Genomic DNA, 275,301 nt, shown 5'->3' with positions numbered 1-275,301 from the left:
TTTCCACCATCATTTTCTGAGGTTGCTGTGCCTTCATCCCACTCACACCTCCCCCTGCAGTCTCATTTAAAGCCCCCCCATTTAAAGCACAGCCAAACAAACCGGCGGCCGCTCAGCATGACAGGGGTTGGAGGCCTCTGCCGATGTGACGGGGATTACGCAGATGGTGCCACCCAGCCAGGGCTGCCGTCACTTACACCAAGGCCACCACAGCGAGGTATTCAAGCACTCGCTGCAAGCCCCCAAATAGTTGAAGAGAAGGCTTCCCTGGAGGGGCTGGCGTTTGAGCATGGCCCCACGTAAAGCAGCATGAACGTGTCGGCAAAATGCATGCACCTAAAGGGGTTAGTTTTCCCTTTATTCCTCCTCAGAGAAACAGGATTTGGGGGACAATGGGAATGAAAACTAAAACTAAGGACCGAGAAGTGATTTCAAATCTAGGCTGACTAGGCGAAGGGCCACAGGGAAACAGAGTTGCCTTTCTACAGCGACTTCTTCTGTACCCTAAAGAACGTGCTGGTTTCCAACCCAAACGCAGTCATATGCAATCCCGTTATTCCCCATGCGTGCGTTGTATCTGGCAGCACTGTAACAGCACCGGTCGCGAAGGGCCAGTTTCTTATGGGGAAGCTATCGCAGCATTGCCGCGGCGGGAGCTGAAGGTGCAGGAGCCTCTGGGCAAACCCAGTGCCTGTAGCAACTGCTGCCAGCGAGCAGGGATGGGCAGCCTTGCCGGGGAAGCCAGGTGAATTAGCTTGGCAGCGACCATAGCTCGGCCACGGACGGGCGCCCCGATCGCTGCAGCAGCCGGTGGACATGCATGCCTGAGCCCCCGCACGCCACCATGGCCACAGCTCAGCCGACGGCTGGTAACCCCTAAGCTCATGGCCTTGGGAAGCTGTAAAAATACAGGGCTAAACCCTTCTTAGGCCTGATACCCTGCGGCTCCCGCTGACCCCGGGATCAGTGAGGAGCACCGCCCGGGGTAAGGGGCCAGTTTAACATCTGCCAGTGACTGGCAAGTAAAATACTTGGAAAAACAAGGTCTTCATTCTGGGGGGCGAGTGAAGCAGAAGCCCTCAAATCCCTCTTATGCAATAGGCTCACACAAGGCGGGGGGGGGGAATCAAAACCTGGCAGGGAGGCAGAGAGCAGCCCCCAGGGCCGGTGCCCCCAGCTGCACCCCCGCCTGCCTGGCCAGAGACCCCCCCACCAGGCAAACCATGCCGTAGCACCCGGATAGCAAACGCGGCAGAGATTTAGGTCAGGCAGCAGCATCAGCTACAAAGCAAGCCAGTGGTAGCCTTGCACACCCGCTGGAAAAAAAGAAGCGACGCTGTTTGAGGATGCAGGGAAACAGGGCGGAGAAGAAGGAATTGCTGATGCCCACTGAGACAGCCGACATACAGCCTCAGGTCTGAAATCCAGAGCAGCTCTGCGCTCCCAGCCCCAATCCCCCTCCCCTCCTTTAAAAGCAGAATAACCCCATCTAAATCTTCTACATCTATATTAGTTATTTTGGGTGCAGCTTTTTTGGGTTCCCAGCTGTGCCCAGGCTGAGGTCGCTGGCTTCAGGCAAAGGGCTAGAGTTTTGCTGTTATTTGGAGGGGAGGGTGATAGCGAGGGGGAGCCCGTAGTTGCGCATTCAGAGACAAAAGCGAGCTACCCTGCCCAGCCTCCCTTCCCCGGGAAAGCCCCTCAAGAGGGAGATTTGTCTGCTCCCCCCAAGGGAAGCCGAAATCTAGATGTGCCAGACCTGCCCTGTGCACACCCTCCCCAGCGCCCCTCAGCCAAGAGGGGCTTGTTACTACCTCCGTGGCAATTTCAGTAGCACTTTGCATTTTTTTTCTGCAAGAAATCCAACACTAGGACAGTTTCAAAAACAGCAAAACCACAGGAGACTCCCACCTGCACCTTGCTTTAACATCAGCAATAAAGCTCTCCAGCTTTTTTCCCCCATGAGCTAAAAGAGACAGCGAGTCCCAGAGACCCCTCCTCAGAGCCAAGAAACCTGGGAAGTGTAGTGAAACCCAAAGACCAGGGGCACCGTGTTTGGTGCTATGGCCCTTCGGAGCTTTGTGGGGACCCAAATGGCTCAGGGGAGCCACAAACGGGACCCCGAGTCTTTGCTGTCCAGGCAGTAAAACTGCATGTGCCCCAGGTGAAAAGCACCCAATGTCCCATTGATGAGGACATTTTTTGTGAAATAGCTTCGCAATAAGGCTGTTGTTATCCCGGACACGAGTAACCCTGCCCCACTTGCTGGGACGAGGCTCGTTTGGCAGGAGCCCACTGTCACAGACTCCCCTGCCTCCCCTAATGGGGGAAACCTTCCTCGGGAACTGGTTTAACCTATGAACGGGCAATGGCTGATGCCTAATGGAAACAGCATTTAGCATAAATTCCACTTAATGGGGAAGTGTTTTGGTCTTTGCCAAGTGATTAAGTGTATATGAAATATGCATGAAATTCTAATTTGTCCTCCTAATATGTAAGGTGCCAAATGAAGTCCAGGAGGGGAGAACTGGAGCCAAGACATAGCGGAGGCTGCTTGTAGCTCTAGTTAATGTAGTTAATGCTGCTAGCTTTGCTCACACTATATATTTATTTTTTGTTAACAGTATCTTCCAATAAATGAATTCCCCGCAGAAACGAAGCGAGAAGACAGCCCCCGGAGCTGCCGTCCCGTGGGAGCACGCCCCAGAGCAGGTACGAGCTCCCTCGTGGCTCAAGGGGCGCAGCCAGAGCCTGAGTGCTCCCAGCCTGGGCTGGGAGGGGGAACGTTGTCTGGATGCATGGTGCTGCACTGAGACAGTAGTATTGCCTTGCCGAGCCTACCGAGGCGATGGCTGTCGGTAGGTGAGTAGACCCGGGTGTGTAGCATGCAGTGGTGAGCTCCTCAAGCGCCCAGGGCCGGGGGAAGCGCCCTGATCCCGCGTTCCTTGGCACCTGCAATGGCTAAGTGCCAGCTCCCCCTCCTGTCACATTCCTCTCAGTTGCTTATGCCCAGAATTGAGAGGCTGGGGCAGGATTTTGGTTGCCAAGCTCAGCGGAGGTGGCTCACCCCTTGCACGTGACAAACCGCAGCGTTAGCGAAAGCCCTGGGCTCCAAAATGGTGCAGGCTGGCCAGGAGATGAGTGACTCTGGTGTGGGCAGCTCACTGTAGCTACTTGTATGGCTGCATCTATGGCAGTATCTCAGGCCTTTCCATCACCGGAGGACTCTTAAATCCCAGCCTTTGAGCCACCAGCGAGGCTGAGCTGCTCTGCGTAGGAAGCGTAACTTCCCCGTGCAGAAATCACACCGTTAGCTGTGATGAACTGCAAGCAGAAATATTGCGCGCTTGCTGACTTGTAATAGCACCTCGCACCCGCGCGTAGCGACAAGCGTCAGGACAGCATTAGGGGCTATTCTTGGTGCCAAGTGGGCTTCGGAGCTAACTCTGTGCATCGATGGGTTTGCTCTGTCGAGAATTAACACTCTAGCTATAGGACTCGGACCACAGCTCGACCCAGGCGCTCGCTATTAATCAGGAGGCAATGCGGCGTGACTACTCGGGGGCTGAGGCTCAATGCTGTAAAACTGGGGATGTGCAAAAAAAAGACTCCTAGGGATCATTTATGTGTTTTTCTGTCCTGGTTATGTAACTGAAAATGGGATGCCTACAAACAAATGCAGTTCCTAGAAAATTTCTGAATAGTTAATAGGTTATTACTACAGCTCGATAAGTGAGGGTATCGGAGAGCAGCAGGCCTCTGCCTGACACCATCAAAAGTTTTGCCAGCAGCTTGGATCTTGGCTTGAAGGCTGTCAGGAGATGCTTGCAGAAGAAGAATCGGCTAAATGTTTTGTACCTGGTAGGCCGGGGAATGAGGATGGGGCTAAAGAAAGCTACTGCTGAACGGAGTCAGAAGCGAAGCCACAGCTCGGTTAGCACAGGGCTTTAAAAGGAAAGGTGCTCTCACCAGGCTCCTCATCATTCCGGCTCACTGGCAGCCGCAGCGGACAAGTGCCGGGCCTTTGCATCCCCGTTTCTTCTGCCTCCCCCCAGCAAGGCTTACGCAATAGCCCGGCATCGCAGATGAGTCGAGTGTCATGGGTGGCTACTGCATTCCCGGCACGCCGCATTCCCCGTGCGCTCCCACTAAAGCTTCATTACTGTACCTTCTGCTCTGCTCCCGAGCATCTGTTTCTAGCCCTGCCATGATATTTTAAAATACAGCCTGTGCCTGCCGTAGCGCTGCTTGTGGCTTGGACTGAAAATGCCAGGGTCTGAAATCATTGATATGAAACACGGGTGACTCATTTCAGAGAGTGCCAGGCCCATGTTAATTTTGTTAATACTGAAATCATCTGCTTGCAGGGCTGTTTTCTCTCTGCTACCACCAACAGAGCTCTCCGTTAGCTGTTGTTTCTAGGAGAAAGGAAAAGGGTAAGGGAGGGGGAAGATCGGGGTCGAGGTGGGAGCCTTGTTTACCCCACAAACGAGCAGGTCCCTTGGCGAGAAGGTCCCAGAGATGGGCTCTCTTTCTAAATTGACTGGGGGAGGCAGTGTGACAGGGAATCGAGGCTGCCCCAGCAAATTTGGGTAAGCACCGATGAAAGTCACTCCCCCATAACCAAGGCACGGAGGAAGGCTGCAGAAAAGGTCTAAAGCGCTGCCGGTGAAGTGTGCCACGAGCTAGTCATTACAGCTACAGAAATAAGTGATGCCCCTGGGATGCTGCAATGCTCGCTTAGTCCAATAGCAGGATCTGTGAGGAACCTGCCGAAGGGGAAACAATGAATAAAACCACAAATACCTCTCCTGGCTGCCACAGTGCCAGGAGCAGGAACCATGTGGCTTTCAGAGACCCGTCTCTCCTGGCAAGCTTGGGCGCAAAAGCAAGTGCCATCAGCGGGAACCTTCCCAGGGTGGCCGGGAAAGGGGCAGGGGTGACCATGCCCTGGGCAGACGCAGCGATGGGGAGGGATATCTGCCAACGCGAGGAAGGAAGAAAAGGACAGGGGGTACCGGAGCCCACGGCCAGCCCTCTGCCAGGATGTGCCATCACCACCCAGGGCATCTCCAGAAGGTTAAAGTCTAATCTGGGAAGGTCTCTGCTGGGCTGGCAAACTAGGTCAAAATTAAGCACAGTTCAATTCCGATGCAGCGTGATTGATGCCTCCGTTCACATAGCTGGATGGCATTTACCCTGCAAAGCACTTTCTGCCTTCTCTGAAAGAAGAAAGGCTCTTTGCCAGTTTGCAGGTAGTGAGGGAAGGGAGCTAAGGTGGGCTCTCTACTTGGGATATGCTAATGGCCTCAAAAGAAGAGAAGCTTCATCTCTGTCTGCTCAGGCACTATTTTGACCATGTGCTAACAGTATTTTAGGGTAGCTTACCAGCACAACCCAGGCCTATGAAGCACATGGCACAAGCGCCGTGGGAAGGGACTCCCGCAGCCTAAGCGCAGCTCTGCCCACGAGCCGCAGCGTGGCTGCCGGCTGAGTGCCCGTCCATGCCTGCCGCTCTAGTGAGTGGGCTCGTCTCCTGGGGAGTGCTTTGCTTTCTTGGTACTCTGCCAGTGTGCTGTGCCACACACATAGGTGTTAACATCTCCTGCACAAAGTCATCGCCGTGGTGTTATGTTAATGGCAGACATTCTTCTCAGCTGTCTTGAAAAACTTCTGTCTTAAAGACAAGGATCACTGAGCAGCATCATGGTGCAGCGTTGGTTTTAATCTAATGCAGGCTGCGTAAATGCATGTGGTACTCCAAGCACTAGCAGCTGAGGAGGTTATCTTAGGTCTTCATCAGTGTGGAGGGGTGGGGCATGTCAAGGTCAAGCAGGTGGGCTGAAAAAAGATCATTTTGTAGTAAATGGCCTGGAAATGATGAAAACCTGGTTCTTTTCCTCAAAGCCAGGATTGGTTATCACCAGGAAACAGGAAGCTTAAAAGCAATGAAGTAGGTCCCCCTGGCTGGGAAAGAGATCAGCTGATGTTAGGGCAGGCAAGAATGCTGGTTCAGGGAGGCACAGAGGCGATGGCCACGTGCAGGTTAGGAGCGTGGGGAGAGGCTTGAGGCCTCGCAGCAGCAGCAGCATGGAGGGTGAGCTGGCTGCCGCAGGAGCTGCCAGTGGTTAGATAAAATGCCTTTTGTCCCAGTGTGGTTTAAGGCAAAGGCTTCTTGCGAGTTGCATGCTTTTTGGGGAGGTTTCAGATAAGCCCTTTCCAAAGAAGGGAAAGGGATGCCTGCAGATAAATGTTAGATCTGTATATGTCTATTAGCAGCCTAGCAGTGTAAATGCTGTCTGTAACTGTGGTCCTCTCTCTTGCCCCTCAGAACCGGAGGCTGGGCTCCCGCCTCGGTGCTTCTCCCTGCTGTCTGCTGTAGCTATGACACGACACTTGGGAGACAGCTAGCCTCGCAGTCACAGAAGATGCTTCGACCCAGCATGCAGGTAGGCAGCCAAGTGGCTACTTTTCTTTTCCTTCTTTGTTGCACTAAGCAAAGTCCTTGCAGGCAATGTGGTTCGTGGCTGGCTTTCCCCCACAAGGGGATGGGATTTATGCGGGATGGTGGGGACATACTCTAGAAGTAGAATCCCAGAGCTGAGTACCTGTATCCAGGTCTGAGTAGGGATGCGTAGGCAAGAGCACGGAGGCTGTTAAGGGACAGGAGGGCAGGCTGCAGATGAGCGGCTGCCTCAGTAGCCAGGGGCTCGTGCCAGGAAGAGGAGGGCAGGGTGCAGTGCCACGGTTGCCAGAAGGGGTTTGGGGAGCACCGCCGGCCCCAGGGGGGTGTAGGCAGCAGTTGTCTTGCCCAGGGGATGCCTCTCTGCTGTCAGTGGTGTCCTAGAAAAGACCTGTCTCGTGTCGGTGCCTGCTTTGTAATGGTCTGTCCATTGTAATGCTCACCAACAGTCCTGTAGAGGTGAGGGCTGTGCAAGGGAACAAAACCCGCTCTGTCTCGAAGCTGACTGTCTCTGGAGTCATGCATTTGGTCTCTTGGTTGCTCGTGTTTTGGAGTCTGAAAAGCTGGGGAAAAGCCATGAAGGCACAGGGGTTTAGGCTACTGATCTTGCTGTTTGCTAAGATTCCTGAAAAGTTTTGCTGTGGCCACGTGTGCAAGCTGTGCAAGCCTGCCCAGCAAGGATGCGATCAGTGGTGAGGATCCAGATGAGGAATCCAAGTAATGTTTTGCGCTTGTGTCTTTGGTGTCTAGGGCAAGAAGGCTCTGAGCCTGTTGCTGATGGTGCCAAGTAAGCTGCATTTGGCTCCCAAGGAGCCACAAAGGGTTTGGACTTTCTTCCCCTCTGTGCTTCTGGCCAGTGCGATGCATCCCTCCCTCTCGCTCCGGTCCCCTGGCGACGTCGCCTGTGGCAGCAACGGGCAGCACTGACCTCCCACACCGCGCTTTCCTTCGCCTCTGAGCTGAGCCTGGGCTCTAAGCCATCCCACGAGGCCGTGTTGGGACCGCAGTCGAGAGCTGGGGAAGGGCAGGGAGTTCCGGGGCATGAGCCAGCACATAGCATATGGCCGAGCGACCTGCCAAACGCACGGGAGCAGGATGCGTCCCAGATAAGGGACTGCAGTGGCACAGCACTAGGATGCTCGGTCCAAGCACTGACCCTTATAATGATGTCCCTGAGAGGACTGCTTATTTGACTGCATGATTTTCTGCTGGTATTAGAGCACCAGAGACCTGGGGAAGGGGGGGACACGGGGATCGTTAGGTGCTTGTGACAAGGCGTGAGACCCCCAAGCACTGTGTAGCACAGCTTTCTGGCTTCCTAGGCATTAGTAATTCTGTGCAGTCAGATCTGTAACAGAGGCTAGGACACACGGCTCCCTCTCGTTCCCTTTATTAAAGCAGACTCTGATTTAAAGCACTGTAGCGCTCGAGAAAACTCAGAACTGTTGTCTAGCGCCAATAAACTCTTCCTGGTGACATGCAGTACCTACCTGGGCTTTAAAATTTGTGCGTTCTGCCCCAAAGCAGCGGAAGGGCCAGGTTTTGTATGCTAGCCTGAAACTATGCGCCATGCCACGAGTGAGAGCGACTCTGTTCTCCAGGCAAATCCCCTCTGAAAGCTTAAGGCAATGAGAAAAGACCAAACAGTGGCAAACTGTTGAATTCCCACTGCTTCCTCTTAGTCCTGTTCCGGATAGCGCCAGGGTTACCGCACCCTCTTAGATCTGCAGCTACATGTCAGGCAATAGAGGCTGCTCCTGCCAAAGCAGCTCTCTACCTGACCCGGGCAGGTAGGTTAGATAAAGCCATGGGGAGACGGAAGGGAAAGTGCTACAAATGTCTTTCTGTAGATGAGAGACAAGTGTCATGTTTTTTCTAAAACGGGGTAGCTGTGTTATGCCAAAAACAGCCAAACGTTGAGGAGGTAGAGGAGGCGAAGCAGATTTTCAAGGGGAGTAGGAACAGCTTTTCCCATCCTCTAAACAGGGGAACAGGAGCAGGGCTTTAGGAGCAGCACCAGCCCCGTGTGCACCCCTCCAGTGCTCCAGAGCCAGTCCTGCCTCATGGCCAGCTCTTTCTCATCCTACAAGGAGCAAAAGGGGGAAATTAATTATAGGGCACCCAGAAGGGAATGCGCTAGCCGAGGAGGCAAACGCTGAAGGCTCGAAGCCTCTCCTCAAGTGTGCCTCGTCCCTCTGCGGGCTGGTCCTGCCCCACCCCCCAGCAGCCTTTCAGGCATGTGATGGGACACAGGCAGTGTAAGCAAGGAGGGTCAAGTGGGGCAACTTAGTGTAGTCTAGTGTATTGAGAGTTTAAAAAATAAAGTAAGACTCTTTAAGGCTGAAGCTTTCCATAGCAGGTACCCGGGCAGCCTGAGTGTAATTCCTCATCACCCCTAAAGTGATGGTTGTCTGGAAAAGCGGGGGGTGAGGGGGAGCCTTTGTGGTTCTGGCAGCAAAACTTGCCAGTGAATTGAGCCTGAGCAGGGATACTTTCAGAAATAGCAGTGTCTATGTTTTTCTGCGATGAGCAACTCCTCTCCCCCTCTTTTTCAACGAGCAGTGGAGGATGTATCAGAAATGCACGGAGGAGCCCTCCTTATGGAGAAGGGCACGGTGCCTCACAAATAGCAATGCCTTCTACCAGAAATCACCTCCCTCTGCCTCGCTTCTGAGCATAGAAATGTTCAACACAGGATCTCTAGGTAAAGAGCTGCTGCCCGTCCCCAGCCGGAGGGACTCACTTTCCCATCTGGCGAACCGGCTGAGGGGATGACCTGGCCCGTCTCGCTAGCGCATGCCCTTGGCCGCCCGGCTGCTACCGCTGCTTGTCTTGCTAGAAATGAACCCGCAAGCATAAAATGCAAATCTGACAGTGCCACTAGTTTGAGAAGGCTCTGGGAGAAACGGGAAGAGAAGTGGGAATAGCTGTAGGCAGAGATCAGCAGTACCTCACGTCTAAATGCCTGCCACTTTGAACGGGGCAAGTTGCAGGCGCCGAACGAGCTACGAGACGTAGCCAGGGCTGCTTCGCCAGCAACCTGCCTCCCCGCCGCCGCCACCCGCCCCTTCCCCGCCGGGCGCTGCGCTGCGCTGCGGGCGCCGAGGGGATGCCGGCCACCCCCACGCGGGATCCGCTCGAACCCTTGCAGGCGCGGAAGTTATTTTCCGAGCAGCAAGTGTGCAACTCGCCTCCCCCGCAGCAGACCCACGGGGGGGGGGGGGGGGGGGGGGGCTGCAGCGCGTCGCGCTGTCGCCGAGGCCGAGCGGCGCGGCCGGCTTCCCCGCCAGCCCACTCGTGGCACCAGCACCGCGGGGGGCCGGGGACGAGCGGCTGTGCGCGGGGCTGGCGGCGGCGCTGCCGCCCTCCGTGCCCCCTTTCCCCGTGTCGTGTCCCTCCCCCCCCCCCCCCCCCCCGCAAGCGCTCACCGCAACTGCCCGGGGGGGGGGGGCAGCGCCCCGCGGGGTGATGTAACGCGCCGCCCGCGGTATTTTGGGGGGCGAGGGAGGGGGGGCTGCGCCGAGCCCGGGCGTGCACCGCGGGGTGCGGGGGCGGCCTCCCCCCTTCCCGGCCCGGCTCACCTGTCCGTACACCTGGATGGGCTCCGGCGGGCGCGGCGCGGCGCGGCGGCTCCGCGGGGGCTCGGCGGCGGGCGGCGGGGCGCGCAGCAGCGCGGAATGGCCGCCCGCCGCCAGCAGCAGCAGGAGCGGCAGGAGGCGGCGGGGGAGCGGGTCGGCCCGGCGCGCCCCGCCGCTGCTCGGCGTCGCCATGTTCGTGCCGCCGGGGCCGGGCCGAGCGGAGCGGAGCCGAGCGGAGCGCCGCGCCGCGCCGCCGCCCGGAGAGAATGTGCAATGGGCAGCGGCACCGCTCCGCGCCTCCCCGCGCCGCTCCGCGCCCGCATCCCGCCCCCGCCGCCCGCTCCCCTCGGGGGATGCTCGGGGCCCCCTCCCCGAAACGGGGCTTGGCGGCCGCGAGCGGGTGTGTTCTCTTCTCTTTGGAGGATGCTTGGGATCCTAGTGAAATAAAAAGAAAGGAAGGTAAGTTAATTTAAACGAAATGAAGTGAAGTAGAATGAAATGGAACGACAAGAAATAAAGTCAAATAGAATGAAAGTAAATGAAATAAAGTCAAATAAATAAAATAAAAGCGTTGCAGCTTCTTCTGCCTGGGGGATGCATGAGGTTTTCCCGCCACCCCCCAAAAAAGCCTAGCTGCACTTTTCCTCCCATGCACACCCTCGGCAGCGTGTGCCCCTCAGCCTGGGACATGGGCCTAAAGCACCCCGGGATCGGTCGGAAGCGGTGTGATTGCCCATGCAAGTGTCCAGGCTGGGGTTCAACAGTGTTCCAGGCCTGGTTGCCACTGATGTCACCTGTGGCTGCATAAGGGGTGATTAACGTGAGAGGTCCCGTGGGGAGCCCCGGAGCATCAGGCGGGGGCAGGCCGAGCACGGTCTGGGTGCAGTGTGCCGGGAAGGACGGCGCTGGAAGTTGCCGGTTGCCAAAGAAAGCCCCACTCCCCTCTATTGCTGCAGCTAGCAATCTGCAGCTTGTACCGGTGATCTACTGCTCTTCTGCTCTTACCGTTTGTCTGCTGGTTTTGGGATGTTTGAAATTAGGTGACAAACCTGTGGCTGCACACATAGATGCCCACATATCCCAGGCCAGCAGCTATCGCGCACGCGTGGAGGAACCGCGCGCCCCATGCACGGGGATCCTGTTGTGACAGCGGTGCCCCGGACCCGTGTTGGTGCCACCGAGCGCGGCCTCACTCCCCGCAGCTCCTGGGGTGGGAGCATGGGGCCTTTCTGCATCAGGACCTGCTGGGTCTGCCAGGGGCAAAAAGGGGCGCGTGCTCTCTACAAGCATTACCCTTCCCTGGCATGCTGAACATGCTGATCAAACGTCTTGCACCAGGCGAGCAGGGGTAGACAGGAGAGGTTGTTGTCCTGGCACCGTAGCTGTTCTGGACACTTTAATCCCATCGTTGACCATGAGGAGGGTGGCCCGCAGCGTGGGATCTGCTTGGCTTGTGGTTTTGAACCCTTTCCAACCTCATGGGAGCTCTCTGCCGCTCGTGTCTGTTCCCGGAGGTCCCACTCGCAGCACGTGCACCTGGTCCCATTTCTTTCTCCAAGGCAGTGTCTAATTCATGTGTCTGGTAGTTCTGGCAGTTACTGATGTGCAGCCATCCCCAGGAAGCTATTTTAAAGGTCTACTGGCCTCATGCAGTGATGTGTTTTTGAGCGTTGGTTTGAGGCTCTGTGCTTTGTCTTACATTTAATGGGAAAGAAGAGCAGCTGGTAAAAACTTTGGTTTCCTGTAACTGAAGATTTATGAGGTCCATGCAGTCTATACGCATTGGGGAGATTGTCCTGTGGGTCAACAGTAATGCTTCGTGTCTAGTTTTTGTCAAGCACTGTCGCCGGGGGGCTGTTTCTGGTAAGCTGTTTTCCTGGCGATCGGTCAGACACACCGTGAGGTCGGGCTCCTCGCCGGGGCGCGAGGAGAAGAGAATAGCAAGGGACCCACCGGTGGGGTGGCTCAGCAGCCAGTAACATAGGCTCGGGTCCTTGTTGCTGAGCGTGCGGGTTGGCTGCGATGAGGAGCTGCATCTGCCTCTGGATGGGAAGATGAAGGCGTGGATGGATGTCGAGAGGAGAGAGGAAAAGGCGCAAATGATTTCATACATTATGGTGACAGACTTCCCCCTGGTACTGTTCTGATAGCCCTCAGAGCTCTCCACCCAAGTTTCTGCCATCTTCCACCTGGGCAGAGCTGGGAAGGTGAGTGCTGTCTCACCCAAGCCACCGGTGGGAGTGGAAAGCTGGAGGCCCCTAGGGTTCCTCCAGGCCCTCCCGCCACCTCTCCCACCCGTGGCACCCGGCAGGCGGGTTTGAGCTGTGCCGATGGAGCGGCTCTTTCTGCCCAGGGTCATTAGTTAGCTGTGTGCTCTCCCATAAAACACTCAGCATAGGTAACGCGCCCGTGTAGCCCTCGTAACTCACTGGCGCGGCAGAGATGATGCATGGTTATGCAGGGACGGCACAGGACTGCTGCCAGTGGCCACAACCCTGGTTTATCGGGGCAGGCCAAAGCGCTGGACTCCCAGACGCAGGGATTTCCCTGGTGCTGCCGCAGGCTGTGAGAGGCACCTCTCGTGCATCCCTTCCAGAGAGCGACTTGCCCTGTCCCTGCCCAGGGCTCGTGTGGCCGTACCAAAGGAAATTGTAATGTGCAGCCTTTTTCGGTGCTGGGCAGTGCTGTGTCCCAGGTGTTACGGAGCAGGGGTGGGAAGGGGGAGTGGGGATTTAAGGCAGAAGGAGAGCAGCGGGTTCATGCCCAGGTGGCAGGGAAGGACTGGGGCCAGCTCTACCCGGGCTCCCGGCAGTCAGCGTCCAGCTGTCCTGCCGACTGGAGGGATGTGCAGCTCCGTCTCAGGCTCTGCATTCGGCAGGAGATGTTGGCTCGTCTCAGCACTGTGCTTAGCGTGAATATATGGTCTGTGCATCTGAGGTGGTTCACCTGCACCCAGCTCCGCTCACGCCGAGCACCGGGGACATCACAGCCCATGCTTGGGCAGATACGTGTTACATGACTTGTCCGACTGAGATTGTGCCTCGGGAGTGTAGGATGGTGCAAGGAAAACAAGAGTCTTGCTTACAAATGCCAGGTGACCCTTCCTCTCTTGTTTTCCTCCCCTTCCTCCCTGCTGTTGGCGTGGTCTCCTTTTGCTGCTGTGTCTAGCCGGGCAAACCAGCTCGAGCAGGGGTCTGCCGTCCATTCTGCTGTGACGGGCCGAGGGGTCGCGCCCCGCTCGGCCACAGGTCCCCCCTGCCGAGGGGGACGCAAAGCGGGGGTGACTGTGGGAGATGATGGGAGAAGTGAGCTGTGCCTATTGCTCGGCCCCGGCTTGTCTCTGGAAGCCAAAGGTGTTTTTCTGGGCATAGTCATGCCACTGAGAAAAGGCCTTACCTGTTTTTTTTAGCCTCTTTCGTCTCAGAGGCGCTGAGAGCAGACTAACGGGTTGTGTCTTCTCTGCCTTGTGAGCCATTCCGGCATTTCTAATGTTGTCAGGAAATCTTCAAAGAAAATGGATGTGACCCAGCAGCAAAAGAACGGGAGCTTATAAATCCCGTGGACAGCCCCGAGGCAGTCTCGCTCCCCCTTCTTTTGCTTGCTTTAATAGCAGAAACGTTGTCCAGAACTTTCCCCGACGTGCTTTCACCTAGAAACCTAGTTAGTGTATTTCAATTATTGAGTCAATACAATTATAAGCCCTCCTAATAAAGCTTTTAGCGGTCTTGACTCAGTGTAATGTCCCTCCGGAGGACCGGAGGTCACCGTGGGTAAGGGCAGATTCAATAAGGGAGTTTTATTGCGTGGGAATCCTATAGCCGTTTGCTCTCTGGAGCGGACGTGGCGGGCAGGTGAGAGGGACCCAAAAGGGCCGTGGCGTCATTTCCCGAAAGCGCTGCCGTCTCTAAGCATCCGTCCCGTTGCCTGCGAAATGACCTGCTCTGCCCCACCAAATCCCCCCCCAAATAAGGAATAGAGGGAGACTAGAATAAGAAACAGTAAGAAACGAGGAACCGGCTTTGTAGCAGTTTCTAAATGGAGGAAATCAATGTGGGGGCAGTTTGCCATCTTCCTCCCAGCCTCTGTTTCGTGCTCCTCACAGGGCACTCTGAGCAACGCGACTGTCTGCTCACGCACAGAGCTGAGAAGTGTCCCCGTCCCCCCCGTGGGACTCCCTCCCGCCAGGTCGCTGTGGTGAGCACGAGGGAGAGAGCGGTAGCAAGGACCTCTCGGGTGAACTTCGCGCTGGTAAATGCTAACAGATGAATAGCTCTTTCTTTGCGGAGGGAAATACACATTTCCTTTGCCAAGGTATTTTTTTTTGTTTCTTGAAAAAAGAACCCGTCTCCTGCCGTAAAGGAGAGGGGGAACAGAGCAGAGTTTATTTTAAGGTCCATCTGGATTTCATCAGCAGCAAACGCTGTGAACTCCGAGAGCGAGGCGAGGCGCCCCCGGCCCCCCGGTTTTCCTTCCCCTCTCCCCCTCGCCTTTCCCTGGCGCAGCTCTAGAGGTCCCGGAGGGTTTAGGGCACCGCGGAGGCCGGAACAGCCGTCCCCCACAGAGCCTCACTGAGAGAGTGGATAGAGTTGTTTAAAGGACGCATTGCATGTTGCTGGAGTTGAGTCAGGGAGTAAAACAGCCTGCCCCGCCGTCGGAGTCCGATCTCAGCCCCGACGTGGCAGAGAGCTTGGTGCACGGGGATGCCGGGGACGAGAGCCCGCCGCTGCTGCGGGAAGAAGGGCCGCTCCTGGAGCGAGCAACTCAAGCTGTGTGCTGAGCGGGCAGGTCTCTGAGCAGGGCTGGCAATTCGCTTTTGTTCTGGCTCATCTGGGAAGCGAGAGAGCACGCCTCTCCTGGGAAAGCGGGCCCTTGTTGCAGGGTCGTAGGATGCAGGGAGCTTTCAAAGAGAAAATCACCTGGTCTTGGCAGGACCTGCCTTTAAACCAAAGGTCTCAGGGGATGGGACCTCCGAGCCCTCCCACCCACCTCGGGACCGCCACGCGTCACATTTTCGGGATCCGGCGTCTGCCAAGAGAGCAGAGGCCCGAGGAGCGATCCCCTCCGGCGTGGACAGGGAGCTCAGCATGGCCGAGTTGTGTCTGCATGCCACAGTGCCCGTCCTTTGGGAAGTTCTGCAAGGCACCGCTCTGAGCAGTCACTTCGATGTTGATCTGTGGGTCTTCTAGCTTTGATGTGAACAATTGGCAGCTTTTTTCCCAGAGGAGCCAAATCTCTCAATGGGGCATAAACTGAGCACTGCAGGTCACTAATCCTTTCCTTTCCCTCTCTGCACCCTCAAGCCAGGAATCCCTGGCTCAAAATCCCGAGCAGTAATCATTTCCTACAGCTCTCAGATCTCACCAGTTACAGAGCTCCAGCAAAGCTGCTCGTTATTGCCACAGGGGCGAGCAGTCCCCCGAGACAGCCAAGGAGGGAAAAGAGACAGGCCAAACAGGCGGCGAACGTGGGCAGGGACGGAGGCGGCAGCTAACTGGGGTGATGGACGGGATGGGACAAAACCCATGTCTGTTGTTACCCGGCACTGCTGGCCAGCAGCAGCCTGCAGCGTGACGATGCTTTGGGCTTAGCTGGACTCGCTCAGGCTAGGGTTTCCCCTCCTCTCCATCCGCGTCTAAGAAGGGCCAAAGCCTGGCAGCGGCCGCAGGCAGGGGAAGCTGTGCCCCATGCCATGGTTGTAAAGGTTCTTCAGTGATGATCCCCGCCTTCGGGCTGGGGCTCGTCAGCTGGACTCGGGGGGTGGTGAGCGGGATGGTCTGTATCTTGGGTTTAATAACCAGATTAGTGAAAAAGAGTAATCTGGCTTATGACGTGGCTGGCAGAGAGGGTTTCGCAGAGATGCACGTACCAGCCCCGTGGCTCAGCTCCCCCAGTACCCCGAGCGGGTCACCGCACCTCTCTGCCCCGCTGCACGGTCTCAGCAGTGAGGGCGATCGCATCACCCCGAGTCTCTTGTCACTTTATCCTGTCTGTAGGCGCTTGCAGCCAGGTGAATGACAGACAAGCTGGGAAGAAATTCCATGCAAACTAGGGCAAAATATGGTGCGGCCAGCAGCGCGAGCCCAACAAAGTCACGTTGTGCCGTGTATTGTGCTTGAGAAGCCGCAATACGTCCCTCCCAGTCCATGTCTGGCACCTGCCTGGCAAGCGAAGCGGGCGAGAGTAGGGATGGGGGGATTTCGGAGTGGCATCACCCCAATGGCAGGAGAGGGAGGTCTTGGTCCCCACGCGTGGCACTCGCTCCCTGGCACCGCGACAGTGTGGATTGCTGCCAGGCTCCCTGCACAAACGTGTCCCTGATTTATCTGCTCAAATGCCAAGCAAACGGGTTCGAGTCAAAACCCGGGGCCCAAATTCCCCTTGCGTAGCAAGAAGGCCTCGATGTGGGTCCCAGGGATGCTCAGCGGGAGGATGGAGGTTTTAATTAACCTGTGCGTAGCCTGAGGTAAAAGCCATACGGTTGAGACAGAGGCATGGAAATGCATTATCTTTTCCAAGGGAGCCATTTTCCAGGCAGATTGGCCTCTGTGTAGTTCCCAAAGTAAATCAGTCTCCCAAAAGATCAGTTGCAGCTATCTTCAGAGGAAGGTAGTGCTGTGTGGGAAGGATAGCCCCAAGGTTGATCCGATTCTGAAGGGTAGCAGGCCTGCCAAATGGAGCAGAAGGTACTTCTGGAGGGTACGCAGCATATTCATTTGGGTACACAAGCAGGAGACTCCAATCTTGTCTCAGCCTGCTTGCAAAGCGGTGTCACGCAGTAGGTGTCTGGAAGGACATTGTACCTGGAAAGGGATAGATCATCTGTCAAATCCGTAACGTATTTTGTCAGCAAGGCTAGCTCCTTGCAGGGCTGGAGGCTTCCAAGTCACCAGGCACGTGCAGAGCCGCATCTCGGCGCCTCTTCTGCACATCCGAAACCAGCGAGGCTCTGTCCGCGTGGAAGCGGACAGGGAGGCATCCGGGCACCCCGAGGACCAACAGACTTTGTGAGAGCCGGGTCCGTGCCACGCAAGCGCACTGTCCCTTTAGGGGATGGCTGTGCCAGAGATGCTGGGGTCAGATTTTCGCCTACGTGTAGGTGAACGGAGGCAAGGCAGAGGTTATCAGCCAAGCATTGTGTCCGTGTGGGTTTTGAATGGATTCAAGGGTAACAGGTTTGATCCGTGCCTGGGAAAAAAGGGAGATAGCCAGGGACTGCAAAGTGTCGCTAGGTCCGCTGCCAGTCTCTCGAGTTCTGACCGGTGACAAGGGAACCTCTCCTTTCCGGCAGCTTCTTGCAGCGCCACGGCTGCCGCATGCATTGTTGTTCGGGGCTGCGCTTTGTGGCAGTATGGCTTTGAGTCGGGAAGGTAAATGTCTCCTTGGGTATGTGTTGCCATCGTAAGGGAACGGCATCACGGGCGGCTCGCTCGGCGACCGGCAGGTCAGCCGCAGGGCAGTGATAACGGCGGGGTTGCGATCACTCCCACTCATTCTGCAGATGGTGCTAGCTGCTCGCGGGGTCGAAGGACAATGATGGTGCCCAGTCTCACACTTACGGCTGGCAGGATCCACTCCCAGCCGTCCTTGGCTAAGGACTAGTAACCGTACCTCGCTGATGAGCATGTGTTTTGCAAGAGGCACGGAGACTTCCTAGCGGGAGGGGTGTTGCAGGGGGTGACGTTCCCCGGGAGCCTGTCCCCAGCGGGACTGGACATGTGTAATGCAGCAGCCACATCCCTCTCCTGTGTCTGCAGACCCTTTTATGTAGCAATAAATCTACTGGAGCATTTACAGAATCCATATAGTATCTGCGTTTCAGGCGAGCATGGATGATTTTAAGTATCATTGGTTTCCTACGCATCGGCTGAAGTACATGTCCCTCCAGGCTCCGGTCACACTGTCCTTTTTAAAAAATGGAGCTGTCAAAGAGCATCTTCCTCCACTGGGAGTCAGCAGAATCTCATTCATGGGCCTTATATATATAGATAAAGTGTATATATATATATAAAATGTGTATATATATATATTTACATGCGTGGGTGTATCTTTATATGCATATATAAAGATATATAGTTATATACACATTTAGATGTGCATATAAATATATATCTCTATATAAAAATATGTATATAAATATTTATTATAAATATACCAAAATATATGTTTATATATAAAAATGTGTATATATATACACACATAGAAAATTGTACAGATTTATATATACATGTCTGTGTCAGGGTGTGGGTGTGTAAATATTTTCTTTAATGAAGAAAAGCCATGAGGTGTAGGGCGTGCGTGCACAGGGATGTTCCTCTCCGGATACCTCAGCCGAGGCAGAGGGCACGATTGTCAGGGTGCGGGGGCTCCGCAGAGCCTCGACGAGGGTTGCCGGACCGTGGTCCGCCACAGGCAGCGTCAGCCAGTTGTCAGCATCCTCTTGCAAATGGGGCCGGCCAGGGCCCGTGGCCGCCCACCGAGGACGGCCGTGCCTTTCTGCCACCTCAGGATGGGCTCTCGGGTAGATGCATCTGGTTTCAGGGGTTAGGTGAGGGGTGCAGAGCGAGGATGCGGGGCCGGTCACAGCCCCTGCTGCAGAGAAGATGCTGGCGCAGGCATTTAGTTGTCCAGGCAGATTCACAAAGAGTTGTCCAGGAAACGGTGCCAAAACCAGGCAGGCCAGGCAGGCGGGTCGGCAGCACAACCTGGCTCCCGATGAGAGAGATGGATGGCATTTCCGTGCCGTCAGTGGCCGTCGGCAGGTCCGAGGGAAGATGTCAACCTGCTTGTGGGTTTGGCCTCAGAGCCTTCATCGGAGGTGGATGGTGGTTGTACATGTTTGCTGCAGGCAGCGGCTAAGGGCTTTCACTGGAGGCATCCAATTGTTACGCTTGCGCATCGCGTGTTGCTTTTTGCGCCTGGGGTCTCTCTGAGAAGGATGGTGTTTAGTGTGCAGGATGCGGTACATGAATGTGCACTGCCTGATGTGTGGAAGAGCATCATGTACTAGATGAAAGGAAGCAAGCAAGTGCTCTGGGTGTGATGGGACAGGCAAGCTATTGCAGACAAGACTAGCAAGCTGGGGCACATCAGCAGCGGCAGAAAAGGCTCCGACATCAGGCAAAGTGCATGGGCGGGGGGGTCAGGGAACCGGAGCAGGAAAGGCTGAGGAGCGATTTGCATCTGTGCATCACCAAGAATAGCTCCCGAATCCCACCTCCGCCGCTGGCGGAGCACGGGAGCAGGCAGGTGCAGACTGGCAAATCCCCATCGATATCGGTGGAGTGGTGCCGCTACACATGGCCAAGAGGGTGTGCCAAAAGCCGGAGCTGAAACTGGGAGCGAGGGGCACTTCTGCAAATAGATGCTGTGCAGGCTAAGGGAAAGGAGCAGCTACACAGGCTGCCGTTTCCAGCGTGGAAAGCAAAGACGCTCGCCATAAATTGTGCTCCCGTCACCCAGCGTGCAGTCGTTAATAAGCCCATCTCGCTGCAGGTTTGCCAGCACGTGAAGCAGGAGCCATTATCTGCGTCTGCTGTCGTTTCCTCATGTAGAAATTACCATGCGGGCTAATTACTGTATGTAATTGTCACATTGGCGTACGAGCTGCCGCATTAGCACGCGCATCTCCCGCGATGGAGGCTCCATACTTAGCATCTGTCACAGCAGCAGTGGCCAGCCATCGTGGCTGGCCGGCAGCTGGGGCAGGGCGGGAGGAGAGGATAAACAGACACAACGGGTTTCGAGAGGGAGTGGCAAAGCCAAGCAGTGCAGCACGCGGCAGTGGTGGCCTCTCTCGGTCCTCCTTCGCCCCAGTTGGGCTGGCGGGGCTGCCGGGAGGTGAGGGGCGATACTGGCTCCCCTCCGGCGGGCAGCGGCAGGGCTCTGTGCAAGGGGGCAGGGATAAAGCGGCAGCCTTGATGGTGGGCATCGCTGTTGCATTGCTGTAGCATAGCGATGAGGGGCGCAGCTCTCTGTCACGGGCAGCCGAGAGCAGCAGCGGTACCCGCCTGTGGCGGCGGGAAATGGGGGCTCTTTTATGCCATGTGGTCCCGCCGCGCGACATGGCTGGGAGGAGGTCAGAGCTGGCTTTGCCGCCGTTTTCTCCTCGTAGAAGTGTGATGCTGATGATAGTAGGTGTGGATTCATGGCAGTTTGGGTCCTTGCCGGTCAGGCACGGGCGCATCCCCTTGCCGGGCCAGCGCTTGCCGTGAATATGGGAAGAGTATGTGTGATGAGTGGCCTGGGGGTTTTACCGGGAGACCCCCGCTGGGGTGAGCTACAGGGTCCAACATGAGCCTGGGGAGCCCTCTTTTTTTGCAATGTGCATTTGTGACTAGCAGAGGCCGGTGCAAAGTGCTGTGGGTCACAAATGCACTTTTGTGTGCTGTGCTTTTCTCTTGGGTTTAAGGACTTCTCCAAATGTACATCCTAATCGTCGTAAACTGCAGCAACTCAGAACCTGTGGCTTTATGTATAGAAGAGGCTGCATGAAAAGGGGCATTTGCTAAAGTAGTCACTTGCTGGGGATCCCTGGGGCATTTGCCCAAGCAGTCCCTTTGCGTCACTTAGGGCTCCACCGACCGGTCCTGCTGCACCACGTGTCTCCCCATCTTTGTGTGTAACTCGTTCTCTTGTGCTGCATCCAGCTGTCTATCTGTCCTTCTCAGCACACCGGCTGGCTTGCTGCTCAAGCGGTTGGGTCTCCTAACCCTGACGGGCCGCAGTGGGCTCGCCATTCTTTTGGGGGCCAGCAGGAAGCTGGGTCTCGGGCAAATCCCGTGGTGCTGAGGGGGCCTGCGGGCAGATGAGAGACATGGCGCTCCGGGGACCGGTGCTTAGCCCGGCTCACCCAGTGGCACGCAACGGTGCTGAGGTCATCTTCAGCCATGCGGAAATGGGTGGGAGATGTGGCTAGGTCGGGACATCTCCAAACCCTTCAGCTCTTGAGCCATGCCTTGTGGTCACTATTGAGGACCGCATGAAGCACCGGCCAGGACAGGTATTCAGCAGAGCAGGGGAGTTGCTCGTGCTGGCTGTCAGTCTGGGCACCCTGGCCACAGCTCTCGGGTTCAGAGGTCTTGGTCCGCCTCTGCCTTGTCTGCGGCCAACCGCAAAACCACACGTGGCGGGAGAGGCCTCCCAAGATAGAGGTTGGCGCGTCCGGCACCCCGGCCGCACCGCCAGCCCGTTCAATGCCGGCCCCTTTGGTGGGGCTTAACTGGGTCATGTCTGTAAGTGGGTGACCGGGGTCTTGTAATTTGCTGGGGTACCAGGGTTTAGAGGGGAATGAGGGGAGCCACGGGGTAGGGGAGTGTGAATCTGGGGCGAGGGGATGCAACAGAGTCCAAAGCGGCGGGCACACGTGCGCGCTCAAGACCTCCTCGGAGGCGCTGGGGTTGATGTCGCCTGGTCGCAAGGCTGCATGGCCAGGTGCCTCGGGAGGGAGGGGATGGAGGGACAAGGGCTGTCTCAGCCTGCGTGATGGGGAGCGGGCAAGCTGGGTGGGCGCAATGCAAGGACCACACCAGGATGGTCCTGTCAGGCTCTGTAGCTTTCTGTGCGTCTCATGGGATTGTCCTCAGCGTGCCACCATGCCTCATGCAGTCTCGACGGCTCCGGGACACCCTGCGCACGTCCTCTGGCAGAGCTGGCATGGCAAAGCTGCTCCTGCCTCTGGGCCCCATGCTTCTGGGGCAACGAGGAGGAGGAGGAGGAAGGCTGTCCACACAGGTGCCGCTCCTGCTGCCGGCGTGCCACGAGCAACACCCCCATCTTGTGGTAACAGCAGCATCAGGGTCCCAAATACAGAATTGTGTCTCTCTGCGGTACAGTGTCCCAAGGCCACAGAGGAGGACACATCTTGTGCCAGCGGCCTCGGCATAGCACGTGTGTGACCGGCAGGTCCCGATCTCCCTGTCCTCAGGCGTTGTGGTGCCGCAGACATCTGGCACGGATGCAAGATGCTCAGGCCGTGTTCAAGTAGGAGAAGGATCACGGGAGGCTGCAGGGTCTCTTTGCGCCAGGGGTGATGCCATTTCATTCGTAGGACTTTCCCGCAAGGTGCCGGCTGCTGAGGGTCACCGCTTGCCCTGCAGCTCCCAGGACAGGGTGCCCACTCTGGGGTTTCGGCGAGTCGGGGCAAGGCATTGCCGAGGCAGGGCTTGGCGTGGGCAGAGTGGAGGTAGTCGTCACTCGCCCAGGCTAGGGAAAGCAGCGTGCCCACGGTGGGATAGCAGAATGTGCCACTGAGGCTTGGGTCAGGCTTTTGACCCAGTCCTTTTTCCACTTTGCTCAGGGTCCCCTTGTGTGAAACGCCTGGCCCTGCCTTTGCACATGCATGTAAATTCAGCTCTGTCTCATGTGTGTATTGCTGGTTGTAGGGCAGCAGTCCTCACGAGGTTTAAACTTCACTTCCATGCGTGGCTTTTGGGAATTCATCTATATGTCTGGGACCTCCTTTGCCTCACTTCACCACGTTGTGCGGGTGGCCCTCACGCTGACCATGGGCGAACCCCTATGCAGCCCCTCACCTGGAGGAGTGCACGTGGCTCCTGGAGGTAGGCAGAGGGCTCACATCGACTGGAGGCTGATGGTTTATTTCCTCTGACCCGTCATGTGTCGCCTCTGTCCTGTTCCTCATTTTCAGGGGTGTGCGGTTGAAGCGGTCGAGCTTACAGAGGGTTTTGCCTTTGCCACAGTCAAAGGCAGGGCTTGCAGTAAGCATCAGAGCGTGAGGCGTCCCTGGGGTGCGGAGCAGCACGTGGCTTGCGGGCAGGAGCCCAGGTCTGGCGAGGTGTTGTCATGTGCATGGTGCCAAGCACGGGGAACTCGGCCCTGTGTGCATTTTGTGTTTTGGTATGTCCCGCTTAGCACCACCCGTGCACCGCAGAGGGAGCGCAACCTGCGCTCGGGTACCCTGGCACCGTGCGTGGCCAGAGAGCCGTCCGCTCTTTCCTCCACACCAGCTCATAGGGAGGAACGCACGTGGGCTCCCCCCCATTTCCTTCCTCCGAGGGATGTCCATAGCGGTTCCCTGCTGGGAGTACGTGACCCATGTACCGTGTGTTCCCTGAGCTGTCAGAACCAAGTGGTTGTGCCCTACCACGGACAGTTGCAGGGAAGCACCGTTAAATGTAAAAATAATGGAGACCACCCTCAGTCGTAAAGGTGCCAGGCGAAGCAATGCCTTTTGTACAGAGGCGCTACCTTCCTGGCTAAGGGTCAGGGTCGGGCGCGCATGCCAGGCAGGAGACAGGCTGTACAATGAGAAGCGCTCTGGGGAGGTGATGAAAGAAGAAGGGGAGCACAGAAATCAAGGTGCCCAAGGTACGTTTATGTGCGTGCGTAGCAGCGGCACAGAGCTGCTGTGAGGAGTTGAGAACGTCCACCCGCATGTTTGGCCGCGTGAGCATTGGCGTGGGCTGGCCTCGGAGCCAGCGAGGCGGAGGAAAATGCCGCTTGCGCAGCACGTAGAGGCTGGAGCGCGACTTGCCGTAAAAACGAGGGGCTTTGTCGTGGCTGGATAGAGCCATCAGGGCGACCCTGCCGGTCCTCCTGCCCGTGGCATGCAGCCAGTCCCCAGGGATTTCCCACGGGTGTTTTTGTGAGGGCCTGGGTGCAGGCAGGTTGTCCGCAGGAGGGACATCGGCGAGAGGCAGTGGTGGCCGGCGGCCCCCGGGGTGTCTCACCTCTCAGCTCGTGGAGCTGGGCGAGGTGACGACTCAGCCGGGCTCACGCGGCCCACCAGCTCCAATGTGGCCAGGTTTGGCAGTTGGCTGCCTCTTGCTCCCCAAGCATCTTCCCAGGGACTGTCTGCCCCGAGCCGGACATGTGCCCAAACCCCCTGGCTGTTACTGCCAGTGGTTTTGTGCACGTGGGGTTTAGGCGTTGGCAAGGCCATCACCGTGCACTAGGCTCAGTGAAGGCGGAGAGACAGGGTGATGAGAATGCCTGGAGCTCTTCCCAAGGGACTAACGTTGTTAGGGAGTCAGTTCCCTAACTGAGCCCAGTTGGCAGTTCTCTGGGCTCAGCCTGTGCTGGGACCTCGTCCTCTCCGAGCCACGCGGGGCAGGAAGCGACAGGGGTGTCAGCAGGGCCTCTGAGGCTCTCGGCATCCGTACCCTGTGTGCAGACAGGTCAAGTCCTCGCGGCCGCCCTGCAGGAGGAGAGGTCGCAGGGGCTGGCAGTCAGTGCTATTTTCCCTGTCCCCTTTGCCATTTCGGCAAGAGGGGAGGGGGCGATGCGCGTATTTGCTGCCAGCACGGCGCGGGGTCAGCCTGTCATGGGTGTCGTAGGGGAGAAATAGGGTGCTCCAGAAGGCTTCACATGGCATCAGGAGCGAGAGCAAAGGGACCAAACAGCAGCCAAGTTGGCAAGTGAGATTTATTGAATGTGGATTGGACCCAAAGGCAGGGCGACCGGATTTCAGCAGGAAGCACGCCAGGTGTTAAGAGGGAAAGCCATCCACGAACCCTCGAGTGAGGAGAAGTCCCCACCCTCGCCTCCAGGCGCCTGTTCCCTCTTCTTCCCCCCCTCAATGTTCTCAGGGAGCTCGAGGGTTCCATGGAACTCAAAGCTCATCTTTGTCCTATAGGCATGCCGTTGCCAGGATGTGTCCCATCAGTGCCCCGCGGGACGTCCCCAGGCAAGAGGAAGGAGGAGAGCGCATCAAGCGCCGAGGAGTCCCGCCGCGTCTCGAGGCCGAGCCCTCGCCGTACCGAGGAGCCATCGGGAGGACCCGCGCCATCTCTGAAAGGTAGGTGTTTGCGGCTTTTTTTCGTGAAATACAGCTCAGAAAAAAAAGTAGCGGCGTCAGTCTCTTGAATCGACTCGATTCGACTCAACTCGATGGACTCCACGATGGCAATGGCAAATCGGCGACGAAGGTGTGCAGCACAGATGGATGGAGACCCTGCCACGAGCCACGTTCTTGTTCTATTTGTGCCACATTCTTGTTCTTTTTGTAAAGCAGCAGCACAGTACTAAAGCAGCACAGGGACCTTAGCGGAGATCCAAAGGCAGCCGGGAGGGGGAGCAATAGGGGGAGCAGGGCAGGTCTGTGGTGTAGAGCGAGGCTGGACACCGCTGTTTCGGGAGCAGAGGTGGGCCAGAGCGCTCGCCGAGAATCGCCCCGCGCCGGACGCGCCGTCGAGGGACGGGGGCTCTTTGTCCGTGGGAAAGTAGTCTCGAGAGGCTGGGGAGGAACAGGACAAGATCCGGCCGGGGAATCTCATCCTGGAGAAGGGCTGGGCCGGGGGACACCCTACTCGGTCTTGGTGGCCAGGGGGCCATCGGGCACCCCCGGCCTTTCTCTCGGAGCTTACGCAAGTAGTCGTGGGGGCCTTTGCCCTCAAAGGCCGTGGGCTCTTGTAGGAGCCGCCGATCTTGTCCCAGAGGGTGAAGTACTGCCCATAGTTGTAGTCAAAGTACAAGTGGTGGTCGGTGTGGTGGGCTGAGCCGTTGATGACGTGCCGCAGGAGGCGGGGGACACGGTAGTCGCCATCGTGAATGGAGATGGTCCAGACGTTGACAAAGATGTAGAGGCCCAAGTAGGTGACTTTGTGCAGGGGAAAGAGGAAGGGGTAGACGTGGTAAGGCAGGCTCTGCATGAAGCCATCGACGGGGTGGAAGGCGTGGCTGGCGAAGGGCGTTGCGATCTTCCAGAGGTGGTGGGGCTTGTGGAAGCGCTGTGGGGAGAGGGCATGCCGTCAGTCCCCGAGGCAGGGGTGGGCACGAGTTCCGCACGGGCCGGCCCCTTTTAGGGGAGCCCCTGACCGGGGAAAGACTCGCCACCTGGGAGCTGAGGGCCATCGCCACCCAAAGGGTGGGAGAGGGACGTGTGCCCTAATGGGCTCTCAGCTCCTGTCGTGTCGTGGACCGAGGCGAGGCGAACACCTCGTTCAGCTGGGCTGAGCCTGCTGTTACCCCTGGGGCGCATGTTCCCCAGGAGGAGCAGCTCGGCCACAGCCACAGCATGGGGTGAGGGCTCTTGCCCGGAGCCTGCCGTCCCGTCTCATACCTTATAGAGCAGTTTGTGGTGGAGAGCGCGGTGTATCCAATAGATGCCCATGTCGGTGAAGAAGAGGAAGGACAGCATGCTGAGGAAGACGCCTGACCAGCCTGGGGGAACAGGGATGTTAGGGGCAGTGCCCACAGGCACCTGGAGATGGCAAGGGCCAGCGAGGAGCCGCGACGGCCCTTGCAGCGGGGGGTGCATGCGGGTTGCAGCGGGGTCTGTCCCGTCAAGAAGATGTGGCGAGAGGGTTGGATGGTCTCCCGTGACTCGGGAGCGTGTTTGTCAGGAGCCATGCCTGGGAAAAGGAAGGCCTTCTTTTGGGGAGGCGGGGCGCGTGTCGAGTGGGCCGTCATGCCCCGACCTCGCGGGGTATGGGTGCCTCCTCATGTCAGCATAACGGGAACTTGGGGTTATGACTAATAGATGGGACCAGCTCGAGGCAGGAGGTACCCGGTGGATTTTCTGGGGCTCGTACAAGGTGCGCTGTCATCAGGAGAAATGGAGGCATGCCGCCTGCGCCGGAGGGGAGAGGGCGCTGGCGCTGGTGGAGGGGTGCAGGGGAGCAGCTCACCGTACGGGGAGTCCTCGATGTTGTCATAGAGCTTGCTGTAGCCCCGCACCTCAGCGAAGAACAGGGCAACGGTGGGCACGCTGATCCAGGGGAGGGAGCGCAGCGCGTAGGCGATCTCCCGACGCACCTGGTTCTGCAGGGAGCAGCAGTAGAAGAAGAGGGGTCAGGGGGAGAGGGCGTACCGGGAACCAAGCAGAGACCTGAGAGCCCCGACGCCCTGGCCCCTCGCGAGGCAGGGAGGGCCGGTGTCTCGGCTGCCGGGCAGCCTTTGGCACTGGCACTTTGCTGTGACATCCGCGCTATGGTGTGGGGCGCAGCATGCCGCCCGTTTGGGAAGAGCTGTGCTCGGGGCAGGGCACGGCTGGCGCTGGGTGTCGGGTCTAATGCGTTGTGCCAGTGGTACTTGTTTCTGGTCAGGGATGACTGAGGGCCCCGCACAGGCGGGCACCGAGGGCCAAGGGGTGCGTTTGTTGTCACGGGCCGGGTGGCCGTTGAACTCGCAAAAGCGGTGCACCAAAATGGACATCAGTCCGCACGCGCGTGTCGGCGGCCAGCCTCGAGCCGTGACACACGTGAGCAACAATCGCCATGGTGAAGGAGCTTGGACTGCCATCGCCCAGGGAGCGATGTGTGCAGGGGAATGTAGGGCACCAGGGCGGGTGTCGTTGGTTTGGGTGTGTAGGGGGACAGTGTACTTTTGGAGTGGCTGGGGACCCCAGGGCCGTCGCTGTTTCTGGAGCGAGGCGGTTTGTGGTGGTCAAGGATGGAGAGCACAATGTGACGGGTGTATCTGTAGGGCTGGGTGTTTAGCGGGCAGGGAGACTACCCACACCCGGAGCGAGAAGTCCCGGCCTTGGGAGGACTGGGCGGTCCAGCGTCTCCGCCGGGCCCTGATGTCAGTGGCAGGCTCTGAGCTGGTCTCAGTGTCATCATGTCTTCAGGGGGTTTCTAGGGGCTCGGTTTAGTGGTCAAGGGGGGGGGCGTCTCGTGAGCAGTGGGCAGGGCAGGGGTTGTTACATGGGAGAAAAGCATCCCTTAAGGCGCAAGCAAGAGCAGATAGCAAACAGGCAGCGGGGACAGCCTGCGCCATGGCGTCAGTACGCGTCATTTGGAATGGCCTCCAACCAGGGGACGGCAAGGGGGACACTGGTGGCACGTGGCGCGGGCAAAGCGGCACGCGGTGGGGCGCCAAGGGGGTGGCGCGGGGCGCACCCACCTCTAGGAACTGGGGATGTTTCTTGAGTTCGTGGTCAAAGATGAAGTAGTAGCTGAGGGTGCCGAAGAGCAGGTAGAGGGCGAGTGCCCCCAGGTTGGTGATGACGAAGAGGCTGAGGAGCTGGCGGCAGGGCTCACCTTCAGGCCAGCTGGCGGGGTACACGTAGGGTGTGAGGAGGTTCCGGTCGGCAGCGTCCAGGACCAGATCCATGGCGGCTCCTGCAAGAAAGAGAGATGGTTGATGTGACCAGTCACAGAAGGTGTCCCCTGTCTCTCCAGCCCCTGTCCGTCCCTGGGGCCGTAGGGGCCTGGTCCAAGCAGCGCAGAAGATCGGGCACCTGCTGGGGCACGGGCAGCAGGGTGCTGGTGGGTCATGGCAGTGCAGAGGTTAGCTGTCTGTCCAGATCACCTCAGCCGGGTCTGGGAGACGTAGGTTGTGGGGTATAAAGCATGGACCATGGAAGATGCAGAAGTGGGGGGGCTCCCCTGTTTCTGTGTCCTCTCACTGTGGGAGAGAGCATGTATGGCAGGGTCCCGTGCTGGGGAAAGGGTGGCAGTGGGATGTAGGTTTTGGGGACCAGGGCGTCCTTCTCAGGCAGCACATGGCACCCAGGGACCGTGGCAGTGGCTGTCTCAGCGGTCCGGGGCCCCCGGCCCGGTTTCGGGTCCCGCAAGGCGATTCCAGCAGCGCTCCTCGGGGGTCCCGGTGCCGCCGTGGAAAGCTCCTGGCAGAGACCGGACAGTACACGGGCAGGGAGGGCGGCAGTGGGAGAGGCGAAGGGCCGCGTTGCTCGTGTCGGCGCACGGCGTGGGGGGGTCAGTGTGTTTTGCAGGCGCAGGCGAGACGGCAAGTTCTCCCCATGCCGCCGCGGCGGGGAAGGAGGTGGGGGGGGCGGCCCGGTGCAGGGGCGGAGGAAACGGGGCGTCCCGCGGGTCCGAGCCGTGGGTGACGGGGCCGGCGCGGTGCCGCGCACGGGCGCTCTGCCCGCGGGTGGCTGCGTGCGTGCCAGCGCGGGGGACGCGGAACCGTCGCCGGGGGAGGCTCCGCTCGGCGCCCGAGCCGCGGTGCCCCCCCCTCCTCCGCGCCCCGTACCCCGGTACTTGCCTGCGGGTCCCGGCGCGGCGGTGGGCGGGGAGGGGCGGTGCCGCCCGGTAGCGCCACGCGACGTCACCGCCGGAGCGGCTCGCGCCACCGCGGGCGGTGACGTCGCGCCGGGGCGGGGCGCGGGGACAGGGCCGGCGGGGGGGGGAGGGAGGGGGGTGCAGGGCGTGCGGTGCTCCGCGGGGGGCCCCCGAAACTGCGGGGCCACTCGTGTCCCCGGGTGGCGTGGGAGGGAGGGAGGGAGGCAGGCTGGAGCGCGGGGGTGGTTTTGGGCCCCTTCCCCGCTTAGTAGGGCTGCGCAGGTGGCCATCCCTCGTGGCGGGAGAGCCTCGGGGACAGGCGAAAGCTGCGGGGTCGTGGAGGGCGCGGGTGCAGCGCTTGGGGACCCTGACAGCGGGACGTGAGGGTGGCGGCACGGGAAGCGGCGTGTAGGTGGAAGGCAGAGGATGGATGCCAAGGGAGCCGGCCCGGGGCTCTGTCCCGCAGACAGGGTGCAGCTGACCGGGGCGTCTGCATGGGTTTTGTTAGTGCAACCTGGTTAGAGGGAGTGGAGCAACAGTCTTTGGGAGAAGCTGGGTCACTGTACCTGCTGGCACAGCGGCAGGGAATGCGGAGGTGCAGCGCCGAATCAGCAGCCAATGCAGGAAGTTGTGTCTAACAGGTATGCAGGCAGCATTGCCTGGCGTCTTACTTGGGCAAGTGACTTAATGAGGCTGGCTGGGTGCAGGCATTGTGCGTGCCGCATTTGGTGGGATCTAGGGTCACTTGGCAGTCAAGGTCCCAGCAGCCAGGCCAGCGAAGAGTTCCCTGCACCCTCTCCCACCTCTTCCCTCGACCTCAGGTCCGTCCACAGGGAGCAAGGGGCCCGGCGATACAGAGCGTGCCGGCGCTGGCCCCATAGCCCCTGACACGTGAGCTTTGGGGCTCAGGATTAGCCTTGGAGCCAGTAGCAGCCCCTCCCCTCGGTTGGGCACAAGGGCCCTATGACTTTCGGGGGGCATGGAAGAGGTGGCGTCAGGGTCATGCCGTGGGCGTGCTGCGGGCAAGTCTCTGCACGGGCGATGCTGTTGAGGGATAGCAGCAGCACAAGGCCCTTGACGGGGAGGAGGGCCTGCATGTCAAGTGGGATGTCTCTGTGCAAGGGCTGGCATCTGGGTTGGGGCCATCCCCAGGATGAAGGATGAGCGAGTGGTGCGCTGCGTGGAAGCCACCCTGTGGAGAAGCACTCAGGGACCGCGGCGGATTGGCAATGGGGCAGGAGGCGGTGAGGCGCACTCACCTGCCGCCCGGGAAGCTGACAGTTTCCTGGCCCCTGTCGGGAGAAGCATGGCTAGGAGGTTGAGGGAGGCGGTCCCCCTGCTCAGGCCCGTTGGCCAGAAACCCACCTGGAGCCCTGTATGCCATCCCGGCGAGACCAGCACAAGAAAGACCCAGGTGGGGGCAGGAGGAGGGCCATGGGAACGTTCGCAGGGCCAGTGTGCCAGTCCCATATAGAGAGGCTGGGGGTCTTGGGCTCGGAGGAGAGACGGTTCCCAGGTGACTGTGGCATGGCCTGTCCAGCTTTTTTAAAGGGGGCTCATGGGAGAAACAGGGATACTTGTGATCGGCGCCTCTTGTAGCAGGACAAGGGCCTGTGGCTGTAAAAGGTAGAGTGCGTAGAAGTAGCTATGGCACGCCAGCCATCAGCTGGAGGCCGAGGCTCTAGGAGTTAGGTGAAGCAGGGCACTGCCTGGTCCCCGGTGGTGTTTCCCATGGCCCAACGGCAGGGCTGCATCTGCATGATGTTCCTGTTGGGGAGGCGGCCACTGGGACCGACTGGTGTCTCGGTCGGTCAGTAAGGAAGTCCAGAGTCTGTAAGGAAGACGGTCAGTTCATCAGAAAGCCAATCGGTAAGCTTGGTGATGACACCGTGGCAGGAGGAGCTGCAGAGCCCGTCGAGGGTGGTTGGGCAGTTTGGAGGGACCCCTGGTGACAGAGCAGGGTGCCAGGTGACCCCTGGCCTTAGAGAAGGTGAGAGGGCCCCATGCCGGACAGCGCTTCTGGGATGGGGGAATCACAGATGTACGGTTAGATGGGGGGGGGGGGCAGGCTTGGTGGAAGCAGGTTGCTCATGTAGGTTGGGAGAGAATATGAAAGGCCGAAGCCGAACTTGAGGCAGAGCTGCGTCCGGCTCCGGAGCCCTCAGCGTGGGAAAGACACGGACCTGTCACAGTGGGTCCAGAGGAGAGCCACAAAAACGGTCCGAGGGATGGAACAGCTCTCCCGTTGGACAGGCTGAGAGTGCCAGGGTGGTTCAGCCCAGCGAAGAGAAGGCTCGGGGGGGACCTGACGGCGGCCTTCCACCCCTGAAAGGGGCGGCTCCAGCACCTGGACAGCTCCCGCGCTCTGCCGGCGCACCCTCCACCCCCTTCACCTACCCACCGACTCCCCGGCTCGCTTGCTGGCACTGCCAGTGCCCCCCCGGTCAGAGCAATGAAGAAAGTCACAGCGGGCGTCCTCCTCCTCTGCCATGTCCCACCGGCACCGCCGATACAGCCGGGCACACCTCCGCACCATTGACAAGGGACTGAGACCCCACCTACCAAGACAGACAGGCGCTCGTCACCGCCAAGGCACCCCGTCATCAAGAGCATCACCACCACAGAGAGTTAGTTGGCTAGCTGGCTAGCTGGCTAGCTACCCCCAACAACAAGAGCCAGGCAGTCATCACCAGCTACACAGGCAGTGAGAGAGTCTGCCTCCCTCATTACAGACAGTCAGCTGGTCCTTGGGAGCATCGCCGACAAAGTTAGTTCGCCACCTCTGATAAGCACTGTCGGGCCACTTGGCTCCCTCCAGTAGTGACGGACAAGCACTCCCCTCCATCATCGTCTCCACTAGAAAGAGTTAGTTGCCTCCACTGCAGACAGGCAGGCGCTCCTTCACCATCATTGTTGGGACAGTCAGATAAACCCTCTAAAGAAAGACCAACAGACACACACTCATGAGCACCACCATCTCTCCTGTTTATATACTGGGCATGACGTTCCATGGTATGGAACACCCCTTTGGCTAGTTCGGGTCAGCTGCCCCGGCTGTGCTCCCTCCCAGCTTCTTGCACACCTGCTTGCTGGCAGAGCACGGGAAACTGAAAAATCCTTAACTTAAGATAAGCGCTACTTAGCAACAACTAGAACATCAGCGTGTTCTCAACAGTATTCTCACACTAAACCCAAAACACAGCACTGTACCAGCTACTAAGAAGAGAGTTAACTCTGTCCCAGCCGAAACCAGGACACACACCAACACTATTCTCCATTCTTTGGCCACAGAATCCATTTATTAGCACCAAGACAGACATAAGAGGCAGGGGGCAGAAAGAGAGGCAAGCACAAACTGAGGAGAGAGCCAGGAGCTACAAAGAAGAAGAGAGAGAGATACAGCAGGGACAGGGGAGAGGGCAAAGAGGCAGAGAGCAAACAGAGAGCGAGAGAGCAGAGAGGGACGACAGAGAGGCACGGCAGAGAGAGGACAAAAAGAGGCAGAGAGAGATACAACAGCGGCAAAGAGACAGATAGACAGCACAACATCAGATATTCAGTGGAGACAGGGAGCAAAATAGCAGAGAGAGAGAGAGAGAGAAGACAGGCAACACAGAGCAAAAAAACAGAGAAGAGAGCAAGGACAAACAAGAACACATAAAAGAGCAATAAAAGACACAGAGAGACACACAACACAGAGAGGGAGGGAGGAAGCAAGGGACAAGACAGACACAGAATAGATACAGTGGAGACAGAAGGAGGGGGGAAGAGAAAACAGACAGAGGTGAGAGACGGATAAAGAGAGAGAAAACAGACAGAGGGGGGAGAGAGAGAGGAAACCTGACAGAGGGGAGATGAGATGACAGGGAGAGGGGGAGAGGGGGACAGAGAGACCAGGCCAGGGTGGGGGAGTGGGCCAGAGGCACTCAGTGAGATGGTGGGAAAGGGGGGAGATAGAGAGACAGCAGGGGGAGAGGCAGAAACAGAGACACCCACAGAGACAGAGGCACATTAGCAGCAGGGGCAAGACACAGAGACTTTGCAGGGGGGCAAGAGACCAAGACCCAGTGAGGGGAGAGAGACAGAGAGAGCAGGGAGAGGGAGAGAGGGCCAGAGACCAGGGGGAAAGACGGAGACAGGGGGAGAGCAAGACAGACACAGGGGGAAAGGCAGAGGGAGGGAGAGGAGAAACAGATAGACATGAGGAGGAAGGCAGGGGGAGAGAGACAGACAGGGAGGAGACAGAGGACACAGACATAGAGACAGGGAGACAGGGACAGGGGGAGAAACAGGGAGAGACAGGGAGGGAGAAGAGAGATTGGGGGGAAGGGAGAGAGAAAGGCAGAGTACAGGGGCAGGGGGGAAGGGGAGAGAAAGAAGACGGGGATAGAGGGCACCATAAGAGAGACAGGAAGGCCAGAGGGACAATCAGGGAGAGGGGTAAAGCCACAGGCAGGAGAGAGAAGACAAAGAGAGCAAAGTAGACAAGAGGGAGAACACACAGGGAGGCAGACACCAAGAGAATGAGAGAGCACCATCAGATGGGGGGGGCACGCACCATGTGAGAGAGAGAGAAAAGGGGCCAAGACAGGACACAGAGAGAGAAAGAGAAACAGAGAGACAGAGAATGCGTGCCGGGCTATGTGAGCCTCGACGCAGCCGGACATCCCCCACCACCCCTCCCCGTGACCTCAGCACTACTAACACCCAACACTACTTACTTGGGCCTACAACACAGAGCCCCTTCCAAGACCCCACGGCCCACAACCTCTAACTAACAGATACCGACCCTGACCATGACACCGGTGCAACACCTCCTGAACAGCCCTCCATCCTGGCGCTCCAATCGTGGGACTCGTTCCACCAAGTCTCGCTAATACCAATGATATCATAGCTCTGGGAGCTGACCAACGCTTCCAGTTCATCCGGTGCTCCTCAAGAGCCTCGCCCTCCATTGCCCTGCCCACCCCGGCAGAAAGGGCCCTCACCAGGCAGGCTCCTGCACTGGACCCCCTCCGCTATATCAAGCCACCCCTCGTGACTGCTCCTGCTCTTCCTGGGCTTCCCCCCAGCTGCAAATGGCCCCTCGCCCCAGAGAGCACACCCAGACAGCAAAGACCTCGGCTCCTCGCGCCAACTGCCAGTGACCACCCCTGCTCCTGTCCCTCTCCCCTACAATGGCGACCTCCTCCTGTACTCCACAACGGCCGCCAGCCAGCCAGGTGAGCGACCAGGGCAACAGACATGCAGACTGTCACCCACCGGGCTCATGGATAACTCACTCAGATCGCTGCCCACCTCCAGCCACCGCGCTCCTCAGCTCTCCCTGGAACCCCGGCAAAGAACTCAGGTGCCCCCTTCCCTCCCCACAACAGCTTACTACTCCTCTCCCCACCCCCTGATCCCAGCTCATCTGACCCACCTAATAAAGCACAGGCGCACCTCCTTCCTCCAGCCCCAACCCAGGCCCTCGGCTGTGGCATGCCCCGTATGTGGTCCCTGTCCGGCACCCTGAAACCCTTGCTCTCCACCCCTCCTGGGGACCCTCTCCAGCCCCGGCTACCTCTCCCCATCCTCACTGCCATCACACAGGACCACACCGCTTACGAAGGATTACAACATTTTTTTATTCCCACGCAGCCATGTCACAGAGTACAAACACAAGACAAGACACCAACACAGACAGTCCCCCCACACCCACCAGCACCCCAAGGCCGCTCTCGAATCTCCTGCTGGGCACCCTGACGCCACTCCGCGCCCGTGGACCCCAACCCCGCTCTCGCCCTCAAAAAATTCTGCCGCGATGCACCACGCAAACACGGGAGGGAATTCCATCCCTCATTTCTCTGGCTTTCACTCTTGCCCGCCAGAAAGCACCTCTTTCCAAATGTTGGGACCGGCTTGTCACCACCACAGCGCGCTAACAGGCTTCCCAGACCCCCAGGGACGAGCTCAGCCCTCCACTGCATGCCTCGACGCCACATCTGCTCTGGAGAGCCAGAGGGCGACACGCTCCCAAGGTGTCACAACGACAACGCACTGCTCCAGCCCACGACCCGTGCCGCAACACCTACCTCTGGCTGAGTCTGTGTGCTTGCAAGACGCTGATGGCAGCGCCCAAGGACCGTGGAGACCCACGGCCATCCGTGCGAGGGGACGGCATGCACTCCTGCCCATCCCACGCTACTGACAGGGGTGTGGGCCACCTACAGTGCATGCTACAGGGGAAAGCCTGGAAAAAAGCTGCAAAAAAACCCCCTCAAGTCCCACATCAGTGATGGAAAGCTGCAAAAAAAACCCCAACAAACCCCCAAGTCCACATCGATGCCAGAAACCTGCAAAAAAACCCCCAAGTCCCGCACTGATGCCGGCAAACATCCAGCTCTGCCTTGCTGTCGCTGCCGCTGTGCCTGCCATGTGCCACCTTCACGTCCGGGTCCGGGTCCGGGTCCGGGTCCAGTCTCTCTCCAGGTCAAGTCCCTCTCTCGCCTCCATGCAGCAGGACGGGTGGGTGGCAGCTTGGCCACTGTGGGAGTGCTGTCTCCTACCCTACAAAGACTCAGGCTGACGCGAGAACAGTACTTGGCTGGGCAGCAGAGCCACACCTACGAGGTCAGGTCCCGCAGAGCTGTGCGCAGCCACAGCCACAGCTGGGCCGCCACTAGAAGGGTCACTCGGGCGTGGTGCTCCCCTGAAGAGCTGGAGGCTGCCAACACAACAAGACGACCCACGTGAGCTGGGGCCCCGGCTCATGTGCAATGAGTGCTTCTCCCCCCCAACACCCCAGGCACCCCGTGAACTGCGCTGATCCCACACTCTCCTGGGTGCCCCGTCTCGTCACTGGGCCCCCCTCCCACAAGCCCCTTAGCTGACCTCCAGACTCTACCCATGGCCTCTGCTCTACCCTGCCACTGCCCCGCACCATGCTATACACCATCACCACCCTTGCAACTGCCTGCCTGCCACCTCTTCAAAGTCTGCCATCATTGGCCTCACAGCCCTCAGGCGCCACACCGCCAGGCACGTTCATCCCCCGGGAACAGCACACATCCGGCTCCCAGCCCTCCGCCTCCCTCCTATCTGCAACACGCCGCACGTTCCAGCCACCTTCCCCACGCTGCTCACCCCTACGGCCCCTCGGCTCAGGCGCAGAAGCCCCCGCTACACTCGCCCCGACTCCTCCTGTGCCACCCCTGGTACTTGCCCCTGCAGCTCTTGCCGTCCCCTTGCAGTGTCCCTGTCACACAGCTGCACAGGGGTCCGTCCGCCCGGCTTGTGCAGATCTGCTCGCAGCCTCCGTTGTCCTCGCACCAGTCCGATCCTGGGCACAAAGAACAAAGGAGGACACCTGAGCAATGCTCTGAGACTCCAAGTCCCCGATCCTTGGCTGCCTAAAACCCACACTCCCTGCTACAACAATGGGGCCCATGAGAGCACACCCATCACCTGCCAGGCACACCCTCATGTTACACGTGGCATGGGGATGATGCTAGGACCCAGCTAGGCTCCCATTGTCCCCCATGACACCAAAGCAGCACCTAGTCTAACGCTTACAACCCTCCAGGGGCCTTTCGGGAAGACAAAGAGGGGCACCCACAGTGTGGGGCCATGCGGCCAGAAACGGAGCGCCCCGTGCCATGCCGTGCTCCCGCCACCCACCCTGCCATCGCACCGTCTCCTGTGTGACCACCCACAGACCCCTAGGAACACACATCCCTGAGCAAGGCGGACCCCTGACGTAGCCCACACCTGCACCCATCTGACCGGCACCCGCACATGCTCCACCCTGACCTACCAGCAGCAAAAACCCCCTGAGCGCTCTCTTGCACTTGTCCCAATTCCTGCTCAAAGGAACAGCCTCTCCCCACAGGACACGCACGCATGCTCCCTTGCCCCAGTGCCCCAGGATCCTGCCGTGCCCAGGCACTGCCCCACAGCATGCCACCAGGCTCAATCTGGATGGCAGACAAACCCCCGCAGCCTTCCTTGGGGTCACACACACTTACGCTTCCTCCTAATAGGCCCCACCGAGATGATCTGCTCCTTGGGCTCCTCGGTGAACACGCTGGCCATCCTCGTGTGCTGAGGGCAGTTCTACGCAGGGATAAACGCTGCCTCCATCACTCTCGGCCCCTGTCTGGGCCCCCTCTGTGCCCCTCTGGCTGGCCCGGCTCCCAAAGGGACCCTGCGACTGGGCTCAGAGAGCATAGGCCCCGAGGTGACCTGCCCATGGCAGGACTGTCCTCCCAGCACCTAGAGGGACATGCGACCCTCCCGGCCTCACCCCCAGGGCTATGTCTCTGGCCGCCTCTCTGACACGGGGTCAACCGGGCTCGCCGCGCTCTGCCAGTGCCCTGCAAAGCGGCGACCCATCCCTCGGCACTTGCCCCACTTACTATTTTGCAGGAGTATTTCTCTGAATCGCAGAGCGAGACAGCACAGTGGAGGTGAACTTCGTCATAATCCCCGATGAACTTGAAGACGGTGACGTGGAAGCGACACGTCAATGACACCCCATTCTCCTCTATGCCGATGGTATTGTCCTTCATGTTTTGGCACCTGCACAAAGCACCGACGCTTGCCCTGGCCCTCCCGCGACCAGGACCCTCCCTTGAGGGATGCCGCTCACCCCTGTCCCCATGAGGCCCCTTGCCCTGGGTCCTGCAGTGGCATGCTTAGATCCCGCCGTGCTCACCTCCTCTGGACGGGGGCATCACGCCCTGCCTCTGTAGCGTGACCTCTCTCTGGCACTTCCAACTTCATTGTACTCCCGCTTCCCCAGACGCCTCCACCACAATCCACATCCCCCTGCCTCCTATGGATGCCCGTGGCATCAGCAACACGAGGAAGGCCGCTTCTCTCCACGGCCAGGACTCCGTCACACACGGGGCCTCCAGCTACCTCTACGCTAAGCGAACTAACTCCTGCACTAACAACGCGAGCTGCCCTGTTCCCAGCCTTTCCAGATCTTGGTTAACTGTCTCACTGACCAAAAGGTCCCCCGCTCCAACTGACGATGACGCCCCTTCAAGCACCCTCCCTGACAGACAAAACGAAAAACAACAGGGTGTGCTGGGCAGCCTGGCCCGCGGTCGCTCACCCTCCTTCGATGATGAAGTAGCGCAGCTTGTCATTGCTGTCCCGCGAGGGCGTTGCGTAGCACTTGTTCAGCATCAAGATCAAGTGGTTAGAATCGGCCCCGACGACAAAGACCCCCACATAGAGCACGTCCCGGGTGGTAAGCACCACCTCGCCCTGCCGGTAGGGGTGCTTGTAGGACGAATTCTTGTACAGGGCCATCTTGGTCGTGAAGCTTCCTTCCTGCGTTGGCACCGTCAGGTTAATCACGCTAATGACGACAAAAAAATACTGGCTTGGATGGAGGAAAGGCTACGAATGCCTGACTCGGTGCCTCACTTTGGACCCCTGCCGCCTTGCCCTCCGCCCGCATGCTCCCACACCCGTGCAAGGGGAGAGGCCACGCAGCTTGCCCCAGCTCCTACCTGAGCATCGGCCGCACGACTGAATCGAGGGAGATCTTGATGTCCAGCTCGTAGGCGCAGGAAAACTCCACATTGATGGTCCGGTCCCGGGTGATGATGTTGCCCGTGTTGTTTGCGCTCTCGATCCACACTGTGTTCTTGTACACTATGTGCGTGCTGTTCGACTGCAGAAGGAACGCAGGGCGTTGCTCGAGACCCGCCGTCTCTGCTCCCCTGCTCCTAATGAACACCTCGTCCCCTAAACGAGCTGTGTGACACTGAGGGCCCCGCTGCCCCTCCACCACCTCTGGCCAGAAAGGGTACGGTACAGTGGGCTAGGAACCACTGGGCAACATCCTTACTCTACAAGACTTGCCCCTGTTTTCCCCAACCCCCACCCCATGAAAGCGCCTCCTGAGCATCGCTCGCACCGACATGCGCCCCTGCCCCGGCATCGAGTCGAGCTGCTGTGGAGGAGGACTGCCTGGCTGGCATGAAGCCACGCTGCCTCAATGACCCCCATGCCAACAAGTTCCTTGCATATGTAACAGCTTAGAATACACAGACCACTCTCCTCAGCCTCCCAACTACTCCTCTGTCTCCTCCTGCATCCTCTGGAGCGGGACGCCAGTCAGTGAGGTGATGGCAACCCTGTGCCAAAAGACTGTGCGCGCACGCTACAAAGCCTGCCCGCGACCTACTGCCCGAGCGCAAGCTGCCCTGATCGACGGTCAGAGCTACGTGCGTGTCCCAGGCACCAGCTGACTCTCGGGTCCCTTTCGCTCCATCAAGCCACCTCCCAAAGGCACGCTTCCCCTGCCTCCTCTGCCCTCAAGTTCGCATGAATGAGAAGATACCCAAGATGAACAGCCTGGCCTCTGCTCCCAGTCCCGTGTGCCCCGTGCTCCAGCTCACCTGCACCACATTCCCACAGTTGCCTTTGGTGTTGTTGATCTGGAAGGAGATGAAGTCCTCCCCTTCAATGCCAGGGCAGTGGCGGTCATTGACCCGCACCCCCTCGCGCTCAAAGCCCAGCTGGAACAGCTTGCACTTCGAAATGGACACCTCCATTTGGGCAGCTTTGCAGGTCACCTCGGCATCAATGATGTCATGGGTGGCTAGAGAAGAAGACGAGACAGCTTCACATCACCACAAATGGCACTGCAGGCCCAGGCTGCTGACCCGCCTGGCCGTCCTCCCCACTGCCGCAAATGCGCCAGGATCGTCTCCTGTGGCACGCCCTGCCCGTCCGATGTCCCTGCTGCTCAAAGTGCTCCCAAGCCAGAGATGCCCATAATGTGCGCTCCAGAAAACCTGCTCCCTGCTCCCGTCCCGAACCACGCACAGTCGTGAAACCCCGTCTCGGCAGAGGTCCCAGCCCTCGGCACCTCCCTTTCTGAAGCCCCGGCAGTACAACGGCCTAACGTGCACTCGCGCCGGTCGGTGCCGGCCCTGCGGCCGGACCAGAGGACTCACTGTTCCCATAGGGTGGGGGCTCGATGCAGCCGCACAGCTCCCCGCCATTGTCCAGCTCACAGCTGCGGTTGGGGCAGTCAGCGCCCACACAGGGATCTTCCACCACTCCTGCTAAATAGCACAAGACAGAGCGCAAACACAATCTTTACCCTCGGACTGCAGGGCAGGTGCCTCCGACTGCCACGGGCCACCCCTGCCCCGGCAGCCCCTCTCCCACCGGTTACGGTCCCAGCGGGATGCGGCTCCCCTCGACCCGGATGGCCCCTGGCTCTCTTACAGCAATTCTCCTTCTCAATCCACTCAGTGCCAAGGATGCCGAAGGTGCGGCAGGCCTCGCCGTAGGCGGCCAGTGAGCCGCACAGCTGGACCTTCTTGTGGTTGTAGCAGCCGTCCAGAAAGCAGGACTCATAAAAGGGCAGGGGGTCCAGGAGGCCATAGCAGGGCTGGAAGAAGCCTTTCATGTCCGTCAGCTTCAGGCAGTAGCTGTCGCTCTGCAGCTCCTGGATCTGGACGTTGTCGCAGGAGGCGGCATACTGCGAGTACTGCAGCTCGTTGCAGCTGTGGGCACCGGACACATCGCGGGGGCTCCCGTCGCAGCTGGCCCCGCTCCCTCTCCCACCCAGCAGGGAAGGGCCGTCCGACTGCTCACCTCTTCTGCATGCCATTAGTCTTCCAGCTCTGCGCCAGCACCACGCTGCTGACTGCCGGCTTCCCCCGCAGCGTCGCGTAGTCGTCCGTCTGGTCACCGTTGAAATTTCCGCAGAGGCCGCACACCTTGTTCTGCAGCCGCTCCCCAATGGCAATTTTGATGACATTGAAGCCATTGTAGCGGATCTGGATGTCGGGGCTGGAGTCGATGATCAGGAAGCCCTCCTGGCTGAAGATCTTCGTGGAAAGCCCCGTGACGAAGGGGATGCTCACGTGGCTGCCGTTCACCTGGTGTGGGAGAGGACATGAGGCTGATGTCCCTCCAGTCCCCTCCGCCTATGGATGCGAGTGCGAGCCATCTGCAAACGGCTCCGCAACTGCCTCCCGCTATCCCAGCCATGAAAACACACCACCTTGTCTTTGGCAGGGGCTGGCATATCCTCCTCCTCTTTCCAGCCCGATGGATCACTCAGAGCGCACCGCCTCCCTTAAATGCCCGCACGAGGCTGCACCGCAAAGGGAACCCTATTCACGTGCAGAGGCTCTAGCTTGGGACTCATCACTCACCAGGAAAGGCCACAGACAGTGCCCTTCAGAGACCGAGCAACACCGCAGCAATAGCCAGCCCTCCGTACCCCTCTGCTCAAAAGGACAGCTTCACCCACGCCACTGAGAGGTGGATGGGTACGCAACTACAAACTCCCGGGCTGCAGACGGCCTCGCCTCCTGCCAGCCCTTTTGTCCTGGCTGACATCCCTCTGCAAAGCCTGACAGATGATGGAACGCAAAGCCACTGACAGAGCCTTCCGGGGCCCTTGCGGAGACTGTCGTGCAGCCCCACATGCCATCTTCTCCCACTCGGGAGCTGATCCCCCGCCGACTGGCCCACGGCCCCTCTCCAGAGGGGGCAGACGCCCCTGACGAGACCTTACCTTGACGGTATTCCTGTCACTGATGAGGATCTGCTCCTCGTTGATGTAGAAGTACACGGGGGAGATGATGGTGAGGTTGGGCGAGGACCACTTGTCAAAGTTGATGATGAGCTGGAAGGAGAAGTCAGGCAGCTTCTGGCAGATGGTGGAGAGGACGAAGGCGCAGTTGGCGGGGAAGCGGAGGAAGGCCCCGTCGAAGGTGCGGAAGACGCCACCACCTGCCGCCAGGCAGAAGGAGCTCCTGGTGCTGAAGCAGCCGCGGACGCCGTTGCGCAGGGCGCACTCCTCGTCCGACTTGCAGTGCCGTGGGTCGCACTGGATGAGGTTGCGCCGGAAGCAGCGGCACCGGCGAGTGCAGTCCCCGTTCCAGAAGAGCTGCTTGGGCTGAAAGAGGGACCCATCACTGGGCGGGGGGCCGGGGACCCCTGTCCTACCCTCTGCGGACACTTGGACCGAGGTTTATGCCCCTCTGCTGCACAGCAAGCAAGAGCGGGCAACAAGGACAGAGGAAAAGGCGCAAAGAACATGTTGGCAGCTTGCACGTACCTTGCAACATCTCTGCTGCCCACAGGCACGAGGCAACTGCACCTTTCCCCTGCCACCGCAACCTCCCTCACCTCTCATACACGCACAAAAAACAGAGCGCTACATACCTCCTTGACCTCTTTCTTGCGCCCTGCCGGCCACCAACCCGTCTGCTAGGGTCCCCATATGACAGTACCCCAATACTGGCTCCTTATGGGTGTGGGGTTTGGCAAGGACACTTTATGCAGAACTGTTTCACTGACACAAAATACAACCCACTATAATATGAGCAATGCCACCAGCACAACACCCTGCCGAATCAAACTCCTGAGTAACATCCAATAGCTACAAATAAGTAAATTTCATGTGAAACAGTAAACCTGTCTCATATGGAATACCTAGAACAATGTGGTCATACAATACTGGACTTTGGCATTCATCAAAGCCAGTCTTCCCAGTCATCGCCCTTTCTTCCCCGCCTCTGCCAGTTCCCTGCTGTGCCTGCCTGACACCCGAGTCACCCTCACCCAACCACCACGTGACGATTTTGCCAGACAGCAAGACTCGCTATGCAGCACACTGTGGGAGGATGTCCCTCTCCTCTTTACCCCCGGTACCCCCTAGAGCCGCGAGAGCCCTGTGCTGCCGCTGCATCATCCCTGCCCTCACCGACAACCACAGTTTCCATCACCAGCATGGTACCAGGCTCTTGCCTCTGGAGTCTTACCGACTCCGCTTTTCCACTCCTCTAGGAGACAGAATTCCCATGGGCCCTCAGATTGAGACTTCCTTGCTCTATGCCAGCCTTCCTCACACCGGAGCTCCGAAAGAGTGGCCATGCGAGACTCTCGGGCTGGAAATAAGACTGGCGTGGGAGAGGCGCCCTTACGTGTAAGCCACCTGACCCAAGCACATGCCAGTAGTCAGATCAGAGCTGGACCCCAGCCCCGACACAGGGACTCCTCCAGCAGGAGCGACAGTAATATGCTCTGCAGCTCAGAGGAGGACCTGGGACACCGCAGGATAGTTTGGCCCCAGCAAACAATAGCAAACATCCCACAGGTCATCACTGGGGCTTCGCCACGCAGCCTGCTTTGCCTCTCTCTGCCTCTGCTCAATGCACGTCTGCCCACTCTGCCCCTTGTTGCCTGCCCACTCTTGCTTGGTGCAAACCCACCAGATTTCAGAGCAATCCCCAAGCATGGCCATGGACCAGCAGACGCATGATGCTGATGAAGGAGAGGACCTGTCCCTCCAGGCCCTGCGGAGCGCTCTCTCTGACTGAGGCTATGACCCTGGCAAATGGACCCAGTGCGACACCTGGTACTGGTCCAGCCTGAATGCTGTCCCCACTCAGGGCACACGACTCTGTCCAGAAATATCAGAAAGAGGGTGGGAGAAAGCCCTGAGAGAAGGACGTGAGCGGCGTACCTCGTAGTATTTGCCGTCGGAGTAGCAGCCGCAGTTGTGGGGAAGGATGCAGCTCTTGCCGTTGAGGACGTACCCGGGGTCGCACTGGCATCCCTCCACGCAGTAGTGGCTGCAGTCGCTCTTCAGCCGGATGGCAGCACATCGGGGCTGGCACAGGGACACACAGCTCTCGTAGTGGCTGTTGGGGGGACAGCTGATGGCTGCGATGTTACCAGAGGACAAAACGGATACAGATTAGCTCCCCGGACAAAACCAGCCTGGTGGCCAGCCACATGTGGGTCCATAATCCCCGCCACTGGTGTCCCTGGGCAGCTAACTCCTATGCCAAGGTGGTTAACATGGACCACGTTGCCCAGAGAGGGACCCAGAGCTCCCAGGCATGCAACTGAAGGGAAAAGGCAGCGTTTGTCCCTCCATCCTACGCTGCTTGCCAGCTGCCTAGTCAAAGCTGAGCAACACTTCTCCATTACTTACCACTGTCTCTGAGCTCCTGCATGCCAGTTTCCCGAGAGCCCTTTCACCATGCTCCCTGCTCTCCCGCAAACAAGCCTGCTCACTGACACCAGACTAACTTCTCCCTGCAGGAGGGATGCTTGTGCTGGCCCTGGGGCCTTTCAGGCAGTGTATGGAACCTCCGCGCTCTCTGTGTGGGGACACATTTCAGGGGACGTGTTTTTGCTGGGCTATCGGAGTGTGAAGCCTGCGAGGGACGCTGCCCATGCCTGAGCAGGCCGCTTCTCCCCGCACCCCACTGGGGACCATTTTGGACCTGGCATGCAGGGTACCAGTTGGCGGCCTCTCCACCCCTGCCCTGTGAGAGCGGTGCCTTCTGAGCCATGAGTTTGCTCGTTAGAAGGAAGAACAACATAAATTTAATTTTCAGTCTTGTTAGCAAAGACAATTACTTCCCATCTGATTTGCCAGATAGATCGGCTGCCAGAGAGGCTTGCGGCCCCCATCCTCAGGAGCCTAATTGAACATCGCATGGTAATATTATTGACAAGAGCATGCAGCTTCATTACAGCAAACACGTACTCCTGGCTTTGAAGCCGACTAATATAATTCCTGTTTAACAATCGAGGGATGGCTGATACCTTCTGAACTTGAGGCTTCCCCCTTTCCATCCCTGCTCCTGCTATACCGCACGCAGTTTGTAACACCTCCAAGACAACATAGTGCCCCAGACCCGATCCCACACCTCTGCCTTACCCAGCAAGTGCCGGAGGGGACCGGCTGCCGGGCCATCGGCTTCTGCCTCTCCCTGCCTGGTGTGCAGACAGGCCAGTCTGGTGCGCTTGGTGGTGACTACATGCACACCTGATGCGCCGCTTTAGCTCACTGCTCTGTCAGCTGCCCCTTGTCTGGCAGGAAAGGAGAGGATCCCCAGGGCCATCCCCGGGCGCTGACTGTGGGGACCCGGGATGTGTCCGGGTCGATGGCCCAGAGGTAGCGGGTGCCTGCTGGTGCTCCATGTGGTGCTCTGCTACCTCTCTATGGGGTGAGCTCTGGCAAGTGCTACGGCTACAGTGGACAACCCCAGGAAGTACCTCTAAAGAAGAAGGACCCGGAGGGAGGGTGGCACTTACAGCACGAGGTGAAGTTCCTCCAGCCGGTAATGGCGATGCCCTGCGTTTGGCATGTACTGGCATAATTCTGCAGCCAGCTGCAGGCCGTTTGCATGGCTCCCCCATCGACACAGGTGTCAAAGAGGCAGTTCTTGTAGAAGAAGCTGGGGCCGATCTTGCTGTGGCATTTGGCGAAGACGCCGCTTTGGCTCGGGATGAGGCTGCAGAGCTGCTGGGGTTTCCAGAAGCCTTCCACCTTCCCGCAGGCGGGGCAGCGGTCGCCGCAGCCCACGCGGCAGAACGCGTCCCGCTTCGCCCAGCTCTGGACAAAGTCAGCGATGCCGGCAGCTGGTGTGCCACCTGCAGCCACCAGGTCGTCCTCGGGGTTGCCATTGTAGCGGCCGCAGAGGCCGTAGGTCAGGTTCTGGAAGCTGCGTGGGACAGTGACAGAGAGGAAGGTCTTCCAGTCATACACCACCTTCAGCCCAAAGTCGGTCTCAACCACAATGTGAAAGCCAAAGGCAAAGATGTTCACTTTGCCCTGGCCCAGCTTCAGGGGCAGGTAGAGACGCTCATCGTTGATCTGCGGGGAAGGAAACAAGACACACCGTGAGTGGCAATGATGATCGGAGCTGCTGCAGGAGGACACAAATAAGGGCAGCTCGGTGCTCCCGGAGCAAGGTCGCCGCTGGCCTCGCCTCTACATCCAAAACAAGGCAGCCAAAATGGAAGCTCCCTCCAAAAGCTGTGCCTGGCAGCACCCTAGGGACAAGCCTGAGCGTACGCACTTCCTGACCCCGGGAAAACCTTGCAAGCCATAAGGCCTCGTGCCTAGGGAATCGGTCCGCGGTTTGGGAGCCACGGCAGGGAGAAATAACCACGGCCCTTGTGGCCCCGCACTCACCAGCACGGTATATTTGTAGGCACGGTGGATGACGATGTTGTAATTGAAGACCTCCACTTCGACTTGTTTCACCCACAGGGCCAGAGAGGTGTCCCGATCCTCATTCTTGGCCGTGACGGTGAATGCCGGGAAAGTGTCCGAGCGCTCCGACCTCGGCCGGGCGATCGTGGTACACAGGACCAATGCGCAGCTGCTCTGGAAGTCGAAAGAGTAGCCGTCAAAAGTCAGGTAGTGTCCGTAGCCAGAGATGATGCAGGAGGCGTCAGTGCGGACATGGCAGTAGTACAGGCCATTCTCCTCCAGGCAGTACTCATCATCCTTGCAGGAGACGTTCTCGCAGTACACGCTGTTGTCAGAGCCGTTGCAGTAGCAGAGAAAGTGGCAGGCAATGTCCATCCAAAAGGTCTGGTTGGTGGCCAGCTGGCGCCCCTCGAAATTGCAGCCGCACTCACCGTGGGGAACGCAGCGGGTGCCATGGAGGGCGAAGCCCTCGTTGCACTGGCAGCCCTCTGCGCAGGTGTCTGCACAGATAGGGCCCACGGCCAGGGTCTCGCAGGTCTCCACGCAGCTCACGCACTCCTCGAAATGGCTGTTCTCTGGGCAGGCGAGAGCTGCAGGGCCGACAAACATGGAGAGTGAGTTCCCAGCTCCAGCAGCCCTGGGGCAGCACGGGGTGGGGGAACAGGAAAAGGTGGGAATGGGGTGAGCGGTGACCAATTTGGGGGAAAAAAGCAAGAAGGGAAACAGTCCCAGCACCTTGCCGGCCACCGGCTCTTCCCATCCCCTTTGCAACCCCTTCTCCTCTTGGCCATCACCCTCCTCACATCACAGCCCTGTCCCGCCACATGCCAAGTGACACCTCCTCCCGCTATTTCGGAGGGTATGAGGCCAGGGCTCCCGAACGGATGCCTCCCTCAAACCTCCATGGTGGTGATGGGGGCTGCCTCCCCACCATGTACTTCCACACTGGGGATTTTTCACATTCGCTTCTGAATTATGAATGTTTTCCCATCAACGGCAAGTTTATAGCGACAGCTAAAAACAAGCGTTATTCAAATTATCCTCTGGTGGTGGTGTACAGCACTGTCAGACACCATCTGCAGCTCTGGAACGCTCCTACACCGCATCATAAAACTTCTGATGCCTCCTGAAATGCCACCCTGAAATCACTTCACTGGGAAATCTGTCTCTGCTGGCACGAGCGCCACTTGGAAACTACTGTCGGTACACGGGGCGGCGCTGCCTTGCCTTCAGGCTTGTGAGACATTGCATTCCTACTGCAATTTCCCTTTCCCTCCTGTACACTATGCGGGAGAGCACTTTGTATGCACCGGCCCCCCTCACAGCCCAAAGCTCTACTGGGCATAGCTCTTTCGACAGCAAAGCTGATCTTTGGTTGACCAGTAGGGAAGAGAGTAGGAAAATTGCCCCAGATTGCCAGCATTTATGCACCTCCACCCCTACCCCTTCATATGACTTTGAACATCTAATGCTGCTCTTAGCACCGTCGGGTCAGGGCCTCCCTTCCAAACAGCCCTTCTGCTATTGAGTGTCTTCCAGCTCGGTCACAGAGGAGCACCCTGCGGGTAAGGGGTACCCACCGGAGACGAGAGAGGAGGCAGGGGAAAGAGAGCCTGTACTTTTTGGCACCCTGTAAGAAAAGCTGCTCCACCTCTGTACACCCGTAAGCTCCCAACAAAAAGACTTCGCCCGAGGTCGGCGGGGTCTACGTCACCTTCTCCCCACCCCAGATACTTAAAAGCTTTGGTGGACTCACGGCAAAAACTGTGGCTCCTCCACTGGCCGACGTCCACCTCGGCATTCTTGCAGGCGCCAGCGTAGCGCGCCACCGAGTCGCACAGCTCCGACAGGTTGCCCCCACTCTGGCACAGACGGAAGAGGCACGTCCTGTAGTAGGCTGAAACGTTGACCACGCCATGGCACTCCAGGAAGGAGCTGTTGGTGGGGTCATTGATGATGCCGCAGTTGGAGCGGCTCCTGTAGAACTTGAGCAGCTCTGAGTCGTTGTTGCAAGCCTTGAGGAGGTCCCCGCACTCCCCATTGCAGATCTCATCGAACGTGGTCCAGCTCTCCAGGAAGAGCTCCAGGTTGTCCGTGCACTTGCCTTTGGGCAGGCAGAATTCATCGCTGGCATTGCCGTTGAAGAAGCCACACAGGCCCCCGGTGCAGCTGAAGTAGGCGGTGGAAAGGCGGATCTCCAGGAGGCCCGAATCATAGTAGCCGATAGCCAGGAGTCCCTCCGACTCCATCACAGTGCCTTTGTTGCTACGGTAGATTTCCAGACGGCCAGAAGAGTGGAAATAGGGCAGCTCCACATCGTAACCATTCACCTACAAGTAACAAGCAGATCAAGACGCTTCAGGGAGGGTGATGCAACTTTGCACAGCCATTCCTGCCTGCCGGCTGCACCATGCTGGGTATGCTAAATGCTTCCTGACCCGTCGCCACCCTCCAAGGCCCAGAGCCTTCTTCAAGTGGGGGGATATGGCTGTTGCCTTGCATTTTGCCCCACAAACAGAGAATGTTTTTCCAGGGAAAAAACATATTGCAGGGACAACCGCAATGTCAGGAAAGTCTCCAGAACTGACTCAGCAAGCAAACAGGAATAATGTGTGACAACAACTTCGCAGGCACCTAAGAGGTCTCCACACCATGGTGGCCCACATGGGCTTCCTCCAAGTGCCGCCGTAGTGCTTGAGGCCCCAATCTGGGGGAACGGTCTGGGGCCACAGACCCACAAGCCCTTCTCCAAAGGGATGTCGGATCACAGCGTGAGCCACCGCCTCCCGCCCCAGGGTGAGCCACCCTGATGGCAGCACCTTTACCTTGACCTCTGACAAGCTGGCGTCTCCAATCTTCACCTCTTGGCCGACTGCCTGGATCCGCACAACGCGCGGCCCGTTGGGAGTGGATCCAGGCTTCTTTTGGCTGATGTCCACCTCGATGAAGTCCGGTCTCTCCGGGCAGGTTCTGAGCAGCGTGTAGGAGTGCTCCAGCGGATAGGGGAAGGTGATGCCATCAAACGTCTGCAGCACCTGGTTCTGCCCCACCAAACACAGGCTCTCCCGCTTGGGGTAGCAGCCCCGGTAGCCGTTCTCAATGGTACAGACCTCTCCTGCGGGGCAGGTGGTGTTAAAGCACCTGGCCTCCCCGCCATCCTCACACTGGCACTCCACTGTGCAGTCTGCTGCCGCCCAGAAAGACTCCCCGATGGCGTAATACCGGCCGTCCACATCGCAGCCACACTTCTGGATGGGGACGCAACGGTCCGTGCTGAGGACATGGCCCTCGTTGCACTCGCAGCCCTCGGCGCATGGGGAGGCGCAGGTCAGCGGGGCTGTGAGGTCCGAACATGTGGCGGGGCAGCTGCTGGCGCACACCGAGTAGTGGCTGAGCGCTGGGCACCACACGGCCGTCGCTGTGGGTGCAGAGGGGAGACAAACAACAGGAGGACCATATTACAGCATGGTTCGGGGCCAATTACCTCTTTCCAATTGACCCACAACAGAGACAACACAGAGAGACACAGGAGCCCCACTTGATGGTAGAATTGGCCCCTCCATTTCCCTCCTGTGCCTCCCCAGCCATTCCGCTTGTGCAAGCAATAGCTTCTCCAAAACAGCCCCAGAGCTGTTGAGCTGCCCGCAGCTACTTAATGCTGCAAGCGAGGAGGGTGGGCCAAGAAGTGTGGCATCGGCCAGTCCCCGTTCCGGTCCAGCCTCCATCTCTCATCACGGCAGCCGATTGCCTGCAGAGCAATGTGGAGCTCCTGCCTCGTGTTGCCCTTTTGCTTGCGCAAGAGTCTGATGCTGTGGAGAGGAGGGATCAATCGGCTCTCACCCAACTCCCTCCCCTGGATTTCTCCCCTCTCATCTCACGCACTGCTAGGCAAATGGGCAGACCCCTGAAATCACTCCCCTCCTCCAGAGGGGAAGGCTCCGAGCAGGAGCACGCAAACACTTACAGCATCCCGTCTGGGCGCGCCACTCTCCCACTGAGATGCCCAGGGCTTGGCACACCGCGGCGTACGCCTGGATGGCTTGGCACAGGCCGGTGCCGTTATCCCGTGCGCTGCAGAGGTCATAGACGCAGCTGTGGATGAAGGCAGTGGGGTCCATGACGGCGCCGCACTCCCACAGCGGCCCGCCGCTCTTGTTGATGAAGCCGCAGTATTCGGAGGTGAAGTAGAGAGACTCGGTGGCAGCGTCGCAGAGGCTGCAGTTGTCCAAGCAGCCGGGCGAACATTTCCGCTCAGGGTGCGGCACTCGCCAGCTCTCACCCAGGTCCGGCACAGACGTGGCCAACCTCCCGTCTGAGCGGAGGGTATCATCCTCAGGGTCTTTATTGTAATTCCCGCACAGACCGCACGTGGCATTGATGTATGTGCCCGGAACAGAGACAGAGGCATAGTGTTGTCCATCGTAAGTCACCAGCAGGCCAAAGTCAGTCTCCAGGGCTGTGGACAAGCCGCTTTGGTAGACTTTTATTGCACCCAGTTCCAGAGAGATGGGTAGGGACACCACCAAGTCATCCACCTGCAGGAACAACACCAGACGACTGAGCCAGCGCATGAAATAGCAGAGCCCTCACACTGGGACACAGACAGGAGCCGTACAGCCCTGTTACGGGGTCTTAGGGTTAGGGATGTGCGCAGAAGGACAGCCGTCGGTAAGCCACAGGGATTTGCTGCCACACCTGTCACCTGTGCCCATTCCCCGAGGGACGCACAGGGCCCAGAAGTGCTGTCCCATGCTCTCCAGGCTGCCGTCGCGGTCTCGCCACCGCCTCAGAGGAGCTGACCCAGCAAGTTCTCCCCTTTCAGCGGGGCTCTTACCTTTGCTTTCCCAAAGCTGCCCTTGGGGAGGATGATCTTGTGCGAGTAGACCTCCACAAAAATATCCCTCAGCCAGGAGACGGAGGAGCCGCCTCGGTTCTCATTCTTGGCCTCCACGTTGAAGTAGGGCAGCTGGGAGCCTGGCCAGCACTGCCTGGCGAGGAGGTAGGAGCAGGAACCCTGGAAGTGAAAGAGGAAGCCATCGAAGGTGTGGTAATGTGGATCTCCGAACACCACGCAGGTGCTGCTCTCCACCGGCACGCACTGGAAGAACTTGGTCTTTGGCTCGCATGCTTCAAAGGGGCCGCAAGCCACCTCCTGGCAGAAGATCTCGTTGTTGAAGTCCAGGCAGCGGCACTTGGTGGTGCAGTTGGCGTTGTCCCAGAAGATCTCCCCTTGACGGAGAAACTGTCCTAGAAAGACAGAAAGGGAAAAACCCACGCTACATTACTTCTCTAAACAGAGGAGCACACTCTAACTGCACCGTGTCAGTCCTCGGAGGGGTCTGCTGGCCCTATGATCAAGACCGCTGCCAAAGCATCCTGCTATTGGGCTACTCAGCTGCTTTCTTTGCGCAGACTCCCGGCAAGAGCCACTCAGCAAAGCGCTACGATTGCAAGCTTCATTTTCAATGTACAGTGCATCCCCTTCAAGTCCTACCCGCACCGCGAGTCCATGGGATGGTGTGAGTGCTGTCACAAATCCAGGGTCAGTGCCGTGCCATACAGGCTGGCTAACTTGAAGGCTATTCCTTCTGTTTTGGACACCCACCACCCTTGTTCTGCTTCAGTATCGTGGGACACAAGAGCCATTTGTGCTATTTTCTCAAAGGGAAAGTCCACTGGTAAAGCTCGCGCCTTTTGGAGGCCGTTTCCAGCACTGTCGCTGTACTTGCACCATCCTTCAGCTTTGTTGCCATCTCTGTAATTCCTCCTTTCACGTAACTTTGCCAGTCGAAGACCGACTCCACCATCAGCGGCCCAGAAGCAAATCGCTCCCATTCAGAAAGCGCTCATAGTAGTCATGAAACCAAAGAGCTGTTGATAAGTAACTTCCACACCATACACCAGTGACGACAGGAAACGAGTGATTGCACAGCAATAGACTGAGCAGACTTGTTACACGGCAGTACTATAAAGGGAGGCAGGTTTGTCTGGTGAGAGACATGAGAGGCAGAGAGAAGACAGGAGAACAAGGGTGGCAAATACCCGTGAGAGTTTCCCTCTCCTCCATATGGCCGTCTTTCACACTTCTCATGCGCGCGGCTTCCACCGTGCGCGCTGCCTGAATTCACCTCTCCTAAACTTTTTGTTCTCTTCCCTTCCTCCTACAAAAAACCTATTTTCCGCTTCCCTGCAACAAACATCTCCTCTTAGCAAGACCTACTTGCAAGGGCTCCCGTGCCAACCATTCTGGTGCGGGGCATTTAGGCAAATGAGCACCATTAGGTACGGTGGGCCCCCTTGCCTCTGACGCCTCGCGCTGCATCTCCTCTCATGGAGGGTGACTGGCTGTCCACTGTTAAATGCAAATCCAGTGGTGGGATCTACCCACGCTGCCTTTGTCACCTGCAAAGCCGAGACTGGCTTTCAGCCCCTTTGCAAAGTCCAGCCTTTCTTCCTGGGGTCGGCAGCTGGAAGTGGCTGGAGTGGTTGGACCCAAAACCTCCGCTGGGGCTGCAAGAGCCTCAGAGTCTCATGGGCCTTCTTTGGTACAGTCCTAAACCGGGACATAAAGAAGCCGCATGTCTCAGAGTGGTGACATCTCCAGTGTCTGTCGGCAACTGACAATCCTCTCTTGCTAGAAAGACTCCCGGAGCACAGTGGATGCTCCTGACAGTTTCATTTGTCAAATGGTAATGCAATAATCTCTCTGCAGCAGAGTCCCTGTGCAGTTGCTGTGTGCATCTATTAATCCCTTTATATCCCCACGCTGTCGGTGACACATGCACAGACACTGTCACTGGTACAGGGATGTGGCATTTGTCCTGCCTGGAAAACCTGCTATTCCTCCTGCAGAAACAAGGGAAAAGGGACCACACCATCAGCTTTCCTACTCTGGGGCAAGAGGAAATTACTGTCCCCAGGTCTTTCCCGTTGCCACCATCAGTGTCACAGAAAAGAATCGAGACAACAGCTCAGTGGCATTCTATTCCTGCAAAACACTCGAGCTCCATCCGCCCTTGACTTTGCGCTAGGGTTCTGCTTTGGGCTGCAGAAATGGAGGCTTACAGCAACACCATGCTACTAAAATTCCAGGAAGGAAACAAACCTAGCACCGATGACACGTTTGTTCACTGGTGGTTGAAAGCAACAGCGAGAGCAGAGAAGACTCCCAAGTGTTTAAGGACCCCTCTCGGTTTTCTCAGAGCTACCAAGTCAGGCCTCATCTGCACTGAGAATTTGCTGCAAATACTCCTTGCGAGTCGGGTCCAGCTGTCCGTGAGCATGCTGACATCCCCCTGGGAGAGGCAATGCCAACTGGGACAAAGGGCAAACAACGGTTGATGACAGCTTCTTCGCATATGCTGCCGAGGATGCTCTCCCGCTGAATAAGATGTGCCCACGTTGACACGAACGATAAAGCGCTCTGTCCACTCTTCAAGGCGTTAGCCTTTTGCCGTGGGCAGACTGACAATTATGGCTGGAAGTCGGGTGATGATTTTTTGCTGCGTGCAGCAACTCGGAGATGTGCATGGGACCCGAACTCTGCTCGCGTGTTTCTGTCCCCGCAGCTGCAGCTTGAGGGGATGCCTTGGCAAAAACACAAATCGTGCAGCAGCCCAGAGCAGTCAGGCACCTCTCCACCAGTGTCCCAACAGCGTTACCTTTTGCTACACTGTGCCCCAAACTTGAAAAAAAGCAATGCCATTTCCCCCTTACCTCTCAGGCTGCAGCCATTGGCCGGATCTATTTCTCTGCCATCTATTTTGAAAGCCCAGCGCCCAGGGACGTTAACATTGGTCGTTTCTTCGATATTGACTATGTCTGGGGTTCTGGAGCCCGGGATGCTAAAGAAGTTGGTGATATTTCCGCCATTGAAGCCAGCCTAAAACAGAGAGAGCGAGCAAATTTCATCAAACATCTTCGCTACGGGAAAGCGATGCTGCATTTCTGCACTTCTCTGTCCCCTGCAATAACTCCTGAGCATATCTTCTTTAGTTTTAAAGTCTCTTTTCAGGGATTTCAGTTTTCAGGTAGCTTGGATGTGAGTGAAAAGCTCAACAGGTACTACAAGCAGCATGGATGTATATTTACACATTTATGTATATACATATGTACGTATGTACATATAGATCTATGGGTGTATGTATTGAGTGGCCGAGATAAAGTGAGGAAGCAACAGAGGAAGGCTCCCCTTACGCAGGGGACCTCGCCCCCCTTGGGCAGATGGACTGGCTGTGGCACCACTGCTAACACCAAATTTTGGAGTGCTCATCCCGTTGTGCCTGGCAGTGGGCTTGCAAGGCCAGTGCTGGGGACGTTGAGGGACTGAGTGGCATGAGCAAGCACAGATACGTTGGGAAAGCTACAGGCAGCCATCCGAGAGCTTGACAGAGACGGGGATATGGGAGCGAGAGCCTCACCTGGGCCATCACCCCGCCGAGCCCGGTCAGGGGGTCCCCTCCGCTGGCTGTCCCCGTGGTCCAGCTGATTTCATGGTAGTTAAATATTGCAAAAGACGACACTCCGTCGGTGATCAGGACAGCTTGGAAAGTGTTTACCTGTTGAAAACCATGAGCACATTTTCAAGGTGATACTGCTTTTCTCACACTGCTTGCCTGCCCTTCTGCCGCGTTCACCTCTGGCCCAGGCGAGATGGGGCAGCCTCGCGGTGAAGAGCGGCAGAAGCCAAACAAGACCCGAAATACGCTCACACTTGCTGCCACAACTCCACCAGCTGCCTTCCCCGCCACCACCTCCACCTGGGAGGACGACAAGACCGTCTCAGATCCAATTTAATGCCAATAGATGGCAGCATGAGAAAAAGCTCACGGGGAAAAAGCAATCGTCAGGATTCGGGTTGTTTCGACCGGTTATCTATCTTCCATTACCCTATCTTAGCTTTATTCCTCACCGCATTATCTTACCCGCTTCCCTTCTGCATTCATATCCTACAATACTGTTAACGGTGGATTACATCCAAGTCAGCCATGTATATTATGCGCTTTGCTTGGCTGCCAAATCCCCTCGCTACCTGCTAAATCCGCTGCTCGTGTTCTTCCTTTCATTTGAAATGACTCTGCATTTCCAGCCCCCCAAACTCCACATACATTCACACAACTGCCAGCCTGGGCCCCAGGCGGGAAGGGCGTGCTTTGCCAGCCGGCAAGGGTGGCATAGCCCCGAGCTCTTCCCTTTTACAGTTGTGCAGAAAGACAGAAGAGGCCTCTCCACTTAAGATATCCCCTCTATCCATGCAGACCCAGGAGCAGAGGTCATGACTGGGGACTAAGAGTCAATCACTTCTCTCAGCTTTCTGCATTTTCCTGTCCTTCCCATCCCTGCCCGTCCTAGAGCGCTCTGTGCCAGGACCGTGCTGTGATAAACAACTGCTCCTCCTGCCTCTGAGCGAGCAGGATTTTAGCAGGGGACAAAGCGTGGGCTGCCCCTCTTTTAATTATTCAAGAGCAATACTAGGAACCCAGCTACCTGGGCACTGCAAACTGTGAAGGAAACTACAGCCACAGAAACAATTATCAGGTGATATGGGAAAGCACATTGATCGAACCATCTCACGCCAGGAAGCGTTAGGGCTTACCCTGCCAGCGACCCCCGAGCACCGCAAGTGGAGAGAGCTGAGCCGCTCTGCATTAACAACAGGTCACATGTGGTGCTGGACGAAGGGAAGATGCCAGAATCGAGGGGCTGGGGGTCACTTTGCACCACTTTACATTCCCTTACAGCAAACCCGCTAGATTATTGGCACTGAGGTCAGCACAAATGCCTGAAGATTGAGGAGGGGACCCCAGGGCTGCACTCACTACTTGCATGCCACAAGGGATGTCACTTCCAAGGCGCATTAGGCTCCTGCCATGAGAAATCTTGAAAACGGAGGCGAAGCAGCCTGTACGAGCTGTCAGGGAGAGTGAGAGGTGTGGGCAGAGCTGCCTCACAGCAGCTGCAAACAGCACAGTTCACACCGGGGCAAGCAGGAGAGCAAGCTAAAGGGAAGCCACCATTTCCACTCCTGCATCCTTTCCCTGGGATTCTGCCTCCTATGTCTGGTTTCCTCTTCACCACCTCGGCACAGCTGCTCACCTTTGCCAAGTCTTTTCCCACGACCGTGAGATCAGAAGGCACCAACACATAAAGGCAATATCACTTTGATAGTGCAACAACAGCTCTTCGATGGAGCAACAAACCCTGCTCCGGTCAGGTGCCTCTTGGAGGGTGGCAGGAGCTGATCTGGTACCAGGAGGTTTAAGATGGCTGGCACTCCTCGTTAGGAGCGCTTACATGAACCACAAATATTTCCCTGTTTGGTACTCACGGCCAAACATGCTTCGAGCACCCTAGCCGTCTAACAAGGCTCTCAGAAACTGAACCTGTTTGCTCGGGTGTCATCGAGAGACAGTAACCGCAGCGTCCCCAAGGCCACGTTCACAAAATTGTTTTCTGCAGCTTTTCTGCATTGCGATGAATTTCCTGCTTAAGTTGCACCGTGCTGTTCCGTGTGCCAACCCGGAGCCCTGGCCGCTACTGAATGGGAAGGCTGCTCTATAACAAAATAAATTGCATTGTGTTGCAAATGTAATTCTTCAGGCAATACACGAATCTCTATATAGCTTGCTGTCTGCAAATATATATATATGTATTTTTTTTTCTGCAAGCGCTGCCAGGACTGGCAAAAAATATGCATTAAATCTCAAGCCTCTCTAAAAAATGGAAAAGAGCTGAACTGTTTATCAGAGCCAACTCCTCGAGACAGAAGAAGGCAGCTTTTGGCACTCACAGTACACAGGCTAATCCTAAACAACCCTTTCCCCAAACAATAGCAGGAATCCTTAGCTTGCTATCTGCACCCCAAGCTTCCACACAGGCCCTACCAGTGACACGTCAGCGGTCCGGCATGGACCTCCCAACATCAGCTGCAGTCACAGCTCACATTAACCAGATATTTAAAAGCTGTTCATACCCTGAAAAACATCACATCGCCATCCCCATCCTCTGAGATACGACTCGCACATTTATGGAAATATAACAGAGCTACCACAGCCGAGTCGCTAGCGTGACTCTCTGGTCAGTCTGGATCGGTCTCCCCATGCAGGCAGGTCAGTTGTCATTGCAAATAAGCTGTCAGTATTGCCTTTGGTTTTCCCTTTCCTATCTCAATGTCTGCACAGGATTTCTGAGCAGCTGTTCAACCCTTTTCTATGAGATGCCCTCGCCGCCCTCTGGGATTAGTGCTGCGGAGAGAATGTTTCAGCCTCTGCCACAGAAAAAGCCATCACAATTTGAAAGGAAAATGGTTTTTTGCCAAATAAATACAAATTAAAGCTCCCATTTTCTCTTTCCTGTCTCCAACTCCTCATAGAGTGGATTACTTCCAAAACTTAATTTACCGCAGATTCCTGAGCTAGGGCCTCTTCTGCCAGAGCAGCCCTCCCTTCTCGCAGAGACAAGGAGCAAATAACCACCTTAACTTCGTTTCAAAGCTGCCGTGGCCTTGCAAGGTGAGCTCGGGGTGCAAAACCAAGCAGACTCGCATTGAATCCCGGGTAGATGTGAGCGGTGGGGTGGGAAGGGCAAGTTACAGAATCCAACTTCAAGAGGATGACCAAGGAGAAGAAGGGAGCATGGAGCAGAAGATTATGGCCGGCCAGCCAGACAACAAAGGGCTTCCCATCCACCTCCACAGCCTGTTCTTTCCATCACTCCACTGCCTCATGCTCTCTTTCCCCTGTGTTAGGAAGCCCCCCTCTCCCCGAGGCTGAGTGCAGGACCAGTTTATCCTGGACCCCTGTAGTGGACGGACCTGATCCAGCACGCGGGGGTCAGCGGGCAGCAGGGGGCTGCCCTCCAGTCCCACTTCAGGATGGGATGCGAGCACGTGCACGCTTTGGCATGCTCCTTATTCTCTGCTCCATCCCTGGGCACCACTCTCCACGTCGCAGTCTCAGGAGGAGCCTGCTCTATGTGCACGCCCCGAGCACAGGCACCTCGGCACGCTCAGATGCCGCGCACGCAGTGGGGCTGCTTTCGGCACCGGGCCAGCCGCTACTGAGTGGTTCTGGGTCTTGCCCGACACCCTGGCCCCATTACTGCCATGATAACATGCCTTCAAACTGAATCACTCTTTATAAACTGACGGCACAGGAGCAAGTGGGAGCCTTGAGTGGTTTATATCATGACAGAGCTATTGTTCAGTGCCAAAACTTCGGCTCCTTTATAAAGGCCTTTCTTCCAAGGTGCCTGTAGCCCCCTGCACAAATAGCTCTGTTTTATCACTGCAGAAGCACAGGCAAAGTGAAGGTCGCGTATCACAGTACAGAAGAAAAATGAAATCTGTATTTGTATCTAACAAAAAATAACCACACTATGATCAAGCCGAAAACTCGTAACTGGTGTCAGAGCCTTGTTTAGATACGCTGCCTACAAACACCAAAGAGATGATGCTTTCCCTGGAGATCTGAGAGCAGGGAGCGAGGCTCGCATGGGCTCCCATGGGAGAGAACGAAAGGACCTTGGTGCTCCTCTGCCCAAAAGGGAACTGAGGAGTGTGAACACAAAGCAACTCACTCAATTTCACGCACAAAGGCCAGGCCAGTTATATATATACAGACGTATACTCAACCATCAGACACCACCCGTCAAGAAGCACAGCTGATCGCTCTTACCGGAGTCGTGCTGCTTCCTCCATAGAAAGTGACTTCCTCCCAGGTGACGATGAAGATCCAGATGGCGGAGAAAGAGGACATGTCTTTGAAGTGCTTGCGGATGTCTTTGGAGGCTCTCCTCAGCAGCTTGGGGTCCGTGCTCTCCCTGTAATAGATTTCTCCCCGGATGCCGTTGTGCACGTCCGCCCAGAAAGGTGCAACGAAGGCCCGGCCATCTGTCAGGGGGAAGGCTTCTGGTGTGAACTGGCTGACAAGTGCGTTGAAGGAAATCACACCATTGTTGTTGACCTGCACAAAGAGACCCGCTTTCGTTTGAGCAAGCCTTTGCAGGTAGCAGAAAGTTGCTGGTTTATCAGAAAGTGTGGGGTGAGTGACTTTTGGCAGAAAACAGCTCATAATAATGACAGCTGGTGAGACAGCCTGACAGTTGAATCTCTGACAGGCAGAGATTCAACTTTATTCTACCAGTGGTGGCCAAAGGCTGATTGGAGGAAGCCCCAAGCAGACCAAAACCCTGAGAAGTCTGCAAAACAGGGCTCCTACGGGCCAACACAGGAGAGGCACCCATCAGAGCGGGATGGCACCTGGCTCGGCTGGGATCCTGCCTTGGGGCCCCGGGTTTACCCAGCCTTTGGAGAGCAGCTCTGCAGCACGGAGAGACCTGGTTGTATGACACGGGTGGCCGCATGGCACGAGGGCTCCCAGGCAAAAGAGCTAAAGCGTCAGGCCAACTGCCTTTGGCTTTGTCCTCTGTGACAGATCCTGGGGCTCCCCAAGAGCAGCATGACATGTGGTACCACAGGCAGCCTCCCCAGAGTCTGCTGACGATGCTCCCCAAAACAACAATTAGTTTTGCAAAGTGTGGAGAACGAGTGGCCCTGCTGTCCCGGATGCTGAAATCTCCCACCACACAAGGGTTCAGACCCCCTCGGGATTACTGCTTTCCCAGCACTGCCGTGTACAAATACAAGCCGGTCAGGCAGGGGAACAAATGAGTCTTTGCCTCTCTTCTGAACCTGCGGGGCTGGGACGTTTATATCCCACTTTGGACCAGGCATACCCACAGAGACCGGCTCACCACAGAACATGGATGCGCTTGGGATCTGGCATACAGCCACGCTGACTTAGGCCCCTGTCTAAGGCACTGTTTTGATGTGCTCAGGTAAACCCTCTCAGCCCAGCCCGGAGGAGCCAGTGTCCCCTTTCCCAGGCTTTTGCTGCGCCGTCATCCGAGAACAGCGGCAGCCTGTCCTTGTCTCGGGCACCTACATACAGGTCCAAACTGTTGCCCTTTTTTTCCCCTGCGGGTCTCTGCATTTTCTTGTTTCTTGTCATGTAACAGGAATAATGTTCCTTGTGTCAAGGCCTTACCTTTGCTGTACCATTTAATCACCTACAAAGAAAATTTATTGCCTTTTATATTCCTTCCCTATGAACATTAGCCCATTAAATATACCTTTGACTTTCTTAATCATAAAACCTATCAGTTCATGAAATGTAAGAACTTGTCAGGTAGGTGCTAATAAATCTTCCCATTCCTGACGACAGGGAGAGTGCGTTTAAAATGCAGCCGCTAATAGCAAGGAAAAGAATAAAGGGAAGGTCTGCTTCTCCACTTACATAAACGCTTCTGTACGGGGCTCCAAAAAAGATGAATGGGACGGAGATCTTGATCTCGGGAGAGCTTCCATCATCAACTTTGGGCGTTTTCGTGTCGTTCTGCCAGAATGGATACAGACTCGCCATGGCATGCGCTGGAAGGAGAGGGAGAAGAGAGTCCTTATGGCGATGTCAGGACTGGTCCTGACTTCAGAGAGGCCACAGTGGGGGCCCTGGGGATGGCTATCCCCAAATGTTTACCTCCTGTGAAGAACAAAATAGCTGCCTTGCCCTCACCTCCTTCCCCGGTGAGTCCGCACCGGGGATGCAGAAGGTTTGCTGGCCACCAGCCTCTGCCTAAGCCATGCGAGGCTTTGGGGTAGGGGTGAAACTCCGTGCTGCACACTTGAGGCGGCAGCCTAACAGTGACTAGCCAAACCGGTACTTGGCCATGATGCCATATTCTGCGTCGTGGCCGCTGAGGAAAACAGCACCAAAACCCAGCATCGCCGGCAGCCAAAGGTCGTCTCAAGCCAGGGCAGAGGTGCTAGCTCTGGGACTGGCTCTGGGACAGGGTCATCAGAGAGAGCATCGTCGAAAGGTTATTTAGGGCAACAGCAAAGGGACTACAAGATGTGCGTACAGCTTGCAGCTGCACATTTTGCTTTCCATGTGACTGTGATCAAGTTATAATGCCTGTGTCTTGGCTTCACATTGGGACAACAAGGACAACACGTCCATCCCCGCCTGCTCCCGGGATGGGCAGGACTTGCTGTTTCAGAGGGTGAGGTGCTCAGGTGCCTGAGGACGAAACAGCACCAAGATTGACCCCCAGAGCCACGCTCCTGGCAGCAGCCACCTTCCTCCTGCCTGCATGGCAGAGCCCTCCTGGGTGCCACGGACAGCCCTCCCTGCCGGACCCCCAGTGCTCCTGGTGCTGGGTTACAGCCCGAGGTGTCACGACTGCTCCAACGTTTCCTGGCAAAATTAGGTTTCCTGCTAAAAGGCACTGCTGGTGAACATAATTGTCTCTCCTAAAAATATTTCAGAAGACGGTTTTGACGTGTTTCAATACAAGCCTGCCACTTTCTACCAGACTGAAATCCATCAGCTTGAGTCGCAAGCGGGCACTTCTCACCCTAGGGCACATGTCCTTTCCCATTCCAGCCCCTGCCAGATCTCTGCTGTCATCTCATGCCCTGTTTCTTCCAGTTAGCTACTGGTGTGATTCCTCACAGAGCAAATGGGGATTTTGCTGGGTTTTCCTCCCCCTCCTCCCGTCTTTGATGAAGAAAAGCAGCACCCTGTCCTCGCGACATTCAGTCTTGGCCGACATGAGCCACCAGGCTCTGAACAATCCCGGCTCTGTTCACCTGGATTCAGGACATGCTTTTATTTCCTAGGCCCTACCCTGCGCTGTTCAGGGGCCTCCAGCCAAGGACAGCTCGCTCTGTGCCCTGCCGTTACGGGCACAGGAGGGGCTCTCAGTGTTGCCCGAGCTGGGGCATGCTCCCTCCTAGCCACCCTGAGGATGCTCCCTGCTCAAAACTGCCTGGGAGCAGGGAGAGTCGCCGTCTGACCCTTCTCCACAGGCTCAACTGGTCCGACTTTCCTTGGGGAAAAGGAGACAAGGGGAAGCCTGCCCTAAGCCACTGGCATCCTGACTTCCTAAGACACACGCCTGTGGCCCAAGTGCCCTGCTGGACATAAAGGAAGGCGGCGTGTGACGGTGTCCGAGCCGCAAGCCTGGTTTCACAGATATATCTAAAGGGCTGCAGCAAAACTCCTGGCTGCCAGGTAGTAAAACAAGTCGTTTCACAGCTGTTACGCACCTGACCAGTTATTACAGCTGAGGCATAGCTACGAGACATGGATTTTACTTCTTTTTTAAACAGGAAACTCAGCAAAAACTTCTTGATGCCAGCTTCTTCAGCACTACTAGTGTGACACAACCATACCTTTGCATGCATCACCTCATCCAGCCAAGCAGCCCAGCGGGCCCCACTGACCATGATTTTTGCCCCGGTGGCATTTCCCACGGGTGAACTGGTGGCCTCTTTTCCCGCGTGAGGGAAGAGAGCCACAGCTTTTGCCTGAGCTGTCCTGAGCCTGACAGCAACTCAGCAGCTGACCAGGGAAACGGCTTCCAGATTTCCCGACTCCCCAGCTCTAGGTTGCCTTGCTAGAGATCCTCAACCTGGCCACACATCTAGTACCAGCCACACAGTGCACATCTGCCACATCACCAAACTACAGAGGCTTTTCCTGCCCACACCAGCTCTGCTTGCCCTTCCTCACATTGAAATATGACAAAGATTAATTACTCCACAAGACTAGCGAGCTGCTCCTGTGCTTTTCAACATCATAGAAAACCGCGGCTCGGAACGGGTCCCCGGCTGCCGGCCGGTCTCACCTCCTGCCCCAAGCAGGGCTGACCCCACGGTCAGAGAAGGTTGCTTGGGGCCTCATCCAGCCCAGATGTGAACACCACCTCTTCACAAAACAGAATGCACCATGAGAAATGGGGTGTGAGCGAAAGGAGAGGCTTCCTGCTGCAGGCTGCAGCTCTGTGACCCCACCAGAGGCACCTCCACGTCTGCTGTCAGACGTCCTCCGCGAGCACCCCAGAGGAACCTCACTACCCGCAAACCATGATGTTTTGCTATCGTTCACCCAATTTGCCCTTTACTGGACGTAGGTTGGTCAGCCTGCTCAGCAGTCCTAACACCAGAAATTTTTCAAACTCCTATTTCATAGCAACTGGCCAGACCATCACAACCTCTGGAATGCCCCATATGCGCACGCACAGCCATATAAATGATGTATGCGCGCTTATGTAAAATGCTCACTGAGCTCAACAAATTCTGTGGCCTGTGTATCCTGCTGGCTTTGCCAGCTTTGTATTCAGCGCGGCATGCCAGCTCCTTGTTTAACGTAAACTATCGTCACTTCATTGCTCTCAATGAAGCGAGGGCCATTTGTGCAGGCTGCCAATCCATCTCCCACGACGCAAGCTGTCACTCGTGCAAAATTGGCACCTGTGCTTACCCACGAAGGCGCACCCATCTCCCCACTTAGTGCTCACCCTTAAAATTGGCGGTCCCTCCCTCCCTCCCCATGGGAAACACTAAGTTCACCCTAGTTCTTGTCCTTGCTCCAGCCAGGGGACTGGGTGTGTTTTCCAAGCCCTCTGGACTTCTGGGGCCTCTGGGCACAGCACTGCTCCAAGGTGACCGCTTTCCCAGCACAGCTGATGAGTGTCGGTCTCCCAAGGCCCGAGCGGGAGATACTCACCTCGCTGCCATGCAGTTATCACCCAAAGGGCCACCCAGGTTCCGAGAAACGATTGCTTGTCCATCCTACAGGAAGGAAAGAAACCCAGACATGCGTCACATCAGTAGGAAACCGCATCCTCGAGCAAACCCCGGGTGACGGCGAGTGCCGTCGCTTCCCGAAGCTGCCTGACTGCTGCCAACACACGGATGTTTCAGAGACTGAGGTCCCTCACCTGCCAGGCAGACCTGAAATGCCTACTCTGTTAAGTGGTATAATGGGACTTCCCTGGTGATAACAGCAAATCACCCTGCAGGTATTGCCAAAGCAAGCCCATAACCACACGGAAGAGCTGCTGCTAATTTCACGCAGCGTTTGGAAGTTGTAAATAGCCCCAGCTCTCCGTGGGCCGTCTATTGTCCCAATAGTTCAAAAGCAATTCCTCCCTGATCCGCTTAGTGTGAGGATGGATGCTTCTGCCTGACTTCAAGGGGAACAGCTTCACACTGCTCCAAACACGAGAGCCGATGCAGAGCTGCAGCGTGCTCTCATAGTTAAGGGGCTTCAGACACCGCTTCGACTAATCCTTTGCGCTGGCTGCTAACACAATGATCACTTACTGTTTTTGACGAGTGTGGAAGAAGCACAAACATTTACACAGCTGGGCAACTCCTTGCTGTACAGGAATCAATGATAGAGAAAGAAGCAGATACGGGGCTGGGAAAATGAAAGCGAAATCCTATGCCAGCTTTAATTCCTTCTGTGCCTAATGCAATTTGTTACTCGTTATTAATCCAATAGAAAATATTGCTGAAACACCTGCTTTGATTTCTTTGCCTGTCGCTTCCATTCATTACACAGACACAGCTCACCTAGAGCTCCCAGGAAGGTATTGTGTGGTCCCAGCGTGCACGCACCCGCCGGAAAAGTACACGATCAGCTTCAGACACAAACTCTGTCTATGCATTATGTACAGCCCTAGTTTCAATACCAGCCTCTCTACCTTTATACATCCCATGCATTTCAGTTGCATGGACCCACCGGCTGCAAAACCCAGCACCTCTTTATGTTCTCCCTATAGATCTGTTTCTATAGTGTATAGGGATCAACAGATCCAACTCCTTCTAAGTATACCCACATACATACATAATGCATAGAGCGCAGGACTACAGCGGGGAACACGCCATCATCTGTCCCACATCGCTTCCACTTGACTCCCATTACCGGGAGCTCGGAAAGCGTGAAACAGGGTGGAAAGAAAGTTCCTCCTTGCTTCACCGCTCCTCAGCATGCCACTCGCATCAACGCTGGCCACAGCCTGCTTCCAGCAACCGTGTTCTGCGTTGAGAAAAATTCATTCCACGAAGGAAAAGTTTTACCACATTCCCTATCTTGGAAAGATGAAAGGAGGACGACAGAGTTTTATACAGATCGCAAATCTGAGTCACTGTGGATTGATTAGCAGAGACCGGGCAGACAATGACTCGTGGAGACTATGGCAGTCCAAGAACAAGAGCGAGACCGGCACCGCTTGGGAAACGTGACAAACAATAAAGAATACGTTACTTAACATATCACATTCAAAAATACAATTTTTTAGGTATGGAACAAAAATTACCAACCTGTTTCATAGACTAGAGGAGCAATCAGGTCTGAAATTTTAGACCGATCTTGGTAGACCAGGGAGAAATCCTATGTCAATGGAGAATGCATGCCGGTCCTCCTTTGCCAATTATTGCTGATGACTGAAATGATGTCTCAGTCCCCTTGCTCTCGCAATTGAAAAGTCCGTTTTCTTCGATGCTGTTCCAGGGCTAGAGGAGTGTTGAGTTGCAATCACAACTGTTGCCTCTATTGATAACCAGCAAGCTAATCTGGAGATCAGATTCTGGCCTGGAGAGGGAGAGAAGCCTCTTTCTTCCCCAAAAGCTCACCCCCTTCAGGTGGATTCAGATGGAAATGTCAGCGAGCCAGAGCTGGGCTCACGGCTGTGCTGCTCAGCATTGCTTTTCGCTGAAGGAAAAAAAAAACCAAACCAAACCAAACCCAACCCTCAGAAGAATTGAGCCCCTTCCTCCTTTGTGTAAGTGAAAAAAAAAGCCCATCTATATAATGTTACAGGATTAGCATTAAACAGTGCTAGGCTTAAAGCACTGTTCAAAGGCAGCGCTCCAAAGTTTCAATGGAGTTACTTTTCCATCCAAGTCTTGCTTTACTTTCTATAACGCAACTTACTTCTGCTTTTACAGGTGGAAGAGGAAAAACTTACCCAGTGCAGCATGCTCTCTCCAAATCCACCGGAGAGGGTTTCAGTGCTGTTCCTGCTTCCACCCTCTCTGGAAGGACTGACTGGTGTTTTTACTCAAGCCAGCGGGGAGTTTCAGTGGGGGACTGCTGTGAGTGTTATTACCGTTTTCTCTCATACAACCTGCAGTTTCCACAGGGATTTTCCCTGCCTCTGGTGCCTGGGCTGCATGGCACACCCGCAAGTGCCTGCAGCAGCCGGGGAAGTTCGCTGCTGAAGTCCTCTCTTGGCACTATCCCCCCTCTCTTGCAGGTGCCCACAGCCCAGTCTTTTCTCTTAACTCCAGCTCCCCTGCCCTCCACCTCTAATGACAGCGTGTCTCTGCAAGTCCAGGGGTTTTGCTAGATACACAGCTACCTTGAGGGCCAAAACTGTGGGCTGCGGGTGTAGCTGAGGTGAGGACGTGTTGTCCACAAGCGTGCAATTACGTGCTTGCAGGAAAGGGACGTAACGGGCTGAGCGAGGGTGCCCTGGCCCTCTGTGCCCTTGCCCCATGGCCACCTGAGCTGAGCAACTACCAAGGATGCTTATTGTTCTTCGGCACTCGGTGGCGGCTGCCACTTGGTGAACATTTCCACCCGTGCCGATGGGCCAGCTCCCGCACAGCTCTGCCGCTAGCCCTGGAGAGCGGTACCTGCCAAAGCTTTGCAGGCTGTAAGCCTCAAACTGTGTTACAGAGACCAAAGCTCTTCATCCGAGCCCAATCTGTAGCCTGAGAGAAGATCTCTGCTTTAATTTCATTCACATCAATGTCAGATGAGAGAGGGAGAGGCAGAATAGTGGCCGATGGGTGAAGGAAGCAATCTGCAGAACCTTGTTAGAGAGCTGACTTTTACAGCCTGCATTAAGGCTCCGTTAAGACAGGCGGTGCTCCAACCCCAGCAGTCCATCGTGGGAAAACGGCCATGTTCTCATGCACAAAACCACACGGCCCAACCTTGGCAGAAGAAGGATTTTCCCTTTTGACTTTTTGGGTGGGGGCCTTTTACTACCTATTTTCCCTGCTAGGAGGTAGGTATTCCTCCTGTGCTCCTCATACACCCGCTCCCCGCCCTTCGTCAGGAACGGAGAGGGGACAGGAATGCCAGCAGCCAAACAAGAAGCACCTAAAAGCCCAGACTTTTTCCAGGACCCCGGGGGCTCCTAGAAGTGTGTTTAGTAAATTCACACCCAAAGTGCTGTATCTTACCTCAGCAGTTTCTTTTAGTACATCGGGGCACCAGGCAGTACACCGCCTCCACAGCAAATCCCAGAGTTTGCTTTCTCTTTATGTTCCAAGCATGGCCTTGCTAGCAGGAAGCTTTCTTTTTTTTTTTTTTTTTTAATTTATTTTTTCCCCTTTTCTAAACTAACAACTACTTTAGGAGGGCAGGGGGATTATAAAGCACTGACTGATATTCCAGGGGCAGATTATTTCCAGCCTGTCATTCCATGCACCCTGGCTTTTCCTTTCCCTTCCATACAAATTTTAAACGTTACCAGCCATGGGAAAATCAATTGACGCTTCTCATCCTGTTTTGTAAGACAGAGAAAACTGGTGAAAATAGGTTTCCCTCTGCTCTTTGTCAGTTTAATATTCTGGTCCTGTTCGTCCTTGGCAAGTCTACACTGATGAAGTTTGATTAGGTTTCACTGTCTCTTTGGGGAAGACTTTGTCTTCTAGGCTATTTTCTTTTGGCAGGGGATGCTCCCATCATGCAGTGCTGAGCACATTGGAGCTGAACAAACAACCACTTTTTCTTTTTTTTTTTTTATTTCTTCTAGCAGAAAACTTCCTTCCCATGCCCGACCTCAAGAAAAACCAAGCATTAAAAGATGAGACAAGGGCGTCTCTGGCTGCTTGACCTCGGCAGAGCAACCGCAGGCAGCGCCTTGTCGTATTCCCACTTCAAGGGAGCCGGCCCAGCCGAGGGAAGATGCCCTGGCGAGGGGTTTGCCCAGGAGCTGTTCCCCATCCAGAGGGGCATCTCCCTCCTCCTGCCTCTCCCCAGGGTCATTTGGTGCAGGCCAGCATGGGCTAAGCCCATGACTACTGCTTTAGTGGGCCATACTGCCCTCTCCATCAGCAACTACAAGCCTTTCCTCGAGGGTGAAACTCATTTTAACCCCAAGGCCAGTCCCACCGAGGACACGGAGCAGGTAACAGAGAGTGAGCTTGAACCTTGTTCCTCACCTAGCAGTGGAGATGAGTTGATGCCACAGAGAAATACAGTCCAGAAGAGGACTAGGTCTTCCAGCACTGCGGCTTCTCCTTTCGACAAGCGGCATCTCGCACAAGTGAGGTGGCTGGTGCCCGAGCTCACCGGGCAGACAGCCGTCACAAACAGTCAGCAGAACAAAAAAAATCTCAGCAGCTTTCGCTCTCCTGAAGGTGCATGTTAAGTGTGCGGGTGAGACGGAGGGAAACGTTTTGCTTCAGGGAACACAGAAGTGCAAAACTCCGGACACTTTTTTTGTGTAAAAACTTACATAAGTTTATTGACCTGATCCAAACCAATTACCTATTTGGCCTGAATTCCACTGCTAAGTCTGCGAGCAAACCAAAGGAAATTGTGGGATTGGGAATTATATTCCCCGTGAGAGAAACCAGAATAAAAAATGAGATGGACTTACAGTTCTTCCTTTTTCTTTAAAATTACATATGGATGCATCATTAATAGGGAGCAAGAATAGACCTTCATGTTTAAATTATATTTGAAGTTTCCAGTAACTGCAGAAAAGCAATCACAGAGGCAAAGGCCCGAGATGGCTAAAGCCCCTCTAACGTTGCTCTGGGGAAGGCGTCTCTCTACCGCCTACAAGTGCCACATTCAAATGATGGAGGCACAGCTGCCAGGAACACATATTTTAGCCTCTGGGCTGCTTTCAGCACCTCGTTTGCATTTTCAAATCCACACACGAACAGAACCTACAGAATCTCATTTACAAGCAAAAACGGCAACCGACGGAGGCAGAGCCGCCGCATCGCCTTCTTCAGATTACAGACCCGAGTAGGTGAGGGCAAACCGAGAGCCTCTCCCCAGAAGCAACGAGCGCCATTAGGCGCAGTTCCTCTGAGCAGCTCCAAGCCACCGCGGGCCACACTGTATCATCTGCCACCAGGATGTATGCAACTCCCAATAAAGGGGGTTACAAATTCCACCAAGGGAGCAGAGGACAGTCGCCACGCTATGCATATTCATAACATCGCCAGTTAAGTGATCCGCCTGAAACATCTGGTCAAAACATGGATATTCAATAGGAACGTATCCAAAAACACAACGGCACGGCATCTCATCTCAAATACACGGAGCCGTGCGACACTTTGGTATATAGCTGTCACCTAATTCCTTCTGAACCAGGTGCTTTGCTCACTGCGTAGACTGCCCGCGGCAGACTTTTATGCATGAACTAGCATGAACAACAAAACAGTTCTTGACAAAAGTAGCCCTCGGATAGAAGGACACAAAAGCTAGAGAAGCTTGCAAATCTATTTTGTTTTCTCAAAGGAACACGAGAGAACTGGGGACCTTTTGCTAAAGCGGGTATATGCCGACAACACCGGGACACAGCCCCTCATGACATCGCATCGATTTAAATCAAACCTCCTGCCATCTCAGGACCCTCCCGGATTCTCGGCACCCACCGTTGGCCCCAAACCCCCTCTCTTGCTCAGAGCCCTCCCCTCTCTCCCCAAGACACGGTCTCCTGTTAAGTGGTAACATGGCACACATACAAGACCCTTTCCCAAAAGGTATTACAAAAGGAAAGTGAGCCGACTTGGGATATTTTTGCCACATCAGTTGTGTGCCATTTGGCCCTACTTTCCGAAGTCAATCATCTGGACAAATAAACTGTCCCCGGGTTTTGGATGTGACTCTTTCTCCTTGGGAAGCCAACCAAGATTTTTGGTTTCCACCCCACGAGTGCTCTGCTAGCTCCGCAGAAGGTGAATGGCTTGAGAATATCGTCCAGAAACAACCTTCCCCCGACGAAGTGGCAAGGCGGTGATATTCATATAGTGACTTTTGCTGACCCAAACAGACCAAGGGAGCCGGTTTGGGTGTTGGCACCAAATCGCCGGCAGCTACGTGGCACTTGTCGACCTCGTATGCCAGTAGGTGTTCTCTTTTTCCATCTTCCAGTTCCCACCAGGTCCGCCATAAATAAAAGCATGACTTACCGACAGTTCTGAGCTGGCGCGGTGACAGCACCGTTCCCTCCGCAGACAGGCTAACCTTTTGTGGGCGAACAAACTTAAAAGCACATACTTGGGTCTTCTTTAACATCCCATTCAATTCTTTAATGGTCTTTGTTTATTTCCTTCTCTGAAACCGAGACATTTAATTGTGCTGAGGAAGTTGGTCAATAGTTACAGCATCTCATTAATACCAGTTATAATGCCATAAATATACCCACATAGGCAATTACTGCTCTATAGAATTAGGTCAGAGATACTTTTGCATCCCCGTCGATCGCTTACCTCTAACACTGCAGCGACTGAGGGATAACCTACTTAAACTGGAGGTCAAGGGGAGAAATAGGCTTCTAATATTAAACAACCATATCTTCATAAAACTTTGTTTTATAACAAAATATCTTATTAAACACAACTTTTCCTATGTGTATGTATGTATATATCATACAGAAGTGTTGGCTTAAGAGTTCTGCTATAAGGCAACAAATGCCTTTCTCTGCCCAAATGGAAAATACATCTTCAGTAAAGCTCTATAAAAGCATCATCTTAAGCTACACTGCCACCATCTCCCCGCTCTTTTGTTTTACGGGTACCACGGCTCCGCAGCTACATGCCATGGCCTCTACACTACCTACGGCACGTCTTGCTCCGTTTCCTACTGCTCATCTCAACGGGGCCAGGAGATTGACATTTTTGGCAGGGGGATGAGGCACAAATTATTAACTTGTCTTAAATGCTTCCATTTTTAATCATTACTCTGGATGCGGAACTACTCCCCTCCGAACATCCCCACATCCTGAACCTGAAGACTATGAGATAATACTTCGTCCCCTCCCCATCCTACCCCACCCCACGATCTAGGTAAAATACAAAGAGAAATACACAACTCCAAGAATATAAAAGGAGCTTGGTGATGTGGACAAAAGCATCATGGGAAAGAAAGTGCACGTGAGGATAAGAGAGCATTTCAAAATTAAGGTCAGAAGTTCATGTGTAACTAGAGCCCTCACTGCACAGCTTCAAAAACTTTTATGCAGCTGCTTATAACTAGGTAATTTGAAAAGTCTTCAACTTGTCAGGGGGACAGAGGAACAAGGGAAGACACAGGAAAGCGAAACAAAAGATAAGGAAGAAGGATTTCATCGCACAAGAAAGGGAATCTGCTCTGCAGTAGAAAACGGAGGCTAATTTAAGCAGCAGCACGCAATGCCTACGACGTGCATGTGGGGGGAAGCCAATATAGATAGTGAAAACCTGCTTTACATTAAACGTGAGTCTAGTTGCTTTGTTACTCATCTTCTAGAAACTGATCCGAGCCAACACATTCTCCTAGTTTGGACCCTAAGCTGGGACCCCACAGCCAGGGGCCCCCGGGGAAAGTGCTAGGTTTCATTTCTGGTGCAACAGCAACAAACACGAACTTCAACTTTACTCTTACTCTCTCCCAGGAGAGCAATTTTAGCCAGTCCACTTTCAGTACCAACTGGTACAAGGTTAAGTGCATACTGGAGGATCTCTTCAGCATCGCGGGGATGAATCATGGCCAATGGGGGAATCTGCTCTTCAACCCCTTTTTGACTTGTTACTCTAAAAGCCCTTCCAACACAACGCCCATCCACCGCCTTTCAAAATTCACTTTGCAACGCACACAGCAAGGGTCCCTTTGCCTCCAGACTGCCAGTGCTGCAGGTTGCAGACACTGTGTGAGGTGGGTACAGAAATCAAAACTTTTTTTTTTCCCCCAAAAATCAGAATAGGACAGCGTGGATATAGAGCATGCGTTTTGAAAATAAATTGTTTCTTTCTAATAAGGTCTCTTTCTTTCCCCCGTTTTGTGCACTCATACAAACCAAACCAGTGGAGTTAAGTGGATGCACGAAGTACCTGAGCTCTGAATCAAGCGGAATACTGTTTTAGATCTTTTCAGTGAACTCGAGCGCAACAAAAGGTTGAGACAGCACCCAGTTGCAAAAAAAATACTTCAGCAAGCTCGAGCCACAGTCAGATAGCTAGGCCAAAGGGCGCTCTGGTGGAGCCAAAACCCCCAAAATTTAGAAAAAGAAAAAAACAGGTCAAATTCTGCACTGAGCCATCTTCTCCCTTACCGACCCTAGCATTCTTTAGCTTGGACAACTGACCATTCATGCCAAATCACGAGTATACCGGAGCATCGAAGAAAACATCAAGGTATCGCACACACTGAAACACACGCACTGAAGTCAATTGTCACCTCAAGGTCACCTGCAGTGGATGGCGGGCACGCTTCTCAGATCAGGGCACTTCCTCCGGGCTAAGAAATTACCTGCTACAGAAACGCAACCAAACCTCAACCAACCAACTGAAATAAAAACCTTGCAAAAACTCCTTAATGCATGTGTGTGGGTGTGTGGGGTCACGTGTGTGCACGTACGTGCACTCACAAGGTCAAAAGAGGCTATTTCATTCTGGGCTCCACATAAATTTTATCTCCATCCCGAATGCCATAAGAATGCAGTGCTCGCGAGCTGTATTTCATCTCCTCGGGACCAAAAGGAGCTTCCTGGTCCAAGTAGAAGAGCAGCATGTTGCTTGTTGACAACTGCACTACAGTTTTTAAGTGCTTCTTCAATTCTGCCACAGTCTGATCGAGACGGATCGACATCTCTTCCACCTTATCCTGGAAGTGAACCTCCACCTTCACGCTGCTCTGTGGCCGAAGATCCACGACTGCCAAGGGCTCCAGCTTCCCATACTTTGTGACCAGCTCGTGATACCTGAAAAATAAAACAAGTCCAGAGGTATGGTACAGTTGCTCGTACAGCCAATGCACGTTTCACAAGCCAGTTTCTGTTTCACATTATGATACTACCCCACTTCAGCTGCCACTTTATCCAAGGATGCTACTAGGTTGCAAAGTACAAACGAACATCTACACAGAGAGTACACTGACCGGATGACAGGAGGGTAAGCGCAGATTCCAAGGTGTGATTCATCTAAAGCCCAGAACTCTTGGACGAGAGCTAAAACCAGAACCCAGACAACGATGAGCTGTCCTCATCCTCCATGTCAGTGACTAGCTGGCATATGGCTCTTCCGAAACATCTCGCAGTTTAACTAGCACTTTGCTCAAGGTGGGAAAGATGGATGAGGCTCTCACGAGTAAAGAATATTGCCGAGCTAGCATTCAAAGCCCTTAAGTGCGTGCCTCTCTCCATACAAGTCTCCTGCCCAGCAGCGACTGAAGGAAAGCCCCAGCTTTCTTCTCCATTTGCCACCAAATCTCTCACACTTTGGGGAGCTGAATGCTCCTCACATGAGAAAACATTCACCCCGATTCAAGTCTGATGACCTGAAAAGACATCCATTAGGAATAAATCTGGATGGTATGAGTCCTGTTTTCTCCCCTGCCAGCATGACACTTCACAGAGCACACAGTGCTTCTCAAGCAAGATGCTGAAAAGGAGAAAATAAAACCCAGAAAGCCCATCCACTCCAGTCACCTTGTTTCACAGTCCCCAAGCTGCACCACGGCACCTACATGAACCCAAGTGAGCATCCAACTAGGGAGGAGGTATCTAGCTTAGGAAGGTGAAGTTATCACCGACCTGAGACGTTCGAGTTGACTGGTCTCAAAACAGCTTCCTGAAAAAACCTCAGCAGTGAAGCTCTCTACTGGGCTCCTACAATTTCAGAAACCCCAGCCATGGCTGCAGGGGATTTGGAAGAAACAGAGGATGCTACACTTGCAAGACTCTAAGCCTCCTGCTCCAGTGAAAACACTTCACTAAAGAGTGCCAGAACCAAGCCAGTGCTCACACAAAGGATACGGCCCTCAGTCTTGATTCCCAGTATCTGTGGCTTCACAGCCTGACTGATGTTTCAGACATTCCTGCTGTTTTCCAAGAGGCCATCTAGGTCCCAAATGTTACACTCCACTGAGCACAGGATCACCAAGATCACCGAATCAAGGTGAGCTGCCGCATGGTTTGGAAGCTAACAAACAGGGGATTTCTTGCCAACTGATCCTTCATGCCTACTCTAAAACAACATGGGAAATTTACTAGCAGAGCCACACGCTCCACCGCCACTTTCCCCTTGGAGCCAAGTTCTCCGACTGTCCTTCACAAGGTCTGTGCCGGGAAGCCATCTCCTGCAATGGAAAGCCCGTCACACTCTCCCGCTGCCTTCAGCAGGTATCGCTCCCATCGGGCAAGGCTGCATCTCCCCTGCCTGGCTGGGAAAGAGGCGAAACGGCAACACAAAACACAATGTGATTGAAATGACAAAGACCGAGAGCTGCCGAGAAAAGGTAACATTTCAGAGGCCCTCCACTATGCGCCGTACAGAAAGCTCTTTTTGTTCCCGATCTGAGTCTGAGCTGAATGCGATCGGTGCTGTGTCACGGCCCCTGTCGACAGATGATGGGACCTGGCAGGCCAGGTGACCCCAGGGAGTCCTGCTGAAGGCAGGCACATTCCTGGAGAACAGCAGACCCTCTGTGTGCCGGGAAATGAGGTAAGGGCCACAACGCACTAGGATTTCCCCAGTCTCACGGACAAAATGAGCCTTCACCAGGGCAGAGCGTCCAAAGGCAGGCCAGTGCCCTGCTCTCACTGTCACCTGGGTGATAGGATCAGGCCTATTTATTTGGAAAAGCCATTCGTACTGAGAGGAGACAACGCGCTCCCCATATTTTACCCACCAGGCTACCGCCAGCAGTAAGAGCGAGCGCTAGCCAACGCGTCGCCAACGGGGAGGATTTCTTTGCGGCACAGTTTCCGCTGCAGACCAGCAACAATTTTTCACGTGCCGACCAGAAGTACTGGCACGATTCGTGCGCTAAGAGAAACTGCAGTGAACAGGACTGATGGTGGGAAGAGTATAAAGACGGGGACAAATTTCAAGCAAGCTGAGAGAGAGAAGTACCATGAGTGGGCTAAGATTACCCAAGTGCGTGCTGTAAATATGCGGAGGGTCAGGCAATGTTGTTTTATATTTTCTCATGTCGAGGAAAGGCAGAACAAGCTTCGCAGCCTGCTCCTTGTATGCTAGCTGCAGCCTGGAAGGAAAGTTAGGAGTCTGAATGACTGGCTTCCCTCAAATCAATAAGGACGAAGGCACACTGCTTATAGTTCTTTTGCACCCCAATAATAGGCATCCTGGAGACTTTTATAATCACCCCTTGCAGCCTGGCAGATGTTGGCTGCCAGAGCAGAGGATGCTGAAGAACTGAGCCTGGCTAAAAGTGTCTCTGATACTCTGCAGATAAACAGCAGACCAGAGAAGCAGAGGACTCATTAAAAACCCACAGACACAAAGACGTCGCTCAAGAAGACAGCCAATATTGGATTGTATGCTCGGCGTTCCTTTCTAACCCATGACATCCAAAGAGAGAAATTATTCCTTCCATTTCCCTCCCTTTCCGACCCCTTCGAGCTGTAGCCTGTGAAGACATGCAGTGCAAGCAGGGGGGTTTGCCGTCAGAGAGCGTGCTGTTCGCTTATCGCACGCTACACCTCGACAGTCTTGAGTGGGTCTGCTTACACTCGTAAGTTTTCTGTGCCCAAGTGTGTCGTCTTCTTCCGCTTGAGGCAGCACTGCAATGCAGATGCCGTACCCCCAGCAACAACATGCGTGCGTCCTGATTAGATTCTAATTACAAACCACCTTCAGAGAGACCACACCAGATTTGGGAGCAAAGAAGAGGAAGCTTTAGCAACACACACAAAATCTCTCTGCAAAGAATGCCAGGTTTCCCTTCCTACGAGGGCTGCTGCATAGGGGTCCAGGAACTGAAACCTGGCCCTCAGCACTAGGGACACTCTCAGCCATCTGCAGCCTCGTTAGAAAATAGTCTGTAGTGGCACACAACTCCTCCAAAACAGAACAACCCTCTTTAGTAGCTGCACAAGTCTCTTGGAAACGCTGCACAGATGAAGGGATTCAGACAAAGAGCCCATTGACCACGAAAAGGGCAGTAACAGTGTTTAAAGGTTAAGAAATCAGAGGGGGAGGTAATTCTCCTGTATCTTACCAAAATAGCATAAAGCTAGCATGCTGGTCAAGATCAGCCCAGCTTTTTTGGATAGGTGAGATATTAGTAATTTCTTACATGAGCTCCCACCTGGAAACCGACCTGAGTTGTGTGTGGTACTGTGTAACTACGTGGGTGCACACAGCCTGTTCCCAAAGTCCACATCCTAACAGTAGCATCATGCGTGTCTAAAGCTATACCCGACTGGGTCCTTCTCAACAATATATGGGTCCTGGACACGCAAGGCACCTGTCACCACAACACCCAGAGACGCAAGTCCAGCAGAAAAGATTCAGAGCCTGCCAGCTATTTATTTACCTTCCCTCTCATGCGCAAACCCTTCCTCCTGAGCTCAGGGTCACACACCCGTTCCACCAGGATCAAAGGGCTACTCACACCTTAATTCCCCTCCCAGTCTGCAACCGAATACACCGCTTTTCAGCACAAGGGCCTGCCTTGCCTTCTCCCGGCTGGTTTTCCAGGTCAGCCCAAGCCCTGCTCACCAAAGGGCAGGACTCTGCTGCAGCTGTTGGGCTCAGCTGCCCTGCTGTTCTCCCCTTCTAGAGCCATGAACGCAGAGACATGAAATAGTTTTCTTAGAAATAAAACGTTAGGGAAAATAATGCATTTTAGGAGCAGCACCATAAGCTTGCAGTCCTCGTCTCCCCTTCCTCTTCCTCTCCCCTGCATTCTCCGCCTCTGCTGCTATCCCTTCCAATATTTCTTTCAATTTTTCCGCTTCAAGGGCTTCTAAAATTACAAGCCAGGACTTGTCCTCAGAAAAAGGCACAAGAGGGATCACCAGCTGTCTTGTTTCCCTGACTACATTAGTACCCTTTGCCTCTGAACTGACCCCAGTACGCCTTTAACAAATACTATAATCACTGGACCTATTAGTATTCATACAAAACGCCATGCCCTCATTCCCCATTCCAGCTTTCCCATGCCCTTACTGTACTGGCACGTCACATACACAGTACTTTCAGAAAACAAGAGACATTTTACTTAAGAGTTAAGCTGGGGGAAACACTGACCAGCCAACGTAAACATCAACCAGATTCCATTCGCACCTTTGTCATCCGAACCTGGCCATACCTTTGACCTTCTCTACCTCAGTTTCTCCCTACCTCTGTCTCTTCCCCTGGACACACACACTCTTGTCCTACTCCCTTTCTGTAAAGAAAGAGCTATGAAGCTTTGTTGTCTGAAAAGTACACGAGGGTTCCAGGGCAAAAGGCACATAAATGCAGTGGCTTGATGCTTCATGATCCTTCCTCAGCCCATTAAGAAGCAGTAAGTAGATGCTGGCACAAAGAAGATACCGACTGAACAGCATCTGTCAAAGTTCATTAGTTTACCAAGATTAACGGATCATTGGGCATACTTTTTTGGCACAGAAAAACCATCAAACTTGCGATTTGCAGGCCTGAAAGTGAGGGGACAGCTTCTCATCGCCAGTCACATTCCACACAGCAGATGGTCAAGAGAATTAGACGCCCTGGCCTGGCACCAGAGAGCACGATCTGTACTGACTTTTGGGAACTCCCAAACACAGGTGGATTATGAAGCTAGCCATCGGGGAGGCCAGGAAGCAATGAAGATCATGAACTGAACAGTCATGTTGTTTAATGGCACTTGACGTGGACACTTTAAGACCAAATTTGACTCAGAAGTGATTCTACAAGTCATCAGACAACACTCTAATATAACGACATTAACTAAAACAGATTGAGGAAGGCAAGACAGGAGGAAGGCGAGGGATGTTTTTTTCATGGAACAGCTAGCCCGGATTTCCCATGTAACATCATCTGTTCAGTCACCTTTCCTTTTGCCTCGCTGCCCTTCTGCCCCTGCTCTCCATTCCACAACAAAGAATTCATACCTGAATGGGACTTCCTCCTCTGGGAACTCCATGTAATATCGGATGAAGAATCGCTCCGAGTCCTCTCGCTCCCCATCGGCAACGATGCTTCCATTGAGCTTGACGATAGATGGCAACCTGCATGCAGACACCAAGAAATACAGTCAGCAAGAAGAGAAACCCAGACAGGGTGACCAACAAGACAGTCACCATCAAAAGCTACGTGCCACAACATTAACACCAGGAGAATCTTGCCAGGTAGCTTACACCTCAGTCCTCTGGAGAGAGAGGGCAAGTTCCACGCAGTTTCTCCAAGCACATTCAAAACTAAGCATTTTCATTTCGCCACATATATGCATCGCGTGCACAGGCATGTATGAGACTCAAAAAATTCTCTGAGAACTAGAGAAGTTAGTCTTAACATTTCCACTACTCCCACTTCCCCACACAACAAAAAAAAGCTCAAATCTTTCTGAGCAGTGAATTCATACACAACCCCATCTCCTAACAGCCTCTTCCTCCAGTTACCTGCTCCCAGCCATTCATTGCCATGTAACACTTCTGCTGAGCAGAACAAACGCGCAACAGACCTGGCTATTAGCAGCTTCCTGCGTTCCTCAGTGGTGTAGGACTGCAGCAAAGGGATTCCTAGCAATTTCACTTCCTCGAGCTTGGGAAAAGAATTTAACTTGTCAATGTCTTCCCAGCAATGCAGACCTGCTTGGAAGAAAAGACTTGCTTAAACAACCACAGATAATACATCATGTATCCAAGATAATCAGACACAGCCAAAGAACATATGTGACAGACGAGCATCAGCTGCTGTTTCTTTGAGAAGTTGGCTTTTTGCTCATGATGCGCTGCAAAAAATCTCCTTCATTTGCTTACAAGACAGAGTAGTTTAAATTCTCTCATGCTGTTTTGTAGGTCTAGAAGGATGATCTCCGTGGGTGATTAGGGAGCTTAGTTTTTTATGGACCACTCAGTCTTTGGCCTCACTGCTGAGGACTGACTAGCATCAGTTATGATGGCTGCATCTATAAAGGGATGCTGCCTTAAGTAGTATTGAAGTCATCAGGACTCCTGTCATTCTAGGCATCACTAAATAGCCAGCAAATGGCTTTACCTCACACACATGATCACCTTGGGTCCCGTTTCCGCTCACGACCCAATGGTAAAACAGTCCCAGAAGCCATCCAGCCATTTAATGAAAAAGGTTTTAACTCAATTTCAGCCCCCTCAAGACCTGATGTTTGGGATAACAAGGCAAGCAGAGAGGGTAAAATAAAAAAGCTAAGGATCGAGCAACAGTACAGCCCTGATTACATGGCAAGATCAACACTACTCATCTTCGCTTCCCTTTGCTGCAACTGCGGAAACATTTACTGCGATGCTTTTCCGATGACTGTTCCAGAAGCTTGCACTGGCAACGCAAGTTAGAAAACTGGTTTCTCTGAACAACATTCAACAGCTTCACCCACACAGTACAGAAAATGTGAAAAAACAGAAAAATTATCAGTTCAAACAAAATGAGGGGTCTCATTTGAGCTAAGCCTGTCAGGAAATGTCAAGTTCAAGCCCAAACCGTGTGTCACAACCACAACTCAGAAGAAGGGGCTGTTTTCAGAGCAGGAACAAAACTCCTGTAAGTATCACAGCACTGTGTGCGAGGCGGGCAGAGAGAGTCTCCTTTCCCCATAGCGCTCAAAACACCTCTGCCAAGGTCACCTATGCCTAAAGCCATCCTCTGGGTATCAGTATCAGCCACATTTACAGACAAATCGAGTATAAGTTTGTGACAGGAAGAGAACTCTTCCACCTGATCACTGGGGCACAACGTCACCAAAGAGTGCCTGGTACCTCTCTGAATCACACCGCTCTGAAAGAGCCAAAAGCTCTCGTAGCTGGGAGAAAGCTAGTGCAGAGAGACCACCACCTCTGCAGGAGAAACTGCTGTCAGCCACGGCATCAGTCTCAGCAGGAAAATCTGTTCATCCCCTTAAGACCCCATTGCACTATAACTTCACTAAAAACCATTATCTTTAGCTCATCCCTGATCTCCACTAAGCTAAAAGAGCCTGCAAAAAGAGATGCCAGTTTGGGGTCTTCACGTGACAGAATTTTGGAGTGCAGCAGCTTTCCCTAATTTAAAAAAAAAAAAAAAAAAAAAAAAAAAAGTTTAACACGCTCCTTGGGATTTCTATTTGACTTCCAGCTCCCAGAACATCAAATGCAATACAGAATCCAGAGTTCTTAAATACCTGGCATCAAAATTGCAAAACTACTTACCACAGGAGCACTTGCTCCTCAGTGAGACAGTGCTTTCAAATCCAGCTTAACAGGCTTTTCTTCCTCTAGTTAGCTTTAAGCTTTTATTATAGGGATTCCTTGATGCTTACGTTACAGCACATGTTAATAAAGTTCCTTCTACCTTGGCTAACACTTAACTATTGTTTGCACAGCATATAAAGCTGTAAAGAACAAAAGATGATGATGCATTAAGTACTCCTGCAGAAGAACTTCTGGCATACGTGTCATCTCACAAACACGTCACAGCCCTCACGAGCTGCCCTGCAGCTCCCTCTCTCTGAGCGCAGGGTGCACTTCCCGATATGTCAAATGCTTATTCCCTTTCTGGAGCGTTGGCTGAAAATTCTCTGGGGCTGAAGTGTAAAAGCAGCCTCGAGCATAACTTGAAGTGAGCTTCTAATAACTGAGTACAGATGACAGACAGCTTTTGCTGGTGAATGCTCGGCCCTTACATGCCACATACCTACACATATGCTCATTTTACCCAAAATAAAATAGGGAATAAAAGACGAATGGCATTCTTTCATCCTCTCCGCTGCCAGACATTTATTTATCCTTCTCCAGCCAGGAGCACCTGAGGCAGGGACAGGAAACAGAGGGAAACTACTAACGTAAAAATCCTTTGCCAGCTCATTTTGAATAACTGCCAGTCCATGCTACTCTGACTCATCCTTTAGGTAATGACTAACAACCAAAAGCAGCAGGTAAAGCCCACAGAGACAGGCAAGTGGATTTCTTGCCTGTTTTCCTCTCCTAACACTACCTTCTTCAGTCACTTCAGTCAGGTCAGTGCACTTCAGTACATCTGCTTGCGTGGCCCTGCATTAGCACCACTAGGAAACTGGACTTCAACATGATAGGTCTGTTTGGACTACATTTATCGACGGCTTTTCGATTCTGCCGAGAAGTCAGGATAGATTGGGACAAAAGTCACTAGGCATTTTCATCTCTGCTACAGCAACAGAGCTATCCCAAAGGTTTAGACTCTTGCTCAGCACTTCTGCCTTCACCCGCCCCCTCTCATACTTTGCAGGAAGCAATGCTGACTGCAGGCTACTTACTGCTCACAGAGGCTGAAGAAGTAACCACCCCAAGGCCAAAGTTTCAAAGAGGGCAAAGCAAGTGTGTTTTTCACCTACTCAGGAGGAGAGACTCTGATCAACCGCCGTCACTTACGCTGAGAACAAAAAGCATACTGCTTCCAGGCTCTCACCTGACTTGTGCAAATTAATGGATCGCAGGTTGGGGAACAGCCTTGCTAGGGAATCTTCTGACTCTTCAATGGTCGTGAGGTTGTTGTTAGCCAGAATAAGTGTGTCCAGTGATGGAAACATAATTCCCAATTTTCGAATTTCAGTCCAGTCTTGAAGATTATTGTCAGTTATGTGGAGTAATTTGAGAGACTGACAGCAAACCGGAGAACAAGACACTGTTTCATAGTCGTTAAGGCACAGGAAAAGCTCCTCCAAGCTGCACAGGGGAAGAAAGATCATATCATCATCTCAACATACCTTGAGAAAAGGCTACCCTCCTGGGTACAGGGACATGCATATGCGATTTTAACATGACCTTCTGTAATGGCTCTCAGGTGATTTGAAACCTTGGTGTAGAGAAGACCTTTGAGCACTCCAAATGGAGTGTTTCAACTACGTCTCTGATCCCATCCGTAAACTTCCTCCATAGATGAAAAACACCTCTAAGCGTTCCCCTAGCCTCCCAGTGTTAATTGTGTAACAGATTGCTCAGGGTGGTGTTCCACATTTGTGCCCAACAAGCCACCAACCCAGCTCCAGTGGTGACTGGTACCCGCTCTCAATGCTCACCACTTAATTTAAAAAGGTGTTTTTATACAACACAGATCATGCTTTTTTCCCCACATCACTAGTTCTGCCACAGATTCCTATTAAAGAAAGAACAGGTCCCACTAAGTTTTCAGACAACTAAACTAGCTCCCCTAATCCCAGGGAAGCGTACACTGGCCACACAGGATATACTGCTATCATCATCTCTGCTTACAAAGCCGTACAAAGAGGAATCTGTTGTCAAAATGAAGCCACTGAGGACATTCGTGGAAGCAGAATGCCACCGCCAAGGTGGACCATGGCCAAGCCACAGAAATCAACACTTTTGCACAGAAAAGTATGATGAAATACTACTTGACAAGTGGCCAGACCCTCAGACTTACATCCCATTCAAAAGCTATTAGTACAGGTATGCACTGCACCATTCATTCTGCAGTGACTCAGAAGAAAGTATGTCACCTCCTACATTGTCAGGGTGTTTATCCATCTCTGGTATTTAGATTTGGATGAGAAGCCCCAGGCTTTGCAGCACCACACAAGTTCAGCTTTTAAGAAAACGTAAAGCATTCACCTGGCCAGTTCCCAAGCTCCCAAAGAAAAAAAATCCCTTTTTCCTCTACCAATCATGTTTGCATCCTCACACCCCTCTCATCCCTCACCATATGATTTGATAAGCCAGCCTTGACCTGCGTGCAGCGAGCACCCCTTTCTACGCCCAACTCCCCATGCTTACTCTGGTAATTCCTGCAGGATTGTGTGGACTGTTTCCCAGGAAGCTTTGCTGTTGTTGAGCACAAGTTTGCGAACACCAGCGAAAGACCCAGCACACCTTCTCTCTAAAACGGACAAACTGAGAGGGTTGGAACTCAAGTTTAGAAACTCCAAGTGGGGAACGTTGGACACAATTTTACTGACCTAAGTGGGGAGGGAAAAAAAAAAGAGAAAGAAAGAAAGAAATGCGTATCAGGCAGTAATCGGACCTCATGCAATAATATCCCGTCTCCTAAAAGGGGGCCCTTCGGAATCACCACAAGCCAAAGAAGTGATATGGGGAAAAGAAAAAAATCAGGCCTCTGGATAACTACCTGTAATTCAGACTCCAGCTATTCACTGATCTAGATTGATTAGTTAATTGCTCATTCACCTCAACAGTTCACTTAATTACAGCCTCCGAGTAGCTTGATAAAAGAAAGCCAGTCTCTTGGGAGAGGTCATAAAATCCACCTCAACACCAAGCTGAAGCAGCAGCACGTTACAGGATCCAGCATGCCGTACCCCTCTTTTAGCAGGGAGGCAATGCGCACGTCTCTTGAGTTTATGGCCAACACTCTGATGACTTGCTCAGCTTTCCACGGCTCCCCATTAGCCACAGACCTTGCCATTTTGCCCAACATAAAAGACAGATGGAAGCTCACTGTACACATACAATGAATTTCTTATTTGATTCCATTACTCTGAAAACAGCAGCTTTCTTATAATCAATGCAAATGTTCAGGTAACTCTGCTTGGGGCTACTTTCTATTTTTGTGTGTACAGATGTGTACCTGAGGGCAAAGTAGCAGAGAGGTAAGGAAGAAAGATCAAGAAAGAGAAAGAAAAGCCAGAGACGATGACTGTACAGCTCTGGAGTGTGGGATATATAATGGATCATGTGATCAGGGTAGGTACCGACCTAGATACTGCTAATATGCAGAAAGATACGGGAACAAGTTATTTAGATGACCAATTTGTAGTCATCTAATAGTGATTAAGTGAACAGAACAGCCAGGCAGGATCAACTCATAAAGAACACATCACATCAATCTAATTTTCCTCTTCAACTGGGTAACTGATTCAGTGGGAAGTAGTATAAGGGAATGACAGCTTCCGACGCCATCTGCACACCAGTCGCATAGGCAAACTGGGGACTTAGAGTGCCCGGGATAGCACTGTAAGTTAAGCGTTCAATACAAAGATAGCAGACAAACCGAGGGAGTGTTCTAGCAGAATACTACTCATGTTTTCAATGACCAGAATAATTGAACGGTATGCATTTTTTTAATCTGCGGGTGATGCTAAGGTGGGAAAGGCTGCCATCACAGTGCAGTACAAGACTAGAGGCCAAAGCGAAGCCATCTGAGGAACTGAACCTGTAAGATGGAAGTTCGGTTCAAGGATAGTCGAAGTACTAACATTCGGGGAAAAACACATTCATCCAAAAAATAATTACAAGTCAGAGAACACCTGGCTAGAGAGCTCCACTCCACAAAGAGATCGGGATGGGAGGAGATGGGGCAGACCATGACATACACACGTCAATAACAGGGCCCAGTTGCTAGCAAAGGGCAATTGTCTCATGCAGAGGTTGAATTCAAGTGTTGCATATGTGATGCTGGAGGTAATTAGTCTGCCTCACTTCACACTTCACCTTAGGTGACGTCATGTTTTGGGCAATACGCCTTAGGAATGAAGCAGACAAACAGGAATGACATCAGAGCAACAAAAACACCACAGGATTTAGAAAAAATGGCCTACAATGAATGATTGGAAGAACTGGATTTTTTCAGTATTATACTAAAATAGGAAAAGGAGACATGAAAGCTGTTCTTCGTGGGTATAAAAGACTGTCGTATAAGGAACAGCGATGAATGCTCCTCCATGCCTGCTGAGAACAGGGCAGGGAGCAATTGGCTTAAATTGCAGCATGGGAGACTTAAGTTACATAGTTTAGACTATGAGGTTATTAGCTAAGCATGGGAACAGGCTACCCAGGGATCTGGAATTCCTATCACTGGCAGTTTTTAAGAGTTGGGTAGATATTTATCTGTTGCGGATGGGTTTTCTATGAAAACTTAATCCTGTCTCGGAGGGGCCAAAGTACACAGAAAGCCCTTAATTTCCTGCTTTACTGCAGCTCATGCAGAAGCTGGCAAATTGTGCCGTCCAGGGTAGCCTAAAGAGACTGAACAAATAGCAGGGTGCGAGGCATGCAGCTTGCGAGTGACAAGTGTAGGTGCAGCTCTCCCAGCTGCTTACCAGATGTGAGGCCAGCCCCACGGAGAGTAAGAGGCAGAACAGGGAGCGGAGAGGCAGCACCTCATTACTGTGGGAGAGGGCCTTTCAGGGTCAGAATAAAACAAGTCAGGAGACACCATCCCAGTTCTTAGTAGATATGCCCTCAGGACAAAACCATCTTCCCCGGCTCTAATCTCAACAGACAAGCCTAAGATCTCTCTCCCACCTGCTGAGCTAATACCTTCTAGGCTAACAAGGAAATAACAGGAACAGGGAAACCCATTCCACTTCTGACTTTACGACCCCCGTGCCAGAGCTGGGACATTTCTGCAAACACTGCGTTCACTACCTTTTTAAAGACATAGGAGTTTGATGCAACAGAAACACATGATAATTTTTATGTTGCACATCCTGTTCTTTTCCACGTATTTCCAACAATAAACACTAACATAAAAGCAGAGCTTAAGCCAGTGAGGAACTGTTAACAACACTTGAACAGATTGTAGTTGTTTTACTCGTATTACATTGCATTTATCTAGCATATTTCATCCAAGCACTTCAGAGGATTTTACAATAGCATTTAGCATTAATTAATGAGGCCTCAAAAATATCCTTTGAGGTGAATGTTATTAAACCTGTTTTGCAGATAGGGAAACAAAAGCGGAGAGAAAATAAATACCTTGCCCAGCATCACAGAATCGGTGGCAAAGCTGGGAATCAACGGCCATTACTTGGACCTCCTCAGTTCTTACTCTGTTAAAAACTGCACTGCTTATTAACCTCTTGACATTAGAAATGCCAGTTCCAGTGCTTTGCACAATTAAAAAAACATATATATTTGTCACCCACAGGCCAACATTGTAAGTCACGAGGTAAATGGAGCGAAGTGGCCAAATAGATTAAATTCATCATGTTTATTGTTGTTGAAGTAAATAAGTATCAGCTTTAAAGATGAGAAAGAAGCCACAAAAAATGGAAATCTCTCTCCTTTAAATGAACGAAGTACTCTTCTAACCTGCAATGCGTTTGCAGTCATAGTAACAGCCATCAGAGTTATTCAGAAAGATGCACATGTAACCATTTTACCTCATGCCAGTCTTCCAATTTATTGTCAGAAAGATCTAGCTCAGATACATGAGCACAGAAGGCGGCAATTTCATTCTCATCCCCTGCACAGGTTATGCCACAGCTGTTCAGCACCAGCACGCTCGGAAGGTTGAGGCGATCTGAAACAGGAAAAAAGAAAGGATGCCCTCTGGTCAGCGTTGCATTGTTTAGTTACAGAAGGTAACAACAAGCACAAACAAATACGACATTCAGCAAAAGAAAATATCTACCAGCAACTCCACAATTTACACTTTTTTAAGGATCTCAGGATAAACATGGATTTTACGACAAGTGACCGACATCAATCAAGAAGTCTTCTTGTGTCTAAACATGAAGTACCACTCAGTATCAGTGCTCTTCAGTTACTACATGCATTTCTGTCCACATTGCAGCGAGGGCGGGCCAGTCCTTTGTAGTTTATAGTATGTCTCTCATCAGTTCTTGCCAGAACTTATGCTCTTCCTCAGGCATCTGCTACTGCAGATAAGATACAGGACTAGGTGGACCGTTAGTTGCACAGGGTCAGACTCCCTTACCCTCTTGTACTTAGCCCACTTAGGGTTAGTAACAGCAAGGATGTATTTAAACATTTCTTTTCTAAGCTTTCACTTTTCAACAATGCAGAACATTTAGCATTCTTACATCGCGGAAAAACTTAGGTCTCTACTCTGCCTTTTGTGTTTCTGCTTCTGTTTTGCTCTAGTTCCTTCTCATGCAGGTAAACGTTCTCGCAGCTATTTCACAGACAAGGACTTGGATCTCAATCACAGCCTGATTTGCTAAGGCTAAAACAGGACAAAGTTAAAAGCTGTGGATTTGTAATAGGAAACCATTTCAACACAAGAAATCCATGTTCAGTCAAGGCAAGCCATCAGCCTTACACTCTTTCACATACAATATGGCTCTCCCACCTCTGGAGTACCAAAATCTTAAAATTTAACAACAAGCTTTTTCCTAAAAAAGTGGCCCTTTTTCTCCCTCCTTAATACTTGACAGCTACACGACTAGAAAGGGATTCTAGCAGCAGACAATTATCTGGAGTGATCTGAGTTTTCAAGTTTCCTGGCTCATTAGCGTTCAGCTTCTTCAAAGGATAGTGTTGTCCTTTGGGAATTAGTCACGACGTATTTGTAAGTCATGTCTCGATCACATTTTAAGATTTACAAACGTGCCCTCTTTTCAGCATCCAAACAGCTCAGGTAAGCGGATGCTCGCACACAGGAGAGAGGGCATTGACTGAATAGTCCATCAGGCCAATTTTTTGTTTGTGATAATTTTGAGCGACACGCGTTACGTTTTATCCTCAACTGAACTCAGGCCCTTTTTTCTCCTCTGTCAAACTCAGTTACTGTAAACTTCATCCAGCTGACTTCCATGGCTATTTTCCCCTTTGGGGCTGGTTATGATACAAATTGACCTGACAGAAATTTAAACTACTCTTCCAGACCAAGATGGGCAAGAAGGGGCAGTTCTGGTGGGATAAATGTGAATCTCAGACTCATCTGTACAAACCAAGAACCAAATGCTAACATCAGAGCATGAGGGAAGACTAAAGGGTGTCAAACAGATCCAGTTCAAAAAGTAGGAAATAGCGACACAGATTCTGCAGTCTAGGAGGCTCAAGGACATACATGAGCAGCACAGCGCTTCAGACACACATCTGTCTGAAACTCCCTCAAGGCAGTAAGGTCAGAAGCAAAGGAGAGAGGGGATTTCTCCACCAGGTCTGCATAAGCACGGTCAGAGAGCATTTGATGCCTTGAGAAGACAGCCAAAGTAAACCACAAATTCGAGTCACTTGTCACAAAAGAAGCCTAGCTGGAGATTCAACGACTCATCGCTTGGCTTGAAATATGGTCCACTCCTGTGTACACTGGACTCCTCTATCTGCAGGCATCGATGCAAGTTGATGGCACTGCATGACACCACTAGCATGTGGACCAACCTTGAATTTAGACCAAGTATTATGTATTTGTTAAGCCATCTCTGCCAAAATACCTGTTGTTGCAGCCAATCGTAAAATAGTTAGTATCACTAGTCTGAAGAAAATAAGCTCCAGGGACTGCTGAACCCTCAAAACTCAGCACTGCACAGGGTCTTACTTCCATCTTTCATTGACAGGACTCTGATTCTGTTATGCTGTAGGAAAACTTACTTGTTTTTTACAGCAACCGGTTCAGTTGCTAGATCAACTTTCTGTCTTTGTTAGATTCTAGTCTCTCAGCTCTTCAGTAAGAAACATATTATAATACATCATGATGTTTCTTTTTCTGGTCAATTCAGGGCGATTCTTCTTTCAACATAAGCAAGAACAACCAAGAAACTGATCCCATCCAGAACCCCACAGATGCTCAGAAAGACCAGAAGCCTACCTTTCATAGGTGAACCCTGTGGAGTTGCTGGGACATGCACCCCCATACCAGGTCCACGACGATATGGGAAGTTCTCAGGGCTGTATTTCTCACAAAGAACTTGCATGAAACTTCTTCCACTGGGCTGGTCCATGCTCCGTTCTTGGACTTCTAGTTAATGCAGAAAAAGAGCATGTAAACAGTCAGCAACTAATAATCACCCCCAGTAGTGCTCCTTGGGAACACAGGACAGAAAGCGACCTGCCAGGTCATGGGTTGTACTTCTTCTGAACTGCAGGTTAGTCTAACAGGTCATATTTCAAATTCAAGATTAGAGTAAAACATTACCTGAAAAGAAACCAAAACCAAACAGAGGGCCCAAGCTACACAAACATGCTTTCAATCATACCACTACAGGCCAAGTACAAGACCTCATTACCCCACATGCTCTTAGAGAACAGTTCCCAATATGCCCCAGGCTGCAAAAGGTGGCTTCTGTACCTCACAAGAGGACTGTGAGATATTCACAGATATTCTCAAACACATCTCCAGGGCAGCAAGGAGGAGAAAGAACAAAGAGCAGTTTATGAGTAATAGAGAGCTCCAACAGGTATTTTCATCCTGCAACTTCCCTTTTCTCTAACTCAGGACATTCAGTCAAGATCGGCTTTTTGGATAGGGGAAAAAGAAAAAGGATCCACAGCTCTCTAACTGTTTTTAAAGAAACACTATACAAAGCAGGTTATGGTTTGTTTTTGTAAAATCAGGCCAATGCTGTAAACAGCCCAGAGCTCAACGGCCTCTGCTAGCAAAACTTCCATCAGTTGGCCCACAGGGTGTCATGGAAATACTCAAGTTTGATAGTAAGCTCACTCAGGATATCTCAGGGCCCTCACCTTCATTGACAGCAGTGGCTCATTCAAAGCAAGCTTTGGCCTCAAAAGGAGCATCATCATTTCTCCTCTGACATCTGCAAAGAACTACAGTTCTTCCGTCCTGCTTGCAAACCTGGGCTTCTAATTAGAACACAACTGCTGTGTCACAAAATTCTCGAGCACATATGAGCACATTACTTGGCGAGTCCAAAAAGCAAGTTTTGCCAATTCAATTTTGCAGCTGCTTAATGTATCTGGAAGATAAACGTGGCCTTCGTATCTACGCATGTCACAGAACGGAACAGCACAGGAAAAAGGACTCACCACATCGCGGGCTGCTGACCTGCCTAGAAAGATACCGAGTGTCAGCTGGAAGTATACTTGGCACAAAGATACTGTGATGGCTGGCATTCTGCCGTACCCTAAGTGGAACTAAGCTTATCTGTCCTACTTTCCTGCGCATACTCTGAACTTGGTATTTTATGGTTTCCTGGACGATAAAGGAGTTGAGCTCAATACATGCACAAAGAAAGGGAACCACATTGTTCCCAGGTTTCACAGAGGTCTTGTACTCCAAAGCAGGGCCTGCCACCCATCACGGACACAAAGGAGAGATCCATATCCACCCATTCTAACAACTCAAGGCACGAACTTGCAGGAATCACCTGCAGATTTCCTACAGCATAGTCATGGAGCAGCGTTTTCACCAAGTACTGCGTATTTACCTTGGTTCCAGGGTGGTTTGGGAGCTCAGTACTGTAGGACAGACAGACACTGCTTTCTAAACACACACTCAGACCTCCTGGTCTGGAAATTCTGGAACTCCCCATGCATAAAGCTTTCTGTCCTTCATGCTGCTTTTATATCGACTCCATTCGCTCTTTATCCACTCAGCAAACATCAGCTGGAAATTCCACATGAGAACGTCACCTTAACATCACACTACAGGCAAAAAATTGTGTTTTCAGCTACAGTATGAGAGCAATCCAGAACTGAGAAAAAAACCTAATAACATTTACATTCAACAACTTTGAATCACAAACATTTTCTTTCTCAAGCTTTACTTTTGCATGCCAATGCCATTGCCAGATGACAAAAACATCAGGGAGTGGGCAGTCACCTTTTCCACTTCCTTTCTCATCAGATTTCACATTCACTGTAATCATCTGTCATGCACGTGGCTTCTCTGAATCACTACAATTGCTTGAGAGCAAGGATCAACAGAATGCACAAAGAAAGCATGACACATTTCAAGTGAATGTTGTCTGTACAAGGGCAGGACAGGATGATTTGCAAGGTACACATTTCTGAGTGTTTTTCCACTGATGGCACAAGGAACAATTCATATCCTAAAATAATTTTGGGTTTTCTAAGTGACAGCATAGATTGCCAAAGATGTGCTCAGACTTCGAAAGATGTTAACGAACAGTCTTTTTTGTCTATATTTAAGTGCTCCGCTGGAAGGCTGTGGCCCCAGTGACATACAACATGGCAAGTGTCTGCAAAGAAGAACATGACCCTGACTTGAGATCTAAGGGAAACCCAGCGGGCTGCTGCAGCTGATGAGTGACGTGAAAGGAGAACACTAGAAACAACATGAAAAATATTTCTATCCCCGTGCTATAAGCCTATAAGGAGAATAAGAGACCTTTCAGGAGAATTACATCATTAGTGACATTCTAATGAATTCCAGTGCCACTCAAACACCTTCAGAGCAGGTCCTAACCAATCACACACCAAACACATTTTGACATGTTTGTATATATGAGAAACAAAGCGTAAGGAATGGATGCAACAGAACAAACATCTGTCTAAAACAAGCTGGTATGTCCTTCTCCTACAACATGATTCAGGGAAATTATTTTTGAAGTGGTCTTGAGAGACAGATGAATGAATACTATCAGGGTGGACAGACTGACCCTCTGAGACACCAGGGCAAGCTACCCAAGCGTGCAAAACGCTGTCAGGGACTTCATCAAAGCAAGCATAACTATTTGCTCACCCGTCACAGCACCACGCTTCTGGAAGCAGCCAGTACTGATAGCAGGGACTGCAGCGAGGAGATTGGAAACCGCACAAGAGATGCCAGGCATGTCACTTGACGTGCTTCTGGCCCAGACTCTGACACCGTGCCACTGAACCAGCAATCCCTTCAGGGGCTGCTGGGAAAACCAACTCTGCCCCAGAAGTCCGCGGGGAGCCCGTCTGTCAGTCCCTGTCTGGGCTGCTGGGCCCCATGGCGGGGTACGACAGGTCGGGGTCCCCAGCCCCGAACCCCTAGAAGCCTTCCCCCGAGCGCTGCAGCCTCCGCCGGCCCGGCCGCCTCGAACACAAACGTTAAACTGTCCCTGCCTCTCCTCACACGGCCCGGCCGGGCCGGACCCCGGGTGGTCCCCGGGTGACAGCGGCCTCCCCCGCTCCAGCGCCACACCGCGACCGCTGATCCCGGCGCACAGCCCCGCCGCGCAGGAGGCCGGTGACAGCCGGTGACAGCCGGTGACAGCCGGGGCCCCGCCCGCCCCCCGCCGCCCCCGGCCCCGCTCACCCAGGCCCGGCGGCCGCGTCCCGCATTGACCCGGAAGGAGCTCCGCGGCAACCAAACATCACGTGACCGGCCCCGGTCACGTGGAGGGGCCTGGCCGGCGGAGGCACCCCGGTTGCCATGGAGACGACGACGCCCCCGGCGGCTTGGTCTTCCCGCGGCCCGGCATGCAGCGCGCCCCGCCTCCTCGCGGTACAGTGTCCTCTGATGTCACCTAAGCTCATCAATGACGTCAGACAGGGAGCGAGACAGGTGACGCTAAGATGCCCCCAGCCCCGGGGTCGAGCTCTGCGGCCTCCCACGGGGCAGGGGTCTCTCCCAGGCCGGCCCAGCACCCCAGAAACCCGCCCCGCCCTCCCCCCCCCAATCCCACTGGAGGGACAGGAGAGGAAGCCCTGGCTACATAATAATACATAAAAATTGTAAATCGGTAAATTTAGTGTTTTTGACATGTAATGCCAGTGGCACGCACCCTGCTTCGACTTGGCTGGCAGCTGTGCCCCTTTGCTGGCAGTGCCTGGCTGTTCTTTACCAGTTTGCCTGTTTTTCTCCTGTTTACTCGCTCAGTGGTAACACCATCTTTTCTGCGGTAGCTGGTCACGACCTCAGAAGGAAGGATAACAACTCATGCAGGGAGTAAGGCCGTGGCGGACGAATCTGCCTAGCAACAAGCCTGCCTTGTTTCCCATCTCTCTCCTTGCTGGGATTACATGATAAGAATCAGAAACTGCCTGAAATGTGGCCTCTTGTTCCTGCTGTAGGTAGCGAAGTTTGGAGGCGAGCTGCATTAGTCATGGCCGAATAGCTGCAGCACGTCTACACACTCTCCCCAGCCTGTAACATCATCGGGACAACTTTATCCTGTTACTTATACACCCTGATTTATGCATACTCCACTGAGGCAGCAGAACACAATGGCAGCATTGTGGGTGGTACCCAGGTGGAGGACAAGAAAATGTGTTCAGCATCAGCCTGGGGGGGTGAGAGACTGGTTTAACTCCTGCTCTGCCATGTATTTGCTACCTCACTTTGGACTGATGGCATAGGCTTGCATCCACAGGTCAGGAGACTAAAGTGGGAGGCAGACAGCTCAATGCTAGGCCAAGGAGGCAATGCTTCTGGGACCCCTAGAGCTAAACCAGTTTGACTAAGGATCTCTCAGCAGAAAATATCCATCCCAAGAAGCAGAGCACGCCTCGGGCAGACCATTGGCACAGTTAGCACCATCAGCACATTACCACATTAGCCTCAACTGCAAAGTTAAAAGCTGCATTGGGCTTAATCAGAAGTGCCCTAACCTATGCTCCAGTTGTGCCTACGCTCCAGAAGTGCCCCAGCCCTGCCCCTAAAATTCAGCTACTCTGTCTCCCATTCCCTGCTTCTCCTTGGTGCTGGGACTTGGTTCACACACAGCAGCTTTTTAAATAAAGCATTAGGTATGTATCTTCAAGACACTGTTGGAGAAAGACTGACTGACTTCCCAACCTTGCCTGATGCAGGATTATGAAAGATTCATATTACTGCTGTACATCCTGGGGCAAATTCTACCACTGCCGCTATGTGAAAGCGTTCAGGGTTTTCAGGTGGCATGGTCCAAATCACATGCACTATCTCCTTGTAATTCTGCTGTGTGTCATCCTATCATCCCCGGACTCCTTACAGTAGAGCACTGACAGCCCAAGCTGTCAGCGCTGAAATATATGCATGGCTTTCACAGGCCTGATTTCCCTTTAACTGAGAGAAAAATACTTTGGTGTTCTTTCTTATTACCCTGTTGACACAACATTGGTTTTATTTTGTTCCTATGCGGGCCAGCGCAGACGAACATTGCCTTGCTAACGCTCTGTAAAAAAAAAAAACCAAAAACACCTACCCGCATGCTCTGAATGGCTTATTTGGTTCTTTTAATACATTCCGGAGAGAGCTTTGTCTCCTTTTAGTTTTCCTTCCCCCCCCCCCGCCACTTCTCGTATCTGTTTCAGTGAGATAAAGAACTCCATTGCATTCAGAGGCTACACTCTTTTACTAACAATCCTCATGTTTTTTGCACAGCTTACCTGTGCTATTTAGTTGCTAGAAGGCAGACAGAGCGTAATTTAGCTGGTAACTGGCACCAGCAGGCTACATTTTGATTTGAAATACATTTCAGTTGCTGCTTTCTATAGTTACAGATCAACTGGATATAACAGATGTCCATGTTAACCTCCGCTGGGTCAGTGCTGCAAGTGTGAGAAAGTGACCGGTGTATCCTCTGGCCTACATTAAAGACGATTTCAACGGAGACTGGACAAGTCAGGGAATTGTTAACACAATATAGTCTTTCACCTTTAGGGGCTGGTTTGAATTCAGCCCAAGCTAGTGCTGATTGTATGTGCTTATCCTCTGTTGGCTGTCTCATTGTTCAAGTGAAATAAGTTTGATGGGTCTCAATCCCTGGCAGAGAAGTATCCGCTTCCCGAAGCCTTTACTACTATTGGCCGTGCCGGGTGACCCTCCCTGGCAGGCTCCCCTCTTTCCCACCGCCACCTCCCCCAGGATTAAACAGGCCATGGGAGCTGGAGTCACCTCCCTACTTGCTTCCTCCCCGTCTGGTCGCGCAGGGGATACCAACGGTGGTACTCAGCAGTGCTGGAGCTAGTTCATGCACGCAGAACAAGTGCCACTTAAGAGGCATTCACCCCAGCGACATGTCCATGTTGGATTTGGGTTGCTCTGTCACCTAAGTTCATTATTTTCATACTTTTAGAGCCGGACCTGATCCACCTCAGCAAGAAAAACATCCTCAATATCTGAAAAAATTCCAGTCACAACCCTTCCCTCATTACTCATGCTTCTAATGCGCCACAAATAAATGTCACCTACTGTCAAGGGGGACACTTCCTAGGGTCCGAGCAGGTTCGTGGGTTCGTACCTACTGAGGCCAGGAGGGAACCACTGTTAACGTCCAGAATACAAGCCACAGACTCCCCTAATTTCACTCCCATCTGATCTGGAGCAGATCTTTCAGGGAAAAAAAAAAGGCATGTATTCTTGAAAAATTACCTGAGACAGAGAATCAAACACAGTCTGTGAAAAGTCAAACAGTTAATTACTCACTATGTTAATAAAAAAAAAAAAAAAAAAAAGCAGGTCTCATTCTAGTCGGAGTAAGGCACCAAAACCCCATTAATTCCCAGCCCACTCTAATAATGTTCGACAGGTCCCACTGTGACCAGGGAAGCAGCATCACTGTCACACATGAGGACACAGACCTGCCGAGATCATGGAATTTCTCCAGGTCACACACGGAGATAATGGCAGCAGCAGAGGAAGGAGCATCTAGTAGACTCTGCTGCTTATCAGAATAATTTTCCCTATATTTATATCATCAGAGGTTTTAGGGGGAGGATGGGGGAGAGGATTGAAACATATGCAATTTTCTACTTCTTTTCTGTAGCTTTTTGATCCTTTCGCTTCTGGGTTTGGCAACTGCAACTTTCTTCATCCTTGGAGATTATTCTTCAATTCCTCAAAGAGACTTCAATTTTCTCACAAATCTCTCTTCCTTTCACTTAATTTAAACATTTATGGCCAATTTCATGATTTAATAATGAGAAATAAAATTGGAGATTTACTAAGTGTTGAGAGAAGACCTTTCATTTCATCTGGGGATTAAGAAGGGAGTTAAAGGTGTGAATGCTGTTAGCCATGCTGGCCTAACCTGAGCTCCAGCGTGCTAAAGAGCCCAATCCTGAGAGATACTGAGTGTGCTCTGCTCCCATTGAAGCCAGGGAAGTCCTGTGGACTCAGAGCACATTGCAGATTTGTGCCCCTTAAGACACAATGCTAGTGTATAAATCCGTAGCAGCGCTGTCTTATAGATATTTTGCTAATAACTTTGAAGCCCGACTTCATTTAGTACTACCACCAGCTGATCAACTCCAAGCAGCTTCTCACTACACCATTAATTTAAGGTAACAATTCACTAAGGTCTTTGGTTCCGCATAAGCGCTTCCCAAATCACTTCTTCAAGTCTCTGTCAATTATCTGAGACTAATGCACCTTGAAGTTACCTTTTAGAGCAAACATTACTCCATGGTCATAATTCTAAAATATTATCAGTAGCCAAAAGATAGGAATGATGCAGCTTTCAACTTCAGAAATTCAGACTGCACATTCAAATGTAGAAATAAAAAATAAATCAGTACTGGTGCAGTCTGAAGATCTACTGGATTTTCATAATTTGGCAATTGTTAAGCATGTTCACAGGACCAAATGGACCTTGAACCTTTTATTCATTTGATTTCATTTTCTGGATGGCTACTATTAGATAAAGGCAGCTTTCTTAGGTACTGCTGCAATGGTACTGGCCATCAAATTACGTCTCGCAAATCAAATCTCACACACTCGGGGCTAGACTCACTCAGCCTGGCTGCCGTCTCACCCTCTCCATCATGACATGGATTCTCTCCCAAACTTGGGCACGTGGTGCAGGATGCAGCTGACCAGGCTTGCTCTTCTTCAGCTGACCTGCCACACTCATGAGACTCTCCAAACTCACGTGTGAACTGCTGTGTCCTCTCCTCTGATCCCCCAGCGTGGCATCTCACACGTTGGGAAGTGCCACGGCATGGCCAGATGCTCGCTGACCCAGCCTGAGCAGCAAGAAGGGCAAACGCGGGCACAGATTATGCCCAATGCCCTTCTCCAGTCGACTCTAGATCTGTCCCTGCTGCGCAGCAGAGCATGGCACCCATGTGCTGCCCCGTTCAGGACACATCTCATTTTGGATCACGATTTCCATTCTGTTCAGTCAGACAAAAAGGGCACCAGCAGACAGAAATTAGTCCAGACATGAAAATGGCTAGGTCTTCCTCTGCCAAATGCTCTGGATTCGTAACTAGTTGTTACGATGAGACAGAAAAGTGCTGCTGCTGTCTGATTTTGGAATGGGACTTTGGCTGGGAGAACAGGACAAAACAGAGTGAGAAGCTGTCTCTTCCTGTCTTGTGTGCGTAACAACTCCATTACAGGTCTGGATCTCACTCGGAGAACGATGCTGGCTGAGTACGTAGGCTGCCAGCATTCATAATAATTAACCATTAATGTTAGCAAACACTTGGCAAATCTCCACCCGCTTTCATCCAGAGCCCTCAGAGTCCTTTGCAAACATGAACAGATTAAACCTTGCCAGACCCCCTCCAGTCCTACACATTAATCCAAAGAATTTCCTCCACTTCTATTCTCTGCCAGGGTATTTAGTAAACACGGTGAGGTCGGGAAGTACTCAGGTCATCCCCATTTTACAAGGCAGAGTGGAGGCCCAGGGTGGTAAAGTGACGTTCCCGAAGCCCCAGCGAGCGCTGCCGGTGCAGCAATAGTGAGCAGTTGTGGCCTCCCACCCTGCAGTCAGTGCCTCAAACCCTGCACCATCCTTCCTCTGCTTGGCAGCTCTTCATCCCTATCTCGCTGTCAAGAAAACCCAAGCAGGAAAGGGACGTAGGCTTAGCCCAAAGTCCGATGTGGATCAGCAGGTCGGTAGAGCGGTAGCTTTGCTGCTGTTCTCGCTGCTGGGACACAACGGCCACCACAGACAGAAACAACCATGAGCCAGCCAGAGCATAGCATCCTCTGTGAGAGCATCTCCCGTTGTGCCTGCTGTGGCTTGGTGGCATTTTTGCCATCCAGTTTTGCCATCCTTGCTGCTGCTTTCTAACAGCTCCTTGTGGACACGATTTTGTCCAAAAATAAACCAAAAAAAAGGGGGCTTCATTCCAGAATAATGATGCCCCCTTGAAATACAGTGTCCACATGGGGGAGTTATAATGAAACAGCTTGGTCAGAGTAACTATTATGTCTGCTAAACCAGCAGACTTCCCCACAGAGACACTCCCTTCCAAAACTCTGTTTTTGCATTCAAGGTCTAGCTTCAAAAAGAAATACCCATCCATTTCACCCAGTCACATGGCCAGCAGTGTGCTGGGGCCATTTGAAACGGCCAGTAAACAAACCTTCCTCGCAGAAGAGAGCAATCTGGCTCACAGGACCTCAGAGCGCGGACACTTGGTAGCCTCCTGCTGATGCCTGGCCCCCTACCACGTCGTGACCTCCATTACAGCTGTCTGAGGGCTAAAGATGTTGTGGCTGATCAATGGCTTAGGAAGAAAACCAGAGGCTGTGTGTTCACCTCCTTGTCCCAGTTTGGTTCAGCAAGCAATAATCAGAGCATCTTCTACAGCTGTGCTCACTAACACGCACGGGTATTTACTGTAGACTCTGGAACAACAATCAGTTTTAGGCAGGCAGATCAGACATCTTAGTGCTCACCTGGGAATAAGAGGTCTTTCTTTTTTCTTTTCCTCCCCTAGTTCTTTCCCCTCATTTGCATTCCCTTTTGGCTTCAAAATAAATTGCTTTAAATCTCAGCTCAGCAAGAGCTAAGCCTGGAAAGCCGGAAGACTACATTCACGAACATTTCCTGGGAGTTCAGGCAAAAGCTAATCTGAGACCTTTTTTCTGAGACTGAGCAACATGAGGAGGAATATTTGGAGGATGAATAGGAAAGAGAAAGGTGCTTGGAAGGCAGAGATAGAGGAAGAGAAAAGACAGAAGATAACAGGTTTGAAAAAGCACGGGTCTCACCCATACTGGTCTAAATTGCCTTCTCCTCACCAATGTCGGTGAAATTCCCCCTTACCTCGGTTAACATTTTGTCCCAAACAAAGCAGCAAGTCCTCTCTGTTCTCCATGCTGCCAATCAGGATTTTTAGCAGCCACTTTGGACCAGCTCCCCAGTAGGCATAGCCCAGCACAGCTCCCAGTTGACTTAGAGGAGCTGAGGATGCGACTCCGCAGGAGTCCTGACAGGCCGTGAGAAGAACCTCCGTCTGCCAGGAATGGCACTTCTCACTTGGCTTTACACGCCAACAGACATTTTCTCTCCCTTGCACCCTAAGGTCAATACACGAGACACCGAAAACACGAGCACCACAATAAAAACTACAGAAAGGATTAGTCTGTACAAATTGATCAAAGCGCAAAAAATACTATTCCAAAACAGCCTAAGTCAAGAAACAAGAAATGTTAGGTCTTTCCATTGTAACAGGCCCTTATTTATCACATTGGAAAGGGTACTTTTTAAAGGCAAATGGCCAACTAGTCCCTTTGATACATGGAGATGCTTCAAGATAGGTATGATATAGAAAACCTAGGCAGAAGATATGTACCAGCTAATCTGACAGTTATCTCTTTTACAGCCAACTACTGTCATTTCAGTCTTTGAGAACTGCCAACTACACTGATAACTGCAGACCTAAACACAGCAGAGGAGAAAGCCTTTGTTAATTAAGCTAGCTTCCTTCATTTTCTTACTGATCTGGCCTCAGCAGAGCTCTCGGAGAGCTGCTGTTGTGTGGCCCTTTGTGCTGGTGATGGATTGCCGCACCCCTCCGCAGACAGCTGCATATTGGTGGCGAGGCAGGCGATCCTCATCTGCTGGCTGGAATGCTTTCTGGGATGAAATGTTGCAGTCCTGCCACAAATTAGACTATTAACTCAACTGGAGCACAGCAGATTCCCCCTTGGAGGGAAAAAAATCTCCCTGAAGGATGCATAAACCTGCCCATTGTCCGATCCAGCTGATAGAGGGCTGATTTTTCCAGTGTGGTATCAAGTTCCAGAGGAGCCTATTTATACTGAATTCATCAGTGCTACTTTGTACCCAGAAGAGTTCAGCTCTGTGTTTTCAATCAGTTAGTGGCCGTCAAACTCTAATGGGGTTTCTGGAACTGTGGGTGCTTTATCCTCTGTTCAGCAAGCGTTTCAGCACGCTGAGCCGTTGCTCCACTAGCTCTGTTGAAGTTGCAGCTCCTCATTTCAGGCAGACGTGCTGTCCCCTCACGGTTAGATATTCCGCCCGGAGGGACAAAACTCAGCAGACTTGCAAGTGTCATGTGTGAGCCCAGACTTACTTTTTACCATTTCCGATGGCAGTTTGCAGTTCCTTTTGCAGGTCACTGGCCTGATTCTGCCTCCACTTATGTCTCTAGGTCATTGGGGCTATTTCCCTGGCTTTGGAGTGGTGCGTCACCGGCAGGGTCTCCTCCTGATGGGCAGTGCTACTGTTTCCCTCTAGTCAAAGCCACCACGAGAAATTTCATTAACTTCATTGGATACGCAAGTTAAGTAGAAGAGAGAAGCACGTATCTTGCAGGTAATTAATCTCAGAGCTAAATGAAACAAAAGCTGATGGAGGGGACTTTGATCACTCATGCCAGCCTTTTCATAACCAAATCGTGACAGCTTCACCCCAAACCTAACACCAAAGCAGCCCCTCTTTGCTTCTTTGCTCCTTCATAAGCTCAGAAATCAGTCATCATCCAGCCTCCACTGACCAGACCTCGCCTACAAGTCCCTTCCTTTTCCCGAGGGACGTCTTTACCATTCAAATAGAGTCATCGCCCAAGAACCATCAACACCAGTTACCCACATTCCTGTGTCCAGCCCAGTTACCCTGTGCCCACAGCTGCAGTGACCAGTGCTGTAGGTATCTCCACCAGCTTACATATGAATGCTGGGACTCACACCCCTTCCAGACCCTTTCTGTAACTCAGGATCTCTGCAAAAAAAGCAAAGCAAAACAACAGCTATTCCCTTTGCCTCTTCCTCCACCTTTTGGGTCACTTACCTGGTGAGGCACTTAGGGTTCAAGGAGAAGCAGACTTGGCAGGGCAGAAGCAGGGAAGATTTCTGTGGATCTGAAATGGTTAAAAAGATTCCTGCCTCAGGACCACTAAGGTCCAAAGGGTTCAGTCTCTATTTTATAATTTATAGCTCACTGTCTTTCTTCCTGAAGTCCTGTGGGCCGTCATGGTTCACAGAGCAATCCTTTTCTATTTTACTTATGCCACTCAGTTCAGTAAATGCCCCCAAGCTAGTCCAAGCCTTGTTAATACCTTCACCCATGCAACCTCGGGGAGAAAACAGCTTTTTATCATTAGGTGAGAATGGAATTGCCTGGAATAACAACACAGACGTGGGTTTTAGCACACGAGGAGAGATCCCAGGCCTTTTAGTTAGGAACCTGCCAGACTGCTGTCAACTCAGCCGGGGTTGGAGAATTGGCTGTCACCGCAGGGAGGGACGTGAGCCCTCGGCCCCGCTGCTGGGCTCCCCGAACAGAGGGGGCAGCAGGAGGATCAAACAAAACAGTTAGAGGGGATAAAGCAAAGTATTACATTTTAATTCATCAGATCTTTGGCTCCCAGTGGAATTTGCAGAGATATCTTACTAGAATTACTCAAGTTTTATCAGGAGACAGCAATACTGGGAAAGTGCCTTTTGGATGGCAAACCACTCCAGATCTTGAACTGCATTAGCATTGGGACCGGCTGAGCAAGAGAGCCCCCACAATAGTTTCAAAGATGAGAGCAAAAACTGGGGCGAGAGAGAACATGTGAGATGTAAACCCATCTGGGCACACAAATGTATATGAGCACAAACCCAGGCATATGCATAATGCTGTCTGCTGTGGGGTCCCTCCAGTGTAAAACCTGTAGGTATTTACTGGTGAGCAGAAAATACAGGACCTACAGAGACACTAGAAAATGCATCCAGATGATAGCAGCTTTTATCCATCCACTGCTCTTCTGAGGTCCATTTCTGCTCTGAGTGCAAACACTCTGAACATTTAAAAAAAAAAAAAAATTTAAAAAGAGAGAAGAGAGCAAGAGGGACATGAAAAAAATCTCCTTAAAATACAGACCCAGATATAAAATACCATATGGGTGGAGCAAGCTAACAGGAGAGATAAAAAGCAAAGACAGTGAGAAACCAGGTGGTTTATCATCATTTTTTTCCTGACATCCTCTGTCTGAGCAGATGACTGCAAGATCTTTGGAGAAGCACAGGAATAATGTCTGGCTCTGTCAAGATCCCTCTTTATTCACTGCGGTGAAGGGGTGAAAAAACATCAGGTCTGATAAATGATTCATGGAGCCTTTTCTTCTGCTAATCTGTAAATAAATTTTAAAAAGCAGCTTCTTTTTGATGAATATATTCTGCTGCTCGTAAAAACATGTCAGCCTTTAAACACAACACAGGCACACTCAGATGTCTCCAGTGTTGCTGTCAGTACTTTGAAAGCCCAAGCCTGGCTCCTTGTAGAGCGCAGGGCTGGAGGTTTTGCTGACTTACCTCGGCTGAGGATCTGCCCCTCCGATCCCATGGCACCGGATTCCTGGGCTCTGGCGAAGCCTTACCTCATCTCATGCTCGCACCTTCACCGCTTTGTTTAGTCAGGGAGAGGGCAACATCCCGCAGATTTACAGATAAGAAGGCCAGAAAGGACCTTCATGAACATCTCGTATGACATCCTGCATAACAAGCTCTAAATCCTCTTCTCCTTGTTGCACGAGCACTCTCTGAGTGTGCACATTTTACTGTCGCTGTGTGGCAGACATTTCTTTTTTGCACACTGCTGGAAACAACAGAACCACCCTAATGTGCCCCTCACCATGGCATCGCATCCCGTTCCCTGCACGTCCTCCTCAGAAACATCTGCTGGAGACAGGCTCCTGCCCGTGCTAACGTGATGGATTTGACCCGCTGTACCTAACCCTCACGCTCTGGTCAACCGGGCTCCAACCAGCAGATCTGGGAAGGCTGTAACTGCCATGGCCCACATCGCATGGAAACCTGGGCCCCCTGGAGAGACCGCACTGCTGTTATTTATGGGTTCTTTCCCCCCTTACTACTATGTATCTTGGGCTTTCTTCTTTTGGCCTTTTCTTTTTTTTTTTTTTCCCTTTTCCATTCAGCTACAGATAACAGCAACACCATGGGTGTGGACACACTCAGGCAGCAAAGACCTGCAACAGCCAAAGCACCTCTTCCCTTTCAGCTGGGGAGCTGCTGGGTTTCTCCCTGAGCAGACGGGCCTCGAACTGCCTCACGACTTTTGCGAGTGTGGACAGGGAAGGAAAGAGGAAAAAAAAGCGTGATTATACAAGGACATCTTTTATTTCAGTACATTCAAGACGAAAAGAAAAGAAAACAATTCAAGAACAGGATGTACCTTCACTCAAGGCTTTATCTCCTCTGCCCCTCTCCATTGTCGTCTCTTTCCTTTTACAATCAGAAATTGCATAGAATTTGTTTTTCAATCAGAAAATTAAACTTGTCAATGTAAAACCCACGTCTGTACCAAGCAGAGGGTGAGCTGCTGCTGTTGCTAGGGAAGTAAATATTTTCCTTACATCAGATCCTGGGCTAATGGTTTTCTCAAATGCTGTGCGGCATCGTCGCTGCTAGACATGGGCTGTAAGTCACCCTTGAAGCTGAGGGTGCTCCGTGGGTCACGGACAAGGGGAGCTCGCAAGCCTGGGGCAGAGCTCAGAGTCACTTGTTTGGGAGCGTGCGGAGCACGGGCCATGGATGCTTTGGGGAGCGACAGTGGGCAGCAAATACCATCTCCCTCCGCTGGTGGGAAAGGGCAGCCTTCCCCAGCACGCCCTGCTCTCGCCTGCTCCCACCTCACCTTCCTCAAAAGGCTCCCCCACCCACACCCCAAAAACAGAAAGGAAAAAAAGCAAAAGATAACCCCAGAACTAAACAAAAGACACAGAACCCCTGAAATTCCAGGCGTTTCAAGGCCTCTCTGAGTTCACTGTGTTCGTTGGTTGGTTTTTGGCATTTTAATATATATATATATCTATGTATATATATATTTTTATATATATGTGTGTTAACAACTCCTCAGATGGACTTTCAGCAAATGCTGCTTCTCACGGGGAGCGTGTCCCATCCCATCCTTTCCTTCCTCCCTCAGTCCACCTGCCACACTCTGAAAAGGAAGAAGAGTTCAGCACCTGAAACCTGGTGCCTTGGAGACTAGGTCCTGACGTACCCAAAATAAACCAAAACAAAATAACGACTCCTACCTTCCCGTCCCTTATCCGCATCAAATAAAAAGACCCTCCCCCCGCCCTTTGAGAACATCCCCCGGTAAGTCTACGTGGTGGGGAGACGGCGCCAGCGTCCTTTCTCCTGGCCTGGGGTGGAGAAGTTCCAAGAACCGCTCTTGCCCCTGGGTGGGCAATATCTGCTACACCAGTTACCCGCCACGTCCCTCCTTCCCGCCTCGGAGCCGCACGGTGGCACGGAGACAACTGCTGGAGCTTCCTCCTGCTGCGTCAGACTTCAGCGAGACGCACGTCCTCTCGGACGCCAAAACCAAAGCCGACCCTCTGGCCAGGCCTGCGCGTCAGCCCAAAGGTCCGCCTTGCTCTGGAGAAGCTGGGTAACTGCTTTTAATTTAAAAACGAGTTGACATTGTACAAGTCCATGTTCTGTAAAATGGAACAGGACCCTCTCGGCCCACCCCAACGCCCCCTGCCCCAGCGTTACTCGGGCTCGCTGCTGTTGGTGGTCTTCTCCCACTCCAAGCTCTCTTCGCTCTGCGCGGGTGAGCCCGCAGACGGCCGTGCCCGGAGGCCCTGAAACCTGCGGCACTCGGGGCACACCCGGATGTGCGTGCACCCTCGGGCGACCAGGGCGGCTTCTTGTGCCAGTCTTTGTGCCAGGGGATCTGGCTCGCCCCCACTGCACAGCTTCCCGTTGCTGAGCGTGGTTGTGCTGCGGGCTCGGCGCTCCTCCGGGATAACGGGGCGAGTCCGTATCATTCCCCCTCGCCTCCGACGAGGGTGGAAACTGTCCTTGCAGAGAATGATGTTGCGCAGCTCCGTCACCATTTCTTGGCACACCGACACCTGGAAGGCAGACCCGAGACATACTGCTCACCTAAGTAAGCTGTGAGCCCAGCAGCACTGCGTCTGCTCTGGATTCTGATGCCAAAGTGTTAGGGACTCGGTCGTTAATCTGGCCACTGGCTTCCGACACCAATGCTCAGACATTTACGCTTGATTTAGCCCAACAGATTCCGCCTCTTGTCAGACACCCTCCTGTGTTCTGGATCCCCAAATCAACATGAGACCCAAACCTATTGCAGGTAGAAATCCTCAGGTGATCCCATCTCCAGGAAAGGTACCTGGACATTGTACACATCCTTGATCCCTTCAAAAGCCCTTGGAGCATCCCTACAGCCTCGATCTTAGTAGCAGTGCATAAGAAGCTCGTGCATTTTAGACCCTGCCCAATGCATCTAGCCTTCTGGTGCATTTGAGGTCTCATTACTAGGAACGCTCATCTCAGCCTGGGCGCATTACTTGCTCCAGTGCACTGCACTGCTGAGCACCCTGCAGATAGCAATAAACACACACTATCCCCTCAGGACACTTTCGGGTCCTACCTCTGACTGTTCAGAGTGCCGAAGGCTCCACAAAAATTCCAGCATTGCCATAAAAATTGCTACGATTAAGCCACAGATGAGAACCACGAAGATTCCACCAATATTCTCCATTCCCAGGCCTAAAATAAAGCAGAAGAGATAATGCTGTGGAGAGGCAGACACAACATAAAGTGCAAGCATCGCTGTACAGAAATCCCAACTCTTTGCTCTTTAGTTGGCATTGCATATACCCAGCCAGGGACCAGAAACACATAGCCAGCACTGTCCTATTAATAGCTAACCGCATGACTCAGATGGCAAACTGAATGTCTTGCAATAACTGCACGATCGAAGACGCGTTCTCAGAAATGATGATTTTGCAGATAAACAGCAAGTACATTGGAGGGAAGTACAAAGCAATTTGTGGACAAACTGAAAACAGGAGAAAAAATGAGAGATCAATTGGGCACATTAATCCCTGCAAATTATTGACCCAGCTCTAGTTGCTTTGAACTTCGCAAAGGAAGATGAGCAATGTTGTTAAAGAAGCAGAGATGAAGAAGACAAGAAAGGGCTTTAAAGGAAGCTGGCACCAAGAAAAGCTCCTTTGATTGCACTACAAAGTGCTGGTGAAAAATGATAACAGCTGCTTGTATTGCAGTAGCAAGGAGAGGTTCCAAACAAGACCAGGACCCGACACTGTTTCACGCTATACGGTGACCGAATGGGGTCCCTGCCACCCAGGGGTACCCAGTTACGGGTTGGGTGCTCTCTGCCCAGCACCCTCTGGCCCATGAGGAGGAAACAGCCCCTTCCATGGGGTGACTCATCTCACCTCCCTTGGACAACTCGCTTACGACAGGATGAGTACCATCTCTACTGATCGTAGGAGCCATTCAGCCACCTCGGGCCAAATGCCACACATACAGACAGCTTCACTTAGGGGAGGGACTAAATTGCATGCACGGCAGCTGCCAGCCCTGTCCTACACAGCTTGCACTCCAGAAAGCTCACCAGCTGGAAGGAAAATCCACCCCTCAAGAACCTGTTCTGAGCTTTCCGTGTGCCAAGGCTGTCAGCTCGCTTCCCACCACGACCCTTGTCCCCAAAACTGCAGCCTGTGCCTCTGTCCGGCCCTGCAGAACAGGACCGTGAGAGGAGCCGGGGAGCAGTGCCGGCCTCAGCGCACGCTGTCCGAGAAACAGCTCTTCTCTCCTGTGCTTGTTCGTTTTGGGTCTCAAGTGGACTGGGCCCCTGATTGGATTGATTACTAAAAAGCATGCAGCGCTTTGCACCGAGGTGACTATATGAGGCCATTACTCAACAAGAACATCTATAAAAATCTTTCTCTCCCCTCTGTAGCATTAAATCAAAGTGTAAGAATCAGTGATTTATTGACTTAATCTCTGCATGGCTTTTAGACATAAAATCTCACCAAAATCCTTGTAAATCGCTGACCTGTTTTGTTCTAAAACTTAGGAGGTCACATTTCTCCCTCCTCCTCCGTCATTCTTTTGGCATTGCCTCTGGAGCAATCTAGTGACTCTGTAAATCAGCCCTTCGCAGAGATGTTTCCACTAAGACAGCAATTGCAGGGCAGAAAACATAGCCCATAATCACAGTTTAGACCCAAGATAAAGGCCATCTGCTCCTCCCAGCAGCTCTCAAACTTGAATTTAGGGCCAGTACCTCTCTCTACATCTTTCTATCATTCTGCCTGGTGCCACCTCAGACACCCATTCCCAAGCTCACTGAGGTATTTCCTTCCTCCATATACACATACCAGCAGGCTACAGCCTTCCTCATTTCCCAAACTGAGAAAGTGAGCCATGACAGAGGGCACAAAACAGCAGAAAAATTTGTCCAGGGTCACAGAGCACGCCGGGTAGTGCCAGAAACAGCCCAGGAGCCTGCTTCCCAGCCACCCCCATCCAAAGCCACCTCAAAACAGCCCATAGACTAGATTCCACTTCAGAGTTCCTTTTTGCACAGTCCACGGAAGAAAAGACTTCCACGTGCCTGCTCGCCTTCAAAAGTAACTTCTTTAATAGCTTATCACCTTGCCCTGAGGCCTGATGTCTTACACTGGGTCAACACCTTCTGTCTCGAGACTAACAGCCTGGGCTGCCTGCAGTGCAGCACTGCCCAACAGGGAGCACTGGCTTACAGTCCCTGCAGGGTCTCATCCAGCCTAGCTCACGAACTGCACAGACACACACACCTACACCTGCTGCAATGTCAAGAAAACAAAAGAGCTACCATGCACCCGGCTTGGCTCTCCGTCTCTGTGCTCAGAAAGGTCAGAAGACTGTCCTTTCAACTGAGGGACCTGCTAGCCTCCCAGAAAACACTTGCTGAGAAAAGGGTGACTGCCAAAACTAAAAAATGCAGCAATTGCGTTAAGCTGGCAACTGTTCTCACACTGGGACATCAGCCTAATGTGGTAGCTTTTATGGCAATTTGCATAGCATTACCCAAAAGAATTTGCTCCTTAGTTTACAGATGTACTAATAAAGTCCTTGTGTCCCTTCCCCTGGCTGTTTAAAAGGCGCTTTCACTTGGAGCCATTAACCAGCGGGCCTGTGGTGGAGATCCATCTCCCTTGAAGGAAGTCAGGATTTTGGTCTGATCCCTTTAGCCATCCATTTTCCCAGACATTCATTAGAAGCTAATTTACCCTCCATATGCCTCCAATATTTGTCATTTGGTTGTTCCCGCTATCTCTGCCCCAGGCAAAAACACACAGCATGAGGCAGAGCAGAGCTGTTTGGCTTTCTCCTTGAATTTTGAAGGAAGGAATCTCAGGTCAGAAGAAGGGGAAAAAGTAAATCTCAGGCAGAAAACCTGGCAGCGCTCACATGCAGATGGACGCACAGCCTTCTACTGCCTGGTCCCTTCAGCGCACCACCGGAGAGCGGCGTGGCTTACCTTTGGCTCTGTGGTCCTCCTCTTTGGGGCACTTGCCTCCTTCCCACCACTTCCGCTTCAGGATTTCCAGGCGGTTGTTCTCTTGCAGCTGGAGAATGGCCAGGTCAAACTCGTCACGAAACACAGAGCCTGCAACACCAAGAGGTATGTGGTAAGGCACCGCCTCGGCCAGCCTTCCTCCCCACTCATCCCCGCCACAACGCCCTGCCAGTGTGCCCAACTACAAAAGCTCATCTCTGAATGGTTTGGAAGGGACTTCAGTCCGTGTAAGCCCTTGAAACCTGCAGCCTCCCTGCTGGGACTGTCAACTGGTTAATGTCATTTGCAGATGGTAATTTCGCCTGTCCACCAAGACCCACGTAGGCCATTTAAAGAGGTCCGTTACAAGGGGGAGCTTTGGCTTCAGGGGCAGGGTCTGAACAGGCAGTTCAGTATTGCATCACTGCTCCTCCAGACCACTGAGGTCCCTCTCCTGTCACTCTGCCTCCAACTTCAACCTTGCTCTAACGCTCCTTCCCTCAAACTGGTGCACTGCAACAGCAGCAAGTTCAACCTACACGCAAGCACAAACGTTCATGGTAGAGGAGGCTCACTTCTGCGCTCGGTACCGAGCTCTACTGCAGTCTTGATGATGTCTGCTACCAGAGATCCTGAAGAAGGGCCGTGGGAAAGACCGCAGTTCTCCTGGTAACTCTGCACTATTGTCCCAGTGAGCAGCTTTCTGCTCTTCTTATCTGCTACAGTTTCACTGTTTAACAAGACAATGTCAGAACAAATTTAGTCCTGAAAGTAAGGATTTGTACTCACGATCAGGTTACTGTGACTTTACAAGCTTACGCATGTTAGCTAAACTATAGTGACTGTTTGTGTGATGGTTCTTATGTAATTCACCTTAACTTTGTATTGCTAAGTGCAGGTGCTTAAAGGTCAGGAACAAGGCTTCCTGAGCCTGCGAGACTGGCCGAAAGATCAGCCGATCGCCTGGAATAACAACTACTACATCCTTTTTCTGTGCTGCCCTGGGAGATGATGTTCTCTTGCTAGCTCTCATATTTGAAAGACAAAACCCCTGCATTTGTTAAACCTGATTATTAGCTGAGATAGTCACTGAATTGTCCAATTCTCTGTCCTGGAGTTTTAAGAACCACCAGCTGTTAAGAAACTTGTGCTAAAAACTACGAGAGTTGCAACAGCATTACTGTTACAGCACTTCTGAGATAAAACAAGGACCACAAAACGATTCAAAAACACTGGTTCAAAAGGGAAACAGTCATCAAAGAGCATATATGCAGAAAATAAGCAGCAATTTTGAAACATCTTTCACATGAATTATTTAAAGAGCCGCAGTTGCGTGTCACATGGCTCTGGACCAGAGCAGGGTCTTGTATATCTGGTTCTGAGCGTGCACCTCGGGCAATTGCAATGTATTTGACTTTCCTCCTGAGATAAAAAATGACCCTGGGCAGAGCTGTGAAACGTGACATTGGCTTTAGAGCCGGTTCAGCCTTTCAAATGCTCCGGTCCTCTGCCGACAGCTGAGAAGGACTAGAATTTTTCTTCACTGCCTACCGACGGGCATGCCAATCCCGTAGCCCTTGGTGTCCAGAAGGCCCCCGACCTGCGTGAGGTTGCAATTGCGCTGACGATAATACTCGTTCATGGTGGACTCCAGCAGGAAGGCGTAATTGGAGTTCAGCACACGCGCAATCCCTTCCTCCGTGCTCTTCACAAAGACGCTTGGCTGCTTGGAGTACATGTAGTTCCACATCCGCTGGTACGTCTGGTAGCGGGAGTTCTGCAGGAGAAAGGAGGCAAGTGCAACTAAGGCAGGAGCATCTTGCTGTAACATAAACCCCAAATTAGACACCACTATGAAAAGGCCACAAAGGGGAAAGGAGTCAAAGCAGATTTGGTGCCAGATTCAAAAAGGATTTAGATGCCTAACCTCCATTTATTTCAATGAGATTTAGAGGTCCAAATATCTTGGTGGATTTGAGACTTTGTTGGCAAAGCTGGGCATGAAATGCATACCTAATTCCAATAGGTTCCAGCAAACCTCTTTGCATAAATTCAATTTTAGAAAAATACATCGTTTCCGTAACAGTATATTAAGAACACACAAAAAAAGCCAGAAGAAATAGCTTGTACTTGGCTGATTTAAATCACTGAATGCTCCCTGTAGAGCCTCACACCCTATCGTCTGTCACTGTAACCTTGTGCTTAACAGTTCACCAGCATCAGAGCCAGACACCATCACCCTGAGAAGGGCACTGAGGGCTGTGGGCAGCGCCAAAGCTCTTTGGAGTTGTTGCTCCCTGAATCTGGATTTTGGTTCACCCTCTTGTAAGGCAAATCAAAGTACCTGCTTAAGAGAACTGGAGTCTTTTCATTGACTACAGTAAACTAAAGCTCAACCAGCCCCAAATCCTCAGACTTTGCTGGCAGCTGAGTGGTGAAGACAGCCTCAGCCACGCCTGCTTAATCCATCACTGCATTTGACCCACCATTGTTACACCAGAGGCAAATGGATCCCAACATAGTTTAAAGCATTGCAAATGGTCCAAGAACATCTTTTGCTAATTTCTCCTCTGATACCAGCGGCTCCAGCACCCGCTAGGCAGCGCAGAGCCACAGTCAGGATTTTAAACTTGAAAGCCTTCCTGAAAAGAACTAAGCGAGTGCCTTGTATACAACCACCTCAGTCACTTGGGCTTGTGTTCAGCTCATTTTAGATGTAACATTCTGCTTAAAAGTAGCTTTTTGCCAAACCCCTGAAGGGTGTAAAGTTGGGCTGAAAAGCTGGGGCTCACTCGAGGGATTTCTCAGGCTTCCCAATTCCGTTCAGACTCAGAGGGGGGAAAAAGTGAGAAAAGCTTTCTCTCCTCTCAGAATTTCAACAAGTAATAAATAAATAATCCTCAAGCAGTTCTTTGTGCATTCAAAGCACTGCAGGAAAGATTCACTCATTTATTTCCCTTCTGAATAGAGCAGGGAAGATAAAAATTAAATCGCATAAGTTTGCATACACTTGACTTATTTGTTTTCAGTGCCACTGACCACATACAGACTCCAGCACTTTGACATATGGTAGCCTACCTGGGGTTTGCAAACGTTTCTTTGTTTACCCAACCTGACACTCTCATGTAAAAGCTAAGATCACATCAAAACCGCATAGAGATCCATGGAAATTTGACTGCAAATGCTTATCTGCTGAAGACCGTGTTATGCCATCACTGTGACACAGGGATGTGTACCACTTTCCCACCCACATAGTAGCACTCCGAGTGTTAAGTTGCTTTCTAAGTCCAGGCAGGAAAGTCTGCTGCTCCAGGGTCTCGCACAGACGTCCTGACTCTAGTCCTCCAGCATCCCAAGAGCGTGCCAGCTGCTGTCTTACAAAATTCTCCCTTCCCTGTCCTCCGCCATGCCTTCCTCACCATTCATCCCATCATCACCTGCTGTGGATTTAGCCCAGTCCTGTGCAACCAAGCAGCCAGGGGTCTCTCCAGAGGTCCCCTCCGTGCCAGAAACTGGAATGCAACAGGCATGACAGGCTAGGGTGACATCCAAATCTGATTGAAGGGTGCCCTCTGCACCCCCTGCCCCAGTTAGCAAAAGAATGGCGGTTTACTTGGAAGAAGGTCATGCTGGAGCCGCCATGAATGGTGCCGTACTCGATGGCTGTCTGGTCAGCCAGGTCATCTACGGATTCGATGGGGACATCCATCCGCTGCACGGTGAGGAAGGCTGCCAGGTTGGCCGTGTAGGAGGAGATGATGATCAAGGTGAATGCCCACCTAGGGAAAGGGGAAGCGAAGATGGTGACCTGAGATTTCCCATTGGACTGAATCTGATCTCCATCCCCACCCTCTGCTTCTCCATCTGCTTCTGCCCAGAAAAGACCCACAGAGAAGCCTTCCTTAAGAGGAGGGCTGACCTTACCAGACTCCACTGACACAGCGCGTGGATAATGCTTGGGGGGCAATGGTGGAGCCTTGCTGCATGAATCCCCCAACTGGAAACCACAAGCTGTTGCCGAGAGAGTACTGATTCACGAGAAGATTGCATCTGCCTTGCGAGCAGGGGTGGGGGCTGTACCACTCATACGGTGTCAATCTAAAATGACAAGAAACAGGTAGCTCAGGTAATTCACTGGGAAATGGGGCACTTTGGAGGACAAAAGCAAAAAAAGAAAAGATGTGAAGTCCTAACTCTCCTGGAGGCAGATTTTTCTGAGGAAACTCTTTGCTGTCAATTGATGCCCAGGGCTCAGAGCTGTGTGAAATGCCTGCTCTAAGACTCAGAAGCCAGAAGCTTTCTTGTAAAGATTTGCAAAAGTTTTGAGAGGCTCTGCTGAAAATCTGGGCATGGGCTGCAGGAAGGCTGGAGCTCTGTGTGCAAATTCGTACCACAGACAACCACAACAATAATCCCAGATGTGCGTGGACTTGATGTGAAATTGAAATCAAACATCTTTGGCTGTGTTCCCTGCTGGAGAATGAGCATCAATGGGAAGTTCAAAAGTGAAGTGTGTGAGACCCGACTGCATGACACCCTCAAGAAAAATAACTGTACTGGTGCAAATGGTTGCTCTGAAAACGTCTGATTGCCCCGGCAAGGTCTAGGTCCCAAGTCTAGTTTGAAGCCAAGTGCTGGTGTTTCAAAGCATCACATACTTCCAAGTGCTCACAGGGACAGGACAGAGGTGGGAATCTGAAATAACTGACAGCCTGTCACTGAAGTGACTGTAGCCTAGCTCTCTCTTTTGCTGTTTCCAGTCCTCAGTTCCCTGGTTGCTAAGAGAGTCTTCTAATTCCTATGCTGCAGTTCATTATATTGCTAATGGTTAACAAAGCTGGTGCCTCGGAGGGTCATTTTGGCGATACTGCCAATACAGCTGCAGGGCTCTGCCAGCTTACACAGCATTTAACCAAAATGAGGTGTTTATTTTTGTTTCTGCCTCTCGTACCTCACTGTGATGCCAGGAAGGCAGAGGTTATTTCCTGAAGACTTTCTATGGTTGGATCAAGCACTAGCAGTAAAAAACACTGCTCTGGGAGAGTCTTCTGCAATTCACAGGGTCAAAAGCTCCTTACTGCTGAGCAAGGCAGAGAGCAGTGTCCAAACCTCCATCTCCAGCGGGAAGCCGCGTAAAGGCACCTTTTTGGAGGATCATGTTTAAAACATGAGGAGGGGGCTAAAGAGGCACCAAATCTCAGTCTGCAGAGAGCGTCGGACTGCATTATTCAGCAGTTTCTTCAGAATTACGTTTCTGAGGCTGTAACGGCATTCAAAGAAACCATTAAAGCCCTGTCAGGATGACAACTTTAGCCATGCCAAGGGACCAAGTGACAGCACAGTTCCAATTTTTGTAATGAGAATTGGGTATTAACCGTGTCCCAAAAGAGCCGTCAAGCCCTGAGCATGTCTTTGGTATACATTGCCAGGACACAGTTCAACTCTGTCTGAAAAGGCCCATCTATGCCACCAACCATAAGCAGTTTGTTAGGAGGTCAGGAAAAACAGCAATGGAGCATGGACCCTGGGCCTTGATTGGAGACACGCTGCAGACAAACACTCAGTGATATATTTTAAGGCTGATTTAAATTAGTCATAGGGAAACGGAACTGAGAGCTGTCAAGTGAGGCTCTGCACATCAACCAAGAGGCTGTTGAAAGATATTAATGAACTTTCTTTTTCTGTACACACTGGGTTTTACAGGGCCAGAGGAACCAAACGTCACTACTGGAATTTGCGTGAATATCTCTGAATGCATTTGCCAGTACCTGCCAGCCTCCACCCTTCCTGTTCAAGACAAGTCATTGGTTTATCTGTTGCAGATCAAGCATCTACAGGGAGCAGCACCATTTGCACAGCACCAGCCCTACTCCCAAACCTCCTCCCACCCTTCCCGTGCCGCTCTTGGCGCCGGCACCCACCGCTGTGGCCAAGCACGCTCCTGAATTGTGGCACGCTGCTGCTGCCCGCCTTGTCACAGCCATGCCAACAGCCATCCCGGGGCTTCCATATGCATCGTCGACGTGCCTGCATGGGCACTCAGCGGCAAAGCCCCAGTCCTCAGCTGGCGGAAGGCAAGAGGCTGGGATGCTTCTGCTCTCCTTACTGCCCCCTCCACACTGGTGGTCTGGGGGATGTCCCCGTGTCCCCCTGCCCAGCCCCTCACCACGCATCCCCCCACGGGTCTGGGAGCGTGACGCTAGATGGCACCGCGAGGAAGGAAAAGGCACCGCCAGTCACATTACCGAGCAACCAAGAAGAGGACGCAGCTGACAGCCAGGTAGGCGAGCAGCATGAAGAGCCAGACGCCAGGGGAAAAGGGATCCAGGAATGAGAAGTAGCCAGGTTTGCGGCCCTGGAAGGGAAACAAAAAGGAGTTTGACCTGCTTGTACTTCTACAAATTAAATAGTCCATTCTGAAAACAACAGAAAGAAACACACCTGCCCCGGTGCCGACAATGGATGGGAGCAACAGAAGGGAAATAAAGTAAACAGGGCTTTGCAAAAGCCTTGCAGGGGAAACAGGTGACAGCAAATGCAACAAATGACCGAGTCCTGCAGCATCTCCCTGCTGGAATTCATCTCCTAAGACTATTCTTCTCCCCACCTCAACCACTTTTGTTCCTCCAGGCAAAGAAAGAGGTGAATCGATAGAAAAATCGAGACAATCGCAGCGCTCTGCCCTCCCCGTGGTAGGGTGTGCTGCACCCCTTGCCTGCAGGGCCTCCCGGGGGGAGTCCCCATCTGGAGCCCTTGTCCACCCCAGCAGGCTGCACACCACGCTTGCTGGGCAGGAGGGGGCTCCCCTGGGAGAGCACAGTGGAGCTCGGAGGTGGGTGGGATCCTTTGCACGAAGCAGAGAGGGGAGAAAATATTTTTGTGCAGAAAAAGAACAAAAGAGATGGTTGCAATATTTCTGGTTTTCTTTTTCCAGCCTTGAAATGCTTCTTCTCGACAAAACTCAATAAAATTATTGCTTTTATCTCAGGGAACACGATATTTTTATCTCCAGGATGCGTCAGAATTTCCTGTTTTTTCTCAGCAAACCACCTTTCCTTGAAAAGTAAGGCCTCACTCCTAGAAAAAGCAGGCTGATCTTCTCTCAAAGTACCTTAAACTTTCACAAGGACACTGCCACCACTGAAATCTTGTCAAATGTAGCAAAATTTGTGCAAAAGGAGGATTAATTTCTAGGAGAAGTTTCTCAAACCCATTTTGGTGAGCGTACTTCTCCTGCCACCACCAGCTCTGCGTGTGCAGCTCCTCTGCAACACAGCCTCCTCCAGGGTGGAAAGAGCAGCCGCTAATTTACCTCCAAGCACACTCAGCGCCACCGTGGGGGACAAGGGGAAGAGGTGAAAATAGAGCACAAGCCACAGGACTAAAGAAGTGCTCTTGCTCTCTGTGCAATTTATAATATCCATGTGGAGCAGAAAGCGCTTTGTTTCAGCACTGTGCACCCCTGACACACCTCTCCCTCCATCCTGAACGCTGCAAGTGTTTGGGCAATGCTCGTCTACCTCAGGCATCTTCTTTCCTTACCGTCTCCTCTGAAAGACTGCCACCAAAAGCATGCAACTCCCAATGCAGGGCTAAAGGCTTGCATTAATCCTGTGGGAATATGAGCCCTCAGCTCACAGGAGCCTGTATGTTCTGCCCCAAACCACAAAGTCAGTCCTGGCATCGCAAAACCTCAAGCTCTACAGTTTCCCCAAGCACCTGTAACCAGGAAGCTGCCCATGAGTCAGAGCTCCCGCGAACGCTTTTACTGTAAAGTCAGAGTGGAAACAGCCTTTTATCACATCTCGGCCAGGCTGTCAGCATATTTCTTACTGGCACCTTGCTCTGTTGCGTGCTGAAAACATCTATCACTGTTTGCTCAATGCAGCTCACTCCAGCAGCCGTTTCCCAGCACTTGCAGCACGGCAGCTGCTCCGCTGTAGGTTGCTCGCTTTACACAAAAGCTGCTGCCAGGGATCATCTTTGACACACAGAGGCCTCATTTTTCCCTAGTCCACTGCCTTACCCTGCCCGTCTGTGACACCACATAAACTAATAATAGCTGGTAATAAAAAACACCTAACTTCAATTGCCATAGCAAACCCAGAACCATCAAAGACCAGAGTCCTGATATTTTAGAGCTGTGCTTAATCCAAAGGCAGTGAATAATTTTCTGTTTTCACAAAAGTCCCCAGGAAACATAGCTGCTTTTTTTTTTTCTCCTTCCCCAGACTCAGACCAGCACTTTAAATTCCATTTCCATTAAAAAACACTGTTTTACTACTGAAGGATTCCTAATCTTAAGCAAAATCTGAATTTCACATGACCTTGGTAGTTCTTCTGAAGACTAAGTTGCTGCTAGAAAAGGCAATAGGTGTTGCACAACAATCTTCCTCTACTAAAATATCTAGGATACTGTGATATTCTCAGCTCCAGTCACCAGCGGAGACTGTAACATCTCAGAAACCTTCTACAGCAAAGTCTGCTCTGCATGACATAAGGGACCACCACACCATAACATCCTATCCCTGTATCCTTAAGGACAAGATGAGCTTGAGCTTGGGATCTACATTAGCATTTTTAGAGAATCTGGCTTGTTAAGCCTTTTAACAAATAGATGAGTTAAGAATCCGTGGTTCAGACCTTCCTGCATCCATTTTCAGGTTACTTTAAAATCACTTCCCAAGAAAAAGTTCAGGTTCACCAGGGTATAATTCCAGCGTCTCTCTTTAAGACAAGGTCTCCCTTCCATACCGGGTTATCTTACTGTGCTTGGTACAAGCAGGTGAAGTACAAACAGTGAAAGATACTACGTTCTTCTTTTGTCCTTTCCCTTTTTTGGTCAATTGCTGCTGTGTTCTGCTTTTCCTTATATTCTTCCCAGAAACCCAGAGAGGGACAAATGACTGCTATAGCCAGCATCTGGGCCCAAACCAAGGGCCTTCAGAGCCAGAGACACTGCTGGAAACTACAGTCCCAGCATCCTGGAGAGACTCACAGTTCCAGTGACATCCTTTGCTCACCTTGCTGGAGCTCCTCTCCCTAGTTCAGAGAGGTGAGACCATCTCACGAGTCTGCAGGCTCCAAGGTGCACTCCCCTCTGCAATTCTCGCTGATCCCATCCAGATGATCACGGACTTCTTGATGCCAACAGGAAGCCAAAGGTAGGCAATGTCAAAGCTCTTCTCTTTAGCGCCTGCATGGCTTTCCTGGATGCCCCACAGGCCCCTGGCTCCCTTTTTCATCGAGGGCTAAACTGGCTCAGCTGCCTCTCTTCTTCCACAGGTGTTTGCACACTCAGGAATGAAATGAGGCAATGGGCACCTGCAAGGTGTGAAGGGCCCCATCTGCCCTCGGCCAAGCAAACTGGAGCTTCTCAAGCAGAAGATCGTTCCGGGTGGCTTATCCCTCCCCGGCATCCCAGAGCTGGCAGGAAACTCCCAGGCGCTGGCGGTGCCTTGGCTGAGGCTCCCTCGTGAGATGCTCCTGTAACCAAGTTCCCTTCTGTAATTAAGGCCTTGATGTCTTCTCTATGTTTCTGGGGCAGTTTGTCAATAAATTACGCTCATTAAGGAAATTGTGTTGGAAGCTTTAAGTCTCAGGCTTGGCAATAACTCTCTCCTGTGACTTTACAGTAGTAGTAGTTCTGGATCTTTTCAGCTACAGTCATTTTCAGGCTGCTGCTACATATTCTTTTCATTCACAGTTGTGGATAAGAATAAAGATATTCTGTTCCCACGGAGGGCACAAACTCTCTTATCTGTCTGTTTTGAAGATGGGAATGACAATATCTGGAGTCTGTCAGATATTTTTAGCCAGTCTCAATACAGCTTTGTTAATTGGAAGAGCTATTTTTCCGGGAATAGAAATGTTCAAAATGTCCAATAATTGATGAAGGCCTCCTGCAAATCCTCAGATGGAAGCAGGAGAGATTCATTTACCCTCCTCAGTTGTTCTTGGAAGTCTTCATTTTCAGCCAGAGAGAACCAGTTTTCTGGGCAGATACTGGTGACCGAAGAGCCTGAACGTGCAGGACATCCGAGAAGAGGAGGAGGAGCGGAGCGATATGGCATGGTCCTGGATTTGTCTGTGTTCAGGTCCGTAAGAGACCTTACAACTCCCTGCCTGCCCTGCAGACACACACACACACACACACACAGAGTCTGAAAGGACCCCAGCGCTTGCCTGTTCCTTCTCGCAGAAAGAGTCAGCCCTACCTGTGTCATTTCTCATCGACGTTTGTCCCTAAAAAAGGCAGGCAAGAAAACTCTCTTCTGCCTCTGTAAGTCAGAAGGAAACCAAGAAAACTCAGCCTGGAAAGGCAGAAACATTGATGTGTGCTAGGTATAACTGCAGTGCATTTGGTCTCACCAAAACAAAGCATGTATGTTCTAGGATGATCATGTCTGATCCAGGTGCAGATCCAGATCCCTCCCTCTCCAGGGTCCTTTCTCTGGAGTCAATAAGCAAAACCCAAGCACAGGCTGCTGTGAATCCTGAGCCTCATGTGGGATCACCAGATAGTCCACAACTGACAGGCCAATGTGTACCATGGTCCTGGGCACACCTGGGGCCAGCGGTTGCTCCCATTCCTGCTTCAGTGAAGCGGGAGGCTTGCTGGCAGAGCAGCACGGCTTGTCAGGAGGGGTGCTCCGCTCCTCTCAGCTCCTCTGCCTTGGCTGCCAAGCCTCCTCTGGCTGGAATTAAGGAGCTATTCATTTGGTCCTTCCCCATTTCGTGTCTTCTGCAGCAATCAAGTAGAAACACTTTAAAAGCCTCAGTTCACTTGGCCTAAACTCAGCTATTCCAGTGTACTCACTAAATCTACATTTTCTCATCTTAAGGTAGAGCACAGTAAGGACTTTCAGAGCTGATGAGCCAGAATCATGTGCCAGCTAGTCCCTCGTTCCCTGCCATAGAGGCAGGTATGTGAGCAAAAGCATGTGTACGCTACAAATAAACCCGACTTTCAACATCCCTCTGTGCAGCAATGGCACTGGGCACCTGATTTCAGCCCTCTGCCAAGCAGAGTGACTACTCAGGACTCGTCATCTATCTCCTGCCTTCCACAGGTCCCACCAGCTGGTCAGAATGGGAATACAATAAAACAAAGCAAGCCTTTTCTCTTAGCAGCCTGCAAGTCAGAAAGCCTATTAGAGTCCCTGTGTCAGAAATCCATACTTGATTATATCACAACAAGTGAAATTGAGAAAAATGACAGCCCCATTTAAAGCTGCCATCTTTGGTTATGTGTGATAAGAGACACACACACTGTGGTGGCTGGGTTGGCGGGTGGGGAGGAGAAAGGGGGGAGAAATCACTTGCCACTGGAGTTACATGGAAATTAAAATAAAATGTCATCACATTGGGAGGAGACCAGGGCATGGAGGCAACTCCTCAGCAAGAGATTTATTTGTGGTTATTTATTAGGCTACGTCTGATCTGCGCTGTGATTAACACACATCAGCTGCAATTTTTGACATTGCAGAGATGTTTGGTGGGGCGGGGAAGGGAAGGGAGAGGAGGGGATAGGAGCAGATGGGGCTGTGGGGCTGCCTTCTGCTGCTCTGCAAACCACATCCTTAAAGGAAAACAGAGCAATTAGCTATCTTTCCTTTCCTTGTTAAATAAATATTTATCAGTTTAATAAGTTAATTGCCACACAGCTCTCAGACACTCTCCTCTAGCTAAGCAGGAAAGGTCTGGACAAAGAGGGGCCAAGTGCTGGAGAGGGAAGGGAGGGCTCTGAGCTTCCCTGCTGGGGAGACCTCCCTGCTTCTGGGGAGGGCAGGAGCCCAGGCTGCCCCTGCCATCGCTCCTCACAGCCTCGATGCAGCAAAGCAGGGCTCACTGCAGGGTGACCTGACCTGGTAGATGCTCTGCATCTCCCTTGCAAGCCTGCCTGGGTCACTGGGCAGCTCCCCTACTCAAAGTCCTACCTGGGTCCTTCGTCAGGCAGCTGAAGACCAAGTCCTGACTGACGGCAGGGGACTATTTGCCAAACACTTTTTAAGACTGTAATTATTAATCCTGTTCAGTTTGGTAAACGCCTGAAGGGCAGGCTGGAACATGGCTGTGTTGCGTTACTCTGGTACCAGCGCAAGCAGCAGATGGTCCCTGCCCTGAAGAACTTACACTCTAAGTAGATGTGTCAGACACATTTATATCGAGCTTGCACAGAGGCAGCAGCAAATGCCTGGTACTTATAGAGCAGATCACATGCAAACCCTGCACCAATATTCCTGTGTTTCCTCTGGAGGGAGCGACATCAGCCTCACGCTGTTCAGGGAATGATGCCTCGTTAAGGGGCTTGCTGAAGGTTATGGTGTAAATTGGAGGCAGAGCATGCATGGTACTCAATCCCCAAACTTTAAAAATGCATGCGAGAAAGCAAGAAACTTGATTATAATCCCAGCCAAGAGATGCTGGCAGAAACGCCTCCTGGATCGATGGGGCAGCTGGTGGTGTGAAAAAGCAAGTGTAGCAGGGAAGGGACAGTTACATCTGATTTCCAGGAGCTTGACCCTTTTTGATCAGTTAAGTCATTGATCCTAAATTCTGCATGTAGCAGAGGAAACAGAATTTTAACTAGATTTTAATTCCTTGTTTGTTCTTGGCAGGAACCACTCAGCACAGAGAGATGTATGAGCAAGTTTGTTTATGTTCGTACCAAACGCTGCATCCTTAACAGCCTTCCGAACGGAGAGGGGGGCTGGGAGAGGCAGCCTTAATTGTTTTGTCCTTTTGGCTGCTATTGTTGAGCTGATGGGAAACCAAGACTGTAATTTGCATCACACTCGGCACTGTACAGAGCACATTTCCAAAATGCAGATTGGGAATAATAAGACATCCTGTTGCAAAGGACCTGGCTGCCAGAGCTTGCCTCCTGTGACACCAGGGAACTGGGGACTTTGCCTGGCCTATGTGGGCATAGCTGGGGAAACACTGTCCTCTCCTGAGCTTCAGGAAGAAGCTAGAACAACAAAAAATGGGAATGCAAGAGAATCTACGAGAATTTAAGACAACAAGTGTTGTCTAAGCAAAGACATGACACAACGCCACGTACATGCTTGCACATGTGAATCCCCTGGGCAGATTCACAGCTGCTCTGCACCAAGCCACAGGCATGCGTATTGCTAAACAGCCACCATGTAATGCCTGACCTGCCTTTCGAGCGGCTGCTCGAAACCATGCTGCTGCTGCCGCCGGAGTTGCAAAAGATTATTGAATGCAGCGGAGCGACAACCAGAGCTAGTTGTTAAACAACAGCACGCCTCCCTTCTTGCTCCTCCCTGGCCAATGCAGAAGCAAGGGGGTCTGAGAGCACCCGTGCAAGGCAGGGAGCACCCTGAGAGTAAGGAGCCTTCCTTGGGCTGCAGGGCCTGCTGATCTTTAGGGTGAACAACTGAGAGGAGGCAAATGAGAAGGGCTGAGAGCAGAGAAACAGAGCTGACACAGGGCAAGGAGCTAATTGCCCATGGTGGAGTTCAGCCTGCCGCCTTGCCTGCCCCGGGGCAGTGCCCTGGGCCACTCGAGGAGTGCCATTTTTTGCCTTTTCCTGCCTGTGGCTAAGAAAGCAGAGGACTGATCTGTGTGTAGAGCATTTACAGGAGGTCACAGCAATGAAAGCAATCCCAGATATCTTCCTGGCCTCATACTATTCTCAGATGTGAGAAGGCAGCAAGGCTACACACCACAGAGGCTGGGAACACGGCTGAGATTAGGGCGTTTGGGCCCCGACACCAACTAGGTGCACCCATAGATGTCCTAGCCAGCCTCCCAGGCAGTCTCACCACTAAGTGCAAGTGGATGGTGACTCCAAGCCAGGTTTGCTGCAGTTGTGGAGCCAGCCAGCAGCTGGGCTGCTGCACCCGTCCAGCCTAGCCTGCCCTTAGCACATCTCGCCACAGCGGGCTCAAAGCCACACTAAAGCCATCCTATGGATTTCGCTGGGACTGAAGCAGAACCAGACAAGCTGACATCTGCCCACACTTGCCCTGGTAGCACAGATCTGGCAGGGCTCTGCTAACGGCCCCCCACCATGCCAGGAAGCATCACGTGCCCGGGGAGGATGGGGAAGGGGAGCCAACAGGGCTGGGGGTTTGAACAATGGGAATCGAATCCACAAAGCTGACACAAGGCAGAAAGAGAAAAGAAGGAAATAAAGGTCGAGCACATTTGAGTTTAAATAAGAAACCAAAATATTTTTATGAGTCATTCATTTTTCTTCTATAACTAGGCATGTTCGCATGCAAATAATGGAGGGACATAAACGGTTATAAAATAAGTCTCTTACCATATGAACTCGGTAGAGAATGCTAATTCCCAAAGTCATGAACGGCTTAGAGAAATCAATCACCTTCTCCCGCTCCGCAGTAATGGTCAGCCCCGCCACGGCCAAATCGGCTTTCTGGAGAGAAAGGATAGCAGAGAAGATCAGGACCCTGAGCCTGGGAAAGGTGCGGGGCAGGGGAAGCAGCAGAGCCATGCCCGGGGCCACACGACACCCGCTCCTGGAGGACCTTTCTGGGACATGGTGCATTTGCTGCGGGGCAAAACCCAGGCTCTGTGGAAACCGCAGGAGCTTTGCTGGTGACGTCCACCAGCTTGGACTGTGCTCCCGCACCCCTCTCCCCAGGTGGGTTTCACATAAGCCCTGCTCAAACACACTCCAAAGTTTAACTCACGTTGTACTCCAGACCATTCTCCTCGTTTTTCCTTTCCTCAGCTGGGTGTTTTTATCTCTATACTTACAGGTTGGACAAGCACAAAGCTCCCAGCGGGGAGCCCGCTGTGCTAGGAGCTGTACTAAGAGCAAACAAAACGGCAGCCCCTGCCCCCAAGTGCTCACAGCCTGATTGCCATTTCTATTCGTTGAATGCTTTAAGACCTGGCAAAACAGGAGCCATCAAGACAATAAATATTATATTGATCTAAAGAAGATACAACCTCCTCCTTCTGAAGCCCCTGTTGAACACAGCTGTCCCCTTCCGGACAAGACTGTTACTTGCAAGCGCTATAGGTAGGAAAGCATAACAAAGCAGCATCATTACCCCCGTACCCTGAGTCATGAAGTTTACAAGTCTGCCAACCCCAGACTTCCAAAATTGCAGATCAGTCTCCAAAAAATTCAGAGGACTGGCATAAAAATTTCCAGATTGACTTGCAAAGCAAATGAGATCGGGGGGGGGGGGGGGGGGGGGGGGGGGGGGGGAGGGAATTTCTTCCAATGTTAATATCCTTGTAATGCAGATAAGGGATTTGAATTTTAAATATTATTTTTATTACTACAGCTCTTTTAATGTCTGTAATTGCTTTCTGTAAAAATGAAACCTCCTCCATTCCCTTATACATTTGTTTGCCTCCTTTGCAGGATGATGATTATACAAGTGGAAAAACAGAAGGGAGGGAAAAGAAAAGCTATTTGCACTTGTTGTCCCTAAGTTTCATAAAGTCTGTGCAGAAGTCAAGGCACCATCAGGCCCAAAGACCAAGTAAAATATGGAGCTTATCTCCCTGGATCCATGCGCTAGTTGTAAATGCACCACACACAGCCAAATTTGTGGGTGCACCACTCTTACCATGCTCTCTGACCCTGCTGCTCTTGCATCATTTTCCTTAAGAGAAAGAGGACTAATCACCTCCTGGCAGAGCTTTGCCGGGGGGTCTTCCCCCCCGCAACAGACTTGCCCGCTTAAAGGCAGGCGGGGAGGAAGGGCCAGTGAAAGGTTGGATTTACAAGAGGGAAGAGCAGCACTGCTGGAGCCTGCAGGATGAAGGAAAGGGAAAAGAAAGACAAGGTGATCTGCAAGCGTGCCCAGTAAGGGGGGTCATGAAGAAGGTGATATTTCACAGTCCATTTCACAGTCCATGCAGGACTGCTTTATTGGACAAGCCCAGTGCCAGATTTTTGCAATGGTTTCCAAGCAGCTATTACAGATTCCTAGGAGGTTCCGGCTGGAATGAATTATGAGCTAGGCAGAATTTCTGCCTAGCCATTTACCCACAGGGTTTTTAAAAGGCACCAATAATCACAACGTGGTGCGTGAGCAGTTGAGCCCTATGTAAACACCAGCAGATTACTAAGATGGGACCCGTTCATCTGTGGAACATGGCATGTGATGAATTTTATCTGCAAGAAAAGCCTAAAGCTTCCTAAACCTCTCTTGTTTATACGTAAAAGGGTTTGCAGGTACTGTTGTCCTGGGAAGAGCTCTCCTAGCAAAGCCCCTCGTGAAGACACAGCTTATTCTAACAATGGATTTCTTCTCCCAGTTCTCCAAACTGAATACAATTCTACCAGCAAAGTTGTAGACTAAATAGATGGTAAATATGCCACATCAAAGGTGCTTCATGCAAAAGCTCTAAGGACATTTCCATTCCCATCCAGGGGCCAAGATAAAGGCGCTGCTGAAAGGAGCAGCGTGGCCCCCAGGTTTACCCAGCTAAGGGTAAACCATCCCTCGCCTGCCCCCACTGTCTCAGGGGTGGGATGTGTAAGCCATCAGGGAACTTTGTGCACTCCAGTTATTCCCCCAACTATTGTCCTTTGGGACCCTTCCAGATCATGTAGGCAGCAACATCTTGAAAGCTGCTCTTCCCTACACAAAATATAATGCAAATCCATCCCCCTCCCTTTGCCTATGGAGCAGAAACTCAGCACAGCAGAGCTGCCTTCCCCGGGCACACAGGTTTTGTGCCCAGGTCCCTTCTCTCATCTCCAGAGGGTCCTGCCATTCCATTAGAGTTCATTTCCTTCCGCTCATTCCCTGCCTGGTCAACTTCTGTCCTTTCAGGACTTTTGCCGGCATCAGAGCTACAGTAGCTCGCAGCTTGCTCTAACCTGCGCACATGCACATCTGCTTTCTCCTGTGCCACAGCTCCCTGCAGCAGAGACCCGACTCCTTGCGGCTTTAGCTGGGGCTGTGCTCTGTCAAAGACTCTCTCTCTCTCTCTGTAGGCTCAGAAGTCATGCAAGTTAAGAGCTGATTTCTGACAGCAATAAACTTTGATCTGGGAATGGCATGCAATATATTCTCTGCCTGAATATCATCCATTTCATGCTTTCGATTTTGTTTCCTGATGTTCGTAAAACTTCTTATGATTCACTGAGGTCAGCATATCTTAGTTACAGAGGAGCTCTGCAAACCTGAGCACTCTCCAGCCCTCCCCACCCAAGCACAGGTAGGAGTTGGCATTTTATAGGCTAAACAATGCACTGGGGAAGAAATGGATTTTGCTTTGTGCTTCTGCACTCTGTCCGCCACTGGGCCCTGGGGAAAGGGAAAACAGGAGGCAAAGGATGGGGGGAAGAGGGGGCAAAACACTGCTTGATTTTCATCCTTCCAGCACAGTTGCAGCTATAAATGTCAGCGTGAAATAGGCTTAGAAAAAGACCCAGAGCATTTTGGGAGTAGAGACAGACACTTCTTTAACAAAACACTGCTTAAACAAGGCCAAACTCTCGCTAGGCGAGAGGAAGCCCAGGTGGGCTGGTGTCTGAGATAAAAGCATGAGCTGCCACCACTATACCTGGCATTAACAGTGGGATCTGCCTGCATTAGCAGACAGGCTCACGCTGCCACTGGAAAGGATGTTAAACACGGGGGCTGAGCCGGGCTCCTGAAGAGGAACAACAATTAAGCAGCCTTAGGAAGCAAATTGCAGGGACTGCCAGTCCGGAGGAGGCAGCCGCCTCCTCGCTGCGGATGCTGACAAGGCTCATCTCGGCGCTAATGGTGATGAATGGGGCCTGACGTCAGCCCTCAGCCCAGGCGGAGAGGATCCCGCCAAAGCCTCCTGCAGCATGGGGTACTGGCTGGGAGACTGGCCCTGCTCCGGCCCCACAGCGATTCACAACCTCCTGTCAAGCTAAGGAAACAAGACACAGTGAGAAAGTCCAAGTGGTGTAAGCCTTTGGGCTGTCTCTGTGTCAAACACACGGAAAACAAGCCTGAAGGACAGCTCTGGGAGCAAAAGGCTGGGATTTCTTCCAGGAGCAGGAGTCCCTGACTTGAACAGCACCTTGGATGCTACATCCCCTGTGTGCACATGAGAGCGTCATTCTCACCAGCGCTGCCCACAGAGCACTGACAGCGTGGCCAAGGTCAGAGAAAGCTATTTCTTACACTGCCCCCGTGCTTAGAGGGCCTTCTAGAAAGCTGAAATCAGTGTTCAACCTTCAGGACCCACCTGACTGCCAGCTATTACCACCATTGCAGACCTGTCAGCATCTGCACTGCTGCTGCAGATGCTTGCCCCACTGGAAACCTGTCCAGATGTGGTGCCAAGCACCAGGCTGGAGGTGACCCTGCCTTGCGCAGGGGTTGGACTGGATGATCTCCAGAGGTCCTTCTGCTATTCTGTGCAACTCTGTGAAATAAGCAGCAGCCGCTGCACGGCAGTTTGGCTGCAGCCTGCTCACCTGGGCAGCGGCTCCCGCACCGCCACAGCAATGACAGAGCAGTCTCTCTGCATCTGCAGATCTGTCCCGTGGCATGACAGGTACGGCTCGGCCGCCGGATCAATGTACTCATTGCTTCTGCTCCACCTGCCCATCTGATTTGACAGGAGCTATTTCGGGTTGTGCAGCTCCTCCCGATGGAACAAGCAGCAGCCAGGTTGTGCGCCCGGATGCATATTCTTGCATTTAAAAGCAGGGCCAGATGAGGGTCACTCAAAACCAGTGCTTGGGGTTTCTTTAAGGACGTGCATGAATTCTGCGATATGAAAAGTGACAGCCTGAAAACCCTGGAGGCTGCAGCCCTCCGTTTAAGCCACAGTCAGGGATGGGCTGACCAACAATCAGTGCAGATGTCAGCCTCAAATCTGCCTTCACCCATCTTTCTTCACCTGGACTATCTCTAGGGGTGGGAGGAAAAAGTCCGTGCCAGGTGTTCACCATGCCCGTGGCAAAAGCCAGCTAAGGTGAAGCACCAGCAACGGGGACCCAAAGCCCACAGGGAACAGCAGCGAGACCTAACCAGCTCACACCACACCCACCATCTTGCGTGTGATTTTAGCAAAATCAGCAGCGCGATGCAAACCTCTCTGCCCATACCCTCGCTGTGTTTGCTCAACAACCCACGCCTCCTCGCTTCCCCACTCTCCCTCGCTCCCCACTCTCTCGAGCCCCCCATGTCACACTTGCCAGCGCGATAGTATGCAAACAGACTCCCCCTCCCTCCCTTCACCCACGCACAGCTTTTCTCGCTGAACACCAACACCCACTGCCGAGCGGAGAGCAGGACTCTGCCAATTTTGAAATATCTTCTCCCTCCTTTCCCCTTCCTGCCATTCCCCATCTTTGGAGCAGTTGAAGGGAGAGGGCCTCTGATTGTAAAGCACCGCCTGGTCACCGGCAAGAAAGCTGGAAAAACCATCACCCCAAAGTTTTAAGGTCCTTTCAGCTCTTGGTGTTGCCGCTCCTGAGGCCAGACGCTTCCACAAGATGGACAGCTTCATCTCCCTCACTTTAAAAAGAGCTTTGATCACCACTGATCCCAGCCAGATTCAGACCACTGACACAGATGCCAAAGGTCTAGCATTATTCCACAACATCTCACTCCCCAAATGATCCTGCGCGGGTGAGAGCAGGAGCTTGCTGTCCCCAATCACCCCCTCCTCACTCCATGCACCCTGAGGCACCTTCTACAGCAGCACCAGCCTCGCCCAAATATGCTTGCCCTGGAAACACTCATGGATCTGCTGTGGGCAGCTGATACAGGCTGCACAAAACACACGGCCAGTCTGCACAAAGTGTGCTCCTGCCGGGGCTGCTTTGTCCTTCCTGTCCCCTGCACCCTGCTGCAGGTGAGCAGGATAGGTCCTCTGCAGAGGGGACGGTCACCTAGCGCTGGTACCCAGCCAGCCAGGGTACTGATCCCGGCTGCATCAGAGGGAGGTTTCTGGGAGGTCTTTTAACAAAACTGCAGAATCAGATTCCTGCCAGCAAAGCTTCCTGGCAAAACCAACCACACCATCTCCTGTTACCTCAGCTCTATTCCCTGGGGGCATTCCCAAGATGGGTAAATTCAGAAACTGTTGCTGAGGGATCTCTCAGACACAAGCCCATCTCCTCAGGGAGGAGCAAGGGAGCTGAGCACCAACAGCTTGCTGTGAGCCAATGTACAGGCACTGAGCACAGCCACCACGGCACTACACTACCAAGACAGCAAATGCAGGCGTGTCGGAACAAGGAGAAGGCTGTCACATTGCCGTGAAAATACATTCGTTGGCTTGTATCAGACTAGCAAATTCATTTCAGCTCAAGGATGCGCTGGAGAGAGAGAGAAAGGGAAGACCAGACAACCGTCAGGGATTCTGAGCCAGAGACTGTACCGCAGCGGGAAGGAGCAAAATGTAATTCTTCCAGCCCTATTGTCCCCTAAGGCTCTGACACCAAAAAATAGGAGATGGGAAGATTTGCTGTTCCCCCTTGTTTGCTTGTAATGGATAGCACACGTGTATGGTGTCAACTGAACTGCTGAAGACTGCAGTCATCTGTGCCAGAGCCCGCAAGGCTAACAGTGGAAATCTGCCCTGGCCGGAGAGCAGCTTTACTCCCCTGCTCACTCAAGGAATGAGTGGGGTGTTCAGGCTCCCTGCCCTGCATGCACAGAGGGACCAATTAGCTTGGTGTTTTCTGAGTTTGTGACATCGTTCACTAAAGAATGGGCTCGAGTCCTTCCAAGTGATTTCTCCCAAGTCAAATCTCCATCGGCTGATAACAAAGTGTACAAGTTTCCTGATCTGACGACGAGTCAGATTGCTGACCTAGACACAGGAGTCTCTACAGCTCTTCCACTAATCCCCCAAGCCATCTCAGTCCTCCTCTTCCTCAGCTCTTAATTAGTTTTGTGAGCAGGTCGATAAGATATGTACTGGTGAATTTGGGTCAACAACAAATTTATGTTTATATAGCATCCTTCTCAATCATATCATAGTGCACAATTAGCTGTAATAGATTTTTCAGCACTTAAGAATAAATCAATAGCTGGTTAATTTAGAAGCAATAAAATGAAACACTTTTCCCATGTAGCCTATAGTTGCTCTGAGGAGATTCAGTGCCACAGGTGGATTACAGAGAAAAAAAAAAAAAATACTGGAAAGGTATTGCATGGAGCTGGATAATTTTCTGCCCTTCTGGTCCTGCACACTAAGTGCATGTGAGTCAAACCTTACTTTCTGACAGCTGATCAGGGTCAAGGAGGAATCACTTTCCACAATAATACAGCACTGCACAAAGAGACAGGTGCAGAGCTTTTATTTTGTGTAGGATTTGGGAAGTTTTGACCCCTGCGACAGGTTTGTGTCCCAACTGACCCCCTCTCTGTGCTAAAGGCTGTACGGAGAAAAGTGCCCAAGGGATAAATCCACTGAAAGAGGAATGTGTGCACCCAACATAGGATCTGCTGGCTCTTCTGCTTCGAGTGGTCCTGAAGTAGGATAGGGGATGAACAAGGGGCTAGAACCAAGGACAAACCCCCTTGGGAGCTGACTGTCAAGGAAGGAGAGGAACCCCTTGGGTGGTGAAATGACCTCAAAAAGCAATGTCCCAAGCAGCCCTGAATAAACACAACAGCATGCACACAGCCAGCTCTGCCCTGGCTGACCTGATCCAAAATGCCAGTCCCTGGGACTGATCAAAAACTCGCTGAAACCGTTACAAAGACTCTAAAGGGTCTAGGAAGAACAAAGCAGAGAAAGCTTTTTCTCTTCTCCAATTTTTGATTCAGCCTCACACAGGCTTTGCCAGCTCTGCCCTGCTGAAGAAGTAGTAAAAATCCTCCTAAATAAGGCTCGAGTCGCAGAAGAAACAAATGGTTTCTACGTGAAGATGAAGTTAAAACACCTATCACTAAAGAAAAACAACCCTCCAGAAGCTCCCATTTAATGGAGAGGCACTGCCAAGGTTACTAGGCCAAAAATTTGATGGCTGTTCCCTTCCTTTGTTTGCATAGATCACACGCTGCTCTCTGTGCCTTCCTTCTTGCCTCCCAAAAGAAACATTGCAGAACTGTAATTGTGTGTGTGTGTATATATACACACACACACACACACACAGAGATATGTATAAAAACTATGCCAATAGCCCAGAGCATTTGCAAACAACCGTACAGAAGGCTCTTTAGAAGAAGCAGACGGAGGTGGGATCTCAGCTGGCATCGAGAGCTATCGCTCCGCTGGGGAAGGGCGACCCAGGAGACAGGGCACTAGTTCAGGAGGGATCTCCAGTCCGTACCGTGCCCTGTCCCTGACCCTCAGCAAATCTTTTAGACCTAGAGTTGTCCCACCTGACTTTAGACACTCAGTTGAAGCTCCTAAGGTAGGATTAGTGTCAGCCAGGTCCTCTTTGCCATCCGGGGAAGAAGCAGACAGATGCTGGTGGGCATCTTCTAGAGATGGTCACTCGTCTCCCGCAGCCGGGAGGAAAGCTGTGGCAGGAGCCCCAGACCCCTGCCTGGAGCCATAGGGGACGGATTCGGGCCCTTGTTCCTCTGCTTTGCAGGAGGACGTGCCACTGTTGTGAGGATAATGATGGGGTGGCTCAGGGGCTCCTCTCACACAGTGGTGTGGATTATCATAAATACACCTCACTGCGGATTTGCCACCAGCTGAGAAACTGTCACTGGGTTCTCACAGGCGCTTCAATAATAACAAGGCAGGGTAGAAATCGGTGAGCGAGGAAGTATTGGTTTAAATAACATCAATCTTAATTTTAGCTTTGGCTAAGCCTATTTTACTAAAGATCTCAGAGCATTTCATGAACTGTAGTTAAGCTTCAGGATCCCTGAGGAAGGACTACCTTTAGCTGCAGAGGAAAACAAAGAGCAGGGAGGGGGGTACAGGCTGACTGAGCACACACATACGCAGAATTGTTGTCAAACCCAACAAAAGCATTCAGCTTTCAGTCTAGCTGCTGTGCAGCAACACCGCAAAGCAGAGCTGTGAAAAGATCTCGATCCATGCACTTCAAGCAAACAAAAAATATTCTTCTCCAAAAACAATACTCGAAGTTAAGGATCTGAAATGAATCTGCCAAAACTTTTCTGGGCAGACATACGACTCTTACTTGCTTCCCTCCCAAACAGCGTGGTTTTGTAAGTTTTCTTCAGCTTCTACCAACCCCTGCCAGAGCCTGCATATTTTCCTGTTTCAAGTTTTCATTAATTTTTCCACTGGGGAAAAAAAATAATCCATCCTGTATCGAGCTCTTACGCAGGGACCCTGGAGTCCAGGCCTCCCTTCCAACAAAGCAAGCTCCCCTGAGAGCGCCCAGGGCCCTGACTCCTGCTCTGACTACTTTGCACGCTGTCACATCAACACAACAAATACATTTGCCAGTGGGAGAACACATTAAATGGAGGTCCTCTGGTCAAAGTCTCACAAATAGACTAAAACCCCCATCCATCCTTATCATCCTGGAGCACTTAATAAAGCATCAGAGCTTTTCATTGCCAAGTCCCACTACAGCACAGTTAAAAAGAGCAGCTAATTCACTTACCCGAGCAATCAGCTCCCCGACCATCCCTGTCCACGTGCCATTTGCCTCAGGGACTCCATACACACCATCGCCAACAAGGTGGATCTTATAGTTGAAACGCAGGATCTCTGCCAGCTCCTTCAGCATGTCCACGCAGAAGCCCTCGTAGCGGTCGTTGCCTTCCAGCTCCTGATGGTTCCACTTCAGCATTAAGTAAGGGTTTTCCTGCATTGAAACTGGGCAGCTGTCATTCCCATCTTAGCCGAGGCGTCCCACCAGCACGGCGCCGAGCACGAGGCAGAGAGGGCAGTGGGCTCCCTGGCAGCGCCGGGATGGCAGAGGCTCATATAAGGGGCACCCAGGCCAACCTCCCATCCCGATATATCCCTCTTGACCAGGGTATGAGGAGAGATACGGAAAGCTGGCTTGATGGCTTGGGAACCCAGGTGATGTAAAGCTAGCAGAGCTCTTTCTACACTGGTATTCATTGGCCCCTGCTGTGTCAGGGATGTGCTGGAGGTGCAGCAGATTTCTCCGAGTTTAGGATATGAAGCAGAGCTAAGGGATCATGCTTTGGGGGCTGTTTCCAACTGGCATATGCCAGAGCAGCCCAGTGACTGCTCCGAGTTATGGCAGTACATACAGATCCCAGCCGCTCTTGGCATATAGCCACTTCTCCAGTTTGTCCCCCTTTTCAACAAACTTTGTGGGACATGAGGAAATAGTGCCCAGAGTTCTTCAGGATTTTGAGTGTCTTTAAGGAAGGAGCAGAGGTACTGGAAAAAATCATGGAACAGGCAGCACATGGAAGGGGAATTTGTTGAATAAGGACAGTGGTGCCTGTAGATGTGAAATCTTGGTTCATAGAAGTTGAACCCATCTTGGCCAATTTCAGTAATTTTATGGGTAGAAGGGACAACTGTCCCCTCCAACTTACCAGCTGTATGCAAAACAAGAACATCATTCAGAGATGAATGTAAAATGGCAACTTATCCCCATCCCAGCCCTCTCCCCAGCTGCTTCTGAACTCATCAAATATAATTTCCATATGAAACATCAACTTGAGTTTAATTACACTGTCATGAATTGTCCTCAGTGCTGTAATTAGAGATTTGATCGTCTGTTCTTTATGAAATCAGTGTGCAATGCTGCATGCTGGGGGCCGAGGGGGGTAGGAAGAGGGAATAATATTCTAGCTGATTGACACCCCTAAGCGTTGGGCTGGCGAAGAGCTAATGGGAACTGTAGGTGACCCCCTCACTTACCAGGATGGTGGTGACAATGAGTGTGGTGTTGAACAGACTGTCTGATATGTTGGAGGAGAAGATCCTGTTGTCCATGCTGAGTCCTTCAGAAACGTGCCAGTGGCCAATCTGGAGAGATAAACAGCACAATAAGGGAATTTACAGGGCAAATTACTGTACGCACCCGCCATATGGCTCCGGTGACTGACAACCATCAAGCTGGCCCTGTAAGACGTGTTTATGAATGCTCCATTACCTTTACAATGCACCCTCACAACGGGCCGGCAGAGAGATTAACCCACTGGTGCACGGCACTGGCACACCCCCACCTGCGCGGCAACGCCAAAAACCTGTCCCTGCTCATGGTGGGCGCTGCTTTCCCACGTGTCCTCCCTGCAGCTGCAGCAAAGCCCTGCACCAGGAGAAAGCCGTGTGGCAGGCAGCTCCCTGGGGCTCATGGCAGCCAAGCAGCCTTCTGCGTTGTCCCCAAATGCCACCAAGACGGGTCCATCTTACCCAGCAGTCCCCATGCAGCCAAACTTGAAAGCTCATCCCTCCCAGCGCGGTGCGGCTGGGAGCCTCTGCCTTCCCTCACACTAAGGCATGGCAGCTAGGTCATGGACGCAGGATGAAGACTTGGTTGTCGCTCTCAACCTGGTGCATTTTGGCTGACCCCTTCACCTCCTGAGTTCTCTGGAGGTCAACTCCTAAAGGGCACAGACGTGCTTCACGGGAGGCTGCCAGAAAGGCAACGCTATAGCCAGGGTTTGGCTCAGCTGCACCATCCCGCAGTGACACCCAACCACCAGCATGCACTGCAGGGCCAGCGCTACACCCAGATTTGATGACACTGAGCTCTTCACATGGGCGCCGTGTGTTACAGACACGGCTCGGAAGAACTTCAGGAAGTGCTGAAGTCTCACAATTTCACAGTGAAAGCCCAGAAATGGGGAGATGGGGTTCCTGCCTCCAACTCCTGTTCTGCCTTACGCTGTCTCTGTAACTTGGAACAAAGGTTTCATCTGCCTGAAAGCAAGCAAAACCTCCCGCTGTCCTCCTGTGAGCATCACTGTCATTAGTTAAAGGCTGGTATAGGCACTGTGAGTTCCTCGGAGGAAAATGCCACTTCACAGGGAGTATCACAGCATCACAGCTTCCATTGCAATCCCAGAGCAGCAGTGCCGACACGGGGCAGACGCCTTCCAGCCCTGACCAGCAGCTCCACCTTGGCGGCAGGTGGTGAAATGAAGCCACGTTCCCAGTGGTGCTGCACTGTGACTTATCTCCTCTATCTGCTATAATGGATGCCAACTACTATGATTAAGTACCTCCAAACCCTTTGATTCAGGCTCATCACACCCAACAGCTCTACGGACAGCCTTATTCACCCATCCAAGCATCAGTGTCGCTGCAGCAAACCTAATTCCCACCACCAGTGGTGGGGACCAGTCCCCCAGCACTTGGGAGGACATCGTGACTCAGCTGTGATGCAAGGCAACCAGCCGCTGCCTTCAGCCAGGGGGAGGAATATTCAACAAAACCTAATTTTAACTTCAAAAGCCTAATCTCCCTCCCTCAGAGCTCTGGGCAGGGAGATCAGCACCTCCAGCACCTCGTTCAGAGTATGCAAATTAGGCTCTTGCTCTCTCATGCTCCCTAAAAGAGCCTCTGTTTTTTCTCATGGATAGACCGGGAGCTCCCTCTGAGACCCCTTCTCTCTCCTTTTTCTCCTGCAAAGCCTGTCTGCTCCCATCAGGTCCCAGCCCTCTGCATGCTGGATTGCTGGCCACAGCTTAAGTCCTCTGACACCACTGAATCGAGCTGCTGCAGCCCTAAGAGGTAGTGGGTGACCCCAAAGTGCAGGGGTGTCCTCCGTAGTCATGGTGCCAGAGCAAATCCATTCCCGGTTCCCTCGCACTGACACGAGTTGTCTCGGGCGCTGTCGGTCTAAGGCAGGTTATCCTTTCGCTGTGCCACGGTTGTCAGGGTAGTAGGAACAAATCGATTTCTCTTCTGTCAGAGAGTAATCTTATTATGTTCAAAGAGGTGGGTGGAAGGCGACGCAGAGCTACGGGCCAGGCGGGTGCACTGCCATGGAAATGAATGGGAGGCACGCCGATTTACACCGCCCCAGGATTGACTCCATGCGCTCAGTCCCTTTTCTTGGCAGTGCTTTGCCTCTGGCATGACTGATGGCTTGAGGACTTCAGAGTCACTTCCCAGCTCGTGCATCTGAGCCAAACACAACCTGAAACTGCAGCCATGCTGCTACACTGTCGGCACACTGAATCGCTCTGGACATTGAGGAAAGGGCCAAGTCCTTTCTTCTCCTGGCTGTCGGTGCAAATCCGGCCCAAGCGACTGACAAGCCATTACAAAAGCGGCCATCCGCGAGGAGTCCCAAATCCAGCCTCCTCATCTCTAGGCACAAGGAGCAGTGCGAAGTGCAAACAGGACAGCTTACACTCGATGGCTCTGCAGAAGGAAAGCAGGCAAGGAAAGCAAAGGACAGTCACGTGCATGTCTGCTCTCCTCCCCAGCTGGAGTTGAGGCACCGGGATGCAGCAGCGCCGGCAGAGCCAGCTGAGTCCCCAGGGGGGCCTTGTTTAGTCTGCGGATAACACAACACAGATTATTCCTCTGAGCTGTCAGCCCAGCCCCTTTGCCAACATTAATAATGCTCTGCTAAAAGCACCTGTCATGGCAAGGACCTCTGAATGCGTTGGAAGCATTAACTCTCAGAGGCTCGCCACCAACAGGAGAGGCACTGGGGGGTTATTAGCTTCACCTGACAGACAGGGAGATGGAGGCCCAGTGACGGTGTGTCAGAGCAGGCTGGGAGCAGATCTTGGGCATCCTGTTCTCTTGACAGCTTGTTGTGACTTAATTACCATCAAGCTCATAGCATCACGGTGACGCTGTAGTGCCGGACTCATCTCTGGGAACAACAGTCCCCAACTGGGAGATTTACAGTGTACTTCATGGACAGGGAGTCCTTGAAGCACAGCTTTAACTGGCCTGCGCAGGGTCTGCATCGGTGTGATGGGATGGATTTATCCCGGCTGTATTCCCCAACGCTGCACAAGGGTGCTTGCCTTTTCCTGTGACTGCTGAACAACAGACCCTCTGCAGCAATTGCGCCTCTGAGCGAGTGATCAGTCATAAACATTGCCTAATTTTTTTTCTCCCAGATTTCACAACCAGAGATTAGTGACAGATTAACTTTAATTTTAACAGCCCTCACTGTTCTCAAATTTGTCCCTCCCCTGCTGGCATACTGAGACTAATTGACTGCCGCCTCCTCTGACAGCACAGTGGGTTTGACCTTGCTTTTAACACAGCACCAAAGCCAAACACTCCCATGTGCTGGGGTACTCCCACCCCATCCTGGCTTGTTCCAGCTCACCACTGTCCCCCTCGCAGTATGATAAAGCCACTAACTGACTCCTCACACTGTTCGCTGTTTCTGAAGTGTGATGTGTCAGAGGATGTCTGGGATCGTCAGATCTCTCCTCCTCTTGCAAGATGGATGTCAAGGTGATTTTAATCATCTCTATCTACATATAAAGAGCCTCTGAAAAACAGAAAACATATTCATCTGCAAAATGTGTTAGAAAACAACCAAATGCTCTACACGGACATGGATAAGACGAACCTGTTGTTAAGGCTCTGGACTAGGACTTAAAGAGTTTTTAGGACTTGGAATGTTTTAGTAGCAGTATGATTGGTCTGTATAAATACAGCAGGTGGAGGAGGTCCATAGCAAAGAGGTAGAACAGCTTTTGAAGCTAAAATGATAGCGTTGGCACAAAATTAAATGATATAAACCAGCCAGAAATAAACAGGCTGAAAATTAGAAGAGGGTTTCTAATGATCAGAGGAGCTGAATTGATGGCATACCTTTCCCAGAAGAGCAGCAAGGGCAACACAACCACCTGGCTGCAAGCTGGAGCTCGATGCCTTTGTGAGAGGGATTATACGACCTGATGACAGGTGACAGCCCGTGGCCTGGATGGAGAAAGCTCCCTCCATGTCCTCAGGCTGTGTGGTCCCACTGCAGACCCCTGCGGCGTCATCTCTGCACCTCCCAGCGCCCCCCTGTGCTCAGCCCTCTGCCTCCGCCGTGAGGAGAGCCAGCCCCGCTCTGCCCGTCCTGCCTGCAACGCCTGCAAGAGTCTCGAGGCAGGAGGTCTGTCTCGTTATATGTCCTCGTTATAGGCAGGGAGCAAAAACACAGTTTCAGTGCGAACCAGCCCAAAGAGCCTCGAGCTTGGAATAAGTAAGGAAGTGCCATTGCGCGTGACACTGCTCCATCCCCACAGGCAGGCAAGGTCCCTCAAAAAAGCTGCTCTGCAAAAGGTGTTATTTGCATCGGCGACGCTTAAAGATTTCTCATCTCCGTAGAAAATCACCAGTGGCTAACGCGATGCACGTGGGGCATTCCCAGCTCGCTCCTTCAATCCTTCAGCTCCTCTGTTCAGACGCAGCCACGTTAACTATGCCTGGGCTTTCAAGCTCCTTGTGGCGCAAGATGACAAAATACCACTCAAACTAATGATTTTAATGAAGTCTTCTGCTCAGTGCCCCGCAGGCCTGAATGGCAGCTGGTGGCAGGGAGAGATGACATAGCAAGACCTCTCCATAAGCTTCAGAGGCATCACAGGTACTTACCACCCCCACTCCCCAGCTAAAAATTAAGGTAAAGCCAGACCTGAATACTGGTGTCTTAAAACAGGCAGGGGACTGCCACTGCAGCAAACCCAGATACCTTCTGGGCTCTGATTAGCAAGCACTGTCCTACAGCTTGCATTTGCCACCTCCCCTTCCTCCGTCTCCCCAGTAAAAGGAAGAAGTGCAAAATGCTATCTTCTCTCATCAAGCCTGCATTTGGAAAGCCTTGTCGGCACCAACGGGAAAGACACTGTGCCAGGAGGAGATACAATTAAGTAGGTACTTGGTACATGGTGCCTTCATTGGCCCGAAGGGGAGGGAATTTGGGGGTGTCTGGGGGGGGAAAAGGGAATAAAACAAACAAATGAAGGAAAGCCCTCAGAGGACACTGCACAGGTCTGCCACATGGTTGGCACTCCTGAAGGACACTACTGGAAGACTGATGCCAGCAAGGCAAGCAGGCAAAAGCTTCCTCCACAGAAGTTAGCATGCGACACAGAGAGCACCAACTATTAAAACCTGTACAACCACGAGACACGCACACAACCCACCCATGAGGCCATGCAGCAATCCCCGTGATCCCCTTCCTCCCCAGACTTCCCCTTCAGACAACATGATTGACACCTGGCATAGCCCAGGCAGGACCTGATGGTGGCATGCAACGAGTTTGCCGGGTCCTGGGGGGCAAAAGACATTCAGCTCTTGGCAGAATCCGTCCCTGAACTCTTGCTGGGGTAACAGCTAAAGAGGAACAAGTCCCATCGAGACTGATTAGCCGCTTCTAAGTTAAAAAGGTTTGATGTGGCGGGGATTGCAGAGGGTCTCAGAGCTATCGGCTGGTAACTCATCTGTATCTCATCAACATACCAATTAGACACCCGCATCACTTCCACTGCTCTGTCTCAGGACACCAGCAGAGCCTTTAGCTAAACGGCAACTAATTGGCCGCACCTAGGACCAAGCGAGAGCAAAGGGTCACAGGCAGAGCTGGGGACACGGTGGGGCTCCAGCCCCGACAGCAGCTTCCCCTACCCACCCTGCCTCTCCTCTGCACACTTGCCTTCCCTGGGGCCATATAAATGACAGCCCCTCTTCATTCCCTTCTCCTGTTAAGATGCCAAATCTTAGCTCTTGGTTTACTGCAAATCACTACGCTGAAACCAGAGGGGTGCGCTGCAATGTTTTTTAAGGGGGAAAGAAAAGGAAAAAATAAAAAGATGACATTTACAAACTCAGTCTTTGTCAGATCTATGGATCACCAACACATTAATGAGTCTGTGCTTTATCGCGCATCCTATGAACAGAGAGCTCTAGCTCTCATATGGCTAGGGAAAATTTCCACTAGTTAAGCTAAATCAGGAAAAGACACGTTTGGTGCGTTACATAAATGTGTTAAAAATTGGATGTCAAAAAGCCCTGTCTCTCCTTGCCCAAAAGCAACAGCAAGTTAGAAAATCTAAGTGTCTCTAATTTGTTCCCTGGCTGGATCAGCTTCAAAATTCGGTGAATTCTCTATCAAAGCTGATGAGCTGGAAGTCCCTGTGGCTTTGATAGATAGAAGGAGAGAGAGAGGGAGAGGGAAAGAGAGAGAGGGAAAGAGAGAAAGAGAGCAATGGGCAGAGAGCATGAGCTTGATTAAAACTAAGCAGGGAATAGAAGTGTTTCAAACAAGAGCCTGAGCAAATCAGTTAATACAACCCTTGGGAACAAGATTGTCTCCAGGATGTGAATGTCTGTTCCTTACCCCGTTCCCTCACGGTGGGTTTAATTAAATGATTTCTAATGATTTATTTAGTCATTTTTATTACAAGAAGCCGCGCCGGTGAGAAGAAAATAACTAACTATGGCACAGCAGAGTGGTCTTCGGCTTCCCTTTGCAGTGACCAAGAGGGGTGGGCAAGATCAGGCAGGACCCTGTCCAGGTTTCACAGCTCTGTCCAGGGATGCCCTTCCCAGCTGGGCACATCTCGACAAACTCTTGTAGCCTGCAAGGGGCCCTAACACCCCTCCAGGCATTGCTATCAGTCAGGCAAGACCCCTGAGAGGGGCTTGCCTGAGAAGGGGAGAGCGGACGGCGGAAAGGCTGCTGCAGGCATACAGAGCAGTTTTAAGAAGACTAACTCCTCCCCGGTGGGTTTCTGACAGGAGAGGGCTTGCAGCCACCACAGGCTCCCAGCAGGCAGCTGCGCACACCGAGGGACTGCCCCATCCTTCCAGCACCTTGTTACTGCGACTGGAAGTGATTTATCACCACTGCTCTCCGATGGGAAATTTGAAAAGCTTAGTCCCAGGGCAGCTTTCCTGGGTACCTCTGAAACAAAGCTGCTTATTTACTGAGCTGTTGCAATAGGTCAAAAAAGGTTTTCTCCTGTCAGACCGGGTTTTTGGAGAAGAGCTGAGACTTTTGTCTCAGGGCAGATTAGGCTGCAGTCAGAGCTCTCTGTGGAACTCTGGGAGAAGCACTGCTCCAAGAGGACCTGTGCGTTTAATGTGAACTCCCTGCCACATTTAAACACATCAGAAACATAGCTGTCATAGTGAGATTTACAGCATTTGCTTCCTTTGCTCCAGCTGAATGCTTGCTCTTATTAATGCAGATGGGCTTGGATCTGTCACTTTTGCTCTGAGTACGATGGGTTTGGGAAGTGATTAAAAGGGCATTGGTGCTATGAGAGATCTTACTGTGGGGAAAATGCCATCCTGATCCCCCGCTCACTCAGCTAAAGGCAGCATAAAAGCTGAGCTGTCACTTGACAGGTAAGAATTGGCAGGCAACATCCTTGCCAAGGCTAAAATTCACTGCTGCCAGACCAGGGCAGATTTCCTAATGCCAAAATGCTCTGTTGGTGTGGGGTAAGATACAATAGCTTTTGTTCTCTGCCAGTGTCTGGGAGAAGTGGCAACCTCCAAGAAAAGGGCAGGTGTGGAGCTGTCAGCAGGGAAATAAGACAGATGAAAACCCTTTTTCTGGGACTTCCTTTTTTTTTTTTTTCCCCGAATGAGGTTTGGATTTATCAGTAAAACCCTAATTCCTTGGGCTTGTGTCACATAATCTCAACAGTTTGGTATCTGTGGCCCCACGTGGTTATCCTTAACCTTAGCTGAAGCCAGAAAATATCCCTTGGACAGAAAGAGGGTAACAAGCAGAAAAAGGACCAATGCTGTGAGGAATCTACAAGCACCGAGACAAAAAGCAAATGAGAGTCTGAGCTAAGCAAACCCATTACAGAGGAACACGCACCATAAACTGAGAGGTAAATTATCTGGCACTTCCTCCCACACGCCACGCTGGGGAGAGATGGTGGGGAGCTCCTGACACGGGATTGCCCCCTTTGCTTTCCCTCCCAGAAGCAGTTGTTTGGAAAGGTTCGTAGTACCCTTTTTTGTCCATTTCATGGGAAATTCTCCCATTTTTCCCCATCCAAACAATTTTGAGTGCATGTATCTCCACAAGCTTAAGAACAAAAGTGTCTTGAGCGTGAGCTTGTATCTGGCACACACTTTATGCCCTGAATTATCTCCTGCACAGGGGGGTTACTGTGACAGGACCGATATTGGCTTTAACATCACCACCTCAGGGGTCTGATACATTAAGACAAATCTAAATTATCTCTTGCCAACCCAGGCCCAGCGAGAGCTACCGTGACATCCATGCCGTGCTGTCGCTTCCTGAACACCTCATCTTGCAAAGGGGGGTGTCCGCAACCCCCTTCGGCCCCCGCAGCAGCAGCCTGAGCCAAGCCCTCACCGGGCCACACACAGACCGTTCCCGGGCACCGTCCCCGGGGCAGCGCGACTGCTCTTACCTGCCGGAAGCCGCTGCGCGTGTGCTGCAGGATTTTCAGGGCGTAGTTGGATCGCTGGCCTTTGCTGTTGAATTCGATGTGGCCGGTGAGACCTTCCAATTCTACCTGTCCAAGAGAGAATGAGTTACAGCGCCCATCGAGGCGGCTCACCCCACCACCCGCAGCAGAGCCAGGGGTGGCGGCCACTTGCCCCACACACCAGCCATCCACCCTCCTAGCAGGTACAGCAATGCAATCCTCGTGTCTCAATCCTAATTGCTTTCAGAGGCTGGCTAGGGTAGCAGAGAGACGTGGAGGGGAACGGGAGAATCAGCAGTGCAAGGCGCAGGGCTCCCTGAATTTCTTTGCTCCAGCTGCTTTGGAACAACCACCTCCGCAGCCCCTCGCCACCTCCCTCCATCCCAAGGCTAACACCACGCTGGTCTGCGGCAGGCACAAGCTCTTCGCCGTGTCACACCGAATCACTAGCTGGGGATTTCTCCACAAACCATTACATGCTGTTTCACAGCATCGGGCCGGCGTTTAACACAGGAGCATGTTGCAACGGAGCCAGGATGAGTGTCTAGCCTCACCGTGCAGATTAACCACTGCTCACTTGCTGCTGGAGCACCTCTTCAGTAACAAGGGCAAGCTACTGGGCCTCCTAGTAGCAGAGCCAATGAAAGTTGAAGGATTTTGTTGTCTCTGACTAAGGGTGAGATTTAAAGCAGGGTTCACATGCATGGACCAAAGTGATACAAGGTTCAGGTTCAGCTGAGCCTTCCTTTGGGGGAAAAAAAAAGTCTCATGACATTTCAGTTGCACCCCAAACAGACTCAGAAAACACACTCCTTCTGCATGATCAAGCTCAGCTCTGAGGAATCACATTGACAAACTCCAACTATTTCACAAAGCTGAAATTTCAGGGTCTGTTCTGGTGCCAGAACTAGGCTTGATCAGTTCCAGCAACCACACTTTTGGGTTCAAAGGAGCCCAAGTCCCTTCACAGGGAAACTCACATCTTGCCACTGAGCTCTAAGCAATTGTACTCCATGACCTTATATCAACTCAGGTTCACTCAAAACAGAGCTCAAATCACTTAGAAACATTCATACTTAAAAAAAAAAAAAAAAAATCACTGAATTCCAGTTTTTCTGCAGCAAAGCCTGAAAAACGGAGAGTTTCATGTTGTTCCAAGGCCAGTGACAAACCAGCCCTCAGATCTCCTCTCTTTTCACTCCCAGTGCTACCTTCAAACAGACCAACTCTGTGCTTGAGAACTGTGCCAGCACCAGCATGTACATACACGTCCTTTGCTTCTGGCAGCGACGAGCACTAGCTCCTAACACACCAGTAAACTTCAGTCCCTTCTCACCATTCTCAGGTAGTTCATCAGGCTGGTGCCATGCTGCCAGATCTGGGCAGACCCACAGGACAGGGGCTTCACACCAATCTCCTGGCTCCGGTTCAGCTCCTGCACGGCAGTCACCACAGCATACACAGCATCGAACAGCAGGGCGGAAGAGAGCTGTGGGGAAAAGGAAGAAAAAAATTGAGACGAGAAGACAAAAATCAAGCCTCCCACTGCACCTTCAGGACCTTGCAGCAAGCAGGAGAGTGTTCTATCCACAACCTCAGCAGGGGTCAGAAAGGAGCGAAATCCTTGGCCGCCTCTGTGCAGACAGCAAGCACTGCTTGCCTACCATTCTGCTCCAGCAACACCCTGCACCCTGTCTGCACCCATTCGAGGACAGGGAGACAAAAGCAATGGTATCCCTGAACTGCTCTGACTGTGTAGGCATCACTGGGGCAAGTGTAATCCCATTGCCAGTCCAGTCCCACTCCCAGTCTCTTATGTTTCTCCTTCTCTTCTTGCTTGCTTCCTTACCCTTTATGTCTCTGCTTGTTTGTTCCTCAGGGTTTCTTCCATCACTATCATCTTTCTATCTCTATTTGTCCCTGTCCCTTCCCATTCTTTTCTATCTCAGTTTCCTAAAGTAACTAACCCTTTCTAACCAAGGTGTGGTTTTTTGGTGCTTTGGTGACCTCTGATCAATCTGCTGGCCAGGGGGAACACTCCTGGGAGCATCAGGTTTGTGGAGTTCTTAAAATAGGCAGTTGGGCAGAATTAAGATCCTGTGCCTGCACCCACAGAAGGAAAGATGACTGTGCTGCTTCAGCCTTCATTAGGCACCAGAGGGTCCTTCTTTGACCACTGCTTTCAAAGGCAGATCCACAAGAAATGAGGTTTTGCTAGATCTGCTTCTCAAGCAACTGAGTCCTGGCTTTCAGACCCCATAGAGACTATCTAGTCCCTTGCTACAACCTCCAGTTTCCTGCTGGCTGTTACCTGCTCTGTAATAGCATTGCTGAAGGAATGTCCAGAATCACAGAGCTTGTCCCCTTCTCCTTCTCATCTTTGCTTTGTTTGCCTTTAATCAGATTTCTTTGTTCATCAAGCCTCGCAAACTGTGTTTTTCACCCATGCACAACCGTTTCAATGGTTTTGATCTAGTTAATAGTCAGCCATTTGCTCTCTCGTGTTCACTGTTGTGACTAAGATTTCACTTTTAATTACTGTCACCTCCTGACTCTGCTGGAATGAAGCCGTTAGAGCTCATTACTATCAAGGCTACATTTTCCTCATGGCTACTTCTGAGAGCATCCTCTTACTATCCCAGCTCCTGGCAATGGGTTCAGTCTCTAGCCTGGGGCTCCTTTCCCCCACCTTACCCTGTTTGTGACTTATGGTACTTTGGCGGTATTTGCATCCTCTATTCCTCCCAAAGCCTGATTAGGTTTCTTCACTTCTGCCAGTGGCCCTGCAGGGACAATCTCGCCCAGTTCAATCATCCCAATGAACCTTTGGCTTCAACTGCGTTACTAATTTGAACAGAGCGAGCCAGACTTAACCCTGCTTGATCTTACTCAGATCAGCGGTAAGACCTCATTGACCACAATGGCCCGGGATTAGGCAGTTAACGAGCAGCACAAAACCTTAAAACGTACAAGCTGGCATGAGTTAAAAGGCATGATTCCAGCCTAATGGTAGCAAAACCCCAAACACCAGCTCTAACAGCACCAGTAACCTCTCACTTTTCCAACCCTGATACAGACTCACATTTGCTCTATCACATTTCTCCTGCACATACCAGTTTAGTCTGTTTTACACAAATAGCATCCGGGGACTCTCTAGTGAGCACTGAGCAACTTGACTGGCATCTGTCAGTCTTGCATCTGACCTGTCTCCCATGCAACGGGCAGCACCTTTGGTCATATATGTTGAGAGCTTTCTGCTAATAACAAGGATTGACTAGCTCCAGAGCTATGAAGTTTTATTACGGCTACTTTGCAGGAGGTAAACTGTAACACCAGAGGAGCTGAGCAGCCTGAGGACACACAAGGAATTGGTGGCAGAGTGGGAACAGACATTGGGTATCCTGTTTCCTATCCTGCCTCTGCTATGAGATACCACAGGTCCCGTTGCAACAGCAGCAAGCCTCTCTCCTGCACTTCTTCCCTTCTGTTTGGGGGCAAGTCTGCTAAGGTTTTTTGCTTAGTATTCACATCTGACCTAAACATTCCCCTCCTAGGAAGCGTTTTCCAGAGCTTCTTAAAGGAGCTGATATATCCTTCTCCCTACCTTTCTTTTTTACCTTCAATAGAAACTTTTTCCCTAATAGGACCTCTCCAGCCTGTCCTGTCCTCAGCCCCGTTCCACGAAGCTCTTTAGCATATACTTAATTTTAACTGTGGACCGAATCCCATTCAGGTTACAGGATACCATAAACAATTAGAAATTGCTTTCCTGAATCAGGAACCATATTAATACCAGTTGGCCAAACGAAACTGTTATGAGAGCAAACGCAATCCCTGTGACCCCAAAGTTTCACCATCTCATACGAAATCAGAACATTGGCCCAGCATTTTTAATTGTCTCCTGTTGGGTTTTCATTTCCATTTTCCCTGAGCACTTAATGATCTCTTATTAGCTGGTGAGCAAGAGACTTGTAGATCTCAGTGAAGCATTTGACATTATTGATTGGAATATTTTACTCCTTAGTCTTGAACAATTTGTTAGGATTTCTGGCAGCCCCCTTATGATTTCAAGCAATTTAGGGATTGGGGAGGGAATTGTGATACACAGGATGAAGTCCTCTTGGTAGGGAATGGGAATCCCTCCCATGTCCTCAACATACCTCTTTCCTTTTTTAAGGAAAAATCACAACTTTCCTCAGAAGCACCACATTTACATTCCTGATGCTGCTTATCATTTATGCCAGCCATTCCCTGCCCCACTGGGCTCAAAACCAGGCTCCTATGTCAGCCTCTCAATTTTGTGGGCCCTGCAGCATGGCACCTGGACGCATGGGAGCCCAGCAACACAGCAACATGCAAGTAAACAGACCCCTGCACCTCCTTTTAAACACCTACCTTGATTCCCCCTTCAATATCTCTCAAACAGCCACCAGGACTCAGACCTAGGGAGGTTCATGGCCTTCACTCTATTCCCTTCTCTCTCCTCTGGTGTCAAAATCCTGTAAGGCACTCCGTATCTTCCCGTGGTCACCAGTGTGGGATCATCCTGCTCCACCGCCACCTGCAACCCCGCCAGCAGCGCTGCCGCTCTCCCGTTTGTCTCTCATCTCAACCCAGTGCAGCGTTTGCTCTGTTGCCCTGCACCGCATACCTAATGGCCATCTCCCTCTGCCACTATTCACTCGGTAACTCATATAAAATAAATCATATTCAACACAGCAACGTAATTTGGGATGCAGGCTGTGTGGAGGAAACCATTCACAATTACATAGCATTGGAGTGCAGCAGCTTTTCTGGGTTCTTTGGTCTCTCTGGCTTTCGTAGGTAGGCAAGTGTCTTCTTTCAAGGTTAACTGGGGTTAAACAAGGTTAACACAAACTCACTGCTTCCAGCTATCTCTTGCAGCCCAGAAAGTTCAGATGAGGACTAGGTCATTTTAGCACATCCACTCCACCTCCCTGCAGGCTCACGTAAATTAGTGGGGCGGTAAGTGAAGCTGCTTGACTTTGCACTGGAACAGACGCAGAGCAGCCACATGGTCTCTCGTGCCTTGGGGCCATAACCTTCAGCAGAGGAGTGGAGAGAGAGCTGGAGGCAGCATCTTTTTAACTTCCTCTAGGCAGATTCAGCAAGGGGGATCTGTCACTGCTCTCGTGTACATCGCCTCAACTTTCTTCATGTTGCCTATAAAATCTCTCACTACTTTTATGCTCTCATTTTAAACCACAGCTTTGTCACTCTGTCACAAAAAGCCAATTTGCCTGTTAACAAATTGATTCTCTCCGTTGCATGCATTGTCTGATTTGTGCAGATCCCTGTTGTTTTTGCACCATCTCTGCAATGTAAGAGCTCCATGACAGGCTGCACGTGAAAGACTTGGTGCTCAGTGGCGGTCCTCCACTCGCAGGTTCAGGGAGGACTTCCCTCTATCCCTAAAGCCTAATTCTTGACAATGAAAGCTGCTGATAAAAAATGCCGCTTGATGGATGCCCCATCAGAACAAGGCTCCAGAAAAGGGGGCAGATGGTGGGCTGGGCAGACTGGCTCGCTGCTCCATTCCCTCAGCACGCTGGTCAGGGATGGGTCAGCTAGTACAGAGAGGCTGCACCCGAGAACTAAGGAGGTGTTGCAGGGTACAACTGTGACACAAAGCCCTGGGAACAACTCACCAGCTAGAAAGGGTCAAGAAACAGATCTCCAGCCCTTGCGCACATCAGCTGGCAGGACCGTTCCCACCAGTGTCTTTAAGACAACCAATGCTATCAGATGCCCTTCACCTCGGGAGCAGGGATGGTGCCTGAGCTCTACCCTGGTACACTACAGCTCCTTGCTGGATGCAGCACACCTTCCTCCCAACACCAGATCTGCCCCTCTAGAAACGAACAGCAGGTTAAGCATAGTTGAGTGGAAGATTTTTTAATTATGGAAATCTTCCACATAAAGGCCGTGTTTAAAGGTAAACTGATATCCAGGGAAATATGAACAGGTTTGGCTAGTCTGGGTTTTGCCATGTGTTTTTTTTTCTTTTCTTCCTAAAACATTATCATCTGTATCTTTGCCCCCAAACATAACACAGAGAATTAAAACCATTAAAAACCTGTGAAATAGACTTTACAATCTGGATTTTATTCAATGACATAAACACTTAATTACAAACATCTGTTTTAGCCTAAATTCTAATTACCTAATCTAGCCATCTGTAATTTGAATGATTTTCTCTGATTTCCTTTCTTTGCAATGTGATTAATGAGAATGGCATTAGAGCAAGCAGCTCCCTCCTCCTTCCTCAGATGCTTTCTCAGCTCTAGCAAGAAAGCCCTGGGATTTTGCAGCTCACAGGAAACCTCCCTCCTGTCACTTCCAGCTGTTGAGCTTCCTTTTCTCTTTTTAGCATGAGCAATCCCATGAGATATCTGCTTCCCAGGACTAAAAGGGGAAGTTCTTACACAGAGAGATGCTCTCTAGGAGATGAGACCTGACAGATTTCCAATGGCAGAGACAATACACGGCAAAATGGTACTGGATTTCCCTTGCAGACACAGGAGAGGTAACACATGCCCTGCCTGGGAATATTTCACTTCATCTCTGCTCTGTAGCTTCACCACCCGAGGCAAGGCACTTTTCTCATCACCTGGAACATGCCATATTGGTGATGGGAGCCTCGCTACGAACATAGAGTGAACCTTTGCATCATCAGAAAGAAATCATCTTTTGGTTAAGACACTACACTAGGGTTCGGGAGAACTGAACCCGTTTTCCAATCGTGCTGTAGATTCCCTGACTCTGCTATAATGGGAAAAGTCACTTCCCTTCCATGCCTCAATTCCCCATTTGTACACCAAGAATAACAGTCTCTCCTGAGCAGCTGACCATCAGCTTAGCACAAGGGGAGCTACCCAGCACAGCCAAGAGCAGCCACACAGCAGGTGCCTGGGAAGCCACTGCAGCCGCCGGGCAGGTCCCCTAATGACAACAGGGCTGGAACCGTTTAGATCAGGGTGATGCAGCATGGCCGAGCCCCCTCGCTCCAGACATGTCCTCCCTGGCCCGGGAGAAAGCCTGCTGTATGGCTGATTATGCTTTATGAATGAATGAAAGGAGCATCCAGCTGACTTAATATTACACTGATGGGTGATTTAGGCTCCGGCTCACAAACCAAACAGCTCCATTCAGCTCTGAACTCCTTCACTTTTTTTTTTTTTTTTTTTTTTTTTTTTGAAAAAGTGCTGCAACGGGGCATACTCTTGCATCCTTCCACCTACAGATTTTGCTGGTTGTTCAAGACAACGCAGGGTAAGAAGGCACAATGAGATCAGTTATTTCCCCATCACACCTGCTACGCTTCTGTTCCTACTGTCTTCTGTTTGTACTATTAGAAGGAAATTTATTTTTAATGCCTCCAAACAGTCCCTGCAACTGTCATCCAAATAGGAAGCTTCCTGGTAGCAATTCTATAGAGATTTAGCAGGGCAGACAGCAAGCTCACTGCAGCCGCCTCTGCGCAGGAGGGCTGGGAGGAGGGAGAGCAGGATGGTCCCAGGCACATACTAACCATGGACTGAGCTCCATGTCAGGCCAATAGGATGTGGACACAAAGGGCAGAAAGCTCCTTATTTTGCCTGCTTAAGATCACTTTGTAGTGATAATAAGGAGGTTTTCGGCAGTACACAGCTGCCTCAGCTTGTCAAAGGGACTCTCAGTTCATTAAAAATGATGCAAAGGGTTCCACTGATGGCATTTTCTCTCTCTCCCCTCCCCCAGCTCCAGCCACGGCCCCCTGCATCCCTGATTTGGCAAATCTGCTTTGCAAACCTTCCCAGTTATGCAGAGTCTCTAGGGAAGATTTCAGTGCTGATCTGCACACTCATCAGGGAGATGTTAGAGCATGCAACGAACACAGCCCCTTGGCATCTGCCTAAGCCCAGCCCTTTCTATGCTATTTACATCCAGACTCCCTCTTCCACAAGCCATTTTCCTAGAGGTAAAATACACAGGGATAAATTTCACAAGGGAAACACTGAATCAGGGCTGCATCATCCCCTGCACTCGCATATAAATATAATTCAAATTAAGATTAGGCTTGAATTTAAAGCTGTACAGCCATTCAAGCACAGACAAGCCCTCTAAAGCTCTACACCCACATGGCTCCCCAAGGTCCCTTTGGGCGACCGCAGGCTTTCAGGATCGCTTTAGTATTCTCCAGATCAGGAGGCTCCTCTAAGTCACAGCTTGACACCGCAAGTCCTCTCCTACCTACTTAACTCAACTAAGGTGCTCTGTCTGGTTCATCCTTCCCATTCCTGGACCGCCACCTCCCCAAGACCGACAACCGCAAAAGCCAATCCAAGGTTCAGCAGTACGACAGCAGCCTGGTGATGTGCCCGAGCTCTTTGGCACAGGGGTTACTTGGATTAAATAATTAATCAATACTATGTACCCATACATTTGGGACCAGAGTTTCTACCTCTGCATGGTCTTGACACTGCATCGCCAGTGTCTGCTCCAAACCAGCCCGCAGCTCTTTTCACAAGGTTTTCCTGATGGTCTATAGCAGCTTCCAGCTCAGGGAGGCTGTGGGCAACAGGAATGAATTTTACTTACTGCTGGCCCGGTAAAAGGAGCGTGATCACAGTTCTCCTGCCAGGACTGGTTGAGGCTCTGGACAAACTCTTGGAAGAAAGCATGAGACTGGTTGAAAATGGAAAATCCCAGGATGTTGACTCTGTCATCCAGCAGGCTGTCCAGGTGCCGGAGGGAAAACTCCTAAAGCGGCCCAAAACAGAAAACAGGATTAGGGAAGAAAAGAGGCATCAAAAGCTTCAAAACCACTCATTACCCTGGAAGGGAAGATGAGACCACGCAGCTACAAGAACCTGCATGTGAAACCTACCACCTCCAAAACTGGGGCTGAAATCCACCCACCGACCAGTAAGGAAGAGCCTGGGTGCTAACCACGATTCGACTCAGCGTGCTGCCCGTCTCAGGCTTTTAATGAAGATGTCAGCCAAGTCCAGTACTTCATTGGCCAAGTTCCACAAAAAGACCAAAACCCCTCCAAAGCGGGTTCTGGGAACTTTTCATTTCCGAGCCGTGGTTCCTGCCAACCACGTGTGAGTGTGGTGTTATTCTTTGCAGCTTATAAACCAACTCTTCTGACAGGAGGTTCCCTGTAACACAGAGGTTAGAGCAGAGGCAGGGAGGTGGATGATATTTTTCAGATGAAGCCATCTGCTATAACTGGGCAGAGAAGGTCAGCTCTGTTGTGGGAGGCCCAGAGCACAGAGCTCCTTAGCACATTTATACTTCCCAAGCAACGCTCTCTCCAAGGCACTCCCAGAAAAAGATCCCCGCTGTGTTCACCATGAAAACACTGCTGTTCCCAGGTATTGCTATGGCTGAAAGCCCCAGACAGTGCGAGCACACGGGCAATGGTTGTCCATCCAAACCCAAGGCAGGAGGGATCCCCAGGCCACCAAGACCACCAGACTGTGGAAACCCATGTCTGGAGAGAAACCAACGTCCTTTCTTTACAATTCTTAATTTCCTCTGACAGCGCACTGAACTGGACCCCAGTCTGGGCAGCAAAAATCATCTGCTGAGTGAAGCTGCTCTACCACCACCATATCCAATTTGGTGACACTAAGTTTAAACTGTTAAATCAGTTCCTCCCCACAGGGCAATCCTGCACTGCTCCTTTCTGCCGTCAGGTACCAGGAGGAGATGCCACTCATGGATCATCCTAATGCCCCGTGGAGGGTGGGAAGGTGCTTTCACTGTGGGCTTTGGAGTGGGGCCCATCATCTTGCATTTCTGAAGAGCAAAGTGGTAAGATGTATAAAAATGACAATACTAAAAAAAAAAAAGGGGGGGGGGCAAAAAGGGAGAGCTCTATTTTGCTACTCACATCAATGGAAGCAGTTACACGACAAAGTCAGTTTCCTGGAGAAGAGTCCAGCCCTCCTTGTCCTATTAGCAGGAAATAATGGTGCCTTCCTCACTAATTTCTCTTTTGCTAATTGCTAAAATGGAGTGAGAAGGTGGGAGTAATAGTTTCAGACACTGCTGGATACCCGTTCTCTTCCACCACTAATATGAATGTCTTTTGGCTCTGCGGGCTATGAGATTTCAGCAAGTCAAGTCATTTTTTATCTTTCCTGCGTATGCATGCACGTAGGAACAATGTCTGTAAATCTCCGAAACATGGAGTTACAAGACTATTCCAGCACGGCAAACTCCCACGAGAATGTGATCAGACACAGGATTAAGTGCATTTTGGACACAACCGCATTAACGTTAGGTAACATGAAATTGCCTGTGAACTATTGATTCATTTGAATGATATTATCCTCCTGCCTTCCTGACAGGTTATCCATTTACCCACGGCATCCTGTCAACCCGCGCAACGAGGGCAGATGGCTAATGAGGACCTGGGCCCGAGGAGATCCTGGATGCAAGCAGAGCAGCAGGAGATATGTTGAGCCCCTGCAAAATACTACCTCCCCCCAGTCAGAGCCGGGAGGCAAACTGTGCGGGGCACAACGCGAGCAGCTACCCACTGCCCTCTTGGCTTCGTTATATGCAGAAGGAAAATGAGATGTTACGTACCAAAACAGCCACACAGTCCAAGGCTTCACTCTCAGGCCAGACTGCCCCAATCTCAAGGCAGCTGAAATTAGTGCCTTTATTTATTATGCCTTTTCTCCCCTGAAAACATTTTAAGCTTTTGAGGTTGCTCAGGCCCTGGCAGGTTTGTTACACTCTACTCCTTAAATTAGCAATTACTGGGCGAGGGAATGAGCCCCGCTGGCCTCACTTCGCATGGGGGAAACTGAGGCAGAGGTGCGATTTGCCCCGGTCACGCAGCAGTCGCAAGGCTGAACCCACGGGTCCAGTCTGCTCGGGCTGGCTGAGTGACAGGGTCAATCCCAGCCCCCAGCTCGGTTCCCTGCGCAGCTTTCGGGAGGGACCCCTGCCCACATCAGCCCAATTTCCCTGGAGAAACTCCCTTGCCCTGCCGAGGATGGAGGCAGCTGCCAGGGCTCACTGCCTGACAAAGCAACCGCAGGCAGACCTGGATGTGCTCCCCCCTGGAGACAACAATTTCTTCTGGTTCAAATGTTAGCAGCAGCTTTTCCCCAGCTCCCATTAGTGGTGGTTGGTCATTGCAAGCTTCGGTCGTCTTCTACAGCCAACGTTCTCTGTATCCATCTTTTTCCAGGCAAGCCTCCAGCTGCAGAAAACCCCATTTCTGTTGCTGTCATGCTCATAAAGCATCCACCTCTGTAACACACGGGGATCGCATGGCCTGTACGTGACCCTTTCCCTGCACTGCTCCCTGTCCCTTCCCTCTGCTCCAGCTCCAACCCTCTGCCTTTAAATGTTTTTCCATCAGATGGGCACAAGAGCATTCTGCGGACCCAGGTCAGAAACAAGCAAATGAGCCATGAGCTGCCTATGCAATGAGATGGAGATAAACCGTCCTTGGGGGACACACTTCATTTGCAATGGGATAAGAGATTTGGTAAGGTCAGGCTTGCTACGGAGGGCAAAGGGGTGGAAGCATCTGGATACTCCAGTAGCTGCCAGCTCAGCTTCTGTTCCTACTTGATTTTTTCCTTTCCTACATGGTCGTTCACCATGCTTGACATTTCCAAACCCACATTTTGCAAACACAAACTCATTTGCCATTCAAGGCCTGCACTACTCAGCTGATTTCCAGAGCTTGACGCCCCATCCATCAGCCCTGGTCCTACCTCCCACCCTGCCCTCCCGATGGCAAGCGATGGCTGAGCCTCTGACGCTGCCTGGCAATAGGCGAGCGCAGTCAGGAAAAGGGGTGGAAAACCCTGCTCCTGGACATGATCTCAGATGGCTCCTCTCACCCTGAGTTTGCGTTCAAGTGTTAATGCATTTGCCTTTCCAAAGATCGGACTGAGATAGAGAAATACTGTTCAGATTTGAGAAGCAAGACTCAGACGCATGAATGGCTCTGTAGCAGGTGCACAGGGATTCGGTGTCAGATCCAAGGATTTCTCATTGAGACGTACCGAAGCTGACTTTTGCCTAAGCTAGGAAAAATTTTAAACAGTCCGAGCACAACTATGGTATACATACCTGACCTTGCCTTGACTGCTAGACAAAGCTGGTGGGCCTAGTGCTTACACAGAATAGTTTCACAGCCGCCTCTCCTCTCCTCATGTAGTTACTCTTCCTTATCTGCAGTGCTGGCTGGTACTTTTGCAGGCTAGAAGATAGCTTGCCAACACACTAAGAGCAAGGAGCCATCAGCAAAATAATTCACGCTTGTCAGCAGATTCTGTTTAAAGGGGGACTCCAAGCCCTGGTGCGCCTTGTCCTAGCCTCCTCCGTCTGCACAAATACAGTTTTGTAACCACATACTTTCAGGCAAGATCAAGGTACCCGGTGAACACAAAAGGGTGCAAATCAAAGAGATGGGTGCAAACAGCATCTCCCTCATTACCTCCTATTGCACGGCCAATGTTTTTTTTCCCCTCCCTCCACTGGAACAATTGCAATAGTTGACCAGCACTTTGCCCTTTCTCTCAGTCCAGCTCCTTTATGCCCGCCAGTGCAACCTGGGGCACAGAGAAGACCATCAAAAATCGTGCCAAGGCAAATTTCAGGTACACAAATCCTGGCTGCCTGAATTCTTCCCCCTCTTTTCAGTCTGTTTTTTAAAGCACCCAACAAAAGTCAATATTCTGTTTCATGAGATCTCAGAAAAAGTAGGCCCTGAGGGTCTGCAGCCAAAATTAATGAACTTTTACAGAGGAAAAATCCCCAGGCTTTGCTCAAATCACAACAAATTCTGCAGCAGCACCAAGCAATTACAGCGTAGATTTTCTGACTGCTACTACAGGGCTGCAACCACTAAATACGTGCTGTTAAATAACAACACTTAGCAATTCTATGGCACTCTATATTTTCAAAGTGCTAGGCACACATTAGCTAATTGAATACAAAGGGGTTCCCTGGGAGACAGCACTGGAGGAGTTATTAGGGGATGAAGTCACTCTTGGGTTTCTGTGCTTCATGCGGCACTCGACCTGCATTCTCACTTTACAGCAGCAGACAAAACCTATGGAGTGACCCAAACATTTAGATCATTGGGAGAACCTGGCTAATAAAAGCCACACAGCCACGCTCTGTAATTCATGATTTTAAAGCCACGAGCCTGGATTTTCTGGCATCGCTAGCTGTGAGTTACGATCAGGAGATTTACAGGCTATAGTCTCCATTCCATTAGGAACATAAACCCATAAGGTACAAGCATATTACTCAGTGCAAGTCTCTTGACTTGCATGTTCGGATCACGGGCCAGCCGATCCTGACCAGGACTCGGCACCCACAAGTCCTCTCCCACCTCAGCCCGTGCTGGGGCTCCTGCAATGTGCTGGTGGGCTTCTGATGGAAATCCCCCTCCTGCCCTGCCCGTTTCACTTTGGCTCTGTAACACAACAGCAGCAACACACTGCTCCTCACATTGTCACAGCACAGTGCTGGGCGAACGCACAAAATCACTGCTGCCTTGCCCCGTGGGGACTCCTGCCGGGAAATTATTGTGCCCACAATACAGAGGAGGAAACTAAAGGCACAGAGCAAAAAACGGCAAGCGATTAAAAACCTGACAGTGCAATTCAGCCTAAGAGAGACATGGATAAACAACATGCCTTACAATGCAAAACATCAAAGCCAGCATTCATATTTAAGCGTATAATTAATGAAGTATCCTCCCAAATCTGCGCCTAAGTTATCCACTCCCAGACTAAAGTAGACCCCACAAATGATGTCCAGGTCTTCCCTTGCTACGCCCCCACTGTCACCGATCACACCCTCCCTCCCAAGTCTGGGATGAGGCTGGAGACTTCTGCGTGGAAAGGGCCAGTCAAACAGGGGATTATTAGTGTCATAACAGGCTGCCTGATAAGCAAATGTTTTTTAAAGTGTGGAGCTGCGAACCCTCGAGACTCCCCTGCACCGCCACACTGTGGTCTCACTTCAGCGAGTGGCTCCTGGTAATTGCTCACCCCGCAGCGGTGAGACGGCCAGTTTGCTATTCACTGCTCTGCATCAGCTATTGAGCTCCTTCCAGCTTTATCGATTTAGCTGGTGATATTGTTCTGCATCCCATTTGTGTGCGCAGAACCTCGCTTCCTGACTCGATTCTTATCACATTTTTAATAACTTAGATCACCCGGGAAGCAGGGAGACGGTGACTACTACCTGCACACTGGAGACAAGTATAAAGATGGTCTCGTTTCATTTTTAGTGACTCCGAGAGTTCCCCATACCCTGCTCGACCTCACCCCATCCCAAGCCCCCTGGAAGGAACAGGATTTGCTCAATTCAACCTACACTGACAGTAAGATGTCCCTCTCTCTCTCTCCCTCCCTCCTCTCTCTTGCTCACACACACATGGTTATCTTCCTCTCTTAATTACTGCAAGGACTTTATTGGATTTTTGGATCTGCTGATTAGCAGCCTCCAAAACATCCTTGCCCAGTGCCCAGGAGAAACTCGTGGTGCTGTAAGCTCAGTAGGCTGCACTGACCTCATTCCCCTCGGTCCCAGCCAAGGATCCGGCCCTCTGACGGCAGCGAAGGCTGATTTACACCAGGCACAGGTTCGCCATGGGTCCAGAACACGCTGTACTGCTCCTTCTCTATTTTTATGTGAGATGGGAAGGCGAATACTGGGCCAAGGCTTCCATTTCTCTATTAAGCCCTCACTCTGGCAAAACTTCCATTTCAAGAGTATTTGGTGCTTAGAAAAGCTGTCACCCTCCAAACACAGACTTTCAATTCCCATACTGAGATTGCCTGGCAGCTTTTATGCAAGAGCCAAACCTTCAGCTAGTGCTAAGTCAGCACAGCTCTAGTGACTTCACTGCTGACGTCACTGGATGGCAATGTGCATCATTACACACCACTTTAGGGTTAACCAGAGAAGATAAAGTATCTCAGCTCTTGGTTCTTTGGGCAAACAAAACTCTCTTCAGGGAGTCTCTCCCCAGGCCATGGGTGGCAGGAGTAGCATGCTTAGTCCAAAGGGGCGGAAGGTACCATCCTGGTCCTATTTACACTGAACAGATCTGGTGCAACTGCTCTGCAGTTACTCCAGGTTTCCACAGTTCAGGCATGAACAACATGTTGACTCCAGAGCAAGACTCACTGACAGAGAGGAGAGCAGAAGGACTACTCTTCCTCCAGGGGCACCCAAACAAATGGCTAAAACATGCATTCCTCACAAGAAGCTTGAAAAGACTTTAGGCTCCTGTGTCACTGAGGTTCCCTACAGTGCTCTCGTACTGACAGAGATCATTAACAGCAGCAAGAGTACAAGAAGGAAGAGAAACGTGCAAATCAACAAAGGACACAAAACACAGATTAAAGTGAATGACTTTCCCAGGGGACTGGTGGTACCTCCCATCCTCCTCCGTAACAGAGGCATGGCAGGGACCGCCACCTGAGCATCACTACCAGCCTTGTGCATGGCTGCGTGCTCATTACATGACTGGGACATTTGGCCCCTGCAATGGTCAGTTCTTCACAATCTGGCACCAGTGACCAATTTCTCCCCTGAGATCGTTGGACCTCCTCTGTTAGATGTAGCAGTGGAGAAAATACCTGCCTTTGCCTCTCTGGATCCTGTTGCCCTCAGGGCTGAGCTGCCAAGTCTGTTAATCATTCCTAAGCTCCTGTAAGAACACATTTATTTATTTACTCAAGTGGACAATATTATGTTAAGTGCTTTATGGTTTTCTTGAAAGGCTCAGTTTATTTATAAACTATCGACAGAGTCAATAAGTTTATAATGGGCCACATGTAAAAATCAATTTCTCTGGAAGAAAAAAAGTCATCACAGCAACAAATTGTGGCCTTTTGAGTAGGTAAGTGGATGTGGGAGATCTACCCAAGGGATTGTTGTTCGGCCATGCGTGTAGTTAAAGAGGAACTGTGATCTCAACGAACTCACGGACAATTTAGGGGAACTGTCCATATATAATCTGGTTGCTCTTACAAAGTTGACACATCACAAAAGCATCAGTGTGCCATATGCTAGTAAGGATGGGTCTTTTACCTCCTCATGCAAGGAGAGCTATTAAATTTTGGAGGCTGTTCTTCAAACGAGAGCACTTTAGGAAAATACATTGCCCACATCCTTAGTGAAAGCAATTTACTTCAACTTCTCTGTAGGGAGCCTGGGGTTTGAAGAGTGACAAATCCTCAAAGAGCAAAGAGGTCAAGTGCTAATGTTGGGACCTGAAAAGCACAGCTCTCGGAAAACAAGGGGCAGAAAGTCTGAAAGACAAATAGGACAAGACAGTATGAAAGCAGAGGAAAAGAGAGAGGTTTGCTCTCACACCAGAGGGCCTGGGCTGTATCTGAGAGAATGATTTACTCAACAACTGGAAATCAAGCACAGGATGGACTCCGAACAACGCATAAAGAAGACCCAGACAGGTAAGGTAGCACAGGCAGCAAAACGCAGGGAGGTACAGTTATTGCTTCGTCTAAATCCTCCTTTTCTCATGCTAACTAGAATGAGGAGAAATTGCTTTGGCATCCTTGCAAAAACCTGATTTGTTTGCCCTGCTACCACATGCCACTGAAAATATGAACCATAAATCCAGGGAATGATCGGGGCTCTACAAAAAGGTTTGCATCAGCTACTGGGAATTGGGAAGGCTGGCTGGACTGCAAGGTAAAATTTGTCAAAGCATAACAAGAGAGTCCGCCTTCTTCACTTGCGCGAGGGAGAGCGAGGGTGCTTGCAGCCAGCAGACCTGGTGCAGTGAGGCCAAACACCACAGTCCATGCTGGAGCTCACGCCGCAGAATCAGGCACAGAAAGAGAAGATCATTTCACCAAGAGAAGGCAATTTCACAAAGCAGGACTAAAAACCTAAGCTCCACAGCCCTGGTCAAATACTAAGCTGTAGTCCACTTTCCCTCTGCTTTACTTTACATCAGTCTCTCTTTCCAAAGGATGTTACCGTAATGACGAGCTACTGCTGAAACGTGTGATGTCGTCTGGGTGATTTGGACACTAATTTCCCCTCCAGTTCCAACAGGGCATCCAGCGCGACAATTCAGCTTTGAAAACCTCATCCTATATGAAGACCAATCTCTTTATAAATCACTAAACAAAGAAGAAAAAACAGGAAACAAAAAACCAAACCAAAACTGATTTATCTGGTCTCTGGAAATTGAATACGGCAGCTGTTTTATCAGCAACAACACCTGCGCACAATATTGTCGGGGAACAAAACTGCATCCAAGGAATAGACCGTCTGACTCAAGGCACTAGTAAAACTCCTTTACACCTTCCTTCTTACAGTAATAATTTAAATTGTTTCAATTATTTCCATCTAATTTCCTTGATAAATGTTTTGAAATTTAAACCCAGCCTGAGGTCCACATGTTATATTTAAAAAAAAAAAAAAAAAAAAAAAAAAGGAGAGAGAGAAAAAAAAGACAAAAACAACAACAACAAGCTACGCAGAATTAACAAGCTAAAAGAATTAATTGTAGCACGGGATTTTGGAGGCATCCAACACCCCTCCTGCTCTGCACTGCTGATTTCAAGGACTTCCAGCACTAGGAAGAACATTTTTTTCAATGCACAACAGCCTGCTTGCAATGCTCTATTTATGCACTGGCATTATTATTACTATTATTATTATGGAGCACACCATCGCCCCCTCACATGGTCATAAGCTGTGTGGATACACAAAACCCCTGTGCCCTGCTGGGGAGCGGGGAAGGGATGAGCAGCTCTGAGCTCATCTCAGCACCGCACAAACCAAGGCGCCGGGAGCAGCTGGCTGCCGGGTCAGTGTTTGCCATTAATCATCGGGAAATTTCAGCCCTCCCAGAAGGGTAAGTCCCAGAGCAAGGGAGTTTGTCACTGTGCGGAGATGCCAGGAAGAAACTTGGGTCAGACTGAGATTTTCTGCAAGGGGACTGAGGACAGAAGGGTGCTTAGTTGCCACAAGTACCCCGTACGCAGATGATGGGCGCGGGGAAGAAAAAGGCAACAGACCTGCTCTGTTCTGTGAGTTTCATTAGGACTCCTGGAAAATTTGTTGAGCTTCTGCTGCTGACAAAAAGGGTCCCTTGAGCTGGCTGAAGGAGGCTGATAATGAAGGAGGCACGCAGTAAATTAGCCTGTGGGTATTTCTACATCAGGCTGCTCGCCTCGGCTCCGATGGAAATGCATTGGGGGCCGAGGACTTCCTCCTCATTTGCTCCCGCAATCTCCTGCCAAAGGCTTGCATCTGCTTTCACGCGCCGCTCTGCCTCCCCGTTGAACGGCGGGGAGAGCAACGCTGACGCTATCTGCAGTCATCAGGCTGGCTACGGAGGAGCTGTCACCCCCGAATTGCTCTCCCATGGACTGGTGCCAGGGGAGTTGAAGCAACTTGCCTCCATCTAACGCTCTGCAGAGAGAAGAGCTGTGACACGCAACTAGCTGTCGGCTGGGATGTGCTTATTAAATAAAATTAATGCTACAAGACAGAAACAGAATTCCCGTCTAGTGCCGCAGGGCAAGTGTTTAATTCAGCATTTTATCCCCTTTTCTCTTCTTTTGTTGCCTGAAATATTTTTCCATCTCCAAGCAGCTTAATGCTACACAGACTGTCTATTGCCCTTCTGATGGGTTCTCCCTCCATTTAAAGCCACCTTTTTGCTTGCTCCCCTTGACAGCAGTTCACTATGATTTTTATCTTTTCTATTAGAGAGCGATTGCAAAGCCTAGGAGCTTGATAATCCCTCCAGATTTATTAGTCTAAATTGCTCACTCGCATCTCTCATCCCCATTTAAATATTACTAATTTCCTTAAACAGCTCTTCCATCTGCTCAGGTTTTGCCCGATGTCACCTTTCTTTTACAGTCCCTGCCAAAAATCCAGTTAGTTCTGCTGAGGGCTGGTCTTTTGGACAAAGTGGTAAAATAGACTGGGTAAACAGATTAATATCCTGTGAGAGTGAATGGCAACAAAATTCATTTCTTTCTCACCTGCCATAACTGCATTACACTAGAGGAATGGGTTTCAAAGACAAATGTCACCTCCTGACCTCAAGCAAACACTTAATCACACCCATGCTCAAAATGAGTCTGGTGGTGGTGGTGGCAGTGGGGAGCTTGATTTTTATAGTTATTTCCGTCATCCGAGCACCATCCAGTTACACGGACTCCACTGTGCTGGCGATGTGCAAATAGAAATCCCTTACTACATGCACAGTCCTGGTCTGTGGGGTGTGCAGTGACTGCCGGGACTGAGGAGGGCAAGTGGAACAAGAAACTGTTGTTGGGACCAGAGGGCAACAGGAAAACTACTTGCTGGGACTGGGAAGTGACTGGAGTGGTTTAGTGTTGTAAGCAGGATCTGATGGGGACAGCCACTGTCCCTTACCAGCTCTACCAGCAGCACCAGAACAGCTACGCTCTGACTCGGGGCTGCCACTGGGGGTGAGAAATCACAAAGCAGCAGCCACTGCCTCAAAACAAGTGACCTTCACCTCCCAAGGGCACAGCTCTTCCCTCAGCGTCCATCACCGGCTGATCCCCTCCAGGTACACCCCTTCCTTTTGCTTTCCTCCCCAGTGCCGATTGTTTGCATGGGGATAAACAGGAGCAGTGAAGCTTGTTCTTGCTGGACTGCTATTGAGCACGTTTAGGACCTATGGATCAAGTGCTAAGCAGAAATCAGAATGCTATTAGTTCAGGTAGGAAGCTTGTGGCTTTTTTTTTTTTTTTTTTTGCGCATTTTTCTCTTTTCTGACATCTCCTTTCCCTATCCCTTTTACATTGTCTGTCCCAATTGCTCTCTTGGCTTTCAACCCCTCCATTTCACTCCCTCCCCCTCCTCCTCTCCACTCCAGCTCTCCTGCCTACACATTTGGCTCCATCCGTTCCCGTCTGTCTCCCACCCAAACACAAAGCGTGATTCAGCTCTCGGCTTTCCTGGCACACAGACACCCTGGCATAAATATTAATAGAAATTAGAGAATACGAGTATCATTTGGGGTTGGAAGGCACCTCCACTTAATCATCCAGCCCATCCTGCCACACTCAGGTTTCCATCGTCCCCACACCAGCATTAACAGGTAGGTATCTGGTCTCCGCTGCAGTAGCATTTCCCCCACGCCACTTGGCAGCCTGTTCAAGAGCCTTGTATCTGCTGCAGCAAGAGAAGTTTCTCTGATGTTTATTTTGGGTTTCCCCCTGCTGCTGCCTAAGCCCATTACTCCTTGTTTAGCACAGTACTCGGGGATTTAACCACACGATCCCCCCATTAATGTTATTAGAAGCTATAAAGCCAAATCACCAGGGGCCATGCTGAAGATATACCCCGCTCTGCCTCTCAACATTTATAGTATCATCCTTCCTTTGTCTTACACAGCCGCTCTCAGAGGCACAGCAGAAAAGCATGGGGCCGTGGTGCCCTCTGCACGCATTCCCAGCGCAGCCTGCCCTTCTCCTGGCATGGGGAATAGGCTCAGTGGCTGACACCTCCAGCGTAACCCACCTGAGCCCTCGGTTAGGAACCACCCATCTGCTGGTGCTTCCCAAGGACCCGCACATCTCACCACACTGGCTCCGGCTGCAACGTCTACAAATCCTGCCTTTGGCAGCTGCATGGGATCGATCGGTGCTGCTGGGCACCCGTCAGCTTTCACCTCCTGAAGGCCAGGGCAAGACATTCCCTGACTGATGCTCAGGTTTGCAGAGGGACACCCCTCCTCGCCTCCCTCACCCCCCGACACGAATCCCCCGCTCCACAAGCACGTGTCTCTTCCCAACACTCCCATGGGCTGGGGAGATCAACTCCCATTAACATGACTCTACACGCACACGGGAGAAAAGCTGAGAAAAATGTCTTACCAGATTAGTGAAGATATACGTGTAATAGGCAGACGCCATTCCCAGTTCAGCTGCCTGTGAAGGAGAGGAAAGGAGATTAGACCAGAGCCTGACAATCTTCAATCTCCACTCCGGCAAGGCAGAGACTGGGCCACATTTGCTTTTTCATCCTTATCGCTCCATGCGAGCGCTGCTGTCTTCCTGCAGGCAGGGAAGGGTGGGACACCGCAACACAATTTGACCTGTGAAATTAAAGTCTGGGGAACCAATTTTTCAGCAGGACTGAGCCTACCTCTGAGGTCTCCTCTCCACAACAGCACTGACAAAGCCCCTGCATAGGGGCTGCCTGGCAGAGAGAAACCACCCAACACTGCACGAGCCGCAGCTCCGGACCCCTGTGACCAACCCTGCTCCCTCTGTGGCCTGGTGCCAGATGACATTTGGGGATTTCTGCATGTGGCCCCATCCTGCAGGTGTATCCAGCCAAGGACAACCTGGAAGGAAGACGCCCATTGGAAGCAAAAGCTTTTGCACCCCCAACAGCAATGGCCCGTAAAGATCCTGGCAATGCGAGGTGGGGTCCTGCAGCCCCAGCCCGAGGCCTCCGGAGCCCCTTGGGACGAGGAGTTCCCCGGGCGTATGGTGTGTTTGGAGGAAAGCAAGGTTGGCTGAGGTTTGCTGCTTTGTAAATGGATGCTGCTTTTCTCCTGTTCAACTACCAACACCTTTTTGAACATAATGTGGGAAAGCAGCAGTGGAGAGAGCTCAGGGTTTGTCTCCTTTCACCACAGATGCAGAGAGCAAGGCAGAAAAAGCTCTTCTGGAGTTACAGAAAAAGGACAGTCATCCCAGCGGTGGTTTTCCCACATGTATCCGTCAGATTTGGGCTCCAGTCCCACAAATTAATTAGCATGAATGAAACGTAGTAACTCAGCCTGTTCTCCAGAATTTAGACAGGGTTGCGATGGCCACAGAAATAGAAAAAAGAGAGTAAAAGTGTATGGAGATGAAGAGAGAAGGACACAGATTTTTCCATGGGATGACCTGTTCTGGAAATGACAGACCAGAGCATTGAAGTCCTTTTCCAAAATTCAAAATTCTCAGTAAACAAGGAGTTGGTTGTGGGAACAGATGCCCAGGGAAGTGGGGGATTAATCTGCAGATCCTCCTGAAAGTCTATGTTTCACTGCCAAGCACAGCTGGTCTGAAATCATGCTTCTGGACCTTGGCAAAGCGGTTTTCCCATCACCCCAGACCACACAGAGGAACGGGTGGCAGGGAGGGAAGGACCAAAGGCAGCACCTCCTTACTTGGCTTTAGTCCCTTTCCATCTCCCCCAGAAGCTGGAGGATGGTGACAACAGAAAGTGAAGGAAAGATACGAGGAAGAAGCGGCTTAGATTGCACCTCTCCCTATTCCTGCCTGTTCTTCACCTATTTCTGCACAAAACTGAGGCCACCACCATTGCAGTGGGAGTAGACATGGGCAGTGGGGAAAGCTTTGGATGCCCACAGAGGACAGACAGTGGCTTAGGTCTGGCTGTGCCCAGCCTTCGGTTGCACACTGTCACCCTGTCCCTTGCACAGGTGGCTAAATGGACACAGCAAAGCCATTTGACCAAAAGACCACCACAGCTCCAGAGGAGGCTGCTGACCTGCCTTTCAGCCAGCTCTCCAGACGGCTGCCTCGTTTTTAAGCCCCTATACAATAAAACCCAGGACCCATTTCCCTCCCTTTTCCCTTCCTGGGAACAGCGATAATGTCAGCTCTCCTTCTGACCCACTTTGAAGTCAGTGCATTTGATTTCAAGGGCAGAAAATCAAAGTGAGCAACAAAGCGCTTCCTGGGAGCATCGCTCCCATCCATTTAACGTGCCCGCTGGCAGGTGGGCAGCTGGGACAGGCTGGTAATCAAGGAAGCAACCATGTGTCTCCAGACCATATGTGGAGGGTAAGAGATGAGAAATTGCAATTTCTGTCGTTGTCCAAGGCCAGAACTGGTCTCCTGAGACAGATCTGACAAAAAGCACTTTCAAACCAATAGTGCATTTTTCTTGCTTTTGGTGACCTGTGGGCAGGGGCCAAGGAGGTACCTACTTGCTCACCACAACCTCACTCCCTACTCTGGTTGCACCTTTACAAAGAAAATACTTTCCAGCCTCCCAAAGTGCAAGAAGTTACCAGATCAGAAGCTCATTATTTATTACCTTCCATTCCTACAATCCTCTAGCCAGGAAGACTACATTAGGTTTTACTGAACTGCTGAAAAATCACGGCAATCTCTGACATCTTTATCAGTTGTGGCAGAAGGATGCTCGAGCTGGGAAGGGAGACTGCGGGTGCTTGAAGAGTGCTGCTGTGTGCCTGTGGGAAGTCACTATAGCAACAGAGGAGGGGGACAGCCCTCAGCAGCCAAGCAGCATGCAACAGGGACCAGGAGTGGAAAAAAAAAAAAAAAGAAAGAAAAAAAAGAAGAAAAAAACCCACAACACCCCCCACCCCACATAGAGGGGACCCAAAAACCTCCCAAACCTGCCTATTTAGAAATGCAAAATTGCAAGCAGTGGAATAAAAATCTTTGGAGGAGGTGGGTGGGGAATAATAAAAACAGCTCTAATGGTTTCTGCTGGCTACCATCAGGGATAAATCTGATACAGTCAAGGCCTTTGAATGACTGACTCCCTGATACCACAGCCAGGACACCGTGTGTAATGCCTGCACCAACAGCCAAGGGGGGACCCCATTGCTTGGATACTGCCTCCATTCAGGAAAGTACTTCTTGTTCCTTCCAGGACGTGGGAAACTACACAACTTTAGACTCCATCTGGAGCCACTGCTCAATTTTGAAGTAGACTATCAAAACAAATGCTAAAAACTGCAGCAAGAGACCATTTAAAAATAAACATGATTAAAATAAAATCTCGGTTAATAAGACAATAAAAAAGGAAGCAAAAAGTTAGAAATGTACTTGGAGAAAAAAAGAAAAAACTATTGCACTGACTAACTAATTTCAGAGTGCTAAGCAGCCCTCCATGGCTGTTTGAAGGCAACAGGAGCCACAAGCACACACCACTTCCAGAAAGCAAACACATCAGCTCAGAGCAATTAAACCATTGCTTCTACAGATACAGTCCTGAAAAGACAGAGCAAATTATTTTCCCCAGAAACTCCATCAGTGGCAATTCGCCTCTCAGCAGAGACCATTTCCAGTGTTGCTGCAGGAATTTTTACACTCCATTATCACACAACACCTGCATGTGCACGCTCATGTACTGCACGCAGTATCTCGTTCAGTGAAAGGAGCAGCATTTACAACTGTGACACTTAATAGGCACTTACCTTCTGCAAAATGGTATGAGACATGGAAGCGTTGGCATGTACAATGATGGTAGCTGTTTTGTCATCTCGGATCTCTTTTAGGAGAGGCGTAGGATCCCGGCTGTCATCTAGCATCCGGACTGAGAGAGTGTCCTTGGAAATGAGGAACTGCCGAAGCAACTTCTCTAGGTTTAAAAGGCCTTCAAATAAAAGGGAGAAAAAGCCAGGTACCTTTAAATTTTATGCTTAGTTCAGAAAGCACTTCTCCCATGGCCCACAGTCCTCCCTGGTAGGAAGCAGTCCTGCAGTTCTGTGTCTATGCGCTGCAAAGGAAAGGATTTGGGGTTGCAACGCAGGCTCGCTGCTTGGGCCAGCAGGGAATGGGAAACGATGGAGCTACTCCAGCTGTTCTCCAGACAAAAAGTGGCCCCAAAGCCCTCTTGGGAAGAGATAAGATTGCTGATACAAATTTGCTCAGGACTCCAGAGTCCAGACAAGTTGTCCATTATCTTCCTGCATGCGGGATGGTTCTGGTTATCGCTGGTTGCTGGAGGATGATTCCTCCTCCTAAGCCTTTGCATTACTAGCTCCCAAACTAAGTGCCCTGCAAGGAACAACTTGATACGCTTTGGAGATCTTGGAGCACTCTGATGGGGAGCTGCTATCTTCCAAGGGTATGTGTCCCTGGGGATGGAAAGCTCTGCTGAGAGTCAGACAAAGCAGAGATCATTGCAAAAATGCAACATTAGGTCTAGATAAAAAAATTGTGAAAAAAATTGTGAGTATGGTCCTAGCACAGTGCAGAATTACTGGTGGACTGGGGATTCCTAGAGCAACACAGAAGCCAATAATAAAACAAACAAACCAACCAGCATATTTGGTGCTTTATGGAGAAATTAGAGAGTAAAGTAGGACAATGTTCGCAGTCCAGTGACTCCATCACTGGGCAAGGTCTCTGGAGACCCACCTTCCACCTCCACGTCAAAGCCCCCTCCCTCATTCTGCCTTGCCATCTGCATTTCTGCCTCCCCCGTGCCCCCGCTGAGCCCTCCGACTGCCCCAGCACAGCGCAGCCCTCCGTCCCCTCAGGCAGCGTGTGGACGTGATCAGCCACGGGAAAGAGCCAGGACTCTGGCTACCTCGGCACTCCCCACGCAGCCTGCAGGACCGGGCTCTCCCTTCAGACGGGAGCCAAAGAAAAGAAGTAATAATTAGTGAGCACCCACATGGATGAGTCCCGACTTCCCTGGACTTGTGCCCTATTGCCTTCGGCACTTCTGATTGAAGTCTCTTCCTGCAGCTAGGTCATTGCAAGGGCTCCTTCCAACACAGCTTCCTCAATGTCTAATAAGACATCAAAGCTCCTGCTGCAGCTTTTCTTAGTCAAGAAAGCATATTTGATAGTCGGTCTCTTCTATCCAGCTGCTGAGTTTCATCAGGAAATAACCTGTCAAGTTTGATTGACCAGAGAGACCACCAGATGTAATCATTAGCAAGACACAGACAGCTAGCACGGTCACCCATCCCGCCCCTACAGAAAGACAATCCAAAAAGAAGGGGGAAAGCTGAACTGAAGGAAATCGAAAAGAACAGAACTATCAGCAGAACCGCATCTCAGCTGGCAGAGGGGCAAAACCCATCCTCAAGTCGGAGGTCTACTCTTAACCTAACCGTACTTTTGACTGCATGAAACTGCTCATTCACCAGAAGGTCAGGGGCCGGGGAAGTGATACAATGCGATGTGATTAGCGTTAGAGAGCGCTGCTTTCAAGGACTCCCACCACTTCACAAAGGTAACAAAGCAGTGCATTAAAAGTGATACATCGAAGATGAGGAGCCTCTCATTCACAGTGAGAGTTTTTCAGCACGCAAAGTTTGCACTGAGCTCTTTACAATGCATTCACCTCTTACCTTTTCTCTGAGTACAGGTAGGAACTCAGCAAGGCACTACAAAAACAGTCACAGCCAGGACTTCTCTGGATCACACCAGCTTCTTTTTCTTTCTCACTAGCCAGTGAATTCACTCTGTGTACAGGACACATGGACTAAACCTCACCTGAATACTTTTTTTGTGTGCTAGCTCAAGTGAACAGTAAATTTTACCTAAGCCCTCCATTTGATTCTTGCGAGGTTTATTTTCACCTTATTCCACATCTGCAAGGGACCAGACAGGTTGCTGCAAGTAACAGTCCTGAGAATACCAAGTTTTACTTACAGCTTATCCCAGCAAAATCTGCTGCTGCAAAACTGAGGAAGATTTTAAGAGCACTTTACTAACTTTATAGAAGTCTTGTATTAAAAAAAAAAAAAAAAGAGACATGGGAACTTACACTTTTCTTCCACAATGATTTAAGTTTCATGGCATTTAACACTGTACTCTGTAAGAAGTGGATGTTTAGGAGGAGGGAAGGAGGCAGCACTAGATGCAGCTCCCCAAGCACTCACTACCAAACCCGCACCCAGTTTAAGTCAGTGATGAGGGCTGAGCACACCTGCCCACTGACACCAGGACCCACCATTGCTGGCACTACAGCCCACAGACTGAAGTCCCCAGGACTATCACTGAACATAAAATACTTCTGCCCTTGGAGAGCGTTCCCAGGCAAACATCACGGTGAAGCAGGGGCTGGCAGCAGGGAGCGCTTGCACTGCAGTCAGTACGGAGTGCTGCCAGAGATCGCAGCCCCATGGCGCTCAGCTTTGGACAGACCTGAAGGAAAAGGGAAAGCTGCGCTACTCTGCATGCCACTGTGCTGGTGGGAGATGCCCAGATTTACACCACGACATGACTTTCAAGGGGACAGAAATTCACGGAAAGGCATGGGCGTCTGGAGGGAAATCTTCAGCCTTCCCCTTTGGAAATGCACCTTTTCTATTTAATTTCTTGCAGAAATAAAATTAGATCGTGCTCCTTAACACCAAAGGTTGTATAGCTCAGCTGTAAGTTAATCTTGCAAACTGGAGAGCATCCCTCTGCCAACTGCTATGAGTTTGTGGCTCACATCAGACCCTCAGCTTCCCCTTCATTTTTCTCTTTGCTGACTACATCTGCACCTCTGTTGCCGCCTTCTCCTCCAGCCCACAGCTCACCGGGGCACGAGCCCAGGTAAGAGAGCCACCCTGGCCTCTGTGGTGAGGAAGGCAAAGCCCAGCTGCTAAGTTTCTAAAGCACATCAGGCACAGCGAGGAGGAAGTGGGACCAGGGAAAAAAGGAAGCGTTTGATCTCCTCTGGCTCAGGGAAATTATCATTTCCAGCACGTTAGATCCTACCTGTAGCCTCATCAGGCCTCCTGCTTGCAGCTCCTCTTGCCGTGTGGAGGCAATCTCTATTATCTGAAGAGATTCCCCTTTGTTTGATGATGAGAGGATGTGAGATGCTGCTGCTGACAGACTGGCACTTCAGAAGGGTGCTCTGCAGGCCGAACATGAGCAAGGGCTTGTAGACCCCTCCTGGCAACTTTGAAGTACTAAAGTGAGGACCACCATGCACAGAGAGGCTGCATCAGGCACACACCGTTTGAACAGTCCTATGGGGACCACAGGTATGCACTGAAGCAGGTCAGTGGCTCGAGCTGACCAGTGGGAAGTCCTGACCTTGGTTATTTTATATTTGGAGCTGGCAGGAGTAGTCCACCCCCAGGGTCTCTGCACATATGGCCTCCTCTCCAGACTACCTGGCATACCTTACAGCCCACTGCCAGGGAACGCCCCTGGGAAGCAGGAAAGGTAGGACCTGGAGGCTTTCGTGGAGTCCCACATCCCTGTTTGTTGCTCTTGCCCATGAGGCTACTGGAGAGAAGGAGACAGGCTCCTTTCTCTCCAAGCTCTGCTGACCAAGGCCCATGGGACCAGCATTTCTGTTTATGGGTGCACTGGGTTTGTGCTGGTGCAATCCTTGACCCTGATGGTTGTGAAGAGAAATGGTGATTCCCATTGTCCAGCTTCACTCTTACACCCAACAGCATTGCTTCAAACATCTCCCTGTGGCCGTAGGGTGTGCACAAGCTTTTTGCCCTCAGTGCTCTGGTCTCCCTTCCTAAACGCTGGGTGTTATTTCCTCCCCTCCAACAATCAGAGCTTACATAGTAGCTCCTATGAAGTCTATGCACCCCTGTATTTGTCTGTGGTTGCCTTTTCGGGTTAAGGTTTCTGTGGAATCACACAAAGCCTTCCATGTTAGGACTTCAGAGCAATTCACAAACTAGCTCATTATTCCACACCACAGAGAAACTGAGTAACATAATCTTATTCTATTCACCATTGCATTACACTTAGGCTGGCCTAAGTTCATTGACTTTGAGGGTCATTTTCTGCTTCTGCCAGAAGAAATTACAATCAGTCCCCAGAGGAAGGAGGTGACTCCTTACAGTGATAGTATGAGTCTGACAGGATAGGACCCAGGAGTCCCATCACACAGCCTTGTACTTAAACCAAAACAGCTATGACTTCCCCTCCTGGGATCTAAATAATAACATCCCTCAAAACAGCATTTCCTCACTGATGAGCAGACAGCTCATATGCTCCCCTTATTTGCCTCCAGGGAACCTTCCAAAAGCCCAAAGTGCCTCAAATTAGTTGTTTAAGGACTGTGCTTAGGAACACTGCTGGTCCTAAGGGAAAATGAGGGGTTGTGCTCCTACATGAAGCTGGATTATGCCTTTTCTGCACTCCGTTATAGTCAGGGCATGTTGTGCTTCAAGCCTAGCTCAAATAAGGTCCTTACTGAGCACAAAGAGCAGGATGCATGAAAGGCACCCATCCCACTGCTTCGCCGGGCCTGGGAAGGACTCGGGTTGTGCAGCACGTCCTAGATACTGAGTTATCTAGGAATACCAGATTAAAATAAAATGGATTGATTCAATTAAAAGGGTGTTATTTTAATGCGAACTATTTGGTTCCTAAGGTTTTGATTCAGTTAAATAAAGAATCATATTAATACCAGGCTGCATTCAATGGGAGGCACCTGCATGTTTTGGCACATAACTGGGGAGAAGGGCCAGGGTGTACGGTGGTGTGCTGATGTGTATGTGTGCTCCGTGCCCGGCAGCAGCGCGAGGACAGAGCTGTGAACATGCTGCACGGCAGGTGAGAAAACCTAATTCTCTTTTTTTTTTTTTTCTTTTTGCTTAAGGTTAAGGTTAGACAATGAAAAATTCCAGCACTAGAAGTAATGTAGGAGACCATTTCCATGATTTTAATTGCATAATTTTGGGTCAGGTCCTCTGCTGGGGTAAATCTGAGCATGCTTACTGAAGGCAATTTACTGACTTACGTCAGCTGAGGATGTGGTCTCCTCAGGGTACATAAAGCAAAAAGAAAAGGCAAAGACACTCCTATTCCTTCTGGCCCTGTGCAGGAGTTTGCCACAACACTGCGTTACTTGCACAGCTGGTGGTGTGAAGTTTGCCCAAGGCTAGTTGGAAAGGATGCTGCCTTTCCTTTGTACCTGGCCCCACAGTCAGACTGCTAAGCTCTTGCTAGCATCCCCAAAGCTCTCACTGGATCCACACGCCTTTTCAAAGCCTCTCTTCTAGGCTTGTTTGTATGGTAAACTCTAGTGCTAATGAATCTGGCTACAGGATAATAGAAGCAAAATTGGTGTGGCTACTGCGCGCCAGCTACCTACCTACATGCTGACCTTAAAAAGCACAGGACACACTTTACTCTCTCTAACCACTGCGATGCAGAGCCTGCTCCTGCCATGTTAGGAGAGTTATGCAGAGACGAATGTGGTCTTGCTGAGGTGAATGCTCCAGCATCCAGATGCACAATTACCAGCAGATGTATGGCTGCAGAGCCCAAGAGGGTGTGCAGTGTATTGACTATTAATCAAGTCCTGCTTTTAGGCCACAAACTGCACGTGGGTTTGGGAAAGACATATTTCAAAAAGCTTTACTTGCCTAAAATAATCTCCAGAAACAAGCCTAAGCCTTTTTTTTTTTTTCATTTCAAAAACCCATCTGTGCAAGCAAAACACTCTTCAGATTGTCAAACAGAAGGCAGGCAAATCTCTCCCCATCCCCTTTCCTCCTCTCACAAACACCACAAACACCTCCACGGGGCAACAGGGTGGAAAACCTGCCCCGCAGGTCTCCGCTGTTTCGGGCTGCTCTGACCGAGTGCCCGCCTGCTGCCAACAGAAGAGACCCTGCCACCACAACCAGGCGAGACGAACACCCTGGGATGCAACAGCGAGGCAGCTCTCACACGCTGCCTGTGGGACCTTCTCCAACAGGCACCAAATACGCAGAAGGAGATAGAACAGAAGGCACTGGAAGCAGAGGGGCAGCCGAACCCAGTCTGGCAATGACTTACATTCAGCTTTGGCACAGATGAGGCAGGCAGTGGTGCAGTTAAAGAAATTCAGGATTCCTGCCACGGCCACGCTGATATCGGTGTTGCTGGGATGGAGGTTGAGGGTGGTGAACCGCTGGAGCTGCAGCTTCAGGAACTCCTCTGGCGCCACTTTGAAGTGAGGAACCTAAGTGGGGAGGAGGGGGAAGAAAACATAATTAAAAAGGAAAAAGAAATAAAAACAAGTAAATCTACCATAAAGGACCTTTGGTGTGAAACGCACGGCAGGCAGAAAGTGAAATATCCCAATAAAACTGCAGAAGCATCACTGGAGTGAAGAGAGGAGGGTGGGATTTGTGCAATAGCAGAGGAAAATAATTATCGCAGCAACAAGAAGCCATGGGAAGGAGTGGATCAGGAAAAGTCTTGCTGAGCCACTCAGAGAAAGGCAACGGGGGCTGTGATTACAGCACAGGAAACCATTCCGGATGAGTTCAACCTCATTAGCTTGGGCACTAATTGTAGCCAGGCCCACACTTCATTTCAGGCTTGCTGCCTAGGTGAATACAGAGGATGCTTTGCAGGCAGGCAGGGAGTTACATAGCCCGTGCTGGAGGCCCCCAGACCTTTGCTGTGTGCTACATGGATGAAGTGCTGCAAATCCACCTCTGCCTGCAGTACCAATGTGTCGTCAGGTAATTAGGAGAGATGAAGGGAAGAACAAGATGACCCTGCACTGGCAAGGCTCAGGAGAGAGAGAAACAGATGCAGCAGCCAGAAGCTTTGGGCTTTTTTGATCAGAGGAGAGGTAACAGGTAGCCATACGGCAGGCAAGCTCCAACGGGACTGTAACCACGAGTCCTAATAATGCTGCGCTTGTCATTAATACAGCGGAGTAGGAGGCGGGAGTGGGATGCTGTTTCCCAGGGAATTCAGGGAAGGGGGAGCAGGGAAGCCGCATGGGGGGACAGCCCGAGGGCTCCCTCCAAGGCAGCTCTGCTGCACACCTCGCAGTTTCGTGTAGAGGGAACGGGTGGGCAGACAGATCAAGCTCAGACACTGGGGGTTCAGCCAAATAAGGAGAAGGAATATTGTTTTCTTTTTGCTGAGTGAATTATTTGGAAGAAATAAAAGACAGAGAAAGGGAAACATCTGCTTCGGCTTCATTAGAGGAGTGTCAAGTCCTCTTTTCCTCCATTATTAGTCCTTCCGGAAGCTATCATCCCATGCCTCCCATCCCTCTCCTCTTGGGAAAGGCTATTAGTAGCTTGTGATGGCTGCTTTATTGACAGCATAAGCTGTTTGGTTAGCAATAGGAAAGTTAAAGAGTAATAAGCTATCTGCCTTGATTTCACTCTGCAGCCCTCATCCTGGGCTCTGTTAACAGGGAGAGAAGCAGACTGTAAGCAAAAGGCAAATTCCTTTAACCAGAGCAGACAGTACAGCTCCAGTACAAGCATGCTGATGACTCTTGGGAGTCCAATGGAGTCTGAGACTTGCAGCAACAACCGCTACCAGAGAAGAGAGAGATGCAGACAGAGGTGAAGGCAGCCACCACCACAGCAGCTCCTGCAAGTGCCCAGAGCTGATCACGGCCCTGGTTCAGACCGCACCTTCTGTCCCGGGGCCCTCCTCTCCTTTCCAAGAGCTCTGCCATAGTGCAACACTGCTTTCTGGACAGGAGGGAAGGAAATTTTGGGCCAAAGGCACTAGAGGGGTAACACAGGAGACATAGGTTCATCCCCCAGTTTTACCACAGGCTCCCGGTGAACATCAGGCCAGTCACTCCACCATCTGGTGCCTTGGTGGTAAAATGGGGACACCCTTTCCTTTACCTGAGGGATGGTTGTAAGTACAATGGCTCTAGCTGGGTTACTGTATCACGTTTAACACAGCAGCACCAACTGATGCTACTGTGATACAAATCACAGGGAGTTACTGCAGGTTTACATCACTAGGAGGGCAGCCGAGATCAAGCTTGAGAATCAAATACCTTAGAAGTGCACTAGCACTCACCTTCCATTTCTGAAAAAAAAAAAAAAAATGAAGAGACTTGGATCAGAGACTCAGACTGAATATGAATTTCAGGGGAAAAACACTTGCAATCTGTTACTGCAGAGTTGCCTTTGCCTGGGATGGAGCACATGTCTGGGATGTTTAACTGGAGAAAGCACTACAAAATACTCTCAAGAGACCCATCCTGCTGCAGCCCAAAGCACTAGGTCTAAAAGATCTCTCTGATCTCTTCAACACTTCTGATTCTCAGGGAACAAAGAACAGCAGTCATTTGTGAATGCAAGTTATTTACAGTGCTCAGTTGCAGGCACTGCCCTCCTTGGAGGCTGGGCTCCAGAGAGAGACCACTAAATGGCTGAAAGATGTTATCTGGCTTTAAAGGGATGAACTATGAGAAGAGAACTCAATTTCTTTTCCCGTGAGCAGAGCCAGATCAGTGTAAGATGGTTCAAGGCTTATAAAATATTAAATCAGGCACACAGTCTGGACACAGATAAAAAGGGTTTGCATTGATGGAACAGCAGCAAACAGAAAGGGGTACAGCTTTCCAAGCATGTGCACAAAGTCATGTCATCCACCAGGGCAAGCTTTGGTTTTTGCACCCCTCAGTCAGTGGGGGCATGGTTCACATCAGTCTTGCACGTGAGGGAAGCTGAAGCAAAAGGTGATACAGATGAAAACAAGGACAAGGGAAGCAGAAAAGAGAGAGGAAATGGAAAAGGAAGAAGCTGCAAGAATATGTGCATTAGGAGACGGGGCGATAAACCAAGCTGTCAACTCTGATCATTAGAAGCCATGGCAGATCATGGGAAGGACGATATAGCAGGTAAGATGACTACAGCAAGTCATCTTTGACAAGGATCTCCTGGAGTACCATAGGCAGGTACCTCACTGTCCCTGGCTAATGGAGGTAATGTCCCTGCTCTGCCTTGCAGCTGGGACATGAGGACAGAATACACTGGGGATGATGAGGCACACGAACATCAGCTGGAGAATGTTTGGGGAGCGCGGGTGGAAAGGAGAGGTGTGCGTGTCAGAAATGACAACTGAGAAACAGAGCACCAGACTTGAACAAGAACTGCAAGAGGCAGACCCAGGCAAGGGAGAAGGCAGCGTAAGGCAGAGCTAGAAGCTGCAGCAAGCTGTGCGGCTGTGGCTGGGACTTGGCATAGACGCGAGAGTCTTAAATGAAACCCTTCAAGGCTGCAGAAAGCCCTTCTGCATGGGATCTGTACAGAAGGCATTGCTGCTCGGTATAGTGGCAAATTAAAAACCTAATCCATACTTGCTAAATCACCAGCAAAACGCTGTGTTCCCAGGGAGTCCAGGCACCAGGCAGCAGTCAGCAGGAAGCACTGCTGTGATCAGAGCCCACCAAGAGCATCTTCGGTTTGAAGGACAACATGCAGAAGGCAGGGGCTGGGGAACGGGTCAGGATCTCTGCAGTGCCCCTTACCCACAGCGGGTGATCCCACTCTAGCCCCAGGCCTGCCATGAAACGCCGGAGGAAGGAGCCAGGGCTCCTGTGTTACCCTCCCAGCCCTGGGCAGCCGCGGGGCACAAGGGCATTGGGGCCAAGTCAGTCGGCGCAAGGGCATAGACTTACTCCAACACGGAACTTTTCCACTTACCTCTTTCTCCCCACAGATATTGCTGATAATAGAGCTTGAGGCTGGGCTTGAGGAAGGTCCCAGGACGCCTACCACTCCTTTTGGGAGAATTTGGCACACTGCAGGCACCAGAGAGAGGAAACATGCATTAGACTTCATCCTCAATTTCCAGCAGACAGTCATGCTCACAGTACCTGCTGCACCTTACTAAGGACATGGTATCATCTCCTTCACACAACATACTCCCTGCCATTTATGTCCCCCCAAAATCCCTCTATTCCCTCTGAAACACTGTCACCCTGCCTGTGACAGTCATCTCTCCCTCTTTCCCCAGCCTTTCTAAATCCCACTGAACTCTCCCCAAAACCCCAGTATCCTCATTGCTGACTCAGAACTGGGGTGTCTCTCTTATAACATCCCTTTTTGGCCCCATCTGCTATTCTCCAAGATAAAACATTAACTAAAGTTTATGGAAGATGCTAAACACAGCAGTGACCTAGCTTCAAAGCATCATCTAGCAGCAAACAAACTTGTATGAATTTCTTCCCTCATCCTCTGCAGAGCTCAGTGGTAATAATAAGGATCGTATTACTCTTTTTCATTTGGTTTTTTTTTTCTGGCAGTAGTTAATCTTCTGGCTCCATGCCACCAAGGTTAGCAGAACAATAAAAAGACCCTGACAAAATGAAGAAGTTAAATCTCTTCCCTCAAGCTTCCTGGGTTAAACTGCAACCTTTTGTCCTTTTAATTCACAGCACAAATTTAGCTAAATGGCACTCCAAGGACTACCCCAGCTGGTGTCACCTCCCCGCTGCCATCCCAATCAACCATGTCACTCAGAAACGGTCCTCCAGAGCAGCTTCTGCAGGCAAAGCCTCACGAACAGAAGGCGAGAGCCCCTTGTGCCTGAACCCCCAGACTCCAAAAGGCTCGTCTGAACATGTGCTGGCCACGGCTTATTCTGAAATACCAGACCTGCCTCAGCATCGCCACGCACTCGGCTCCTTTCTCCCCAGACAGACAAAGCCACATTTGCTCAACTGGTGTCAAGTGACTGCTTTCTGAAGAAAGAGGACACCACGGGGGAGAAAGGAGGCACCGCAACTACTTATCAGTTCTGGCAAGAGCAAGCTCACAACATTTTCATATGTGAAAACTAAACCACCGTATCACAAAGCTGAGATTTTAAAGATAGTGCCTCTTCAGTATCAAATAGCTGGTCTGTTTCAGAGCACCATCCTCACTGCAAGTCCCTGGCTCACATGTCAGACAAGCTTTTGTGACGGCTGTGAAAAGTTATCTAGATTCAGTGGCTGGAAAAAGGAGCTAGAAAAATTCAAACCAGAACATTTTTTTTTGTAGTGAAGGGAATTCATCATCAAAACTGTCGTACTACAGATCGGAGCAGGTTTTCTATCAACTTCAAGTCTTTAAATCAAGACTGGATGTGAAACAAGAGCCTACACTGCACTGGGCTTTTTTTTAGAACAGCGAGCTATGGGGCTGAGTGTAGCGTTCAGCAAGTGAACATCTACAGTCCATTTTCTGCAGAAGATAAGATCAGCTAATCAAGGTGGTCGTCTCTGGCCTTAGACTTCATAAGTCTCCATAGCGTCATGACTGGAATACGAGGCCAAAAGCTGAGGACTTAGTTTGTCAGTTTGGGGAATTGGTTTTACTTCTCTTCAAGTGCTACTTGAAGGAAAGACTCCATATACTACTAGGTCCCTACACATACTGATTGCTCTGACTTCTTACAGAAAGTGCCAATGATATGCAAACATCTTCTCTTGGGTTTTCCTTCCTTCCATGCCCTCTCACCCTCCACCATCTCAATCTGCTACAGAACGAGAGATATTTTTCTGCGGCATCTTCAAAGGAATCCAGTACTTGCTTTTCCTCTGTGTTAACAATTTACAGGCACTTACACCTCTTCAGAGGATCCTTTTAAATAAGAGCACCAACAATTTGAAAACCCCGCATGCTATCTCAGCGGCACTCATCAGTCCCTCTCAGCTGCAGCAGACCCTTCAGGTGCTCTGCAATTCAGCATCTAGGAGGAAGGAGCTGCTCCAAATCCTCTTTATCCACAGGTCATTAGGGCAAAAGTCCTGGGAGGAATTTTGTTGTGCACGCAGGGGAAAGTTTGGTGAGCTCTTTTCTTCTCATCTCTGGTATCGAGAACAAAAAGTGGGTTAAGTAGTCATAGCAACAGAGTTGCAACAACTGTCAGAAGAAAAAGACCTGGCTTGTCACTCCAAGGGTGAAACATCCAGTAAAATTAAGGAAAATGAATGGAAACAAAGCGGAGGTGCCCGAGGCAAAGGTTTTGACCACATTTGGAAAGCTGCTTCTCTTGTAATCCAACACATTTCCTACTGCAGAACATTACCTGATACTGTTAGTCTCCACAGGGAGAAAAGGCTCAACCCTGCTACCATTGTGGGCACTGCGGATTCAGACAAGCACTTGCAGGCATGCAGAAATGTCGGCCCTGTACCAAAAATTCATCCCCGATAACTGCAGGGACTATAACCACAGATACTGGTGTAGCCCCGGCCACTCAAGTCTCTTCATACTTCAACACATGGGTGCCATGTAAGCTATATACTGCGCAGGACACATTTTTGACTGGTGCAAACCCAGTTACCTCTGCCTAAGATTGTGTCCAATTTTTATGTTTTTTAGAATTCAGTACCTAAAGAAATACAGGACTTCGAAGTGACACCATGTTAAAAATCTCTTTATCATGAGATGGGACGTGGGTACTACTGATCATTCTTGACCTGAAGGCCTGAGATGTCCCAAACCTCTTATTCCAGCCATTTTTACCGACTGTCTACACTCAGATCTTCTAAGTTAACATCCTTGAGGACAGTGGGACAGAAAAACAAGAAACAGGCTTAGCAAACAGATTTCTTAACAACACTTTTAAAATACATAAGTCTTTGAAAAGGAAACATCCTAGGGTACACCCTTCTCTGCTGAGACCTGCACTGGTTTAGGCAGGACAGGATCCCTCCTGCCATCTCTCAGGAGCAGGTCCTTGGAGGTGTGAACTGATGATTGCTGCCTTTCTACTTCTACGTGGACCTCTCTGCCTCTGCTGCTTGCGCAGCTCAGACGTCCCATTACGGTACCTCCGTCTGCACAGTTATGGGCTTTGCCCAGAACCAGGGAGTGGGGTCAGAGCCTCCTGTCCCCCTTCCAGCACAGGCTACAGTCTGGAGCTAGGAGGTGGCCCTCACACAAGCTCAGGTGTGCGTTCATTGTGCGATGCAAAACGGTGACCCTCCTTTCATACTAGCAGGTCTGTCCTGCCACGTAAACGAGAAAGGGCTGTGTTCAATAGTTTCCACAATTATATTTGGAAATTAAGTACAGGTCTGAACACTCACGAAACAGCAAGATATGTTTTAAAGGAAGATGGAAATATGTGCTTATTTTTGAACATGAAAAAGCACAACAACAAATGAGCAGCTCTCGCATTATATATGTATGTACATCCACTTAGTCATGGTCAGATAGTGGCTTTCACCTCCTGGGATCTCAGGGCACTTGGCAAGCGCTGCCATGAACTCTCCCTGTTCAAAGTACGGCTGAAAGCACTCCGGTGAGAGCATCCACCCACGGTGCAGAACACAGCATCTCGTTCACTGCATACAGATACCTGATACAAGGGTTTCAAACAGCATGCAAAGAGGATTCCTGCCTCTAATTGAAAATAAATGAGCAGGGAAGGTATGCAATTACCTCAACATTTCCACGATTGCAAAACATATCAGAGGTTATTGAATGATACGGACTGGTCAGGACAGGATTCTCATACAGAAAACACCAAGTGCATAAACGGACGGCGTTACAGAGAGTACATCCTGCACCATGGCTCCAATAGTGCTCCCTGCAGCATCCTTTATGCTTCTGAACAGGAACCCGCAACCAGAGCAGGCTTAAACGTGAAATCCAACAGGATCACAAAAATGGTGGGACAGTTAAGAGCACATTTGAGTCAATGTCACTGAATGGACTTATCAGGCACTTTGAAATATTGGTGTGAATAAATAAAAATTAAAAATCCTTCAGTTGCTCACTCACTCTGACTGCTGAGCTGCCCTGAGATGTTTGCATTAACAACAAAAAGATGCTTAAAAGACTGATGAGACGATAGGGGACAGGATGACAAGTAGAAAATCTGTCCCTCCCTGGACATCAAAAGGAATAAAGTGTTTTAGATAAAGACATGATTAAACAAGTCATTTTGGATCTCCATAAAAGGAATTGAAACATCAAACACAAGGAGAGAACAGGCTTTCCTTATAACGGCAGAAAAAGCTCTATCCATAACCCTGCACTGCAAACTCATTTCAAAACACAGGACTTTACAGATGTTGCATACAGGAACAGTCAATGTTTGTCTTCATTCATATATAAAGCTGAAATAGCAAACCATGCACGAATGTGATTAAGACTGACTCATATTTTACCTGCTATAGCAATTGTGATTTTGTGGACCCCTAACAGTAAGATGCTTGAGTCAGTCAGGAGGAAAAAAGAAAGAAAAATAGCTCAACACCAAAATAAAAACTAACTCTCAAAAAGACTTTCTTCTCTTGAAGCACTAACTGTACACGGAATATCACTGATGGGGTGTAATCACAGCATTCCTAGATCAGTCAGCTAAGCATGCTAGCTGTGATATTTAAGGGTGATTCAAAGGGCATGAAATTTGAGAACAGTATTAAACAGATGTATAACAGCTTTGCAGTCATAGGTTAAAACATCTAAACTGCTTTTATTAATATTACGTGTGATAACAAATATCAGTGCCATATTAAAGCTGAGAAGTCAGATATTTGAAAGCCATGAAAGCCTTGAAATTTAAGTTAAAGGATTTGATTCTCCTCTGCTACCAGTATAAATCAAGAATAACTTCAGTGACATTAATAGCGGAGCCATGCAGAATCCAGATTTCTCCTTTTGTAAGAAATGCTTCAAGATATTTTTCACTCTGAAGAAAAGGCAAATAACATTTTGCAAAATGATGTGAATACTCACTTCACCAAAATCAAATCAGTTTGCTCCGATTTCTACTTTTTACATTCTATAAGTCAAAGTAAAGAAAACAAAGAAAATCACTCTGAGGTGAAAATTTGAAATGGAAGATTGCCTCTTCCTCACTTATCCCATTTCCACGTTCTCCCCAAGCACCATGTTTGCGGAAATCAACAATTTCTTGCCTAATACTTCATTCTCAGCAAACTGGTATTCTTCTGCTTGAAAAACATTCCAACAGAATAATTTCTGAGCAGTGTTACAGGGGTGCAAGTGAGAAAGAAATCCCGCTCACGATCTTTACCGCAGCTCTGGGGTCACTTGGCAATCGAGCCTGTTTCCTGAGCAAAGTTAAATAACAGAAACACTGCTACATGCAGAAGATTTATGAGAAAGGAAAAAGAATGGAACTAAAAACGCTACTGGTTCTTTCAAAGACAGAAGACTCAGGCAAGCAAGCAACTTTCTCATTTCCTAGGAGGCTCGCTGGGAGATTTGCGATACTTTCCAGCGACAAACCAGGAATGCATTTGGAAACCCAGGCAGTTCCCATCCCTTCTGCATGGCCTGGCCAGTGAGACTGGATTTGCCCTGTTGCTGTGCCAAATGAGGGTAAAGCAGGATGCGCACAACCCTGAACAGATGGGAAAGACCAAGAAAAAGTTAAAAGAGATGAGGGATCCAAAAAGGTGGAGAAATGCTGTTTTAAACAGTCCCTGTGATGCTGCATGTGGTGATCTTAATCTAGACTGCCTCATTGGTGACAGGCTCTATAAATAGACACACAGGTACTTGCTGAAATGCACTTTATTAACTGAAGGCTTCTATAAATAATGCAAACGCTAATTCAGGAAATGAAGGAGCGATCTGCTGATCTTGCAGGCCTATTGAGCCCGTTCTGCCAGTTACCCAGAGACCTGCTCCTGAGCAGCGCTGGGCACACGGCTCCACGGGGCCTCCCAGGCACAGGGATGCTCAGTGCTGTGCAGAACAAACACTAAAGCTGTGTGAAACACCAGCCCGCTCTAGACCACAACATACTACCACACCTTTTGGGGATCCCTGGCAGATTACACAGGCTCGGAACAGAAAACCATTGGGAAATGAGTCTAAAATCCCTATTATTTAAAATTATTTCTCCAGCTTTTTCAAGCTAACTTGTAATAAAAAAATTATAGTCCTCCCTTGAACTCTAAAGGTCATCTTAAAAATTATTCTAAAGGGAAGCTATCCTATTCCAAAGGATTCTCCCTCTTACAGGAAGAAGCTATTATAGATCTTTTTGGTTTCTTTCACTCAGACTCCCGAGAGGTCTGTGGGACACTGATCATCAATTTCTTTTTTATTCATCAGCATGGAGTTGACATGGTGAGCATCTATAGGAACAACTATAGTAGAGATCTGTTTGCATTAAGGGACTTTAAAGCAAAGTGGGAAGTATACTGCTCTTTCAAAATTAGCTCTTTTTAATCCACATGATTTTAAACATCACTTGAAAACTTCACTTTGTGTAAACAAATCCACTGCCAATCTAAAGCACTAGAAGAGCTATCATGTTTGCTGACACATAGCGTTCCACGGGGTTTTAAAAATAACTTAATTGCGCTGAAGTTGCCCAGAGTCTCTTATTTGCACACCATTAAGTACTTTACAAAGGAGCATCACCTCCTGTATCATTACCTCTGTTTATTGACGCACAGATTAAAGAAAATAATTTGTCCTGAACTGCTGAGCTGAACGGTGGCAAAGCTTATTGGGGACCCAGATCCTCTCAGTCCATGCCAGGGCTCACCTCACAACACCAGGCTAAACCCTCAAATGAAAACTGGTCTCAGCACTCGCCCTCCGAGCCTAACCTCCCCTACGTGCCACTGTGCTGCCGCGGTGGATGCACCCAGGCAGGGCCAGCCCTTCCAAACGCGTGGCTGGCGCTGAACACAGCACAAGTGCCGCTAAAGGTCCCAGGCACCTCCCGAGGGGATGCTGCGCCCGCATCCAGACTATACCAAACCCCTGCACCAAACCTGACGGCGCTTGGGCAGCCAGGGCAGGCCTGGGGCTTTGCAGAGACCCACTTTCATGCTAGCACATGTTGATCTTTCAAGTGCTGATAGAGGAGCAGAGAGGTGCTTTTTACTCTGTGTACCTCCCTTGACTATCACACAACTATCCTCTGTAGCAAGCGCAGCGTGCCAGACACCTTCTGCGAGCCGGCAGAGAGAAGAACTGTGGAAGGACCAGCTACATGGAGGGGTACTTACTGGTTTCTGCTGTCTCATACTCGCTGTCTCGCAGCAGCTCAAAAATGTCCACCTCCACTTTGGCTTTCCCCACCCGCTCAGGCGCACGGTTGATGCGGTTCTTGGCCAGGGTGATGGAGAGCCTCTCCCCTCTGCTGCACTCCATGGGGTCATCCAGGATAGCAGCTGCGGGAGCAAAGGCGTTGGCAGCGGTTAGGCTTGGCAGGGACCCGGCTCGGCTCCGCGCACCTCCCCTGTCCCTCCCGTTCCCAGCATCCCTTCAGGATCTCCGCTGCCATGCAAGCAGCCGCCACGTTGGCACTTCTGCTCCGGCCGCCACTATTGTCAGCACATCCTCCCTCCCACGTGCGGCCTTTCCCGCCGCTTCGCCCACCTCCCAGGTCTTGCCAGACACGTGGGCGGCGAAATCTCTGCAGCAGTGGCTGCGTTACCTGCCGGCGCGCTGTAGCACGACATGGATGCCTACGCTGCTGGGGTCCTGGAGGTGCCCAGCACCCGCTGCAGCATGAGCATCCGCCCGCTTGCCCTAGGTGCTCCTAGAGAGGGACATCCAGCTGTGCAGCCCCAAGCAGCCCAGATCCGGCCGCTGCCTCACATCCCAACAAAGGAAGAACGTCCCCACATAGCCTCAGTTCGCTCATTTGAGAAAGCACTGGTACGGTGCTGATAGCTGGAATATTTCAGGAAGCACGTGGGCAGCCGTGGGTGGGAAGGGACAAATATTTTTCAAACAGAAAGCACTTGACTCTTGAACTCAGCTCCTGGGCCTGCCCACTCAAATCTGTGTTAGGCAGAGGGAGATAGTGTGGGGTATTATTTTTATTTTCTTGACGGAAGGCAAAAAGAAACTGGAGTCGAGCATTAATCACAGCATTTCATTATGAGCTGGCACAACTTCTGCACCTCAGTGGGTTTATTCTTGTAATAGGAGGTCTCCTCCCAGAATGCAGCTATTCAGTTGTACCTGGGGAAGAGCAGCGTTGGTTTTTGCTGTGTATATTAGAAAGGCACCAATGCTTATCTTCCCTTCCCAAAAATCACTCCAAAGGGAGCGATGCCATTCAGAACTGCTCGGGTGTAGACGGAGTCACAGCTCAGCGCTGAATCAGGCCCTGCACCGTGTAGATTAGCAAGGCAGGGATTAGTGGGGCTCTGCTGGTTCGGGTGTCAGGGAAATAGGGAACGAACTACAGCAGCTAGGTGCCTTGTTGAAGCTTTGAAAGGTGTCATTGTGCTGTGGCAGGTTTGGTTTTGGTTTGGTTTTTTTTAGATAGGGAAAACCAGAGTGAAACACGTAAATCAGCTGGCAGCTGAAGTAAAGCACATCGTCTATAAACAGGAGGTATCCTGCCTCCCTGAGAGCAAGGGCTGGGAGTAGAGTCCAAGGATACATATATTTTGAAGACATAGCTAACTAGGACCACTGTTAGAGAAGCACAGTGATGATGTGCTCTAGGTGGGACTTGAGAACATGTTCCTCAGAGGGCTGGTTTGTGCCTTGAAGGTCCTCATTGCTCCCCCAGTGCACGGACACCAATCACCCTTCATTGCCACCAACACACGGAGCCTCTGACACAGCCCAGCCCAACGAAGAAACCCGTTTCGGGTTCAGGCTCCTCTTACTTTGGCTTTCCTGCCCCTGAGACTTGCTTTGAACCAACACCAACACTCAAAGCATAGCCCAATTTCAACAACCAACTTGCATTGCGTTTCAGGGCTCATTTCTCAGCCTTGCTATGCTCATCCCAGTGGGATCTTTTCTCTCACGACAAAACTGCAGAGCACCTCTGCTTCCCAGCCCTGCTCTAACCCCAGCTGTGGAAGATAACTAGATACCAAATCCACTGGCGAAGCAAAGGTGGTCTACGCTAGCCTGATTTACTTTATATGCCGATGATACCCACTCAAGAACTCTTCTTCCTACTTTTTCCCAGTTTTATGGGAGCTAAACTGAACTAAGTACTGATAAAGAAACACACAGCAATACTTCTTGTACGATATGCACAGATGTCTTGGCGAACATTCCCAGTCCTTCAGGCGACACCATCTCTGCTCTGCTAACACGCAAGCACCATCATTATCTGCAAAGCTAGGACAGTTAATCTTAATCTCATTATGCAAGAAAAAAGGTTGTGCTTTCCTCTGAGGCCAGGAGCATGGATCACAGGTTTTTTAAGACGTCGATATGGCTGGTGACTGCTCTTAATTACAAAGAAGCTGGGAGACTAAAGTGCCCCAACAAGCAGCTTGCTCAACTCCCCACTTCTCTAGGAAAGCCGCAGCAGACAGAGAGGAAAGTCCTCATACACAAAACTGTCTGATGTGTGTAAACTTTTCACTATGGCCCTGTTTCCAGGAAATAGTAAAGCAATGTACTGAATCTGATGAACATCACAAAATGCTGCTTACATTCCAGGTGCTGACATAACAAAATTGAAGATCAGTGGTGGGGGAGTGTATGTCAGCATTCTTAGATTCATTATTTTCTAATTTAAAGCTTCAACATCACTAAATTGGACAACTTTTCAAGTATATTCTTCAATCATCAGTTTTCAAACAAAATTCACTTCCACTAATGCATAGTTAAATACCTTTTAAAAAATAAAAGAGTCGAGAGTCGAAACCAAAGCATTTCAAATAGTTTCCTCAGACCACCTAGGCACAAATGTTTGCACAAAGATTTTTTTGTCTCTATTCAGGATGGGATTTTCCATTCTTATTTTTGGAAATCTTGAAAACTTCCCTCCAGCTGAGGGGGAAAAAAAAAAAAACCCTAAACAAACAACAAACCCTCTTCCCTACTCAGGTCTGATTGAATTTGAACTTTGCAGCCTACGTTGGAAGCAAATACATGAGGAAGGGGAAAGTGCTCACAGCAAGTGGCAGGTTTTGGAAAAGAAAGGAACACAGCTGGACAGCCTGAATGCCAGGATGGAGGTGGCGGTGGCACTCCTAGATCCCAGCCACTAATCAAACTACATTACCGGTTCCTATCTCCCTGCGGGGCTTGTGATAGAAAACCAGCAAAATCTGTTCGCTTGCATTTTGGGAGACTAGCTAGTTTTACCAAATATTAAACCAGCCCCCAGAACGGACTAGGTAATGAGGCTAAACTAATCTTTATTTATTAAAGCTAGTGGATGAAAAGGTCATTTAATGTTTAAAAAAGGTTGGTTTTAAAACTTCATGTCTTGGGAAACAGTACCAAAGCTCATCTAATAGCGGCATCATTAAGTATGAACGAAAATCTTTATAGAAATTCCCTTTCATCTATTCCTGTCTATTAAATATGGGAAGATGCATCAAGTAAATCTTTAATCCTGAAAACTTACAGCAAAGTCTTTGAACTTTGTTGGCCTCAAAAATCACTTCTATCTTCCCCATCATAATAAATGTCTCCAATCTAGACTACCTTCTCTATGAATCATAAGGAAAATATTTCAGAGGGAGTCAGGAGCACCTCGGTCTGTGATGCTCGATTCAGGGCTGCTTAGAATTTCACAGGGACTGAGAGTCAAACAACTGCAAGTGAAGTCAGCAAGCACTGGCAGAGGCTGAGCTTTTCTCAGGAAGAACTGGCTGGAAGCATCTTTTCCCATGGGATGTTCAAATCCTGATAGATAAACATCCTTTATATAGTAATAATTCTTTTTTTATTCAATATGCCCATGTTTTCCTTACACTTAACACAAAACCCACAAACCCAAGAGGCTACAAACCAGAAGAGTTTATCGCTTTGGATATGCATTGAAAATAGCTGGGTTACAGTTGCTCAAGATTCAAGCAACAAGTGACTTCAATTGTAAATTTCCATCAAACGCAAATTTCAAATGCAGCTTTCAAAGGGAATGATTTAACAGCAAGAACCAGAAAAAAGGTATTACTGGTAGCCAAAGAAATGCAAGATGACATGACAGTGCCCTCTGAGAAAAATGGATTTCAATAACTTCCCTGACGGTCATCCTCACCTCAGTGATTTTCCAGGCCTCAGAGGCGGGCAGACACGATGGGGGACAGGGAGGCAGGAGTCGGTGCTCGCTGATGAGATATGTGTGTGTGTGTACACGCATGCACGTGTGTGCATGTATGTTAGTACACACCCGGTCTAAGCCCTGCCCTACAGAGATACAGCGCACAGGATATCTGCAAGTGCCTTGTCCAGACAGGAGCTGGACAAGGAGCTCCCTAGAGACGCGGCTTCCTTAAACTCCATCAGCCCCGGCCCCACAGCACGTGCACACGCGGCTGCCCCCACGCAGAGGGACAGCCGGAGGCGGTGGCACCTGGCTGCAGCATTTTCACTCCACTCGAGCAGAGCACAGCCACAGCAGTATGAAAGGCAGATGCTGAAACTCTTATGTCTTTTCTCCTCTTACCCTGGAGAAACTTTGCCAGGAGGAGGAAGGACATTCATGTCTCAGCCCGAACAATTCAGTCCTACTCCTTTTCACCAAAACAGCGAACGGGGGTACAGGCAGTGCTGTCAGCTTGTGTGCTTTCAGCGGTGGAGACAGCTGTCTTCCTTGAGCTGGGCTGAGACACAGCAATGCATCCTATGAAGTGCACCAGCCAGTTTACAGACAGCACTGAAATTTAATCCTTTCCACCCGCAGTTAGGTTTCAACCAGTGCTAAAAAAGCAGAAAGCCTCCGTTCCCCCATTCCCCCAAGCCATGTGGCTCCCCAGAGTGCTACCCGCCACCAGCCAGATTCACAACATAAGCACTCTGACAAGCCTAATACAATTGCAAGTTTTACTACATATCACTACTTAATTCATGATCCAACCAAGATCTAATGAAGTAGCATTTTTATAACAATAACAGGGAACAGATGTTACAGGAAGATTTATATGCTGCTACAACAAACAGTGTTCAGCTGACCTTTCCCTGTTAACTTTATTAAGTATTGTTACATTTTCTCAGATGCTTTTCATACCATTGAGATGTAAAGCCATACTCAGAAACACAATTGCCACCTCAAGTAATCTCTTGAAGATGTAGATTTAGCAAAGCACTGGCTTAGTAAACATGATATTTCACTGTTCATAACCCATCCCTCCAAGTTAAAAAGATATAAAGCCATCCACAATATTTCTCAGGTGTCTCCTCTGACAGGTTAAGATCACACCTACAACCTTTTCTGATTTATACTGTAAACACAGTCCTCAAATCCTCTATGTTCCCTTTATGAATGGACTCTCAAATTAAGAACTGTAACCTCAGTTCAACCAGGTTTAGACACCTAGAAGATCCAACATCTACCACTGGAGCTGATCAGTCCTTAGTCTCAAAACCAGGAATCCTTCAGATCAAAGGCATACCAGAAAAGCATACCATTCTTCAAACACCAATGTCCTGCTCGGGACCACCAGCCTCAGGAGATGACGTGGGGGAATCACCTCAGACCTCCACATCTCCCCTTCCTGCTGCTCCCCAACCACGTGCACCACCCTTACCATCAGAGACCCACCTGCAGCTGCTCCTGACTTCATTAACCCCAAACTAGCTCCAAAACCACGAGGCTGCAGATTCATTTGAGGGTCAGTTGATTAAAAATGGTTGCAGGATTGCCTTATTTTGCACATTTCCCCTCTGCTGAATACGGTATCAATCCTTCAGGCTGTCAATACAGTAAAGGATAAGAAATTTGCAGACTTCGTCATTACAGGGCTGTGAAGTATAGCTCCAGAGGAGAAACAGGTGGGATTGTGTTTCCATTATAATCTCTGAAGTGCTGCTTAAAAATAAAATAAAAAGTCGTCAATATGCTATTACTCTGAGAGGAAAGAGGATCTCATCAAGGAAAAAGAAAATCTAAAAACATAAACTCTCCTTCACAAAGAGACTTGATAATGTTTGTCTGATCAGTGTAGCAGAGGGCTATTTATTGCTCTTGGCCAACATTTGAAATCTGCATTTAAATGGAGCTTCCCTCTCATTTCTGCTATCCAGAGAGTGAATTCAGGAGAGAGAGAGAGAAGGGGAGACATGATAAAAACAGCTGAGGGCTTTAGTTTCTATTGCTTGCAACACCACCTCTCTTTTCTCTTCTTTAATTGCTTTGTGTACATAAAATCAGAATAACATTCTCTGAGACCGGGAGTTTCCAGGAAGATAGAGAATGCAGTCACACTTCTCCGCTGTCCTCCCTGACCCTGCAAAGGTGATGACCTGCCAATCATGCTGGACCTGTCACAGTGCTGGGATGCAAAGCCTCAGTGGGGGCAGTTCATCTTTGTGCCCCAGCAAACATTGTCCCTCTGGTCCAGGCAGGTAAAAGCACTGCCAGACTCCTCTTCCCTCCTCTGCACACACCTACGTGACACAGAGATGGCTTTTCGTATCCAAAAAGGGGTGGGAGGGGGGAACACACTTCAGCGGCCATTCTGAAAGCAGGCATCTGCAAGACAGGTCTCATCTTGCCTCTCACTCCTTTGCTTCACATGCGGGGAGGAAAACACACTAATGAGACAAGGTCCTGCCCTTCCGATAAAGATCGCCTGCTTTTCCAAATACAAATCTCGCTACGAGGCAGCCAGCAAACACCCTTAGCATGAAGGCAAAAGCAAAAGAGCACAAAAGGATAAGAAACGGGTCTGAAATGGAAATGCCCTGTCCAGAGCTGGCTAACGGAATCTGAAGCCATCCTCTCGTACAAAAGTAGGGCAGCAAACTGAGGTCCTTTTAAAGCCAACAGGGAAACTCCTACAGGTTTCCACAGCCACAGACTTGAGGCATGCTGCAGCTATGGATAAAAGTCCTGATCTGTGAATTCGTATAGTGTGTTTGCAACCAGATAAATCCTACTTAATCCCCTGAAAAGCCTGTCAAGAGACTTCCCAAAAACGAGGAAAGAAAAGCAGGGAGAAGGAGGAATGACTAATTTAACCTTCCTGAGGTGTAAGGTCAGGGCTGTAGCAGGGAATAAATGATTATGGCTCTGAAAGAAAGGGATGCACGAGGCCTCCAGCAGGACAGGCTGGAAGAATGAACAAGAAGGGCTCTCCACTGCACATGGGCAGGGTTTTGTGGACAGAAAGGGAAGGAGGTGAAGGGCTAATGCTAAAAATGGAACAACAGGAAGGCATGGTGGGACACCTTTCAGTCAAGGCATCCCACGAGCCACAGACACCGTCCAGGAATGTTGCTACCAAAGGGGCACAGAAGCAAATGGGCACCAGGAGGGAAGAGCCTCCTGGGGGTGTCAGAAATCTCCCACCAAGAAAACAGGCAATTCCAGCCTCCAAGAGCCTGTTTCTGCACGTGTGTACATGGTGTGGCGGCATGCCTTTTTGTTTCCCTGAAGCTTTGCTCACAGCAGGAGGTATTCATAACAGTGCTCTCTAATACAGATTTTCTGCATCTCTGAAAAGCCTATCTGTCAAACTGGACTGCAGTTTGCCACAAAATTCAAGCTACTGGATAGACACTTACCCCTATCCACACAAGGTCAGTCTAAGTGCCTAAATCTTATTTTCTTAGGAAACCAGCCTAAAAACACTGACCGAAGTTGGGAACATCATTTTCCTGTCTGTCTTTTGTTTCAATAATGTCAAGCTGAGTTTCAAAAGGAAGTTTTTCTGCCCATTTTCATGTTCTCAGGTGACTGGCAGCAGCTGTGGTTTTTAGGAGGAGAGCACTGGGAAGCCCTGGTGGGGCCAGTAAACTTGGCAAGACCAGGAAACAAGCAAGAACTTAATTAAGTCAGTGGAGAGTATAAATACAAGAAAAATAACCACACAAACCCCAAGTGCCACTTCTAGGCAAACAAAAAGAATGAAGAAGGAAGAAACAATGTGTAAAATTCTAAGTTAAAAAAAAAAGCCAAAAAACAAATGGGGAAAGTCCGCTAAGATTTATAGTTATAATCATAGATTTGAGAGATGGCAATGAACAATGCAGCGGTGGGACTCTGCATTTGAGAGCAGGCAGCAGCCACTGGTGTGGGAAAGAGCCTGCCACAGGATGGGGAGGCAGGAAAGGAAACCGCTGCAGAGCCCCAGACGACACAGGATGCTTTCCTGGTCGCACACCCACAATAAGCACGTTCTGTATCTACAAGACAGATGACCACAAAAGCCCAGAGCTCCATCTCCAGAGGTGGCTGTATTTCAGTGGCAGCCAAAGCTATTCCAGCACGCATACAACTCTCTGCAATACTTTGGGATTTACTGATTGACAGTGATGCGAGGAGAGCAACATTTCCAAAACTGACACTTTGCCTCTTGCAGAGAGAACCATTTCTTGAACCTCCAGCATGCTTCAGGATTAAAGGAATTTGGGGCTCCTCTAAAGCTGGTGGATTTCCATTTATGTAAGTGGGGCCTTTAGTGACCATTTTCCTCTTGACCCTTCCTGGGATCTTAGCATTTACACTGCATTTGCTCTTCTTTCAGCATCTCCCTATTTCAAGGATGCTAGGGCTTTAGCACCACTTGCTGATTCTTCCCAGGTTGGCAAACACCAGTGCATTGCTGAGGATGCACAGCTTAGACCAAATGATGGAGTACATAAATGCCAGGCCCCAGTTCCAGGCTTCCCCCAGCCAGCTGATTAATTGCATACACAGAGATAGCAAATAGCCTTGGATGTATCCCCAATGTCAAGGCGAGAAGGGGAAAAAAGTTGCTGTAGCGACGGGATCTAGGGTTTTGCTTTCACTAATACGTAGAGCTTACAGATATTTTTCACCAGTTCTATTCTTGTTACAAATCATTAGCCATTGCTACTACTACAAATCTCTAAAAGATGGATCCAAGGACAAGGACCTACCATGCTGGATGTAGATACCAGATATGACAACTCCTTTGAAGATATGAGACAGACAAATGATAGGTAGAATGACTTTCATTCTCTTATGATGGATGAAGAACAGAGGCACAAAGAGATAAAGCGACTCCTCAAGGTTTTGCAAGACCACTTGGCAAATAAACAGAGTTAATATGCCAAGAGGCTTCAGAAACCCTTGTTTAGCACCTTAGCCTTTCTACTTACTGCCACTGAAACTTGACACTTCTGCTTCAATCTACAGGCATCCAAGTGCATCACAAAAGCCAAGTGAGCACTAGTAACAGAGCTTTTGGGAGATGGGAACCTCCAGAAGCTGCAGCATATTAAAAGAAACATGTATGAAGATAAATGAAGACCAGGGCCAATGCTGCAAGGCTGAGCACAGCCTGGATGGAAGATTCAAACTACGTTTGGAGCCTTTATAGTCAGTGGAGAGGGTCAGGACCTACAGAGGGCAATTCAGAGCACTTAAATCAGGTAATACTTTGTCCCTAACAAGCTGGCCTTTAAAGTCTCTGCTCTCTATGCACCTGCTCCATAGGAAACCTCACTGCCTACCTATCACCACCTCCCTACCCCCACACTGCCCAGATGTTGGTGCACAGATGTGCAAGGGAAGAGAGTGTGGCCTAAGAGCAGGAGGTGATCACAGAGAAGCTGAGTAGAAGACGAACAAGGGTGGGAAAAGGTGACACTGGAAACCTCACCCCATCACAGAAGATCCAGATGTATTAAACAACATGAAAGAGTTTGATCCAATTATAAAACAATGACACCTGAGCCCTTCACTGACGTGCTTCAGGATTGTTTTTATCTCCTTGCTTTACTGTTAGAACAAACAACTTTTCCTGCTGAGTCACACTGAAATGAGATGCTAAAGAGCTGCCACACCAGATGTGGAAGCCCTTCAGATCCAATATCCATCAATCTACGCAGCCTGTATTTATTTATTTTTTGCCATTCAGCCTTCAGCAATTTAATAGGCTACTTTAATGTCTTCCTGCCTTTCCTCTTTAGTGTGCTCTCCTCACTGCATTTTTTTCCCCTGATGACTTCTTCCCCTGGCTTCTGGATGGGAAAACAAAACAGGAATTTTCTTTTCCCTGGACTCTGACATGGTTTTCCCTCCCTTTCCATCTGTCTTAGCAGCAAACTGCCAATTCATCTAATCCCAGTTTGTATACTTGTTTGCTAAGAAAATGACGATGCGTTACCCAAAAAGAACTGCTTTTTCTTTCTTTGCTTGTGTACAAAGTGGCTCCTGTTCAACCCCAGATCCGCACCTGTGCCCACCTGCCTTGCACTGAATCCACCCTGCAGCTGAACGTGTGACCGCAGAACTTCAGTGCCCAAGCCAAATGGTCACTTCTGAGACTTAGAGCTGAACCAGCTCAGCCACACCACTGAGATTTCCAGAGGCCCATCTTCTGCCTTGAGCACTGAGCCTTCTGGCACCTCTCGCAAACTCCGCCATCTCTAACACAACCCGTGAGTTTCTCAAATATTCGTCCTCATGATACCTCCATGAAGCAAAGAAACACTACCATGTCCATTTTGAAGAGGTCAAGAAACATGCAGATACTCAGGAAAGCTGAAATTAATTAAGATCTGAAGGTACTGTGCACAGTACGTTAAACTCTCATGTGGATGCTCTCGTTTGGAAAAAAAAGCAGCCCCACTTTGTTGTTAGATTACTTTTTGAGAGAATGGATCTACAGAGACCTAAGTGACTGAAGTGATGCACAGTAACATCCCCGCTCGAGGCAATTTGTCCTCGCATCCTCTGGAGACCATCCCTAGGTGGGGTGATAAACATTGCCTGGAGAATCCTTGGCACAACAGAAAATAACCACAAAATACTTAGAAGTTACTCAAACTCTTCCCAAAGAATCTCTGAGGTTTCTGGTATAATGATCTTCAATGTAGGTAAAGAACAACTTTTAGGCAAACAGCTTTTGCTTTCAGCTTGGGAGCTCATTACAGATTCCCCTACATCTGTGCAACGTGGAAAAGTTTTGAACATGCTACACAGAAACAGGAAAGGGCAAGTGAAGAAGAAGAAAAGAAAGCAAAAGGCAAAGACAAAGAAAAAGCTCAGCTGCATAGACTAAATCAGGCACAAAAATTCTTAATGAACAAGGTGAAAGAAACACAAAGGAAAAGCTATTCCAGACTCCCAGATGCTCGGCGTGATGGAAGAAGCAGCACGCTAATGCAGGAGCAGCTGGTGGGATCAGAGAGGAATCGGTACCAATACTGGCTCACAAATGAGACATACCAGAACCAGCCACACTTGTAAAGCAGAGGATGAGTGGAGTGAATTACATCCCCCGTAGTTTGTTATGATGCTTCTCAGAGAGGATACTGAATTAGTTACATTAATGCAGCAAGGAACTGGATCAGGTTGACAGTGATAAGCTTAATTAAACAACAGAGTTATCCATAGGCTGTGGTTTATGTTATAAATAAGCAACATTTATGCTGACTAAATCCTCCTACTTTCAACCACTTTAATGAGGAAACCTGCAGGACCTGAATCCAGCCACAGACATTTTGACACTTGCGAGCCCGAGCACACGCCGGAGGGGAGGGCAGGAGGACAGGGGATCTTGCCAAGGCACCCTCCCACTGCGAGAAGGCTGGGACCAGCTTGCATTTCAGTGGGTGGTCCAGGCTTCTCCGCTGGGGGTTTGCTCTTGCTGCTGTCACATGAAGAGTTAGGGTTGCTAGCCGCAGGCAGCACCACATTCCTACTAGTTCTCAAAGTCAGTAAAAGGCGTCTTAACACAACACTGAAAACATCTTCGAGACAGCGAGCTGTGTCAGCTGCCCTCACGGATCCAATTCTTTTTCATTATCCCAGCTAGGAGAACTTGCCCGGAGAAACAGGGCTGCTTTATCATCCTCCCCAGCCTCTTCCCATGTAAGAGATGTCTGGGGCCACCTCCAGGACCTGGAGCAAACTGCTATCTCACCATCAAACACCCAGACCTCCCCTCCCTGTGACCCACTCCTTGCCACCCCTCTTACTTTGTGCATCACAGTCCGAGTCTCCATGCTCAAGCTAACGCCATGCATGCAGAGTTAAAGGGGAAAAACCCTGGCCCTTATGAAAGACCACTCCATGAGACTTGAGTTTTAAAGATAAAATTCCCATTCAAGCACTGCTCTGAACCGGCATGAATTGAGACTCATGTCTAACACTTATTCTAATTGGAATATTATGAAAACAGGACAGATCCCTTCTCCCCTCTTTTTCAACTTTCTGCTCCTTCTTTCCACAACCTAAGAGGTTTTACACAGCTGTACTATTTCAGAGAGTGGCCTAGTTGCTCTGAAGTGAAAAGCCAGCTTGGGAGGCTATGGTTTGCTCAGGCTCATCTATCACATCTGCTCACAAACTCAGTGGTTATTAAAAATGAGAGCCGGTCAAATTATTGTTATATTTTGACCACATGGAGAATCTTATTATCAGCCTTCCCTGCTACCCCCAACCCCTCCTTATGAATTATTCATGAATCTGTCCTGATTCCTGCAAAAGGGCTGGGCTCACGCTTTGTGCAAAACAGATTTTCTGCCCACGGAGCACAGCCACAGCCTATTCACCTTAGCTATACTCAAACACAGAAACAGTCTTGTGGCTTGAGCTGACCTGCCAGGACAATCCATGTGGTGCATGGCCCATTACCCTGTCGCGTGACCACGCATGGACAGCCACGTGGGTGGAGTGCACGTGGCCACTCCTGCCAAAGGCCACTTGCAAATCCTGGGATGCGAATGTGTGTGATTTCGTTATATGATGTGCACGCAGCTAACATCAGGAGAGAGACAGTCACTGAGTACAGCCATCATTATCCTCTTGGCTTGCACTATTAATTCACTCTGTACTTGCCACTTCACACAATTCACACTGTAGCCACTGTAGCCACCTTCCACCAGTGTGAATTACAGGTGGAGAACAGGAGCAGTTCTCTGAGGCTACAAAATCACGTCATCTGTTTGTTTGCTGCTCTTTGTGGGATGTGAATCAGTGATGCTGCAATGGGACATTTGACATTGACTCTGGAGGGAGCCAAGAAGCGGCCCTAGCCCATGAAATGGTCCCAACAAATTCTGCAAGGACGATTATCAGCTCCTTCATCTCTCCCAGCCTTTTCCCTTTTTCTTAACACAATCTTACCAGATTGGGAACTGACTAATAACAATAATAATAAAATAAACCTCTTTTACGATCAGTTGCAGGATTAAGGCTATTTCCTCCATCTATTCACCATCACAGAAATTGCCTTTTAAATGGATAACAATGATTGTGAGGGTCCAGTTATTACCTTGAAACCTCACATTTTGATACATCCAATGTTGTTCTCTTATATAAATAACAGTTATTACTGTAAAGTGATTTTCCCCCTTCTGTACTTCCAAAGAGTTCCTGCAGGAGATGGCAAAGAAAATGGGTTCTATTAATACTACAGTTAGGCCCTGTTGCTTTCATACTTTAACTCCCATCATTAATCTTCTAATGTGTCTTTAAACAAATGTCATTTATTCCACAACTCTCTGGCAGCTATTCTTCCCTGCCTTCTCCCCTCCCTTTTCCCCAATACCCTCTCCCGTGAAGTAGGAGCTCTTCCTCCCCTGACTCATCAGTGGGTGTTTTGCTCCTGCCAGTCAGGGAAAAGCATTTCAGCTCTTGTTCAGGCTGTTTGCTGGTAATTACAAGAAAAATACGAGAGCCCACAATCAGGAAACACACATCAGAAGGAGCTGTGATGGGAGGATTTCTGTCCTCCCTGAAACCTTGCAGTAAGGATCACAGGATGATTTTGCTGAAGAGGTTATTCTAAACTAATCCTAGGGTGACAGTCACCTCAGCAGAGCTGGGTCCTTGTGCAGGCTCTTAGCACAGGGAAAACGTTGCCTCTGGCACACAGCATCCTCTTTTGAGCACACTACCAATGCAACTGCCAGATGCCACTTTTATCTGATTTGATGACGATAAACAAGGCTGTTCTTTTCATTACACAATCACGGTCTGAGTGCAACTGAGTCTGCAACAATCAACTGTTTGCACAGGACGCTTCGAAACAGCCTATAACCCTGCTTGCAGAGCTCCAGGCAAGCCCCTCTGCCATCATTTCTCAGCAGTGAGAGAAGTGTCACCTCCATTTCACGGGGAGCAGAGGCAAAAAACGGATACAGCCCAATTCTGCAGTGGCGTTTAGATGCCAATCCTGCCCCTGAGGGGGTAAAATCCCACCTCTTTCAAGGAGCTAGTCTCTGCAGGAGTTTTATCATAAGGGGAGTCATGCACTTAAGAAGCCTCAATGGTCTAAAGGACCTGCCTGTCATGTGGGAGAGGGAATTGAACATGCATCTTCCAAATCCCAGAGCACACAGCCCTGCAGCAGCCCTGCCCTGGCCCAGGGCTGGCAGACCTCCTCCGAAGCCACAGCGCACCGGGCTGCACCACACCGGTACACCATGCACCAGCCAGCACGGCTCTGCCAGCATCGCTGGGGTCCTGCTCACACTGCCAAGAGCGCCAGGCCAGAACATCCATCCAGCAAGGGGAGGACACACTGACCTTCTAGCAAAGGCAAAAAAATGTTTTCCAGACTAATTAAGCTAATTAAGGCTAATTACGCATTAGCCATGAGGCACATGGGCACAGAACCACCTTTCCAGGAAACAGTGCCACATTCTGCTTACAAGCTCTGTGCTTGAAGACACAGCACCCACGAAGCCATTCCCCCTTCCCCATCCCCGTTTGCCAGGAATAATTGGTAACTCAGTCCCTCAGGCAAGTGGTCCCCCCATACAACGTGCAGGTACATTAGCTATGACATTCTCAACAGAGGAGGATCACTCACCAAAAAACTCACTTTCGTAAACGGGTTAACAGCAAGACCAAGCCATGAATGTGAACTGGAGATAAAGAAAACAACCTTCACAGGCTCCCCAACTCAGAGGTATCGATTTTCCCCTGCATCTACCACCTCTGGCACCAGAAATAGCAAAGATTAGTATTTTGAGTTACCTCATGTAACTTCTGGACATCTGGACTTTTCTGTTTTCTCCTCCTTCCCCAAGAGTTATGACATTCCCTCTACCCTTTCTCAGTTACAGCCTCTTCTTCGTTATCATCTGTCAAGTCCAATTAACATGTGCACTGACATCAGGGAAGATTATTTCTGAAGTCTCCTGTGAGAGCCAGTTGACAGGAGCATCCACCCTTGAGAAGTGCGAGTAAACTCCCCAGCAGATTGCCATCGCTCTTCACATGATCCTCCCCAGGGAGTCCCAGAGCACGCAACGCACATCTTGCAGCATTTGCCTTTGGTGGCAACGGAGGACGTTTTGCATGTTGGAGAATGTCCGTCTGTGACTGCTTTTTGATCCTAGAAGCCCAGGATCTCTGAGGTATATTGACTAGACACCTACCAGTCGATCCGCTTTTCAGCAACCTTGAGAGTTATTAGGTGTGGAAGGAGCAAGATGTCCCACAACGCCCAGTAGCTTCGTGCTGGATTAGCCCCTATGCAGAGAGGTCAACATGACATCTGTGTGTCACCGTATCTCTTCAAATGGGGCTTAATGGGAATAAGTTGCGCAGAGGCCTGATGCAAAGCACTGGGTGTGATAACTATTTTCTGTTTAAGCAGTCGCCCCGACTCTTGCTCTGATCAGCTGCTGGCTGTGTATCACTGCTTTGCCCCAACACTTCCCCAGGGCAGTGGGTGCTGCGGTGCCTCCTCGCAGACCCGGGCGGACTAACCCTAGCAGTACCAGCGAGCCTGGGCTCTGCTCACACAAACGTCACCAAACCTCACGAACAAGACGCTTCCCACCCTTTGGGTTTCTCTAGCTCCTGCTGTTCTGATGGCCAAAAGGAGGCCATCAGAGCTTCCCAGGTGAGAAGAAATTATACTTTCCTACCTTTTGCTGAAGTCCCACCCCTGCTTCTGCAGAACCAAGATCATGTCCCCTTTCCCAATCAGCTGCCTACTGGGATAAAAAGATTTCAGGCCAGTAATTTGGTTGTTTGCAGGTGCCTCCTCTGAGCTGTTTTACTCCCTCCAAACTCAACATGCCTTTCACAAAAAACGCTTGGCTGTGTTTCCTATGTTCCTGATTAAACAGTTAATGAGGAATCTGGACAGAGCAAAATCAACAGGAAATTAAGGCAATATGAGCCACTACATCCCTCCTATTTTAAACAAGAGAAAGCACAGGAAAAAAATCCAAAATATTTCCCTCAAGAAGAGTGGCAAAAAGCTACAGGGAAGATGTAAAGTGCTAAGGACACCACTTATCCTAGGGAATGCATACCACAGATGTTACACTACTACATATCCTTAACACAATGAAGCGCTTTAATGATCAGGAATATTACCCTGCGCTAAGTAATAGCCTGAGGTCATCTGGGAATAGTTTCTAATACAACTGATTCTGACTATGTCACTTCTGCAAGAGGTCACTTTTTGCTATTTCTTTAGGTGGATAACTTTGCCACCAGATTGTGGTTTTTCTTTTTTGTTGGTTTTGTTTGTTTACTAGAAAAAGATCATATAAAGAAAAAAAGAAAAAAAAAAAAAAAGAGACAGACATGGATAAGTTTTTGGCATGAGAACCCCTGACGATGTCTTCTAGGCCAAAACTGGTGATTTACAAGCCATGAAAAAAATTAAATTTTTTCTGTGAAAACAAGCCCAGTAAACAGTTTTTTCAAAGGCGCAGAGATGGCTCTCATTACATTGGAAGTCTCTGAATGCATGTTTTCTTTTGTGTTTTGATATTTGTGCAGGACCTGGTACGTGGCTCCTTGCCAGAGTTGTGAGATGCTACTAAAGCACAAAATAAAGGATATTAATCACTTGGCCATGACTTTATTTTTCCTATAACCAAAATCTAATATGTGTTTGTATGTATATGTATAAACAAACCATGGAAAGACAACTTTTGTTTAATATCAACCAACAAGCTAACGATACTCCAGCCCTACCAAGAGCAGGAAAGTTCTATCCCTTTGCTTACAGGAGCGCAGAAGCAGCCGGCCTGTCTCCCCTCACCCTGGAGCAGGACCTTGCAAGTTCCGGGCTTCGGAACTTCCGAACAGACCTTCCTTTTGCAACTATCTCAAGAGCACACCCCAATTTCCTTGCCTCAAACAGACACTAAAATCCACCACGTACCTAGACTGCAAAGGTTGGCAATACCCACGGCTCAACATTGAGAGCTTCAATTAAATCAATTAGCGTCCCCATACATGGCTAATATTGGAGACATAGGAGAGGTTTTATTATCCAAATAGAAAATCAGTTTGTGTGTCCAGATGGTCACTGGAGGCGCTGTAATTACCATACTATCACTGTAACTCTGCGTGTTTGGGCCCGTTTCAATGGCATCAGCCCTGTTTATCTGCTTGGAGGAGAGCCTGTGCCATCTGGGCAAGATGAGGTTCATTGTCTGCCTGGCATCCATGGGATAAACACAGCTCCCCCACTCACTCAACTGCCATTTATTCAGATTGACTCTGAAAAGGGATGAGAGTGACAGGAACAGACTTCTCACTGAAAAGCAGTTTAAGAAACCTCTTGGCACTGAAGGATGCCCCAGGGAGGTGCTGGACCGGGCTGTGCTGCACACCAGCAATGGGCTCTGCACCGCAGGGCCAGCTCCCCACACCTTGCTGCCCTCCTGCCTGCAAAGGGATGCCCCAGGGCTCTCAGGAGATGACACGGGCAAGGTATGGAGGGAAGTCTGGCAAATACCGCAGCCCCAAACCCTCCTGTTTTCTGCTCCTTGTCACGAGCCTGCAAGCACTGAGGAGCCAGGAGGGTTTCATCTGCATGCCACCACCATCTCTGATCTGTTCTTCAAGCAAGTTCACTAGTTTCAAAAAACTACTGTTTTTTAAAGGCATGAGGCAGGAGACAGACTGCTGAGCTCCTGGCTGCCTGTCCGTACCGCTCTTCCCTAGATGACGCAGCCCCTGAAAAGGGAGCGAGCAAACGGGAGCCTCTAAGGCAGCTAAATTAACTAGCTACGCTTCCTGTGCTACAAAGGCGCTTAAAAACAACGGAGGTCCAGCCCCAGCCATCAAGTGAGCAGAACACGTGTGGGACAGGCTCAGCCGTAACTTTTGAATGCACACCAGCTTCCTACCTCGGGTTATAATGACAGGAAGGGAACGCGCACAGCCCGTTAAGTCTCTAACTACTGTTAAAAGCCTCCCATTAGTCTCCTCATGCCATCTCCCTGTCTGAAAAAGCAGGGGGATAATCCTTCTGTTCTCGCACACTTTATCTAGTCCAACCTGTGAGCAGCACAGATTTTCGCTCATTATGCATCTATGCATTAAACACACGTGGTTACGCAGAGGACAGTTACTGCAACACAGCTACTGAAACCAAAAGAAGTGACAAGACAAAAATGTTTGTGTATGAATGAAAAATATTATGAAAGGAGCTTATTATTAGAAAGACGACGGGAGAAATCTTGCAAGACATGAAGCCCAATGTAGTCCTGCTAAGAGCGAAACAAGTTACAAAAGTGAGCCTGTGAAAATGGATGTATCATTCTCTCCTGACATGACATTGCCTCAATTAAGTTTTCTTATTGAGGTAACCCAGAGGCAGCACAGCGAGGTAACAGATGGGAAAGGCTGCCTGTGAGGGTAAGTGCAGGGTTTTCCTGTCTGGAGTTACATAAAGCAATTTATTGTTCTTTTTTTCTCTTGCGTTCAGTGTTTCTGATGAGGTCAACAGGGAGGGAGCAGAGAAAGCCTGGATTCATATTCAGATTTCACACATCAGAGGGGAAACAGTCAAATCGAAAAAGCTACGGGAGCAGTAACTGAGAAATTATATATGTGCTTTTTCTCACCTCCAGCCCTATTTCTTTATTTTCTTTAAAACTGTCACATTAACATAGTTTTCAAGAAAAAACATAAAGCTCTTCTACATTTCCCAGAGCTGTGCTCTGATAGTTTGCGCCAATAAAGCAATCTTCCCAGCCACTGCCAGGGGTTTACCCACTCTCCATGAGATCAGGACATCTGCGGGCACCCACGGCTCTCCCTTGGGAGCAGGGGTTCCTGCAGTGCCCCGGGGTCCCACTGTGGGCTGGGCACAGCCACGTGATGGGGGCACAGCTGGGCGACGAGCCCAGGGATGAGAGTTTTTAGAAGATGAGCAAAGGCAGGGTCTGACGCATCAACCCGACTACCCACAAAACAGCCTGCAGCCAGCAGGTATTTCGGGGTCCTTCCTTGCTTTTCCTTTCTCATGTAGCATCAGCTGCCTGAGGTGCTTTTTCAGTAGCTGGCCAGAAAGCTGCCAGTTTTCCACTCTTATATAGACCTCACAGAGCTTGCTCATCTCCGTGTCACCTTCAGGCTATGGCAGAGGGCTTCCTTTAGAGACAATCCTGAAATCACTCCAGAACTCTCTCCCATCCCCACTCTTTGTATTTCACATTAAATTAATCAACAGCAATAGAAACTTGAATCCCTGCCTTTAAGTTTCTGAGCTCTTTCACTCTTAGGATTTTCCTTTCCAAAAAAGCTTATTTAACCTGATGTTCTTAATTCCTCCTGCCCCAGGAGACAAGTCAGAGATTTGCACAGCTCTGGCACAGATTTGTCAGGGCCCCAGCGGTCTGTCTGCAGAGGAAGCCAGCAAAACCCACTGCTTTCCCGTGGAGAGGCTGGAGGACTCATAGCCTGTTCGGGATTTCACCTCTTTCTTCTGTGCCCTGGCCCTTCTCTGGCAGCTGAAGCACATTGTCTCAATAGCAGGGGAATGGCAGGGATATCCCTCTATTAAGAGCCTGTCAGCTTACATGGGCCTACAGTAGCATCAGCTGCTCCTCTGGAAGGCTTTTGAGGAGGTTTATCCCTTGCTGCAGTTAATCCATCGGCCACGCTGAGCCTTTGGTGGGGTGGTGAGGGCTTCCTCGGCAGTTTTCCTGGTGATAATACTACATCCAGGGCTGGGCGTGTGTCCAGCTGTTCCAGATGTTAGGAAAACCCCGGGGGATGGAGCACAGCCTGAACACAGCCAATATGCAAGCACTTTCAGAGGCTTTCCCTGGCCTTGTTTAGTTATCCTTTCTCCTCCTCTCTTATTTTTGTGGCTGCTACTAACTCTGTGCCCCCACCTCAGACCCTCCGGAGCTGAGAGCAGGACCCCCTCCTCCATTAGCAGGGACGGAAATAGGTTCCCCACCAAGCAGAAGCAATGCTAGCAGTTTCATTTCCTGCATATCTTTAGTTTTAGTCTTGAATATATATTGCTTATTTAAAGGAAAAAAAAAAAGAATCACATGCCCTACAAAGCTTCAGCACAGCTTCATCTCTCCAGCGGGGACAGGTAAAAGTTTGCGATAGACAGACCTATGCTGGTGAGAAACATGAGAAAGTGCTCTCATGGCCCAGGGAAGCGGGGAGGTAATTCCCGGGCACAGGGGACAGCAGAGGATAATCCCTGATCTCTCCCAGGTTCATCCACTACATGGCTGCCCTGAGAGCCCAGTGGGGTCAATGGGACGTCCCCTGACAGTGTGGCCCAGCACTGCCCTGGGGAGCAGACAGGGCAAAGACACAGCCCCCCGCTATCAGCCAGTAATGACCCAATCGGGTGTTTTGATTATAAAAGGGCAAAAATCTTTCATGATGGTGGCGAACAGACTTTGCCCCCATACATGAAAATGCACCAAGCTGACTGGCAGTTATAGGTGCAAAAACCCATCCACAGAAGAGGCACCAGGCACAGCAGAGCACTACTAGCTGCTGCTACGGCTCTGCTCTCCCTGCGAGGCTCGGGCAGCCTCTCAGCCTCCCGCATGACCTGGCATCCAGGAGCTAGCAGAGTAGTGTTTGCAATACTTGAGTCGATAAGGTTAATTTAAAAATATGAAAACACATAGACAGAAGAAAAAAAGAAAGAACACTACATTTCTTGCTCCCCATGTTATCTCACTAAAGAGATCCAGATAACAGACAACACGACGAGCAGAAATATAGATTTGTTATTACTATTATTTGTTGCAGGGCCAAGGGAAGACTGTAGAAATGCACCTTCTCTCAAATATAGCCAAACAAAGCTTCATTCTTTATTGACTTCTGGAGCAGGACTACAATTGACAAACATAATTAGCCCAACAATGATGAAAGGAAAATACTTTTCCTTATAGGTGCAATTACGGACACCGCTCTATGCTTCGCCTGGACCAGATCTCGCCCTCTGAATCCCAACCAGTCAAAGTATGGTGCTGACCCTCGGATTCACTAGGGAAGCGGTCTCAGGCTTATGCACACGTTAAGACTTATGTGGGACTAACAAGCTAGCTGGAGGTGCCGTCACTAGAGGATTAATGCTGCCCTTGTCCTAACATCCACTGTTGACACCACCGAAATCTTTTTCTCACTGTCAAAAGCCACCCTGACTTCCATTAAAAACAATTCTTGAAAGCAGAGACTAGGCGGGCAGGCAGGTGGTGAATTTAAACCCATGATTTTTCCAAGGAGCCCAGTCAGCTGAGCCATCTAACACAGGACAAGATGCCGGTGAAAAAGGACCCTACAGCGGAGCTGAGGCTTTCTGTGTACAAACAGCACCTGGTCCTTGGCTGCATCCTGCTCTGCCTGGAGAAGTCAATGCATCAGGTGCACCCTGGGGCTTAAACAGGACTTGGGTAATGCCAAGCGTGTGCCCCCTGCGTGGGAATGAACAACCTTTCTGTAAGAGCTCAGGCACTGTCAACTCACGCCTTACCCTCTCCTGTGTCTGACAGAAGACCTAATGCAGAGAACAGATGCACAAAACTATGGCTGAAGCAAAAAAAGTAGTATAGACATTATATATCACACCACACCATTGTGTAGCAAAGAACTGTCTGAGGCTACCACGTAACATCACCTAAAATCTCTTTTATTACTCCTTTTTTAAAGCAAAAAATAAATGACATCTCCTCTTTCATCTCTGCTACCAGATAGCCTGTCTACATAGATGCCTGAAATAAATACAGTTGATTTCATTTGAGGCTTCCCATTACAAATTACTGCAAAATCTATAGCCTAGTTTCAGCCTGGGATAGATCCAAAGATGAGCACACAGTATTACTAACTATAAATAAATGTGGAGGGGAACAGGGGAGAACTGGTTTTCTCCATGAGATATATTTAATTTTGGGGCTATTCCTTGAATCATTTCAACCTAGAAAGCTGCATGGCAATTACCTCTTCCTTTCCATTTCGGGGTACAAATATTAGGGACTCAAATGCTATAGATTAGGACCCCAGATCTTCTGTCTCCGAGGCCTTTTTAAGGCCACTCCTCTTTTTACAAATGCACCGCTTTCATCCAAAGTCACCTCTTGCATTGAACCTGGACCAGCTGCTTACGCTGCCTCTGCTTTCCACTGGAGGCAGAACAAGATGCACAAACTCAGGAGCAAAGGTTGACTCTCATTCAAAATCAATCAGACTATGCTTTCGTGCAGGAACTTTCTGTACGCCACTTTCAAAAAGAACACTCCAAACAAGGAAATTACTTCCCATTTAAAATAACTCCATCGCAATGGGTCTGCCAACAGTCTACCCTAAAGCATGGGAGCTCAATGTGCACCTTAGAGTTGGGTTAAAAAAAGAAAAAAATTAAAAAAAAAAAAAAAAGGCACTAGGGAAATGCAGTCCCCCTGAGGTGCTGCAAGAGCACGGCGGCGCTTACCAAATGGCTCAGAAAGATGTGGATGGGCAACCTGTCTTCCTGCATGACAGGAGTTTTGGGCAGCTCACCAGCGACTAACAAATGAGCCGCAGGAGGCTGGATGTTCAGATGGCTTGTGGTGCCAGCTTGCCTTCCCTCAGACAGGGCAAAACCCCAGTACAAACCAGAGCAACCCCCTGCATCGCTGCCAGCCAAGCACGAGGGCTAGCCCGGGTGCCAGCACAACGTCCCCGCAGCGTCACCTCCCTGTGTCCCGTGCAGAGGCACCGCCGGGGCAGGGCAGGGCAGCAGGGCTGGCACAGCCCCGAAGGCACTGCTTCAGTACAGGAGATCAGGCGGCATCAGTACCGGCCTGGCTGTCCCCCACGCCAGAGCCATTGCTGCCTGACTGCATGCCACATTTTTAATTTCCTCTGCTGCTGGATAGCACTCGACTGCTCCTCCATATGCTCTGGGCCCTGGCACAGTAACTGCCCGTTTGCAGGCAGCTTTCTGATAACGCTCACTGCTCCCTGGCCTGCTGCAAAGCAGAGCAGGGAGGACGGCTGGGACTTCCAGCTCTCCATCTCACTGACGCCCTCATTGAAAACCTGCTCCTCCATCTCACCCACCAGGCACGGCACAGTCAGCCCAGCGAGCATCAGGGCGAGGGAGGCTCAGCACCAGTGACCCTACCTCTTGGCATCACCGACTAAACGAAGCCACTTCACAGATGCCAACGCTTAGCCCTGCTTCTCAGTCCCCTCCTCCTCCACATCTCGCCTGCTGCTTCTCGGTACAGCTCCAGCAGGACCAACGGGCTGCCAGAAGTCCCTCAGAACCTGAGATGAGGAGGGCAAGAAAGGAAGGTTAGCAAGGGGGATGCCAGCAGGGCAGAGGCTCACGGGCTGCTCAGAGGAGTCCATGGAAGACATGGATTAAGCCCATCAGTTGGCACTAAAGACAGGGCACAAGGGCTGCTGGTCCTACGCACGCCTGGCTTCCTCTGCAGCCCAGGTGCATGCCCGCTCTGTGCATCCTACAGGAACTAGACAGTGGCCCAAGACTCTGGGTGACAGCAACTTGATTTGGGCACACATCTGTGGTGCCCAGGATGAGCACGAGGACTTGTCCTGGCTGCTTCAAGGAGAGAGGCAGCACTGCCGTTTTCCCACGCTCTGCAAGCCAGACGCATTGAGCACGCTGTTTACCAACGGCTCAAAGCATGCAGGGATGCAGCTCAGCCTGGAAGGGCAGAGGGGACTGTGACCTCCCGGCAGGTAGAGACAGGTTATTTCAGCTGCATGAAGAAGGAGCAGTGGAAGAACCAAAAGTGTCAGCATTGCTACAGATCTGACAACCATGGCGTCCCTCCCACATGCCCCCCGTCTCAGCTAGGGCTGATTTAGTTATTTTTTTGTAAAACCCTTTTCTGTTTTGTTTCCAGCTCTTTTCACACAAACTTTATGATCCCTTCAGCAAAGCTCTGCACCAGGTTATATTTTGCAATAACCAAGACAAATGGTATTACAATAATTCAAACTCCAGGCATGGCTATCGTTAATGTTCTTGTTTTTACTGCAAGTGTACAGCATTCACACAATGATTTTTAAATAGCCTGCTCTGTCGGCTGATGGAGTCTTCCTGACTTTGATCTCTGAGAGGGAAAAGGGAGAAGAGCAGAGGTTTTTCTAGCTCAGGTTTCTCCTTGTTCCACTGCCTCAATTATATGTGGATTGATCACAAAACACCCAGAGAGTTTCTGGTCTCTTGGATCTAATTTTTTCATCAATTTCCTCAGCTTACAAATTTTCACTCTGGACTACTTCTTTCTCCTTTGAGTCCTCTGGGCCACAAAAAAAATCCTGTGCAATTTTTGTGCTCAAATTTATTGCTTGGTGGCATCATCATCAGCCTCACAGGAGGAAGAATAGGGAGGGGGCTGCCCTGGGCACAGCCAGCGCAGAAGCCAGAGCAGCTGACCCACCACCTGCCTGAGGCAGAGCAGAGCAGACCCCAGCCTCTGCAGCTCCCTGGCACCATTGGGCACCCGAGTCACAGCCATAGCTCACCCCTGCTCAGGTGGACACGATGTGGGGGGCATCAATAGCTGAGCTCTAAATAGAAAAGGTTGGGTAGATTAAGCTCCTAGAAAGGTAAACTAAAGCACAAATAACTTTAGCCAGCTAACACTGAGTACACAGAAAGGTGACACCAGAGCTCTCAAGGGAGCCTGGAAATGTCAATGACTTCTTCAGCTCCGTGGGCAGAGGGCTCTGGCCGTATAACTCCGCTGTAATGGCCGCAGTCGAAACGTACAGCTTAAGGCATGAGCTAGCGTGAATGCTCTACCCCATCTGCCTCTAACTGGGTTGGTTTATTTTGGTGCCTCACAGTTTGACATTAAGAACTTCTGCTCCCTGCCTGGAGTTGTACAGCACCTAACAGTAAATGGGGCTATTCACGTGTTACCACAGTGCCTATAAACAGCAGCAATTTACCAACAGATTCAAACAAGGGTGAAATGGATTTATAAAAATCAATCGTTAAACCAGTACAACATCTGCTGCCTATGTAGGATCTTGGCTGAAACACACTTCCAAGAGATTCACAGCCCTCTACCTCTGACTCCACACTGCTGAACTCCCATCACGATGTTCACAATAGCTCCATCCATCTCCCAACCACGCCACCAAAAGCCATCCTGGAAGAAATAATGATAGCGAGTCTTGGTGCATTGAAAGCGAGCATTAGCCAAACACTTGGCTCCATATTTTTCTTCCCCTTTTAAGCTGTCTCATTCAAGAAAAGGCAGTAAGTTTTATACTGTGCAGGAGGAGGTGGTTATGTGACTCTCTGGGGTGGGGACACGTGTTCTGCACAGGTGACCTCCAGATGTTTCTGCCAGCATCTCAGGGAGCGAGGGAAAAATGAGTCAGATATTTAACTGCAGCCTGCTTGTACCCTTCATTCCCCCCCACCACCCAAAATATCCTTCAGAATTTCTTCAAGAAACTGCTGCAGCAATCTCAATTACCTTCAAAGTGCCACTGCTGTAAATCGTGTTAAGACAAACTACATTCAAGTGTTCTAACCGGAAAAGATGAGAGGGGCCTTGTACAATCGCCAATTATCACAGAAGAGTGAATTAATAACATAAATATAAGTGACGAGGGCCATTTTCTGAGTATGCCATCCAATTCTGCAAAACACTCGTCTCTCTTCATCCATCGTAAAGTGGGGCTCTGTGAGCTGCAATGGCGTGCATGGAAACATGCAGGTAGCTGCCAGGGGCCAAGAACAGCTCAGGCAGGCATGATGGTCAGACAATTGCCACACAACCAGGGCCACAGCAGTGCGTGAACCTGGGGAGCTCACTGCCTCCCAGCTTTGCGTTACCATCACCTAATGCAACCTAGCTTTCTCCAGTTGCAAGCAAGATGACTGAACTGTCAGCAATTAATGGCAGACCTTTAACTCAACCATGCAGACAGTAAGCATGTCTATCTGATGGGAAAACAGTTGTTGCTATAGTCTGACCATGTATCAGACTCCTAAGAGTCACACCTCTTGGGTTTACACACTATGACAAGATGGGACTACTATGCAGTGGGCCAGAAGCAGCAAACTATCGCAGATCCCACCATCTTGTCACATCGTATGCACAGGAAACCCAACATCCCATGACCCACCAAGAGAGACCTTCCAGAAAGGAACCACCTCTTGATCTGAGGACATAGAAAGATGGAGAATACACTGGCTTTTGACAGTTTGTTCCAATGGCCAAAGCTGTCCTCAGCAAGGGCCAAGCATGCAGAGTGACTCTATTTCATACCAGCTACTAGCTCCATCAAACAGAAGATGAAGTGTTACTTTACTGAGCTAATTACTGAAGCTTTTCTAAAAATGCTAGACACCTAGGGTAAGATTCATCAATATGGATTATCAACCATGTGTAAAAAAGGGCTAGAAAGTATCCTTCATATTCTGTGTAAATACCAAGGTCAATAAAAGATAGATACAGGCTTTGAAGACAGATAATCTATTATGACAGAGTTCTGCAGGTTACTTTTAAGCACGGTTTGATTAGCAATGTGTTTATAGCCACTTACTGTATAGACTACCCAGGTAGGTAACTAGCACCATGAATTTATTCTCCAGGAGGGTGCAGACGTTTCGCCAGGGCTTTAGCATGTGCTGACACCCAGTTGAGCCGTAGAAGGACTGTGTGTATAAGGACTAATTAGATCTTGAGCCAAAAAACTCAGTATCTTCTCTTCACCATCTGTTAATGCTTGAAAAGGTCTGAACAAATACCACCTTAATATATTGAGTCTAGCCACGCTAAAATCCCATGATTAAAGTATGCATTTGTCCCAATGGCATTAAAAAAAGAAACTTAATATAATTCTCTTACAAGGGGAGCAAATTTTTAACCAAAGATTTATTTGCCTGATTTCTTCCTAATATTAAACCTTTAGATTCCCAGCCTGATTTTCCTTGCTGCTGCATACATTATTAAGAGGGGATTTTAAACCTCGCTGGTCAGCTTTTGGATGGCAGAGCAGCGCTCATTTTATTGCTCTTTTCCCTCTGCAGCCATTGGCTGGGTTTTGTTTTATTTTACATTAGTTATTATTTTTGGTCTGCATGCCAACAGCTGGTCAGCTCCACGGTTCTGCTTCACTGGAGTTTCCCGTCACCTAGCGAGATGATCACGTCATTGCCCAGGTGGTTTCACACAATTAGTGCTTCATCATCTTACTTTGCAGGAGGAGCTAGAACTCTCCCTCGAACCTTGCATTCTTCAACAAGAAGCAGTTTCTAGACCTGCTTGTTCAAAGAAGCATCTTAAGCATTTTACAAACTGGCAGGTTGGCCCAAAGGTTCATGGACCTCTGATCTCCCTATATATTCCGGGTCCCAGTGGTCCTCCCTAAATAATGGGGTGCAGCCAAAAGTGAACCCAAAAAGATATAAAACACTAAAATGCAGCTGCTTCCAGTGTGACATGTCAGCCAGCAATAGTATCCCCTGTTCCCACCCCTTGGGAAGAAGAATCCATTATAAATTACAGTAGAAAAGTTGACACACATGTTATAAATGACTGCACTTTGAATTCAGTCAATAATACTTTGCATTACTAAAATATGGGTTTACAATCATTTCTCATCTGAAAGCTGTTTAATCTAAGTAGTAAACACAATGCTTGTTACCGATTCTCAGTTTGCACTGGAAATATTTAGTGTTTTTCCTATATGCCCAGCTCCTGGAGTTATGTGCTGACTGTCCAAGCCCAGACAGCTAATATTATCACAAAAGCCTTAGACATTTCCACCATTAAGTGGTAAGTTTCAAACATGCAAAACCCTGTCCAATTTGTAAACTACCACCATGCGTCGGGAGTGTTTTCAAATACGGTGGCCTGTGTTGCAAGGGCACTTGGTCATAGATGCCCCGCAGAGAGACCTGAACTCCTGCAGCTCCAGCAACACGGCATTTCTCAGCACTAGCTGAGACCAGCCCATGGCAAGTCTCGTCCTACCAAAGCATCCCTGCCATCTCCAACAGCGCTGGGCTGTCCTCCCCATCCTGATGCACTGAGAGGATCCAGCCTGGATAGTTTATAATGACCTGGCAAGATACAAGGCTAAAGATATCTGTCTGATTTTTGAACGTAAGTTTTCAGCTATCTAGGAACCTGTAGAACAAACTTCTGAACAGACCAGATGCACTGAAGTAGAACAAGAAAACACAATGCGCAGACGGCAGCCACTGGGGAAGCTCAGACCAAGTAAGAGCGTTGATGTCAGGTTAAAGACCTTGCCACTTTGCAGCAGGGGCCCGATTGTGGGTAGGAAGGTTTTTTTCTGCAGGGCAGAGCTGGGCAAACGGTCAGGAACTCTAAGGACAGGTGGAAATCCAGGGATTTAAATGCAGCACCAGCCTTTGGCCCATGTTCCTGAGCTGGCTGTAACACGAGTTTGCCAGAGTTAACACCGGTGCCCTCAAAATGAACAGTTTATAACTCGCTCTTGTTTATCTGTATCTCTATTGCTGCTATTAATATTTAATGTCTCTGGAGTAAAGGTTCCTCTCCAGCATAACAAGCCCTGCTGCAGTATTAATCAGAGCGTCAGCAGCCCAGAGCTCAGCTCCATGCCCATGGGTTCCCATGACACACTCCTAACCTGTGGGCTGCCAAAGGCAGAGGGGGACAGGCATCCTGCCAGCTCCTCTGCACTGGAAATGCTGTCCTTCCCACTGCGGGCAGAAAGAGTGTGCCTTGAATGGAAATCATCATCTGCTTCCCCTCTTGTCCTGCCAGCTTCTGCATACCCACGGTACCCCCTGAGCTGTTGGTATCAGGCCCCCGATGGCTTTGATCTTTGCACGGCTGGGGGGACACAGCCCCATTCCCAGTCCGGTCCCAACACAAGCCTGAGGCACAGCTGGGACCTGAACCTGAGGGTCCACATCCAGACCTGTGTCCTCAACATGAAACTGCTCTCTTGATCCTGACCAGAGGGGTCTGGGGAGAAATGAGGAAGAAAAGGGTGACCCCTGCCCATCTGGAAGCCACAAGCAGCTCCACAGACCTTTATAAAAGCTCCAAATGGCAGCTTATTAGCACATGGCTTGCCTTTGCTCTGCTCCCATTAACAAAGCCCTTCTTCTGCACCCATCCACACATGTAATGGGTAAAACCCTTAAAGAACAAGGGTCAAAAGCTGATGTTTGATGGCATCCCATTTGCCCTGGTCTTAAGTATCTTGAGGGTCACTAAGTCACTCAGATAACCAGAGCTTTGCACTTTGATTTAACCCAGTGGAAAAGGTACTGCTGAAGAAGAGAGCAGAAAGATCATGAGATGGATAAAGGGAGCAAGAAAATGGGATCATTAGTTTACACAAACATGCTTTTCTAGACAGCCTCAAATCCCAGTTATGGACTACAATAAAGCCAGCCCATTCCAAAGGGATTTCTGCCTTGCTGTGGCTACCCAACATCCATGAAGGAAATGAACCAATCCCAGCTTGCAAGGAAGCATCCACTGCTCAGAAAAGCTGCTGTTGCTGCCATCACGCACACAGCAAACTCCAGACAACCTTGCATAAGCAGTCTTGCACCAGCGGTTACACCAGAGATTGCCCAAGGAGTGAATTAGTTAATGTTTGTAACAGCACAAAAAGGGGGACTGAAATTATAATTATATGGGATTACATCCGCAGGGATGCGGAAGGTCCTCTTTAGCTCTGCAGGGCAGAGTTCGATGGCCAGCACTGGTTGCCATGAGCAGCCTAGGTGAAGTGACGCTTGTTCTGTTTGTTCTATAGAATAAAGATTTTTGGTCCAGCCCTTCTTGTTGGTATTCAATTAAGTGAAATGCAGTTTGAAAAATTATTTTCTTTCCTTAAAATACATAAAACAACCCCCCTCTTTTTCAATCTCAGCTGCCAAATCTCGGCCCTGAACTTCAGGGCCAATTTCTCCTTTATTTACTGAAAGCTCACTCTAAATCTTTTCATACTAGAAATGCCAGTCCTCCAAACAATTACTCTGGCTACAACATTAGTCATTTGCTACATTTTCCATCAGCATTACTCATTTGATGGCATATCATCTTTGCTATAATGGGATCTGGGCCATCCCTTTTCTCTCCCGTCCTCCTTGGTGCTTTTCTATCCATGGCCTCCCAGATTTCATCTCCTGGCCAGGGGGCATCAGACATTGCATTTCTCTCTCTTCCCGACCACCAGGAAAAATCAATCTGTGCATGGCTCCAGCCAGTCCTGGTCTCCTGGGGATACCAGGGGATTAATAGCATAAACACCAATCTACTTTGTAGCTTCTTGCAGAAGACCAACAGTGCAAAGGAATTTTTAAGGCTGGAAATCTTTTAATTAACACCCCAGGGACAGTGGGAAGTCCCTGTGAATCATTTCATAACCAACAGTGAGATTAGAGCCAGGAGGCAGAGAAACCAGACTGGAGCTGGGCGTCAGCTTTGAGCCCTCTCCCGAGAAGAGACAAGGCAGGTACATGTGGCACCAAAGGGGCAAGTTCTGGATCTCTTATCAAGTGTCAATGGCAAGGAGACCATCTGCACTAGAGGAAACCATCTTTACAACTCAGACTCCTTGTTCCAGGGTGGTCAAGGACTGGAGTTATCCCAAGACATAGCCCTTATCTCCCCAAAACCTGAAACCTCAAAGACAGGAACATCAGATCTAAACATGTGGCTTCTCCTGCACATGCCACCAACTCAGGAGCTTCCACCAAAACTAAAACCTACCATTAATAGTATGTGAGTTGAGATACCCTGAATGCATGAGCCTGTAGCCAGAAGCCACCCTCCTCCTTGAGCACCTCACAGACCGGTACAGCACTATATGGCTTATCCTTCCACAGCTGGAATTTGCAGGCTATACCTGGGGTCACAGGAACCAGTATGTGGGAGATGCCTGCACATAACTGTGGTCTCAGCTCAAGGCCAGGTTTTGCTCACAAGCCCCACTATAAACAGCATGTTCAAGCATTTTTATCCAAAGGTTTTTTTCCCCTCCCTCATGAAATTCTTTGATAGAAAACTTAAGACTAAAAATGGAGCTTTCCATTTTTTGCTGCACCAGAAGAAAAATAAACCAGTGCTCTCTTTCTGCATACATATGTTTGATGTCAAAAAGACAGAGCAGGTCATTTTTAAAAAAGGCACTTCAAATACCAATACTGCCTGTCATCTCAGTTTTCCATCAGAAAATGACAGTCTTGTACTTCAAAACAAGATCTAATGAAACCACATTTATCCCCATCTTGCTGTAATCACATTAGACAATTCTACCAATTTAACTTTATTGGTTTCTCAACTGTCTGAAAAAACACATACAGACCAACCCTACATGTTTTACTACACAGAAACAGCCACCTGCAGTATCCTTTCGAAAACAGCATCCGATGGTCAATAAAGAGCCTTCTGTTTGGTTTTAGACTTCCTGCTAAGATCTCATTTTCTTTAAGAGATTTGTGCCGCTTTTGAACACATCAGATTTCGTTTAAGCAAAAATTTGCAACATGTGCTTGGCCATTAAAGGCACAACCGATAATATTCTTAGGCTCATCAGTGTATGAATGCTTACCCGTAGGAGAGCTTGGGTCTGAACATGTATGAGTGTTGTTGTAAACTGCTGCCCAGGCACATAAATGATGGGCCCGCTTACCCCTACAGAGAGGGAGAGGCGGGAACGCGTGCACATCTAGGGCAGAGGCTATTGCAACACCAGGGATTCAGTTTTGCAGTAATTTTTCATCCCAAAATGCTGGTTTTCAGTAGTGCATCAGCTGGATGCAATTAACCTTTGCAACATCCTGCTGCTTACTACAACCACAAGCCAATCTTGTTCCCCAGGTCCCCTCGGAGATTTCCCTGGAGAAGCAATAGGTGTCTCCCAGAGAAAGAAAAAGAAAATTGGCCCTATTCCAGGTACCGCCAATTTAGAAAAGAGAATAGCAGCAGCAGCCAATTTATTTTCTGCCTAGGTGAAAACCTCAGCCAGACCCTGTTGAATTTCTGTGCCTTTTCCCCACAGCTGATGTTTGTGCTAGAAGGTGTGTGTGCAGACAGGACATGCATTGGTGGCATCCGTAAGTGGACACAAAACAATCTGTTGGTGGGGGAGTAAACTTTCCTCGGCGCTCTGAGGTCCTGTCTTGTCGCTCTAGCATTGAACCACAGAGAACATTTTCCATCCTGGAGGGAAACCAGCAGCTTTGTCATCTCCTAAGAAAAACTGGTCCACCTTTCTCCACAAGCAAGCCTCTAACAAAGTCTATTTTCAAAAGCAATTCAGTGCTGGTGGAAAGGCACCAAAGTGCCAGCCCCAGGCATGAAAGTGTTACTTAGATGCCCAGACCTGCAAGCTGTACCCAGTGCATGGCCAGCTCTTGTTCAGCCCATGCTGCATCCAGACGCACACAAACTGTTCAGTCAGTTCCATCTCTGCTGTACACAACGCACCCTGACAGCCGTAAATGCATATGCTGGGAGGGTTAGAGGCAACGGCTGCATGGTTAGGGCTACCCTTGCAGAGTGGTCCTCTCAAGTGCACGGCCTCATCTCCCCGGGATGAGATGCCATCATCCCCTCTGTGTACTGATTGGTGGTGGCAGTGACGCAGAGCTGCTGTGTGTTTGCTGCCCAGGCACGAGCCCTGCAGTCCTGCCACTCTCACATCCTCGCTCTGCCACCACAGTCTTCTACCACCCGCAGTGAGCGACTCCCAACCCCTGCTCCCCTTGGAGGACATTATCCTTCCTCCCCCCAAAACCACTCTAATGTTGCCTGCAAACATGGGTTACCAAAATAAATAAAACTGCAAGCCAAAATGAGAAAAGCAGACTGCGATGTTATCCCCGCACACTGTTGTTTGCGGGCTGTCGAAGACCGGGGAACCAGCGAGATACATGCTGCCTTTACAGCTGGAGATGGTACATCCTGTTTTCTGTTGGGTTGACAATAATACCAACTCCTACCTCCACAAACGTATTAGCCAAAATGCACACATATAGACACCTTCTGCTCTTGATAGGGTGTTTGAACACATGCAACACTGCACAGCAGGCAAAAGCTAGCAGGGGAAGTGCATCTAATTAGCCAGAACATGGATCGGAATGCTCCAAGTGGCTGTGTTTTCATACCACCAATTAGACTCATCAGGTTACCTGCTATGGGCAGGATGATTTTTTAAGTGTTCCTTTGAGGCAGATAAAAGGTAACAGAAATTATTTCAGCAAAGCGCTTCAGGCTATGTGGCTAAAAGAAGCTTTTGTCTCCTTTGTACCTGAGTCAGGATAGCAAGCAGCTTCCGGATCCCCTCTCCCCCTCCCCGAAGCCCAAGGGTCATGGCGGGGGCTCAGCAGACCCCCACCCTGTAGGGCTGGTCCCTGTCCACGAGCAGCTGCAGCGGGTCTCAGCACCCAGCACACTGCCTGTCTCTTGTGAACGGGAACTCCAGCTCAGGCCAGTTCACTTCCAAATCAGCAAGTGCATAGAGATCATCAATAGCAGTCTCATGACCCAGACAGACTAAAAGATGGTTAGACAGGTTTAAAGAAGCTTATCAGTTTTGTCTATACTGCTGAGGTCAGCACTAGATCTTCTTTCCATCTGCTTCCTGAACACAAGAGAGAAATGTCCTTGGGGATCACCAAGAAGTGAGGACAGCAACTCTTTCCTCCTGCTCAGCTCTACTTTTCATGGAAAACTACAGTGAGAACTGTGCTATTAGCAGTACATTAGTCTTATTTCTTCCACTGGAACAGGCCAAACCGTGGGTCTGCTACTATAGGGCAGACCCTACAGTCACGGTCCCCTTCTCTCTACTCTGCACAAAGCCAAGCAGAAGACAAACCATATCAACCTTGCCACTCCTCCAAGTCCATGAGCTGAGCCCTACTGTCAAACTCATCTCCTACTTCGACTGAACTCACTGGAATACAGAATGGCCAAAGTTCAGAGCAGCAAAAAGGCAGAAATCAGAAATAATAAAATAAAAAATGCAGAAATCAGAAATAATAAAATCAATGGGAAGAAGAGGAACAAGAGAAAGACCACCATCACAACAACAACACACAAAGCCAGCCTCATGCAATAAAGATTCGGAAAGCAATAGACTCCAACGTATGCCACATGGCCCACATTATGCAGAGACTGCTGGGTCCCAATTCCTAGTCAAATCCACCCAATTCCATTTTTTGTCTGCACACTCCTAGCAGAAAAATAGACTATGAAAATAGGTAGCTTGCTTTGCAACATTAAATATCTCCATTTTCCTTTAATAAGAGGGCAGCGGCATCAATTAGAGGACAAAGCCAAACACAATTTGTTTATTCAAATTAGTGACAAGTCTGTGTCAAAACACCGGCTCCCCACGGCCCTGATCTCAGAAGAGGTTTTGAGGCAGCATGATTGATTGAGCTGCCCACAGTCCCCTGTTGACTTCAACAGGCTTTGGACTGGGTTGCTCAAGAAATTATCTCAGCTTTCCAAAGCCCTGTCTCCAGTCAGAGCAGACCTGCCTCCCTCCTGGTCCCCAGCTGTGTGACCATCCTCTGGTTTAACTGAGCGCTAGCCTCAATCACAGCCCCCTGCATCCTCCTACCGCCAGCACGCGCCGGTAACACATGCCAGCATGCCGGAATAAGGCTTCCCCGTGGATCTGTCCCACCTGACACAGCTTTTAGTTCCTCAGAGCTAAGCAGACATTAAAAAAAAAAAAAAGCTGCCCCAGATGTTTCATCTCACTAGGGCCCCTTTGATCCCCATAGGGTTTCAGTAAGATCTGTGCTGGGTGTGCCCATGCTAGTCAGCCACTAATCCAGTCTCCAGTCCGCTACAAAAGCAAGTGAACACTTAACTTGCTGTATGCCTGAAATACCAGAGCTATTTCAAAAGGATTTTGGTAAGGACCTCCACTGCTCCTTTTCTATATCCATTTATGAAAGGCTCACGCACACATCACTGCACAGCGATACAGTGTCACGCTCCCAGCTCCCAGGGTTAATTGGCCCTTAGCATCTCTGGGGCCGCTTCCTCCTTTAATAGCCAATTAGACCTTATTAGCTAGGTTGTCATTTACATCCAAGGCTCCCAGCAGCAGTCCAGAAGCTACAAATTCGCCTCAGTAGCCCTTCTCACAAGGCTGCGTGGCCTTTTACATCGCAAGCTGACCCTTCTGCTTAGCTTGTGGCCTCTTTGCTCCAGTACACCTTCTGGCCAGCAGCTCACCAACGTGCTGATGTGGGGAGTCACCTGCAGGGAGCCCAGATGGAAGACCCAAGGAAGGTCTGACCCATCAGGAAGAGACCAGTCTGTTCAGTGTGTCTTCTAATGGGCCTCAGCAAAAAGGCACGCGGACATATTAAGCAGACCACTGTCTGCTCATAGCCATCTGCCAGAACATGTTGACATACTGCAGCATGGATCAATAGAAAGAGAGCTAGATAATGGTGATTGATTTTACATGTGTAATGAAGTTGTTGAGTCTCTGATTCAGCCATTAGTAAGTGTTCATTTTATTGACCTGAAGGGCAAGTGGACTGAGATGTTTTGTTCTTTCCTTTTAAAAAGCAAGCATCATTTGCTAATGAGAGATGGCCTGGTTCCCTCCTCATTATCTCTCTGCTTCACCCTTCCCTCCTCTGCTTTGTCCAGCCACAGCCGAAACCCACAGACAGCAGCTTGATGTATTTCACACTGCCATCACAACGCCGGTTGCACACACTCTCAAATCCACACGCTTCTCTTGCCACAGAAGTTTTCCTAACCCGCCTGCAGCAGATCTCCCTCTCTGGACCAGATGGACTTGCCTCCTTGCAGAAGTCCGATGCAAAATCTTTCTTTGGAAAGGTGGACCTATACAAGCATCAGCGGCTTCCCCCTGTCCCCCGTTTTGTTCCTTTAAACACATAGCAGTCACCCAGACCCACCTCATTTCAACGAGGCCAGAGACAGATGCTATCCAGGATTTTTGCAGGAGTGATGAACAAAGTCTGCCACATTCTTGCTCAGTTGACAAATTGGAAAGCTAGGAAAGGTCTTGCGCCAGCTTCTAGCCTCTTTGTGCTTCAAATACACACCTCCCTACTATCTACAAAATTCTCCTAGAGTAGGCATCAGCAACAGCTCCTCTGTTTAGGGTAACAAGCCCACCGTGGAACTGGAAAGAGGCTTTCAAAGGAGACTGTACTGGGGAGGAAAGCTCCCTTCTCTGACTTCAGTGACCACACAACATAATGCTCAACTAGTGGGTTTGTGAGCAGTGCTGCCAAGATCCACAACATACAGTGATAAAAAAAAACAAAAACCTCCAACCCCTTTGGCCTGAATTTGGACCACACCTTCTCTGCAAAGCAATGAAGGCTCCAGCACTCAAACTGTGCTGCAAAAACGCACCCTTGTCACCGTGTTGTGATGAGCTACAGTGGAGCAGTCTTCCACCTTATACAAAGTATCACGGCAGCAAAAGGATTGGTACATGCAGTGAGATGAATTTATCCTGAGAAAGATCCACATTAGCCAGCAGACAGGTGATATGATCCTCCTGAGCTCGTTATATATAAAGGGGATGACTCCATCTATTGCATAAGCTGTCTGCATAACACATGGCAGAGCTACATACTTAGGGCAAGAGCTGATGAAGCCTTTGCAATTGGAAAATTAAAACAAGGTCCTTTTGATGGCAAGCCCGGGGCATCCTGGCTAATACTCCAAGGCTTTGCCATCGGTGTTTGGGTTAGTAACTATTACTCAGATCATTCCTTTGGACTACAAGAGACAAGACTTCATACTGTCTCCAGCAGCTATCAGGCATCCAACATCTGGGTGGGCACAAGTAGTAAGACACCAAAAAAAACTCTGGAGAAAAGAAAAGCACATGCCTCCCAGCACTCGCTAGCAAAGTTCCTACGTGTGCCTATCACAAAGTCATATCTTCTGGGCCTTTGGCATCAGGATGCATGTGAAGCATCCACAAACAGGTAACTGCAGCTCCCCAGTACACCATGCATTGGTTCAAGCCATGTTTTTACAGACCTTGCCCCAGTACTGTAGCTCTGCTGTGGTGGTCTCCTGTCCATGTCCTGCCCCAGCTGACCTCACACAGCACGTCATGTTGGACAAGACCACAGCCTGAGGCCATGCAGCTTTAGGCAACGCCAACAGAAGACTTCTGGTTTCAAAAACAAGGCTGAAGAAAGGATGTACGAGAGACTGAATTAGAAAAGGACTTGCAGTAAGGAAAGATTCAAAGGCATATCACAGATAAGATTAGACCAGGATATAAGTCCTCCTAATGGAGTCTCAATGTTGCGCTCACAGCTCTGTGTATATACAGAGAAATAAAGCAAGGCACCCAAAACTATAAAACCAAAGATGTTTAAATTAGAAGGGATCCAAGGGATGCTAATAAAATGCTCGAAAGAATTATATATCAACATCTACATAGAGGCTGAAGGAACATAACACGCTTTTTCTAGAAAAGTGGCAACTAAAACTGATGCATAGAGAGGGTAGGAGAGACTGGGAGAGCAAGATAGCTCCACCATAAAGTGCAAGAGAGAATCACTTAGAGATGAAGAAGATATTTAAGGATGGTGTTAAAAAGAAGAAATGAACATGCAGCTACAGAAATGGGAGAAGGGTGTTTTGTTTCATGTAAGAAAAAACAAACTTAGGTTTAAACTAATGCTGCTTCCACAAAACGAGGGAATAATTTTAAGCAGCAGTTTCCATTGCTAGGCTTGTGCAAATACCTCCTCCAAAAGGCTTTGTGGATCAGTTTACAACAGCCCACGTGGCCCAGAGAAGTCGCTCTGGCTCTGTGGCCAATGACGGAGGTGCAGCGTGTGCTGGCTTGAGCCTTGGTGGTATATGGCCTCTCCGTTTCATCCCAACCATTAGATCCCAAGGGGCGTTGGGCCCTGCTTGCACCAAGACATACCCCAGCAGCACAGTCCCCTGGCAATTCCTGCTACCACTTAGAGCAAACAGGCGCTTCTGGCTTTGTCAGCACACCTCAGTGTCCAGCTCCTGCGACCAAGCAACTGCCGCCAGTCCTGCTCCTCCTGCACGTCTCCCCTGTGCCTGCCTGCTCCTTTGCAGTTTATTTCACACATGGCCACCCAGCCCCGGCTCACCGCTACCTTGCGCACACGGCTGCATATCCTGGTCTTTGTCACGCTGACGCACGCTCAGGGCTCTACTCCATTCACACACACTTGCCCTCCAGCATCCCCCCTGGCTTGGAAGGCAATTTCATGCTCACATAGTGCTGTTTTCTGTCGTATGTGGCTCCCATGCAATTACCATCAGATGCTCAGAGCGGCAATGGCTCAGCACACAGATACCATCAACATTATCTGCACACAGCAAACTGCTCCCTCCTTCCACTTACTGCACCCAAACCTACCCCCAGCCCCTGATACCTGCTGCTCGGCCCTTTGCACCTGCATTCAGTGCTGCCACGAGTTTCCACTGTGTGTTGCTAACAGCCCAGCCGGATTTCCACACCTTTCAGTCTTGATGGACAGTACACTAGACCGGGACTTGGGAGATGTAGGTGCTAATTTGAGAGCTTGCTACAGGCAATTCCTTTCATTTTCTCTGTGCCTCTGCTTCATATCTAGATCGTAAGAACAAATGTTACTGTCAAACCAAAAGTCCATCCAATAATTCCTCCTAATAGCCTCCCAGCCTTCAGCTACTCTCAGGTTAGGAAACTTCTGAAACGGATGTTGTTTTTATATTTAATAACTCTTAAGTGTTTTCCTCTTCCCTGTGCTTGCCCAGTTTCCCCTTAAATCTATGAAAACTTTCTGGATTCACAACATCCTTTGAGCTCAACATATCAATCACCTGTTGCACAAAACCGACATCCTGCTGTTTGTTCTGAACTTGGCTCCTATCGGCCTCATTCAGCGTCCTCTGGTTCTCCTACCAGGAGAGACACAGAGCAACTGATCCTCTCCACCTTCTCCATTCTGCTCATGATTTGCCTTCCTGTGAACTCTCTGGTACAGACATTGCCTCTCGCTATAAATAACACTGTACAGGAAGGAACGCTGAGGGTTCTCCGTCTCAGCTGGAAATCCTGGGCTTCACCATAAGCCAAACCAGGTTACCTGTGTGCACTTGTACAGCCATCCCATGCAGACACACGCTCCCCTGTACACCCCGGGCTTGCAGGGGGCTGCTCCAGGCACAGGCTCCCTTCCACACCGCGGCTGAATCCAGCCCTGCTTGAAATCTGCAGGCCCCATTAGAAGCTGATGAATTGTTTTCTGCTCTCATGCTTGACTCCATATTGGGTTATCTCTGCGGAAATGTAATTTGTTTGCTGATATCAAAATGCTGCCACTCACCTGAGGGATTAACACCGTGACAAAATCATTAGAAACCTGATGGAGTACTGGAGGCCGCCTGAGTTTGCAGAAAATTCATTCTTCAGCCTAATGAATGTCTTTTTCCGAACAACTGCAACAGCAACATCCCTGTTTCTCAGTTCCCACTATACCAGCCAGAAACGCACGCACGCACACACTTAAGGGCTCAGCTTACTCTTAGGCCAGCTAAAGAGGCAAACAATGCCTGAGGCTCATGAGAAGCGCAGAGGTCCAGCAGCAATGCCACAGCACAGGGCTCCCCTTCAAACACCGACGTGGCACGGGGAACAAACCCCACCGTGTCTTAACCCCACCTCCATGGGGAATGAGCCCCACCATTGCATCCCAACTCCACTGCCACGGGAAGCCCCTGGATAAGCAGTGCCGGGTGCTGAGCCTTTCCCTACCACTCTGCTTCCACATCTTCCCCTCACTCACGCATCCTGTTTCCCCCAAGCACTCTTCACAAGAGACAAAACACTCCTCTTGTAACTCTCCCCACTGCTCCCTGCGAGTCGCTACTCCTGCATGATGTTATGAACTGGCAATGAGTCACTGTCACTCCTGGGGAAGGGGGAGAAAAGCGACCTTCCTTTTGCTGATTCACTGCCAAAACCCCCACGTAATGCAAGCTGTCTGCTCCATGTTAAAGCCTCCTTCCACAGCATGCTGGAGAGGATTTTTCTATTGCCCTGCCACCAAGGTGACACGATCAAACATTTTTTCCAAACAGTGCTCTAAGCGACACTGAAATTTGCATTTCAATTTGAATTCATTCTTATGGTTCAAATGAACTTCTGAAATACCTCTTCACGTGTGGTTAAGAAGCACACTCTCTCACTCTACTGATATACACACATATATATTTTTAGCCTTGATCCCTACGTTAGAGAAAAGTCACCCTTTTAAAAGAGCAGTTTTATTGCCAAGTGATATTAGCACAATGAAGAAAATCGTTCTTAATTTTTATAAATTATCTCATCATCTACAACTAATTAGCAGCTGCTGAAAGCTGGGAAATCACTCTTCACCCTAGAGAGACTAGCTCCAAGCTACACAGAACTCAAAACATCCCTGATGGTCAAGGATTTAATGAGAAGCCTCCAGCTGGCTCCAGCACAGGTCCCACTGGCTGTCCCACCAGGCAAGAAGCTGTGCAACCCCAGCACCCCAGCATCTCCGCTGTGAGGAATAGTTGTGATGCAGCTTAGCTGGAAACTTTATTAAAATCCAATCTAATCAAGCTGTTGCGACTCTCCATTCTCCTTACCCTTGCTCCTAGGCGCTTGTGCCTCTGTCTGTGCTGCCGTAAATGTGTCTATAAAAGTAAAACGAGCAAGCAGCCAACGGCTAAATGGCACTTAATCAGAAGAAAATGTATACCCTGGTGGATAGCAAACTGCTATTAAGTTGGGGGGGGGAAACAGAAGAAAATAATAAGCTATAAACGGACAACCAAATAAATCTCCTGCCGTACCAAGTGAGAGCACATCTGGTTAGATGCCACCTCCAATGAGTTGTGAGCAAAATATTTATTTGCCGCCAACTACCTGGCAGCAGGAGTGGGAAGGGATTACAGCTTGGAGAGCAGCGCTGCTTTCACTGCCTCCCTGCCTGCCCTTGGAGGCAGCAGCACATCAGGTGCCTGCCCTCTTCGGCTGCAGCAAAATCCGATCTGAAAACATCCAGCCTCCGAAGCCAGCAAGCTGGTGGGCTCCAGGCATCACTGACCAGGCTGTGACACTGCCCATGGCTGGTGGGTCAGCTCCAGCTCGCTCTCTCTGCTTCAAGGACACGGGCTCAAGCTTGAAAAGCCACCTCCTCTCCAACAGGAGAGCCTCTCAGTCTCCATCCCTACCACGAGCCCTAAGAGGTTCAATAAGGCAACAGACAATACAATACCGGACAACTTGCACACCTCTGATCCTTGAGAGTGCCTTAATTTAATACAGAGCACTTCAGCATTAGGAGAAAATGCGATTTGGGACTTGGAAGTCCCCAAGGGAAGAGCTCCTCGGAGAGGGGTACCATTGCAAAGGGGATTATCACCATAATCATGAGATTAGTTGAATAATCCCAGCCTAAAAGAGAGTTTTTGTCATCTGCAAGATGCTCAGCACTCTCCCGCTTTCCTGGAAATACAGTGCAAAGCAGGGTCAGATTGACTTTGAGGAACAGTGTGGGAGAAAAGGAACCCGATTCAGCAAACACTGCGCCTTGCAGTCCCATCTAAATCCGTCAATGCATTACTGGTTTGCTGAGTGAAGGCTGGTTTGCTCACCTGCCTCAGCCTGGGGCTGGCCAGCGCCTGTCTCCCTACACGGGTGATACAGCACGTACGCATTGACTTTTTGTTCCCTCACACCACCTCTCTGCTTCAGACTGAGGGATTTTGCTGTTTTACAGATTTAATGCAGTAACAGGGTTCAGGCCTTCTACAAGTGGCAAAAACAAGAAATCCAGTCCTACCAAATTAAAAGACAACGTGACAGGGAAAACAAAATAAAATAAGCCTCCTCTACTAATCACTTAGCCTGGCTCTTCTAAGGAAGCACTCGCGCAGTTGAATTGCACAAAGTAAACAAATAATTACTGGCTATTTTCTTCTATAGGTCAGAAAGCAGATTAGCTAGCTGAGACTGAAATCTCAAGCATGTATGTGTCGTGCCCAGGCTTACAAAAAGAAGAAAAAAAGCCAGCCAGGAGCAGAACCCTGTACCACAACCACAGCTATCAGACCTGCTGCTCTTCGAGAGACAGACTCTTCTGTGCAACAAGAAATCCACTTGGTCTCACCACTTGGGCATTGATATCCTGGCCAGAAAAATACATAAAACCAATGCTAATATTTTTACATTTCCAGATTCTCAGCTTTTAACTGAATGTGTTCAGATTTACTACCTGGGGAGAGATTTTCTGAGAAGGGAAAGACAGAGTTTGGTATTTCTCCTGGAAATGGCTATATCTTACAGACAACTCAGATGTCTCAAAATCCAGGTATACACTTGGCTGAAGTCTGTTGCCAGAATCAGAAGGGAAAGAGAGGAGAGGTGCAACAAAAAGTAATGTCTGCATTTAATTTCACTGTTTTCAATTTCTGCAACTGAAAGCAAAATTCACCTGCTCAAGCCCACCGCAAAACTGGGAAGGATGTTCCTGGTGGTTAGAAACTTCTGGTCAGGAAGCTAGTGACACTTTTCCCCATGGCACTGGAGAACCTGCTTAATTCAGCTCTAGTAGAGAGATCTATAAAACCAGCAGAGAAGCAACAATATTCCAGGTATCAGGAGTGAACTACCATGAACTATCACGTTTCACAGGGGAGCCTGCACTCTGGCAGCTCTCAGAAGAGCAGCGAGCTTTAGCCCTGACAGGTTGCACTGACCTGTGCAAGCGGAGCAGGTGAGGATGCACATCCCGACAGCATGCGCTCCTGTACACAGATCGCTCTGCTCTCCCTTAAGAAGGCTGCAAAAAAGCAAGCAGTCAGTAACCTGCTGCACAGTTCCCTGCAGGTGCTGGCTGTAGCTCAGGCAGCTCAGCACAGAGCGCCAGTTCTGCCTTTTCAAGCACAAATAATGCTGGATTGTTTCCAGATTGGGGGGGGGGGAAGGGGGCAAAGAATAGAGCCAGGATGTTTAAAACAAAAGTGTACAGCTATATTCAGCAAATGACTATTTTTCAGAAGGTCTTTGGGTGTTAGTCACACAGATGCTCTTTCTTGCGTTTCTTCTGGAGTTTTGCTGTGTTTTTTTTTATTTTATTTTTGTTCTCACTTCACCTTTCGGTGTTAGAAAGCATCCATGCTTCATGCTAGAGGTGGCTTGTTTTAGTAGCAGGAGAGGAAACTCTCAAAGCCAGTGTTCTTCTAAACCAAGCCACCAAATCTTTTCGAGGTTAATTGATTCCCTAAGCATTAGGAGACATCTTTCAAAAGCATGCTTAGTGGCACAAACTTCTGCTCAAAGACTCTCTGTGCTGTTAGCCAATGACTGAAAATACTTCCCATTTCCTTACAATAAAATTGACAGTCCCAGGACAACAAATAGCCACCGACCCATTGCAGTTTGCCGTCCAAAAGGGCAGGAGCCAGGCAATGAGGAGGAGGAGAGGCGAAGGCAGCAGAGGGACCACGACCAGCTCAAAGCCATCTCTAGCAATGCAGAGCTATCCCCAGCTGTGGGGGGATGTCTTCTTCCTAAAAGGTCCCCGTCACGGTGCAGAGCTTGTGGGACTGAAAGCATCTGCAGAGAGACCTCTGTGTGAGGGGCTTACTGAGCCCTCCTTGCTGCTGCACATTGCAGAGGCGCTTACTCTGATGCCAAAAAGCTCCTACGGACCATGAATGCTAGAGCTGGCTGACATGACCAACAGGCTCTTACTTGATAAACAGTGACTGCTCCTCCAGAACAATTACAGGCTATTAAGTAAATGAGACATGTTATGGGGGGGGGGGGGGAAAGCGAAGAGCCTGTATTTACACAGGAGCCTGTAATGACTCCATCGTTGTGTCAGCTTCACATGCTTGACAAGACAGACATAGGCGAACTTTTGAGTCTCCTGCCTTCACTTTGTTTCCTTTTCATAAAGCCAAGTACAGTGGCCACAGATTAATTTTTCTCTCTCCCTTTTTCTTCCTGGACTTAACCTTGAGATGCCCTGATATCACTCAAGCAGAGGGTGAGGCTGGGATTGCCTCCACGCCAATCTAGAAATATCCCATACAGCACTGTGCAGCAGCAGAGCCTCGAACAACTATCACGGTTAGCTATGCAGCTAAGGTGTGCAACACCTTGACGCACACACCCCATGTCTTGCTTTATTTTTCTGAGCTGTTTATTCCTTCTCCCTCTAGCTATCCAGCAAAAAGCAAAACATCTGGCAGGATACTGTTTTAAATTTATTTTGTTTTTCACTGGCCTTTGTGCTTACAGTTTATAGCTCATTTTCTATCACCTGTGGAGAACTTGCAAAGCCCAGAGATGAAAGACAACCAGTCATGCAGCTTACTGTAGGTGCCAGCATGGAGAGGCAGAGAGGATGGCTCCACAAGGACGTGCTGCTCTCCCGGTGGCCATTCCTGCCCCAGATATGCAGCAATGAAACATTCAGAGACAGAACTTCCCATAGATGTTCCCACATCAATCTGTGGGTTCTGTACACCATTTCCCATGGAAACGGCCGTGCCTGTGTCCTGCTCAGGGCAACTCATGATGCGCTGCAGGCACCTTGTATCCCCTTCTCCAAGCATGGCTGCATGTTCCTGACCTATACACACCCAGTCTCTTCCATTCATTTTGTTCCCAGTGTCAACAATTTTACCAACACTATTTGCAGGGCTGTAGGGACTGAAAACACACAGAAATAGAAAACAGTAACCTAGAGACGGGGAAGGGAGGGAGTTCAAAGTGCTTTCCTGCTAAATGACAACCCAAGCTGCCTGCAAATAAAACTCTGGAGCTCATCAAGTAACTCTGACCACTGAGGGTGCTTAATAAAGATTACTTTTCTATAGCTCCACTTGCCTGAGGCATCATTTGTTCCTAACGAGAAGCTCCATGGGATTTAAACGCATGAGAGAAGAACAGGCTTTTCAACCACAGCCATTACAATGAAAACAAGCTTTCTGCTCCAAAACCCAAGCGCTTAGACCCCTGTCCTACCCTGGTAATGCTCCTCAGCCATGCCAAGCTGGACAACCACAGCGCTTTCTTTCTGCCAGGCCCGGTAGGCAGCTATCCCATAGCATTACCTCTCAAAGACTGGTCATGCTGGAGACTTTGAGGCAAGCTCTGCTGAGAGCTGCAGTGCTCGGGGCACTGCTTGCTGCCTGGGCAAAGCCACTGCAGCCTCACCTGGCCCCAAAAGCCCAACACCAGCTTCTGCAGTTAAGCAGCACAGCTGGGGCTGGTGAGGCATCTGGGGTGGCTATTGCATGGGATACCTAAGACTCAGCACAGGTACTGCAAGATATTTCATTGCCAACTTAACTGCTCTTCTGCTTTGTCTTGTGTGATCGCTACGATCATGGTATTTCTGAGCATGCCCGGAATAATAAAGTACTTCTTCCCACTGTACCAGGGCCCCCAATGAAACAAGCATGCCAAAAAATTCCACATGCCACTGAAACGGATAGAAACACAACAGATAATAAATGCTAAAGGTCTGCAACTGCCAAGCTATCTTCTGTGCAAGGGATGTGGAACAAAATGTTCTGAAGTGCCGAAGCCAAACGACAGAATGGACTTCTGCTGCTGGTCAAATGGGAAGATGCGCAGGGCAGCTGAACACGACCAGAAAACCACTCTGCAGGGTGAATGAAGGAGTGTGATTAGGGCCATCCTGCCATGATAAAATTAGATGCCTCTGAATCAGATCTGGTACAAGGTGGAGGCTATCAAATGTGCTGATGAACACCACGGCATGCACACACGTGCACCCATAAGCATGAATTCTGTAAGATGCTGGCGACTACAAAATCCTCTAGCAGTGAGATGGGGCAGCTGATCCTATCGGCTACAGGTTAGTGGATTCTTCTTGCCAAGCAGAACCACCACAAATCAGGGTTGGGAAGGGGGTGGAATCTGTAACAAATGTGGAGATCCTCAGACAAACCCAAGCTGACATCACGTTACAACTTTTCAGACTTCATTATCCCTTGGGCTTGGCAAGAAGATCACAGGAGTCTTAAGCTCATGTGGGAAGAGCCTTAGGCTAAATTTCAGGCATTCATCCTGGCCTGCACCTCTACGATATGAAACCAGGAACAATTCCAGAGGACACGGCACATACAGACCAGCTCCACTGAGTCTGCACTGTGCTACAACACGGGGTAGTGAACAACGATAACACCAGCAAGAGAAAAACATACGGACAAATAGAGCCCCTTCCCTGCCTTCTTCCTGCTATTCCAGCTCTAACTTCCTCCCTGAACACAATTTTAGCAGCATGAGATGCAAGAACTTTCAGCATTTATAGAGACCAGGTTGTCAGGACAGGCCCGGGAAAAGAGGCAAAAATACAGGATAGGAAGGCTCTGGCAGGCAATGGCTCAGCTCTGCCTGCTAGCCAGTTTTATTAGCTCTCCTGACAACAACAACAACAAGGGCTACTGAAGACATAATATTTACAGAAGACAGTCTCGTTTGAACGGATAGGAGCATAACCCAGACAGGTTACCCATGGACTCCTACAGGGGTTGGAGTTTGATCCTGGATCTCCTGCATCCCCTCCGAGACTCCTAACCCACCAATGACTCTGGAGTTGATTTCTGTCTCAAAACTGTCTGAAAACAGCTTGAAAATTCTTGAATTTTCCAAGTACAGAACATGAGATATTCTGAAACCTCAGAGCTATAGGACTGAGAGGAAAATCAAGCCCCATCCCTCCTTGTGCATTAGCCTTTTGTACCTCACATTCAGACCCTCCCCTCTAAGCCGTGTGCCCCTCCTGCTTGCTGTAAGCTCCCAGGCTCAGGTACCAGCTCCAGCAGCCAAGGCAGAGTCCTACAGTGCTGAAAGATGACTGCTCAGCACTAAGATCAGGTCCTTCCCTCCACGGACAATTTTAGATGCATCTGGAGCAGTTATGCTTTCATGACTATCACTAAAGAGAGACGGGTCAGAAACATATGCAAGATGACACGTGACATCTGCATTAAGTCAGGTGGCCAGCTAAAGTTAGCTAAGAGTACCTGGTTGCTCTTCTGCAACAGATCTGCTCTTGCAGAAGCAGATAATCAGTGCCCATTAATAATTACTAGACTTTCTCTTCACAATGAAACTGCAGCCCTCAAGATTTTCAGCACTCTCTCTTTTCCTCCTAAATAAAGCAAGAGTTTGTTCCCTTGCAGCACTCCTTTCCAGTGCTCAAGGAGAGGTCTGACTACATTTAACCCAGAAAGCATGAAGTGCTGCATGGCCCTACGCTAGAAATGCTCCCTCTAGGGACACGTGGTATCCAGAACAGGTATCACATAACCAGAAGAAGTGACCTCCTATTCTGCCAGCAAAAGAGAAGAACTACCCAAGAAGCTTGAACGAAGATTTACGAAACAGCAAACAAGATCCTTGTGAAAGTACAAAGCACTCATGGGCAAACTATTACCTCCTCTTTACTCTTGTGGCTCCATGCTGGAGGATGACGGCACAGCCGGTCCTTCCCCTTCATCACATGCATGTACCCCCGTAGGCTAAGCTTTTCCTTCAGGAATCCCTGCAGCAGATTAAAACTCAGTTTATTAAATAAGGCAGTACTCTAACAAGGGTAATCCACAGATAATTTCACTTATTTAAACCCTATTTCATCTCAACCAAGTTGACTTATTTCCATTTAACAATCTTAATTCTTTCAGCACTTTCCAGCTCCCAAATTGGCTTCGACAGCAGAATTGACATTCAGCCATCATTTTCACATAAAGTTCCATTTAGTCTCTCCAAACCCCTACAGCGTCTGGAGGTGCAAGAGGAATTCATTAGAAGTGTCTTTGGGAAAATGAGCCATCCCTCCCTGCAGCCTTCTTACATTCACAGTTCTCATTTGGCAGGGGTCGAGTCAGAGCTGGCAACTGCCTGGCTAAGCTGCTCCTCCACTGCAGATCCCCCCTGTTGCTCCCCTCTAACTCCATGCTCAAGTCCACCTCTTCACTGACACATGAGCATCTTTGCTTCTCTGCCCGCTGAGCTTAGCATTTAATTTTTATCTATGGGCCACAGAGCTCCCTCATTCCCCCCAGACCTACGAGCACCAAGTCTGCACGTCCCTCCCTGCAGGGAGGTCTCTGCCAGCCCTAAGAGCCCTGTGGTCCATGCCCTGCCACTGCTCCATGTTACCACTCTCAGGTATAACCGGCCATGGTTATGAGCACCCGTCTCCATGCATCTCCTGGGTCTTCCTCATTTCAGGAGCTCTTCTCCAGCTGGGATCTTCACCTTCTGCTTCTCAGGCCTCCCGCACTCATCTCCCCTCCAGAGATAAACACCCTAAAGAAGGGCTCTGGGCAACGATGCTACCCTAACATGACATCATCCTCTTGGATGGCTTTCCCAGCAACAAACAAAATGCAGGCTGAGGGCACCCATTTGTCCTGCCTGCTCACAGCTATTTTAGGTATGGATTGTGCCCTGGGTGTTGCCCCCTTCTCTCCCACATGCACACTGCTTCCCCTGCCCGTCAGCACAGCCTACAGCTCTGTGCTTTTCATAGCCGACATCCTACAGAAAAGCAAAATTCATTCTTTCACGTTCTTCCATCCTTCCCTTTTTCCTCAGCATTTTTTCAGCAATCTCAGCCAGTAGCTTCAATCTCATTACAGTGAGGTCTTTGTGAGGGAGAAGAGGAGCAAGAGGAGCACAAAGCTGGGAGCAAGGCTTTGCGGGGAAGGGTAGAACCTACCCCTCGCAGAGGCTGGAACCCTGTGTAGGGCCTAGCAGCAGCAGCACACAGGGAGCCAGGATCTGTCTTACCTGCTTTGTCAGCAGGTTGCGCTCTACTTCTGGGATTGGGACTTTTTCAAATGTTATAGGTTCAAAATACCTGGATATCAAGAGCTAGAGCTTCTGAATCCAAGCCAGGACAATTTAGGCTTTTAGCTTTACAGGCGTGTGTTTATCTTAAGCTGAGCCACAAGCAATAGCTGCAGAGGGGCACTTGAGATAAGTGCCCTTTCAGGTCAAAAGCACCTTTTCTGGGAAGGTTGCCCAACAGCCCTGCAGTGCCTAATGCTAGCAAGAGGCCTTTAACATCTCACTGAGCTGAGCGCTGCAGACATTGCATCCAGTAGAGCTGGTCCCTGAGCTTGCAGTCCACCCATCTACAGAGCAAGGACAAGTGAACTTGCCAAGAGCTACACAGCAGGAGAATGAGGAGTAAACCTCCGAGCACGAGGCATATTGCTTCAAACTGAAAGAAACCCTACCTTACACTCACAGTGTGAGGATCTCAGCTCTGCTCCAACAGAGCTGTTACAACCTGGAGTTGCCTTGCTGTCTTCCTCCTCCCATCTGCCATCCTCCAGCTTGCCTTCCCAGAAAGGTTATAATAGCTCACAGGTAACAACTTTGGCTTTATCTCAACTCACCTTTAGAAACTTGGGCCACTGCCTTAATCTGCAAGGCTATCCTCCACCTCACTTCCTGAAAACAACCTTCAGATCACTAGTTATAGTCACTACAGATATGCATCTCCCTAAAAGTAAGCAACCATGTTCTTCAGCCACATATCCACAGGTGCCCCATCCTCAGCAGCCAGCCTTGTAACTGCTTCCTGCCCTCCCACACCAGCAGCTGCTGCCTGGACAGAGGGCTTGCTTCCCCTGTGTACTTATTCAAATTCTGTAACTCAACCCAGCTCCTGTCCACATCCAAAAAATCTCCTGCTCAATTCAGGTGGTTCTTTAAATGCAAGTTAATTGGTCCATGGGGAGGAACAAATTTGAAGCTCAAAGTATTGCTGATGCTGGCACTAAGTTTTCAGGTGCTCTGAGCTGCCAAGATAGCTGCTCTCTATCAAGTGAACACTGCTTTGCAGTGTGATGGCACTCACTCCAGCAATGGTCTGCTAAGGATGTTTAATTCAGGCTTATTCTGCAGTGAAGTCAAGCTCATCACAGAGTGTGTGAAATCCATCCTTCCTCAACTGCCCACACGGATAGCCAAGGGCGAGGGCCTGGGCAGCAGTAATCTGTAATGCAGACTAATGCACAAACCTATCTCATGCCGCACTGGAGCCTTCTGCAGAAATTCCAGCTTTGCTGAGTTTGGCTCAGGATTGGAATTAATTTTGGCAGCTGTTTAGGCAGGGAACCAAACATCTTTCATTCATATAATTGACTTTTTTATTCATATATATATGAAAAAATAATGAAAGAAATGACAGAGTAGCTCTTGCTATGACTAGCTTTCACTCTATGAAATAAAAAGATCTGTATTAAACATGGCTCAGCGGCTAAATACACAAAGTGTTGCCCAGGGGCAGTAACAGTATTTAGATATAGAACAGGTTATATGGCTCTCAAATCCTGATCCTTGGCTCAGGGAGCATATTCGATGTTCAGAAGCAAAAGCAAAAAATCAGACCTCTGAAGTAAAACCCTGTACAGGCACCTATCCATGTCCGCCCTCCGTCGCTCGCCCTGCGACTGCACAGGACTGTGCCTGTAAGGGAGATATATATGACCTTTCCAGTGACCAGCCCCTCTCTCCCTGGCTCCTCTCCCTAAAGCAAATTTTCCTCTTCCTGCTGAATTAGCACCTACTTTGAACCCGGTCACCTTCCAGATCTACAAAGCACTACAGCACAGGGCAGCAGCTGGCTGCTGTGCCCAGGTGCACCACAGCTTTACCAGTGCTGGTGAGCAAATAACTTTCATTAAACAAGTAAATGAAAAAAATAGAGGTCTGTGCTGATTTGCTACTTGAGCAACATGGCTCTTTTCCGTAACCACCAGCTGACTTTCCCACCCAGATGCTCTCCACACAGAGATCTATACCTATATAATATGTATGTGGATATATAATGAATCAAAACAAAGTTTAAGGCCTCTTGGGATGCACAATGTAGCCTGCCTCTCAGACATTAATGAACAGGAACAGATCAGTAAAAAGAACTCTGCCACAGAGGTGCAAAACACGTAAAGAGGTGGTCTGTCTCACTGAATCCACACCTCTCCTCGCTCCATGCCCTGTAGCACTGATCTAAGATATAAATCTGCTTATTATTTATTATTCATATGATCGTAGTGCTGGATTCCTTAGCTGTAGACCAGGAGCTCATCGTGTTTTATGTGGCAAAACCACAGCCTGGAGAGACACACACCCCTCCCACACCGATCTCCCAGGCGAGGCAAGGGGCACTGCCTGCCCCGGGGAGCAGGTAAGCGGGGCAGCCTCGCGGGCATGGGCTGCCTGGCACGTGCCACGGGCACCTTTCTCCCGCAGAGCCATCAACGGCAGGGCAGGTCACCCCGCTTTGCACCAAGCCCCTCTTTCTTCCATGAAGGCTCCCTGGAGCATGCGGCTCAGTCGATTTTAAGCCAAAGGCATTCAACCCTGATCACATGCAATTCATGTAGAAACCTCTATGGCGGAGGAAACCATCAATCCCTCCCTCTTTGGTATCCAGTCCTCAGTCAGTATGCCAAATAGGCCCCTCACTGTTTAAAATCAAAGCAAAATGAAGCAGGGATGCAGGACTTCCACATCCCTCAAGTACCACTCAAGTACTCGCTTGCAGCTCAACCCGATTCCCACTCACTTTCTCCCAGAGCTCCTCGCTCGGAAGCGCTCCCTTTCCTCCCGCAGTTTTCGCTCGCACTTTGATGGTGCTAATGAGCCTCCTGCCTCTGCAGGCAGAGAAGCCGCCCAGTGCATCCCCAGGAAAACTCGTGTTCGCAGAGCCAGTGGGAACAGCATGCAAACCCAGCAACCATGTTCTCCTCAGATATCATGAGGAGCATGATATCCCAGCACACATGCAGGGAGCCTGAACGCTCTGCCCTAGCGTCCAACATCAAAAGCATTCAAGAAAACCACTTTTCACCTGATCATTTCAGAGAAGAATGGGTTAGGTAAAAGACCGCAGCAGTCACCAGCAGCATGCAGCCCCTCTTTGAGCAGCTTCAGTTGCCTTTTCCTGAAAAAAGCAACTCCTTTTATCCTGGAAGTAGCCTCCATGGATGAGTTGCCTTTACAAGACCACTCAGAACAGGGAAGGTATGGCTAGGAGATAGGGCACTGTTAGCCACTCTTCCTAGCGCTGTAACACTGCAGTACCTGGGGAGAACTGCAAAGAATCAAAGGGCAGGGCATTGCTGAAAGGGCCTAGCATCTATATGGGTGACTCCTTTAAAAATAAAGATTTATGCACGTAACTTGGAAAACATAAATAAAATATCACTGTCCTAGAAGAATAATGAAAACAAAATTTAAAAGGGCAAATAGTTAACAAATGAATATTGTATTTTTCTCTACCTCTCACCACTCTTCAGCAGCAAATGACAAATAACTGTGACTCTACTTCACCTTAATGAACTTAACTGGGCCTTTTTAATATTGGGGGAAATTGATATTGTTTCAGCCAAACAAATTTACTACATCATGCATCAACAAAGATGTGGATACCTCTCCTCTTCCTCCTCCTGCACAGTTCTCTATTTCTTTAGACTCTCAGAGTCTAGGAAAGTCCTGAATGAAATGTGAAAGCCTTTTAAAAAAAAAAAAAAATCAATATAGGCCAAACCCTAAGTACAAGTGCTGAAATGAGCTCAGCAAGGCATGAATCGAGCAGGGGAAAGAACTGAAGCTCAGGCACCCAGTAGCACTTCCCAGCTCCAAGGGCTGGGTGTGCTGGTGGGCCACATCCCAGGGCAGGTCTCCAGGAGACGAGCAGCTACAGTGTGGGCTTGAGGGGAGACAAGGGGCACCCCTGGACAAGCCTCTAGCTTGGGTTCCTAGGGACTAGGACCCCAAGATACACATAGAAAGCATCTACACGCATTTAATGTCAACCTAGCTGCAGCCCACACCTGCTCCTGTCACCGCAGCATGGGGACAGCCCTCCGTTCATGCCTTAACTTCTCCAGATGCAACTTGGCAAGCATTTTGCAAACAGTTAGCTCCACCACTGTCCCTCGTGCCCAGAAGATACCCCTCAACCTGACCCCCAGAGCAGCTACACCCTCCTCCCACCCCACTCCTCAAGCCAGGCTGGTACTATCACAGTCCAAACACAATGGGACTTGAAAGCGTATGTCCAACAAGTGCTGCTGCCCCCCAGGCGTGCGGGTACAGCCTCGGGCACTGGGGCCCTGCAGCTCACAATGGTTTCTTTTTAAGGATTATTTTTAATCCTTTAAAACCAGTTAGGTCCGCACACAGAGAAGCCAGCCAGTCACACATGTCTCAGCAACCTGCTTTGTTTCCAGCCCAGTTCTTCCCCTCCAATCTGCTGCCTTCTGGCGAGGAGTCATTAGCTGTACCCCCTCCTGCACAGGCAGTACCTGACGCCTCTGCTCCCATCACCGGTGGGACAGCTGGCCAGAGAGAGAGTCACCTAACCCCTACCAGAAGCTTTGTTTTCTTAAACACTAATCGTAAGTACAAGCGGAAAGGTTTTCCAGCAACAGCACCACCATGTGAGACTTGGAAATTGTTTCTCTGCTTTAAGCTGATCGCAGCAGCCTTGCTGGGTTCAAAGCCAGGGTAAGGCCATTTCTCTACTGGGGAATAGCAAATTGGTGGATGGCAGTTGATTGCAGTTGCATTAGTATCATCCACAAAGGCTTGGATATGCCAGAAAGCAGCACTGCATAAGGAAAGGAGTTTGTGCTTTGTTTGTCTGTGTTAAATGTGCTCCTCTGCCTCCATGCAGGTGAGAGAAGTGGCGTTTCAAGCCATGTCAGCAAGCTGCCATCAGGATATGGGGGTACTGGGGCTGGCACAAGCCAACCCACCACAAAGCCACAGCTCTCCCCGCCTGTCATAAAGGGCACAGTTGTGTTTCTCCCCATCTCAGACCACACTCCTGGGAGGAAGCATTTGTACCTGCCTACGGGGGCTGACATCGCCATTTTTCTTTTACAGCATCCAGGGGACTGACTGCACCTTCATCATCAGTGGCACTATCACCCTTTAAAATGTTAATGTTAAATAACATGCTGCCTTGTGGGATCTTCTTAGCAGTGCCTTTAGGAGAATTATGTGTATCCTCTGGGAGTAGGGGAAGCTGATCAAAATGGTCCACAATTCTATTCATTGCCATTACCATTCATTTTTGCCATACACGTTTTTAATGCTCAGTGCTTCTTCCTTGCTTCAGCCCTCCAGCTCAGACACACCATGTACAAACTGCATCGGACAGGGCAGAAGCACATCGTGCAGCTATGGGGCCTTTAGCTCATTAAACAATCGGCTTAGTATCATAAACACCTCGGGAGGGTAATTACGCAGGGATGCAAGGCCACACAAATGATGCTCTGCTACACAGGTCTGTGACAGGGTGATAGGAAATAGAGGGGCACTATGCAATCACAGTGATGCAGAAAAAGCTAGATGCATGTCTCCAGTCTGCCTCTTCCCACCTACTTCAGCATGCACAGCTAAATGCCAGTGCTTTCCCACGACTCCACATGCTCTGGGGGATCCCAAGAACATTTTCTTGACATTATAGTTCCACGATCAGAGCAGATGTAGGAGATTCACAGCCCTTTAGGTATTCCAGATTTTTGGAAACATGCCTAGAAACAAGGACAAATGTCCCAGGCTGGCACTTCTAGTGACACCCCACTGTCAGTTTGGATTTGTGGAGACTTTGACCACACATTGCTTCTCTGGTGGATGAAACCCTACCACAAGCACTGGGACAGCAGTGCAGATTGCTTCAATTATCAGCTGAGCAAGCGGTGGATGCATTTTCACTGGGTATGGGATAGAAGAACACTAGGTTTCACCGAACAAGATACCCTAAATGTTAGAGCTGCATCTTGCCTTTTGTATAAAGTTTGCAAAGTTGAGAGGTAGAGGGAGGGAAGGGATTTGGACAGACAGAGACAATTACAGAAAAGAGCACTTTAAAGAGCTGCAGGGCTGCAGGAGGCCTTGTAAGGAGTTTGTCAGTAGATCGTACGCCAGTGCTACTGAGCCTGCTGCTAGTTAGGGCAATACCATGTACAAACTACAACTTTGGCTTGTATATGAATTTTAAATGAGCTGTTAGTACACCCAATGAATCTAGCAAGAGAATACAAATTTAGGGCTCTGACGGTCTGCTCTATAAGACGAAGTAAATAACTCAGTAAATAACTCAAGTAAATTTCCTGACACTTTATTGAGCATGAGTGAACAAACAAAAAACAAAGCCAGAATTACTTCTACAGCCAGTATATGCTGCAGGAAACCAGAGCTAGGGGAGAGGCTGGCCCACAGCGCAGTGCGCCAGCCATCCTCCTTGCCTGCCACGGGGGCGCGCAGGAGGGAGCTGATGTCTTTCATGCTTTTGGTGTGGATGGATGCAAGAGAGCACATGTTGGGCAAGCACCAACTATTGGGTTTTGCTCCCAGGACGTTTTGGTAGGACTTATATTGGCTCTTCCAAGGGCTACAGGATGTCTCGAGGCAATTCCTTACATAATTCCTGGAGCTCTTGAAAACTTCTGAGAACATGCCCATTCCTGCCTGCTTCTTCATCCCCTGATCACAATCTACTTTTGAGCATCTAGGGAGATAATACCTCACCAAGACAGACCAGGTGAGCTGACTGATGAACAAAAGACATTCTTAGAAACAAGACGCTATTTGGAAAAAGCATGTGGGTCAGTGTTTTTCCCCACAAAGGTCTCCAGAACAACATGAACTAGGAGACTTTCTCCAGCATGGGATCAGAAGGTAATACACAGAGTTTAAGGCTGAAGAAAAAGGATGAAAAAAAGGTTTGCACCAATGTTTTTTCCTGTGTATCAAGGAGAGAAATAGAGCATACGATAGTCTCCAGATTGTTCCTATGCATGCCAAAGGCACAGGGAAGGTCACCCTGTAGCCTACATTCTGCTCACTTTTTTGCATAGATGATGCCTCTGAAGCTCCCTGCAATGCAACACTCATTGCTGGTCCCATCCAGGCTAGCAAAACTTCCTGTCACTGTGTGCTCAAAGATTAAGCAATCCACTTAGAAATACCAGGGCCAAGATCCACCTTGAAACCCCAAGAAAGCAGCAGCAGGGAAGCTCAGTGCTTAGTTTAAAAGCCAAGCGCCCTTGACTCAGCACCACTGTGCCTCCTTCTACCCTGGAAGCCAAGCGCAGCAGGCAATAATCTCTTCTAGCTACATGGTGAAGAACCCAGACACGACGTTGCCTATGTTCACGTCACATTACTAATCATATAACTGTGCATTTGAGCGGTCCATTACCAGATGACTTTCAGAATTATTTTAAATGTTCGCTTGCATTTTCTTTGAATATTTAAATGTTCCTGCTGGTCTGTTTTCCTTTTCTATGCAGTGCACTGATTTATGTTGCTAGATAACATATCTCCCTGCCTTGCCAAAAGCATGCATTTGGGAATGATTTCAGGGCTGCTAGTAATATTTTTTTCTCTCCTTTTATTTTGTACTTTATTTTTATTAACTTTTTTGCTGGATATATTGTTAAAATAAAAAACTGTGTCTTGAAGAAACAAAACCAAAACCCCCAAACCCTCCTCAGCTCTTTGCCCATCTGCTTCAGACACCATTTTCAGAGAAGTTAGCTCTGAGGCCATGAGCAAAGTAAAAGCAGTGGATATGTACTAACATACCTACCTGAGCTTCCCCTCCCTCAGTAAATTCTTGCTTTAGGCTCATGTGTTGGAATCAGCCGGGTCCAAGGTCAGGACTGCTGGTGTCCCATACTCAGGTGGCAGGAGGTGACTGGAGACACCTGTGACTTCACTGCAGGGTCTCTGGCCACTCTTACATTTAACACTACGTGGCACTACGTGCCTTTTTGAAGGATCAGAGAAGTTCATTCCCATTCCCTCAACAACAATATTCCTCCTTTGAGATCTTGATTTCTACGTTGCCTTTGCAACATCCTAATACAAGTTCTTCAGTCCTAGGAGGATTCAACAGACAGATTTCCACTGCCTTGCCCTGTGCAGGCTAAGGAAATCCAGCATTTCCATCCTGGACTAGGCAGCAATGGTGTAAGTTTTAAGAGCAACTGTGTCTGGAGCAGCTCCATTATTTTTGCAAAGGAAAGTCAAAAGCAAAGAATTCCTAAATGCATGAGGATTTTAAAACTGAAGAGACAGGTCCAAGGGAGCACAACCTCAGTGCGAGAGTTGAAAACCACTGGTGGAGCAGTCTCTGGGATGGAGACCAAAGCACCGGCAGACCTTTGCTGGGTAACGCTGCACAGCAGCCTAACCACCAGCACTGCAGCCCTCGGCCTCTGCAGGTACACGATGCTATGGAGGAGATGCTTACGCTTAACCAGCATGCGCTCAGCTATTCACAACCATGCGTCTCTGCTAAGCACAGAGGCATACAGTTGTGTACCTGTATGAGATGGTGGGACCGGGACATGTGAACCATGCCTGTGTTTAAGTGTGTGAGTAATTTCTATTATGGATATGCCTTCAGGCCCCAGCTGTGTGTCAAGACCTCCTTTACCCAGCAGTGGATATCAGGTACAGAAGACAAAATCCGTATTTGGACAGATGGAGGGAGACAGATTTGCCACCACCACCGCAGCTGCTCGTGTGTTCCCTGAGCACACAGACACTCCAGCTGCTTCTGGCCTGCCCTCAGGGTCAGCACTGATGTGGCCTCACAGCAGCTACCATCAACTCCATTTCGGGAGCCCTGAGCATGAACCAAACTGACCTGGAAGGCAGCAGCTAATACCGCCTGGTAGTTTTCCCCAGTGCAGTGCAGCACAGATTTTCATTTCCAGTCGTCAGCCAGCAACACAAAAGCACAGTCTCACCTCCCTCAAACACCTCCCCATTTCACTCTGGGTTGCACTGTGGAGGTGGACAACCACGCCAGTTCCCAGACTGGTTTGCAGCCCAGTTGCTGCTACGTGCGCTGCCGGGGGAGCTCCCCTTCCCCTCACACTCCCAAGCACCCACAGTACTTTCCCCACAGAAGATGGCTGGGGCACAAGGTGTAACGAAGGATCTTTCACCTTCAGCATCCTGATAATATACCATCCATCCCCATCCCCATCTGCTGGCTCAAGTGGAGGATCTGCCGATCAACAAGAAATGCAGTCTGCGGAGCTGAGACTATGCAGCATGAGTGCTCCACATGAATCACAGACGCTGGGGATATAAAACACCCAGCCACCCTTCCCAGGCTCCTGCCAGCACAGACCCTCCCTTGCTATATTTCTGAGCTGCTCCATGCTCCACTAGCAGAGGGGAGAAGTAATTTTACTTCAAGTGTCACCTGTGAAAGTTGCAAATGGGGACAGGAATAGATGAGCTTCTTATCTGCAACAAATAGTTAATAAAACCAGCTAGTAGCTCCAGAGAGAACAGTCAGGTAAAGCAGTTTCCTTTCTAAACAGAGCGAAGTGTCAATACTATGCAGCAAAAGTTTCATTACAAGGTTTCTGGATGCATTTCTTTTCCCTAATCCTCACAGGCAGCAAGCGAAGATGATGGTGCCTCTTCCTGAACACTTTTTAATAAAGCCCAAAGGAGACCAAATGCATAGGACTCTCTTACAAATGGAGCATTTTGGAGTTACTAATGTTCTTGTGGCACTGCTTAACTAGCTTCAGTTTGGGCTCAGACACTCCTTGCTCATCAATGCGGGGACAAATAAATCCGTGACAAAAAACTATTTCCTTTTGTGTGGAGCTTAGGAGAGCGTCAAGGGGGGGTAGGGCGTGGGGGGGGGGAGCAAGTTTAATTCCTCAGTGACTCTTTGAGGAGTGGCTTTCACTTCAAATTTATACAGAAAGAGATTCCCATCAGGTAATATTACCACCATAAAAATCAATGCAAATATGTACACTCAATATAAACTGCATTTCATTTATAAGATGAAGGAGAGAACATTTCCAAAATGTAGGTGGGACACTGTAGCTCAGCCAGTGCCTCAGCCCCACCTGAATGGGGAGCACACCACCAACGCAGGGAGCCCAGCCACCACAGGCAAGGCTTGGCTTCCCTCATCTGAGCACGTCTATGCAGAGTCGCCCAAACAACGAGTGGAAGGATGGCTAAATGCAGGGCAGAGCAAGCTTTGTACTCACCAATCCTCAGGGAATGGGGGCTGGCAGCGATCTTCATTAGCCACAGCAGAAGGAGCACCAGAGGCGCCAAGACACGGGGCATCTTCTATAAATCCTCATGGAGCCCTTTCGTGGTCTGGGCATGACATAACTCTGCAGAGAGAGAACACACGGCACCGTGAGCACCTCGGCTCTCGAACCAGCGACTCAGCAGGATGACACTGCTTCGAGCTTGCCAAGCACTTGGGACAAAGAGTCTATTTACCAGAGGAGGAGGAAGCTATTTACAGACTATGAATTATTCAGGAATTGGAGTCAAACTGGGCAAACTGAGCTTCCAACAAAAAATGGAAAAGAAACACAAGGAAAAGTCCAAATATTTCATCTTGGCATTTTTAGCGTTTCCACAAAAACAAGTGGAAATCAATATTGAGTCACATCTCTAATTTTTCTTTCTCCGCCCCCCCTCCTTTTTTTTTTTACTCAAAGCAGCCTGCAACTTAAAATATAATACTGACTTCTGGTTTTAGGATAGGACAAAACATTTTCATACCTCATAATCTGAGGGATGAGAGTCGGAGACAGAGAGTCACTTTGGCCACCAAACTAGAAACCAATTCTTTGTACTGCTCCAGCCCCAATGACAGTCACCACCTCCTACCCTCCCTGTCATGCGCAAGAGGATTCAGGACGAGACTGAGAGCAGGACCATTTTTTTCTCCTCTTACAAGGTAACACCACTCCCAACACACAGGCGTCTAACTTTCAAAGTCCACACACTGTCAAAATGAAGAGCTGTAAGTGGAGAACCCACAAACCTATCATTAGTACAGATATTGGCACTGGTTGTCCCACAGCTGACTCCCACAGCACACTTAAATTTTTAAAAAATACCATTTTAAACAGCTAGGTAGAGGGTAGATTTTACTTTATAGGAGAAATGGTTGTCCCTCAAGTTGATAAAATTATCTCCACAGGCAGCAATGTCCTTAAATGCTAACTTTGAGTATTTCATCTGTTACCTTATCTCTCCCTTCTCCAATTTTCTGGCAACCATTCTCACACTATTCCATTTGTCTAATTCTTGGCCCAAATATTGAAAGTCCTGACACAGGCAAAGTCTTTAATCTGCCTTTGAAGCTACCAGGAGTTCTGTTCAAGAAAGACGTAGCTTTTTACTTGCAATTTTTCAATTCAGCTATTTTTAGATTACATTTAGACTTCCACCATCTCATTTCAGCACTCCCCAGAGGGGCTATCCCCATTTTACAGACAGGGAAGGGAGGCAAAAGAAATATTGAGATGTGGCCGTAGAAACGAAAGCAACGCAGGGGCTGAGCAGGGAGCCCGTGCATATCTCCACTCCCTGTGGCTTGTTCTCTTTCTGGATCACATCTCCCTTGGGAAGCTCCCACCAGCAGCCCTGCCTTCTGAGTCCCAATTCTCTCCATTCGAGAAATTGAGGGACCCCATGCTCAAGTGTCCAGTGGACATTTCAGAAGTTGTGTGCTCAACACATTTTTAAAAAGCAGAAGCTGCCAAAAATCACCTGGAAATCATTAGCCACCTCTAAGAAGAGCAATGGTAATTTTCTCTTTTTTTTAGTGGGACTTACAGAGTAATGCCTAGGGAGAAAAAGCCCTAAAAGGTTAAGTGCATGGTAAATTGGTTACTTAGAAGCGTTGGCAGCAGCAGAGACAGATTGTGGAGCAACATATCATTTGAGCACTTTGAAGCAGTTATTTCAAAACTTTCCAAGTTATTGACAAAACAGCAGGATCATGTCAAATTTACTCACACTGGTATTACAGCCCAGGCTGTGGAACCGGCGCTTGCAACACTGAAGTCGCACACAGGCACACACGCATCCCCTCTCAACCTTTCACTGCAGAGCCAGAGAAGGAGCTGGGGGGACCTCAAGAGCAGGTTGAGGTCTGCACCCCGAGGAGCTGCATTGTGCTCAGGACTGGCTCCAAAGCCACTCCCCAAGACTCACAGTCTTGTTTTCCTCCTTTAGGTCCCACTTCTTGCGCCACTACCCTAGGCGTGCTTTCAGTGCAAAAAACCGAGCAGCCCTTGCCAGCCAGCGGTGATTAACAACTACATCTTGACTAGCAAAGCATCTGATATAGGACCTCAGGTGTGTTTTGCCTCCTTTCTCCTCCACTGCCCCCTCCTGCCTGGCCAAGGCAGTCTAGAAGAGGCTACTAGAGCCATCAGAGGGAGAAAGGCAGAGAAAGGCTCCAAACACATCTTGAGACACCACTGAGAAAACCGGCAATTGCTTGTCCCTGCTGTTTCCCCAGCACAGCCCCGCTGCAGTCTGCCAGCCGCTGACACGTCGCCTCTTTGCTCTAAAGAGCAACTCATCAAAAGGTGTTTGTACCAGAAACTAGCAGAAACTTTCGGCGCTTCGCACTGCCTTGTCATCCTTAGCAGGGTGCCCGCACTCCCCAGCCTGCTCCCCCTCCTCGCCCCGTCCCTGGGCAGACCCTTCCCTTCGCACTGCAGCTGCCTGCAGCACTTGACAAGGAGGGCGTAGGGAACGGCTGCACATGGGGTACAGCTGGGTCCCAGGGAAAGGTGGGGCAAGCACTCAGATTTGTCAGTGTTTCTCTCACAAAATGAGAAGAAATAAGAGAAGCAACCACACACAGAGGTCAGAGATGCAAAAAGAGCCAGGCCTGAGAAGATGTCAGTGCTAAAGCAGGTTTCCCTGCCACAGTGCTGAGCTCGCTCCTCTGGTACAGACAGTGAGAGATGACAGCCTTTGGCTACACTCCACAATAGCTGTCTCCTCCACCAGCGTGCGCTTCTCCTCCATAACATTGGCTGCGTCTATCTAATATCATCTGGAAGGAGTTTTAAGATCATGTCTTTGTGCAGATAAATACAACGATCCCACCTGCAGCAAGCACTTTGTATCTGTATCTAAAAGGCAGCCACTGCGAGGGAAAAGCAGGGCAGCAGCCTAACTGTGCCTCTGGACTAGGGCAAAGAAAGGCAGATTAAAAAACCCACAGTTTCCAGCCGAAGCAGTAGAGGGAAATGCCTGCCTGCCATTTGAGGAGGATGCTGGAGTTAACATCCCTGTCGTTCACTTCCAAAGCACTATGGGATCACCATGCTAAAATGGGTGGTTCTCATTTTAGACTCTGCAAAGACAAACTGCACGAGGGTAACCACTCCAGGCCAACAGCGAACAGCCAAGGTCTGGGAAAGGGTCCCGTGACTTTCAACTCCAAGGGACAGACCTCAAGGCCACCTCTCCTGTTTGCAGCCTGGTTTGGTGAAGAGGCTGAGAATTACTCGATTCCCAGAGAAGCAGCTGCCTTTGCATCACCAGCTTAGAGTTAATAGCAAAGCTAAATAATAAATACAGGGCACCTGCTGTGCTCTGCTACGTGAGCGGCAGAGTTGTAATTACCTAGAACATGGAGCACAGAGGGATGCTGCGTTCACCTAACGCATTACCCACTGCTAAGAACGGCTTCCCAGTACTTTGATTTTTGAGCACAAACCCAAGGAACAGCTGTCAGCAATAGAAACACACCTTGGGGTTCGCCAAACAGCAGAACTACACAGGCTCCTACCACCCGTACCCATAGACCATCTGGTTGATGGAGGTGCTTGCAAAATACCCAGGGAGTGCAACACAAGGACACTTCCCCACCATCACACCTGCGCCACCGAGCAGTGGGAACAGACGCTGGAATTCAAGACGTAGGATGAGAGGGAAAGGAGAGAGAGGATTTTTCTTCCTAGCTTAAGGTTTCCACTCTCAAAGGAACAAAGAGGTATTTCAGTCTTCATGGCTCTCTTCATCTCCCCAGTCCCCCAGTTTCTGCTGCCTCCTACTCTCTAAATTCAGGCACGAAAGGGTGGTAAACACAGTTCAAACCCTTCGTTGTAAAGTAATTTTTGCCTTGCTGAGCTAGCCATCCTCCCAACAGCTTTTGCTTCCTTACAGCTGCAAGGTGCACCTGTCTCTCCCTCATCTCCCCGTGAGAAGCCATAAAACATGCTTTCTGCCCAGGTGCAGCAATGAATCATAGGTACGACTGGGGTATCAACTCCAGCGCAGCCCGAAATTCCACACAGAGAGAGAAGGAAGATAACATTCTTCTTTCATGCAACACAAAGCAGAAAGCCTTAGAAGCCAAGAAAACACTTAAGAGAACAAGGATATTTAGCAACTTGCTGCACTAATTCTTGTGCATGTGAAGATGACTTATCCCAGACTCATCCTCACCACAGTTTGCTGGAAATAAATCAAACCAACTTCCTTTACTGAAGTTTCCAACAACAACATGTCAGCCTGTACATTTACAGCTCTTGCATTAATGGCTCCTCTTTATTGTACTGGTGGCGTGCTATGATAGCAAGCGAGCCTGGTTGACGGACAGCTGTTTATAAAGCAGTCTGAATCTGCTACCCCCAAAAGGAGCGGGCTGGCTAGAAAAGAGTTTCATAGGTCCTTCAGGGTGGTACGTGAATTGTTGAATAGCTGGTGGATCATGAGCTGGCCCCTAGCTTCTCTCTGCACAGCACAGGTATGTAATACTTTTTCTGTTAAGCCCTTTTTCATCTTTAGTTCTGAAAATTCAAGAGAATAAAATAAATCAAGACTATACTGAGGAGTTTTGAGTTCTCTCTGGAGATAAAAGTCTCTAAATACCAAGCAGAATTATGGACGATTTGCTTCTCAGAGGAAGCAACTTGCTTCTGAAACTACTTATACATTTTTAATGACTGTGTGAGATGGTACTGTTCTTTGTTGCTATCACCACATCTTCCTGATACTTTGAGATTTTTGCAGAAAAATTCTTAGATGATACAGCAAAAGCCAAAAGGCAGAATAAAACTCTTCCGAAGCTGCCACACCAACAGTGAAGATATCCCTGAACGCCAGCCACCTCTCTTCTCTCCCTCTTGTTCCCTCTGCCCAATCTGCCATGGACACTCAAGAAATCTAGGTGCATTGCTATTTCTGTTCACACTTCCAAAGATACCGCCACCCTGCAAAATCTGTTTGCCACCTGCCCTGCCACATCTGTCCTGCCACATCTGGCTCCAGCAAACTGGGGAGCCCTGGAGATAGGCTGCATCCCAGCAAGACAGGGCACAGCATCTCCAGTTGCACTGGCACTTCGCTCCATGGTCCTGGAAGGCAGTGCCAGGACCAGGCTTTCAAAAACCCCAGCGCGTGCTTTATCCTGATGCAACCTCCGTTTACTTCTACTGCAAAACCCCTACGCCATCGTCTGCAAGCTCACTGAGAAACCACAAACACCCTTTAGAAATTGTCAGCAACTTCAATCTTATCCAGGCAATCGGGAGGCAGACTTTTACCCAAATGCTAGTTTGGAGGTGGCTTTGGTGTTGATGGATCTTTCTGTGCATCACCAGAAGCTTGATGAATGGTGAGAAAATGCAGCTCAAGCAAAGCTAGAGTAATCCTCACAGCTGAGACAACAAATTTAACAGCTGCAGAGCAGCAAGGAATTCTGAAAAACTGTCAGGAAATATCAACAAACAACTTAACAGAGCCTTTTTCATTCTTTCGACAAGCAGAGAGAGCCATTTCCTTTTGCAAAGCTTCATCTGCAGAGAGGCTCCAATTTAAATGGAACTGACAAGAGGGAAGGAACCTGAAAAACATTTCAACAAGTGACTGTTGCTGGGCTTGAGAAAGTGCCTGTGTGTCTCAGGGGGAGGGGAGGAACTAAATTGCAAGCCTGCCCCAGGGATACAAAGATGTAAGTTCAATTAAACTGAAAAATCACTCCATTTAAAGCTACGAACAATATGTTTTCCTCTGCAAAATGCATAATTAGCATGGGTAAATCATTACCACTAGGTATTGTTGCAGTCAAAACCTCAGAAAGATTGAGAGAAGGATCAGACATTTATAAAGAGAATGAATAGCTAGAATTACAATAGTAAAGTTAAAAAAAAAAACAAAAGAGAAAATAAGATTTTGGATGGTATGTAAACCCTTCATGCTGCAAGGCACTGGCTAACTCCCTATGTTTGAGGGTTAGAAGAATCACCCCTTGGGGCAAGCCTCCTTACACTGCTTCTGGAAGCAGCTAGTACTAAAAAAGGATACTTAACAATAAGAAGCACAGCTCTGTTCCAGTCTAGCAATTTCTATGTTCCTATAAAAACTATGTCTCTTTTTAGATTTCATCAGCATTAAAGAGCCTGCTTTACTTTCAGCAACCATGCCTTTCCTCTTCTCGCATTGTCCTCACAATATTCGCACTGTGGCTTGCCAGGCATGAACTCATCTGAGGTGAGAGACAGACCAGTGGTATCTCTCTTCCCCAGGTGTTGGGGGGATAAAAGGACCTCCGACTCGCCTTCACACCACAGTGACAGCACAGCTCCGTGAGGGTCATTCAGTTAGCACCAGAGTAGGTGATATTCAAGGGAAGGTGATATTAGTGATAAACACCTGCTCAGCTGATACATAAAATGGATTGTTTTTTTTATTCTCCTAGCTGTGTTCTTTTATCTCTCTCTTTTTCTTTTTTTCCTCCCCTCTTCGTGACTTCCAGAAAAAGAAGCAAGAAACTTCAAGGAGAAAAGAATTCTGGAGGCAGTGAAGCAGAAGGACAAATGTATTCCTGACATTTCTCATTCCTGTGGATTATTTTCTTTAACTTTCTCTCTCCACAATCCTAAATTCTCTCTTGTCACCCTTCTCAGTCCTCCCCAGCATTAGCAAAGCCTGATCAACTTTTCCTATCATTGCTTAGAGATAAAAGCAGTACGTACCCATCCTAATTCCTCATACAAGCTGCATATAGACTCAGCTATCTGAAAGTTAGATTTTCCCCAGCATTATCAACCACAGACTGGTGAACACACAGAGACTTCAGCAGTTAGTTTCAGGCTGAGTCACAGGACGTCTCCATTCAATTACCCGCTCCTCCGCAGCCTTGTCACACGACCTATCAGGCCCCCCAGGGTCGGTCGATACTTGAAAGCTTTATTGGCACAGCGAAGTGAATTACGAGTGTGAAAACTCCACCTGCCCCCTCAGAGTCATGCTTACAAAAGTCCCATTACAGACATCGACTTGATAGCATTAAAATTCATTTGTTGGGGCAGCTTATTTTATTCTAGGAACGGGTTTAAGCTGATTCTCTGCTAGGAAATTTTGCCAGTACAGCCACACTGGCAAATCCCTTCGGGCACACAAAAGGATCCAGTCTGCGTGCTGCTGTCCCCCGTCTTTCTGCCCTGCTTCACAGGGCACTGCAAGGCACAGCAAAGCCTTCAAGCACTACAGCAACGAAGAAAGTCCTATGGCTGTTGAGAAAATAGACACCAAGGCGCATAACATGATGGATGCGCACAGCACCATGAGCAAAACACCCCAATATATGAAAGCGCTAGGACCATTTGACAGGGCTGTTGAGTGTAACCCTGCCTCACCCTCCGCGCCAGAGCCACCCGAGCCATGCTTCTGCAGCAGGGAGCTGTGATGGACGAGCTCTGGCCAGCTTCACGGTGTGACAAAGAGGATGCTGCCTTTGGCTGCCCCATCCCTCTGCCAGAAGTTACTGCTAAACGCCAGCTTTGCCTGTGCCTCAGCCCCCTCCGGTTCACAGCCCGGCACTGAAGCTTATAAGCAATGATTTACACCACGCAGAGAGCGGCCGAGCCAAGCAGATGGGGGGCACACATGCAAGGGGATTACAGGACCAGTACCCTTCCAAACCATCCCAGCATGACCCTCTGGAGATCATCTGCCAAAAGCCTCCCTGGCTGTGACAATTCACTTCTCACTGGGAAAAAACAACAAAAAGAGAAAACTAAGATCATGTGGGATTTTCTCCCTCCCTGGTGCCCACAATTTATTTTTATTAACAAACAATAGCAGTTAAAAGCACTGTGGTCTCACACAGCGACGTCTGCTCTACCCACTTCAGACACTCTTAATTGGCTTGAAGCTGTTATCTCAAAGGAAAAATCACGACAAGCCTGGGGGAAGGGGGGGTGTCTGTAGGTGGAAGGAGAAAGGCAGATTTTCTTCCAACTGAGAAGGACAGCAAGCTGCCACTAAAGAGGGGCCAGAGTTGTCCACACCAGCACTGCTCTTCTGATCTAAGAGCTGTATGTCGTGACATCGCCTCAATCTTTTAACCATTTTAAGCACACGGATAATGATAATTACAAGGCTGAGGGCTGTTTACCTTGGATAAAGTTTCTGGACAGGTTTGAGTCCAAATCATCTAAAAAGAAGCAAGAAAAGCTTTGTTTACCTCCCCACACCTGGCGCTCACAAAAGCCTCAGTGTACAGCCTGGCACCAGCCGTTTCTCCCATATAGAGAGGCCAGGGCTCTCGTATCAAACATTATGCTACATTTATTCAGCAGAAGATTCCTACCCGCTCTGCGGGTCAACACTGCCATTAAACCACCTCTGGTCCGGGAGAGAGCGGCTAGTTTGGACTGCATACAGTGTGCAGCCAAGTACAAGGGAGTATTTTCGGAAGGGGAAATACAAACTGATCTCTCCAGCTGAGGTGGCATGGGGAAACTCCTAGGTGAGCAGAATCTCAATTGCTCAACAACTCTCTTCTTGCAAAGAGGCCTATGGGACCCTGAATAAATAAAAACAGTCAGAGCCTTGGCTTCATAAAAAGCTTAACCAGGAAAAAGAAAAAGCCTTTAAACTAACAATTGTTTTACATTAAGAAATAGATAAAAATGGAGGTTTGAAATTTCAGTTTTGTTCCAATAGAGAACAAACCCAACACAAACATATGAACTAGGGACAAGCCACTGTATGAAATTGGGGACATCCGCTCCTTTGCGGAAAATATCCTTCAGCAACACTCCTGTCCTACAGCAAACGTGGAAACACAAAGCAAAGAAGTTCCTTTCACTGGAGGGTACACACAGCCCCAGGTCAAACTGTTCCTCAAAAGCAGGTGGCAGGACACAAGCTCAGCCCAAATACTGCTTTCTCTTGTGTCGTATATATGGGTGTGAGAAAAGCCAAGGGTAAAATAAGACTGAAGAGTCAGCGCAAGTGCAAAAGCAACCCTGATGCCATTTCCTACTGTGCTGCTGGCTCTCTTCCTGGTTTGAGGCAAGTCAGCCTCTGTCCGAGCTCTACCAAGGTCAAACATACATCTTACAGGGGCAGGCCAGAGACACAGACTTCATCTAGCAAATGGTTGGAGATCACTAGGTAGCCAGGCAGGAGAAAGGGCAAGCCAGGCATTTACATTTTCCCAGTGCTGTGCCGGGAAAGGACACACCCACACCCCAATTTTAGCAATATTCTATCTTTCCCTGGGCAGTGTAAGACCCAAGTACCCGGATGGCATTAAACCTTCAGTTCTTCAAACTTGCTTGACAATTTCTCACTATGCTGTGATGTGAATGCACATGCTGGAAGAAAAAAAAACCATCACCAATCACCAGGACCCCAGCTTTATAATGTGCCAAGGACTGCGTTCAGAATGAACTGCTTTAAGAAATCCTTTCCGTGAGACCTGCTTACACTCAGTGTATGCTCTTTCACCGCAGAAAACAGAGCTGCTCAGAAAACCATTTTCCCCTCCTCAAAACCGATGATTTTTCCAGTTCTGCCATGCTTTTTCACAGTTCTGTTTTGATAAGTGTGTACACTTTGGAAATCTGCTTTCAGCTGTTTGGTTCGCAGCAATTGAACCTTCTTGAAGACACATTGTCTTGCAAAATACCAACTTTTTCTTTTGAAGGAGATCTTCAGGTTTTGGGTGGGTTTTTTCCCCTCCACAAAGACTGATATTTTTCCACAAAATTTCCTTTTATCAAAAACGCTTTGATGGAAAATTTTCAGTTCTCTCAGAAGAAAAGAAATCCAACAAGCACTAACTCCTATTTGCTGTTAGTGAAGAATTACTGCTACCACTGAGTCTCTTTACACATGAAGGAAGTTCTAAAATATGAATCGGATCTGTGAACATATCAGAAGTCTAGGGGGAGAAAAAGCTCTTAAATGCATCAACCTGATCTCTGGGCTACAGAAAGAAGATTAATCTATTTATTTCACTTAAAGACTCTGGCAGATTTAAGAGGAAAAAGAAAGGAAAACAAAGAAGCCTCTACCAAATCAACCTGCAAGAAGTGGTTTATGGCCAAAGAGGTAGTTTTGCTTCTTTTTATAGCTGCCAAAACTGTAAGTGAAATAAATAGATTAATCTGCCATCTATCACCCAAAGAACATTTTGATACATACAAGCTCAAAAAGCCTGTACTTTGAGGCTAGGAGGAGGTAATTTGTGAATGGCTGAAGACTGTGCTTGTAAGACTTGGTTTGTATATTTTAATGGAGCAAGAATTTTTGGGTGTGCATTTGGAAGACAGAAAGCATATGCATTTGAAAGGAGGTGGGAAAGAGGACAGATGCCAAGCTAAGAATATGCACAAGAAAGCAGAGGGGTGACAGGCTTGAGAGCAGACAGAGGAGGGGCAGAGGAGAAAAGTCTGCACAAGAGAGCAAGGAAACCTGCAAAACTAAAGGTATGCAAGGTAAACACAGGAGTTAGGAGATGCACGTACATGCAACAGTAGAGCTGCACACAACAAGCAGATGCAAAAGAGAGCTGCTGGAGTAATGGAGTGGCTTGTAGCAATAAATAGTCTTGCACAGGAAAGCAGAACCGAAGTCCGAACCGCTAAGTGATGTTGCATTTAAAAGGCATTAATTTGCATGAGAGAAGCTTTTAATCCTGCTTGTAGCATAAGTGACACAAAAAAAGATTTCAAACCAGAAACCTATGTGTTTGATTAACAGCTTAACACCAAAGAGCACCCAAGTAGAGGTGCAGTGCTACTGCATTACCAAGATGAAACATCCAAGTCCCAGAGGGATGGGGGAGACTGGGCAGCTCCGGCACTTTTCCCCTGCTTGTTGCAGCAACACGCCAAATCCCACACCAAGTAGCAGCAGAGAATTGAGGGTAGTTCTGGCCACATGAGAAATACCACTCAGACAAGTGCAAGTATACAATGTTTTGGGGGGGCAGAATTTGCTAACCTCCCTCACTGGGTCACTGCAGAGGATGTGAGCCTGAGGGAACAGGCTTTTCATTTAATCCAACAGAGATTTTTAAAAAGAGCTCACTGGGAAATGAGCCCTCACCTTTCTGGCTCAGCAGCAGGAGCACCCTTGTAGTGGTGATGGTGAGAGGACAGAAGAGAGGCAACGTTTGCCGACAAAAGGAAATTTCTTATTAGGCCTGTCGATACATCACTGGGTGAAAGACCAGAGAAATCTTCACACTCACATCCTTGGCAAAAAGCTGCTCAGCTTTTCCCCTCACGACAGCACAGAAGAGACATGACTTCTCTCCACAGTCTTGGCTCTGGCATCTCTCAATTTCTCACCATCCTCTTCTCTCTGTCTCATGGCCTTTAATGTATTTATTCTAAGGCTTGGAGAGTCTTTTGCGTAACAGGGAATATGGGCACAGAGCAGCTTGCCTGATGATACAAGAAGTGCTTTTGAACAAAGCACCACTCAAGTTTCATAAGCCTCAAGATAACTGCTCTATGTCTGGCTTATCCTTTGTTTCTCAAATATCTGGCCACTTTGCTTCAGATACAGCCATAACATATACAATTCCTGAACAGGTCCAGACTTCACATACGGTTTTGCCTGAGTTATTTACTGTTTCTCCCTTTAGCAAGCCAAATGCCACCAGCCTTCTCACTTGCAGAGACCTTGCCCAGACAGAGGCACTCCTGCAAGAGATCTAAGCTCTTCTACGCTAAAGGCCAGCAGAGATCTCCAAAAGTGCCGATCGGACTTGCACTCCTGAATTGCCACGAAAACTAGCCTTAGGAAAGCCCTGAGTAAAACCCCACACCCAGCAAAGAATTTCACCATTGATTCAAACGGAGCCTGCATTTTACCATCACTGTGAAGAGTTAAGCATGGGATAAATGTCACAGACACTTAATGGGCCTTTACTCCATTCTTACCTGAGCACAAGAATTCTCTTCCTATCTGCAGTGTGATATAAGCAGAAGAATGAGACCACAGTTGCGGACTTTATCCAGGGGTTCAATGTGCAGCAAGCCAAGATCACTTGGGTTCATTAACAAAGCATAACACACAGGCCTACAAAGGCACAGGACATTGCCTCAGTGTGAAAAACAAATTTGTTCACAGAGCAAATTCATTCTGACCACCTTGCCTTTCTGTTGCTTCAAGTTAGCTATAATCAGACTGTCTGTGCTCCTGACTTAGCAGCGTTCTCAAAACTGCTCCCAGAGCACTCATCCTCATCAGTGATATCCAATTTCCAAACTGAGCAAGGAACAACCCTTTCCAGAGTTGGCTTTTCAGTTGTTTTCATCACTGGCTTAACATCAATTCCAGTTAAATGAGGAAAGTACAAAGGGCCTAACTTATGCCCGTGCTGAGCACTCCGAAAACTCTGATCACATCATTCTCTTCCAGCTATAAGCATAAATTGTCCTCATTAACCAGCCTTAGCCCAACTTTAATGTTTGCATCTTGACCTATAATCCATCCAAAATCCAGCACCGTATTCTAATGCAGCTGTTACCCTTAAGCCTGAATTCACAGCCTGTCTGGCTGGATGAGCCAACAGGACTCGGATACCTGACATGCTGAATTTGGTGTTTCTGATCCAGACACTTCTGGTTTGGTCTCAATACCAGAGAAAGCAAGGCTTACACAGTTGTGCTTTCAATACCCATTGATGTGCCCATCCCTAATCAACCTGGAATATGATGGCCAGTTTCCAACCAAATTTCATGGGGATGCAGACTCACAAAACTATCGGTTTCTATGAGTTTCATTAAATAATAGTCTAGTAGAGGAGACAAAGATTTCTCCACAGAGGGAAGGACTGCAAGTTTAGCTCAAGTCCCATTAGGCATAAAGGAATCCACAAGGGAAAGATGTTATGCATGCCCCAAATATAGGGAAAATCATCAATGAGAGCTTACTGAACTCAGCCACGAGGCATAAACTGTACGCCAGGCTGCCTTAATTCCCCAGCTCACAGGAACCACTTGGGTTTTCTCCCCCCACCCTCTGGTATTCACTTCAGTTCAGATACACTCCAAGCAGAGGAAGTTTTGAGCCATTGTGATTCAGCGCAACTCATTTTGAACCACTTTTGAGCCCAGCAGGCTTCCAACTATTCCAGCTGCCCAGTAGCCATCAGGCCAGCTGATTGTTGCTAACTGCTGTCAAATGGCAGCCTGGCAGCCTCTGCATCTTCTCCTGCCCCCAAAAGAAAAGCTATTAATGCTAAACTCCACATTACTCCCTTCCAAAAGTAGCTTAGATATTGCTGGTAGGAGAGGGACAAACATCCAGAGGGACAGATAACACTGAGCGTTTTGAAGGTGAATGAAGGCAGTCACTCGTCAGACCTCCAGCCTGAGCTCTTCCCCCAGCCCCATGCGGAGCAGCTCTTCTTCCCCTCCATCTCTCAGCCTGCTTTGCCAGAAGTTAAATCACTAACATTAGGGGGCCATTTTCTCTCTGCCACCCCCAACAAATGCTGTTGCTTAAACAACAAATCCTCAAAGAGTGCAGCGAGATGGTGACCCCAGTGTGCAGAAGCCATTATTAACAGAACAATGACAGCCTGGTGTGTGCAAATAGACCCTTAAATTAAAAACAAAACCAACTGCCATCACCTTGGTTGCTTCCTGTTATACGAATAGTCCCTGCCCTGAAGACACGTCGCTTAGGAAGCTGTCTGCATCCACCACTCCTCTGTCTGTGCTCAAACAGCTATTCTACCAAAGCAGCTCTTCTGCTGAGATGACACACAAATCGGAAAGGCTATTTCACACCTGGATTTCAGCCACTGATCTGAACGTCGTCTGCGGGGGCCCACGAGGTCCATCAGGGACTCTAATTTCACCCATTGACGCAAGTGTGCGTCGGCACAAGCGCCTGCAGAGCGCAGGAGATGCGATGTGGGAGGAAGGTGGTTAGATACTGACACAACAAGACAGAAATGGTTAACCGCACAGCCCAAACTTCTGCAGTGACACCACGCAGAAGCCTGGCCAAGTGCACAGCACAAACTCCTTTTCCTTCAAGAGCAGCTTTAGGGAGGAAATGCAGCAAAGAACGATCGGTGCAGAAAGCTTTTGACACACCAAGGGGAAAAAAAACCCAAACAAACAAACCACACATTCTCAGCAATAAACAGCACATAGTTTCCCATTACTGAAGTGATGGATTAACTCTGGCCCCTGAACAGCCTCAGATATACCACCCTACAGGACCTCGCCTGACAGCACTTCCAGGGAGCTGCTCATCAAGGGCTGAACAAACGCAATGCCCCTTCAGATCAAGCTTCTCTCTGAAGTTGCAGTGCCTTCTCCCTCTCTCCTCGCAAGCAGGCTGTATGACTCTGCAGTCACTCGAGCCTCCTAAAACCAGAGTTCATTTCCCTAGATAGTTGGTGTGGATGTTTATCCCAATGGCTCCCTCTTTGGGGCCATTTCACCCACGAGCCATGCAAGCTCAATGGCTCCCCAAGCCCGGCAGCGATCGCTCAGGACGACAGGCTCCTGAAAATGGAGGCAGCTCATCTGCCTGTTTTGCCTGGTGCAGCCAGTTAGATGTGTGCCTGTCCTTTTTGCCCTGGCTCCTACCTGCAACTGAGCACCCCCCTTCTCCCATCCCCATGACTACCAACACTGCCTTTTTGCCAGTTATCTGCCAAACACTCATCCTCACAGGCAGGAGAAATGAGCACTTGCCCTCTACTGCTATATAATACAGTCCTTGGGAACGGATCCCACTGTTCTCCCCATCTCACCTATTTATCGAAGTTGGTTATGTTTTTCTCACTCCTTTGCTATGAACTTCCTTGGCCGTGTTTATACTCAGAGCATCCCTGCAGAGGAGTGCAGTGCTATTATCCGACATACAGGCTGGCATGCCAGAAGGGACACAGCGAGTCTCTGGTAGGGCACACGCAGCCCCCCCAAAGCCCCATGCAGTCAAATCAACATCAGGACCACTTGCACCATCGGAAGGGATGGTGAGAACAGACATAGCAAGGAAAGGCATCCTGAAGTTTAATAGGAAATACCTGGTGCTACACAACCGCTGGGCTGCAGGAAATCAGGAAAGACTCCCAGTTTCATTGAAACAGTGCCATTTCTAACTGCTGTCCTCCACCACAGCCTGGGAGTGCAGTACATATCTGCAGAAATGAGAGCAGCTCTGGGCAGCAACCTGAAATCTCTGCCCTTCAGGGCCTTTTAACTTAGGCCACTCTGTTCAGCCAAAACCATTCCTTGATCTCAACTTTGTCAGCCTTGACCACGTTCCTCCAGTCTCAGCCCAGCAGAAGCTCAGCAAGGACTGGCCATGCACACAGGCAGGGCCCGCCGGCTCAGTGGCGAGACCCACGGCTGGGGGCACAGTCCTGCCCCTACGCTGCCTGCAGCTCCCTGCAACACCATCGGGCCACCCTCCTGGAGAGGTGCGTATGGAGGTGGAGAGGGGTATCTCAAAATAGCATGTCTAGGGAAGAGAAGGAGTTGAAAACACTGAGCATTCAGAGCTTGAAGAGGCCACATTTCTGCCTAAAAGTGAGCAGGCTGGAGACAGGAGAAGAGCATCCAAGTCCCAGGGAAAGAATGGATGGTCTCCAGATACTTTAATTTATGTCAACCTGGAGACTAGACAAAGACTCATTAATTCCTGGGCTGTCCAAGCAAGAATTGGATGAGTGACAACTTTAGCATTATGACTTCAATGGACCATGTCCCCAGGGTGCCAGGGAGAAGATGCTCTTTCTGGCTCTACTGTCCGAAACGCCAAGAGAGATCCAAATCAACCACAGCCCACCATCCTCATGTTAACGGCCAGGAGCCCTCTTCATCCTACGTGCCTTGTGAAGGCTGATAAAGAGAGTTGCTTGGCAGCACTGAAGTCTTTGCTCTTCCTTCACCCGCCTCCTCGCAGCTCCCTGGCCTTCTCTTATGAGACTGACTGCCACTCATGCAGGAATTGGTCTCTGGGGAGGATGGGGGGCACAGGATTTTCAAATCCCTCTTTCTGAGCTGACAGCAGCCTTTCAGCCCAACAACAGCTCAAAACGCTTGTGAAGAGAGATATTTTTATGAGAGCTCACCCCCCCCGAAATCTTTCCAAGCTCCTTTTCTTAGGCACTTTGAAATAATTAAAGTCTTCCATCAAATTATACTGAAGATCTCTATGAAAAGCCTTTAATTTCCATTCGCTTAATGTAACTCCATCCACCAGATGAACTCTGTGGGGGGCTTTTTTGTTTTGGGTTTTTCTTTTTCCGTCTCTTTTTTATTTTTTTTCCCCTCCTAAAATATCATGCTGGGAAACTTTAATTTGATTTTAGCCTGACTAGAATTTTGGGCTGTGTCACATCCTGTCAGCCGATCACAGCTGCAGTGGTAATCTCAAGCTCTCTTTAACTTCAATGCATCGTATTTAATCAGCTCACGGTCGGCAGCAGCAATCTCTGCGCGTACGGTAGGCATGTGAGTATAGCCTCCGAATTAACAAGAGACCTAAAGAGCACCAGAGTCTCCCCAATCCATTACTCCCTCCTACAGGCATGCTGAAATACCAAAAAGTGGTCCAGCAAGTGTAGGCTTACAGCAGAGAAGGGAAGGTTTCCTATTTTATCTAAATAGGGGAGATTGCCAAGTTGACCTTTAGCTCACAAAATAAACGGCAGGGATTTTCCGCAGGGCAGAAATACCTCTTTCCGCTCCAGTGACTTTTTCAACTGATAAACTCCTTAATGAACAAGCAGGTTCCCAAAAGAGAGCCAATATCCCCTTCCAAGTGACTATCAGCAGACATTGGACAAACCGTGACACAATGCCACAGTTCAGAGCAAAACCGCAGGAGCCGCTGCAGTCAGAGGCAGCTCAGGATGCCACCGGGGAAGTGCAAACGTGCAGAGGATTTCCTCGCGTGTGCCAAAGCCTCTAGCTGCAATGGAAGGAACCAAGCCTAAGAACAAATCCGAAAAAAATCTGAATTCCCCTGTCACTATTGCTGTAGCAGTTTAGTCACTTCAAAGCCTATTTGCCTTTACACAAATGAAGAGAGTCTGCTCCCCAAACTGTTCAGGCCATCTGTGTGCTGCACGTTAACATCTCGGGAGGCTGAGCTCACCGGCGCTAAACACAGGGAGCCACAGAGTGCAAAGGAGGGATGCAGAGCCCGCTCTCTCCCACGCGCCTCCGGCTCTGCGCTCCGGCAGAGGCAAGAGGCAGCCACCTACACAGCCCGGGCTCTCCGCAGCGGTGGCAGACTGCCTGCGCAGCCGAGAGACGCAACTCTTCCCCGGGGCAAGGAAGAAGCTGAGGGAGCAGAGCCAACACCTTTGAATTGCACCAGGCAATCAAGGGGAAGCCAAGGAAAACAGTGGATCAGGAGGGGCTGCTCCCAGAGGGAACTCTGCCAGGAGGGCAGCACGAGCTCCTGTCCAATGCAGTGGGAGTTTCCCAATTTTTTTGGCTTTCTGCAGGGTCCTGCTCCCACTGGTGCTGATCCACCCCTCCTTGTTGGGTATCCAGCTGCCTCATGGCCAAAAACATTCACCCTCGCACTAGGGTAGAAGCAGTGGTGTTATATAAAGAAGAGAAACCAAGGTTCAAACCAAACCAAGTGAGATGCCCACGGCCAGCCTGCACAGCACACGGCAGAGGAGAGGACCGAGAGAACCGAACCCAGCCTGGGGGATGAGAAAAATGCCCTCAGTTAACACGTGTGCTTGAGTGAGGGTGGCACAGCATTAGCCGCAGCCAAAGAGGGAGAGAGCCAGGTACACACTTGGCAGATATCTGGGTTGGTGCAAAACAGCTTATCAGGATCCAGGGGGGAGGGGGGGGAGGGGAGGGGGGGGGGGGGGGGGGGGGGGAGAAAGAAAAAAACCCACAAGCTGCAAGAAACAGGCTTCAACTGCTAATAGCTGAAAGCCACAGGGCAAGGAACAGAGAAAAGGCAGAGGGACGCAAAGCTGCTCTGCGCCCTAGGAGAGGAACCGGAGAGGGAGAAAGGAATACAGAAGCATTTCAGGAGCAGCCAGTGTGTTGGACCCTCTCACTGATGTAATTCAGCCCTTAAACTTGGTTTGACCATACCAATCTGAGGATTATATCCCAGATTACCCCAGAGCTAGAAATAAGGAAAGGGATGCCTGTGTGCCTGCAGTCACTTCCTAGCAAAGAACAGGACCAGACAGCACTGCATGCAGAGATGTGACCCTACAGGGAGCATGGGGCCGTGTCCCAGAACAGCCATGGGGCTCACTCTTTTCCAGGGCTTTTTAGAGTGCTGCAGAAGCTCTCATGTCCCCCCAAAAACGCCCTAAAAGATTTGCGACACCTCTGCCCAGGCTTTGTGAGCAATTTATGAGTTAAAGCACTGGCATGTGGTATTCACAGCAGCTGCTCAGCAGAAGGAAGAAGATGATGATAAACTTGTGTTTGATTTTGTCATTGTAAGCACACAGCAGACGCTGGGAGATAGGGTTAAGAGCGCTTTACAGGGTCTCACAGAAGCTAACAGCCACGCAAGCAAGTATGCATGAACATGAGGTATAAGCTTGCTGACCTTCCAAAACAGCAGGGCTTGACTTAGTAATCAAAGCACCAGCAAAGTCCAAGAGTTGGAAAAGGCAATGACTCCCGTGAGGCAAAGTATGACACTGTTTCAGGACACCAAGATTTCATCCCCAGTTCTGCTGCTTGGCTAAACTACTTTCTCTCTTAAAGCATTAATTTTACCACCTGTACCTAGTGAGAATAATGTTACAGACCTCTTCAGTGAAGGGCTTTGAGGTCTAAGGATGAAGAGTGTTCTGTAAGACTCATATATCATCATTAGCTCTGGCCAGGAATAACCCAGAGGCTGGAAACCTGGAGCAGCGTTTTTCCAGCTGCATTTGGAATGCGTTTCCCTCCCTCCAACCCCGTAAACCCACACCCTGATCCTCTGCCTAGCTGGACTTTGTCATTTATTTGAACTACAGCAGCACTCCAAATGAAATCCTCGAGGCTCCAGATAAAGTCCTTGTTCCCAAATACTATGCTCCTGTCATCCAAACCAAGACAAGCCCTGCTCCGCATAGCAAATCAAAGTCAGGAGGAGAACCCGAAACAGAGCCCAGCCCTCACAACGCAGTGCTGTGCTCACTAGAAGATGCTGCCATTAACTTTTCACACCTTAAGTTTTTAGCCAGCGCTCACAGAAAAAACTAATATTTAGTAAAATGAGAAGATAACATCTTTTAACAATATCCTCATCTCCATTGAATTTCATAGGGCTTTTTGTCCTGTGGTGCAGTCAGCTCAGCCATTCCTATTCCCCTCCACAGTGGGACAGGACACATGAAAGTCACTCCAGTAGTTCGTTGTAAACACAAATCAAATGGGTTATGCAAGGCAACTTTCTTCTATAGAGATGCGCTCTCTCTCACACCAAACAAAAGCAGTTGCCAGTGATTTACCAGTTCAAGCAATTCTAATAATTCTCCCACTGACAGCTCAGGACAGGCGACACAGCGCTGGTATCGTCAGGTCACTGTTCTGCCTCAGAGCGTTGTCCAGAACAGTGCTGGGATGAAGGTAATTAACGATGTGGTAACTAATCTGTTTAGTCATCCGCTGTGTCTACAATTCATTTCTGTCATGTGTAAATAGAGTATCAAAGCTCAGTGGTAACGGTTGCCAAGTAGTGTGCTATCCCACAGCAGATTTGCTAGGGCTTAGAGAGGAGTCTAAGTAGCCCTCTCGAAACAGCCATGTCCAAATAAACCCGATACTTGCCACCAGCAGGTCAGAAGGCGACAGATGCAAGGACCCCTTCTCAGCCCAGCTTCACATACTGCTTCTCCTTACAACCCCTCAGTACAATTATCCATTCTCACTTTGCAGAAGGGAAAACCAAGACCCAAAGAGACAAAACAATTTGTCCAGAACCACAAAGGGAGCCCATGGTTGACAGGACATTGAACTGAGATCACTGGATAACACTGCAAGCCCTGAAACATCCCATCCTCCCACTAAAACAAACAAACAAAAAACACTACAGACAAGATTTCATTAAATGTAGCTAGCAAACTTCTTTCAGTTTTGGACCTCCCAGTATCTGGACTCTGTAGGAGTCCAGGAGGTCCAAGACAAAAAATCAAAGCATTGTCAGTGCATTCAGACATGATTTGGGTTCGGCAGCACCTGATCCACCTGCCAACAAGGCAGGTTTGGGCAAGTACAAAATGGATCTAGTCTCACCTGCGTGCTCTAGAAGTCCCATCAAAGTGTGACCCAGACTTTTGCATGCTCATGGGGAAGAGGCACGAGTTTCATGGTTTCATTCCCATTTTCAGCTCTGTATGGGACCGGAAGGGACAAAATCACAGCTCAACAGTCTGCGGGGGAATCCGCTTCCCAGGAAATCCGCCACTAGAAATAACAGATGCTTCTCCAAGGGTTCCCAGCTCAGTTTGGTAGACCCAAGGGGCGGACGTTCTTAGACTAACAGCCAGGGAAATTTTGGCAATGCCTCTAAAATTGCCTCATGAAGTTTTCAGGGTTCACCCATCAGCAATGTCTGACACAGCAACTGAGATTAAAACTGTGTGGGTGGGTACATGTTTGTGCCTGCTAGTGAGGCTGTAAAAGATAACACACACAGCGTGATAGTTTGGTCTATTGAATTGGAACTCCAGAAATCCATTTTTAGCTCTGTAACTGCCCTGTTCCCTATCCTTAAATAACTCACTGTGTCTTCTTCCCACTGTTTCCCCCTCTATAAAACTGGAAGTATTCCCTACTAGGTCTTCTTGCTTTGGTACTGCATGGATCTATCCAAATGAGCCTCAAAAATGCCATTTCAGTTAAGCCATACACTTGCCTGGAAGTCCCAACATGGATTCAAAGGTTGCTTGTAATGACTCCTTACCAGCTACAGGGAGAGAAGATGCCTTCAACTCTTTCTCAGAGTGCACAGAAACATACGCATACACTGACAAGGTCATACCTCCCTTTCTAAGGAGATTTGGGAGCTAGAGCCGAGAAGTACCACAGAAAAATGAAATATCACTATTAAAAAAAAGTTTCTCATATATACACACACACACAGAGCTCAGCTTCAAGGTGGAAAACCTATTTGTTTGCAGAACATAAGCTTGTAGAAGCTTGATTCAACAAGAGGCAAGGCACACTGGCCCTGCTCCAGCAAAACATTTGGGCATGCACTCGCCATCAGAAAGCTCACTTCTGTGCCTGGCTTTTAGGCTCGGACAACTCTTATTGCAAAATGTGGGGGGCATCCAAGCATTTGCCTGGGTGAGAATCACAGGGCTTGACACCAAAATACACCAAGACCCCAACACTGGATTGACTTCAGCCTGCACAGGCCTTTGCAGCACACAGGCAGAAGGTCTGAGAACAGAAAAAAAATGCCCTGGCAAGTTGCTGGTCTCCTGAGACTAAATTCAGATGCTCTCTTCTTCCCTGTCCACCTCCATTTCTATCACCATTTTATTGTGAACATTTGTGGTTTAATTTCCGCCTCTCCCCACCTTTTTTTTCTTTTCCAACCCCACTAAAACCTGGCAGGTTTTAAAATCCCTGCGTATCTTGATGAGAGGAGGGCTGGAACGACTCCTTTGGGGACAATGGATTAGATTCTCTTGCAGTGTGCCTACAAAGTCAAAACCAAATTCTTCCTTTTTATAGGAATTCATTCAAAGCCTATTGATCTGAGCCTTCATCCTGGTCTTAACAGTCTCCAAGTCTGAATTTTTTTGATCAAGGTTTCTAAAATGACATTCAGGTCTGTGCCCTTATCTGCTCAGTCAGCCAGCTCAGTCCGCTTTGCCTCCTCCTTGCCCCAGTGCTGTTTCCCACACTCTGTGCCCGACTCCATGACAAAAAACACATACTCCTCCATCTCCCTGAATGCCCCCACCCCCCCAATTTGTACCTTTGCTCCCCACCAACACCACTGCATTCAGCTTTTCAACAAGGGACAAGATTGCTCGTGACACAGGTGTGGTTCCTCACGGACACTACTGTAGAAGGTGGGTATGGCTAGGAGGATTACGGAGGCTGAAATCACTCCCTGGGAGTCATTACAAGCTGTAACTAAGCTGAACCTAGGGACTCCTTATTACCCGAGTTATTGTTCTGGAAGCAGCTCTTACAGTCTGCTAAAGAGGTTGTACATGAGGACTCACACTTATGGATTATGACAGTTTGGATTTACTCTGTGGTACTGCATCAAGGTGTGAAAGAGAAATTTCCATATGTGAACAGTTATAAGAGCAGTCACTTATGGCTCCTGCCTGACCATTCCAGCATACTTGAACTGCTGATGCAGTCATCAGATCATCCTCCATCTGATCTCAAGATCACTCAGCAATGCCATCAGCAATCCTTACAGGCTTTTGAGAGCTGGCACCAGACCAGCACAACACAGACACTTCCAGAGCAGAGAAGGATGGCCACCAATTGTGCCAAAGAAAGAGGCTTGGGAAATCTTTGACCATGAGCAGCCGAGCAATTCAGGACCTGACATCTCCAACTTTAAAATGGTTTCCCTTATAGGAAATAATCATTAACTTCAATGATATAGATGGTACCCAAGCCTTGGCAGCTCCTGCACCATTTCCTGGAGTTTCCTGCACCATCTCCTTTGTTTCCAGTCCACTGTAACCCAGCCCCAGCCAGTTAGCCCTTGTCCATGTTCCCAGATCCAGTAAGTTTTGCTCAGGCCACATCAGGTTACACACCAGATATCCTGCCCAAATTGTGAAAGTATAACTCTCCCCCTCATGTGTCTCTCCAGCACCCTGCAAGCTGCAGATAAGCAAGGACACAGCCCCACGACCCCCAAAAAATGGGCATCTGTGCACAAGAGCACAGGCAGGCAGACAGACAGACACGCAACAGCGAGCACAAGGCAGCAGTGAGATCACCAAGATGACTGGGAGAAGCGATAGCCCCAGATTTATATCCAGGTTCGAATGTCTGCTAGAGCAGAAGGTCAGGGGAACAACCCTGCCTGCCAGAGAAGAGCAGCAGTAAATCCTGCCTTCTACCACAGCTGGCCTAGAAATTACAGAAGAAGGATAAAATTGTTCTATTACACAATCCTGAAAGATGACATGGTTTTTCTTGGTACCATCGCTCTAAATTTCAGATCTTTCTATATGGGACTACTGAAATCTGTAGGTGTATCTTTTGGGCTGCGTTACCAATGGAAGATTAATTAGACTCAAACAAGGAAGCCATTTAAGATACAGCCAGCCCACAGTAGGTTAAGATCGTATACACAGCCACAGGATACTGCTCCTAAGGCAGGGAGACAGAGCCAAGCAAATCAGGTAGAACGTGCCATCAAGAAGCTCGAGGGCCTCAATTTGAGCCTACTATCATTTCAGACAAAACAGAGAGACGGAGCTGGTTTCATGCAAACACATGGCTTAATGGCAGATAAAAAGGGTTTGGGGGTAGCAAGAACAGGAAAAATATGTCAAGTTCTGAAGGAAAAAGGCATTTTACCTGTTTTAATAAATAAAGCACACTTCCATTCATCACCATTCAGAAAGTCAATAAATACTGAACTTGCAAAGTAGTAATTACTATGGGCTGATTCCTTCCCCCCCCCCCCCTTTTTGAAAAACACATCAGAATTGGGGTTCTTCATTGCCAAACCAGTGGGAATAGCAGTGCCAGGTGCTATTAACAAGAGGCTGCCTACAGCCTGGAGGAACTCAGCCATTCTCACCGGGACTTTCTACCCATTCTCAGACTTCAATTTTCATTCATCAAAAAACTAAAAAAAGGTTTGAAACACACAGAGTGGATTGATACATACACGCCCCTCCCCCCGCTTTCCCCTTTAATGACTTTGCCAAAGGAGAAAAATAATTCCGTTGTGGCCAAGAACGGCATTTAAAAGTGTTTGTTGTTTTATAGCCATTCATTGTACTTAATTATAGATGTGTTATAGCTCGCGTGATCTCCTTCCCTTCCTGGAGCAAGTTACATAATCAACCACCACCACATGCTTCCACCTACAACAACAATATTACAGCATAAGTGCCAGATACTGCTAAATAGTCATTTCCCAGAGCTTATTACTGTGAGCAATCTGAGGGATGCAAACATGCAGATGCTCATCACCTTTCGTGGTCCTCAGGAAGTCCATGAGACCATGGGAAGAGGTAAACACCATGCCTGCTCATAGACAGTGGCTGGAGTGATCTGCATGAGTTGTGAGGCTCTGCTCCCTGGGCTAGCCAGAAGGGCTAAGAGATTTCAGACACAGCTTCAGCTGCCAACCGGTGCTAAGGTTTTTATCCATCATGTGGTTGCAGACCCGCTGACTTCTCTTGCAACGTCTGATACTCAAGCCATGCAACACCAAGGTCCTGCCTTCCCACCTGAAGGGCTTAAGAGGCTTTCTCAGGTTACAACTTCACTGACCCTGCAGATTTATGAGAAGTTCAACAGATGCCACACTTCCATGCGAGTGCATCTAGGCACTGAACTAGACACATACTTTATTACAAAAAAAACCAGATGCCTTTCCGTCATAAACAACCCCAGCCAAAACCACAAGCAGAGTAAACAATTCCAATGACACTACACAAAGTCACACTAAAAGTAACAATCCTCTAAACCCATATTATCATATGAAATAACATATGAACACCAATATATCTGGCATTCTTAATTTCTGTCTGGTTTCTGACCATGCTTGTTGTGCCTAAGGTTTGTTTCACAAACAAGAGACTTACTCTGGTTTAGAAAGGAAAGCAGAAGCTGCACGGAAGATGCAGGACACCAGGAACTGCAACTTCCTTGCAAAATTACAAGCCCATTCAAGCATCTGCAACAAAATCAGAAAACTTGGCAACTTTTGAACTCTTCTAGAATGCAAAGTTGCAGAGTGAGCAGGATATCGCTGCTTGTCCGCAGCTCGGCTGAAATCTCCGCCAAGGCTGCAGGCGGGTTATAAGTCAGGTGCTCAGTGCCAGCTACGCTGACGCTGGTCGTTACTGTGCCAAAGACAGGTTGCCTGGCCTGTGATCACTGCCGCAGAGAAAGCCCTGCCCTGTTTAAAGCCCCCCTGGAAGCAAAGACGTTTTGAAATGTGGCACAGGCAAGAAGCCGGGGCAGTCAGATACCAAGGCTGGGGCCACAACAGTGCCCAAGTCCCAGCCTAATTCTGGAAGGAGACATGCCGTTGAAGGGTAGATGGGCATGCACAAGGAAGCATGTGCACGGGTGCTCCAGAAGTCACGGGTCACAGCAGCCCAGTTAAGACAGCAGTTGTCATTCCAGTACCAACCAGGGACAGAGGAGACTGATCTCTTCTTGTCACATGGATGCACTCAGTGTATCCAACTGCCTTACAGATTAATCAAAAGCTTCAGCCTCCAGCCATGCCAGAGACTTCACAAGAGCAATTTATCACAATAATTAAAAAAAGCTTTACAAGGATTCTGGAGATAGCCATTGGTCAAGGAGCAGAGGAGGGAAAAAGCTTCCCTGGACTCTAACAGGTTACCTTTTGTCAGCCTTCTCTCCAATAACAGATCATTTCCACCAACATCGAGAGGAGACAGCTTCAGGAATCTGTCACATTGCTGGCCTTTCACATCATCCTCTTAGCTTTTCTTTCCTCTTCCTGCCTTCCTCACATCTCCATTCACTTTGTGCATTTTGTTTCAGCTATCCAATCAAAAGGGGAAGTAAAAAAGGATTAAGACATAAAAGTTTATTGATTGATTTAAAATTATGCTTTGAAACAAAACCGTCTGGATTGGAAAGCTTGTATTTCAATGTGAAAAGGGATGGTGGAACACAGGAAACACACCGCAAAATAAACAGTCTCGTCTCAGAGCATATATTTTGTCTTCATTATGCCCCTGAGAAGGTGTTAATATACAACGTACAATGTATTAATCACCCCTCTAACTTCCAAATGCGAAATGCATCATTAACATTCATGTTGTTTTCAATTAGTTTGCTGTATGGGAAGGAGGGGAACAAAGACAGGTTCCCTCACTAAATTTTGTTTCATTTGCAAAGCATGGGGATCATAAAAAGCAGCCTGGGTGAAGCTCCTGCACTCCCTACCACACACAAGGGCCTGCTGACAGCAAGATGCAGAAAGGCTTTTAATTGATGTGGCTATTAGAAAAAGGCAATGCTATGGATAGTGTTTTCAGGCAACCGGGTAATTTAGAAGTGTAAGTTCCATTTTCAGGAGTGATTCAAGTACTTTGGGACAGGTTTTCAAAGGATATCAGCCACCAAGAGAGCCGGATAAGAACCTAGTGGGATTTTTAAGAGCCCCTAAACTAATAAAGCCCCTAACTCCTATTGATACTTTCATTTAAAAAGAAGGGCTTTGAAGCTTTTTTGATCCAAAGTCTTAGAAGTTCTCCAGTACAGATACAAGCTCTCCTATGGAGAAAATCTGTTTGTTTATCACTTGTGAAACTCTCATCTTTCACAGACTCCTTTGCCAATGGACCAAAGGTTCAAAGTCACTCATTTAGGATGCCATGCCTTGGTGATGGCCTGTCCCTAAAGGCAGCTAAGTGCCTGCCCATTAGGAGATGTTATCACTTAAACTTGAAAGGATTTAGTTTCCGGGTGCTGACTACTTCTGAAAGAAGATGTGCACTCCTGAGAACTGGAAGAGCAACACCACCAACAGGTTACCTGTAAAATTTTCCATCCATCCAAACTCTTCCCAGTCTCGTGGCCATTCTTTCAGGAACTCGGCTTCAGTGACAAAGCTGGAGCAGTTCAAAAGAGCTTGTTGAAAAAAATCTGTGAACACTGGACTCTTTTGCTAAACCAGCTCCCACTTACAGATCAGCAAGGACCCCTGCGGTTGTCCAGGCCCCCTTCCAAAACAACAAGCCATGGGCCTTCTTGAGCTCATTCCAATTTCAACTAAAGCACATCTTTCAGGAAAAGCATCCAATTGCAACTTAAAGTTGCCATTCATGGATAATTGACCACAAGCCTTAGGGGAGATATTACAGTTTCTAATTACTCTCACTGTTCAAAAACGTCTGTCTTATTTCTAGGCAGAGTTTCTTGAGCTCCAGTTACTTGCAAATGGCTCTTACTGTACTTTCTTAGACAAAAAACTGGAGTCACCTTGCCAGTAGGAAGAAAAAATAGGATTTTGTAAAGAGAAAGTCAGACACCCTGAGCCCAGGAGGATGACTCACATCTGAGGTATCACCTCCAGACGGAACACAGTCCAATTCCTCTACATTGACTTAAGAAGGAGATGAGACGCCTCAGTGAAGGTAAGTGGGATGGATCCAGGGTGAGGTATGTGTATGAGAATTGAGCTCTCCCCCAAAAAAATCTAACCCCTAGCCAACACAGACATGTCACCACTCAGCCTCCGCAGAGCCCAGCTGTTAAAGTAATCCTGTAGAAACTCCTTGGCTTAACATGGGAATTTAAAAGGATGCACCCAAGGTCCAACAACTGAAATAGGATGGAGCCCATGTTTCAATTACAAAGGTGCAGTACTGGCTCTGCCGCACCCCAAGCTGCCAACCCTACCTGCAGAAGCAGAGTCACCGTGTACTGGCGACTCGATACAGAAGGCAACAGGATTCAGCTGTTGTTCCTCAATGTGAGAAGCAATAATCAAAAGACTCCCACACAGATCAAGGCAAAGACAAACACTGAGCCCTTCCTAATTAACAGGAGTTATGTGCATCTTCCTTTAACTGTGGCAGCAAATTCCACTTAATCCCCCTCGTTATATCACGTGAGCTGTTAAACAAAATAGCCTTTTGTTTAAAAGTGACATTGCTGGTGACAGACAGAGCTGCCTGCCTCTGTCTAACGTTCAGCACAAAACCATCTCACCCACTCCCTACTAACCATGATCCTCTATAGATGGTTACTGCACAGCAGCCCATGGGGGATAAGCCAAGCCAAAAAGTTCCCACGTTCTGGAGACCTGAAACCACCCAGTGGAATAGGTTGCTATGGTTGCCAAGACTTAATCCAAATTGATACAGGTAAAAAAAAGAAAAATGTAGTGATTAAAAATAAATAAATAGACAAATCTGGGCCTTGCGCCATGAAAAATGTGAAGTTGTCCTTGACTCCAGTAGCAAATGAGGCATGAAATGTATCAAAATGTGATATTGAATATAAGGATGTATTTAATATTTTACAACACTGGAAGTCTTGTTACAAAAGAGTTAGATCATAAATCAAGCTGAGAGGGGCCAGTTCTTCCCTTCTCTCCCCTCTCTTTACCTCTAATTGTTCTTAGAAAAGTTTGAGCAGCTGAATCATTTACTGGAGAAAAGAAAGCTGAACATCACTCACAAGAAAACTGGAGGTGCTTCATTTGTCCATCAAGAGCAATAAATTCTCATTAATCATCTACTCTGCTTGAAAGTCACTGCTAATTTCTGAAGATGTCTATCCTCCACAGCTATTCCCTGCAAGCCTTCAGAAAGGGCATAAAGACTTGAGGCAAACCTCTACATAAAGGAGAGGTCTGCCATCAGTTAATTTAACCAATTGTGTTAATGGCGTACCTGGGCTACCAGTTTGTCCTGGTTTCGCCTGGGATAGAGTTAATTTTCTTCTTAGTAGCTGGTACAGTGCTGTGTTTTGGATTTAGTGTGAGAATACTGTTGATAACACGCTGATGGTTTAGTTGTTGCTAAGTAGCGCTTATCTTAAGCCAAGGACTTTTCAGTTTCCCATGCTCTGCCAGCAAGCAGGTGTGCAAGAAGCTGGGAGGGAGCACGGCCAGGACAGCTGACCCAAACTAGCCAAAGGGGTATTCCATACCATAGAATATCATGCCCAGTATATAAATGGGGGGGAGTTGGCCGGGAGGGGTGGATCTTTGCTCAGGCATCGGTCAGTGGGTGGTAAGCAATTGCATTGTGCATCACTTGTCTTTTCTTAGGTTTTATTTATCTCTTTTTTTAGTTATATTCGTTTTCATTACATTTATTGCTATTATATTTTTATTATTATTATTGTTAGTATTATATTTTATTTTACTTCAGTTATTAAACTGCTCTTACCTCAACCCACGAGTTTTACTTTTTTGCCAATCCTCCTCCCCACCCCACTGGGAGGGGGGAGCGGGGAGCGGCTGCTTGGTGCTCAGTTGCTGGCTGGGGTTAAACCACACCACAGTTATCAGCTTATCGCTTGTTATTTGTACAGAAAGATTTGTCACTCTGCTCTCCCATACTGATTTTGCCCCCTGATTTTTACTTCTTCATTGGATGCTAAACATCAAAGCTGGAGAATGCCAGCACCATCCCATCAGCTTTGGAGCCAGGGGAATTCATCTGCTAAACCACAGGTTCCGCAGACAGGAACTCATCTGTATGGCTCCCAGGCAAGAGATGAAATACATATTTCACTCCTCTTCCTTCTTATTGCCCAGACACACATACACTTTTCATTACTGCTTTTGTTTAAGCACACTCCTGAAAATGACTAACACTGAAAAGGTAAAGTGATTTTAGGAAGATTGCGTCTACAGTGGAGAAATGGATCATTTTTTAATATACTGCATGCCATTTAACTAACCCTCTGGTAACTGCGGATACGGTACTCGCCAAAACACAAGAACTGACGTATTTAAATCCTATCCACTGGTCATGGTTAACTAGCAGTTTTAATTTAAATACCACGCTCACCCAACCCTGCATGCCAAGTCCTGTTTGTCACTGTGTTCATGGACATGTTTATTCACACACTCCCAGAATAAACCACCTCCCAAGGGGAAAAAAATGCTCCTTCCTCCTCTCAGAGTCCAGAAATGGTGTCTCTGACTCCACCAGGGTCGCATCAAAGGTACGTCTTCCAAATTGTTCTTTACCCACCTATATTTCTAATCTGCTTTCCCATGGAAACAAGCTCCCCTGAGCAGCTGTCTGTCAGCCTCCCACAACCATAAATGAACCCACTAGCCACCTGCAGCCACATTTGACAGAGCCAGCTCCCTCAAATACTTAAAGTTTCACAAAAATAGCTGACAGACAATAGCCAGTCTCTCAGCATCCTCACAGACAGGCAGGATGCAATGCAAGCTCACTTCTTATTAGAGAATTTACACACAATACAGCTTTTCTGAAGCTTTTTCCATGGCTGGGGCATTCAGTCAAAGCTCACACTTATTTATTTATCAAAGAATCCAACCATGAGAAAGAAATCCATAGGAAACTAGGCTTCATTACTTCCACTGCTGATGATACTACCTCGAAGACCAGGAGAAAAAAGAAAAACATTGGTACTTCAAGTGATGGAGCTTCCAACACTTACCTTGAAATTTATTGCCCAGAGTAAGTGAATTGCTGGATTGCAAACTAACACCTGCTCAAGGCTTTAAAAAGTTCAGCAGAGACAGAGAGAGAGGCTTTGCTCAAATCACCACCATTGCACGTCAAAAAACCCCTGCATGCCTTTTCTACCAGAGAGCAGCACAAGCAGTCTCTCCCGGGGAGCCCCTCCAGCCCGCAGGAGACACCCTGCACCTCACAGACTGCTCACCAGCTACTGGGGAAAATACAGAATTGTTTGTTTCAGGTTGAATAAAATGCTTTGTTCCAATTTCAATATTTATAACCTTAAGAAAAAGATGAAACACATTTCAAAACCAAATCATTTCTTAATGGAAAACAATCAAAGCATGTTTTTTATAAGACGCCAAACTAGTACATTTACTCTTTTCTAGAATTTTAGCTTTAACGTTCCATTTTTCTAAGCATTTGTTTTGTGATGAATTTACTGAAAACTTCTGACAAGAAGTTGCTCGATTCACCAGATATCAAACAGCGCTTGTGGAGCCCCTCTGTATTGTAATCACTAAGCCAGAAGGCCGAAGTGGTTTACATAGTTAGTTCTCACCGTAAGCAACGACAATTAGGTATGGAGGTATCTGGGCCTATTTCCATTTGTTTCCTTCCTCAGGAACAAACCTTGAGCTACATGGGAGGAGGCTGAGATCCGAGGCGAAGCAGCGAGCCCCTCCGCAGCACGCCGCCGCAGGTTCTGGGGCCTTCGCGGTGACTCACCTTCCTCCCCTCCCACAGCGGCTGTTTTGCAAAACTGCTGCACCTTCACTTCACTGCCACCCACCACAGCCTGCAACAGGCTCCTTCCAGCAACTGTTCTAAACCTCCTTGCAATTTCCTGATTTTAGTAATACCTCTATAAACCTAAACCCAACTTCATGCATAGAAAGGTTCGACATTTGCTTGCTCTTCCTTAAACCTCTGTCCTGCATCCCTTCTGACAGCAACAGGCTCCCCTGCCCAGCATCACTCATTCCCTCCCGGCTGGACACAGCTACTGCAACAACCACCGCTCTTTTTTGCTTAAATTACACAGAGAAGCCACTGTGCAAGAAAGCTGTAATTTGCAGGGGAGAGGGAACTGTTTGCTCTCTGGCTTTACAGCAGACCCATTTGGCTGTCCGCAATCTCTCAATGTGATCATCCGCAAGTCCCAGTTTGTCACAGATTTGTCCTGTCTAAGGAACAGCATCCTCTCCCCAGAGACCCAGAAGATGCCACGTATCAGCTCTACCACTGCTTCTAATCCAGTGCTCATGCAGCTCTTGCTGGAATAAAAACAACCCCCCTTTCCTGAAATTCAAAGTGCCATCTAACGTCTTTATTCCTTTTTTGTTTCTTCCTTCCCATCTCCAGAAGACATTTCCACCCAACATTATCTGCCTCAGCAATTCTAAGTAAAACATATGAAACAGTGTCTTTATTCACTTCTCCAAGAAGTAATTAGAAGCAAGAACAGGAGTCAAGAATGTAGACGTTATCCTTTCTAAAGGAAAGCAGATTTCTAATTAGTGAAGGAAGCAGCTTCTGTGGGATTCTTTCTCCAAACAGCTGTTGCTGAGGGATCATCTGTCTTGCTTCTTTTCCCCTTTTGCAGTAAAAAGTTCATTTATTTTACCATATATAACTGTTGCAGTACCCAATTAAGGCAGACATAGCAAGACTAGAATCAAGGGACACCGTAACGGAATAAAGACGACTCAATGAACCCTAAACCACTGCAGGAAGAAGGCAGCCAGCACCCTAATCTCTGCAAGCAGCCGTATAAAGCCAAACAGCAGTTTCTGCCTCTCCCCTCCACACAAAGCAGCTGCTGGTACCCCTGCTCAGCCCTCCACCAGCTGATTTCTATAGCTGGCCCTCGACCTCACACACACGTATGCCACTTAAACCATCCTATTTATTCTGTGCCCCACTAAATGAATACAAGAGATGGGAAAACAGTGCAAGGACTGGCTGAGCTCAGGAGAAACTGAGGGACAAAAGTACTCACAATGTTGTTGTGGCAAGGGACTTTTTTCACCCATTACTGAGCAAATGCCCATACTGTCATTAATCATACACACAATATAAAAATCCTCATACAACCATGACATCAAAAAAAGCCAAAAACACAACCAAACCCCAAACCATCAGAGTCGTGCTGTCTCCATGCTGAACATAGCACAGCCATGACAGGTGGTCACTCTGGCCAGCCTTTGTCATGCCTCAAGGGCTGGACCACACTGTTGCTTGCTGAAGATGTTTTATGAAAGCATTCAAATGAAAAAGATTCTCAAATATCAGATATAGGAAGATGACATTTTTCCAGCCATCTTTTTTTAGGCCTCAGTCTAAAACATGCAGCCAGGCGCATGAAGCGCATGACTGACTGTCCCTCCTCTGGCCCTCTGACAGAGGTCAGACAACTGCCATCCAAAGCAGCAGACATGCTTCCTTCTACTGGTATCATTTCCTTTCCTCGCTTCTAGGACATGACAAAGTTGATTGTTTTTAAACCATCCAAAAATCAAAGCTGTGATACTACTTCACACATACACACACAAGCTTGTCACGTCAAAAAAGACATTTTCCATTAAAGAACATTTTTCACAAGATATCTCTTTCTTATCAATTGTATTTGTTTTCCTTCATTATCATTTTAACTTGGGAAAGTGTGACAAGTTCTTTTGAAGGGGGGGTCTGTGGAAGTGTAAATCATCCCCTGCAAAGCTGCAGTGGCAAGGGCACCTTTTTTACTTCATGGTGAAAGACTCTCAAGCAAAACCCAACCCAAGTAAGCTTGCACACACATGCTACTGTAATGTGCACATTACCGCACAATTACAGATGAAGATTAGTTCAGTGGACAAGTCCTCTATATGACTATTTATGTCCAAGGATAATAATGAAACAAAAACTAATGGGGCTAAGCAAGTTCTGAATTAATTTAGGCTGGCGTTCTGAAGGCATTCCCGTCCACTAGAGCAGCAAGGATCTAGAATAGCTTTCCCAAAAACTAACAAGGGGGAAAAAACAGTAGTAGTTTTGAG

General features: G+C 49.8%; 4 protein-coding genes across 6 annotated transcripts; all 4 read right to left on the bottom strand.

Moving 5' to 3' along the window:
- Positions 1-25,259: 25,259 nt before the first annotated feature.
- On the bottom strand, positions 25,260-28,050 carry SC5D (sterol-C5-desaturase). Its single transcript, XM_050911023.1, is given in 6 exon segments — positions 25,260-25,341; positions 25,344-25,403; positions 25,406-25,724; positions 26,057-26,157; positions 26,625-26,757; positions 27,841-28,050. Coding segments are annotated over 6 exon segments (864 nt in total). The 3' UTR covers positions 25,260-25,300.
- A 7,516-nt stretch (positions 28,051-35,566) lies between these two features.
- TECTA (tectorin alpha) lies at positions 35,567-63,576 on the bottom strand. The gene is made up of 23 exons (XM_050910957.1): positions 63,513-63,576; positions 60,240-60,373; positions 58,620-58,907; positions 54,366-54,503; positions 53,662-53,827; positions 50,780-51,192; positions 49,910-50,480; positions 48,771-49,363; positions 47,702-48,275; positions 45,925-46,535; positions 45,042-45,603; positions 43,456-43,655; positions 41,500-41,883; positions 40,569-40,855; positions 40,197-40,477; positions 39,920-40,030; positions 39,359-39,561; positions 38,465-38,628; positions 38,062-38,310; positions 37,358-37,520; positions 36,968-37,055; positions 36,166-36,282; positions 35,567-35,667 (listed from the first exon to the last, which is right to left on the bottom strand). The coding sequence occupies exons 1-23, from the start codon at positions 63,574-63,576 to the stop codon at positions 35,567-35,569; spliced, it is 6,462 nt and encodes a 2,153-aa protein (XP_050766914.1).
- Positions 63,577-70,829: 7,253 nt separating this feature from the next.
- Positions 70,830-90,071, bottom strand: TBCEL (tubulin folding cofactor E like). 2 transcript variants are annotated; one of them, XM_050910959.1, is made up of 8 exons: positions 90,012-90,071; positions 88,433-88,582; positions 86,040-86,179; positions 82,693-82,874; positions 81,371-81,627; positions 78,438-78,564; positions 77,869-77,985; positions 70,830-72,726 (listed from the first exon to the last, which is right to left on the bottom strand). In XM_050910959.1, the coding sequence occupies exons 2-8, from the start codon at positions 88,563-88,565 to the stop codon at positions 72,408-72,410; spliced, it is 1,275 nt and encodes a 424-aa protein (XP_050766916.1). In that variant the 5' UTR covers positions 88,566-88,582; positions 90,012-90,071; the 3' UTR covers positions 70,830-72,407. The 2 variants fall into 2 exon arrangements, with proteins under 2 accessions (XP_050766916.1, XP_050766915.1); XM_050910958.1 differs by lacking the exon at positions 90,012-90,071 and having other exon boundaries at positions 88,433-88,591.
- Positions 90,072-104,208: 14,137 nt separating this feature from the next.
- Positions 104,209-241,962, bottom strand: GRIK4 (glutamate ionotropic receptor kainate type subunit 4). Of its 2 annotated transcripts, none has more exons than XM_050911076.1 (19): positions 241,881-241,962; positions 182,705-182,869; positions 175,413-175,510; positions 171,787-171,952; positions 165,492-165,670; positions 162,175-162,228; positions 149,864-150,025; positions 142,599-142,751; positions 141,245-141,349; positions 132,789-132,896; positions 131,545-131,748; positions 122,335-122,448; positions 114,284-114,393; positions 111,963-112,136; positions 111,652-111,817; positions 109,590-109,815; positions 108,021-108,149; positions 105,114-105,232; positions 104,209-104,574 (listed from the first exon to the last, which is right to left on the bottom strand). In XM_050911076.1, exons 1-19 carry the CDS (start codon positions 241,960-241,962, stop codon positions 104,209-104,211), a joined length of 2,880 nt encoding a protein of 959 aa, XP_050767033.1. The 2 variants fall into 2 exon arrangements, with proteins under 2 accessions (XP_050767033.1, XP_050767035.1); XM_050911078.1 differs by having other exon boundaries at positions 104,515-104,597.
- Positions 241,963-275,301: the final 33,339 nt, after the last annotated feature.

Source organism: Gymnogyps californianus, chromosome 25 (assembly GCF_018139145.2).
Source record: "Gymnogyps californianus isolate 813 chromosome 25, ASM1813914v2, whole genome shotgun sequence".
Taxonomy (NCBI): domain Eukaryota; kingdom Metazoa; phylum Chordata; class Aves; order Accipitriformes; family Cathartidae; genus Gymnogyps; species Gymnogyps californianus.
The sequence above is the reverse complement of the archived record's forward strand: the minus strand, read 5'-3'. Positions and strand labels throughout refer to the sequence as shown.

Coding starts and splice junctions, on each gene's coding strand:
- TECTA (XM_050910957.1), bottom strand. CDS start 63,576: ATGGACAAGCAATCGTTTCTCGGAACCTGGGTGGCCCTTTGGGTGATA. Junction 60,374..63,512: donor GATAACTGCATGGCAGCGAG/GTGAGTATCTCC, acceptor CTCTCCTTCCAG/CGCATGCCATGGCGAGTCTG. Junction 58,908..60,239: donor CCCCGTACAGAAGCGTTTAT/GTAAGTGGAGAA, acceptor CTCTTTGTGCAG/GTCAACAACAATGGTGTGAT.
- GRIK4 (XM_050911076.1), bottom strand. CDS start 241,962: ATGCCCCGTGTCTTGGCGCCTCTGGTGCTCCTTCTGCTGTGGCTAATG. Junction 122,449..131,544: donor TCGGGGAGCTGATTGCTCGG/GTAAGTGAATTA, acceptor CTTTCTCTCCAG/AAAGCCGATTTGGCCGTGGC. Junction 111,818..111,962: donor CGCTGTGTCAGTGGAGTCTG/GTAAGGTCAGCC, acceptor CCCTTTCCCTAG/GTGGGCATTCACCTTGATCA.
- TBCEL (XM_050910959.1), bottom strand. CDS start 88,565: ATGGACCAGCCCAGTGGAAGAAGTTTCATGCAAGTTCTTTGTGAGAAA. Junction 86,180..88,432: donor ACAGGGTTCACCTATGAAAG/GTAGGCTTCTGG, acceptor TTCCTGTTTCAG/ATCGCCTCAACCTTCCGAGC. Junction 78,565..81,370: donor CATTAATTTGCACAAGTCAG/GTGAGAGCCTGG, acceptor TCTTCCAAGCAG/GTCTGCATTGCTGGGAAGAC.